Source organism: Bombina bombina, chromosome 1, assembly GCF_027579735.1.
Source record: "Bombina bombina isolate aBomBom1 chromosome 1, aBomBom1.pri, whole genome shotgun sequence".
Lineage (NCBI taxonomy): Eukaryota > Metazoa > Chordata > Amphibia > Anura > Bombinatoridae > Bombina > Bombina bombina.
Window position 1 is genome coordinate 1575101795 of NC_069499.1, and position 218769 is coordinate 1575320563.

Below are 218769 nucleotides of genomic sequence, written 5' to 3' on the forward strand. Positions count from 1 at the left end.
AATCTGCCGACCGGACCTCACCGCTACTCTAATAAATGTATTAACCCCTAAAGCTAAGTCTAACCCTAACCCTAACAACCCCCCTTAATTAAATATAATTTAAATCTAAAGAAATAAAATAAATCTTATTAAATAAATTAATCCTATTTAAAGCTAAATACTTACCTGTAAAATAAACCCTAATATAGCTACAATATAACGAATAATTATATTGTAGCTATTTTAGGATTTATATTTATTTTACAGGCAACTTTGTATTTATTTTAACTAGGTACAATAGCTATTAAATAGTTAATAACTATTTAATAGCTACCTAGTTAAAATAATTACAAAATGACCTGTAAAATAAATCCTAACCTAAGTTACAATTAAACCTAACACTACACTATCAATAAATAATTAAATAAACTACCTACAATTATCTACAATTAAATCAACTAAACTAAAGTACAAAAACAAACAAACACTAAATTACAAAAAATAAAACAAGATTACAAGCATTTTAAACTAATTACACCTACTCTAAGCCCCCTAAAAAAATAACAAAGCCCCCCAAAATAAAAAAATGCCCTACCCTATTCTAAAATAAAAAGTAAACAGCTCTTTTGCCTTACCAGCCCTTAAAAGGGCCTTTTGCGGGGCATGCCCCAAAGTAAACAGCTCTTTTGCATTTAAAAAAAACATACAATACCCCCCAACATTACAACCCACCACCCACATACCCCTAATCTACCCAAACCCCCCTTAAATAAACTTAACACTAAGCCCCTGAAGATCTCCCTACCTTATCTTCACCACGCCGGGTATCACCGATCCGTCCAGAAGAGGATCCGAAGTCTTCCTCCTATCCGGCAAGAAGAGGGTCCAGAAGAGGCTCCGAAGTCTTCATCCTATCCGGCAAGAAGAGGACATCCGGACCTGCAGACATCTTCATCCAGGCGGCATCTTCTATCTTCATCCATCCGGCGGGGAGCGGGACCATCTTGAAGCAGCCGACGCGGATCCATCCTCTTCTTCTGGCGACTCCCGACGAATGAAGGTTCCTTTAAGGGATGTCATCCAAGATGGCGTCCCTCAAATTCTGATTGGCTGATAGGATTCTATCAGCCAATCGGAATTAAGGTAGGAAAAATCTGATTGGCTTGATTGAATCAGCCAATCAGATTCAAGTTCAATCTGATTGGCTGATCCAATCAGCCAATCAGATTGAGCAAGCATTCTATTGGCTGTTCCGATCGTTAGATTTAAATTATATTTAACTTAGGGGGGGTGTTAGGGTTAGGGTTAGACTTTAGGGGTTAATACATTTATTAGAGTAGCGGTGAGGTCCGGTCGGCAGATTAGGGGTTAATACTTGAAGTTAGGTGTCGGCGATGTTAGGGAGGGCAGATTAGGGGTTAATAATAGTTGTTATAGGGTTGTTGAGGCGGGAGTGAGGCGGTTTAGGGGTTAATACATTTATTAGAGTAGCGGCGAGGTCCGGTCTGCAGATTAGGGGTTAATAAGTGTAGGTAGGTCGCGGCGACATTGGGGGGGGGGGGGGCAGATTAGGGGTTAATAAATATAATATAGGGGTCGGCGGTGTTAGGGGCACATAGGTATAATGTAGGTTGGCGGCGGTGTACGAGCGGCAGATTAGGGGTTAATAATAATATTCAGGGGTCAGCGATAGCGGGGGGCGGCAAATTAGAGGGTTAATAAGTGTAAGGTTAGGGGTGTTTAGGACTCGGGGTACATGTTAGAGTGTTAGGTGCAGGACGTAGGAAGTGTTTCCCCATAGAAACAATGGGGCTGCGTTAGGAGCTGAACGCTGCTTTTTTGCAGGTGTTAGGTTTTTTTCAGCTCAAAACTGCCCCATTGTTCCTATGGGGGAATCGTGCACGAGCACGTTTTTGAAGGCTGGCCGCGTCCATAAGCACCGCTGGTATTGAGAGTTGAAGTGGCTGTAAATAGTGCCTCAACGCTCCCTTTTTGGAGCCTAACGCAGCCCTTCAGAGAACTCTAAATACCACGGTATTTAAAAGGTGCGGGGGGAAAAAAAACACGCGTAGCTAACGCACCCCTTTGGCTGCAAAACTCTAAATCTAGCCGTAAGTCATTACCAGATGTAAAAGCACTTTAGGCTCTCTGAGCAAGTGTTGTGTTTAAAATGCTGGTGCACGGTGCATACTTAAATACATTATTAGAAGGCATTTTTGCTAATGCATAAATATTGGAAAAATGCTTCTATTCAAAGCTTAAATTTATCTATATGGATTTTATTTTTGAATAATTAACTATACAATCCGAGAGCGCCAACTAGGGGGCAAAGGAAGATTCTAACAAAAAAAGTGAATAACAGTCAAAAACATTTATTTGAACATATATTAAAAACCATGATCCATGTAACATATACGAAAATGAGATGCAGTGAACATGTAGTTAAAAGGTACATAATCGGGTCAGTGGAAAATACAATAAAAATACAGTAAAAAATACAATAAAAATATAATAAAAATGCAATAAAAATACAATATTCCACAGATTAATATCACCACTTACGGGGATACACAAAATAAGGATCACATTAAATGATCTCTTAAGAAGAACAAAAAGAATTTTTTAGAAAATTGTCCAAAGGAATTGTGGTACAATTCTTAGTTGTAGCTAATGAGTCCAGAAATCCAGTGGAAAAAACAGTGATGAAAAATCAAGTGAAAAATAATATATATAAAATCCAATTGAAATAATCCAAGTGTATATATAAAAGTGTAATATGAACGGGGGATCCCCCTAACACTAGTGGGTGAAGTGCAATAAATGTGTAAAATTGTGTGAAAGTGTAAAAATAGTAAAAATATAAGTGATAAAAATGAGATTGAAATCCAAGTGGTATTTGGTAAGAAAAATATATTAGTGAATGATCCTCCTTATTGAATTTTCTCCATATGAGTGATGGTAATGGACTTTTGTGTGCTAGATGACTTTACTTGATCTTTGCAATGTAAACTTCAATTATCCCTGTAATTTAAAAAAACAACAACATAGAGCAATAACGTTTACACATATGAAAAGATATGAAATAATGCTCACCAAGTTTGTCAAACGCGTTTCGGCCTCTATAAAAGGCCTTTCTCAAGACTAACTCGATTTAATTTTGGCTGAATTCCCGTTAGATGTATTTATGATGTATTTTGTGTAATTTTTTATTTGAGAGTAAAGGTTACGAGAGCTCTGAAGTCACACTAACCCGGCGCGGGTTAAATTCAATTGCGTTGGAGCGAATACATTTACTGGTAACTTGCATACAACGATAAATGCCTTATCGCTTGTGCGCAACTGTTAGCGTAAATACTGTAATATAGCCCTATGTGTGTGATACAAAGACAGGAACACTGAACAGAGCAAAGGCGTTACTCACTTTGTAGACTAGGGGAGTATACAGGAGGGAAACCCAGCAGAAATAAACCGTGAAGGGGAGATTATACGATCTACACATATAGGCCCAGAGCTATATTGATAGAGCATGATGCATATTAATATCGCTGGACCGCGCTAAAATGAGCAAGCAAATGATATTACAAGTCCATGGTAAAGACAGAATAACCAGAGAAAGTTTAGCGCGGCAGACATCCTTTAGCGAGCCATATACTCTCAATGGAGTTCATGACCTTGCTAAATATTGCTCAGATTACAAGATTAAATTTGTAATAGCGCTAGAAGTAAAGTGTTAGGGGCTAGGATTAAAGTTTCACAAGACAAATGTTAAGACATATTAAAAAATGTTACACTCAGATATAGACATATTTAATGTAATATACAAGTTTAATATTGATGTATAAAAAGGGATTAAGGTAGATGTCAAGGTGTTTGACTGGGAAGTGCTCAAAAGTGTATATATATATATATATAAAAATTATGTATATGTATAAAACTTTGAACCGCCCAAATACTCATCTAACAATTAGAATATATAGTTCAGTTGTTCAGGAGAAATGTGAGAAAGCATAAAATCAAATTAGATCAATATGAATGGCGAATTGTAAAGTAAACTTTATAATTAATTGTACCTTTTAAACATATAATACTGTTTTATTTGTATTACTATTAATCATTATGCAATTAAATAAATAAAATATATTTTCTAAATAAATAAAATCCTTACTTTGAGATTCCTCTGCTGCTGATTTTTCTTGCGCCCCAGAACCGCCTATTAAAAAAGCAGGAGGAGGCTTGGATTGGAACTGTCTAATCCCTGGTTCTACCTAATGAGCCTTAGCATATTAATTAATATGTCAGCTCACTCAGTGATCATTAGGATTTGCTGAGCATGTCATGTGACTTGCAGGTCAAAAACAAGCCCATGTGACACAAAATAAGCTGAGTGTCAGGGCCGGGCTCAAGATATTGTGCTGCCTGGGTCTGAAAATACAATGATGCCTTCTCGATTAGCATATCAACCTATTAACCTGTCCTCTGACCTGACTAAGCCTGCCTACCTGCATACAACCAATGCTAATACACAATTGCACAATAAGTTGGAAGGAAGTTAGGGAAGAGAGGCAGTTGTCCCACCATGGAATGTCACCCCTAACCCGTTTTGTATCTTTGTATGATGAGTTCTGCTGCTGGGAGCCTGTGACTTTCCTCTGTGGATTTTTTTTTCTTCTTCTCAAAAGTGGAAAACAACATACCTGTATTATAGGGGTCACGGGAATCAGAGACTCTCTAGGCCTGCATCACAAATAATCAAACAGTAGATTCCAACCTCCAATTCTTTAAAAAAAAAAAAGACCTTTATTCTTTCATCACAGGGTCCAAGGAAAAATGTACTACGGTTTCAGGGCCTGCACTAGGCCCTTAGTCATGTATGTTTGATATACACAGGTGTGTGGCCTTATATACTGCTCACCTATTACAATAAATAGAAGCACGATCTGCATACTGATGACATCTTGTGGACAAAAGTGAATATTACATTTAAACATTTTTTGTCTATCTTAGTAAAGGCAGCGGGTGCTCCTGAAACATAATTTTATACCAACAAGCTTTGTAAAAACATAATATATACTATATATATATATATATATTATATATAGATATATAGATATATGATATATATATATATATATATATATATATATGTGTAGAGATAGAGATGCACTCGCAGGGACTTCCACAAAAACCTTTTATTTAGGGAACGTTTTCGGGGTTCACAACCCCTTCATCAGCATATACAAAAGACATAAATCACACCTTTTATAGTGAAAAAGCATCAAACACAAACCTATGCCCTCTCTGAAAGTGCGCCAAAAACTTCGAGTGTGGAACGCAGATTGCGTTCCACCGTGAAAGCCGCAACCGGAAGTTGTGATACATCACTTCCGGTTTTCGGCAGTAATACTGATTGAATCTGAAAGCCAAAATTCAATGCACACACTATTTAGTGAACAAAAATGAACTTAGTGTCAACATATAAAGACTTGTCATTTAGTGAATCCAACTGGCAGACCTGATGTGCAAGTGTATATAGATCGCCATGGAGGTTATGGAACACGCGGCCGATCTTGGTGTATGTGAGTATACAAGTCGCCATGGTAACCGTAGTCATGGTTTCTTTAAACAACACTCACTAGTACTAGAATGTAGGCACAGCTTAGGGGAAAATAATACATAATGATGATATGTGTAAAAACAGGTAATTAATTTGTTAAGTTTGTCATAAAAACAAAAAAATTTAAACAGTAAAAAAAACTAAAATAAATAGTGGGGAGTTGTTGCAGGACATTAATTGATAGCGCTATGTCACATTAGAAAGTAACGGCCTGTATATTAGAAAATGTAATAATAGAAGGTATCTGATCATAGGATCGCCCTTTATTAAAGGCTCAGTGCAGACAATATGTATTAATTAGGGATATCCATAAGAGAGCACACGTTTAAATATAGATAGAATATATGTTGAGCTCAAATCTGTGAAGTATCCAGTTATCTGAACATACGATCAGACAGTGTGAGTGAATGTATAAATGACCCAAATCTGGAAAGACACCAAAGTGATACATATAGTAGAGATCATAATAATATACATATAGTAAAGAACATTCAGCAACTGTACTCAAAATGATAGATATTTAGAAGGCCCAAAGGGATTAGATCAATCTATATGTGGTGCCACATAAGTTAAGTCTTACAAGGCTACTAGATTACAATAAATTGACTGTTCGTCCTTCTCTATAATAAATGAGGTGTATACAATAGAAATTATCTGTGATGCCCATGAATTGGGTAATTAGTGCAAGAACGGGTAACAAAACGTGTTAGGGGCCAGGCTTCCACAAAAAGGAGAAGTAAGCACATGCTACCACTCCTTTGTGCCGTAAGTTAAAACGGGCCTTCCTCCAGCACGAGAGAAAGAAGACATGAAACGACAACGTAGCCACACTACCTCTAAGTCATACCCCAAGTATGTAGCACTACCCTATGGGATCACACAAGGCTCTTGAAATCAGGCGTAGTATTCAACCCTCCAGTTGTATCGTGCCCAGGTCTAAACATCCACTGGGCGTACACACTTAGTGGAGTGCTTTTGTTTTGATCTCCTCCCCCGGTCCAATGGAGGTATATGGTCAATCAAGATATAGCGTATAGAAGAGAACAGGGTGGGCCTTTTGTAGCACAGTAGCGGAGGGCCCTACAGATACAGAGCTGTACTTTTGATGAGTCAATTTTCAAATGTTTAAGTGTTGAACTTCCTGGGTACCCTATAGACTATACCGTGCCAAAAATTCATGAAAAAAAAAAAAGGATCATAAAAAAACCAGTGCACCCTATAGTGTCTGCTATAGGTTTGCTGTATCAGCATATGGCTCAATATCCTATAATATAAAAGGGCCAAGTGTGGTTTGTCCGAAGCGTGTCATGCGCAGTAGAGACAGCACAAGGACAAAAACACCTGGCCTTTGAGTCCCTAGCTGATCTGCTGCAGAAGTGGGCGTGGTCGGGCGTAAGCGGAGGCCTGGCCAGCATGGGGGGGGGGGCGTGACCGGACGTGAATGGCCGTGAAGGGGGGCGTGGCATAGAGAGGGGAGAGAGATTAGAGGGGGGAGAGAGATAGGAGAGGGGAGAGAGATAGAGAGGGGGGGAGAGATAGAGAGTGGGGAGAGATAGAGAGGGGGGAGAGATAGAGAGGGTGGGGGAGAGATAGAGAGGGGAGAGAAAATAGAGAGGGGAGAGAGAGAGACGGGGGAGAGAGAGAGAGGGGGGAGAGGGGAGGGGGGGAGAGAGAGAGAGGGGGGGAGAGAGAGGGGGAGATATATAGAGGGGTAAGAGGAGGGTGGGGGAGAGAGGGGGGGGAGAGAGAGGGGGGGAGGGAGAGAGGGGGGAGAGGGAGAGAGAGAGGGGGGAGAGAGAGAGGGGGAGAGATAGAGAGGGGGAGAGAGATATGAGAGGGGAGAGAGATAAGAGAGGGAAGGGGGTGAGAGAGATAGAGAGGGGAGAGAGATAGAGAGGGGAGGGGGGAGAGAGAGCGCAAAAGAGAGGGGGGAGAGAGGAGCACAAAAGAGAGAGGGGGAGAGAGAGCGCAAAAGAGAGGGGAGAGAGAGAGCACTAAAGAGAGGGGGAGAGAGAGAGCGCAAAAGAGAGGGGAAGAGAGAGCGCAAAAGAGAGGGGAGAGAGGGGGGGAGAGCGCAAAAGAGATGGGGAGAGAGAGAGTGCAAAAGAGATGGGTGAGAGAGAGAGCGCAAAAGAGAGAGGAGAGAGAGAGAGCGCAAAAGAGGGGGGGAAAGCGAGAGCTCAAAAGAGATTGAGGAGAGAGAGAGTGCAAAAGAGAGAGGGAGAGAGAGAGCGCAAAAGAGAGGGGAGAGAGAGAGGGGGGAGAGAGCACAAAAGAGATGGGGGAGAGAGAGAGCGCAAAAGAGATGGGGGAGAGAGAGAGCGCAAAAGAGAGGGGGGAGAGAGAGAGTGCAAAAGAGAGGGGGGAGAGAGAGAGCGCAAAAGAGAGGGGGAGAGAGAGAGCGCAAAAGAGAGGGGGGAGAGAGAGAGCTCAAATGAGAGGGGGGAGAGAGAGCGCAAAAGAGAGGGGGGAGAGAGAGCTCAAAAGAGAGGGGGAGAGAGAGAGCTTAAAAGAGAGGGGGAGAGAGAGAGCCAAAAGAGAGGGGGGAGGAGAGAGAGCAAAAGAGAGGGGGAGGGAGAGAGCGCAAAGGGTGGGACCACTGTACTGCAAAAAATGGCCCGTGTGACGGGCTTTAGGACTAGTATATATATATATATTTTAAGATGTGGTCATTACAACAATGGGAGAGATGTCATTTCCTGAACATTGTCTATGGTAACCTTGGATGTGAACAGCCTCTATATCATCTTCCCTCATGATGCTAGCGTGGAGGCTGTTAGACACTTTTTGGTGGCTGATGAGAATTATTTCGGACCCCCTGTTGAATTTCTTATGGAGTTGTTACATAAACCTCTTACTCAGAATTATTTTCTTTTTGAGGACATCTATTATTTGGTTGGCACAGCCGTGGGACCAGTGTGGCACGATCCTATGCCAACCTATTCATGTCATGTTTATAGATCTTTTTGGTGGTTTGGTCTCACTGAGTTACAATAATAGGTTTCCATATTGTATCATAGGAAATCATATGTTACATTTTAAAAAGAGATGAGAAAATCTTGCTTTAATATTCTCTTGTTATCCTTGCGTGAAAGAAATAGCAGTACACTTCTGGGAGCTAGCTGAACACATCAGGTGAACAAATGACAAGAAGCATACATGTACAGTCACCAATCGTGCAGCTAGCTCCCAGTAGTGCATTGGTGCTCCTGAGCCTAGCCTAGCTATGCTTTTAAACCAAAGATACTAAAGAACAAAGCAGATTAGATAGATAATAGGAATTAAATTGTAAAGTTAAAAATGTTATGCTCTCTTCTGAATCATGAGAAGTTTATTTTTGACTTTGCTGTTTCTTAAAATTGGCAGGCAATTAATAGGGACATGAAATAAAAAATAATAATTTTACGATTCAGGAAGAACACACAATTTTAAAACAACTTTTCATTGTATTTCTATTATTTAATTTGTTTCATTCTCTTGGTATCCTTTGTTGAAAAGCATATCTCAGTAGGCTCAGGAGCTGAGAGTTAGCTGCTGATTGGTGGCTGCTTATATATGCCTCTTGTCATTGGCTCACCTGATGTGTTCAGTTAGCTCCCTGTAGTGCATTTGCTGGTCCTTTAACAATGGATACCAAGAGAATGAAGCTACATTTATAATTGAAGTAAAGTTGTTTAAAAATGCTGCTCCCTCGGAATTATACAAGAAATATTTTGGGTTTCCTGTCCCTTTAATGATGGCAAAATAAATTATGAAATTCAATTGCAAAAATTTTAACAGCTTCTCTAGGCCCACTTTTTTGAGCGAACAAGCCTTTTAACTTAAAAAGTTGTCCACTCGCCTTCGCGGCATACAGGCAGCGGATTGGGAGTGTGTAAAGGCCACCCCTTATATCGCGTGACCAATCGCGTGAGAGAAAGGCCTGTCACCCTGAGCGAGCGAGCTTGGGAGGATTTTCCTTTGCACTTCAGAGTATAGGAAGCTGTGGTCTAATGAAGAAGACTCACTGTGCAAACCTGGTCCTCAGGGGCCCTCTAGAGAAGCTTACTCTGCTTCATACATGGGGCCCTTAGTGTACAGTAAAATATTTGCTGGACACAGTTATTGCCAGTGTATATTTTACAGGATTCTGATAATGTTTGTATTGTAGTTCTCTGTACAAGTTACTTGTATCAGTTTAGTGTTGAGAAACAGTTTTTTGTTCCAGTTGAAAGGTTGTAATCAGAATACAGAGAGATTCTTCAGGCAATGGAAAGTTTTGTGGATATTGTTACCAAACATTGTCACAGTGAAATGTGACGCAAAGCCAAGAGGTTGTTTATTACAGCACTTGTAGGAGACACTTCTCTGTCATATCATTCAACAAATAATCCAATTAAAAATACATAAAATACATTACAATATACACTTTATTAGGTACACCTGTTCAATTGTTTGGTAATTGCTTGGTAACACACATTGCTAATCAGCCAATCACGCTCTCAGCAACTCAATGCATTTAGACATCTAGACGTGGTGAAGACGACTTGCTGAAGTTCAAACAGAGCATCAAAATGGGGAAGAAAGGGGATTTAAGCGACTTTGAACGTGGCATGGTTGTTGGTGCCAGACAGGTATTTCAAAAACTGCTGATCTACTGGGATTTTCACGCACAACCATCTCTAGGGTTTACAGAGAATGGTCTGAAAAAACAGAAAATATCCAGTTAGTGGCAGTTGTGTAGATGACAATGTCTTGTTGATGTCAGAGGTCAGAGGAGAATGGGCAGACTGGTTCAAGATAACAATGAAAGGCAACAGTAACTCAAATAACCACTTGTTACAAACCAAGGTATGGAGAATACCATCTCTGAATGCACAACACATCAAACCTTGATGCAGATGGGCTACAGCAGCAGAAGGACCACACCGAGTACCACTCCTGTCAGCTAAGAACAGGAAACTTAGGCTACAATTCGCACATGCTCACCAAAATTGGACAATGGGAAGATTGGAAAACGTTGCCTGGTCTGATGAGTCCTCGATTTCAGCTGCGAAATTCAGATGGTAGGGTCAAAATTTGGGGCGTAAACAACATGTAAAGCAGTGGATCCCTCCTGCCTTGTATCAACGGTTTAAGCTGGTGGTGGTGGTGTAATGGTGTGGGGAATATTTCTTGGCACACTTTGGGCCCCTTAGTACCATGTTGAGGCATTGTTTAACATGCCACGGCCTACCTGAGTATGTGTTGCTCGACCATGTCCATCCCTTTCTATCTTCTGATGCTACTTCCAGCAGGTAATGCTGCATGTTACAAAGCTCAATCATCTCAAATTGGTTTCTTGAACATGACAATGAGATCACTGTACTCCAATGGCCTCCACAGTCATCAGATCTCAATCCAAGTAGGAGCACCTATTGGGATGTGGGTGGGAACGGGAGATTTGCATAATGATGTGCAGCCGACAAATCTGCAGCAACTGTGTAATGCTATCATGTGAAGTAGGGACCAAACTCTCGTCAGGAATGGTTTCCAACACCTTGTTGAATTTGATGCAATGAAGAATTAAGGCAGGTTCGTGAAGGCAAAATGGGTCCAGCCCAGGACTATCAAGGTGTGACTTATAGAGTGGTTGCTGAGTGTATATTATTGTTTACCTTAGATTTCTTTGAGATGAATTAATAAAGAAGTTGTTTTTTTTTTTTTTTTTTTTGTTTTTTTTTTTGGTAAGTGCCTTTTGCTTGGACTGTTTATATATATAATGCTTTAAGATGAAAAGGCAAAATACCACATTCTGAGATTGCTCATGGGTTCGTTCGTGAAAGGGAATTCGGGTCTTTAGCTGTGTGCATAAGCAAGGAATGCACGTCACAGTATCTATCACCTTCTGCTTGGAAGGTATATTCCCATGTTCAATTCACCAGTTCTGTAAAGAATGTGTTTCGGACCCTACTACCCTTCAATTTTGAGATTTACATACAACCGTGTTGTTCTGGGTGTTTTATTAAAGGGCACGTTGTACACAAGCAAGCAACAGATATGTATTTATTGTCTTTAAAGCTGATTATAAAAACTGATCTGTCATTAAAAAAAAACACTATTATCGGGGTATCGTTGATCTTTAAGGGATTAAAATAGGGCTGATCTCTCTCCATCACCTACTGTTTTTCCCCCTTGGCCTCTTGTTTGCGTAGCTTTTTTAGCAAGGTACTGGCAGTATTAACATTTTCAGTATAGGTGGAAGTTGCAGCAGGAAACACAGCTATTATCATATGACAAAAGTAGAAGGTAAAGGGAGTTAATTGTAAAACTAATAAATACACTTCAGGCATGTAAAATGAATCATTGGAACATATTATAGCGATAGCATTTGCATTATACGTTCTAGTTTAAATCCATTGTACTTGTAGGTTTCTATCATAGTACCTTCTTATTTGTACCCTAGAACAGCAAGTCTATAAAAGAATACAAGAATTAGAGAACATTAAAAGGACAGATCTTAACACTATCTTACTTTTGTGTAAGAATTGTCATCCTCCTAGAGAGGGGCATAAAGCTAATTCTGTAACCTGCAATTGCTGTAAATGAAATAGCTGGTTTATGCAATTTCAGCAGTTTGAACACCTAGGTTACGGAATTTTGCTGTTTGGCTTCTCTAGGGAGCGTGGGGAAAATGCACAATAGATGGTTAATGTCCCTTTAAACAAAACTGCATGTAACATAGGGCTGAGAGATATTGCTATACATTAGGTAAATCCTGGGTACATTTTACATTTGTTTAGATTTTTTTACCTGGATGTCATTTTTCTTGCCCTGTTTTACATAAAAACATAAAGGTATATTTCTTGTGTGCTGCAGTTTGTATACAAATCTCTAGCAGAACAAGAATGGGCATAGTATGTGGTTACTGTTGACATCTCTATGCGCAGGTAGCCAATGTATTATAGTATTTACAACACCCTGATTAGTGAGGGGGCAGGCTTTAGGGTAATTACAGTAATCCCTGGGTCTCCTTGGTTGCCAGAACAATAGACTGAGGAGTTCTGCAAACAGAGAACTTGCCAGGAATCTGTGACACTGACTGAGCTGTGGACCACTGATTCACCTAAACCAAAGCCTCACACTCAGCTTGGGAACAAAATAGTAGAAACCAATGTGTTGAATTAAGAAGATTAAGTGTTGGCCATGGCAGTGTCTGTATTTCATCTCCAGCACACCCCTGATCTCCGGTGTGAGAGCCCAGTGCCAATGGTGACCCTTTGCCAGACCTGTGAAACTTGTACTTTGGCTGCCAAAGTTGCTCTCACAAAAGAATGGTTTTTACGCGCTGGGGAATCATCACAGAGGAAGTTCTTATTTGGAATTATCAGAAGATTAGTTACTATCGACTTGTTGGTCTACACCGAGGACCTCCTGCAGCCCACCCTAGGCAAGGACTTCATCTACAGTAGGTCTCAGGATAAACCCCAGCCTGGCACAGGACCATGGCATTGCCAGCTCGGACAGGGCGCTCAGCAGACACCTGTTGCTGAAGTTTATGAGCGACACTTGGGAATGGTTTAAAAAGGGCTCATACTGGACCAAGGCTAATTACACCCCTGCTGCTGCTAAACATGTGCAGCCAACATCTTCTACACAACGTCGCCAATCTGATTCGTGTTCTGATTATTCAAGGGATGCGATTGAGTTCCAGCAAAGGACGAGGTATTATTATTACTATCATATATCTATAGAGTACCATCATATTCTGTGCGCTGTGACATTAGGTGTGGGTGATATTTACTAATAAAGGGACAGTAGGCGCTGCCATGATTGGTGCACAGGACAGGGCTTGTGAGATTTATGTGCTAAAAATAATAAACCTAAAAGCAATTGTGATTAAAACTTAGATTTGCAGTTAGTAAAAGATAATATGCCAACCCTCCATTTCACATGATAAACGCAATAAAGCAAAACCGATACATACAGAATACAAAAAACACACACAGATGCCAAAGATGCCATCTTCCTTAAAGTGGTGGCCTGCTTCTGGTAGCGCCACCAGGACCCATTAATACCTTTAACTCATCGACCCTGAAGGCAGCTGCAGCCAGGAGTTAATTTATTTACCATTTACAAACTAAATTGCCAAGCAAAGATTTCAGTGATTTTTCTATATTTCATTGTTTCTGTGAAGATACCTTGTTAATAAAACATCAATAATGAAATACACTACAACATTTGTATGATTTCTAGATCAGTGAGAAAACATCTTGTGCTTACAAATAGTTGAGCTGTTTTGGTATTAAAGGGACATTTAAAGGGACAGTACACTGTAAAATTGTTTTCCATTAATGTATTTTAAATGACTTGTTATACCAACTGCAGAGTATAACATATTTGAGAAATTGCATTTTCATGCTTATTTGTGTATATGAAGTAGCTGATTTTGTGCTTTGAAACCACAGCCTATTACAATGGGTTGAACTTAAAGGTGATATCAAATCTCATTATGTTCTAAGTTTGTGTAAATAGACTTACTTCCTTATCTTTTAATTGTCTGGAACACCAAAGCTAAATACATAGAGAGAACAATGGAAAATGATCATTTTATACTTAACTATCCTGCAGCTCACTGAGAGTGTAATCTCTTCTACTGACTGTGTTTACTTAGGCTATTCAATAGAATATACTCCAGTATCAAAACATTCAGTATAGGTTGGGAAACCACAAGCTAAATCAGCTATTTCAAATGCTGAAATAGGAGTAAAGGAGCTACCTGCAACCAATTTAATACACTCTAGCAGGTAAAAAGGATCATTGGCAATAATTAAAGGGGAGAAAGTTTTTGGGTGAACTGTCCCTTTAAAACACTAAATGAATGCTAGATAGAATGATGCATTCAGAGAAAAGAGTAGTCTGGGAATAACATAGATTTTTTTTAAAAGTTTCATTAGTTGTTTAGATATTGACAAAATATGTGTAAAGTTTTAGTGTCTATAAAACAATTGGAGCTGCCATGTTGTAACTTAGGTTACTTTCTTCCTGCTTTAGCCAATTAGGGACAGTTATAAAGAGGTCAGTAGAGTGTGCAGCCAATGGCTGTGTGGAAAATAACAGTGTTCTGCACTTCCATTTCTAACAGGAGCTGAAAAGCTCACAATTTCAGAAAAGAATTACATGAAAAGTGGACAAAATAAATAATGAAAGTATATTGCAGATTTTTTTTATATATATTCCGATTTATCATTTTAATATTATATTTTATAGTTACCATCTCAAAGTGTTTAATGTTCCTTTAAGCAAAGGTATTTATTAGTGCACTTGTTGCTCCTTTAATGAGTCTGATTGAACAAGCTGCTATATGCCATTGGCAGTAGTTTATCAGATAATTAAAAGGACAGTAAAATTAAACATTTGTGGTTTAGTTAGATCATGTAATTTTATGAGACTTCTCACTTTACTTTTGTTGTTAACTTTACTTTATTCTCTTGGTATCCTTTGATATAAATCCTACCTAGGAGGGCTCAGTAGCAACAATGCTCTACTGGGAGCTGGCTGCTGACTGGTGGCCCTGGCTACACACATTTGTCTCTTGTCATTGGCTCTCCAGATGTGTTGAGCTAGCTCCCAGTCAGAGTGCATTGCATTCTCTATAGTTCATTTTAAGTATGTCCTAAACCTCTTTGCAGGGGTTAAACTTGTGATAATAAAGGATCTGACATATTATAGTATTTCCTTTTTACCACTTTTATATTATTTTATGTGGTTTCTTTTTAAAGGGACAGTTAAGTTCCCAAAAACTTTCATGATATAAATAGGGCATGTAATTTTAAACAACTTCCCAATGTACTTGTATCACCAATTTTGCTTTTGTTCTCTTGGTATCTTAGTTAAAGACTAAACCTAGGAGGTTCATATGCTAATTTCTTAGACTTTGAAGACCGCCTGTAATCTGAATGCATTTTGACCATATGAACCTCCTAGGTTTAGCCTTTAACTAAGAATACCAAGAGAAAAAGCTAAATTGTGGGTAAAAGTAAATTGGAAAGTTGTTTAAAAAATTACTGCCCTATCTGAATCATGAAAGTTTAATTTTAACTAAACTGTTTCTTTAATTCTGATTTTCTCAGGGGCGTATAATTTAAGGCTGTATATTCAGCGGAAAATATACAATTACCTTTCTTTACAAAAAAACACTTTTACGTTTTTGTCTGAGTAATTTTAATATTATATTTTTCTGAATAATTTGATTAATCATCCCCTTTACGAAATTCTGTGATACTAGGCTACTTTAGAGCTTCCCATTTTAATAGTATCAACTCTACACCCCTGTACGATCACTGCATATATAAGGTCAGAGTTTCTCTACAAAGAAAGAAAACATGATTTCAATTGATTTTATAATTATAACTAAGTATCTTTACCAACCCAATGATTGATTTTTTCCAGAACTGCATAATTGTAGGACTGGACCAGAGCAATGAACAATGGGGCCAATTTATGAAAGTGCAAAGCGGACATGATAAAACGTAGCCTGTCATGTCTGCGCACATCAATAAATGCCGACAGCATATGATGTTGGCATTTATCATTGCACAAGCAGTTCTTGTGAACTGCTTGTGCAATGCCCGCCCCCCAGTGGCGTAGCGTGGCCTTCTCAGCGCCCAGGGCACGGCCAAGAGAATTGCGCCCCCCTAATCCATTAGCACTGACTGAGTCTCTTCTGGGTGGAAGTAGCCGGATTGGCAAATTTGCTTTGAATATAGGAGACAGCTCAACAACTTAGGAGACAGGTTTTGTTTTAAAACAAACAAAGCTTTATTTTAACAACAAAAATATATACTAATATATATATATATATAATATATATATCATATATAGTATAATATATATATATATATATATATATATATATATATATATATAATATATATTAATTCTAAACTCTACATTCATCCTTAAAATTAGGATTCAATATGGTTGCAGGCAGGCAGCCATTACTTTATTATATACATTAAAGTAAGTACATTATATAACCTAATTACATTTTTTATGGTTTAATATTTAAACATTTATTTTTAAATACATCTGAGCCGCATGCCAGAGTGTGAGAGTGATCTATGCTGCTTTAAAGTGAAAGCCCAGTTATTTTTTTTAAATTCATTTTTAACCTGGGTAAAAACATACAAGATGTAGATCATTTACATCTTGTATGTTTTATTTTACCCAGGTTAAAAAATGAATTTGAAATAAAATAACCAGCTTTCACTTTAAAGCAGCATAGATCACTCTCACACTCTGGCATGCTGGCTGGCTCAGACTCTGGGTCCTTTGGAATTTTGGCTGGCTGGCTCAGAGTGACTCTGGGTCCTTTGGAACTTGGCTGGGCTGGCCCTGCGACGACACTGGGTAACGGTAGAGGCTAAGCTGCATTTTGCGTGCGTTGCCATTTCCAATCCCTATTCCCCAGGGCCCCAGGCAAAAACAGGGGCTATAATAATTTAATTATAATTCTGGCTGGCAGTAGCACTGGTGGTCTGATCTGATACGGACCCGGTGATGAGTTTGGTAATTTCTGTGACACTACATACCTTATCATTGCGGGCGCGGCGTACTAGTCTGACTCCACTCTGGCTCTGCTGCTCTGACTTTTTCCTCCCTCCTGACATGTGCGCTGGGAGTGGGAGTGGACCGTGCTAACTAGTGGGCATAAACACTAGTCTAGCAGCAGGTAACGGGTCGGCTAGGATTACACTCATAAAATTATGATAATTAAATCATTACACAGCACGTCTTGACTTCAGAGTAGTAGACAGTTCACTTGAGAGACAGAATGGCTGGGCGCAGACGCCTGTCAGATTTTTTAGCCTCCCTGTAGCGCCGCTGGGAGTGGGACTGTGACTGTCTACTGTCTTGAGATGGTGGGGACTGGGGAGGCTGGGAGCCAAGCATTTTGCGCCCCCCCAGAATTTTTGCGCCCGGGGCAACCGCCCCCTGTGGCCCCCCCCCCCACGCTACGCCACTGCCGCCCCCTGCAGATTCGTGGCCAATGTGCCAAATCAGCCCGATCGTATAGGATCGGACGGAATAATGTCCACAGCCTCAGGGCAGGCGGACAAGTTATGGAGTAGCGGGTCTTTAGACAACTGCTGCTTCCGGGAGCCTGAAGTCTCGCCGCGGGAACAGAGGCATCAAGCTCCATCCAGTTCTGCTTTTACACTACTACATATAGAACATTTTATATTGTCATTCCTATACTATTTAGAGAGTTTCAAAGGGGTTATATAAATGTAATTGTCTAATTTAAATTGAGATTTCCTCTACGTTATCATATGGCTTGCTTTGTTTAAAGAGTTGAAGCTAGATGTTATCTATTCTATTGAATAGATTGGAAAAAGAATCTTTACCTTGCTGATAGAGCTTAAAGGGACATGAAAACCATATTTTTTCTGTCACGATTTAAAAAGAGCATTCCATTTTAAACAACTATCCAATTTACTTTTATTTATCTAATTTGCTTCATTCTCTTTATATCCTTTGTTGAAAAGCATATATAAATAGGCTCAGAAATGCCTGATTGGTGGCCACACAATAAATGCCTTGTGTGATTGCTTACTCATGTGCACTGCTATTTCTTTAACAAAGAATATCAAAAGAATGAAGCAAATTAGTTAATAGAAGTAAAGTGGAATGTTGTTTGAAATTGCATTCTCTATCTGAATCATGAAAGAAATAATTTGGGTTTTTTATGTCCCTTTAATAGCATCCTCTGTATCACCTAACTGCCAGGTTACACCATACTTAGCTTTCAAATCCTCAAAAAATGTCTAGCTTAAAGATATTATTTTTTTTTTTTCAAAAATAGATTTTTATTGATAAATATATTGCAGAAACCACATAACAACACAATTATCTTTTGACATAGGTAGAAGCGGAAAATACACACGATTAGGCATATGGGGGATGACATTCAAGGGAAATCAATGAACCTAGCATAGAGGTCATAAAGAATATTTAATCATTCTCTGGTGCGTACTTGCACGTCTCAGTTGTTATGTACTGGTTATTCTAAGGAAACATTTAAGTTTTATATTTTAAGCAACGTACAGCAATAAATGCCATACCTAGTAGGCCTGACAGTTATGAGGGAAAAAATAATAAGTATACCGTAGTATGGCCTAGATTTGGAGTTCGGCGGTAAAAGGGCTGTTAACGCTCCGCGGGTTTTTTTTTCTGCCGCACCATAAATTTAACTCTGGTATCGAGAGTTCAAAGAAAATGCTGCGTTTAGGCTCCAAAAAAGGAGCGTAGAGCATTTTTACCGCAATGCAACTCTCGATACCAGAGTTGCTTACGGACGCGGCCGGCATCAAAAACGTGCTCGTGCACGATTTCCCATAGGAAACAATGGGGCAGTTGAGCTGAAAAAAAACCTAACACCTGCAAAAAAGCAGCGTTCAGCTCTTAACGCAGCCCCATTGTTTCCTATGGGGAAACACTTCCTACGTCTGCACCTAACACTCTAACATGTACCCCGAGTCTAAACACCCCTAACCTTACACTTATTAACCCCTAATCTGCCGCCCCCGCTATCGCTGACCCTGCATTACACTTTTAACCCCTAATCTGCCGCTCGTAAACCGCCGCCCACCTACGTTATCCCTATGTACCCCCTAATCTGCTGCCCTAACATCGCCGACCCCTATGTTATATTTATTAACCCCTAATCTGCCCCCCACAACGTCGCGACACCCTACCTACACTTATTAACCCCCTAATCTGCCGACCGGACCTGAGCGCTACTATAATAAAGCATTAACCCCTAATCCGCCTCACTAACCCTATCATAAATAGTATTAACCCCTAATCTGCCCTCACCTAACATCGCCGACACCTACCTTCAATTATTAACCCCTAATCTGCCGACCGGAGCTCACCGCTATTCTAATAAATGTATTAACCACTAAAGCTAAGTCTAACCCTAACACTAACACCCCCCTAAGTTAAATATAATTTTTATCTAACGAAATAAAATTAACTCTTATTAAATAAATGATTCCTATTTAAAGCTAAATACTTACCTGTAAAATAAATCCTAATATAGCTACAATATAATTATAATTATATTATAAGCCTATTTTAGGATTAATATTTATTTTACAGGCAACTTTGTAATTATTTTAACCAGGTACAATAGCTATTAAATAGTTAAGAACTATTTAATAAGTTACCTAGTTAAAATAATAACAAATTTACCTTTAAAATAAATCCTAACCTAAGATATAATTAAACCTAACACTAACCCTATCAATAAAATAATTAAATAAACTACCTACAATTACCTACAATTAACCTAACACTACACTATCAATAAATTAATAAACACAATTGCTACAAATAAATACAATTAAATAAACTATCTAAAGTACAAAAATAAAAAAGAACTAAGTTACAGAAAATAATAAAATATTTACAAACATAAGAAAAATATTACAACAATTTTAAACTAATTACACCTACTCTAAGCCCCCTAATAAAATAACAAAGCCCCCCAAAATAAAAAATTCCCTACCCTATTCTAAAATACAAATATTACAAGCTCTTTTACCTTACCAGCCCTGAACAGGGCCCTTTGCGGGGCATGCCCCAAGAATTTCAGCTCTTTTGCCTGTAAAAAAAAAACATACAATACCCCCCCCCAACCATAAAACCCACCACCCACATACCCCAAATCTAACCCAAACCCCCCTTAAATAAACCTAACACTAATCCCCTGAAGATCTTCCTACCTTGTCTTCACCATACCAGGTTCACCGATCCGTCCTGGCTCCAAGATCTTCATCCAACCCAAGCTGGGGGTTGGCGATCCATAATCCGGTGCTCCAAAGTCTTCCTCCTATCCGGCAAGAAGAGGACATCCGGACGGCAAACATCTTCTCCAAGCGGCATCTTCTATCTTCTTCCATCCGATGACGACCGGCTCCATCTTGAAGACCTCCAGCGCGGATCCATCCTCTTCTTCCGACGACTAGACGACGAATGACGGTTCCTTTAAGGGACGTCATCCAAGATGGCGTCCCTCGAATTCCGATTGGCTGATAGGATTCTATCAGCCAATCGGAATTAAGGTAGGAATTTTCTGATTGGCTGATGGAATCAGCCAATCAGAATATAGTTCAATCCGATTGGCTGATCCAATCAGCCAATCAGATTGAGCTCGCATTCTATTGGCTGATCGGAACAGCCAATAGAATGCGGAGCTCAATCTGATTGGCTGATTGGATCAGCCAATCGGATTGAACTATATTCTGATTGGCTGATTCCATCAGCCAATCAGAAAATTCCTACCTTAATTCCGATTGGCTGATAGAATCCTATCAGCCAATCGGAATTCGAGGGACGCCATCTTGGATGACGTCCCTTAAAGGAACCGTCATACCGTCGTCTAGTCGTCGGAAGAAGAGGATGGATCCGCGCTGGAGGTCTTCAAGATGGAGCCGGTCGTCATCGGATGGAAGAAGATAGAAGATGCCGCTTGGAGAAGATGTTTGCCGGTCCGGATGTCCCTCTTCTTGCCGGATAGGAGGAAGGACTTTGGAGCACACGGATTATGGGATCGCCAACCCCCGCTTGGGTTGGATGAAGATCTCGGAGCCAGGACGGATCGGTGAACCTGGTAAGGTGAAGACAAGGTAGGAAGATCTTCAGGGGATTAGTGTTAGGTTTATTTAAGGGGGGTTTGGGTTAGATTAGGGGTATGTGGGTGGTGGTTGTAATGTTGGGGGGGGGGTATTGTATGTTTTTTTTTACAGGCAAAAGAGCTGAAATTCTTGGGGCATGCCCCGCAAAGGGCCCTGTTCAGGGCTGGTAAGGTAAAGAGCTTGTAATATTTGTATTTAGAATAGGGTAGGGAATTTTTTATTTTGGGGGGCTTTGTTATTTTATTAGGGGGCTTAGAGTAGGTGTAATTAGTTTAAATTGTTTTAATATTTTTTCTTATGTTTGTAAATATTTTATTATTTTCTGTAACTTAGTTCTTTTTTATTTTTTGTACTTTAGATAGTTTATTTAATTGTATTTATTTGTAGCAATTGTGTTTAATTAATTTATTGATAGTGTAGTGTTAGGTTAATTGTAGGTAATTGTAGGTAGTTTATTTAAGTTATTTTATTGATAGGGTAGTGTTAGGTTTAATTATATCTTAGGTTAGGATTTATTTTACAGGTAAATTTGTTATTATTTTAACTAGGTAACTATTAAATAGTTCTTAACTATTTAATAGCTATTGTACCTGGTTAAAATAATTACAAAGTTGCCTGTAAAATAAATATTAATCCTAAAATAGCTATAATATAATTATAATTTATATTGTAGCTATATTAGGATTTATTTTACAGGTAAGTATTTAGCTTTAAATAGGAAATCATTTATTTAATAAGAGTTAATTTATTTCGTTAGATAAAAATTATATTTAACTTAGGGGGGTGTTAAGTGTTAGGGTTAGACTTAGCTTTAGGGGTTAATACATTTATTAGATAGCGGTGAGCTCCGGTCGGCAGATTAGGGTGTTAATAATTGAAGGTAGGTGTCGGCGATGTTAGGGAGGGCAGATTAGGGGTTAATACTATTTATGATAGGGTTAGTGAGGCGGATTAGGGGTTAATAACTTTATTATAGTAGCGCTCAGGTCCCGCTCGGCAGATTAGGGGTTAATAATTGAAGGTAGGTGTCGGCGATGTTAGGGAGGGCAGATTAGGGGTTAATACTATTTATGATAGGGTTCGGCGATGTTAGGGGTAGCAGATTAGGGGTACATAGGGATAACGTAGGTGGCGGCGATTTGCGGTCGGAAGATTAGGGGTTAATTATTTTAAGTAGCTTGCGGCGACGTTGGGGGGGCAAGTTAGGGGTTAATAGATATAATACAGGGGTCGGCGGGTGGTGTTAGGGGCAGCAGATTAGGGGTACATAAGTATAACGTAGGTGGCGGGTCGGCAGATTAGGGGTTAAAAATTTTAATCGAGTGGCGCGGATGTGGGGGGACCTCGGTTTAGGGGTACAATAGGTAGTTTATGGGGTGTTAGTGTACTTTAGGGTACAGTAGTTAGAGCTTTATATAAACGGCGGTTAGCCAGAAAGCTCCTTAAACTCCTGATATTTTCAGGCGGCTGGAAATTTGTCGTTAGAGCTCTAACGTCACTGCAGAAACGACTCTACAATACCGGCGTTAGGAAGATCCATTGACAAGATAGGCTACGCAAATGGCGTTCGGGGGATCCTGCGGTATGGAAAAGTCGCGGCCTGAAAATGTGAGCGTTAGACCCTTTAATCACTGACTCCAAATACCAGCGGGCGGCCCAAAACCAGCGTTAGGAGCCTCTAACGCTTGGTTTTGACGGCTACCGCCCCGAACTCTAAATCTAGGCCTCTGTATGTATATAAATTAGGATGATAGAATTCGTTCACACATACCCCCATGAGGAGGGGGGGATGTAGGGGAAGGGAGGGAAGCATCTGAGTGGGGGGGGGGAGGGGATATCTATATGGGCGGGCACCCTCATTCTCAGACACAGCGAGGTGCTTCCTCTAGGCCGCGTTGGGTCATAGTCAAAGGCAGGTCATCTCAGTGTTCAGGAGGAGGAGCAAGTTATGGAGTCGGTCGTAAGGTGAGCCCTCCCAGGGCTCCCAGATTTGGCTGATGATATCTGATTGGCTTTTCATCCGAAAGACATAGTCTTCCATAGATTTAATGTAGTGTAGGTAGTCAACCACAGCCTGCCATCTTGGAGGCTGCTGCTTTCTTCCAGTTCCTGGCTATTAACATTTTAGACCAATGTCAAACAGGTAGACTAATAAGTATCATTATGTCTTCGGTATCTTTTTTACCCCAACTATGCAGAAGGGCTAGGCCCGGGGTATCTGGCGTTGGGAAGTTCTAGGGCCGCAAAAGGTCGCAGAAGTTTTAGAGCAAAGTGGTCGGAGTCTGTCACACTGACCCACCACACATGGAGCGGAGTGTCAACATCGCCACACTCTCTCCAACATAGAGGTGCGTGTCCAGGGATACAGAGTCCGAAGCTTGGTCGGCACTAAGTGCCATCTGGTAATGATCCTAAAGTAGAGTTCGTACATTGTGACACAATGGAGTGCAGATTTAGTCAACTGTATCGCCTGGACCAGTCTAGGGACGTGTAGGTCCAGTCTCATCTCAGTTTCCCAGGACGGTCATATGTCCTTGTTTTTTTAAGGGTGGGAGGTCCCAAAAGCGGATTTGTAGTGAGCAGTAAGGGAACCTTGTATAGTTGCAGGCTGCTTTCCATCTGACCTTCCAGATGGTGGGGGCCCAGATCTTATCGGCACAGGAATCTCCCAGGCTTCTCATAAGGGATCTAAGTCTCATAAAGTCAAAACTCCCATAGTGACGAGGGATGCCAAAACCTGGCTATCATATCTTGGCCCGGGAGAAGATTTCATTTAAGTAGAAGTCACTTAAAGACGTGATCTCAAGGGTCTTCCAGGGGGTAAGCCCGGACGTTAGGTAGCTCCCCTGTAAGAGTGACGTAACAGGTGTGAATGGGGGATGGGTGTGCGGGGCTATCAACAGGTATTCGCGTAGCTAAGTGCGGGGGAACCCCATAGGAGGTCCGAGAGATCAGTTGTATGCTGGCTGGGATGCATGTTCAAGACTCCTGCCATCTTGTGGGGGGTTAGGGCTGGTCCCCACGCTGAAAGGTGTGAAATCATAGCCGCTGGTGGTATAGCTAGACGCTGGGTAGACCCAATCACCCCGGGCAACCGGAGCCTGACGTGATGGCCGCCCGCCACTCTCGCCACACTTATTATCCAAAAACAATAGGAATTGAATGTTGTTTGGAAGCGCGTAGGATCCTCTCGGCACTGGGATGGGGAATACACTGCTTGATGTAGGTTAACTTAGGGAGGATCATCATTTTTAGAGCAGCAATTCCTGCCCATCCACGATATTTCCTCGTATTTCTTAGATTTCAACTGGCTCTCAACCTCCTTTAGTAGAACAGCATAATTTTCCTGTATCACTATGTCCTTTTACATGGGACAGCGAAGACCCCAAGTGGCGGGATCCGACTATTGACCACCTTAAACGAATAAAATCGTTTAAGACACCTCTGTTCTGTCTGCCCGAACGTGGATCATGTAGGCCTCTGTTTTAGAGACGTTAATCTTATAATTAGATATTCTGCTGAAGGTATCAATAGTCTCCAAGATGGGAGGGAGCGACTCTAATGGGTTTGTTAGGAAGAGAGTGAGGTCGTCAGCGAAGAGCGCTAACTTCTGGAGGGTATCATGAATCTGCAGACCCTGAACCCTGGGGTTTTCTCTGATTGCCTCCGCTAGCGGTTCCATCACCAACGCGAAGAGGAGTGGGGACAGGGGACACCCCTGTCTGGTCCCGTTACTGATGGTAATTTTAGGGGAGCAAAAGCCTAGACCTTTGACCACAGCCGTCGGAGAGGTGTAAAGGGCCGCGACAGCTGTACGGAACATCCGAGGGATCCCAAAACGCTCCAGGGTGCAGAACATATATTCCCACCCCACCCTGTTTTTCCGTGTCCATAGACAAGGTGAGGAGGGGTAGCCCCATATCCGCCGCTTCCATAAATATATTTAGAAGCCTGCGGGTGTTGTCTGTACCTTGCTACCTTGGATAAAACCCCACTTGGTCCAAATGGACCAGTGAGGGCAAGTGTTTCCCGAGTCTGGTTGCCAGGACTTAGCATAGACTTTCACGTCCTTAAAGATATTATTTTATGTTTACTTATAAAGATCACAAAACGATTGGGCAAGCCTGTAAACCTCATCAGTGAGATTTAGTGCTTCTCACTAGCAATACTTTCCCATATGCAAAAATTCGTAGTTAGTCTTGTTCAGTAGCTTCCAAAATATTCAGCTTTCTAATAAAGAAAATCCATGCAGACATGCGCACACATTTGTCCTTCAGAAGCAAATAGGTCTAACTAATAAAATATGAGGGGCACATTAATAAAAAAGATATCTATTAGAGAACTTCTTTCTCAGAGGACCTTGTGGATGGGACTTAGACTGGTTGTAAACTTAAAAAAAAAAACATTTAAAGGAACAAAAAACCCCAAATTTAAACTTTTATGATTAGAGAGCTGAGAATGTAATATTTTACTTAAATGTACTTCTTTTGGTATTTTTGGTTGAAGAACATATCTAGGTTCTGAAGTGACACATATCTTGAGCACTATATGGTAGTAGATTTGCAATGTGTGCATCAATGCCAAATACGATTGTATAAAAAAGATTAAGTATTTTGCAAATTTAGGTTTCTCACTGAAATTATTTACATACACCTATTGCAGTCATAAGAAAATGGTTGTAAAAGCTTCTCTGGGATCCCCTTTGTTCAGAAATAGAAGACATTCTTGGCTTTGCCATTGGTTTCCGTAAATTAGAAGCCAGATAATTGCAGCTGCACAGCACACTTCTTAAATTCCAGGCAGTGAAGGGGTTAACCAGTTTGCTTATAAGGTTAATATTTTCTCCCACCCTCTGATCCCTACCTGTTCTGTCCCAAACAGCTCTTTCCCTCTCCCCCCCCCGCTACACACATACTTCACCACCATCTTAGGTCCTGGCAGACAGTCCATCAGTATGCAGTTTACTGCTTTATTTTTTTAATATATTTATTTATTAATTTCTGTAGTGTAGGAAACCCCTCCCCACTGTTACTAGCCTAGTTTGTTACTGGCAGCTAGTCTCCCGTAAACCCTTACTCTTTATTTTTCTATTTATCGTTTTTTATATATTTAAAAATAAAAATCTGTCAGTTGTGGGGCACCCCTCCCGCCATCCATTATCCCTTTTTTATCCATAGTGAGGGCACCATCGCTCCACTCCTTTCACAATGATGTTTCTATAGTGTAGGGAACCTGTTCCTCTCTCCCCCTCTTAGCGTGGGCCACCCACCTGCTTGCTCCTTTCCCTCCACCAGCTCCCACCTATTACCCAATGAAATGATCGTTATAGAGAGTGACCACAGACAGTGTCATTCACAGTAACAATCGGCAATGTGCCTCTTCAAATAGTAAGAGAATAACGATCAGTGCTCCCTCTTTCATGTAAAGGCAGATGCCTTCTACCCCCAGCTGCACTCTGTGACTGTCTTAATGACAGCTAGGGATCCCTGAGCATGCGCCTCTGTGTTAAACGTACAGTAGGTACAAAGTACTGATAGTGATGTAGTATCTACATCCTATTGGCCCAATGGGTAAAGGATTTGAAGCCAACAAAATGTTCTTTTGTGAGTCAGACAGAACATACAATTTTAAAAAAAAGTTCTAATTTGCTTCTATTATCAAATTTACTTTTGTTCCCATGGTATTCTGTGTTGAAGTAAAGAAATGTTTTAAAATAGATCTATTAGAAAGTGTTTAAAATTGCATGCACTATCTGAATCATTAAATATTTTACAATCTGGCAACAGCTTTTGTAAAAATAAATAAAAAGCAGGTTTCTTACAAATCATGAAAGTTCGCTCGCCACTATAATAAATCAGCCCCATTAATCTCTTTTAGCTAAATTTGCTCCATTCTGCTAGTGAGATAGTGAGAGGGATATGAAACCCAAAATATTTCTTTTGTGATTCAGATCAGAGCAAAACTATTTTATAAATTAAAGGTAGTATCACAAAGAACAAATCCAGCTCTGTATAGAGTTGAATGCTGCGAAGCAACCATTTTCCTTCTGAATGATCAGAATTCACCATGCCTCGTTTGAGGGATAAAGGACAGTATTGAGTAACATTGTCCCCAAATATTCTATATTTACCTGCTGGAGTGTATTAAATTGTTTACTCATTGCTCCTTTAATTTTATTTTTTTATTAGAAATAGCTGCTTTTGTATTTTTAAACTGAGAACTTTACTGATTAGTTTAATACTGAAGCATTAGGTATAGAAAAGCTCAGACCCATTTGAAATGCTGCTCCTGCAGCTGCATTGAATACAAGATTTTTATCACGTGTTTGCCTGAGTGCATTGTCCTTTTATACATTACAGGGGGAGGGTTCCTGTGTGCTGTCAGGGTTCTAGGCTTTGTGCATGATTATGACTTTGTTAGTAATTATCTGATGACCCCTACAACAAATACTTGTGTACTTGCAGGGTCCCAGAAGGAAAAACTCAGACTCAGGGAAGTAGACAACCCACGTGACGCGCAGACGATCCGGCCCTCATGGTGGTTCCTACATCGTTTAAGGTCAACATCAGGTGTGAGCCAGGTACAAAGACTTCATCCGCTGCCTGCCGGTCCATCTGTCCAAAAGGTCTGGGTACGATGAGATAATAAACTGCATCTGTTTTCATTAATGAATGTATTTGGTAAAAATAGTCACAGGACTTACAGCTAAGTAAGAAACATAAGTGATCCCATCAAGATATCAGTGGGTAAACAGGGAGGAGAAAAGGCAGAAGAAAACTGAGAATAAAGGCAAGAGTGATTATGTGATAGAGAGATGGGGTCGGGGGGCAGGTAGCCTACTATGGTAGAGAGAGAATGGGGAGCCCAGGTACTATTATGAGATAGAGGTTTTTTTATTTTGATTTTTAAGTGGGGCTTTAGTTTTAGAATAGCCAACTGCAGCAGTTATTTTATGTTTAGGAAATTTGTTTTTTTTTATTTTCTGTAAAGTTTGGTTTTGATTTTTTGTCAATGTTAGGTTTTATTTAATGTAATGTTAGTTTTTTAAGTAATGTTAGTTTTTGTAATTGTATGCAATGTTAGGTTTTTAATGTTATGTAATTTTATTTTTTTTATTTTATGTAATGTTACGGCTAGATTACGAGTTTTTGCGGTAAGGTGAAAAGCAGCGTTATCGGTCCTATAACGCCTGCTTTATCCCTACCGCTCGGTATTCGAGGTCTCTGCAGATTTAGGGGCATCCACACACTTCTCTTTGGCCTTACCGCAATCAACTTACTACAAACTTGCGTACAGTCCTTTTTCTATGGGACTTCCATAGCGCCGGAAATACAAGCTTGTCCTGGGAGGTCTATCCCGTCAAGATTCATAACGCATTCTAAAGTCAGTAGTTATGAGTTTTACACTACAAAGACGTAACTAAAAACTCATACATAAAGTGCTATAAAAAGTACACTACACCCCATTAAAATACTATTAACCCCTAAACCGAGGACCCCTCCGCATCGCAATACTAAAATAAAATTATTAACCCCTAATCTGCGCTCCCGACATAGCTGCCACTATAATAAACATATTAACCCCTAAACCGCCGTACTCCCGCCTCGCAAACATTAGTTAATTATTATTAACCCCTAATCTGCCGCCCCCCAACGTCGCCGCACTAGATACTATATTTTTTAACCCCTAAACCTAAGTCTAACCTTAACCCTAACACCCCCTAACTTAAATATAATAAAATAAAATGTAAATCAAACCTACTATTCATAACTAAATAATCTCTATTTAAAAATAATACCTATAAAATAAACTCTAAGCTAGCAACAATATAACTAATAGTTACATTGTAGCTAGCTTAGGGTTTATTTTTATTTTACAGGCAAGTTTGTATTTATTTTAACTAGGTTAGAATAGTTACTAAATAGTTATTAACTATTTAATAACTACCTAGCTAAAATAAATACAAAAGTACCTGTAAAATAAAACCTAACCTAAGTTACAATAACACCTAACACTACACTACAATTAAATAAATTACCAAAATTAAATACAATTAAATAAATTAAATACAATTACCTAAATTACAAAAAAAAACAAAACACTAAATTACACAAAATAAAAAAACAAATGACAAGATATTTAAAACTAATTACACCTAATCTAATAGCCCTATCAAAATAAAAAAGCCCCCCCCAAAATAAAAAAAAAACCCTAGCCTAAACTAAACTACCAATAGCCCTTAAAAGGGCCTTTTGCGGGGCATTGCCCCAAAGAAATCAGCTCTTTTACCTGGAAAAAAAAAATACAAACACCCCCCCCAAAAGTAAGACCCACCACCCACACAACCAAACCCCCAAATAAAACCCTAACTAAAAAAACCTAAGCTCCCCATTTCCCTTAAAAGGGCATTTGGATGGGCATTGCCCTTAAATGGGCATTTAGCTCTATTGCGGCCCAAAGCCCTAACCTAAAAATAAAACCCACCCAATAAACCCATAAAAAACCTAACACTAACCCCTGAAGATCCACTTACAGTTTTGAAGATCCGACATCCATCCTCAACGAAGCCGGTAGAAGGCCTCATCGAATCGGCAAGAAGTCCTCAACGAAGCCGGGAGAAGTCTTCATCCAAGCCGGGAGAAGTGGTCCTCCAGACGGCAGAAGTCTTCATCCAGACGGCATCTTCTATCTTCATCCATCCGGCGCGGAGCGGGTCCATCTTCAAGGCATCCGACGCAAAGCATCCTCTTCTTCCGACAACGAATGAAGGTTCCTTTAAATGACGTCATCCAAGATGCCGTCCCTTAGATTCCGATTGGCTGATAGAATTCTATCAGCCAATCAGAATTAAGGTTGAAAAAATCCAATTGGCTGATGCAATCAGCCAATAGGATTGAACTTCAACCCTTTTGGCTGATCGAATCAGCCAGTAGGATTAAGATCACATTCTATTGGCTGATTGGATCAGCCAATAGGATTGAAGTTCAATCCTATTGGCTGATTGCATCAGCCAATAGGATTTTTTCAACCTTTATTCCGATTGGCTGATAGAATTCTAACAGCCAATCGGAATCTTGCCGCTTCGATGAGGACTTTCTTCCGGCTTCGTTGAGGATGGATGTTGGATCTTCAAAACTGTAAGTGGATCTTCAGGGGTTAGTGTTAGGTTTTTTTAAGGGTATATTGTGGTGGGTTTTTAGTTTTAGGTTAGGGCTTTGGGCCGCAATAGAGCTAAATACCCTTTTAAGGGCAATGCCCATCCAAATGCCCTTTTCAGGGCAATGGGGAGCTTAGGTTTTTTTTCCCCCCGCAAGATAAATATAGACAACGGTGTATGTTTATTGTGAGCTACAACTCCCACCATACACTACTACTTGACTAAATGTCACTTCCATTTCCTAGTATACCAAGTTCCGGCCATTTATTCAGTTCATGTGGCCCCATGGGAGAAGAACACTTGGCTAGTGGCCCCCAGATACTTTGAGTTTGATACCACTGGGTTAGAGGGTTTAGAGGTTAGTGGGTACTTGGGGGTTGTGGCAGTTTAGGGGTTAAAAGTGTAGCAAGTGCTTTGCAAAGAACATATTCTGTCGATTCCTGTCTCCCTTATTTTTTTTCAAGAAATTAACATTATCTGCTATTTATAAAATGCTACTTGAACTATCCAAAGCACAACTTAACTGCACAATTTAACATAAATTGATTTAATGTGCATGCATCAGGTAGTGCTCATATTACAAGTTGAAAGTAAACAGTTTTCACTTGCACGTTAACCTGATGCACATAAAAAAATAATTTTGAATATCGCTGACGCTATAAACATATTTCCCCATAGAAGTCAATTGAGCAAAAAAAGTGGGAAAAAACCCTAACACGCTACTCGACCGGCGCAAAACCCTATCTCATATTCTCATGTCATGTGTGCTAACCTGAGATAAAAAATATATGAATATTCACATTTCACTGTTCTTCACATTGCAGATTATGTTGTATTTATTCATAAATACATATTTCTATATATGACTTTATGGTATTTTTATATATATAAATCTTCGGGTACAAAAGCACTCTCACCAAACTGGTTTAGGTAGGCACCAGGGTGCAAAATAGGAATATTAAATTAGCAAGAAAAAAGCACTCTCTGGTTTTGAAAGGTATTCACCCCTTCCTCAGATTTTTTTTATATATATATATATATATATATATATATATATATATATATATATATATATATATATATATATATATATATATATATATATATACATACACACATACAATGAGGGAGAAATGTATTTGATCCCCTGCTGATTTTGTTCCCCTTGCTGATCAGGTCTATAATTTTAATGATAGGTTTATTTGAACAGTGAGAGACAGAATAACAACAAAAAAAAACGCATTTCAAAAAAAGTTATAAATTGATTTGCATTTTAATGAGTTGAAATAAGTATTTGATCCCCTATCAATCTGCATGATTTCTGTCTCCCAGGTGTCTTTTATACAGGTAACGAGCTGAGATTAGGCAGCACTCTTTTAAAGGGAAGTGCTCCTAATCTCAGCTTGTTACCTGAATAAAAGACATCAGTCCACAGAAGCAATCAATCAATCAGATTCTAAACTTTCCACCATGACCCAAGACAAAAGAGCTGTCCAAGGATGTCAAGGACAAGATTGTAGACCCACATAAGGCTGGAATGTGCTACACGACCATCGCCAAGCAGCTTGGTGAGAAGGTGACAACAGTTGATGTGATTATTCGCAAAAGGAAGAAACACAAAATAACTGTCAATCTCCCTCGATCTGGGGCTCCATGCAAGATCTCACCTCGTGGAGTTGCAATGATCATGTGAACGGTGAGGAAGTAGCCCAGAACGGGAGGATCTTGTCAATAATCTCAAGGCAGCTGGGACTATAGTCACCAAGAAAACAATGGGTAACACACTATGCCTTGAAGGACTGAAATCCTGCAGCACCCGCAAGGTCCACATGCTAAAGAAAGCACATGTACAGGTCTGTCTGAAGTCTGCCAATAAACATCTGAATGATTCAGAGGAGAACTGGGTGAAAGTGTTGTGGTCAGATGAGACCAAAATTGAGCTCTTTGGCATCAACTCAACTTGCCGTGTTTGGAGGACGAGGAATGCTGCCTATGACCCCAAGAACACCATCCCCACCATCAAACACGGAGGTGGAAACATTATGCTTTGGGGGTTTTTTTTTTCTCCTAAGGGGGACAGGACTACTTAACCGCATCAAAGGGATGATGGACGGGGCCATGTACTGTCAAATCTTGGATGAGAACCTCCTTCCCTCAGTCAGGGCATTGAAAATGGGTTGTGGATGGTATTCCAGCATGACAATGACCCAAAACACACGGCCAAGGCAACAAAGGAGTGGCTCAAGAAGAAGCACATTAAGGTCCAGGAGTGGCCTAGCCTGTCTCCAGACCTTAATCCCATAGACAATCTGTGGCGGGAGCTGAAGGTTCAAGATGCTGAGTTGGATAGGATTGCAAGGAGGAGTGGGACAAAATCTTTCCTGCGATGTGTGCAAACCTGATGGCCAACTACAAGAAACGTTTCTGACCTCTCTGATTGCCAACAAGGGTTTTGCTATCAAGTACTAAGTCATGTTTTGCAAAGGGGTAAAATACTTATTTCACTCATTAAAATGCAAATCAATGTTACATTTTTAGTAATGCGTTTTTCTGGATTTTGTTGTTGTTTTTCAGTCTCTGTTCAAATAAATCTACCATTAAAAATTATAGACGAATAATTTCTTTTCTTCAGTGGGCAAATGTACATAATCAGCATGGGATCAAATCATTTTTGCCCTCACTGTGTGTATATATATATATATATATATATATATATAGATAGATATATATATACACACACATGATTGCATATAGGTATAGATATATACAGATATATATAGGAGTATATATTTATAAATACTTAGAAAATGTACTGCTATGCGAAGAACATTGGAATGTGAACTATTTACAATAAATAACACAGTATAACACTTTATTAAATATGAATATGGCATAAATAAGCTTTTTCATGATTTCAATGTACTTAAAGGGACAGTCTAGTCAAAATTAAACTTTCATGATCGGATAGAGCAGCAATTTTAAGGCAAACTTTCTAATTTACTCCTATTATCAATTTTACTTCGTTCCTCTTGGTATCTTTATTTCAAAAAGCAAGAATATAAGCTTAGAAGCCGGCCCATTTTTGGTTCAGCACCTGGGTAGCGCTTGCTGATTGGTGTCTAAATGTAGTCTCCAATTAAAACCGTTACCCAGGTGCTGAACCAAAAATGATAAATAGAAAAAAGAGGATATCCAAATATGCCAAAAAGTATTTAATGTAATGTATCAAAACATCATCAAGAAAAACCACGACGTTTCGGGGCTCATGCCCCTTAATCATGTGTTTTACTTTTAGCTGAACCAAAAATGAGCCAGCTCTTAAGCTTAAATTGCAGCTTTTTCAAATAAAGATTCCAAGAGAATGAAGAAAATTGATAATAGGAGTAATTAGAAAGTTTCTTAAAATTACCTGCTCTATCTGAATCAGGGCAGTTTAATTTGACTAGACTATCCCCTTTAACTGCAAGGGCTCCATGTATATGCTTTATGTGTGTACTTAAGTACTTATGTGTTTATAGATGTATATATATCTGTACAAACATCAAAGTAGAATATCTGTTTAGTATACCAAAAGCATAATGTTTAGTCCAAATGTCATAAACATAAAGGTTCTTTCCAAATGTGCTTAAAAGAGCGTCCTCCTTGAGGGTATAATGTTCAAAAATGTGGGATGAAAGGTGCCCTTTTCCCAAGGATCAGAGACAGGGTATGCGTGTCAGAAAATGGCTATACAACAATTTTCAATATATGTATAAGTGCTGAGGACCGTGCCCCATACAGCCTATGGCTGCCTGCAACTCACGATTTTAGCGTGGCCTTTCTGACTGGTAAACCCGATTCCTCCTGTCTCTGCGGGGATGAATGCCTCTCTCGATCCGTCTTGCAGCGTGTATCTCCGAACCCGTCTGTGACGTGGAGTAGTTCCTCTATACACGTGTTGGGCTGGCGTCCAATCCCTACGCCGGATTCCTGTGCTGAATCGTATGCCGCTCTGTGGGGTAAGCACTCCTACTACTTTACGAGTCTTATTGGAAAGTAGTGCCGAGCTCTGTGACCTGGGATCCTGGCTATAGTTACACAGCAAAAGCAAAGAAACTTGATCCTCTGGTCAGTTTGAAAGTTTAAAAAGTCACTTTATTAAACAAATGTTAAAAAGTCCCTGGAGGGGTCCATAACAGCAAAAGACATTGAGCACTGTGTACTCAAGCTGACATGTTTCGGCTGGATGTACAGACATATAAATATATACATATACATATTTAGACATGCATATGTAAGTAAAATATAGAACAACGGTGTATGTTTATTGTGAGCTACAACTTCCCACCATACACTACTACTTGACTAAATGTCACTTCCATTTCCTAGTATACCAAGTTCCGGCCATTTATTCAGTTCATGTGGCCCCATGGGAGAAGAACACATGGCTAGTGGCCCCCAGATACTTTGAGTTTGATACCACTGGGTTAGAGGGTTTAGAGGTTAGTGGGTACTTGGGGGGTTGTGGCAGTTTAGGGGTTAAAAGTGTAGCAAGTGCTTTGCAAAGAACATATTCTGTCGATTCCTGTCTCCCTTATTTTTTTTCAAGAAATTAACATTATCTGCTATTTATAAAATGCTACTTGAACCTATTCAAAGCACAAATTAACTGCACAATTTAACATAAATTGATTTAATGTGCATGCATCAGGTAGTGCTCATATTACAAGTTGAAAGTAAACAGTTTTTCACTTGCACGTTAACCTGATGCACATAAAAAAATAATTTTGAATATCGCTGCGCTATAACATATTTCCCCATAGAAGTCAATTGAGCAAAAAAAGTGGGAAAAACATCTAACACGCTACTCGACGCGCAAACCCTATCTCATATTCTCATGTCATGTGCGCTAACCTGAGATAAAAAAATATATGAATATTTCACATTTCACTGTTCTTCACATTGCAGATTATGTTGTATTTATTCATAAATACATATTTCTATATATGACTTATGGTATTTTATATATATAAATCTTCGGGTACAAAAGCACTCTCACCAAACTGGTTAGGTAGGGCACCAGGGTGCAAAATAGGAATATTAAATTAGCAAGAAAAAAGCACTCTCTGGTTTTGAAAGGTATTCACCCCTTCCTCAGATTTTTTTATATATATATATATATATATATATATATATATATATATATTATATATATATATATATATAAATATATATATATATATAATATACATACACACATACAATGAGGGGAAAATGTATTTGATCCCCCTGCTGAATTTGTTCCCCTGCTGATCAGTCTATAATTTTAATGATAGGTTATTTGAACAGTGAGAGACAGAATAACAACAAAAAAAAACGCATTTCAAAAAAGTTATAAATTGATTTGCATTTTAATGAGTGAAATAAGTATTTGATCCCCTATCAATCTGCATGATTTCTGTCTCCCAGGTGTCTTTTATACAGGTAACGAGCTGAGATTAGGAGCACTCTTTTAAAGGGAGTGCTCCTAATCTCCAGCTTGTTACCTGTATAAAAGACATCTGTCCACAGAAGCAATCAATCAATCAGATTCTAAACTTTCCACCATGACCAAGACAAAAGAGCTGTCCAAGGATGTCAAGGACAAGATTGTAGACCCACATAAGGCTGGAATGTGCTACACGACCATCGCCAAGCAGCTTGGTGAGAAGGTGACAACAGTTGATGTGATTATTCGCAAATGGAAGAAACACACAAATAACTGTCAATCTCCCTCGATCTGGGGGCTCCATGCAAGATCTCACCTCGTGGAGTTGCAATGATCATGTGAACGGTGAGGAAGTAGCCCAGAACGGGAGGATCTTGTCAATAATCTCAAGGCAGCTGGGACTATAGTCACCAAGAAAAACAATGGGTAACACACTATGCCTTGAAGGACTGAAATCCTGCAGCACCCGCAAGGTCCACATGCTAAAGAAAGCACATGTTACAGGTCTGTCTGAAGTCTGCAAATAAACATCTGAATGATTCAGAGGAGAACTGGGTGAAAGTGTTGTGGTCAGATGAGACAAAATTGAGCTCTTTGGCATCAACTCAACTTGCCGTGTTTGGAGGACGAGGAATGCTGCCTATGACCCCAAGAACACCATCCCCACCATCAAACACGGAGGTGGAAACATTATGCTTTGGGGGATTTTTTTCTCCTAAGGGGGACAGGACTACTTAACCGCATCAAAGGGATGATGGACGGGGGCCATGTACTGTCAAATCTTGGATGAGAACCTCCTTCCCTCAGTCAGGGCATTGAAAATGGGTTGTGGATGGGTATTCCAGCATGACAATGACCCAAAACACACGGCCAAGTGCAACAAAGGAGTGGCTCAAGAAGAAGCACATTAAGGTCCAGGAGTGGCCTAGCCTGTCCTCCAGACCTTAATCCCATAGACAATCTGTGGAGGGAGCTGGAAGGTTCAAGATGCTGAGTTGGAGAGGATTGCAAGGAGGAGTGGGGACAAAATCTTTCCTGCTGATGTGTGCAAACCTGATGGCCAACTACAAGAAACGTCTGACCTCTCTGATTGCCAACAAGGGGTTTTGCTATCAAGTACTAAGTCATGTTTTGCAAAGGGGTAAAATACTTATTTCACTCATTAAAATGCAAATCAATGTTTTACATTTTTAGTAATTGCGTTTTTCTGGATTTTGTTGTTGTTTTTCAGTCTCTGTTCAAATAATCTACCATTAAAATTATAGACGAATAATTTTATTTTCTTCAGTGGGCAAATGTACAAAATCAGCAGGGGATCAAATCATTTTTGCCCTCACTGTGTGTATAATAGTATATATATATATATATAGATATATATATATATATATACACACACATGATTGCATATAGGTATAGAATATATACAGATATATATAGGAGTATAAATTTATAAATACTTAGAAAATGTACTGCTATGCGAAGAACATTGGAATGTGAACTATTTACAATAAATACACAGTATAACACTTTATTAAATATGAATATGGCATAAATAAGCTTTTTCATGATTTCATGTAGCTTAAAGGGACAGTCTAGTGTCAAAATTAAACTTTCATGATTCGGATAGAGCAGCAATTTTAAGCAACTTTCTAATTTACTCCTTATTATCAATTTTACTTCGTTCTCTTTGGTATCTTTATTTCAAAAAGCAAGAATATAAGCTTAGAAGACGGCCCATTTTTGGTTCAGCACCTGGGTAGCGCTTGCTGATTGGTGTCTAAATGTAGTCTCCAATTAAAACGTTAGCCCAGGTGCTGAACCAAAAATGATAATAGAAAAAAGAGGATATCCAAATATGCAAAAAGTATTTAATGTAATGTATCAAAACATCATCAAGAAAACCACGACGTTACGGGGCTCATGCCCCTTAATCATGTGTTTTACTTTTTAGCTGAACAAAAATGAGCCAGCTCTTAAGCTTAAATTGCAGCTTTTTCAAATAAGATTCCAAGAGAATGAAGAAAAATTGATAATAGGAGTAATTAGAAAGGTTCTTAAAATTACCCTGCTCTATCTGAATCAGGGAAAGTTTAATTTTGACTAGACTATCCCTTTAACTGCAAAGGGCTCCATGTATATGTCTTTATGTGTGTACTTAAGTACTTATGTGTTATAGATGTATATATATCTGTACAAACATCAAAGGTAGAATATCTGTTAGTATACAAAAGCATAATGTTTAGTCCCAAATGTCATAAACATAAAGTTCTTCCAATGTGCTTAAAAGAGCGTTCCCTCCTTGAGGGTATATGTTCAAAAACTGTGGGGATGAAAGGTGCCCTTTTCCAAGGATCAGAGACAGGGTATGCGTGTCCAGAAAATGGCTATACAACAATTTTCAATAAATGTATAAGTGCTGAGGGACCGTGCCCATACAGCCTATGGCTGCCTGCAACTCACGATTTTAGCGTGGCCTTTCTGACTGGGTAACCCTATCCTCCTGTCTCTGCGGGGGATGAATGCCTCTCTCGATCCGTCTTGCAGCGTGTATCTCCGAACCCGTCTGTGACGTGGAGTAAGTTCCTCTATACACGTTGTTGGGCTGGCGTCCAATTCCCTACGCCGGATTCCTGTGCTGAATCGTATGCCGCTCTGTGGGGTAAAGCACTCCTACTAACTTTACGAGGTCCTTATTGGAAAGTAGTGCCGAGCTCATGTGACCTGGGATCCTGGCTATAGTTACACAAGCAAAGCAAAGAAACTTGATCTCTGGTCAGTTTTGAAAGTTTAAAAAGTCACTTTATTAAACAAATTGTTAAAAAGTCCCTGGAGGGGTCCATAACAGCAAAAGACATTGAGCACTGTGTACTCAAGCTGAATGTTTCGGCTGGATGTACAGACATATAAATATATACATATACATATTTAGACATGCAATGTAAGATCTCAATGTTAAAGCCCTTTGCTGCCTTTTTGTGCAATTTTTTTAATAATAATTTTTATTAGACAGTGTTATTATGATTCTAACTGTACTGTGTAATGTATATTCATTAGATAGTGTTATTATGAGTGTAACTGTACTGTGTAATGTATATTTATTAGATATTGTTATTATGTGTGTAACTGTACTGTGTAATGTATATTTATTAGACAGTGTTAATATGGGTGTAACTGTACTGTGTAATGTATATTTATTAGACGTGTTATTATGAGTGTAACTGTACTGTGTAATGTATATTTATTAGACAGTGTATATATCTGTGTAACTGTACTATGTAATGTATATTTATTAGACAGTGTTATTATGTGTGTAACTGTACTGTGTAATGTATATTTATTACATATGTTATTATGTGTGTAACTGTACTGTGTAATGTATATTTATTAGATAGTGTTATTATAAGTGTAACTGTACTATGTAATGTATATTTATTAGACGTGTTAATATGTGTGTAACTGTACTGTGTAATGTATATTTATTAGACAGTGTTATTATAAGTGTAACTGTACTGTGTAATGTATATTTATTAGACAGTGTTATTATGAGTGTAACTGTACTATGTAATGTATATTTATTAGACAGTGTTAATATGAGTGTAACTGTACTGTGTAATGTATATTTATTAGACAGTGTTATTATGAGTGTAACTGTACTGTGTAATGTATATTTATTAGACAGTGTTATTATGTGTGTAACTGTACTGTGTAATGTATATTTATTAGACAGTGTTATTATAAGTGTAACTGTACTATGTAATGTATATTTATTAGATAGTGTTATTATGTGTAACTGTACTGTGTAATGTATATTTATTAGACAGTGTTATTATAAGTGTAACTGTACTATGTAATGTATATTTATTAGACAGTGTTATTATGAGTGTAACTGTACTATGTAATGTATATTTATTAGACAGTGTTATTATAAGTGTAACTGTACTATGTAATGTATATTTATTAGACAGTGTTATTATGTGTGTAACTGTACTATGTAATGTATATTTATTAGACATTGTTATTTTGTGTGTAACTGTACTATGAAATGTATATTTATTAGACAGTGTTATTATGTGTGTAACTGTACTGTGTAATGTATATTTATTAGACAGTGTTACATATGATGTAAACTGTACTGTGTAATGTATATTTATTAGACAGTGTTATTATGAGTGTAACTGTACTATGTAATGTATATTTATTAGACAGTGTTTATTATGATTCTAACTGTACTGTGTAATGTATATTCATTAGATAGTGTTATTATGAGTGTAACTGTACTGTGTAATGTATATTTATTAGATATTTGTTATTATGTGTGTAACTGTACTGTGTAATGTATATTTATTAGACAGTGTTAATATGGGTGTAACTGTACTGTGTAATGTATATTTATAGACGTGTTATTATGAGTGTAACTGTACTGTGTAATGTATATTTATTAGACAGTGTTATTATGTGAGTAACTGTACTGTGTAATGTATATTTATTACATAGTGTTATTATGAGTGTAACTGTACTGTGTAATGTATATTTATTAGATAGTGTTATTATAAGTGTAACTGTACTATGTAATGTATATTTATTAGACAGTGTTAATATGTGTGTAACTGTACTGTGTAATGTATATTTATTAGACAGTGTTATTATAAGTGTAACTGTACTGTGTAATGTATATTTATTAGACAGTGTTATTATGAGTGTAACTGTACTATGTAATGTATATTTATTAGACAGTGTTAATATGAGTGTAACTGTACTGTGTAATGTATATTTATTAGACAGTGTTATTATGAGTGTAACTGTACTGTGTAATGTATATTTATTAGATAGTGTTATTATGTGTGTAACTGTACTGTGTAATGTATATTTATTAGACAGTGTTATTATAAGTGTAACTGTACTATGTAATGTATATTTATTAGATAGTGTTATTATGTGTGTAACTGTACTGTGTAATGTATATTTATTAGACAGTGTTATTATAAGTGTAACTGTACTATGTAATGTATATTTATTAGACAGTGTTATTATGAGTGTAACTGTACTATGTAATGTATATTTATTAGACAGTGTTATTATAAGTGTAACTGTACTATGTAATGTATATTTATTAGACAGTGTTATTATAGTGTAACTGTACTATGTAATGTATATTTATTAGACAGTGTTATTATGTGTGTAACTGTACTATGTAATGTATATTTATTAGACAGTGTTATTATGTGTGTAACTGTACTGTGTAATGTATATTTATTAGACAGTGTTAATATGAGTGTAACTGTACTGTGTAATGTATATTTATTAGACAGTGTTATTATGAGTGTAACTGTACTATGTAATGTATATTTATTAGACAGTGTTATTATAAGTGTAACTGTACTATGTAATGTATATTTATTAGACAGTGTTATTATGAGTGTAACTGTACTATGTAATGTATATTTATTAGACAGTGTTATTATAAGTGTAACTGTACTATGTAATGTATATTTATTAGACAGTGTTATTATAAGTGTAACTGTACTGTGTAATATATATTATTAGACAGTGTTATTATAAGTGTAACTGTACTGTGTAATATATTATTTATTAGACAGTGTTATTATAAGTGTAACTGTACTATGTAATGTATATTTATTAGACAGTGTTATTATGAGGTGTAACTGCACTGTGTAATGTATATTTATTAGACAGTGTTATTATGAGAGTAACTGTACTTGTGTAATGTACTGTTTATTAGACAGTGTTAATATGAGTGTAACTGCACTGTGGTAATGTATATTTATTAGACAGTGTTATTATGTGTGTAACTGTACTTGTGTAGTGTATATTTATTAGACAGTGTTATTATGAGAGTAACTGTACTGTGTAATGTATTTTTATTAGACAGTGTTAATATGTGTGTACACGTGTTACTGTGTAATGTATATTTATTGAGCAAGTGTTTACTATGAGTGTAACTGTACTGTGTAATGTATACTTTATTAGACAGTGTTAATATGAGTGTAACTGTACTGTGTAATGTATATTTATTAGACAGTGTTAATATGAGTTGTAACTGCACTGTGTAATGTATATTTATTAGACAGTGTTATTATGTGTGTAACTGTACTGTGTAGTGTATATTTATTAGACAGTGTTATTATGAGAGTAGCTGTACTGTGTAATGTATATTTATTAGACAGTGTTAATATGTGTTGTAACTGTACTGTGTAATGTATATTTATTAGACAGTGTTATTATGAGTGTAACTGTACTATGTAAATGTATAATTTAATAGACAGTGTTATTATAAGTGTTAACTGTACTATGTAATGTATATTTATTAGACAGTGTTATTATGTGTGTAACTGAACTGATGTAATGTATATTTATTAGACAGTGTTATATTGAGTGTAACTGTACTGTGTAATGTATATTATTAGACAGTGTTAATATGAGTGTAACTGTACTGTGTAATGTATAATTTATTAGACAGACTTATTATTGAGGTGTAACCTGTACTGTGTAATGTATATTTATTAGACAGACTTATTATGAGTGTAACTGTACTGTGTAATGTATATTTAATAGAAAGTGTTAGTATGAGTGTAACTGTACTATGTAATGTATATTTATTAGACAGTGTTATTATAAGTGTAACTGTACTGTGTAATGTATATTTATTAGACAGTGTTATTATAAGTGTAACTGTACTGTGTAATGTATATTTATTAGACAGTGTTATTATAAGTTTAACTGTACTGTGTAATATATATTTATTATTTATTTATTTATTTATTTATAAAATATTTTACCAGGAAGGATACATTGAGATTTCTCTCGTTTTCAAGTATGTCCTGGGATCACAAAACATTGCATTGATACAATAGGGTACAATAAAATACAAAAACAACAATAATACACAATATATGCAAACATTTAACATAGAGCAGGTACGAAATATTTAACCATGACAGGAGCATTCTGTTGTGAGATATGTATAGAGGGATCTCTTAAAGGTTTTTAGGCTTGTGGGAAGGTTTTAAACGTGTGAGGGAGGTCATTCCATAATTGTGGTGCTCTGTAGGAAAAGGAGGATCGAGGTGCTTTTCTTTTTGTATTGAGGCAAGCTAAATAAGTTGCTGGTACTGGATCGGAGGTTATAGGAGGTGGGAATAGCAGGGGAGAGCATTTCTGCTCAGGTAGGGTGGGAGCTTCCAGAAAGGCTCTTAAAGACAAGGCAGGAAATATGGAGGGGGGCATCTGGATTCCATGCGTCAGCCAGTTTAGTTCTTTTAGGCATGTCACAATGGTGGGTCCTGTAGTTCACATTGTATGCACAAAGCGGCAGAGCGAGGTTATACATCGTATTTAGTTTATTAAGGTGAGTTTGCGGAGCAGGTGCATATACTATGTCCCCATAATCCAAGATAGGCATCAGCATTTGCTGTACAATCTTTTCCTTTACTGTAGGGCTGAGGCAAGATTTGTTTCTGTACAGGGCACCTAGGTTTTGGATAAAGTTTAAAAGGCAATTTTTTCTATGTGGAGTCCAAAAGATAGATTGGGGTCTAACAACATACCTAAGTATTTAAAAGAGTGGGACTGCGGTCAGCGTTGCAATTCGATTTTGTTTTGATGCGAAGATGGGAAATTATGTAATTTATGTATTTTAGGTCCCGTTCCAAAGATCATTGTGACTGTTTTGTCAGTGTTTAAGGAAGAGTTTGTTTTTTGAGATCCACTTTTCTACCTCTGTGAACTGGTCTTGGAGCACTGTTTCAAGCTGCAGCAGATCAGATTTGTTTGCATAGATTACCGTGTCGTCTGCGTACATTGTGTACAGTTGAGGATTTGCAGACATTAGGCAAATCATTTATAAATAATGATGAATAGTAGGGGGCAGATGAAAGGATACCTTGGGAACAACCACACGTGATTGGGAGAGGGAGGGAGTCACTGTTAGAAGACAGAGACATATTGTGATCGATCGATACATATGATTTAAACCAGGTTAACGGGTGATCAGCAATAGCCAGAGTTTTTTTAGTTTGAGAAGTAGTAGGTCATGGTCCACTGTGTCAAAAGCCTTTGCAAAGGAAAATAGCTCCAGTTAGGTCTCCTTGTTCCATGGCAGTTTGGATGTCGTTGCAAACTTTTAGGAGGGCAGTTGAAGTGGAGTGATTTGGTCTGAAACCTGATTGATCAGGGGTCAGATAGTTAGAAAGTTGATAATACTCGCATAATTGCGTATGGACGCATTTTTCTAGGATTTTTGACAATACAGGGAGCAGTGATATAGGACGATAGTTAGAAACCAAGGTTAACTCCCCACTTTTATGAATAGGCACTACTCTTGCAGTTTTCCAGAGTTTGGGTATGTATCCAGACACCAAGGATTCGTTAATTAGGGTTGCAACAGGCTTAGCAATTGCCGGCGCACTGAGCTTCAACAGCATTGCTGGGATTTGATCAGGTCCTGACTGGTTTTTCATTTTTAGATTATCGAGGTGTTTCTTAATGACATTGAAGGGTACAGGTCTAAAATTGAACTTTTCTATATTGGGTCTTTGCTGTTTTAGTGGGGCCTGATCCACATTTGTAGCTTCAGGATGTGTGCCATTTATTAGTTTGTCAATCAGGGTGGTGGAGCATCCTACAAAATAATTGTTAAAGGCATTTGCTACTTCTAAGGGGAGTTGCAGGTTTTGGTTATCCACATTGACAGTGGAGGGTTGGGAGTGGATTGGTGGATTTTGTAAGTTATTTATGAGTTTCCAAAACTTTCTAGGGTTACATATATTATTGTTCAGATTTTCACAGAAATATTGCGCCTTAGCCAATTTTGTTTGTTTAGTACATATATTTCGCCAATTTCTATATACACAGTGATCATTCATAGAGCCAGTATGCTTGAACTTTGACCACAATGAATCCCGAAATTGGTACATTTGAATGAGGTCAGCTGTGATCCAATTCAAGTGTGCTCCTTTTACTCTCACCTTACGCAGCGGTGCATGTAAATTCCAAACTTGTAGGAGTTCAGACTGAAAGAATTCAACTGCAGAGTCTAGATCTGGGATTAGGTTTAATCTGTGCCAGGGGAGGTTCTTGATGTCATTTAGAAATGATTGAAGATTAAATTTTTTGAAGGACCTGGTGATTTTAACCTTGGGAGAGGATTTAGTTGCCTTTATTTTGCGCACGCAGTACACTAAGCAGTGGTCACTGAAATTGTTAGGGAGAACACCTGCCTCCTGGATTCGGTCGGGAGAAGTGGAGAGAATCCAGTCGAGCAGGGTATGATTATGGCTTTTGATGTTTATGCGAGTTGGGGAGGAGATTAATTGCGTTAGCTGCAAAGATTTAAACAGCGAGCGACAACTGTTATTTTTTGGATTCAGCCAATCGATGTTAAAATCTCCAAAAACCAAAATTTCACTTTTTGGGTTTTGAGTTATGGATTAACTAAGGAGCTGTGCTATGTCCGAAATGGAATGCACAGGGGAGCTTGGTGGGCGGTAGATTCCTGCAACAATGATTGATTTACTGCACGGGATCTCAATTTTGCCAGAAAGGAAATTCAAAGGTGGCAGGAGAGCTAGATTTTTGAATGGGGTGAACTTTGTGGAGTTGTCAACATAGATTACAATGCCCGCCTCCTCCGCTTTGCTCTGTCATTCTATGGCATGAATACCCAGGGTATTTGCAATGGCAGAGTCAGGTATTTTTGCAGTTAGCCATGATTCAGAGATAACAATGATTTTTGGCTTGTATGTAAAACACCAGCTTGCAGTGCATCGATTTTTGGAAATAAGCTGCGTATATTACACGTGCACAAAGAGAGGCCTTTTTTAGCTGGAAGGCTAGGAATGGAATTTGCTGGGGGACCAGGGTTAGACTCTTACATCATTTGCAAGGGCAAGTAGCATAAGGAATAGGAATTTGGACATAGTTTTTGTTTGGCTATATAGTGAATGGCATACTTTATAATTTTGTGTGGTGGGGGTAGGAGGGCTATTTATTTATAACTCTCCACCAGCAACTCAGCAGATAAGTTACAGCAACAGAGCAGGCCATGGTGTATGATAATTTGTTTTCCCAGTTTGAGGTGGGTGATTATTGGCGGTAATGAAGTGAACAAAATTTGAGTGAGAAAATAGTTGTCACGAATATCAGTATGGTCATATTTTTAACTATCTTTCCGTAAATACCTGATGCAGAGAGCAGTTTCAGCTGCAAAATGTAGGGTCTGTGAATGTTCCTTAGACTTGTTGTGAGTATACTTTAAGTCAGCTGATGCAGAGAGCAGTTTCAGCTGCAAATGTGGGTCCTGAGATGTTCCTTAGACTTGTTGTGAGTATACTTTAAGTCAGCTGATGCAGAGAGCAGTTTCAGCTGCAAATGTGGGTCTGTGAATGTTCCTTAGACCTTGTTGTGAGTATACTTTAAGTCCAGCTGATGCAAGAGAGCAGTTTCAGCTGCAAATGTGGGTCTGTGAATGTTCCTTAGACTTGTTGTGAGTATACTTTAAGTCAGCTGATGCAGAGAGCAGTTTCAGCTGCAAATGTGGGTCTGTGAATGTTCCTTAGACTTGTTGTGAGTATACTTTAAGTCAGCTGATGCAGAGAGCAGTTTCAGCTGCAAATGTGGGTCTGTGAATGTTCCTTAGACTTGTTGTGAGTATACTTTAAGTCAGCTGATGCAGAGAGCAGTTTCAGCTGCAAATGTGGGTCTGTGAATGTTCCTTAGACTTGTTGTGAGTATACTTTAAGTCAGCTGATGCAGAGAGCAGTTTCAGCTGCAAATGTGGGTCTGTGAATGTTCCTTAGACTTGTTGTGAGTATACTTTAAGTCAGCTGATGCAGAGAGCAGTTTCAGCTGCAAATGTGGGTCTGTGAATGTTCCTTAGACTTGTTGTGAGTATACTTTAAGTCAGCTGATGCAGAGAGCAGTTTCAGCTGCAAATGTGGGTCTGTGAATGTTCCTTAGACTTGTTGTGAGTATACTTTAAGTCAGCTGATGCAGAGAGCAGTTTCAGCTGCAAATGTGGGTCTGTGAATGTTCCTTAGACTTGTTGTGAGTATACTTTAAGTCAGCTGATGCAGAGAGCAGTTTCAGCTGCAAATGTGGGTCTGTGAATGTTTCTTAGACTTGTTGTGAGTATACTTTAAGTCAGCTGATGCAGAGAGCAGTTTCAGCTGCAAATGTGGGTCTGTGAATGTTCCTTAGACTTGTTGTGAGTATACTTTAAGTCAGCTGATGCAGAGAGCAGTTTCAGCTGCAAATGTGGGTCTGTGAATGTTCCTTAGACTTGTTGTGAGTATACTTTAAGTCAGCTGATGCAGAGAGCAGTTTCAGCTGCAAATGTGGGTCTGTGAATGTTCCTTAGACTTGTTGTGAGTATACTTTAAGTCAGCTGATGCAGAGAGCAGTTTCAGCTGCAAATGTGGGTCTGTGAATGTTCCTTAGACTTGTTGTGAGTATACTTTAAGTCAGCTGATGCAGAGAGCAGTTTCAGCTGCAAATGTGGGTCTGTGAATGTTCCTTAGACTTGTTGTGAGTATACTTTAAGTCAGCTGATGCAGAGAGCAGTTTCATTAGACAGTGTTACTATGAGTGTAACTGTACTGTGTAATTTATATTTATTAGATAGTGTTATTATGTGTGTAACTGTACTGTGTAATGTATATTTATTAGATAGTGTTATTATGTGTGTAACTGTACTGTGTAATGTATATTTATTAGACAGTGTTATTATGTGTGTAACTGTACTGTGTAATGTATATTTATTAGATAGTGTTATTATAAGTGTTACTGTACTGTGTAATTTATATTTATTAGATAGTGTTATTATGTGTGTAAATGTAGTCTGTAATGTATATTTATTAGATAGTGTTATTATAAGTGTAACTGTACTGTGTAAGGTATATTTATTATACAGTGTTATTATGATTCTAACTGTACTGTGTAATGTATATTTATTAGTTAGTGTTATTATGTGTGTAACTGTACTGTGTAATGTATATTTATTAGATAGTGTTATTATGAGTGTAACTGTACTGTGTAATGTATATTTATTAGATAGTGTTATTATGAGTGTAACTGTACTATGTAATGTATATTTATTAGACAGTGTTAATATGAGTGTAACTTTACTGTGTAATGTATATTTATTAGATAGTGTTATTATTATTCTAACTGTACTGTGTAATGTATATTTATTAGACAGTGTTATTATGAGTGTAACTGTACAGTGTAATGTATATTTATTAGACAGTGTTAATATGTGTGTAACTGTACTGTATAATGTATATTTATTAGACAGTGTTAATATGAGTGTAACTGTACTGTGTAATGTATATTTATTAGACAGTGTTAATATGAGTGTAACTGTACAGTGTAATGTATATTTATTAGACCGTGTTATTATGTGTGTAACTGTACTGTGTAATGTATATTTATTAGACAGTATTAATATGAGTGTAACTGTACAGTGTAATGTATATTTATTAGACAGTGTTATTATGAGAACTGTACTGTGTAATGTATATTTATTAGACAGTGTTATTATGAGTGTAACTGAACTTTGTAATGTATATTTATTAGACAGTGTTATTATGAGTGTAACTGAACTTTGTAATGTATATTTATTAGACAGTGTTATTATGTGTGTAACTGTACTGTGTAATGTATATTTATTAGATGGTGTTATTATTAGTGTAACTGTACTGTGTAATGTATATTTATTAGACAGTGTTATTATTAGTGTAACTGTACTGTGTAATGTATATTTATTAGACAGTGTTATTATTAGTGTAACTGTACTGTGTAATGTATATTTATTAGACAGTGTTATTATTAGTGTTACTGTACTGTGTAATGTATATTTATTAGACAGTGTTATTATGAGTGTAACTGTACTGTGTAATGTATTTTTATTAGACAGTGTTAATATTAGTGTAACTGTACTGTGTAATTATATTTATTAGACAGTGTTATTATGTGTGTAACTGTACTGTGTAATGTATATTTATTAGACAGTGTTATTATGTGTGTAACTGTACTGTGTAATGTATATTTATTAGACAGTGTTATTATGTGTGTAACAGTACTGTGTAATGTATTGCTATTAGACAGTGTTATTATGAGTGTAACTGAACTTTGTAATGTATATTTATTAGACAGTGTTATTATGAGTGTAACTGTACTGTGTAATGTATATTTATTAGACAGTGTTAATATGAGTGTAACTGAACTTTGTAATGTATATTTATTAGACAGTGTTATTATGAGTGTAACTGTACTGTAAAGAGAAAGGAAACAATGGCACTACTCAAATTTAATAATATGTAATGGACGTTCCCTTTTTAAATTCCAGAGTGGTGAGTATATTAAGTATCAGTATACTCAAATATTTCTAATCTGATAGGGGTTGGTGCTTGTACCTACTGGCAAACTTTACAAAGAATCAGTAAGAAACTGACAAAAGGGTACACATGTAGCACTCTTTGAACGTTCAAATGTAACAAAATAAAGAGAAAATATATATTAAAATATAACTTTTACTAGATCATGTTAAAAACAGGGGATTGACATACAATTAAAATCAGATTTGGGTCTACTACCATCAAGCCAGAAAATATCACTACTGGCTTTATAGAGACAAACACCCTTGTTGGGTTAATGTGAAGTCTCATGTAAAAATGACAAAAGTAATAACTGGCTTTTGTATCCAATGGGGAAGTTACTCAAATAGCAGTGATGATGGTACCTTGTCTGGGTTAACCTAAATCAGGGATATATATCAAATGGTGCTGGGTATGAAGTGTGTAGATTAGGTAAGTGAGTTTGTCAAAGATACATTACTCTAAAGAACATACTATTCTCAATAATGGTTTATTTGCATATTATCAAAACTCTTGCCTTGTAATACCTTTATAAGTAAGCTATGAGTCCTGCTGAAATGCCTTATTATACCATTAAGAGTGAGCTTGTATCTTTGAGTACCGTTATTGGTAGAGAGTGTATTACACTGTATTGCCTTTAATAACGTTGTGAATAAACTCTTGGTCTTGTGATACTGTAATGTCTTATAATACCACTTAGAGTGAGCTTATACCTTTAAGTGTCCTTATTAGTGTAACGGGTATTTCACTCTATTGCCTTTAACCCCTTAATGACCACAGCACTTTTCCATTTTCTGTCCGTTTGGGACCAAGGCTATTTTTACATTTTTGCGGTGTTTGTGTTTAGCTGTAATTTTCCTCTTACTCATTTACTGTACCCACACATATTATATACCGTTTTTCTCGCCATTAAATGGACTTTCAAAATATACCATTATTTTCATCATATCTTATAATTTACTATAAAAAATATTATAAAATATGAGGAAAAAATGGAAAAAAACACACTTTTTCTAACTTTGACCCCCAAAATCTGTTACACATCTACAACCACCAAAAAAACCATGCTAAATAGTTTCTAAATTTTGTCCTGAGTTTAGAAATACCCAATGTTTACATGTTCTTTGCTTTTTTTGCAAGTTATAGGGCCATAAATACAAGTAGCACTTTGCCATTTCCAAACCACTTTTTTTCAAAATTAGCGCTAGTTACATTGGGACACTAATATCTTTCAGGAATCCCTGAATATCCATTGACATGTATATATTTTTTTTTAGAAGACATCCCAAAGTATTGATCTAGGCCCATTTTGGTATATTTCATGCCACCATTTCACCGCCGAATGCGATCAAATAAAAAAAATGTTTTACTTTTTCACAAATTTTTTCACAAACTTTAGGTTTCTCACTGAAATTATTTACAAACAACTCATGAAATTATGGAATAAATGGTTGTAAATGCTTCTCTGGGATCCCCTTTGTTCATAAATAGCAGACATATATGGCTTTGGCTTTGCTTTTTGGTAATTAGAAGGCTGCTAAATGCCACTGCGCACCACACGTGTATTATGCCCAGCAGTGAATGGGTTAATTAGGGAGCATGTAGGGAGCTTCTAGGGTTAATTTTAGCTCTAGTGTAGTGTAGTAGACAACCCCAAGTATTGATCTAGGCCCATTTTGGTATATTTCATGCCACCATTTCACCGCCAAAAGCAATCAAATAAAAAAAAATTGTTCACTTTTTCAAACTTTAGGTTTCTCACTAAAATTATTTACAAACAGCTTGTGCAATTATGGCACAAATGGTTTTAAATGCTTCTCTGGGATCCCCTTTGTTCAGAAATAGCAGACATATGTGGCTTTGGCGTTGCTTTTTGGTAATTATAAGGCCGCTAAATGTTGCTGCGCATCACATGTGTATTATGGCCAGCAGTGAAGGGGTTAATTAGGTAGTTTGTAGGGAGCTTGCAGGGTTAATTTTAGCTTTAGTGTAGAGATCAGACTCCCACCTGACACATCCCACCCCCTGATCCCTCCCAAACAGCTCTCTTCCCTCCCCCACCCCACAATTGTCCCCGCCATCTTAAGTACTGGCAGAAAGTCTGCCAGTACTAAAATAAAAGGTATTAAAAAAAATATATATATTTTTTTTTATAGCATATTTACATATGCTGCTATGTAGGGTCCCCCCTTAGCCCCCAACCTCCCTGATCCCCCCAAAATAGCTCCCTAACCCCCCCTCTGCCTTATTGGGGCCATCTTGGGTACTGGCAGCTGTCTGCCAGTACCCAGTTTGCAAATAAAAATGTTTTTTTTTTTTTTTTTTTTTTATTTGTTTCTGTAGTGTAGCTTCCCCCCCACAGTCCAATATCCCCCCAGCCAAACCGATCAACAAATAAATACATAAACCCCTTTGATCCCCACTTATAAGAAAAAACTTTCTGTAGCGTAGTGGTTCCCACCCGCTCCCTCCCCCTGCACGCGCCCCCCCCGCCACCCCCTGCACGTGCGCGCGTCCGTGCGCGCCCCCCCGGTCGCCCCCGCCCCCGATCCCGCCCCCCTCCGCATCACAAAGGCCATCGATGGCCGCCACCCACCTCCCACACCGGCTCCCACCCACCAACGAACATAGCCGTTAATGTCCGGTGCAGAGAGGGCCACAGAGTGGCTCTCTCTGCACCGGATGGCTAAAAATGGTTATTGCAGGATGCCTCGATATCGAGGCATCACTGCAATAACCGGAAAGCAGCTGGAAGCGAGCAGGATCGCTTCCAGCTGCTTTCCACACCGAGGACGTGCAGGGTACGTCCTCAGGCGTTAACTGCCTTTTTTTTTCAGACGTACCCTGCACGTCCTCGGTCACTAAGGGGTTAATACCATTATGAATGAACTCTTGGCCTTATAACATCATTATGAGTGAAATATAAATCGCACTATCATGTTTCTAAAGCCATTGGGGTGGGCTTTTTACTTTGAATACCTCTCTAAGTGAACTTTAAATCTCGTGGCTGTACCTTTAGTATCGCAATAAATACACTCTGATACCTTGTAATACCGTGAGGAGTGAGAAAGTAAACTTCTCTCTTATATCTTATAGTACGGTTATTAATAGATATACTTTAATACCTTGTAATACCGTAAGGAGTAAAAAAGTAAGCTCCTCTCTTATACTTTTTTAATACCGTTGTAAATATACTTTGATACCTTGTAATACCATAAGGAGTGAGAAAGTAAACTCCTCTGTTATATCTTTTAATACCGTTATTAATACCTAGATTAGGAAAAGCCTAACCCATGTACCTTTAATTATCGTTATGAGTAATTTATAGCATAGTGATCTTGCTTTGCGTAACTAGATCAGTGTAAGATAGGGCAGCCTAGGCGGTAAATATATCTTGTTTGGATATTCAATCGTTGCTGTACCTTTAGTATCGTAATAAATACACTCTAATACCTTGTAAATACTGTAAGGTGTGAAAAGGTAAACTCCTCTCTTAGACCTTGTAGTACCGTTATTAATAAATATACTTTGATACCTTGTAATACCGTAAGGAGTGGAAAACGTAATAAACTCCTCTCTTATACCTTTTTAATACCGTTGTTAATAAATATACTTTGATACCATGTAATACCATAAGGAGTGAGAAAGTAAACTCCTCTGTTATACCTTTTAATATCGCTATTAATACCCAGATTAGGATAAGCCTAACCCATGTACCTTTTATTACCGTTATGAGTAATCTATAGCATAGTGATCTTGCTTTGCGTAGCTGGATCAGTGTAGGATAGAGCCGCCTAGGCGGTAAATGTATCTTGTTGGAATATTAAATTGTCATTCTATATTTAGGTAGTAGATCACAAAAAATTAATTAAAAGCAACAAATAGGGAAGAACGGGGGGACACCACTGACGCGTTTCGCCGTGGTGGCTGTATCAAAGGGCAGTCTCACTCTGTCTTCGTGAGATTTAAATACCCTTCAGTGTTGGCGGATTGGCTGCTGATAGAGGCCTTGGTTGTACCAGCTAAATTGATTGGTGGAGAGAGTGGTTGTGTGGCAAAGATGCATTCTGATTGGTCTATTTGCCGTAATCATTTGTTTGTATTCATATTATAAATATGATTGTTTTCTTATAATTAGCATTATTAATTTGTTTCCAGAATGGTCCTATTATGCCTTTTATAAAGTGATACATACTATGTCATCCAATTTTTTACATATTAATTTTTGAGGTTTCTATCGCTATCCGTTGGTTGTGATTGGCTAAGAATGCTGTCAATATTCCATTGTCCTTCAGTTTTCATTTGCTTAAGTTATCATTGGTTGTTAATTCTATCAGTCATGATGATTGGTTATCAGGTCTATCAATGTTCTAAGTCATTGAGTATGTGTTCGTTGTTCATTGGTTATCGGTTCAATCACTCATAGTCATAGCCTGTCGGATCTATCATTGGTTACTGGATCTGTCAATCATGACAATTCGGTTACAAGTGAGGAAGTGAGTTATAATTGGCCTAAAGGAACTGTCAATCTTATGCGTGTGTCAGATTTCCCAAGCATACGTCATCCTCACTGAGTTCCTCCGGTGTCTAATTTCCACACGCAGCTATTGGTTTTTGGACCTGTCCATCATTATGACATAATAGACCCACTGCATACTTATACTCTTACATCTTACTTGATAGTTATGATTGATAGAAAAACCGTAATTTATATGAATTTTATATAAATTTAAACAATCTACTAGAAACTAAATCACAATATAAGTTTATTCAAATATAAGTCATCTGATCCTGTTTTATCACTTGTTTAGATGATTTTGGTAATTTTGAAACTGTTCGTACAATGATATTTTATTTGCTATTGTATTCTGATGAATAAATTAAATTTGTCACTTGAAACTAAAAACGTGATTTTGTGTATTTTTGTTGTATTATTTTTTAGTATTAATATTTTATTATTGTGTGTGTATGATATATTAGATGATTTTAATGTGAAGTAGGGATAGTAAAAAGTTACTTAGGTGTTGTGATTGTTGTGAGGATTAAGTGCAAAAATGCTGAAATGTGTGAAAGGTGTTGGAATATATGATTGGGCAGGATGAAAATAAAGTGATGGGTGATTGGTATGTGTCCAGAGAGATTAACTAAAGGGGAGTGATGGCCCATTAGGATTTAATCTGTGGAATAGTGGGGAATATAATACTGGTTGGGTGATATGAGTGTGTGGGCTGGGAGTAAGTGAGTGAGTGATAGTCAGTGAATAAAAAATGTTAAAGGAAATTAAATAAGGTGCTGAATAATTTGATAGCAATCAATATTAATATATATTATTATAATGGTGTCCCAAAATAAGTTTGTGTTCAAAAAGGAAAAATAAGATGAACATTGTGATCATATCGATAAATGTTAATATATATGATATATATATATTATAAGAGTGTACATATAGTTCCCTAAAATATATGTCTGTGTTCACAGAAGAAAACATGAGATGAACACTAGACAATATCTGTAATGGCTGATACTAGAGTGATGTGGTGGATAGCTGTTTAATATATTGGATATGATATAAATGGATATATAGTTGTATAATTTAATCCAACAAGATGTTTACTAATGATGGCACCATATAGTTTATGTATCATCTATACATGTCAATTATTTAGGCAAGAATACATAATAATTATTGTTCTCATTTAGACCATTTAGTTTCGGCATGGATAATTGCCAGGATATGTAACTTTTGCCTTCTTTCTTACAAAATGACTAATCTGTCCTTTAAATTCCTGGACCTCCGGTAGCAGATGGATATTTTATCTCCAAGACTATCATTCAAATCTGGATCATTTTGGAGAATATACCAAGATTTTTGTATAATGTGTGTTACATCCTTGATTTGTGAGTTAAAGGTAGTTATTAGCCTTGTTTTGTTATCCATTCTCTTAGGTTTGGGAAATAGGAGATCTTGCCTAGGGGTATGTAGAGCTCTATATTTAGCTTTTTTCAGGCTTCTGTTACTATATCCTCTTGCTTTCAATCTGTTTTCCAGTTCTTTTGCTCTTATTTTGAATATTGATTCTGAGGAGCAATTTCTACGTGTTCTCAGAAATTCACCTATTGGTAGGGAGCTGAGAGTACTTTTGGTGTGAGCACTGCTGTGATGTAGAATAGAATTTGTGGCAGTTTGTTTGCGAAAGAGATCAGTTGTTAAGTTGCCAATTTTTTCTTTGGTTATTTTCAAATCCAGAAAGTTTACCTCCAATTGACTACATTCATATGTTAACTTGACATTGATATTATTATGCTTAAGTATGTTCAAGAACTCATCCAGATCTGGTTTGGATCCTTCCCAGATGAAAAGGATGTCGTCAATATAACGGATCCATAATGGTATTTGTTCCATGTAGATAGCATTAGAGTCTGAGAAAACGGTCTCCTTCTCCCACCATCCTAAAAATAAATTAGCATATGTAGGTGCACATGCTGTGCCCATGGCGGTTCCACGTGTTTGTAAGTAGTAACGGTCATTGAATACAAAGAAGTTATGGTTTAGTATGAATTTGACTAATTCCAGGATGAAGAGATTATGTTTGTGAGACTCAGAAGAGTCTAAATCAAGAAAACGCTTTACTGCCTTTATACCAAAGTCATGCTCAATGCTTGTGTATAGAGACTCAACATCTGCGGTGATTAACCATGTTTCTCTGGCTACTTGAATCCCTTCTAGTTGCTGAAGTACCTCTGTTGTGTCTCTAACATAGGAGGGTAATTCTTCTACAAAGCATCTCAATCTTTTGTCAACGTATACACTGGCTTTCTCAGTTAGACATCCATTTCCTGACACGATGGGTCGGCCCGGAGGATTTTTTATATTTTTGTGTATTTTAGAGATTAAATATAGTGTTGAGATTCTTGGGTTTTTGACTTGTAAAAATTTGAATTCTTTGTTATTTATAGTATGATTATCTTTGGCTATTTCAATCATGGTATCATACTGTCTTTTGTATGTTGCTGATGGATTAAATATTAGTTTTTTATAGCAGTTAACATCATCCAATTGTTTATTGGCCTCACATAGATATTGTTCAACCGGCCAAATAACAATATTTCCACCTTTGTCAGATCCTTTAATTAATACATCATCCCAATCTTCAATTTCTCTAAGTGCTTGATGTTCTTGTGATGAGATATTTGTACCTGTATTTTTAACAGTGAGTGAGTTGATCTCATTACACACTATTTGGTTAAAGGTTTGTATATTGTGGAATTGAGAGATGTTGGGTATGTATTGTGATTTATTCTTGATTAAAGGGACAATCAAGTCCAAAAAAACTTTCATGTTTCAAATAGGGCATGTAATTTTAAACAACTTTCCAATTTACTTTTATCACCAATTTTGCTTTGTTCTTTTGGTATTATTAGTTGAAGCTAGACCTAGGAAGGCTCATATGATAATTTCTAAGCCCTTGAAGGCCTCCTCTAATCACATGCTTTTGTATTTGCTTTTCACAGCAGGGGAGAGCTAGTTCAGGTAAACCCTATAGATAACATTGTGAGCACGCCCGTGGATTGTGGCAGACACTGCACTAATTGGCTAAAATGAAAGTCAATAGATAATAAATAAAATAAAATAAATAAAATGTCATGTGATCAGGGGGCTGTCAGAAGATGATTAGATACAAGTTAATCACAGAGGTAAAAAGTGTATTATTATAACTGTGTTGGTTATGCAAAACTGGGGAATGGGTAATAAAGGGATTATCAAGCTTTTAAAACAACAAGAATTCTGGTGTTGACTGTCCCTTTAAGTCACGCCACTTTTGATTAGTTTGTAAATCAGCACTTTCTTTTAAAAGTTCTTCCAAATCTTTTAGGTTTTGTAATTCATCTTTGGACCATTCTGTGTCAGGGTTATTTCTCATACAATGAATCTTTTTAAGCATTAATTTTCTGACGAATAAATGAATGACTTTTGTTAGTAAAAATGTATCTAGTTTGTTATTAGGACAGAAAGATAAGCCCTTGACTAATACGGATGAATGATGTTCATATAGAACATGATCAGAAAGATTGATTATATTTAGTTGCTCAGTCTGATATGGGAGAAAGGGCTCACTGTTCTTTTCCTCTGTTTGGCACAGTGTTAATATGTGTGTAACTGTACTGTGTAAGGTATATTAACTGTACTGTGCAATGTATATTTATTAGACAGTGTTATTATGTGTGTAACTGTACTGTGTAATGCATATTTATTAGACAGTGTTATTATGTGTGTAACTGTACTGTATAATGTATATTTATTAGATAGTGTTATTGTGAGTGTAACTGTACTGTGTAATGTATATTTATTAGACAGTGTTAATATGAGTGTAACTGTACTGTGTAATGTATATTTATTAGACAGTGTTAATATGAGTGTAACTGTACTGTGCAATGTATATTTATTAGACAGTGTTATTATGAGTGTAACTGTACTGTGCAATGTATATTTATTAGACAGTGTAACTGTACTGTGCAATGTATATTTATTAGACAGTGTTATTATGTGTGTAACTGTACTGTGTAATGTAATGCATATTTATTAGACAGTGTTAATATGAGTGTAACTGTACTCTGTAATGTATATTTATTAGACAGTGTTATTATGAGTGTAACTGTACTGTGTAATGTATATTTATTAGACAGTTATTATGAGTGTAACTGTACTGTGTAATGTATATTTATTAGACAGTGTTATTATGAGTGTAACTGTACTGTGTAATGTATATTTATTAGACAGTGTTAATATGAGTGTAACTGTACTATGTAATGTATATTTATTAGACAGTGTTATTATGAGTGTAACTGTACTGTTTAATGTATATTTATTAGACAGTGTTATGAGTGTAACTGTACTGTTTAATGTATATTTATTAGACAGTGTTATGAGTGTAACTGTACTGCAGTGACGTGCAGTCATAGGAGGCAGGGGAGGCAGCGCCTCCCCTGTCCTATGTGTGTAATTACACTTTATTAATAATTTAAAAACAAAATAATAATAATTTTTAAGTTATAATATTATATATATATTTTTTGTATCCTAATGTACCCCCACCCCAGCCCTCTGAGCCCTCTGCCGCCATGGAAAAAATATACTTAGCAATGCATATTATTAGCCATCCATCAAGATTCCTAGTCTATATTGTGCAATGGAGAGGCTGTGAGCCGTTCCGCTGTCCCTACTTTGCACAATATGGATGTGCTAGAGGAGCATTGCTAAGGACTTCCACCCAGTGGTGCTTAACGCACAGTCCATACAGCTCAATAGAGGCTATGTCTATTGGTAGCCTCCGCCAGAGCCCAGCCAATCAGCACCCGGCTCTCTCTTTCATCATGATCATAGTAGGCGGGGAAGAGAGAGCCGACAGAGAGGCGCGAAGTTCAATAGTGCTTAGGCTCTGAGCCCTAGGAGCAAGCTCTTCCATGATGCACAACATGACACTGAGTGAGTATAACATAAAATGGATTTACATTTTGCACTAGTGAGTCGTGACTAGTTTGGGTAATCTTAATTGTAGGCAGCGAGTGGGACATAATAGGGACTAAAAGCCCTTATCTAGGAAATTGTAGAACTCTCTAGAGACTCTTTTATGCTATTATACACAGACACTGCGGATCCAAGGAAATTCCAGATCTCTCTGCAGACTCTGGATCAGCACCTATCTCTCCCACCTTTACAGCTGCAGAAAACTGTCTGTGACACTAACAGAGCTGTTCTGTGTCAGTCAAGGCTGCTGCAGGAGCTGCTGTTGCGATATAACTCTAAAGCATTTCTATCTCAGTGCTTCTGATCACAGCCCTTTTCAGTGTGTTACAGAAGTGCTGGAAAAGCTGTGATCAGAAGCACTGAGATAAAAATGCTTTACAGTGATATCGCAGCAGCAGCTCCTGCAGCAGCCTTGACTGACACGGAACAGCTCTGTTAGTGTCACAGACAGTTTTGCTTAGGCAGCTGTGTAACCTCTGCATGCCCTGGGTTGGCCTCTGTGTATGCATATCCTATCCTAGCATGATTTCCTATATGAATGGTTGTCTCCTTTTCTTGCAATATGAGTGTTTATTGACTATAAGTGATCTTTCCCACCCTCTTGTATTGCTCAAGGCCTTGTGTTAGATTTCTCCACCCACCTTTAGCACTAAGCCCTGCCTGGCTGGGGGGATTGGCAACTGGGCTGATCGCATCAGTCTCCTGCACATAGACTTTGTATCATGTTCTAACAGCCTGAGGACACCCTGCCTGCCCAGGATATGTCAGCCTCCAGAGAGGGCTAACTGGCTGCTGCTCTGCTAGGGTGAGTTATATACAGGGCCAGTCACAGTAAGAAAGGGTCATAGAGGTTTAATCTGGTGGGTTGTCAACAAAATTGCTTATTTGGGGAGATTTTGTGATTTATTTTTTTTATTTGATTCATACAAATAATTAGGGTTTTAATATAATACTGAAAACATTTTTAAAAGTTTTTGTCTTTATGCTGTGCCAACATAGTAGTAATAAAAGGTGGGAGAGATAGTTCAGTCAGGGCTGGATTTATTACCCTACCTACCAGTAAGTGTGCACAAACAGACAGTACAGGTTCGGGTTGTCTTTAATTGTTTGACATTTTGCTGCTTTCTATGATTTAGTATGCTGCTGTAGCCTGTATGTTAGGAAAGTGTGAGAGAAAGAAAGAGAGAGAATGAGAGTGAGAGAAAGAGAATGAGAGTGAGAGAGAGAATAAGAGTGAGAGAAAGAATGAGAGAGAGAGAGAGAGAGAGAGAGAGAGAGAGAGAGAGAGAGAGAGAGAAAGAGAGAGAGAGTATGAGAGAGAGTGTGAGAGAGAGTGATAAAGAGTGAGAGAGAGTGAGAGAGTGAGAGAGAGAGTGAGAGAGAGAGTGAGAAAGAGTGAGAGAGAGTGAGAAAGAGAGAGAGTGATAAAGAGAGAGTGACAGTGAGAAAGAGTGATAAAAAGCGAGAGAGAGTGTGAGAGAGAGTGATAAAGAGAGAGTGATAAACAGAGAGTGATAAAGAGAGTGATAAAGAGAGAGAGTGATAGAGAGAAAGAGAGTGAGAGAGAAAGAGAGAGAAAGAGAGAGAGTGAGAGAGAGAGTGAGAGAGAGTGATAAAGAGAGAGAGTGAGTGAGAAAGAAGAGTGATAAAGAGAGAGTGAGAGTGAGAAAGAGAGTGATAAAGAGAGAGTGAGAGAGAGAGAGTGATAAAGAGAGAGTGATAAAGAGAGAGTGAGAGAGAGTGAGAGAGAAAGAGAGTGAGAGAGAGTGAGAGAGTGAGAGAGAGAGTGAGAGAGAGAAAGAGAGTGAGAGAGAGAAAAAGAGTGAGAGAGAGAAAGAGAGTGAGAGAGAGAAAGAGAGTGAGAGAGAAAGAGAGAGAGTGAGAGAAAGTGAGAGAGAGAGAGAGAGAGAGAGAGTGAGAGTGAGTGAGAGTGAGTGAGAGAGAGAAAGAGAGAGAGAGAGAGAGAGAAAGCGAGAGAGAGAGTGAGAGAGGAAGAGAGTGAGAGAAGAAGAGAGTGGGTGAGAAAGAGAGTGAGAGAGATATAAATATATATATATATTACTCTACAGTATGTGTGTTTCTCTGGAGACTGCCTCACCTGTCTTTCCTCTCACCGCACGTCACTGCTGTACTGTGTAATGTATATTTGTTAGATAGTGTTAATATGAGTATAACTGTACTGTGTAATATATATTTATTAGACAGTGTTAATATGAGTGTAACTGTACTGTGTAATTTATTGTTATTAGATAGTGTTATTATGAGTGTAACTGTACTTTGTAATGTATATTTATTAGACAGTGTTATTATGAGTGTAACTGTACTGTGTAAGCTATATTTATTAGACAGTGTTATTATGAGTGTAACTGTACTGTGTAATGTATTGTTATTAGACAGTGTTATTATGAGTGTAACTGTACTTTGTAATGTATTTTTATTAGACAGTGTTGTTATGAGTGTAACTGTACTGTGTAGTGTAAATTTATTAGACAGTGTTAATATGAGTGTAACTGTACTGTGTAATGTATATTTATTAGACAGTGTTATTATGAGTGTAACTGTACTATGTAATGTATATTTATTAGACAGTGTTATTATTAGTGTAACTGTACTGTTTAATGTATATTTATTAGACGGTGTTATGAGTGTAACTGTACTGTGTAATGTATATTTATTAGACAGTGTTAATATGAGTTTAACTGTACTGTGTAATGTATTGTTATTAGATAATGTTATTATGAGTGTAACTGTACTTTGTAATGTATATTTATTAGACAGTGTTAATATGAGTGTAACTGTACTATGTAATGTATATTTATTAGACAGTGTTAATATGAGTGTAACTGTACTATGAAATGTATATTTATTAGATAGTGTTATTATGAGTGTAACTGTACTGTGTAATGTATATTTATTAGACAGTGTTAATATGAGTGCAACTGTACCGTGTAATGTATATTTATTAGACGGTGTTAACATGAGTGTTACTGTACTGTGTAATGTATATTTATTAGACGGTGTTAATATGAGTGTAACTGTACAGTGTAATGTATATTTATTAGACAGTTATTATCAGTGTAACTGTACTGTGTAATGTATATTTATTAGACAGTGTTATTATTTGTGAACTGTACTGTGTAGTGTAAATTTATTAGACAGTGTTAATATGAGTGTAACTGTACAGTGTGAGGAGAAAGAGAAGAAATCACTTAGCGCCTACTACTAAATGGACCCTTAGCCTTGATATGTGACCCCTAGTAGTCAGATAAGTTATAAGAAAAATCAGAAAATATCAAAGCGCCAGCGAACCGGCAGGGTTCAGAATGTGAAACCAATTCCTTCACAATATGGGTTAAAACAAATGATTTATTCCAAATCTAAAAACATAAATTCTTGACAATACTTTGAAGATTTAAAACATTCGTATCCAAACTTGATGCATATAATTATATTTATATAAAGAGTGGATTGATTATGAATCCACACAATACTTTATGAAGATAAAAATGCCTTTACAATAATACAACAATAACTGAAACAATCAGTCCTACAGCTTTGTTAAAATTATGGATTCCTTAAGTGTGATAACTTGGAAGCTTCCAAAGGCTGAGTATAAAAAAAATAAAAATAAAATAAAAATAAAAATAACTTGTAAACTATCCTATAGTGGTGTTACCAGCTATATCAATTCGACCGGAAGGATAAGGTATATATCACAAAAAATGTTGGAGTAGAGACCGATCCTCTAGCAGTGCTACCCACTATAGTTATCAGATCAATTCACAGATTGTGCAGAAAAGTGTATGATTCTATAACACTGTTAACTTACATATATGGTTGTGTATTATAGTATTTATTAAACACTTGAACAAGGACCCTTAGGTCATATGTGACAAGAGTGGAACCGATCAACTGTTCCTTTGAAGGATCAGTGACCGTTCTCCGCTAGCGAAGAAGAAAGAGGATGCGTGTTCTATTTTAGCTGATTGTGTGACAGGTCAAATGTGAAAAAACAAATTCAACAAAAGAAAATATATATCGCAGTACAAATTCCAAAATATAAAATTTCGATAGGTGTCAAACGTGTTGTCATAAAGGTCTCAGGTGCAGAAATTGTAATACAAACTAAAAATATATAAAAACTTGTAATACAAAAAAAATATAAAGTGTATCGATAGGTCTCGATATTTAGAAACAAATTACAAATATAATACAAATTATGTGTGTCTTTAAAAGGGTGCTTGAAATCAAAGCTTAATCCAAAAAATGTTCTCCGATTTAAACCTCATATGTCACTAGTGACCAGCATGATTGCAACCGCCATAATGTTTTTTTAAAAATGAAAAAGTAAAAAAGTGTAACCAAAAATCTTTGTTAAAAGTCAGAGTTTAAGTGTTTCCAAGTGTAGGTGATTCCTTTTTTCTGTATTTTATCAGTCTATGTGGGGTATAATTGCCTGCAGTGGGGTTTGGGCTTCAGCGTCAATAGACAATTTGCAGCTCCAGCGTCACCCAGGTTATTAATTCCTTCTGCCAAAAGAAATAATAATAGTGCAGATCGTTTTTCAAATGGATATATAAATTGGAATGCTACTCACCAGTCGACGCGTTTCGGTCCAACATAGACCTTTTTCAAGACTGGTTTAGTGTTAGTCTAAGGGTCTTTAAATACCCCTTCCCAATAATGCCCGTATATTGATCCCGGAATTAGTTTCTTAGTACTTCCGGTTCATATGGCTTATAATGTTAATTGTTTTTATGATCTTATCTACTTGTATTGTGTTTGATCTTACCATAGTTTATAGTGCTGTTTGACACTTTATAAACTTCAATTGTTCATATCGCTTTCAATGTGCTAATCCGATATTTCCCTGATCCTATTGGTTAGCGCTTAGGTCCTTTCTAATTGGCTCAAACTTTGGAGGTGTGTAAGGTGTGTTGAACCTTATTGGTTCATGATTCTGTGTGAGGAGGTATGTACGTTGTGTTAAGCCTTATTGGCTCATGATTCTGTGTATCTGAGGAAAAATAGTTATTTGGAGTTACGGCCCATATCTTTGAAATATGTGTACTAAAATACTATATATTTGTATTCCCAATTTGATTAATATTATAGAGGAAAGATTAGTAACTCTCGAATTGGCTTAATCATGTGTTGCTTTGATTACGCACACTTTGGATGTTATTCTGATGCAGTCGTATGCTATTCGTGGCGTTATATTAATTTCCACCATTCTACTTGGTACTTTAAATGGATCGCTTATGTGTCTTAATTTTTCGATCAGCTTGATGGACTGTGATATTAATGGCTTCTTTGATCTGGTGTTTCGTATTTTCTCTTCCTACGTGTCTATTGCTGTATATTTCTCCTTCTTTGCGTTTTGTAAGTGTTAGGATTGTTAATACCTTCCTACCAAATATGTACAATGTTATTTGGGGACGGGGGGGGGGCATAGATTTACAGCTTTTTGGTTTGTTTATACACGATCATAATTTTTGATTTGTATTGCACTTTGTGATTATTTCTATCAATAATCTTAACCTTTATTAATTCGATTACATTCACTACTATTGAAGAAATTTGATTTCCATTAAGAACCCATTGCCAAAATGAGTATTTTGATAACCAAAATGATGGTTATTTTAACCATTAGATAAAAATTTTTGGAAAATAAAATATGGTTTAGTTGAAGACAATTGAATTCAGGGTTAAAGATTCAATATTTATAGATAAGTTGTCTTAATTTATTTTCCGATTTTTCTAGTTTTTATTCAGGGGATCCGTTTTTCCTCTATTTCTAAAGTAAATGAGGGGATATTTGAATATACATATATATCAGTCTGGGTGTCGTTTTTACCTCTTCTTATATGGACTAGTAGTTATTATTTTCTTATGGACCCTAGGTGTACTGGTCGCAGCCTTGAGTCTAGCTTTCGTTCTCTTTGATATCTATTAGACAGTAGTGGTTTGTAAGGCTCATATTAAGCCCTAAGTCTTTTGTAATTTGTCAGCCTCTTATATGAGCCCTAGCTTTGGTTTCACATTTATGTCATAAAAATTTTTATGTCAAAAAAAATTTTTCTTGGTATTTACGTTCCTATTTATTCCCTTGAATCCCTATTATAGGGATATATTTCATATACTAGATCTATTCTTCTCGCTCTTCATTCCTTCATAAATTGCCTATTTTATCACACCAGGGCCGTAATGTGAGTATTTTCTAATTCCTTTGGGAGGACAGGGTAGTTTTATTAGATTTGCTTGATGAAGATATTCCCAAGTAGTCTTCTATTTTTATGAGGAGATTTTATTAATATGAACTTAGGTTTAGTTCCATACATGATATAGATTAATATGAACTTAGGTTTAGTTCCATACATGATATAGATTATAAGTTTTTTAAACTTCTTAATTGTAGTCTTTGATATTTCTGTGGTAAGAGATACTTTATAATTGTGCTCTCAGATGTAGAGACATTTGTATAGAGTGAGATAAGGATTTCTGTGGTGGGAGATTCTTTATAGTTGTGCTCTCAGAAGTAAAGACATTTACAAAGGATGAGTTAGGAATGCAATCTTCTTATTTTTTGGTTCGGAATAGAGTTGTAATTTTGTCCTTTGTGAGAGATTTTCATAGTTAAAAGGGGAGAATACTGTTGTTCCAGTCAGGTCACCACCAATGATTATATAGAGATCGTTGGGCTTTATTGGGGTATATCCTTAATATATCTTGCCTAGACTTCTTATATGTTAGGATGTTTCGTCTTGTTAGAAAAACAGGATTACCTTTATTTTTCTAATCATGGAATATGGCTAATTTGCCATTTTCATAGCTTGGAAAGGGCTATTCTTCTTTTTCAAATTGTTCCATATTTTTAGTCATGAAGGGGTTGCCATCAAGTTCTTCTCTTTTTACTGGGTGTATAGGTATCTTTGGGGAGGGAGGTGACGTTCAACTATTGTTCTTTCAAGAGATGTATGTCTTTTCTTATTTCGCTGAGTAAATACGTGTGTTTAGAGAGGGGGTGGTATTCATTTTCAGTTCTCTCAAGAGATATATGTCTTCTGTCTTCAGTTGTTATTCAGGAGATGAGACAAGTCTTCCTTATTATTCAACCCCCTTGGATGTAGACAGTCGAGGGAGAATATCCATTTAGATTCTTCAATCAGTAATTGCTTTTCATGGTTGCCACCTCTCCAATTTTTTGGCACCTTCTTTATCCCTATATATTTTAATGCCTTAATATCCCCACAGTGTTTCTCGGAGAAATGTCTATATAGGGCCGTCTCTTTATTCATCTTCTCGATGCATAGAAGGTGTTCCCTTATTCTTTCCCTTAAAGGCCTAGACGTCTGTCCCACGTACTGTAAGGCCACATGGGCATTGTAGTATGTACACAACATTCTGTCCTGACACGAATGAGGTCTTTTATCTTAAAGTTTTCAGAGCTATTGTTGGATTGGAATTCGGCGGTTTTTATACCATTTTTGCATGCCTTGCATGTATGGCAGGGGAAAAAACCCTTACTGTTTTTCCAAATGTATCTTTCACTTCAGATGGTTTTTTCTTTTGTATACTTGGAGCGAGTTTACTTTTTAAGTTTTAGTTCTTCTATATACGAATTTTGGTTTTCGTGGTAGTTTTTCTCCAAGGATCTCGTCGTCCATAAGTATGTTCCAATGTCTGCGAAAGATGTCTTCAATAATTTTACTGTTTTCGCTATATTCAGTAATTAGCGGCACATTTATAGCTTGGTTGTCGCCTATTCTGTCGACCTTGTTTTTATATTAGTCAATTCCTTCCTCTCAATATCTCTGATTTCTTCTATCTTTTGATCTAGAAGTTCCTCCTTATACCCTCTCTCCAGGAATTTGGTTTTTATAGTTTGTGCTTGCTCCTCCCATTTTTGGGGGTCCGAGCAATTCTTCTTCATCCTCAGGAATTGTCCTTTCGGAATATTGTTTTCCAATTCTTGTGGTGACAACTAGTCTGGTGGACGTAGTTGTTACTGTCCACCTTTTTGAAGTATGTTGATGTTTCAATGGCACCTTCCTTCACCTCTATGTTCAGATCTAGGTATGTCAGTGATGTTCGGCTCCACTCGTATGTAAAGTGGAGGTTCGCTTCATTTTGGTTCATAACATTGATGGTGTATTCCAAGGTCTTCTTGAGATCCTTTCCAGATCAGTATGATGTCATCTATGTAACGGCGATAGAGGACCAGGTCCGCGCTCGCTGGGCATGATTCCCAGAAGATTTCCTCCCACTTCGCCATATATAAATTGGCGTAGCTGGGCGCGAACCTGGTCCCCATCGCCGTCCCACATATCTGTCGGTAGAATTGCCATCATTGCAAAAAAGTTATGGTGTAATGTAATAGATGCTGTCCAATATGAAATCACATTGTCTTGATGGTATTTCCTCATCTCTCTCTAGATAGAATTTCACTGCTTTCAGCCCTTCTTCATGGGGTATACTCGTGTATAGAGCCGTCACATCGCATGTGGCCAGAATGAAGTCCTCTTCCCATTCGATGTCTTCAAGAAGATTTATTATTTCTGTAGAATCCCTCAAGTAGGATGGACGTTCTTTCACATATTTTTGTAAGTGGTTGTCCACATACTCAGACAAATTGCTGCTTAATGACCCTATCCCCGATATGATAGGTCTCCCGGGGGGTTTTCAAGATCTTTATGTATTTTCGGAAGATGATATATTATTGGAGTCCTTGGGAATTGTACATTGAATATATTGTACTCTCTGTCATTCAGAATGTTGTCTTCTCTTGCTTCTTTAAGGAGATCCGTCAGTTTCTTTTTGTATATCCGTGGGATTCTCTTTTAGTTTCTGATATGTGTTCTCATCTCCCAGGATTCTCTCCGTCTCATTATTATACTTTGTTCTGTCCATGACCACAATTCCACCGCCCTTATCCGCGGCTTGATGGTGAGATTTTGGTTCTGTTCCAGTTGTTTTATTATTTTGAATTGCTTCCCAGATAGATTTTTCTTTCTCAAATTTAGCTTTTTTGGATCAAGATCCCGTATTTCTCGGCAGACCACTGTCTCAAATGTTTCTAGTGTTGTCCCCTTATGGCTTATGGGGTAGAAAGTCGATTTCGGCTTTAAATTGGTGTGTTTATAACCGTCATCTTGCGACATCGAGTTGTATTCCTTATAACCAGTACTGTCCTCTCAAGAGAAGATTTCAGAAAGAATCTTTTCAGAGTCAGCTTTCTGATGAACTCTTTAGTGTTCACAAAAGTAGTGAACTTATCCAGACTTCTAGAGGGTGCAATGACAACCCTAGTTTCAGAATGGATTTCTCCTCCTTATTTAATTGATAAGAACTTAGATTGAATATCCCCTCATTGTTCGTTTTTCTTCTGCTTCATCATGTTTTCATTTTTGTTTGTTCTTTTTTATTTTGATGCCTCCCCTTTTTCCTCTGTGGGTTTTGTTTTTGCCCTGGATATGGGTTGGTGCCCTTTCCCTTCTTTGTGATTTAGATGATTCACCTCTAAAAAAGATGAAGAAGTGAGGTATTTTAGATTTGGCAATGCTAGATTTCCAGTTCCAATCTCCATCCTAGTTTGTCCTTCAGGCCTTTCATCCCTCTTTGTTTCATTTTGTCTCATATTCTCAGGTTCTTCCCTTGATCTCTTTTGTTCCTTTTTATGTCCTGGTGTACCATACACGTCTCTTTTTTCATAGTTGTAATTTCGGTCAGAGACTCCTCTCTTTCCTCATTCCGTCTTTGTTGAAAATGTCCCTTTCTTGGTACTTCTGTCTATCTTGGATTTTTCGATTCGTCCAGTCTCTCTCGGAGTTATTCCAATTGTTCCAATTGCTATGATATTCCTCCTTGTATGTTCGAAATTCGTTCTCTTTCTCTTCTATGTTCATAATTCCGTTCTCTTTCTTTCTATCTCCATATGGGTTCATTGATATCCCCTTCTTTCTCTCCTTTCCTCAAATGGTAATTGTTCCTTCTTGAGTGGATATGGCTCTTCATAATAGTAATCTCTCCTCCTTGGGCTATTGTACGGTCCTTCATACATCCTTCTATTATATCTATTATCAGTATGGTAACCTCCAAAGTTTCTATGTCCATGATCATACTGTCGGCTCCTTATTCACGTCTTTGGTCACTGTGACTAAATCTTCGTTCTTTATTTGTTTTCTTTATAGTTGTCTATCATATAGGGGGGTATGTTGTTGTATCTCAGAGTATTTCAAATTGGATTTCTCTTTGGGCGTTCTTTTATGTGTAACAGCTGTCCATACCTTAGATTCGTTATCGTCATCACCATTAGGTGCATTTTCCTCATTCTCTTTAGTTTGCAAATTTTCCTCATCCTTTTCTTTTCTATTTCCCTAATCAGTTTTTTAGTTTTCTTTTTAATAATATCCTCCTTTATTTTACTCACTTTCTTAACTAGAGACTCTTTCTTTTCTGTTATCTCCTCGCCTTCTGGCCCCGATTTTCCAATTTAAATGATTAATTCATTATCTTTTATTTCTGAGTCTATCTCATGACTTGTGTTTCCCTATATTCTATAATCAGTTGTATTAGTTTTTTTGAAGTCTCTATCAATACTTCCTTCCACTTTTCTGTTATAGTGTCTGAAAGTGGGAATGCGCAATCTTTGTATATTAACAGACCCTTTGGGACAATCCCCAATTCCAAACATTTTTTGAGGAATGATATTTCCCCTTTGTATTTTACTTCAGAATAAGTAGTTTTTCTAGTTCCCTGAAGATTAACTGTATATCTAAAGTTTCTTCCTCTTCCTCAATTTGTTGATTCTCCCTTTCTATATTGTCAATAGTGATATTAATAGGTTGTCTCAAACTTTGAAAAGACTCCATATTTATCTTATATTCAATTCTCAGTAGTGGCTGCTCAGTGGCCTAGGATACAATTGTACAAAGAGAAGAAATCACTTAGCGCCTACTACTAATGGACCCTTAGCTTGATATGACCCCTAGTGGTCAGATAAGTTATAAAAAAATCAGAAAATATCAAAGCGCCAGCGAACCGGCAGGGTTCAGAATGTGAAACCAATTCCTTCACAATTGGGTTAAAACAAATGATTTATTCCAAATCTAAAAACATAAATTCTTGACAATACTTTGAAGATTTAAAACATTCGTATCCAAACTTGATGCATATAATTATATTTATATAAAGAGTGGATTGATTATGAATCCACACAATACTTTATGAAGATAAAAATGCCTTTACAATAATACAACAATAACTGAAACAATCAGTCCTACAGCTTTGTTAAAATTATGGATTCCTTAAGTGTGATAACTTGGAAGCTTCCAAAGGCTGAGTATAAAAAATATAAATAAAATAAAAATAAAAATAACTTGTAAACTATCCTATAGTGGTGTTACCAGCTATATCAATTCGACCGGAAGGATAAGGTATATATCACAAAAAATGTTGGAGTAGAGACCGATCCTCTAGCAGTGCTACCCACTATAGTTATCAGATCAATTCACAGATTATGCAGAAAAGTGTATGATTCTATAACACTGTTAACTTTCATATATGAGCCTTACAAACCACTACTGTCTAATAGATATCAAAGAGAACGAAAGCTAGACTCAAGGCTGCGACCAGTACACCTAGGGTCCATAAGAAAATAATAACTACTAGTCCATATAAGAAGAGGTAAAAACGACACCCAGACTGATATATATGTATATTCAAATATCCCCTCATTTACTTTAGAAATAGAGGAAAAACGGATCCCCTGAATAAAAACTAGAAAAATCGGAAAATAAATTAAGACAACTTATCTATAAATATTGAATCTTTAACCCTGAATTCAATTGTCTTCAACTAAACCATATTTTACTTTTCCAAAAAATTTTATCTAATGGTTAAAATAACCATCATTTTGGTTATCAAAATACTCATTTTGGCAATGGGTTCTTAATAGAAATCAAATTTCTTCAATAGTAGTGAATGTAATCGAATTAATAAAGGTTAAGATTATTGATAGAAATAATCACAAAGTGCAATACAAATCAAAAATTATGATCGTGTATAAACAAACCAAAAAGCTGTAAATCTATGCCCCCCCCCCCCCTCCCCAAATAACATTGTACATATTTGGTAGGAAGGTATTAACAATCCTAACACTTACAAAACGCAAAGAAGGAGAAATATACAGCAATAGACACGTAGGAAGAGAAAATACGAAACACCAGATCAAAGAAGCCATTAATATCACAGTCCATCAAGCTGATCGAAAAATTAGGACACATAAGCGATCCATTTAAAGTACCAAGTAGAATGGTGGAAATTAATATAACACCACGAATAGCATACGACTGCATCAGAATAACATCCAAAGTGTGCGTAATCAAAGCAACACATGACTAAGCCAATTCGAGAGTTACTAATCTTTCCTCTATAATATTAATCAAATTGGGAATACAAATATATAGTATTTTAATACACATATTTCAAAGATATGGGCCGTAACTCCAAATAACTATTTTTCCTCAGATACACAGAATCATGAGCCAATAAGGCTTAACACAACGTACATACCTCCTCACACAGAATCATGAACCAATAAGGTTCAACACACCTTACACACCTCCAAAGTTTGAGCCAATTAGAAAGGACCTAAGCGCTAACCAATAGGATCAGGGAAATATCGGATTAGCACATTGAAAGCGATATGAACAATTGAAGTTTATAAAGTGTCAAACAGCACTATAAACTATGGTAAGATCAAACACAATACAAGTAGATAAGATCGTAAAAACAATTAACATTATAAGCCATATGAACCGGAAGTACTAAGAAACTAATTCCGGGATCAATATACGGGCATTATTGGGAAGGGGTATTTAAAGACCCTTAGACTAACACTAAACCAGTCTTGAAAAAGGTCTATGTTGGACCGAAACGCGTCGACTGGTGAGTAGCATTCCAATTTATATATCCATTTGAAAAACGATCTGCACTATTATTATTTCTTTTGGCAGAAGGAATTAATAACCTGGGTGACGCTGGAGCTGCAAATTGTCTATTGACGCTGAAGCCCAAACCCCACTGCAGGCAATTATACCCCACATAGACTGATAAAATACAGAAAAAAGGAATCACCTACACTTGGAAACACTTAAACTCTGACTTTTAACGAAGATTTTTGGTTACACTTTTTTACTTTTTCATTTTTAAAAAAACATTATGGCGGTTGCAATCATGCTGGTCACTAGTGACATATGAGGTTTAAATCGGAGAACATTTTTTGGATTAAGCTTTGATTTCAAGCACCCTTTTAAAGACACACATAATTTGTATTATATTTGTAATTTGTTTCTAAATATCGAGACCTATCGATACACTTTATATTTTTTTTGTATTACAAGTTTTTATATATTTTTAGTTTGTATTACAATTTCTGCACCTGAGACCTTTATGACAACACGTTTGACACCTATTGAAATTTATATTTTGGAATTTGTACTGCGATATATATTTTCTTTTGTTGAATTTGTTTTTTCACATTTGACCTGTCACACAATCAGCTAAAATAGAACACGCATCCTCTTTCTTCTTCGCTAGCGGAGAACGGTCACTGATCCTTCAAAGGAACAGTTGATCGGTTCCACTCTTGTCACATATGACCTAAGGGTCCTTGTTCAAGTGTTTAATAAATACTGTAATACACAACCATATATGTAAGTTAACAGTGTTATAGAATCATACACTTTTCTGCACAATCTGTGAATTGATCTGATAACTATAGTGGGTAGCACTGCTAGAGGATCGGTCTCTACTCCAACATTTTTTGTGATATATACCTTATCCTTCCGGTCGAATTGATATAGCTGGTAACACCACTATAGGATAGTTTACAAGTTATTTTTATTTTTATTTTATTTTATTATTTTTTATACTCAGCCTTTGGAAGCTTCCAAGTTATCACACTTAAGGAATCCATAATTTTAACAAAGCTGTAGGACTGATTGTTTCAGTTATTGTTGTATTATTGTAAAGGCATTTTTATCTTCATAAAGTATTGTGTGGATTCATAATCAATCCACTCTTTATATAAATATAATTATATGCATCAAGTTTGGATACGAATGTTTTAAATCTTCAAAGTATTGTCAAGAATTTATGTTTTTAGATTTGGAATAAATCATTTGTTTTAACCCACATTGTGAAGGAATTGGTTTCACATTCTGAACCCTGCCGGTTCGCTGGCGCTTTGATATTTTCTGATTTTTCTTGTAACTGTACAGTGTAATGTATATTTATTAGACAGTTATTATCAGTGTAACTGTACTGTGTAGTGTAAATTTATTAGACAGTGTTAATATGAGTGTAACTGTACTGTGTAATGCATTTTTTATGTGTTTTGGGCAACATTTTTGTTTTGCAAAACAGTTAACCAGAGCTCTTCAGACTTTAAATTTGTAATATGAGCGGCAAACCCGATGCCCGCAGACAGCCACAATAAACCCCTTTTCACTTTTGCGTAACTGTTAACTTGCACCTGTAGGGACTTTTCCTTCAAAATCACGTGACCAGATTCATGGAGAAACCCTGCCATTAGTGGCTACTTTAAGCAATGTCAAAATGCTAATTTTTAGTGGGAATTAGTTTTACCCCCCCCAATTAGGCTACTTAATTTTATGCTTACTTTGCATATTTTTTTATTCAAGCACTGCACTGTTTTAATGTCCCTTTAAATAAGGTATAGGGTAGTGAGAGACAGAACTCCCACACCATATCAGTCCCACAAAATGTGGTATAGTTAGAAGCTCTGCAAGGTTTTATTCATGGATATGCAAATTCCCAAATCTATGTACTCCTACTTGTATTTCAAATACCCTTCACATATCCCTGCTATGTCCCTTTAAAAAAAGACAGACTGTTCTGGCAACTAAAGGGTTAAACTACTTTTTTTCCCCTTTTTTTTCTACTTTTGCCCTCGGCAGGATTTCTAGATAAGAAATCTCTCGTTGGTTGCTCTTTTGTGTCACAACACTGGCGCTATCTGGTGAACGATCTCCAGCAGGACTTAGACGCAGAACGGCTAGTCCAGAACGAAGCCATGATTCTTCAGGTAGGTACCTTGGTGAACATAGGCCCAGTCACAGTCTATAGGATTTTGTCACTAGAGAATGTTGTATGTGACATGGGTGATTTGTTTTTGTTTGTTTGCTTCTCTTTTTTCTGAGCCATTCCAATCCATCTCAAAAGCCACTACCGCAATCAATTAAACATGTTGTATAACATGTTCGACGCAACAAGAAAATCTTATTTGAAATTATTTATAAATAGAGTATTGGGTTTTCAATAAATTATCTCAATGGGAAATGAAAACATGACAGCTAATTACCGAGCAACAAAATGATACCACTGGGCACTTACAGTTGAAAATTAATCATTGTTAAGGAGCGGTCACATTGTTTCTATTTTTCATAGCATCCCTTAATATAGACATTCTGGGGCCTAGTAATCAAGCCGTCAACCTCAAATACGCTGGAATTCCGCAGCTTATTTGTGGCGAGGCTGATTCGCCTTAGTTATCAAAGGCTAGAGACCGGCAAAAGTAGAATTTTGTGACGTAAGCCTCGATCCGCCGGACTCAGTCCGACACAGATCGATTCTTACGTCACTCCAGATGTTCCGCACACAAGTGTGGCACAATCTGACTACTTTTGCTAGTTATCAAAAAACTAGCAGGTACGCTCGGCACCAGCGTACCTGGTTTTCAATCCGCCGCCCTGGAGGCGGCGGATCCCATAGGAATCAATGGGAGTCTGACCATAGCGAAAGTACAAGTTTGCTGCTGCCAGACATCCCATTGATTTCTATGGGAGCTGTCTACACCTAACACCCTAACATGTACCCCGAGTCTAAACACCCCTAAGCTGTCCCCCCCTACACCGCCGCAACTAAATAAAGTTATTACCCCCTAAACCGACGCTCCCGGAGCCCACCGCAAGCTACTCTATACATATTAACCCCTAAACCGCCGCTCCCTGACCCCGCCGCAACTATAATAAATGTATTAACCCCTAAACCGCTGCTCCCGGACACCGCCGCAACCTACATTATACCTAGTAACCCCTATCCTGCCTCCCCTATACCGCCGCCCTCTATAATAAAGTTATTAACCCCTATCCTGCTGATCCCGCACCTCGCCGCAACTAAATAAATAGTTTAACCCCTAAACCGCCGCTCCCGGACCCTGCCACAACCTATATTAAATTTATTAACCCCTATCCTGCCCCCCACTACACCGCCGCCACTGTAATAAATTTATTAACCTCTAAACCTAAGTCTAACACTAACCCTAACACCCCCCTAACTTAAATATTAATTAAATAAATCTAAATAATATTTCTATTATTAACTAAATTAATCCTATTTAAAACTAAATAGGATCAGCCAATAGAATGCGAGCTCAATCTGATTGGCTGATTTTTCCTACCTTAATTCCGATTGGCTGGTAGAATCCTATCAGCCAATCGGAATTGAAGGGACGCCTTGGATGACGTCCCTTAAAGGAGCCTTCATTCGTCGGTAGTCCGTCGGGAAAGAAGGATGTTCCGCGTCGGCGGGATAAAGATAGAAGATTGAAGACCCCGCTTGGAAGATGACATCGCCCGGATAGAAGACTTCTTCAGCGCCGCTTGGAAGATGACATCGCCCGGATGGAAGACTTCTTCAGCGCCGACTGGAGGATCACTTCATCGGATGGAAGATTTCTTCAGCGCCCCTTGGAGGATAACTTTTGCCGCTCCGGATCTCCTCTTCGGTTCCATCGCTGCTCGGCTGAGTGAAGACGACTCAAGGTAGGATGATCTTCAGGGGATTAGTGTAAGGTTATTTTAAGGGGGGTTTGGGTTAGATTAGGGGTATGTGGGTGGTGGGTTTTAATGTTGGGGGGGTTGTATTTTTCTTTTACAGGCAAAAGAGCTGAATTATTTGGGGCATGCCCCACGAAAGGCCCTTTTAAGGGCTGGTAAGGTAAAAGAGCTTTGAACTTTTTTCATTTAGAATAGAGTAGGGCATTTTTTTATTTTGGGGGGCTTTGTTATTTTATTAGGGGGCTTAGATTAGGTGTAAGTAGCTTAAAATTGTTGTAATATTTTAAAAATGTTTGTAACTTATTTTTTTTATTATTTGTAACTTAGCTTTTTTTATTTTTTGTACTTTAGTTAGTTTATGTAATTGTATTTAATTGTAGTTATTTGTAGTTAATTTATTTAATTAATTTAATGATAGTGTAGTGTTAGGTTTAATTGTAACTTAAATAAAAAGAGAGAAGCGCTCAACCTGGAAACGAACAATAGCATAATAGCTTGTTCTATGGCTAGTTACCACCCAAGAAGCAGCCTCTTTTTGCTCAACATGTGCCTTTCACAGAGAAAAACTTTCCTGAAGCATATCAGTCTGATCCTGACTTCACAGTACAGTCCAGCCCCGAAATACCAGGCAATCCCTCTCTGAACGAGAGAAACAGCAAAACCCCAGACGTACGTTTCAGCCTATTGTGGGCCTCGTCAGTGAGGTGCAGCCATATCCCTCTAGGCACACTGAGCAACGGGTCCACGTCTGGATTCCCGCATCACACTTAGGGAGACTTCCCAAAATGTCATAATTTGCATAAATAAAAAGAGAGAAGCGCTCAACCTGGAAACGAACAATAGCATAATAGCTTGTTCTATGGCTAGTTACCACCCAAGAAGCAGCCTCTTTTTGCTCAACATGTGCCTTTCACAGAGAAAAACTTTCCTGAAGCATATCAGTCTGATCCTGACTTCACAGTACAGTCCAGCCCCGAAATACCAGGCAATCCCTCTCTGAACGAGAGAAACAGCAAAACCCCAGACGTACGTTTCAGCCTATTGTGGGCCTCGTCAGTGAGGTGCAGCCATATCCCTCTAGGCACACTGAGCAACGGGTCCACGTCTGGATTCCCGCATCACACTTAGGGAGACTTCCCAAAATGTCATAATTTGCATAAATAAAAAGAGAGAAGCGCTCAACCTGGAAACGAACAATAGCATAATAGCTTGTTCTATGGCTAGTTACCACCCAAGAAGCAGCCTCTTTTTGCTCAACATGTGCCTTTCACAGAGAAAAACTTTCCTGAAGCATATCAGTCTGATCCTGACTTCACAGTACAGTCCAGCCCCGAAATACCAGGCAATCCCTCTCTGAACGAGAGAAACAGCAAAACCCCAGACGTACGTTTCAGCCTATTGTGGGCCTCGTCAGTGAGGTGCAGCCATATCCCTCTAGGCACACTGAGCAACGGGTCCACGTCTGGATTCCCGCATCACACTTAGGGAGACTTCCCAAAATGTCATAATTTGCATAAATAAAAAGAGAGAAGCGCTCAACCTGGAAACGAACAATAGCATAATAGCTTGTTCTATGGCTAGTTACCACCCAAGAAGCAGCCTCTTTTTGCTCAACATGTGCCTTTCACAGAGAAAAACTTTCCTGAAGCATATCAGTCTGATCCTGACTTCACAGTACAGTCCAGCCCCGAAATACCAGGCAATCCCTCTCTGAACGAGAGAAACAGCAAAACCCCAGACGTACGTTTCAGCCTATTGTGGGCCTCGTCAGTGAGACGAAACGATCGTCTGGGGTTGTCATGTTCCTTGTTCAGAGGAGAATTGCCTGGTATTTCGGGGCTGGACTGACCTTACTTGGCGGGATCAGACTGATATACTTCAGGAAAGTTTTCTTCTGTGAAAAGCACACTGGTCTAAAAGAGGCTGCTTCCGGGTGGTAAATCGCCATAGAACAAGCCACTGAGCTGTTGTTCGTTCCTGGTAGAGCGCTTCTCTCTTTGTATGCAAATTATTATGACCCTGGGGAAGTCTCCCTATGGGTGATGGGGGAAACCAGACGTGGACTCCTTGCCCAGTGTGCTTAGAGGAATGTGGCTGCACCTCACTGACGAGGCCCATAGAAGGCCGAAACGATCGTCTGGGGTTGTCATGTTCCTTGTTCAGAGGAGAATTGCCTGGTATTTCGGGGCTGGACTGACCTTACTTGGCGGGATCAGACTGATATACTTCAGGAAAGTTTTCTTCTGTGAAAAGCACACTGGTCTAAAAGAGGCTGCTTCCGGGTGGTAAATCGCCATAGAACAAGCCACTGAGCTGTTGTTCGTTCCTGGTAGAGCGCTTCTCTCTTTGTATGCAAATTATTATGACCCTGGGGAAGTCTCCCTATGGGTGATGGGGGAAACCAGACGAGGACTCCTTGCCCAGTGTGCTTAGAGGAATGTGGCTGCACCTCACTGACGAGGCCCATAGAAGGCCGAAACGATCGTCTGGGGTTGTCATGTTCCTTGTTCAGAGGAGAATTGCCTGGTATTTCGGGGCTGGACTGACCTTACTTGGCGGGATCAGACTGATATACTTCAGGAAAGTTTTCTTCTGTGAAAAGCACACTGGTCTAAAAGAGGCTGCTTCCGGGTTGTAAATCGCCATAGAACAAGCCACTGAGCTGTTGTTCGTTCCTGGTAGAGCGCTTCTCTCTTTGTATGCAAATTATTATGACCCTGGGGAAGTCTCCCTATGGGTGATGGGGGAAACCAGACGTGGACTCCTTGCCCAGTGTGCTTAGAGGAATGTGGCTGCACCTCACTGACGAGGCCCATAGAAGGCCGAAACGATCGTCTGGGGTTGTCATGTTCCTTGTTCAGAGGAGAATTGCCTGGTATTTCGGGGCTGGACTGACCTTACTTGGCGGGATCAGACTGATATACTTCAGGAAAGTTTTCTTCTGTGAAAAGCACACTGGTCTAAAAGAGGCTGCTTCCGGGTGGTAAATCGCCATAGAACAAGCCACTGAGCTGTTGTTCGTTCCTGGTAGAGCGCTTCTCTCTTTGTATGCAAATTATTATGACCCTGGGGAAGTCTCCCTATGGGTGATGGGGGAAACCAGACGTGGACTCCTTGCCCAGTGTGCTTAGAGGAATGTGGCTGCACCTCACTGACGAGGCCCATAGAAGGCCGAAACGATCGTCTGGGGTTGTCATGTTCCTTGTTCAGAGGAGAATTGCCTGGTATTTCGGGGCTGGACTGACCTTACTTGGCGGGATCAGACTGATATACTTCAGGAAAGTTTTCTTCTGTGAAAAGCACACTGGTCTAAAAGAGGCTGCTTCCGGGTGGTAAATCGCCATAGAACAAGCCACTGAGCTGTTGTTCGTTCCTGGTAGAGCGCTTCTCTCTTTGTATGTTAATTGTAACTTAGGTTAGGATTTATTTTACAGGTAATTTTGTATTTCATTTAGCTAGGTAGTTATTAAATAGTTAATAACTATTTAATAACTATTCTAACTAGCTAAAATAAATACAAAGTTACCTGTAAAATAAATATAAATCCTAAGATAGCTACAATGTAATTATTAATTATATTGTAGCTATCTTAGGGTTTATTTTACAGGTAAGTATTTAGTTTTAAATAGGAATCATTTATTTAATGATAGTGTAGTGTTAGGTGTAATTGTAACTTAGGTTAGTTTTTATTTTACAGGTAAATTTCTCTTTATTTTAGCTAGGTAAGCTATTAAATAGTTAATAACTATTTAATAGCTATTGTACCTAGTTAAAATAAATTGAAAGTTACCTGTAAAATAAAAATAAATCCTAAGATAGCTACAATATAATTATTATTTATATTGTAGCTATATTAGGGTTTATTTTAAAGGTAAGTATTTAGTTTTAAATAGGAGTTATTTAGTTCATAATAGAAATATTATTTAGATTTATTTAATTAATATTTAAGTTAGGGGGTGTTAGGGTTAGTGTTAGACTTAGGTTTAGGGGTTAATAATTTCATTACAGTGGCGGCGGTGTAGTGGGGGGCAGGATAGGGGTTAATAAATGTATTATAGATGGCGACGGTGTAGGGGGGGCAGGATAGGGGTTAATAAATTTAATATAGGTTACGGCGGGGTCCGGGAGCAGCGGTTTAGGGGTTAATACATATATTATAGTTGCGGCGGGGTCAGGGAGCGGCGGTTTAGGGGTTAATACATATATTATAGTTGCGGCGGGGTCAGGGAGCGGCGGTTTAGGGGTTAAACTATTTAATTAGTTGCGGCGAGGTGCGGGATCAGCAGGATAGGGGTTAATAACTTTATTATAGAGGGCGACGGTATGGGGGGCAGGATAGGGGTTACTAGGTATAATGTAGGTTGCGGCGGTGTCCGGGAACGGCGGTTTAGGGGTTAATACATTTATTATAGTTGCGGCGGGGTCTAGGAGCGGCGGTTTAGGGGTTAATACATTTATAAGAGTTGCGGCGGGGTCTAGGAGCGGCGGTTTAGGGGTTAGTAACTTTATTGAGTTGCGGGGGGCTCCGGGGGCGCCGGTATAGGGGGTAGAACAGTGTAGTTAGTGTGGGTGCTTAGTGACAGACTAGCAAGAAAGCTGTAAAAAAGCCGAAGAGCAGCGAGATCGGATGAGTGATAACTCTCACAGTCCGCTGCTCATCACCCCGTACTTGGTGCGTGGCTTTTTGACAGCTTTTTTGATAACCTAGGCAAATTTTTGCAGGTCCGCGGTGGCGATGTGAGGCGAGCTTAGGCGGCCGTATTGGGCCGACGAAGGCAGGTAAAGTAGACGCGTTGATAACTAGGCCCCTCTATCTTCACAATCTTTTGTGAAAACAGAACAGAAGTAATTATTGAGACAGTCTGCAATTTGCTTATCTCCTTCTATTATTCTACCATCAACTGATTTAAATTTTACTATTCCTACCTTATGTTTTCTTCTTTCACTGATATATCTAAAGAATGTTTTGTCCCCATGTTTTACTGACTGTGCTATCTTCTCTTCTGCATGAGCTTTAACCTGCCTAATTAACTGCTTAGTCTTTTTTTGTTGGAGTCTCCATATTTTAATATCATCATCTGCTTGTGTGTCTCTGTTATTTTTATAAGCTATCTTTTTTGTTTTTTACAGCATGTGCTACTTCTTTGGAAAACCAAATTGGTTTCCGCTTTCTTTTTTTTTTTTTATATTTTTATTGAGGACAAACATTACACTTGGTACATGAAAAGAAGGAAAAAGAAAAACAGGATATCAAATATTCTCAGCATATTTGTTCTTAAAAGTTCTTAAGCATATATAGTCCTCTTTTTCTTACCCCTTGTCGATATAGGTCACTATTGGACCTCTTTAAGCTGTTCTTTAATTTGCTTTCAGGGGTTAAATAATATAGTGATAATGAAAAAAAAGTAAAGAAAACATACAAAGAAAAACAGCATCTGTTTACCAAGTAATATTAAAACAAAAGTTTCACATGAATTATTAAGATGCTGGTGCCAAATCCGGATACCCTAACGACACATTACTCCTTGGGAAATTTATTTAACATGAATAAAGATATAAATCAACTGGTATATTTAAACATGTAATTTAGTCGCTCCCAATCCGACCCTGTAGCTCAGAATTACAGATCATTTTTGTGGCCTTGCTGCCAACAAGGGTACACATATTATATAGGGGAACTAATATAAATTAGACATTGACGCATAGTAAAATCAAGAGAATATCTGGGAATGTTTGCCTAAACAATGCGCATATCTGTGTCTGTGTATGTCATAAATAGTTCTATATTACAATTAACTTCGCCATGCCCCCATTTCAAGCAGTGTACTACAGTTACATCAAAACATAATTATTCTTGCGGTGAGCATAACTGTGCCTGATTTATCTCCTCTCATAGCCCCAGCCGCTAGCCACGAGGGAGACATTAATATAATCCCTCTCAAGGAATGGGGTAATGGCTTTCAATATTTAGCTGGCCCTATTCTATCTTTAGTATTATAAGTGTCCTCGCTAGGGTCCCCCACCAACCCCTGCTAGACACTAAAAAACATTTAAGGGCTTAGAAAAATTGTAATTACTCCCTACGATCACTTTATAAATAAGGCTTTTATAGTTCTGATTGCTATTTGTAGATAAACCCTGAAGATTTGCAAAGCCCAGTGCTACTTTTAGAGTCGGCTATAATTATAATACACTATTTAAAAATGAAGGGACAACCAAGTCCGAACCCCAAAGAGTGAACTTATTGAACTGTAAAAGATAATAAACCTTTACATAACATAGCTTGTCAGCGACTTTACTGAGTTCTCTCATCATAGAAGTGGCGCTTCAACCCCATGCTTTAGGCTGTGATGGCAGGAGGGTTTGCGAAAAAACATTAGAGGCCAGCTGCAAATGTTTTTCTCTACATGTTAGGTTCCATGTTGCTGCTCTCAATGTCTCCTTACTAGTATTCTCCTGCTGCGCTTTGCTATGCTTGGTAGAAGAAGCTTCTGTAAAGCGACCCTCAACATGTTTTGTGGCTCTCAGAGTCAAGGTTGCAAGTGAAGAGGGTACCTTAGTTTTGATTATATTGATCCGAGGGTCCCCCTCTAACCCCCTTATGCAGGTGGTGTTTGTCAGGAATCCTCTGTTCTCTGAATATCTTTTCTGTGTTGAGCCGTGAGTGCTGGCCTCTCTTATGTCAGCTATCTGCGGGCTACTAGGTGATGCTTTAATATATCGCGGTTCCTGTACCGCTCCAGGCACTGTCCTGGCACTCCTTTTAACCGGCAGATTAACAGAGTATCAGCCGGAGCCCTAGAAATTGCGACCGATTCAGATCGCTGTCCAGACACGCCCCCGGTTTCTGCTTTCTTTTACTTTTACAGACATGTCTAATACAGTGTGCGGTTGCATCTAAAATGTCACCTTTCACAAATTCCCACTGTTCTTGAACCCCTGTAATAAGAGTTTTCCCTTTTAAATAGTTTTTTAGGTATTCTCCCATTAATGAAAAATCTGCCTTCCTAAACTCTAATGGCTAGATTTAGAGTTTGGCGTTAGCCGTCAAAACCAGCGTTAGAGGCTCCTAACGCTGGTTTTAGGCTACCGCCGGTATTTAGAGTCAGTCAGGAAAGGGTCTAACGCTCACTTTCCAGCCGCGACTTTTCCATACCGCAGATCCCCTTACGTCATTTGCGTATCCTATCTTTTCAATGGGATCTTTCTAACGCTGGTATTTAGAGTCGTGGCTGAAGTGAGCGTTAGAAATCTAACGACAAAACTCCAGCCGCAGAAAAAAGTCAGGAGTTAAGAGCTTTCTGGGCTAACGCCGGTTTATAAAGCTCTTAACTACTGTGCTCTAAAGTACTCTAACACCCATATACTACCTATGTACCCCTAAACCGAGGCCCCCCCCACATCGCCGCCATTCTATTAAAATTTTTTAACCCCTAATCTGCCGACCGCACACCACCGCCACTTACATTATCCCTATGTACCCCTAATCTGCTGCCCCTAACACTGCCGACCCCTATATTATATTTATTAACCCCTAATCTGCCGCCCCCAACGTCGCCTCCACCTACCTACAATTATTAACCCCTAATCTGCCGACCGGACCTCACCGCCACAATAATAAATGTATTAACCCCTAATCCGCCTCACTCCCACCTCAATAACCCTATAATAAATAGTATTAACCCCTAATCTGCCCTCCCTAACATCGCCGACACCTAACTAAAAGTATTAATCCCTAATCTGCCGACCGGACCTCACCGCTACTATAATAAATGTATTAACCGCTAAAGCTAAGTCTAACCCTAACCCTAACACCCCCCTAACTTAAATATAATTTAAATCTAACGAAATAAATTAACTCTTATTAAATAAATTATTCCTATTTAAAGCTAAATACTTACCTGTAAAATAAACCCTAATATAGCTACAATATAAATTATAATTATATTGTAGCTATTTTAGGGTTTATATTTATTTTACAGGCAACTTTGTATTTATTTTAACCAGGTACAATAACTATTAAATAGTTAAGAACTGGGTCTGTTCTCTTTAGAAAAAAGGCGCTTGAGAGGTGACATGATTACTTTATATAAATATATTCAAGGCCCATATACAGAGATGGCAGAAGCTCTTTTTATTCCAAGAAAATTGGTTCTGACAAGAGGTCATAATTTAAGGTTGGAGGAAAGGAGATTTAATCTCCTGCAACGGAAACGTTTTTTCACTGTAAGAGCAATAAAATTGTGGAACTCATTACCAAAGGAGGTAGTGAATGCCAATACCATAGATACATTTAAAAATAGTCTGGATAAATTTCTGTATATAAACAAAATTCATGGATATGATTGCTAGTATTAAATGGGTCACATTTTAATGGGGTTATTTAAGCTTAACTGGAGCTTTTTGTAAGTATTTTAGATTTGTATAGGTTGAACTCGATGGACTTCAGTCTTTTTTCAACCTTATCTACTATGTTACTATGTTACTATGTTACCTAGTTAAAATAATTACAAAATTACCTGTAAAATAAATCCTAACCTAAGTTACAATTAAACCTAACACTACACTATCAATAAATTAATTAAATAAAATACCTACAATTATCTACAATTAAACCTAACACTACACTATCAATAAATAAATTAAATAAAATACCTATAAATAAATACAATTAAATAAACTAACTAAAGTACAAAAAATAAAAAAGCTAAGTTACAACAAATAAAAAAATTAATTACAAACATAATAAAAATATTACAACAATTTTAAGCTAATTACACCTACTCTAAGCCCCCTAATAAAATAACAAAGCCCCCCAAAATAAAAAAATGCCCTACCCTATTCTAAAATTAAAATAGAAAAGCTCTTTTACCTTACCAGCCCTTAAAAGGGCCTTTTGCGGGGCATACCCCAAAGAATTCAGCTCTTTTGCCTGTAAAAAAAAAACATACAATACCCCCCCCCAACATTACAACCCACCACCCACATACCCCTAATCTAACCCAAACCCCCCTTAAATAAACCTAACACTAAGCCCCTGAAGATCTTCCTACCTTGTCTTCACCATGACAGGTATCACCGATCGCTCCAGGCTCCGAAGTCTTCATCCAAGCCCAAGCGGGGGCTGGAGATCCATCATCCGGCTGAAGTCTTCTATCAAGCGGCGGCTGAAGAGGTCCAGAAGAGGCTCCAAAGTGTTCATCCTATCCGGGCAGAAGAGTAGATCCGGACCGGCAACCATCTTCTTCCAAGCGGTGACAAGCGGCTCCATCTTGAAGACCTCCGGCGCGGATCCATCCTCTTCTTCCGATGTCCTAAGTCCGAATGAAGGTTCCTTTAAATGACGTCATCCAAGATGGCGTCCCTCGAATTCCGGTTGGCTGGATTCTATCAGCCAATCGGAATTAAGGTAGGGAAAATCTGATTGGCTGATTGAATCAGTCAATCAGATTGAGCTCGCATTCTATTGGCTGTTCCGATCAGCCAATAGAATGCAAGCTCAATCTGATTGGCTGATTGGATCAGCCAGTTGGATTGAACTTGAATCTGATTGGCTGATTCCATTAGCCAATCAGATTTTTCCTATCTTAATTCCGATTGGCTGATAGAATCCTATCAGCCAATCGGAATTCGAGGGACGCCATCTTGGATGACGTCATTTAAAGGAACCTTCATTTGGACTTAGGATGTCGCAAGAAGAGGATGGATCCGCGCCGGAGGTCTTCAAGATGGAGTCGCTTGTCACCGCTTGGAAGAAGATGGTTGCCGGTCCGGATCTACTCTTCTGCCCGCATAGGATGAAAACTTTGGAGCCTCTTCTGGACCTCTTCAGCCGCCGCTTGATAGAAGACTTCAGCCGGATGATGGATCTCCAGCCCCCGCTTGGGCTTGGATGAAGACTTCGGAGCCTGGAGCGATCGGTGATACCTGGCATGGTGAAGACAAGGTAGGAAGATTTTCAGGGGCTTAGTGTTAGGCTTATTTAAGGGGGGTTTGGGTTAGATTAGGGGTATGTGGGTGGTGGGTTGTAATGTTGGGGGGGTATTGTATGTTTTTTTTTACAGGCAAAAGAGCTGAATTCTTTGGGGTATGCCCCGCAAAAGGCCCTTTTAAGGGCTGGTAAGGTAAAAGAGCTTTTCTATTTTAATTTTAGAATAGGGTAGGGCATTTTTTTATTTTGGGGGGCTTTGTTATTTTATTAGGGGGCTTAGAGTTTTGTTGTAATATTTTTTTATGTTTGTAATTAATTTTTTTATTTTTTGTAACTTAGCTTTTTTTTATTTTTTGTACTTTAGTTAGTTTATTTAATTGTATTTATTTGTAGGTATTTTATTTAATTTATTTATTGATAGTGTAGTGTTAGGTGTAATTGTAACTTAGGTTAGGATTTATTTTACAGGTAATTTTGTAATTATTTTAACTAGGTAGCTATTAAATAGTTATTAACTATTTAATAGCTATTGTACCTAGTTAAAATAAATACAAAGTTGCCTGTAAAATAAATATAAATCCTAAAATAGCTACAATATAATTATAATTTATATTGTAGCTATATTAGGGTTTATTTTACAGGTAAGTATTTAGCTTTAAATAGGAATAATTTATTTAATAAGAGTTAATTTATTTTGTTACATTTAAATTATATTTAACTTAGGGGGGTGTTAGTGTTAGGGTTAGACTTAGCTTTAGGGGTTAATAAATTTATTAGAGTAGCGGCGAGGTCCGGTCAGCAGATTAGGGGTTAATACTTGAAGTTAGGTGTCCGCGATGTTAGGGAGGGCAGATTAGGGGTTCATACTATTTATTATAGGGTTAGTGAGGCAGATTAGGGGTTAATACATTTATTATAGTAGCGGTGAGGTCCGGTCGGCAGATTAGGGGTTAATAATTGTAGGTAGGTGGAGGAAACATTGGGGGCGGCAGATTAGGGGTTAATAAATATAATATAGGGGTCGGCGGTGTTATGGGCAGCAGATTAGGGGTACATAGGTATAATATAGGTTGCGGCGGTGTACGGAGCGGCAGATTAGGGGTTAATAATAATATGCAGGGGTCAGCGATAGCGGGGGCAGCAGATTAGGGGTTAATAAGTGTAAGGTTAGGGGTGTTTAGACTCAGGGTACATGTTAGGGTGTTAGGTGCAGACGTAGGAAGTGTTTCCCCATAGGAAACAATGGGGCTGCGTTAGGAGCTTAACGCTGCTTTTTTGCAGGTGTTAGGTTTTTTTTCAGCTCAAACTGCCCCATTGTTTCCTATGGGGGAATCGTGCACGAGCACGTTTTTGAAGCTGGCCGCGTCCGTAAGCACCGCTGGTATTGAGAGTTGCAGTGGCGGTAAATTATGCTCTACGCTCCCTTTTTGGAGCCTAACGCAGCCATTCTGTGAACTCTAAATACCAGCGGTATTTAAAAGGTGCGGGGAAAAAAAAGCATGCGTTAGCTACGCGGGTCGTTACCGACAAAACTCTAAATCTAGGCGTAAAACTTTTGTTTTAGTCTGGGTGGACAGTTCCTGCACATGAATACTAAACCAAACAGATTGATGATCACTGGATCCTAAATTCTCACCTACAGACACATCTGAAACTGTATCACTGTTTGTAAGTATTAGATATAATTAATATAGCTTCCTTACAAGTTGGTTCCTTAACTAATTGCTCAAGTGATTCCCGTAGCAGAGATTCAAGAATATACCTGCTTCTAGCTGATCTACTAGAAGGAATCTTCCAGTCTATATCTGGTAAATTAAAGTCCCCCAGTACTATAACCTTACCCTTCATGGTCATTTTGGTTATTTCTTCTAATAACAGATTGTCTAGTTTTTCATCCTGCAATGGAGGCCTATATACAACCTCTATTCTAAACACATTTTTATCTCCAATTTCCAAAGTCACCCAAATACTTTCCACCTTATCATTTGTTCCTACAATTTCAGTAACCTTTATATTTTCATTTACATACAGAGCAACACCTCCACCTTTCTTTCCTACTCCGTTGTTTTTAAATAACCTGTATCCAGGTATGACTACTATGTCCCAGTCATGCAAATCATTGTACCATGTTTCTGTTATAGCTACTAAATCCAAGTTGTCCCTAGTCATTATTGAAATGAGTTCAGGTAATTTATTTCCTAAGCTGCGAGCATTTGTGCTCATTGCACAAATAATTTTTCTACTAGAATTTCTAGAATTGTTACTTGGACTAACAGTTTTGGCATGCTGTGGGGGGCAGGTGGATATATTAAGGCTACCCCCCTTTATTAGTTTAAATGATTTCTAATAAAGCATTTGAACTCCTCTCCCAGATACTCTGTTCCTTTAACATCCAAATGCAAGCCATCTCTCCTAAATAACCTACGGCTAGATTACGAGTCTTGTGTTAGGCTTAAAAAGCAGCGTTGGCCGGTCCCAACGCTGCTTTTTAATGCCCGCTGGTATTAGGAGTCTTGAAGGTACAGGTGTACCGCTCACTTTTTTGGCCAGACTTGGAAATACCGCAAATCCACTTACGTAAATTGCGTATCCTCTTTTTTCAATGGGATTTGCATAGCGCTGGTATTACGAGTCTGCCAAAAAGTGAGCGGTAGACCCTCTCCTGTCAAGACTGGTACCGCATTTTAAAGTCAGTAGTTAAGAGTTTTACACTACAACGTCGTAGCATAAAACTCTTAACTAAAGTGCTAAAAAGTACACTAACACCCATAAACCACCTATTAACCCCTAAACCGAGGCCCCCCATATCGCAAACACTAAAATAAAATGTTTAACCCCTAATCTGCCGAACCAGACATCGCCGCCACTATAATAAATATATTAACCCCTAAACCGCCGCACTCCCGCATCGCAAACATTAGTTAAATATTTTTAACCCCTAATCTGCCATCCCTAACATCGACGCCACTATATTAAAGTTATTAACCCCTAAACCTAAGTCTAACCCTAACCCTAACACCCCCTAACTTTAATATAATTAAAATAAATATAAATAAAATTACTATAATTAACTAAATTATTCCTATTTATAACTAAATACTTACCTATAAAATAAACCCTAAGCTAGCTACAATATAACTAATAGTTATATTGTATCTAGCTTAGGGTTTATTTTTATTTTACAGGCAAGTTTGTATTTATTTTAACTAGGTACAATACTATTTAATAACTACCTAGTTAAAATAAACACAAAAGTACCTGTAAAATAAAACATAACCAAAGTTACAATTACACCTAACACTACACTACAATTAAATTATTTCCCTAAATTAAATACAATTAAATTATCTAAAGTACAAAAAAACCAAAACACTAAATTACAGAAAATAATAAACAAATTACAAGATTTTTAAACTAATTACACCTAATCTAATCCCCCTAACAAAATAAAAAAGCCCCCCCAAAATAAAAAAAAGCCCTACCCTACACTAAATTACAAGTAGCCCGTAAAAGGGCCTTTTGCGGGGCATTGCCCCAAAGAAATCAGCTCTTTTACCTGTAAAAAAAAGTACAAATCCCCCCCAACATTAAAACCCACCATTCACACAACCAACCCTACTCTAAAACCCACCAATACCCCCTTAAAAAAACCTAACACTAACCCCTTGAAAATCACCTTACCGGGAAAAGTCTTCATCCAACCGGGCCGAAGTCCTCAATGAAGCCGGGAGAAGTCTTCATCCAAGCCGGGCGAAGTGGTCCTCCAGACGGCATCTTCTATCTTCATCCATCCGGCGCGGAGCGGGTCCATCTTCAAGACATCCGACGCAGATAATCCTCTTCTGACGACGGCTAACACAGAATGAATGTACCTTTAAGTGACGTCATCCAAGATGGCGTCCCTTCAATTCCGATTGGCTGATAGAATTCTATCAGCCAATCGGAATTAAGGTAGAAAAAATCCTATTGGCTGATGCAATCAGCCAATAGGATTGAGCTCGCATTCTATTGGCTACAGAGCTATAATGGCCAATAAAACCAAATCCTCGTTCCCTGCACCACTTATCTAAGCAAGAATTAAATGTTGTTATCCGCTCCATCTTTCCTGCTTCCTGGCCATACACAGGTAAAATAGCAGAAAATGATAGAGTTGATGCCACATTCTCTAAATGATTACCTAGGTCACAAAACTCTTTCTGAACAGCAGCAACATGATTACTAGCCAGATTATTTGTTCCTAAATGTACAATCACATCTAACTCACTTCCCTTTCCTGCTGCCTTAACAATGCTCAAAATACGATTTTTATCCCTGTGAGCAGTAGCTCCTGGAAGACATCTAACCTCCCTTGCTTCTCCTTTACTTTCACCTAAATACACATTCCTCAAAATAGAGTCACCCACTAACAGTCTTTTCCTCAAAAACACATCTGCAGGTCTTTCCTGTGTTATGTGACCTGGAGAATCAGGTACCAATAGATTTAAATTACCTGTTACAGCTTCAGAGGGCTCAGAAACAGCAATCTCCTCATCACAAGTGTGTTCGGCAAGAGCAGCATAGGAGTTTTGCTATGGCAGAGGTTGTGGGCAATGCTTCTGGTCTACTGTTCTAATTCTTCCAGAGCCTACAGTGATCCATCTGCCTCTCCTTGCTGATCTCTGGGGTAGAGGGGCTTCTTTCTGAGGCAGCTTTGTAGAGGTAACAGGTATGTTACTTACCTTAGCTTGAAGTTTAGCTATTTCCTCCCTTAACAGGGAAAACTGCTTACAAACAGGACAGCCCCTAAATCTCCAAAAAGTAGCACGATTAAAAAGTGCAAAACACCCATTGCACTGTATCTGAGACATTTTAAACTATGCAACACTTTAACAATAAGTAAAATATAAGTATTTTTTACTACTGAATAACTCCTGAAATAACTCAAATATCCTTATTTATTTGATCCTTTTTTAGCTTGATCCCTTGGCTAAGAAACAGAGCTAAACAGATCTCTTTAAATACCCTCAGAAAGATAGGGTGGGGTCCCTCCTAATTGCTCACCTATGCAAACAATCTAATTGTTATCTAATTGCAATACTAAAAAAACAGAAAAAGTATGTAAATTAACTCAAACCTTTAACTATTCAATTTCTGTAGTGAAACTAATTCACAGTTCAGGTCTACCACCTCCTGAAATAACTCAAATATCCTTTTTTATTTGATGCTTTTAAAGCTTGATCCCTTTGCTAAGAAACAGAGCTATTATGTTGTTTAATCAAAATAAAATAGTTCAATTGTTCAAACCAGTCCATAAACACTCACTGGCCTTGATCAATACATTTCGCTCTTGAAAGATTATCTTGCTGAAAAAAATAAACATCCCCACTGAAAAACATAAAAAAATTCAAGGATATTTATACCCATCCCTCATCAGAGCAGAGAGTGGCGAGATACACTCAATTCCGCTGTCATGATTACCAGCATCACAAAAACAGTGAGCACAATCTAAACTAACTGTCAGGGTGCCAGGAATCAGACTGAGACGAGAAGTGCAAAAATAATCACACCTTTATTAATAGCAAGAAATAATAAAAAAATCCACAAGTCAAATAACAAGCTAGGAGTCAAAACCAGAGCTGATAGTCAGACGAGCCAAGTCAGGAACCAAAGCGAAAAGGCAGACGAGCCGGAATCAGGAACAAGGAAAACAGCAGAGTCAGGAACAAACCAGGGTTCAGGAACCAGGAAGGACGTCAGGCAGCCAGGTAATACACAGGAACTCTCACAAACAGATCTGAGACGACGCAAAGGCAAAGCATACTGATCAGAGGCCCTTTAAATAATAAGTGATGACATCACAATTCTGAGACTGCATCCTACTCACATGGATGATGCACACCAGTCTGACCATAAAAGGACGTGCAGGAAATGAGCAGCATCCCCCACAATGCACCATAGTCAGGAAGAGAGGTGAGTAAAATAGACCAAAGACCAACTGGGTGAGGCCACTGCAGAACTGCAGATAACTTGTCAGGATCCATGGAGAACCCTGCAACGGAGATAACATAACCTAAGAAGGTTACTTTAGTCTGATGGAACTCACGTAGTCTCTGAAGAACCCGTGTAACATCAGAATGATGAGCCTCAAGTGTGGTTGAGTGTATGAGGATGTCGTCTAAGTACACCACAACGCACTGTTGCAACATATCTCGTAGGACATCATTAATAAATTCCTGAAAAACAGCAGGAGCATTACATAGGCCAAAGGGCATTACAAGATACTCATAATGCCCGCTCCTGGTGTTAAATGCTGTTTTCCATTTGTGGCCCTCCTTAATCCTAAGGAGATTGTACGCTCCTCTCAAATCAAGTTTAGTAAAGACCGTAGCTCCCTTGAGGCGGTCAAAGAGTTCCGTAATGAGCGGAATAGGGTAAGCATTCTTAATGGTAAGATGATTAAGACCCCTATAATCGATACATGGTCTTAACTCGCCACCCTTTTTCTTCACAAAGAAGAAGCCAGCCCCTGCAGGAGAGCAGGATTTGCGGATGATTCCCCGCGACAGAGCATCGGCAACATACTCCTCCATAGCACAATTCTCTGCAACAGACAGAGGGTACACCCGGCCCCGAGGAGGAATTGCTCCGAGTTGCAGGTCTATGGCACAATCGTAAGACCAGTGAGGAGGCAACGTACCAGCACACACCTTGTCAAACACGTCTAGAAACTCTCGGTACTCCTCTGGCAATTGAGATACCGAAGAAGTGCACAAGACTTTAACTGGTTTCCGAAGACAAGTGGAAATACATTGCGGGGACCACGACAAAATTTCGGACCTGCGCCAGTCGAGACTGGGATTGTGCTTTTGGAGCCAGGGATAACCCAGAACAACCGGAAAATGCGGAGAGTTCATCACGTGGAACTGGAGGGTTTCAAAATGGAGAGCCCCAACAGCCATGGACAACGGGGCAGTTTCGTGAGTAACGAGTGCGGGCTGAAGGGGCCTGCCATTAATGGCCTCAATAGCAAGCGGAACGGACCGAGGCAAAACAGGAGCCGCAGCACCGTCAACAAGAGCCTGAGTGAAATTAGAAATGTAAGCTCAAGAGTGTGCACGTGTCTGCAGCACAATATAGCAGCAGTTTTGCAACAATGTTATACATTAGCAGGAGCAGTAGATGGCAGTACTATTTCCTGTCATGTAGTGCTTCAGGTATGTGCACGCTACCTACCTAGGTATCTCTTCAACAAAGAATAACATGAGAATGAAATAAATTTTATAATAGAAGTAAATTGGTAAGTTTTTAAAAATGGTATTCTCTATCTGAATCATGAAAGAAATTTTTTGGGTTTAATGTCCCTTTAAGAATAAAAAGGACATTATCCTGTAAATAAACATTGGAATGTACAGGAATATGCACAGTAAATATTCAGTAAAACATATAAATACATAGATGCATATGTACACACACAGACATATATATATATATATATATATATGTATGTATGTATGTGTGTGTGTGTGTGCGTGTGCGTGCGCGTGTGCGCACGCATTGGAGCCCTTTGCAGTCAAATACATGAAAAGAATATTATTTTTTCAATATTATAGGGATAGAAAGATCAAAATTGAAATGTGCATGGGTGCATTTCACTTTGAAATAGAAATATTTTTGCAATATACTATTTTTTTTAATGGTATACGCACAAATGCTCTGCGGTCCTGTGCCCAAGTATTCAAAAACTATTCCTGCTCAGAGAGCTGGCGGTGGTGTGTATTGCTTCTATAAAGACGTCATTTGTGTCATACAATCACTGCTGACTCGCTGAGAAGGTGTGGTGTTTGAATACCGGTGCTCAGGAATGTAAAATATGTATAACGCACTTCGGGTTGCGCACTTTAGGTCTAACTCAGTGTTGGGTTAGCACACATGACAAACTATTTATCTTAAGGCACATTATTTGAATATTAAACATAAAATACTGTAAAAAAATATTAATAATTATTAATAATTATAATAGATACTATAATATAAATATATGTGTGTTTGTGTATATATAGTTAGGTACGTAAATAATTAGGCACTGACACAAGTTTTGTTATTTCGGCTGTTTACCAAAATATATTTAAGTTACCGTTAAATAATATGGGCTTAAAGTGCAGTCTCTCAGCTTTAATTTGAGGGTATTCACGTCCAATTTGGAGGAAGGGTTTAGGCATTACAGCTCTTTAATATGTAGCCCCCTCTTTTTCAAGGGACCAAACGTAATTGGACAATTGACTCAAAAGCTATTTCATGGACAGGTGTGGGCTAGTCCTTCCTTATTTCATCATCAACTAAGCAGGTAAAAGGTCTGGAGTTGATTCCAGGTGTGGCATTCACATTTGGAAGCTGTTGTTGTGAACCCACAACATGCGTTCAAATGAGCTCTCAATGCAAATGAAAGGAAATCCATCAGAGAGATAGCAGGAACATTAGCAGTGACCAAAAGTTTTTTGGTACATTCTGAGAAAAAAAAGAACGTACTGGTGAGCTCTGCAACACTGAAAGACCTGGATGTTCACGGAAGACAACAGTGGTGGATGATCGTAGGATCCTTTCCATGGTAAAGAAAAACCCCTTGACAACATCCAGCCAATGAAGAAGACTCTCCAGGAGGTAGGCATCATTATATAAGTCTACCATAAAGAGAAGACTTCACAAGAGCAAATACAGAGGGTTCAAGTTCTTTGGTCAGAGGAAACTAAGATCAACCTGTACTAGAATGGTAGGAAGAAAAAAGTATGGAAACGGCTTGGAACGGCTCATGATCCGAAGCATACTACATCATCTGTAAAGAATGGTGGAGGCAGTGTGATGGCATGAGTATACATGGCGTCCAATGGCACTGGGTCACTAGTGTTTATTGATGATGTGACAGAAGCAGCCGGATAAATTCTGAAGTGTATAGGGATATATTATCTGTTATTTTTACAATATTTTTTCTATCTACATAACGCAGCTTAAGATAGCTAAATCTTCATGTGCGCTAACCCGACACTGCGTAAGACCTAAAGCGTGCAATTGAGGAGCGCTACACATATTTTACATTCCAAAGTTCTTCACATAGAATTTTTTGTAATTATTTTTAAATATAAATTTCTATATATATCTGATAATGTTCATGTAAAATATATACTGTATCTATACTTATATATCTTGAGAAGTAGATATACAGATAGAGGTATCGATATATATAGAAATATTTATTTAAAATAAAAATAACATTTTCCTGTATGTGAAGAACATTGGAATGTGAAATATTAACTCCTGTTGGGTTAGCGTGCGAGCAATAAGTGTTCGTTTTTTTTACTTCTGCTCTCTCCATTGAAGTCTATAGGGAGAATAAGTTAGCGTGGTCGTAATATCTGAAGTCCTGACGTTAGCGTGCATCGGGATTTCACTCTCACACAAAAGTTTTACTTTCAATACATGCGCTAACCCATACTCGCAAAAAGAATACTTCTAGCAATATTTACGTGCCACTTGTAATCTTGCCCATAATGTATACAATAACAATAAAATACAGAGACGCCACTGATAGATAAATATTTAATATTAAGAAATACAAAGAAAAAATAGCAATAAAATGAAAGGCTTTCAAGAATACAAAAAATAATAATCTAATGAGATGCTATCCTCGTATAGAGGGATTGCACGCAGACAATAATGATATAACATATAGAGGCCTATTTATCAAAGGTCTGTCGGACCTGATCCTGGTCCGACAGATCACGCTGAATGTGGAGAGCAATACGCTCTCCGTATTAAGCATTGCACCAGCAGCTCTTGGGAGCTGCTGGTGCAACACCGCCCCCCTGCAGATTCGCGGCCAATCAGCCGCCAGCAGGGAGGTGTCAATCAACCCGATAGTGCTCAATCAGGTTGAATTGTGGCAATCTCTGTCCGCCTCATCAGAGCAGGCGGACAGGGTTATGGAGTGGCTGTCTTTAGACCGCTGCTCCATAACTTGCGTTTCTGGCGAATCTAAAGACTCACCAGAAACACGGGCCCTCAAGCTCCATTCAGAGCTTGATAAATGGGCCTCATGGTGATACTGTAACAATATATATGGAATATAATAAAATTAAGAAGCCTTTACATATATTAAAGGGTTTAATTAATGCAGGGAAAAATAATATAATAAATATCTTTCTGGTGGCAACGCTGAAGAAGAAAAGTAATTCAGCTGAGACAGACAAAATCAGAAAAACAACACATTATTTTGCAGCCACATAAACTTATGAGGTTAGTGCCAATTCAATAAAACTCAAAAAATACAGAATCGAGAGTGTTACGGTACCAACAGGATACCAAGGGTTAATACCAGGGAACAACGTCCTGCATAGGGAATCAGCAATTCACAACCCAGCCAATTTTCAGGTTTAAAACAGAATGACATTTATTAAAGGCTATGCCTAGTATTTATGCAGGTCTGACCCCCCCCCCCCCAGATGGGGGTTGAAAGACTGTTGTACATTACATGGAGGGAACAAGCCCTTTGACATGATACAATAGAATTATATTACTTAAACACTTCAACCACAAGACACTCTTGGCTCTTCTTATCACTTAGGCGTTTTCTCTCTGAGGGTGATCAAACAATGGAATTCTTATCACTAACTAAATTATGGTTGGAGCCAGCAACTTGTGTTTAGAAAATAGTTTCTTAAAGCTAAACACAGTTAACTCCTTCAGTCCTGACAGAAGGGTCTGTCACAGAGAGTTAGTACTTTTTTTTTTTTTAAAGCATCTTGTAATGATTGTTTTTGTGGAGAATACAGTGAAATTGTGCTACGATGAATTTCCAAAATGATATTACTGTTACAATAAGGCTTCTTGGTAGCCTAATGAACGTCTATAAAACAAGCTTTAATGACATTTGTCACAATATCTATTGTTTCATATTTTTAGGGGACATCATACAAAGGAGTCAGCATTTCATATGCTAAAATTCAACAAGTTCCAGTCCCCAAAATTGGAGAAGAAGGAACTGCATTACCTTCCCGCGAGAAAAAGTTCTACCAAGATTCAAAGGTAGTGCGTACTTTTCACACCAATATTCTATGTGTGACTATAGAAATAACATTTCTAACACTAAGGGCCAGATTACGAATGGAGGGCAAATGTTTGCGCATGAGCGATAAGGGGTTTATCGCAAAAGTTTGCCCTCGTTGGGCTTACCGCTTGTATTATGAGTTGAAAGTAAATTTGATCGCTTGAGAGCAATCACAATATACGCTAGAATGTTTACCACAACTTCAGAGCTCTGGTTAACTGTTTTGCGAAAACTAAAAAGTTGCACAAAATACATAAAAAATGCATTACAAAGTATAGTTACACTAATATTATCACTGTCTAATAAATATACATTACACAGTACAGTTACACTAATATTAACACTGTCTAATAAATATACATTACACAGTACAGTTACACTAATATTAACACTGTCTAATAAATATACATTACACAGTACAGTTACACTAATATTAACACTGTCTAATAAATATACATTACACAGTACAGTTACACTAATATTAACACTGTCTAATAAATATACATTACACAGTACAGTTACACTAATATTAACACTGTCTAATAAATATACATTACACAGTACAGTTACACTAATATTAACGCTGTCTAATAAATATACATTTCAAAGTATAGTTACACTCATATTAACACTGGCTAATAAATATACGGCTAATAAATATACATTACACAGTACAGTTACACTCATATTAACACTGGCTAATAAATATACATTATACAGTACAGTTACACATAATAACACTATCTGATAAACATACATTACACAGTACAGTTACACTCATAATAACACTGTATAATAAATATACATTACACAGTACAGTTACACTCATAATAACACTGTATAATAAATATACATTACACAGTACAGTTACACTCACAGTAACACCATCTAATAAATATACATTACACAGTACAGTTACACTCGTAATAACATTGTCTAATAAATATACATTACACAGTACAGTTACACTCACAGTAACACCATCTAATAAATATACTTTACACAGTGCAGTTACACTCATATTAACACTGTCTAATAAATATACATTACACGGTACAGTTACACTCATATTAACACTTTCTAATAAATAAACATTACACAGCACAGTTACACTCATAATAACACTATCTAATAAATATACATTACATAGTACAGTTACACTCATATTAACACTGTCTAATAAATATACGTTACACAGTACAGTTACACTCACAATAACACCATCTGATAAATATACATTACATAGTACAGTTACACTCATATTAACACTGTCTAATAAATATACATTACACAGTACAGTTACACTCATAGTAACACTGTCTTATAAATATAAATTACACAGTACAGTTACACTCATAATAACACTATCTAATAAATATACATTAGATAGTACAGTTACACTAATATTAACACTGTCTAATAAATATACATTACACAGTACAGTTACACTAATATTAAGACTGTCTAATAAATATACATTGCAAAGTACAGTTACACTCATATTAACACTGGCTAATAATTATACATTACACAGTACAGTTACACTCATATTAACACTGTCTAATAAATATACATTACACAGTACAGTTACACACATAATAACATTATCTGAAAAACATACATTACACAGTACAGTTACACTCATAATAACACTGTCTAATAAATATACATTACACAGTACAGTTACACTCACAATAACACCATCTAATAAATATACTTTACACAGTACAGTTACACTCATATTAACACTGTCTAATAAAAATACATTACACGGTACAGTTACACTCATATTAACACTGTCTAATAAATATACATTACACGGTACAGTTACACTCATATTAACACTGCCTAATAAATATACATTACACAGTACAGTTACACTCATAATAACACTGTCTAATAAATATACATTACACAGTACAGTTACACACATAATAACACTGTCTAATAAATATACGTTACACAGTACAGTTACACTCATATTAACATTGTCTAATAAATATATGTTACACAGTACAGTTACACTCATAATAACACTGCCTAATAAATATACATTACACAGTACAGTTGCACTCATATTAACACAGTCTAATAAATATACGTTACACAGTACAGTTACACTCATAATAACACTGTCTAATAAATATACATTACACAGTACAGTTACACTCATATTAACACTGTCTAATAAATATACGTTACACAGTACAGTTACACTCATAATAACACTGCCTAATAAATATACATTACACAGTACAGTTACACTCATATTAACACAGTCTAATAAATATACGTTACACAGTACAGTTACACTCATAATAACACTGCCTAATAAATATACATTACACAGTACAGTTACACTCATAATAACACTGTCTAATAAATATACATTACACAGTACAGTTACACTAATAATAACACTGTCTAATAAATATACATTACACAGTACAGTTACTCATATTAACACTGTCTAATACATATACAGTACAGTTACACTCATATTAACACAGTCTAATAAATATATGCTACACAGTACATTTACACTCATATTAACACTGTCTAATAAATATACATTACACTGTACAGTTACACTCATATTAACACTGTCTAATAAATATACATTACACAGTACAGTTACACTCATATTAATACTGTCTAATAAATATACATTACACAGTACAGTTACACTCATATTAACACTGTCTAATAAATATACATTACACTGTACAGTTACCCTCATAATAACACTGTCTAATGAATATACATTACACTGTACAGTTACACTCATAATAACACTGTCTAATAAATATACATTATATAGTACAGTTACACTAATAATAACACTATCTAATAATAAATATACATTACACAGTACAGTTACACACATAATAACACTGTCTAATAAATATACATTACACAGTACAGTTACACTCATATTAAAACTGTCTAATAAATATACATTACACAGTACAGTTACTCATTAACATTGTCTAATAAATATACATTACACAATACAGTTACTCATAATAACACTATCTAATAAATATACATTACACAGTACAGTTACAGACATAATAACACTGTCTAATAAATATACATGACATAGTACAGTTACACTAATAATAACACTATCTAATAAATATACATTACACAGTACAGTTATACACATAATAACACTATCTGATAAACATACATTACACAGTACAGTTACACTCATAATAACACTGTCTAATAAATATACATTACACAGTACAGTTACACTCGTAATAATACTGTCTAATAAATATACATTACACAGTACAGTTACACTCACAATAACATCATCTAATAAATATACTTTACACAGTGCAGTTACACTCATATTAACACTGTCTAATAAATATACATTACACGGTACAGTTACACTCATATTAACACTTTCTAATAAATAAACATTACACAGCTCAGTTACACTCATAATAACACTATCTAATAAATATACATTACATAGTACAGTTACACTCATATTAACACTGTCTAATAAATATGCGTTACACAGTACAGTTACACTCATAGTAACACTGTCTAATAAATATACATTACACAGTACAGTTACACTCATAATAACACTATCTAATAAATATACATTAGATAGTACAGTTACACTAATATTAACACTGTCTAATAAATATACATTACACAGTACAGTTACACTAATAATAACACTGTCTAATAAATATACATGGCATAGTACAGTTACACTAATAATAACACTATCAAATAAATATACATTACACAGTACAGTTACACACATAATAACACTATCTGATAAACATACATTACACAGTACAGTTACACTCATAATAACACTGTCTAATAAATATACATTACACAGTACAGTTACACTCGTAATAATACTGTCTAATAAATATACATTACACAGTACAGTTACACTCACAATAACACCATCTAATAAATATACTTTACACAGTGCAGTTACACTCATATTAACACTGTCTAATAAATATACATTACACGGTACAGTTACACTCATATTAACACTTTCTAATAAATAAACATTACACAGCACAGTTACACTCATAATAACACTATCTAATAAATATACATTACATAGTACAGTTACACTCATATTAACACTGTCTAATAAATATACGTTACACAGTACAGTTACACTCACAATAACACCATCTAATAAATATACATTACATAGTACAGTTACACTCATATTAACACTGTCTAATAAATATACATTACACAGTACAGTTACACTCATAGTAACACTGTCTAATAAATATACATTACAAAGTACAGTTACACTCATATTAACACTGGCTAATAAATATACATTACACAGTACAGTTACACTCATATTAACACTGTCTAATAAATATACATTACACAGTACAGTTACACTCACAATAACACCATCTAATAAATATACTTTACACAGTACAGTTACACTCATATTAACACTGTCTAATAAATATACATTACACGGTACAGTTACACTCATATTAACACTGTCTAATAAATATACATTACACGGTACAGTTACACTCATATTAACACTGTCTAATAAATATACATTACACAGTACAGTTACACTCATAATAACACTGTCTAATAAATATACATTACACAGTACAGTTACACACATAATAACACTGTCTAATAAATATACATTACACAGTACAGTTACACTCATATTAACACTGCCTAATAAACATATGTTACACAGTACAGTTACACTCATAATAACACTGCCTAATAAATATACATTACACAGTACAGTTACACTCATATTAACACAGTCTACTAAAAATACGTTACACAGTACAGTTACACTCATAATAACACTGTCTAATAAATATACATTACACAGTACAGTTACACTCATATTAACACTGTCTAATAAATATACGTTACACAGTACAGTTACACTCATAATAACACTGCCTAATAAATATACATTACACAGTACAGTTACACTCATATTAACACAGTCTAATAAATATACGTTAAACAGTACAGTTACACTCATAATAACACTGCCTAATAAATATACATTACACAGTACAGTTGCACTCATAATAACACTGTCTAATAAATATACATTACACAGTACAGTTACACTAATAATAACACTGTCTAATAAATATAAATTACACAGTACAGTTACTCATATTAACACTGTCTAATACATATACAGTACACAGTACAGTTACACTCATATTAACACAGTCTAATAAATATACGTTACACAGTACATTTACACTCATATTAACACTGTCTAATAAATATACATTACACTGTACAGTTACACTCATATTAACACTGTCTAATAAATATACATTACACAGTACAGTTACACTCATATTAATACTGTCTAATAAATATACATTACAGAGTACAGTTACACTCATATTAACACTGTCTAATAAATATACATTACACTGTACAGTTACACTCATAATAACACTGTCTAATAAATATACATTACATTGTACAGTTACACTCATAATAACACTGTCTAATAAATATACATTATATAGTACAGTTACACTAATAATAACACTATCTAATAATAAATATACATTACACAGTACAGTTACACACATAATAACACTGTCTAATAAATATACATTACACAGTACAGTACACTCATATTAACACTGTCTAATAAATATACATTACACAGTACAGTTACTCATATTAACATTGTCTAATAAATATACATTACACAGTACGGTTACTCATAATAACACTACCTAATAAATATACATTACACAGTACAGTTACAGACATAATAACACTGTCTAATAAATATACATGACATAGTACAGTTACACTAATAATAACACTATCTAATAATAAATATACATTACACAGTACAGTTACACACATAATAACACTGTCTAATAAATATACTTTACACAGTACAGTTACACTTATAATAACACTATCTAATAAATATACATTACATAGTACAGTTACACTTATATTAACACTGTCTAATAAATATACATTACACAGTACAGTTACTCTCATAATAACACTGTCTAATAAATATACCTTACATAGTACAGTTACACACATAATAACACTATCTAATAATAAATATACATTACACAGTACAGTTACACACATAATAACACTGTCTAATAAATATACTTTACACAGTACAGTTACACTCATATTAACACTGTCTAATAAATATACATTACACAGTACAGTTACACTCATATTAACACTGTCTAATAAATAAACATTACACAGTACAGTTACACACATAATAACCCTGTCTAATTAATATATATTACACAGTACAGTTACACACATAATAACACTGTCTAATAAATATACATTACACTGTACAGTTACACTCATAATAACACTGTCTAATAAATATACATTACACAGTACAGTTACACACATAATAACCCTGTCTAATTAATATACATTACACAGTACAGTTACACACATAATAACACTATCTAATAAATATACATTACACTGTACAGTTACACTCATAATAACACTGTCTAATAAATATACATTACACAGTACAGTTACACTCATATTAACACTGTCTAATAAATATACATTACACAGTACAGTTACACTCATATTAACACTGTCTAATAAATATACATTACACAGTACAGTTACACTTATAATAACACTATCTAATAAATATACATTACACAGTACAGTTACACTCATATTAACACTGTCTAATAAATATACATTACACAGTACAGTTACACACATAATAACACTGTCTAATAAATATACATTACACAGTACAGTTACACTCATATTAACACTGTCTAATAAATATACATTACACAGTACAGTTACACTCATATTAACACTGTCTAATAAATATACATTACACAGTACAGTTACACTCATATTAACACTGTCTAATAAAAATTATTTTAAAAAAAATATTGCGCACAAAAGTTATAAGGGCTCAAAGATTTGAGATCTCAGGTGTTAGAACAAAAAAAGGCAGCCAAAGAGCTGCACACTTGAAAATATGCGATTGTGTTTGCGTGCGAGTGGGTTGTTTCCCACTTTTTTTCTCCATTGATTCCTAAGGGGAATACATTAATGCGCAGACAATATTCTAAGTTTGGCTTTTTCCGTTCGCCAGGTTAGCGCGCAAGTGAAAACAGTTTACTTTCAACTCGTAATACAAGCACAACCCGATGAGCGCAAAAAGCTTACTTCTAGAGCAAATAACGCTCGAGCGGGAGAGTTAAATAGCGCTTCACTTGTAATCTGGCCCTTCGTTTTTTAAAAACTTTTCAGAAAACGAGATTGTTATTTTGTGTGATTTGTTTTCTAGCCGGGGGAGAACATAGAAGCAGCGTATGTTGATATTGAAACAGACAGTCTGTACTTAGAAGAAAGAAATCTCTTTTGTGGATCGTACAATGTTCTCATCCTTACAGGATTGTAAGTAGAATTTTCTATAATGTACTTCATAAGGCGGTGCTATAATTTAATACAGGACTCATAAAGGGGCGTGTAGAATGTGTTCTCATGCAATTAAAGGGACAAATTCAACTTCAGATTATTTGCACGCGATAACCTATTTCCCCCATAGAAGTCAATTGAGCAAAAAAAGTGGGTAAAAAAAACCCTCTACTCGTGCACAAACCCGATCGCATATTCTCAAGTGGGCTAACCCGACATGGAAATATGAATGTTTTACCATTCCAATGTTCTTCACATACAAGAATATGTTGTTTTTATTCATAAATACATATATATATATATATATATATATATATATATATATACATAAGATGTTTTTTTTGCACAAATATATATTTATAAATTATATATATGTTAGGAACTGTATTAAGGTGTGTCTGTCAGACAGTAAGCGCTAATACACTTGTATGTGGTGTGCCTGTTAGCCAGCGAGCACTAATACAGCTGTATGTGGTGTGCCTGTCAGCCAGTGAGCACTAATACAGCTGTATGAGATGTGTCTGTCTGTCAGTGAGCACTAATACAGCTGTATGTGGTGTGCCTGTCAGCCAGTGAGCACTAATACAGCTGTATATGGTGTGCCTGTCAGCCAGTGAACACTAATACAGCTGTATGAGATGTGATTGTCAGACAGTGAGCACTAATACAGCTGTATGAGATGTGATTGTCAGACAGTAAGCACTAATACACTTGTATGCGGTGTGCCTGTCGGCCAGTGAGCACTAATACAGCTGTATGAGGTGTGCCTGTCAGCCAGTGAGCACTAATACAGCTGTATGAGATGTGTCTGTAAGCCAGTGAGCACTAATACAGCTGTATGAGGTGTGTCTGTCAGCCAGTGAGCACTAATACAGCTGTATGAGGTGTGTCTGTCAGCCAGTGAGCACTAATACAGCTGTATGCGATGTGTCTGTCAGCCAGTGAGCACTAATACAGCTGTATGAGGTGTGTCCGTCAGTCAGTGAGCACTAATACAGCTGTATGAGATGTGCCTGTCAGTCAGTGAGCATTAATACAGCTGTATGAGATGTGCCTGTCAGCCAGTGAGCACTAATACAGCTGTATGAGGTGTGCCTGTCAGCCAGTGAGCACTAATACAGCTGTATGAGATGTGCCTGTCAGCCAGTGAGCACTAATACAGCTGTATGAGATGTGACTGTCAGCCAGTGAGCACTAATACAGCTGTATAAGATGTGCCTGTCAGCCAGTGAGCACTAATACAGCTGTATGAGATGTGACTGTCAGCCAGTGAGCACTAATACAGCTGTATGAGATGTGTCTGTCAGTCAGTGAGCACTAATACCGCTGTATGAGATGTGTCTGTCAGTCAGTGAGCACTAATACAGCTGTATGAGATGTGCCTGTCAGCCAGTGAGCACTAATACAGCTGTATGAGATGTGCCTGTCAGCCAGTGAGCACTAATACAGCTGTATGAGATGTGTCTGTCAGCCAGTGAGCACTAATACATCTGTATGAGATGTACCTGTCAGCCAGTGAGCACTAATACATCTGTATGAGATGTACCTGTCAGCCAGTGAGCACTAATACAGCTGTATGAGATCTGCCTGTCAGTCAGTGAGCACTAATACAGCTGTATGAAATGTGACTGTCAGACAGTGAGCACTAATACAGCTGTATGAGATGTGTCTGTCAGCCAGTGAGCACTAATACAGCTGTATGAGATGTGACTGTCAGCCAGTGAGCACTAATACAGCTGTATGAGATGTGTCAGTCAGTCAGTGAGCACTAATACAGCTGTATGAGATGTGTCTGTCAGCCAGTGAGCACTAATACAGCTGTATGAGATGTGTCTGTCAGTCAGTGAGCACTAATACAGCTGTATGAGATGTGCCTGTCAGCCAGTGAGCACTAATACAGCTGTATGCGTTGTGCCTGTCAGCCAGTGAGCACTAATACAGCTGTATGAGATGTGCCTGTCAGCCAGTGAGCACTAATACAGCTTATGAGATGTGCCTCTCAGCCAGTGAGCACTAATACAGCTGTATGAGATGTGTCTGTCAGCCAGTGAGCACTAATACAGCTGTATGAGATGTGACTGTTAGCCAGTGAGCACTAATACAGCTGTATGAGATGTGCCTGTCAGCCAGTGAGCACTAATACAGCTGTATGAGATGTGTCTGTCAGTCAGTGAGCACTAATACAGCTGTATGAGATGTGTCTGTCAGTCAGTGAGCACTAATACAGCTGTATGAGATGTGTCTGTCAGCCAGTGAGCACTAATACAGCTGTATGAGATGTGTCTGTCAGCCGGTGAGCACTAATACAGCTGTATGAGATGTGTCTGTCAGACAGTGAGCACTAATACAGCTGTATGAGATGTGACTGTCAGACAGTGAGCACTAATACAGCTGTATGAGATGTGACTGTCAGTCAGTGAGCACTAATACAGCTGTATGAGATGTGCCTGTCAGTCAGTGAGCACTAATACAGCTGTATGAAATGTGCCTGTCAGCCAGTGAGCACTAATACAGCTGTATGAGATGTGTCTGTCAGTCAGTGAGTACTAATACAGCTGTATGAGATGTGTCTGTCAGCCAGTGAGCACTAATACAGCTGTATGAGATGTGTCTGTCAGTCAGTGAGTACTAATACAGCTGTATGAGATGTGTCTGTCAGCCAGTGAGCACTAATACAGCTGTATGAGATGTGCCTGTCAGTCAGTGAGCACTAATACAGCTGTATGAAATGTGCCTGTCAGCCAGTGAGCACTAATACAGCTGTATGAGATGTGTCTGTCTGTCAGTGAGCACTAATACAGCTGTATGAGATGTGCCTGTCAGCCAGTGAGTACTAATACAGCTGTATGAGATGTGTCTGTCAGCCAGTGAGCACTAATACAGCTGTATGAGGTGTGTCTGTCAGCCAGTGAGCACTAAAACAGCTGTATGAGATGTGCCTGTCAGCCAGTGAGTACTAATACAGCTGTATGAGATGTGCCTGTCAGCCAGTGAGCACTAAAACAGCTGTATGAGATGTGCCTGTCAGACAGTGAGCACTAATACAGCTGTATGAGATGTGTCTGTCAGTCAGTGAGCACTAATACAGCTGTATGAAATGTGCCTGTCAGCCAGTGAGCACTAATACAGCTGTATGAGATGTGTCTGTCAGTCAGTGAGTACTAATACAGCTGTATGAGATGTGTCTGTCAGCCAGTGAGCACTAATACAGCTGTATGAGATGTGTCTGTCAGTCAGTGAGTACTAATACAGCTGTATGAGATGTGTCTGTCAGCCAGTGAGCACTAATACAGCTGTATGAGATGTGCCTGTCAGTCAGTGAGCACTAATACAGCTGTATGAAATGTGCCTGTCAGCCAGTGAGCACTAATACAGCTGTATGAGATGTGTCTGTCTGTCAGTGAGCACTAATACAGCTGTATGAGATGTGTCTCTCAGCCAGTGAGTACTAATACAGCTGTATGAGGTGTGTCTGTCAGCCAGTGAGCACTAAAACAGCTGTATGAGATGTGTCTGTCAGCCAGTGAGTACTAATACAGCTGTATGAGATGTGCCTGTCAGCCAGTGAGTACTAATACAGCTGTATGAGATGTGTCTGTCAGCCAGTGAGCACTAATACAGCTGTATGAGGTGTGTCTGTCAGCCAGTGAGCACTAAAACAGCTGTATGAGATGTGTCTGTCAGCCAGTGAGTACTAATACAGCTGTATGAGATGTGCCTGTCAGCCAGTGAGCACTAAAACAGCTGTATGAGATGTGTCTGTCAGCCAGTGAGCACTATTACAGCTGTATGAGATGTGCCTGTCAGCCAGTGAGCACTAATACAGCTGTATGAGATGTGTCTGTCAGCCAGTGAGCACTAATACAGCTATATGAGATGTGCCTGTCAGCCAGTGAGCACTAATACAGCTGTATGAGATGTGTCTGTCAGCCAGTGAGCACTAATACAGCTGTATGAGGTGTGTCTGTCAGCCAGTGAGCACTAATACAGCTGTATGAGATGTGTCTGTCAGTCAGTGAGTACTAATACAGCTGTATGAGATGTGCCTGTCAGTCAGTGAGCACTAATAGAGCTGTATGAGATGTGCCTGTCAGCCAGTGAGCACTAAAACAGCTGTATGAGATGTGTCTGTCAGCCAGTGAGCACTATTACAGCTGTATGAGATGTGTCTGTCAGACAGTGAGCGCTACTACAGCTGTATGAGATGTGTCTGTCAGACAGTGAGCACTAATACAGCTGTATGAGATGTGCCTGTCAGCCAGTGAGCACTAATACAGCTGTATGAGATGTGCCTGTCAGCCAGTGAGCACTAAAACAGCTGTATGAGATGTGTCTGTCAGCCAGTGAGCACTATTACAGCTGTATGAGATGTGTCTGTCAGCCAGTGAGCACTAATACAGCTGTATGAGATGTGTCTGTCAGCCAGTGAGCACTAATACAGCTGTATGAGATGTGTTTGTCAGCCAGTGAGCACTAATACAGCTGTATGAGATGTGACTGTCAGTCAGTGAGCACTAATACAGCTGTATGAGATGTGCCTGTCAGCCAGTGAGCACTAGTACAGCTGTATGAGATGTGACTGTCAGACAGTGAGCACTAATACAGCTGTATGAGATGTGTCTGTCAGCCAGTGAGCACTTATACAGCTGTATGAGATGTGTCTGTCAGCCAGTGAGCACTAATACAGCTGTATGAGGTGTGCCTGTCAGCCAGTGAGCACTAATACAGCTGTATGAGATGTGTCTGTCAGCCAGTGAGCACTAATACAGCTGTATGAGATGTGCCTGTCAGTCAGTGAGCACTAATACAGCTGTATGAGATGTGTCTGTCAGTCAGTGAGAACTAATACAGCTGTATGAGATGTGACTGTCAGACAGTGAGCACTAATACAGCTGTATGAGATGTGCCTGTCAGCCAGTGAGCACTAGTACAGCTGTATGAGATGTGACTGTCAGACAGTGAGCACTAATACAGCTGTATGAGATGTGTCTGTCAGCCAGTGAGCACTAATACAACTGTATGAGATGTGTCTGTCAGTCAGTGAGCACTAATACAGCTGTATGAGGTGTGCCTGTCAGTCAGTGAGCACTAATACAGCTGTATGAGTTGTGCCTGTCAGTCAGTGAGCACTAATACAGCTGTATGAGGTGTGCCTGTCAGTCAGTGAGTACTAATACAGCTGTATGAGGTGTGTCTGTCAGTCAGTGAGTACTAATACAGCTGTATGAGATGTGTCTGTCAGCCAGTGAGCACTAATACAGCTGTATGAGATGTACCTGTCAGTCAGTGAGCACTAATACAGCTGTATGAGATGTGTCTGTCAGTCAGTGAGCGCTAATACAGCTGTATGAGGTGTGCCTGTCAGCCAGTGAGCACTAATACAGCTGTATGAGGTGTGTCTGTCAGTCAGTGAGCACTAATACAGCTGTATGAGATGTGTCTGTCAGCCAGTGAGCACTAATACAGCTGTATGAGATGTGCCTGTCAGCCAGTGAGCACAAGTACAGCTGTATGAGATGTGTCTGTCAGCCAGTGAGCACTAATACAGCTGTATGAGATGTGTCTGTCAGCCAGTGAGCACTAATACAGCTGTATGAGATGTGCCTGTCAGTCAGTGAGCACTAATACAGCTGTATGAGATGTCTGTCAGCCAGTGAGCACTAATACAGCTGTATGAGATGTGTCTGTCAGCCAGTGAGCACTAATACAGCTGTATGAGATGTCTGTCAGCCAGTGAGCACTAATACAGCTGTATGAGATGTCTGTCAGCCAGTGAGCACTAATACAGCTGTATGAGATGTGTCTGTCAGCCAGTGAGCACTAATACAGCTGTATGAGATGTGTCTGTCAGACAGTGAGCACTAATACAGCTGTATGAGATGTGTCTGTCAGTCAGTGAGCACTAGTACAGATGTATGTGATGTGTCTGTCAGTCAGTGAGCACTAGTACAGCTGTATGAGATGTGCCTGTCAGCCAGTGAGCACTAATACAGCTGTATGAGATCTGCCTGTCAGCCAGTGAGCACTAATACAGCTGTATGAGATCTGCCTGTCAGTCAGTGAGCACTAATACAGCTGTATGAGATGTGACTGTCAGCCAGTGAGCACTAATACAGCTGTATGAGATGTGACTGTCAGACAGTGAGCGCTAATACAGCTGTATGAGATGTGTCTGTCAGCCAGTGAGCACTAATACAGCTGTATGAGATGTGCCTGTCAGCCAGTGAGCACAAGTACAGCTGTATGAGATGTGTCTGTCAGCCAGTGAGCACTAATACAGCTGTATGAGATGTGTCTGTCAGCCAGTGAGCACTAATACAGCTGTATGAGATGTGCCTGTCAGTCAGTGAGCACTAATACAGCTGTATGTGATGTGTCTGTCAGTCAGTGAGCACTAATACAGCTGTATGAGATGTCTGTCAGCCAGTGAGCACTAATACATCTGTATGAGATGTGTCTGTCAGCCAGTGAGCACTAATACAGCTGTATGAGATGTGTCTGTCAGACAGTGAGCACTAATACAGCTGTATGAGATGTGTCTGTCAGTCAGTGAGCACTAGTACAGATGTATGTGATGTGTCTGTCAGTCAGTGAGCACTAGTACAGCTGTATGAGATGTGCCTGTCAGCCAGTGAGCACTAATACAGCTGTATGAGATCTGCCTGTCAGCCAGTGAGCACTAATACAGCTGTATGAGATCTGCCTGTCAGTCAGTGAGCACTAATACAGCTGTATGAGATGTGACTGTCAGCCAGTGAGCACTAATACAGCTGTATGAGATGTGACTGTCAGACAGTGAGCGCTAATACAGCTGTATGAGATGTGTCTGTCAGCCAGTGAGCACTAATGCAACTGTATGAGATGTGCCTGTCAGCCAGTGAGCACTAATACAGCTGTATAAGGTGTGTCTGTCTGTCAGTGAGCACTAGTACAGCTGTATGAGGTGTGTCTGTCAGCCAGTGAGCACTAATACAGCTGTATGGGATGTGTCTGTCAGTCAGTGAGCACTAATACAGCTGTATGAGATGTGACTGTCAGACAGTGAGCACTAATACAGCTGTATGAGATGTGTCTGTCAGTCAGTGAGCACTAATACAGCTGTATGTGATGTGTCTGTCAGCCAGTGAGCACTAATACAGCTGTATGAGATGTGCCTGTCAGCCAGTGAGCACTAATACAGCTTATGAGATGAGCCTCTCAGCCAGTGAGCACTAATACAGCTGTATGAGATGTGACTGTTAGCCAATGAGCACTAATACATTTGTATGAGATGTGCCTGTCAGTCAGTGAGCACGAATACAGCTGTATGAGATGTGCCTGTCAGCCAGTGAGCACTAATACAGCTGTATGAGATGTGTCTGTCAGCCAGTTAGCATTAATACAGCTGTATGAGATGTGTCTGTCAGTCAGTGAGTACTAATACAGCTGTATGAGATGTGTCTGTCAGCCAGTGAGCACTAATACAGCTGTATGAGATGTGTCTGTCAGTCAGTGAGTACTAATACAGCTGTATGAGATGTGTCTGTCAGCCAGTGAGCACTAATACAGCTGTATGAGATGTGTCTGTCAGCCAGTGAGCACTAATACAGCTGTATGAGATGTGCCTGTCAGTCAGTGAGCACTAATACAGCTGTATGTGATGTGTCTGTCAGTCAGTGAGCACTAATACAGCTGTATGAAATGTGCCTGTCAGCCAGTGAGCACTAATACAGCTGTATGAGATGTGTCTGTCTGTCAGTGAGCACTAATACAGCTGTATGAGATGTGCCTGTCAGCCAGTGAGCACTAATACAGCTGTATGAGATGTGCCTGTCAGCCAGTGAGCACTAATACAGCTGTATGAGATGTGCCTGTCAGCCAGTGAGCACTAATACAGCTATATGAGATGTGTCTGTCAGCCAGTGAGCACTAATACAGATGTATGAGATGTACCTGTCAGCCAGTGAGCACTAATACAGCTGTATGTGATGTGTCTGTCAGTCAGTGAGCACTAATACAGCTGTATGAGGTGTGCCTGTCAGTCAGTGAGCACTAATACAGCTGTATGAAATGTGCCTGTCAGCCAGTGAGCACTAATACAGCTGTATGAGATGTGTCTGTCAGCCAGTGAGCACTAATACAGCTGTATGTGATGTGTCTGTCAGTCAGTGAGCACTAATACAGCTGTATGAGGTGTGCCTGTCAGTCAGTGAGCACTAATACAGCTGTATGAAATGTGCCTGTCAGCCAGTGAGCACTAATACAGCTGTATGAGATGTGTCTGTCTGTCAGTGAGCACTAATACAGCTGTATGAGATGTGTCTGTCAGCCAGTGAGCACTAATACAGCTGTATGAGATGTGTCTGTCAGTGAGCGCTAATACAGCTGTATGAGATGTGTCTGTCAGCCAGTGAGCACTAATACAGCTGTATGAGATGTGCCTGTCAGACAGTGAGCACTAATACAGCTGTATGTGATGTGTCTGTCAGTCAGTGAGCACTAATACAGCTGTATGAGGTGTGCCTGTCAGTCAGTGAGCACTAATACAGCTGTATGAAAAGTGCCTGTCAGCCAGTGAGCACTAATACAGCTGTATGAGATGTGTCTGTCTGTCAGTGAGCACTAATACAGCTGTATGAGATGTGTCTGTCAGCCAGTGAGCACTAATACAGCTGTATGAGATGTGTCTGTCTGTCAGTGAGCACTAATACAGCTGTATGAGGCGTGCCTGTCAGCCAGTGAGTGCTAATACAGCTGTATGAGATGTGTCTGTCAGCCAGTGAGCACTAATACAGCTGTATGAGATGTGCCTGTCAGTCAGTGAGCACTAATACAGCTGTATGAGATGTGTCTGTCAGCCAGTGAGCACTAATACAGCTGTATGAGGTGTGCCTGTCAGTCAGTGAGTACTAATACAGCTGTATGAGGTGTGTCTGTCAGTCAGTGAGTACTAATACAGCTGTATGAGGTGTGTCTGTCAGTCAGTGAGTACTAATACAGCTGTATGAGGTGTGTCTGTCAGACAGTGAGCACTAATACAGCTGTATGAGATGTGTCTGTCAGCCAGTGAGCACTATTACAGCTGTATGAGATGTGTCTGTCAGCCAGTGAGCACTAATACAGCTGTATGAGATATGTCTGTCAGCCAGTGAGCACTAATACAGCTGTATGAGATATGCCTGTCAGTCAGTGAGCACTAATACAGCTGTATGAGATATGCCTGTCAGTCAGTGAGCACTAATACAGCTGTATGAGATGTGTCTGTCAGTCAGTGAGAACTAATACAGCTGTATGAGATGTGACTGTCACACAGTGAGCACTAATACAGCTGTATGAGATGTGCCTGTCAGCCAGTGAGCACTAGTACAGCTGTATGAGATGTGTCTGTCAGACAGTGAGCACTAATACAGCTGTATGAGGTGTGCCTTTCAGTCAGTGAGTACTAATACAGCTGTATGAGGTGTGTCTGTCAGTCAGTGAGTACTAATACAGCTGTATGAGATGTGTCTGTCAGCCAGTGAGCACTAATACAGCTGTATGAGATGTACCTGTCAGTCAGTGAGCACTAATACAGCTGTATGAGATGTGTCTGTCAGTCAGTGAGCACTAATACAGCTGTATGAGATGTGTCTGTCAGCCAGTGAGCACTAATACAGCTGTATGAGATGTGTCTGTCAGTCAGTGAGCACTAATACAGCTGTATGAGATGTGTCTGTCAGCCAGTGAGCACTAATACAGCTGTATGAGATGTGCCTGTCAGCCAGTGAGCACTAATACAGCTGTATGAGATGTGTCTGTCAGCCAGTGAGCACTAATACAGCTGTATGAGGTGTGCCTGTCAGCCAGTGAGCACTAATACAGCTGTATGAGATGTGTCTGTCAGCCAGTGAGCACTAATACAGCTGTATGAGATGTGTCTGTCAGCCAGTGAGCACTAATACAGCTGTATGAGATGTGCCTGTCAGTCAGTGAGCACTAATACAGCTGTATGAGATGTGTCTGTCAGCCAGTGAGCACTAATACAGCTGTATGAGATGTGCCTGTCAGCCAATGAGCACTGATACAGCTGTATGAGATGTGTCTGTCAGTCAGTGAGCACTAATACAGCTGTATGAGGTGTGTCTGTCAGCCAGTGAGTACTAATACAGCTGTATGAGATGTGCCTGTCAGTCAGTGAGCACTAATACCGCTGTATGTGATGTGTCTGTCAGTCAGTGAGCACTAATACAGCTGTATGAGATGTGCCTGTCAGTCAGTGAGCACTAATACCGCTGTATGTGATGTGTCTGTCAGTCAGTGAGCACTAATACAGCTGTATGAGATGTCTGTCAGCCAGTGAGCACTAATACAGCTGTATGAGATGTGTCTGTCAGCCAGTGAGCACTAATACAGCTGTATGAGATGTGCCTGTCAGCCAGTGAGCACTAATACAGCTGTAAGAGATGTGCCTGTCAGCCAGTGAGCACTAATACAGCTGTATGAGATGTGCCTGTCAGCCAGTGAGCACTAATACAGCTGTATGAGATGTGTCTGTCAGCCAGTGAGCACTAATACAGCTGTATGTGATGTGTCTGTCAGTCAGTGAGCACTAATACAGCTGTATGTGATGTGTCTGTCAGTCAGTGAGCACTAATACAGCTGTATGAGATGTGTCTGTCAGTCAGTGAGCACTAATACAGCTGTATGAGATGTGTCTGTCAGCCAGTGAGCACTAATACAGCTGTATGAGATGTGTCTGTCAGCCAGTGAGCACTAATACAGCAGTATGAGATGTGCTTGTCAGCCAGTGAGCACTATTACAGCTGTATGAGATGTGTCTGTCAGTCAGTGAGCACTAATACAGCTGTATGTGATGTGTCTGTCAGTCAGTGAGCACTAATACAGCTGTATGTGATGTGTCTGTCAGTCAGTGAACACTAATACAGCTGCATGAGATGTGTCTGTCAGTCAGTGAGCACTAATACAGCTGTATGTGATGTGTCTGTCAGCCAGTGAGCACTAATACAGCTGTATGAGATGTGACTGTCAGACAGTGAGCACTAATACAGCTGTATGAGATGTGTCTGTCAGCCAGTGAGCACTAATACAGCTGTATGTGATGTGTCTGTCAGTCAGTGAGCACTAATACAGCTGTATGTGATGTGTCTGTCAGTCAGTGAACACTAATACAGCTGCATGAGATGTGTCTGTCAGTCAGTGAGCACTAATACAGCTGTATGTAATGTGTCTGTCAGCCAGTGAGCACTAATAAAGCTGTATGAGATGTGCCTGTCAGCCAGTGAGCACCAATACAGCTGTATGAGATGTGTCTGTCAGTCAGTGAGCACTAATACAGCTGTATGAGATGTGTCTGTCAGCCAGTGAGCACTAATACAGCTGTATGAGGTGTGCCTGTCAGCCAGTGAGCACTAATACAGCTGTATGAGATGTGTCTGTCAGCCAGTGAGCACTAATACAGCTGTATGAGATGTGTCTGTCAGCCAGTGAGCACTAATACAGCTGTATGAGATGTGCCTGTCAGTCAGTGAGCACTAATACAGCTGTATGTGATGTGTCTGTCAGTCAGTGAGCACTAATACAGCTGTATGAGATGTCTGTCAGCCAGTGAGCACTAATACAGCTGTATGAGATGTGTCTGTCAGCCAGTGAGCACTAATACAGCTGTATGAGATGTGTCAGTCAGTGAGCACTAATACAGCTGTATGAGATGTGTCTGTCTGTCAGTGAGCACTAATAAAGCTGTGTGAGATGTGTCTGTCAGCCAGTGAGCGCTAATACAGCTGTATGAGATGTGCCTGTCAGTCAGTGAACACTAATTCAGCTGTATGAGATGTGTCTGTCAGTCAGTGAGCACTAATACAGCTGTATGAGGTGTGTCTGTCAGCCAGTGAGCACTAATACAGCTGTATGAGATGTGTCTGTCAGTCAGTGAGCACTAATACAGCTGTATGAGATGTGCCTGTCAGCCAGTGAGCACAAGTACAGCTGTATGAGGTGTGTCTGTCAGCCAGTGAGCACTAATACAGCTGTATGAGATGTGCCTGTCAGTCAGTGAGCACTAATACAGCTGTATGTGATGTGTCTGTCAGTCAGTGAGCACTAATACAGCTGTATGAGATGTCTGTCAGCCAGTGAGCACTAATACAGCTGTATGAGATGTGTCTGTCAGCCAGTGAGCACTAATACAGCTGTATGAGATGTGTCAGTCAGTGAGCACTAATACAGCTGTATGAGATGTGTCTGTCTGTCAGTGAGCACTAATAAAGCTGTGTGAGATGTGTCTGTCAGCCAGTGAGCGCTAATACAGCTGTATGAGATGTGCCTGTCAGCCAGTGAGCACTAATACAGCTGTATGAGATGTGCCTGTCAGCGAGTGAGCACTAATACAGCTGTATGAGATGTGTCTGTCAGCCAGTGAGCACTAATACAGCTGTATGAGATGTGCCTGTCAGCCAGTGAGCACTAATACAGCTGTATGAGATGTGTCTGTCAGCCAGTGAGCACTAATACAGCTGTATGAGATGTACCTGTCAGCCAGTGAGCACTAATACAGCTGTATGAGATGTACCTGTCAGCCAGTGAGCACTAATATAGCTGTATGAGATGTGTCTGTCAGTCAGTGAGCACTAATACAGCTGTATGAGATGTCTGTCAGCCAGTGAGTACTAATACAGCTGTATGAGGTGTGCCTGTCAGCCAGTGAGCACTAACACAGCTGTATGAGATGTGCCTGTCAGCCAGTGAGCACTAATACAGTTGTATGAGATGCGTCTGTCAGCCAGTGAGCACTAATACAGGGGTATGAGATGTGTCTGTCAGCCAGTGAGCACTAATACAGGGGTATGAGATGTGTCTGTCAGTCAGTGAGCACTAATACAGCTGTATGAGATGTATCTGTCAGTCAGTGAGCACTAATACAGCTGTATGAGATTTGCCTGTCAGCCAGTGAGCACTAATACAGCTGTATGAGATGTGTCTGTCAGTCAGTGATCACTAATACAGCTGTATGAGATGTGACTGTCAGACAGTGAGCACTAATACAGCTGTATGAGATGTGCCTGTCAGTCAGTGAGCACTAATACAGCTGTATGAGATGTGCCTGTCAGTCAGTGAGCACTAATACAGCTGTATGAGATGTGCCTGTCGGTCAGTGAGCACTAATACAGCTGTATGAGATGTGTCTGTCAGTCAGTGAACACTAATTCAGCTGTATGAGATGTGTCTGTCAGTCAGTGAACACTAATTCAGCTGTATGAGATGTGCCTGTCAGTCAGTGAACACTAATTCAGCTGTATGAGATGTGTCTGTCAGTCAGTGAGCACTAATACAGCTGTATGAGGTGTGTCTGTCAGCCAGTGAGCACTAATACAGCTGTATGAGATGTGTCTGTCAGTCAGTGAGAACTAATACAGCTGTATGAGATGTGCCTGTCAGCCAGTGAGCACAAGTACAGCTGTATGAGGTGTGTCTGTCAGCCAGTGAGCACTAATACAGCTGTATGAGGTGTGTCTGTCAGTCAGTGAGCACTAATACAGTTGTATGAGATGTGCCTGTCAGCCAGTGAGCACTAATACAGCTGTATGAGATGTGTCTGTCAGCCAGTAAGTACTAATACAGCTGTATGAGATGTGTCTGTCAGTCAGTGAGCACTAATACAGCTGTATGAGAGGTGACTGTCAGACAGTGAGCACTAATACAGCTGTATGAGATGTGCCAGTCAGTCAGTGAGCACTAATACAGCTGTATGAGATGTGTCTGTCAGCCAGTGAGCACTAATACAGCTGTATGAGATGTGTCTGTCAGTCAGTGAGCACTAATACAGCTGTATGATGTGTGTCTGTCAGCCAGTGAGCACTAATACAGCTGTATGAGATGTGTCTGTCAGCCATTGAGCACTAATACAGCTGTATGAGATGTGTCTGTCAGCCAGTGAGCACTAATACAGCTGTATGAGATGTGTCTGTCAGTCAGTGAGCACTAATACAGCTGTATGAGATGTGTCTGTCAGTCAGTGAGCACTAATACAGCTGTATGAGATGTGCCTGTCAGCCAGTGAGCACTAATATAGCTGTATGAGATGTGCCTGTCAGCCAGTGAGCACTAGTACAGCTGTATGAGGTGTGCCTGTCAGCCAGTGAGCACTAATACATCTGTATGAGATGTGTCTGTCAGCCAGTGAGCACTAATACAGCTGTATGAGGTGTGTCTGTCAGCCAGTGAGCACTAATACAGCTGTATGAGGTGTGTCTGTCAGACAGTGAGCACTAATACAGCTGTATGAGATGTGCTTGTCAGCCAGTGAGCACTAATACAGCTGTATGAGATGTGTCTGTCAGCCAGTGAGCACTGATACAGCTGTATGAGATGTGTCTGTCAGTCAGTGAGCACTAATACAGGGGTATGAGATGTGCCTGTCAGCCAGTGAGCACTAATACAGCTGTATGGGGTGTGTCTGTCAGTCAGTGAGCACTAATACAGCTGTATGAGATGTGCCTGTCAGTCAGTGAGCACTAATACAGCTGTATGAGATGTGTCTGTCAGTCAGTGAGCACTAATACAGCTGTATGAGATGTGTCTGTCAGCCAGTGAGTGCTAATACAGCTGTATGAGATGTGTCTGTCAGTCAGTGAGCACTATTACAGCTGTATGAGATGTGTCTGTCAGCCAGTGAGTGCTAATACAGCTGTATGAGATGTGCCTGTCAGCCAGTGAGCACTAATACAGCTGTATGAGATGTACCTGTCAGCCAGTGAGCACTAATACAGCTGTATGAGATGTACCTGTCAGCCAGTGAGCACTAATATAGCTGTATGAGATGTGTCTGTCAGTCAGTGAGCACTAATACAGCTGTATGAGATGTCTGTCAGCCAGTGAGTACTAATACAGCTGTATGAGGTGTGCCTGTCAGCCAGTGAGCACTAACACAGCTGTATGAGATGTGCCTGTCAGCCAGTGAGCACTAATACAGTTGTATGAGATGCGTCTGTCAGCCAGTGAGCACTAATACAGGGGTATGAGATGTGTCTGTCAGCCAGTGAGCACTAATACAGGGGTATGAGATGTGTCTGTCAGTCAGTGAGCACTAATACAGCTGTATGAGATGTATCTGTCAGTCAGTGAGCACTAATACAGCTGTATGAGATTTGCCTGTCAGCCAGTGAGCACTAATACAGCTGTATGAGATGTGTCTGTCAGTCAGTGATCACTAATACAGCTGTATGAGATGTGACTGTCAGACAGTGAGCACTAATACAGCTGTATGAGATGTGCCTGTCAGTCAGTGAGCACTAATACAGCTGTATGAGATGTGCCTGTCAGTCAGTGAGCACTAATACAGCTGTATGAGATGTGCCTGTCGGTCAGTGAGCACTAATACAGCTGTATGAGATGTGTCTGTCAGTCAGTGAACACTAATTCAGCTGTATGAGATGTGTCTGTCAGTCAGTGAACACTAATTCAGCTGTATGAGATGTGCCTGTCAGTCAGTGAACACTAATTCAGCTGTATGAGATGTGTCTGTCAGTCAGTGAGCACTAATACAGCTGTATGAGGTGTGTCTGTCAGCCAGTGAGCACTAATACAGCTGTATGAGATGTGTCTGTCAGCCAGTGAGCACTAATACAGCTGTATGAGATGTGTCTGTCAGCCAGTGAGCACTAATACAGCTGTATGAGATGTGCCTGTCAGTCAGTGAGCACTAATACAGCTGTATGTGATGTGTCTGTCAGTCAGTGAGCACTAATACAGCTGTATGAGATGTCTGTCAGCCAGTGAGCACTAATACAGCTGTATGAGATGTGTCTGTCAGCCAGTGAGCACTAATACAGCTGTATGAGATGTGTCAGTCAGTGAGCACTAATACAGCTGTATGAGATGTGTCTGTCTGTCAGTGAGCACTAATAAAGCTGTGTGAGATGTGTCTGTCAGCCAGTGAGCGCTAATACAGCTGTATGAGATGTGCCTGTCAGTCAGTGAACACTAATTCAGCTGTATGAGATGTGTCTGTCAGTCAGTGAGCACTAATACAGCTGTATGAGGTGTGTCTGTCAGCCAGTGAGCACTAATACAGCTGTATGAGATGTGTCTGTCAGTCAGTGAGCACTAATACAGCTGTATGAGATGTGCCTGTCAGCCAGTGAGCACAAGTACAGCTGTATGAGGTGTGTCTGTCAGCCAGTGAGCACTAATACAGCTGTATGAGATGTGCCTGTCAGTCAGTGAGCACTAATACAGCTGTATGTGATGTGTCTGTCAGTCAGTGAGCACTAATACAGCTGTATGAGATGTCTGTCAGCCAGTGAGCACTAATACAGCTGTATGAGATGTGTCTGTCAGCCAGTGAGCACTAATACAGCTGTATGAGATGTGTCAGTCAGTGAGCACTAATACAGCTGTATGAGATGTGTCTGTCTGTCAGTGAGCACTAATAAAGCTGTGTGAGATGTGTCTGTCAGCCAGTGAGCGCTAATACAGCTGTATGAGATGTGCCTGTCAGCCAGTGAGCACTAATACAGCTGTATGAGATGTGCCTGTCAGCCAGTGAGCACTAATACAGCTGTATGAGATGTGTCTGTCAGCCAGTGAGCACTAATACAGATGTATGAGATGTGCCTGTCAGCCAGTGAGCACTAATACAGCTGTATGAGATGTGTCTGTCAGCCAGTGAGCACTAATACAGCTGTATGAGATGTACCTGTCAGCCAGTGAGCACTAATACAGCTGTATGAGATGTACCTGTCAGCCAGTGAGCACTAATATAGCTGTATGAGATGTGTCTGTCAGTCAGTGAGCACTAATACAGCTGTATGAGATGTCTGTCAGCCAGTGAGTACTAATACAGCTGTATGAGGTGTGCCTGTCAGCCAGTGAGCACTAACACAGCTGTATGAGATGTGCCTGTCAGCCAGTGAGCACTAATACAGTTGTATGAGATGCGTCTGTCAGCCAGTGAGCACTAATACAGGGGTATGAGATGTGTCTGTCAGCCAGTGAGCACTAATACAGGGGTATGAGATGTGTCTGTCAGTCAGTGAGCACTAATACAGCTGTATGAGATGTATCTGTCAGTCAGTGAGCACTAATACAGCTGTATGAGATTTGCCTGTCAGCCAGTGAGCACTAATACAGCTGTATGAGATGTGTCTGTCAGTCAGTGATCACTAATACAGCTGTATGAGATGTGACTGTCAGACAGTGAGCACTAATACAGCTGTATGAGATGTGCCTGTCAGTCAGTGAGCACTAATACAGCTGTATGAGATGTGCCTGTCAGTCAGTGAGCACTAATACAGCTGTATGAGATGTGCCTGTCGGTCAGTGAGCACTAATACAGCTGTATGAGATGTGTCTGTCAGTCAGTGAACACTAATTCAGCTGTATGAGATGTGCCTGTCAGTCAGTGAACACCAATTCAGCTGTATGAGATGTGTCTGTCAGTCAGTGAGCACTAATACAGCTGTATGAGGTGTGTCTGTCAGCCAGTGAGCACTAATACAGCTGTATGAGATGTGTCTGTCAGTCAGTGAGAACTAATACAGCTGTATGAGATGTGCCTGTCAGCCAGTGAGCACAAGTACAGCTGTATGAGGTGTGTCTGTCAGCCAGTGAGCACTAATACAGCTGTATGAGGTGTGTCTGTCAGTCAGTGAGCAATAATACAGTTGTATGAGATGTGCCTGTCAGCCAGTGAGCACTAATACAGCTGTATGAGATGTGTCTGTCAGCCAGTAAGTACTAATACAGCTGTATGAGATGTGTCTGTCAGTCAGTGAGCACTAATACAGCTGTATGAGAGGTGACTGTCAGACAGTGAGCACTAATACAGCTGTATGAGATGTGCCAGTCAGTCAGTGAGCACTAATACAGCTGTATGAGATGTGTCTGTCAGCCAGTGAGCACTAATACAGCTGTATGAGATGTGTCTGTCAGTCAGTGAGCACTAATACAGCTGTATGATGTGTGTCTGTCAGCCAGTGAGCACTAATACAGCTGTATGAGATGTGTCTGTCAGCCATTGAGCACTAATACAGCTGTATGAGATGTGTCTGTCAGCCAGTGAGCACTAATACAGCTGTATGAGATGTGTCTGTCAGTCAGTGAGCACTAATACAGCTGTATGAGATGTGTCTGTCAGTCAGTGAGCACTAATACAGCTGTATGAGATGTGCCTGTCAGCCAGTGAGCACTAATACAGCTGTATGAGATGTGCCTGTCAGCCAGTGAGCACTAGTACAGCTGTATGAGGTGTGCCTGTCAGCCAGTGAGCACTAATACATCTGTATGAGATGTGTCTGTCAGCCAGTGAGCACTAATACAGTTGTATGAGGTGTGTTTGTCAGCCAGTGAGCACTAATACAGCTGTATGAGGTGTGTCTGTCAGCCAGTGAGCACTAATACAGCTGTATGAGGTGTGTCTGTCAGACAGTGAGCACTAATACAGCTGTATGAGATGTGCTTGTCAGCCAGTGAGCACTAATACAGCTGTATGAGATGTGTCTGTCAGCCAGTGAGCACTGATACAGCTGTATGAGATGTGTCTGTCAGTCAGTGAGCACTAATACAGGGGTATGAGATGTGCCTGTCAGCCAGTGAGCACTAATACAGCTGTATGGGGTGTGTCTGTCAGTCAGTGAGCACTAATACAGCTGTATGAGATGTGCCTGTCAGTCAGTGAGCACTAATACAGCTGTATGAGATGTGTCTGTCAGTCAGTGAGCACTAATACAGCTGTATGAGATGTGTCTGTCAGCCAGTGAGTGCTAATACAGCTGTATGAGATGTGTCTGTCAGTCAGTGAGCACTAATACAGCTGTATGAGATGTGTCTGTCAGCCAGTGAGTGCTAATACAGCTGTATGAGATGTGCCTGTCAGCCAGTGAGCACTAATACAGCTGTATGAGATGTACCTGTCAGCCAGTGAGCACTAATACAGCTGTATGAGATGTACCTGTCAGCCAGTGAGCACTAATATAGCTGTATGAGATGTGTCTGTCAGTCAGTGAGCACTAATACAGCTGTATGAGATGTCTGTCAGCCAGTGAGTACTAATACAGCTGTATGAGGTGTGCCTGTCAGCCAGTGAGCACTAACACAGCTGTATGAGATGTGCCTGTCAGCCAGTGAGCACTAATACAGTTGTATGAGATGCGTCTGTCAGCCAGTGAGCACTAATACAGGGGTATGAGATGTGTCTGTCAGCCAGTGAGCACTAATACAGGGGTATGAGATGTGTCTGTCAGTCAGTGAGCACTAATACAGCTGTATGAGATGTATCTGTCAGTCAGTGAGCACTAATACAGCTGTATGAGATGTGCCTGTCAGCCAGTGAGCACTAATACAGCTGTATGAGATGTGTCTGTCAGTCAGTGATCACTAATACAGCTGTATGAGATGTGACTGTCAGACAGTGAGCACTAATACAGCTGTATGAGATGTGCCTGTCAGTCAGTGAGCACTAATACAGCTGTATGAGATGTGCCTGTCAGTCAGTGAGCACTAATACAGCTGTATGAGATGTGCCTGTCGGTCAGTGAGCACTAATACAGCTGTATGAGATGTGTCTGTCAGTCAGTGAACACTAATTCAGCTGTATGAGATGTGTCTGTCAGTCAGTGAACACTAATTCAGCTGTATGAGATGTGCCTGTCAGTCAGTGAACACTAATTCAGCTGTATGAGATGTGTCTGTCAGTCAGTGAGCACTAATACAGCTGTATGAGGTGTGTCTGTCAGCCAGTGAGCACTAATACAGCTGTATGAGATGTGTCTGTCAGTCAGTGAGAACTAATACAGCTGTATGAGATGTGCCTGTCAGCCAGTGAGCACAAGTACAGCTGTATGAGGTGTGTCTGTCAGCCAGTGAGCACTAATACAGCTGTATGAGGTGTGTCTGTCAGTCAGTGAGCACTAATACAGCTGTATGAGATGTGCCTGTCAGCCAGTGAGCACTAATACAGCTGTATGAGATGTGTCTGTCAGCCAGTAAGTACTAATACAGCTGTATGAGATGTGTCTGTCAGTCAGTGAGCACTAATACAGCTGTATGAGAGGTGACTGTCAGACAGTGAGCACTAATACAGCTGTATGAGATGTGCCAGTCAGTCAGTGAGCACTAATACAGCTGTATGAGATGTGTCTGTCAGCCAGTGAGCACTAATACAGCTGTATGAGATGTGTCTGTCAGTCAGTGAGCACTAATACAGCTGTATGAGGTGTGTCTGTCAGCCAGTGAGCACTAATACAGCTGTATGAGATGTGTCTGTCAGCCATTGAGCACTAATACAGCTGTATGAGATGTGTCTGTCAGCCAGTGAGCACTAATACAGCTGTATGAGATGTGTCTGTCAGTCAGTGAGCACTAATACAGCTGTATGAGATGTGTCTGTCAGTCAGTGAGCACTAATACAGCTGTATGAGATGTGTCTGTCAGTCAGTGAGCACTAATACAGCTGTATGAGATGTGCCTGTCAGCCAGTGAGCACTAATACAGCTGTATGAGATGTGCCTGTCAGCCAGTGAGCACTAGTACAGCTGTATGAGGTGTGCCTGTCAGCCAGTGAGCACTAATACATCTGTATGAGATGTGTCTGTCAGCCAGTGAGCACTAATACAGTTGTATGAGGTGTGTTTGTCAGCCAGTGAGCACTAATACAGCTGTATGAGGTGTGTCTGTCAGCCAGTGAGCACTAATACAGCTGTATGAGGTGTGTCTGTCAGACAGTGAGCACTAATACAGCTGTATGAGATGTGCTTGTCAGCCAGTGAGCACTAATACAGCTGTATGAGATGTGTCTGTCAGCCAGTGAGCACTGATACAGCTGTATGAGATGTGTCTGTCAGTCAGTGAGCACTAATACAGGGGTATGAGATGTGCCTGTCAGCCAGTGAGCACTAATACAGCTGTATGGGGTGTGTCTGTCAGTCAGTGAGCACTAATACAGCTGTATGAGATGTACCTGTCAGCCAGTGAGCACTAATACAGCTGTATGAGATGTGTCTGTCAGTCAGTGATCACTAATACAGCTGTATGAGATGTGACTGTCAGACAGTGAGCACTAATACAGCTGTATGAGATGTGCCTGTCAGTCAGTGAGCACTAATACAGCTGTATGAGATGTGCCTGTCAGTCAGTGAGCACTAATACAGCTGTATGAGATGTGCCTGTCGGTCAGTGAGCACTAATACAGCTGTATGAGATGTGTCTGTCAGTCAGTGAACACTAATTCAGCTGTATGAGATGTGTCTGTCAGTCAGTGAACACTAATTCAGCTGTATGAGATGTGCCTGTCAGTCAGTGAACACTAATTCAGCTGTATGAGATGTGTCTGTCAGTCAGTGAGCACTAATACAGCTGTATGAGGTGTGTCTGTCAGCCAGTGAGCACTAATACAGCTGTATGAGATGTGTCTGTCAGTCAGTGAGAACTAATACAGCTGTATGAGATGTGCCTGTCAGCCAGTGAGCACAAGTACAGCTGTATGAGGTGTGTCTGTCAGCCAGTGAGCACTAATACAGCTGTATGAGGTGTGTCTGTCAGTCAGTGAGCACTAATACAGCTGTATGAGATGTGCCTGTCAGCCAGTGAGCACTAATACAGCTGTATGAGATGTGTCTGTCAGCCAGTAAGTACTAATACAGCTGTATGAGATGTGTCTGTCAGTCAGTGAGCACTAATACAGCTGTATGAGAGGTGACTGTCAGACAGTGAGCACTAATACAGCTGTATGAGATGTGCCAGTCAGTCAGTGAGCACTAATACAGCTGTATGAGATGTGTCTGTCAGCCAGTGAGCACTAATACAGCTGTATGAGATGTGTCTGTCAGTCAGTGAGCACTAATACAGCTGTATGAGGTGTGTCTGTCAGCCAGTGAGCACTAATACAGCTGTATGAGATGTGTCTGTCAGCCATTGAGCACTAATACAGCTGTATGAGATGTGTCTGTCAGCCAGTGAGCACTAATACAGCGGTATGAGATGTGTCTGTCAGTCAGTGAGCACTAATACAGCTGTATGAGATGTGTCTGTCAGTCAGTGAGCACTAATACAGCTGTATGAGATGTGCCTGTCAGCCAGTGAGCACTAAATACAGCTGTATGAGATGTGCCTGTCAGCCAGTGAGCACTAGTACAGCTGTATGAGGTGTGCCTGTCAGCCAGTGAGCACTAATACATCTGTATGAGATGTGTCTGTCAGCCAGTGAGCACTAATACAGTTGTATGAGGTGTGTTTGTCAGCCAGTGAGCACTAATACAGCTGTATGAGGTGTGTCTGTCAGCCAGTGAGCACTAATACAGCTGTATGAGGTGTGTCTGTCAGACAGTGAGCACTAATACAGCTGTATGAGATGTGCTTGTCAGCCAGTGAGCACTAATACAGCTGTATGAGATGTGTCTGTCAGCCAGTGAGCACTGATACAGCTGTATGAGATGTGTCTGTCAGTCAGTGAGCACTAATACAGGGGTATGAGATGTGCCTGTCAGCCAGTGAGCACTAATACAGCTGTATGGGGTGTGTCTGTCAGTCAGTGAGCACTAATACAGCTGTATGAGATGTGCCTGTCAGTCAGTGAGCACTAATACAGCTGTATGAGATGTGTCTGTCAGTCAGTGAGCACTAATACAGCTGTATGAGATGTGTCTGTCAGCCAGTGAGTGCTAATACAGCTGTATGAGATGTGTCTGTCAGTCAGTGAGCACTAATACAGCTGTATGAGATGTGTCTGTCAGCCAGTGAGTGCTAATACAGCTGTATGAGATGTGTCTGTCAGCCAGTGAGTGCTAATACAGCTGTATGAGATGTGTCTGTCAGCCAGTGAGTACTAATACAGCTGTATGAGATGCGTCTGTCAGCCAGTGAGTACTAATACAGCTGTATGAGATGTGCCTGTCAGCCAGTGAGTACTAATACAGCTGTATGAGATGTGTCTGTCAGCCAGTGAGCACTAATACAGCTGTATGAGATCTTCCTGTCAGTCAGTGAGCACTAATACAGCTGTATGAGGTGTGTCTGTCAGCCAGTGAGCACTAATACAGCTGTATGAGGTGTGTCTGTCAGCCAGTGAGTACTAATACAGCTGTATGAGGTGTGTCTGTCAGCCAGTGAGCACTAATACAGCTGTATGAGGTGTGTCTGTCAGTCAGTGAGCACTAATACAGCTGTATGAGATGTGCCTGTCTGTCAGTGAGCACTAATACAGCTGTATGAACAGCTGTATGAGATGTGCCTGTCAGTCAGTGAGCACTAATACAGCTGTATGAGATGTGTCTGTCAGCCAGTGAGTGCTAATACAGCTGTATGAGATGTGCCTGTCAGACAGTGAGCACTAATACAGCTGTATGAGATGTGCCTGTCAGTCAGTGAGCACTAATACAGCTGTATGAGATGTGTCTGTCAGCCAGTGAGCACTAATACAGCTGTATGAGGTGTGTCTGTCAGCCAGTGAGTGCTAATACAGCTGTATGAGATGTGTCTGTCATCCAGTGAGAACTAATACAGCTGTATGAGATGTGTCTGTCAGTCAGTGAGCACTAATACAGCTGTATGTGATGTGTCTGTCAGTCAGTGAGCACTAATACAGCTGTATGAGGTGTGCCTGTCAGCCAGTGAGCACTAATACAGCTGTATGAGGTGTGCCTGTCAGCCAGTGAGAACTAATACAGCTGTATGAGATGTGTCTGTCAGCCAGTGAGCACTTATACAGCTGTATGAGGTGTGCCTGTCAGCCAGTGAGAACTAATACAGCTGTATGAGATGTGTCTGTCAGCCAGTGAGAACTAATACAGCTGTATGAGATGTGTCTGTCAGCCAGTGAGCACTAATACAGCTGTATGAGGTGTGCCTGTCAGCCAGTGAGCACTAATACAGCTGTATGAGATGTGTCTGTCAGCCAGTGAGCACTGATACAGCTGTATGAGATGTGTCTGTCAGACAGTGAGCACTAATCCAGCTGTATGAGATGTGCCTGTCAGTCAGTGAGCACTAATCCAGCTGTATGAGGTGTGCCTGTCAGTCAGTGAGCGCTAATACAGCTGTATGAGATGTGTCTGTCAGCCAGTGAGCACTAATACAGCTGTATGAGATGTGTCTGTCAGACAGTGAGCACTAATACTGCTGTATGTGATGTGTCTGTCAGTCAGTGAGCACTAATACAACTGTATGAGATGTGCCTGTCAGCCAGTGAGCACTAATACAGCTGTATGAGATGTGCCTGTCAGCCAGTGAGCACTAATACAGCTGTATGAGGTGTGTCTGTCAGTCAGTGAGCACTAATACAGCTGTATGAGATGTGTCTGTCAGCCAGTGAGAACTAATACAGCTGTATGAGATGTGCCTGTCAGCCAGTGAGCACTAATACAGCTGTATGAGGTGTGTCTGTCAGTCAGTGAGCACTAATACAGCTGTATGAGATGTGCCTGTCAGCCAGTGAGCACCAATACAGCTGTATGAGGTGTATCTGTCAGCCAGTGAGCACTAATACAGCTGTATGAGATGTGTCTGTCAGCCAGTGAGCACTAATACAGCTGTATGAGATGTGTCTGTCAGTCAGTGAGCACTAATACAGCTGTATGAGGTGTGCCTGTCAGCCAGTGAGCACTAATACAGCTGTATGAGATGTGTCTGTCAGCCAGTGAGCACTAATACAGCTGTATGAGATGTGTCTGTCAGCTAGTGAGCACTAATACAGCTGTATGAGATATGCCTGTCAGCCAGTGAGCACTAATACAGCTGTATGAGATGTGCCTGTCAGCCAGTGAGCACTAATACAGCTGTATGAGATGTGCCTGTGTCAGCCAGTGAGCACTAATACAGCTGTCTGAGATGCGTCTGTCAGTCAGTGAGCACTAATACAGCTGTATGAGATGTGTCTGTCAGACAGTGAGCACTAATACAGATGTATGAGATGTGTCTGTCAGCCAATTAGCACTAATACAGCTGTATGAGATGTGTCTGTCAGCCAGTGAGAACTAATACAGCTGTATGAGATGTGTCTGTCAGTCAGTGAGCACTAATACAGCTGTATGAGATGTGTCTGTCAGTCAGTGAGCACTAATACAGCTTTATGAGATGTGTCTGTCAGTCAGTGAGCACTAATACAGCTGTATGAGATGTCTGTCAGCCAGTGAGCACTAATACAGCTGTATGAGATGTCTGTCAGCCAGTGAGAACTAATACAGCTGTATGAGTTGTGTCTGTCAGTCAGTGAACATTAGTACAGCTGTATGAGATGTGCCTGTCAGACAGTGAGCACTAATACAGCTGTATGAGATGTGTCTGTCAGCCAGTGAGCACTAATACAGCTGTATGTGATGTGTCTGTCAGTCAGTGAGCACTAATACAGCTGTATGAGATGTGCCTGTCAGTCAGTGAGCACTAATACAGCTGTATGAGATGTGCCTGTTAGTCAGTGAGCACTAATACAGCTGTATGAGTTGTGCCTGTCAGCCAGTGAGCACTAATACAGCTGTATGAGATGTGCCTGTTAGTCAGTGAGCACTAATACAGCTCTATGAGATGTGCCTGTTAGTCAGTGAGCACTAATACAGCTGTATGAGATGTCTGTCAGCCAGTGAGCACTAATACAGCTGTATGAGATGTGCCTGTCAGCCAGTGAGCACTAATACAGCTGTATGAGATGTGTCTGTCAGTCAGTGAGCACTAATACAGCTGTATGAGATGTGCCTGTCAGCCAGTGAGCACTAATACAGCTGTATGAGATGTGTCTGTCTGTCAGTGAGCACTAATACTGCTGTATGAGGTGTGTCTGTCAGCCAGTGAGCACTAATACAGCTGTATGAGGTGTGTCTGTCAGCCAGGGAGCACTAATACAGCTGTATGAGATGTGCCTGTCAGTCAGTGAGCACTAATACAGCTGTATGAGGTGTGTCTGTCAGCCAGTGAGCACTTATACAGCTGTATGAGATGTGCCAGTCAGTCAGTGAGCACTAATACAGCTGTATGATATGTGCCTGTCAGTCAGTGAGCACTAATACAGCTGTATGAGGTGTGCCTGTCAGCCAGTGAGCACTAATACAGCTGTATGAGGTGTGTCTGTCAGCCAGTGAGCACTAAAACTGCTGTATGAGGTGTGCCTGTCAGCCAGTGAGCATTAGTACAGCTGTATGAGGTGTGCCTGTCAGCCAGTGAGCACTAAAACAGCTGTATGAGGTGTGTCTGTCAGCCTGTGAGCACTAATACAGCTGTATGAGGTGTGTCTGTCAGCCTGTGAGCACTAATACAGCTATATGGGATGCGACTGTCAGACAGTGAGTATTAGTACAGCTGTATTATATGTGCAGGTCAGCCAGTGAGCACTAAAACAGCTGTATGAGGTGTGTCTGTCAGCCAGTGAGCACTAATACAGCTGTGTGAGATGTGTCTGTCAGCCAGTGAGCACTAAAACAGCTGTATGAGATGTGTCTGTCAGCCAGTGAGCACTATTACAGCTGTATGAGATGTGTCTGTCAGCCAGTGAGCACTAATACAGCTGTATGAGATGTGTCTGTCAGCCAGTGAGCACTAAAACAGCTGTATGAGGTGTGCCTGTCAGCCAGTGAGCACAAAAACAGCTGTATAAGGTGTGCCTGTCAGACAGTGAGCATTAGTACAGCTGTATGAGATGTGTCTGTCAGCCAGTGAGCACTAATAATGCTGTACGAGGTGTGTCTGTCAGTCAGTGAGCACTAATACAGCTGTATGAGATGTGACTGTCAGACAGTGAGCACTAATATAGCTGTATGAGATGTGTCTGTCAACCTGTGAGCATTAGTAAAGCTGTATGGGATGTGACTGTCAGACAGTGAGTATTAGTACAGCTGTATGAGGTGTGCCTGTCAGCCAGTGAGCACTAAAACAGCTGTATAAGGTGTGTCTGTCAGCCTGTGAGCACTAATACAGCTGTATGAAATGTGACTGTCAGACAGTGAGCACTAATACAGCTGTATGATATGTGCCTGTCAGTCAGTGAGCACTAATACAGCTGTATGAGATGTGTCTGTCAGCCAGTGAGCACTAATACAGCTGTATGAGATGTGCCTGTCAGCCAGTGAGCACTAATACAGCTGTATGAGATGTGTCTGTCAGTCAGTGAGCACTAATACAGCTGTATGAGATGTGCCTGTCAGCCAGTGAGCACTAATACAGCTGTATGAGGTGTGCCTGTCAGCCAATGAGCACTGATACAGCTGTATGAGATGTGTCTGTCAGTCAGTGAGCACTAATACAGCTGTATGAGGTGTGTCTGTCAGCCAGTGAGTACTAATACAGCTGTATGAGGTGTGTCTGTCAGCCAGTGAGCACTAATACAGCTGTATGAGGTGTGTCTGTCAGTCAGTGAGCACTAATACAGCTGTATGAGATGTGTCTGTCAGCCAGTGAGCACTAATACAGCTGTATGAGATGTGTCTGTCAGCCAGTGAGCACTAATACAGCTGTATGAGATGTGTCTGTCAGCCAGTGAGCACTAATACAGCTGTATGAGGTGTGTCTGTCAGTCAGTGAGCACTAATACAGCTGTATGAGATGTGACTGTCAGACAGTGAGCACTAATACAGCTGTATGAGATGTGACTGTCAGACAGTGAGCACTAATACAGCTGTATGAGATGTGACTGTCAGACAGTGAGCACTAATACAGCTGTATGAGATGTGACTGTCAGACAGTGAGCACTAATACAGCTGTATGAGATGTGACTGTCAGACAGTGGGGCCTAGTTATCAAGACGTCAACCTCAAATACGCTGCGTATTCCGCAGCGTATTTGTGGCGAGGCTGATTCGCCTTAGTTATCAAAGGCTCGAGACCGGCAAAAGTAGAATTTTGTGACGTAAACTTCAATCCGCCGGACTCAGTCCGACACAGATCGATTCTTACGTCACTCCAGATGTTCCGCACACAAGTGCGGCACAATCTCACTACTTTTGCTAGTTATCAAAAAACTAGCAGGTACGCTCGGCACTTTTACGGCCCAGCGTACCTGGTTTTCAAAGCGCCAGCCTGGAGGCGGCGGATCCCATAGGAATCAATGGGAGTCTGACCATAGCGAAAGTACAAGTTCGCTGCTGCCAGACATCCCATTCATTCCTATGGGAGCTGTCTACACCTAACACCCTAACATGTACCCCGAGTCTAAACACCGCTAATCTGACCCCCCCTACACCGCCGCAACTACATAAAGTTATTACCCCCTAAACCGCCGCTCCCGGAGCCCACCACAACTATAATAAATGTATTAACCCCTAAACCGCCGCTCCCTGAACCCGCCGCAACCTATATTAAATGTATTAACCCCTATCCTGCCCCCCTACACCGTCGCCACCTATAATAAATTTATTAACCCCTATCCTGCCCCCCACTACGCCGCCGCCACTGTAATAAAATGATTAACCCCTAAACCTAAGTCTAACACTAACCCTAACGCCCCCCTAACTTAAATATTAATTAAATAAATCTAAATAAATTAACTCTTATTAACTAAATGAATCCTATTTAAAACTAAATACTTACCTTTAAAATAAACCCTAATATAGCTACAATATAAATAATAATTATATTGTAGCTATCTTAGGATTTATTTTTATTTTACAGGTAACTTTGTATTTATTTTAGCTAGTTAGAATAGTTATTAAATAGTTATTAACTATTTAATAACTACCTAGCTAAAATAATTACAAAATTACCTGTAAAATAAATCCTAACCTAAGTTACAATTAAACCTAATACTACACTATCATTAAATTAACTAAATAAACTACCTACAAATAACTACAATTAAATACAATTACATAAACTAACTAAAGTACAAAAAATAAAAAAAGCTAAGTTACAAAAAATAAAAAATTAAGTTACAAACATGTTAAAAATATTACAACAATTTTAAGCTACTTACACCTAATCTAAGCCCCCTAATAAAATAACAAACCCCCCCAAAATAAAAAAAATCCCTACCCTATTCTAAATTAAATAAATTTCAAAGCTCTTTTACCTTACCAGCCCTTAAAAGGGCCATTTGTGGGGGCATGACCCAAAAAGTTCAGCTCTGACGAATGACGGCTTCTTTAAGGGACGTCATCCAAGATGGCGTCCCCTCAATTCCGATTGGCTGATAGGATTCTATCAGCCAATCGGAATTAAGGTAGGAAAAATCTGATTGGCTGATGGAATCAGCCAATCAGATTGAGCTCGCATTCTATTGGCTGTTCCGATCAGCCAATAGAATGCGAGCTCAATCTGATTGGCTGATTGGATCAGCCAATCGGATTGAACTTGAATCTGATTGGCTGATTCCATCAGCCAATCAGATTTTCCTACCTTAATTCCGATTGGCTGATAGAATCCTATCAGCCAATCGGAATTGAGGGGACGCCATCTTGGATGACGTCCCTTAAAGGAGCCGTCATTCGTCGTAGTCCGTCGGTGAAGAAGGTGGTTCCGCGTCGGCGGAAGGAAGATTCAAGACCCGGCTTGGAAGATGACTTCGCCCGGATAGAAGACCTCTTCAGCGCCTCTTTGAAGATGACATCGGCCGGATCGAAGACTTCTTCAGCGCCGCATGGATGATGACTTCATCGGATGGAAGATTTCTTCAGCGCCGCTTGGAGGATTAACTTCTTCCGCTCCGGATGTCCTCTTCAGTTCCATCGGTGGCTCGGCTGAGTGAAGACGACTCAAGGTAGGATGATCTTCAGGGGATTAGTGTTAGGTTTTTGTAAGGGGGGTTTGGGTTAGATTAGGGGTATGTGGGTGGTGGGTTTTAATGTTGGGGGGGGTTGTATTTTTCTTTTACAGGCAAAAGAGCTGAACTTTTTGGGGCATGCCCCCACAAATGGCCCTTTTAAGGGCTGGTAAGGTAAAAGAGCTTTGAAATTTATTTAATTTAGAATAGGGTAGGGATTTTTTTTATTTTGGGGGGGTTTGTTATTTTATTAGGGGGCTTAGATTAGGTGTAAGTAGCTTAAAATTGTTGTAATATTTTTAACATGTTTGTAACTTAATTTTTTATTTTTTGTAACTTAGCTTTTTTTATTTTTTGTACTTTAGTTAGTTTATGTAATTGTATTTAATTGTAGTTATTTGTAGGTAGTTTATTTAATTAATTTAATGATAGTGTAGTATTAGGTTTAATTGTAACTTAGGTTAGGATTTATTTTACAGGTAATTTTGTATTTCTTTTAGCTAGGTAGTTATTAAATAGTTAATAACTATTTAATAACTATTCTAACTAGCTAAAAGAAATACAAAGATACCTGTAAAATAAATATAAATCCTAAGATAGCTATAATATAATTATTAATTACATTGTAGCTATCTTAGGGTTTATTTTACAGGTAAGTATTTATTTTTAAATAGGAATAATTTATTAAAGTATAGTGTAGTGTTAGGTGTAATTGTAACTTAGGTTAGGATTTATTTCACAGGTACATTTCTCTTTATTTTAGCTAGGTAAGCTATTAAATAGTTAATAACTATTTAATAGCTATTGTACCTGGTTAAAATAAATTGAAAGTTACCTGTAAAATAAATATAATTCCTAAGATAGCTACAATATAATTATTATTTATATTGTAGCTATATTAGGGTTTATTTTAAAGGTAAGTATTTAGTTTTAAATAGGATTCATTTAGTTAATAAGAGTTAATTTATTTAGATTTATTTAATTAATATTTAAGTTAGGGGGGCCTTAGGGTTAGGGTTAGACTTAGGTTTAGGGGTTAATCATTTTATTACAGTGGTGGCGGCGTAGTGGGGGGCAGGATAGGGGTTAATAAATTTATTATAGGTGGCGACGGTGTAGGGGGGGCAGATTAGGGGTTACTAGGTATAATGTAGGTGGCAGCGGTGTCCGGGAGCGGCGGTTTAGGGGTTAATACATTTATAAGAGTTGCGGCAGGGTCTAGAAGCGGCGGTTTAGGGGTTAATACATTTATAAGAGTTGCGGCAGGGTCTAGGAGCGGCGGTTTAGGGGTTAATACATTTATAAGAGTTGCGGCGGGGTCTAGGAGCGGCGGTTTAGGGGTTAATACATTTATAAGACTTGCGGCAGGGTCTAGGAGCGGCGGTTTAGGGATTAATACATTTATAAGAGTTGCGGCAGGGTCTAGGAGCGGCGGTTTAGGGGTTAGTAACTTTATTTAGTTGCGGGGGGCTCCGGGGGCGCCGGTATAGGGGGTAGAGCAGTGTAGTTAGTGTGAGTGCTTAGTGACAGGCTAGCAATAAAGCTGGGAAAAAGCCGAAGGGCAGCGAGATCGGATGAGTGATAACTGTCACAGTCCGCTGCTCATCGCCCCGCGGCTTTTTGACAGCTTTATTTGATAACTTAGGCGTATTTTTTTCAGGTCCGCGGCGGCGAAGGTAGGCGAGCTTAGGCGGACGTATTGGGCCGGCGAAGCCAGAAAAGTAGACGGCTTGATAACTAGCCCCCTGCGAGCACTAATACAGCTGTATGAGATGTGCCTGTCAACCTTTGAGCATTAGTACAGCTGTATAAGATGTGCCTGTCAGCTAGTGAGCACTAATACAGTTGTATGAGATATGTCAGACAGTGAGCACTAATACAGCTGTATGAGATATGTCAGACAGTGAGCACTAATACAGCTGTATGAGTTATGCCTGTCAGCCTGTGAGCACTAATACAGCTGTATGAGATATGTCAGACAGTGAGCACTAATACAGCTGTATGAGATGTGTCTGTCAGCCTGTGAGCACTAATACAGTTGTATGAGGTGTGTCTGTCAGCCTGTGAGCACTAAAACAGCTGTATGAGGTGTGTCTGTCAGTCAGTGAGCACTAATACAGCTGTATGAGGTGTGTCTGTCAGCCTGTGAGCACTAAAACAGCTGTATGAGGTGTGTCTGTCAGTCAGTGAGCACTAATACAGATGTATGAGATGTGTCTGTCAGCCAGTGGGCACTAAAACAGCTGTATGAGGTGTGTCTGTCAGCCAGTGAGCACTAATACAGCTGTATGAGGTGTGTCTGTCAGCCAGTGAGCACTAAAACAGCTGAATGAGGTGTGTCTGTCAGCCAGTGTGCATTAGTACAGCTGTATGAAGTGTGTGTGTCCGCCAATAAGCGCTATTACAGCTGTATGAGATGTGACTGTCAGACAATGAGCATTAGTATAGCTGTATGAGGTGTGCCTGTCAGCCAGTGAGCACTAATACAGATGTATGATGTATGCCTGTCAGTCAGTGAGCATTAGACAAAAACAGGTATTGGCACATCTCCAAACACATAAGACCACACATTTTCACATATTTTTAACATATTTCTTAATGCTGCAAAAATTGCCTTCTTCATATTTCTCAATTTTTTAAAATAAAGATGGGATCTTAGTCAAACAATATGGCCATATTTTGTTCAGCCAGTCATCACTTACAAGGTGTCCCAAAATAGACTGGTCCTAACACTATCAAATTAGCCTTACTGGGCTGAATAATACAATTCTAATATGCCAAAGTAGGATTCAAACATTGCAATACTATACCTCAAATCAAGACTGCATAGAATGAGGCTCCTTGGCTTTATATACACACAGTAAAATAGCACTGTCTGGAACACACCTGAAGAGGGAGGAGTGCTTTAAACCAAGGGGACTATGACAGTCTCCCTTAAAGGGACAGTTTACTCAAAAAAATTCTCCCCTTTAATTTGTTCCCAATGATCCACTTTACCTGCTGGAGTGTATTAAATTGTTTACAAGTAGCTCCTTTACCCTTATATTGGCATTTGAAATTGTTAATTTAGCATGTGGTATCCCCACCTATTCTGAAAGTTTGTGGCCGCGCGTACCAGCTATAGATAAGCTTTGTAAACACAGCCAGCAGAAGAAATTACACTCCCAGTGTGATAAAGCAGAGATAAGGTAATAAAATGTTGATTTTCCATTGTTCTCTCAAAGTATTGGTGATTGTTTTAAGGACAGATATAAGATAAAGAAGCAGGTATATGTGCACAATGTGATACAGTAATGAGATCTGATTATACCTACAAGCTCAACCTATTTTATTAGGCTGTGGCTTCAAAACACAAAATCAGAGCTTTAATATACAGAAATAAACCTTAAAAAGCTAATTTTCATACATTTTTACTCTGCAGTTGGTAAAAAAAGCAATTGTAAACACATTAAGGGAAAAACTATTTTACAGTATACTGTCCCTTTAAAGTAAATAACAGGGGGGTTTTGGTTAAGCACATCTAACAAAAACATATTATATTTTAATGCTCATATTGGGGGAGTGCTGCCAAAATTACCTAAATAAATATAAGACAAAAACAGGTATTGGTGCACCTCCAAACACATAATACCACATATTTTCACATATTTTTAACATATTTCTTAATGCTGCAAAAATTGTCTTCTTCATATTTCTTATTTTTTTTAAATAAAGATGGGATTTTAGTCACACAATATGGCCATATTCTGCTCAGCCAGTCACCACTTACAAGGTGTCCCAAAATAGACTGGTCCTAACACTATAAAATTAGCCTTACTGGGCTGAATCATACAATTCTAATATGCCAAAGTAGGATTCCAACATTGCAATACTATACCTCAAATCAAGACTGCATAGAATGAGGCTCCCTGGCTTTATATACACACAGTAAAATAGCATTGTCTGGAACATGCCTGAACATATTAGTACAGCTGTATTAGATGTGCCTGTGTGTACCAGTATACGTTATGCACAAGCTTTTTTGACAGTTTACGTGTACTCTGCTGTTACTTTTTCTTTATGTTCTATTTAACTCTGGTTATTTGCGTTTTTTCCATAACCACAAACATGGGTATTACTTACCGGTCCCTGATTTTTTTATATCTTTTGCAGGGGGGACCCACATCGTGTGATACATTTTGATGGAGGGCGTTTAGTCGCCGTTGGTTCCATTGATCGCAAAGTGAAGTTACTTGACATGGTTGAGATGAAGCAAGTGCCGCCTCTTATCCACGGTCATGCGGGGAGCATCCGAGCGGTACATTTGTGCGAGGACAAAGGCATTGTGTTCAGTGGGAGCTTTGACCTCAGTGTCAGGTGAATAAAGTATAAGATTGTAAAGAAATCTTTTTTTTATTTTTTTAATTAATAAACAATATTCCATTTCACAATGGTGAGGCATGACATTGTTTGACATAACACAGTATAGCTGACACATTTATTTTGACAGTGTCCTCTTGGAGTTTCCAGGGGTAGAACATAATACGTAGGGTGTCAGTTAAAGGGACACGAAACCCAAATTTATTTGTTTCATGATTCAGATAGAGCAGAAATTTTAAGCAACTTTTTAATTTACTCCTATTATCATTTTTTCTTCGTTCTCTTGCTATCTTTTTTTTTTTTTTTTTTTTTTTTTTTTTAATTTTTTATTTTTTATTGAGGTTTTATAATACATGCATAAGAAAAGAAAACAAACATAGCCTCATATTGCCAATAGTAAACATGTCAACATATATAGAACGAAAACAATTGCAAAACAGTGTACAAATATAGGAGAGCGATGCTAATCAAACCTCTATTTTATAAATTTTCGATCTTAATTTGACAGACTAATTAGCAGGCCACTCATGGACCCTTTTAGGTATACTAAATTAATCGGTATATTAGTCTGGAGAGTAGCCACTTTTGGGCTTTATGATAGTTGGGGGGAAGTAGGGAACAAGTCAGCGGGTAAGCACCGCTCGGAGCATGGAAGAAAGGGGGAAAAGTTCTCTTGCTATCTTTATTTGAAAAAGCAGGAATGTAAGCTTTGAAGGTGACCCATTTATGGTTCAGAACCTGGGTAGCACTTGCTGATTGGTGGCTAATGTAGCCACCAATCAGCAAGCACTACTTAGGTTGCTAAATCATAAAAGAAAAAAAAATGGGTTTTATATCCTTTTAAGCTTATGCACAATGTTTATGCACACACTGATTATGCTTACGGCTTGCAAGAGATAGCAAATAAACAAAAATGAATGTCTAATTCACTACTCTAGAATGTCCCTTTAAATGTCTTGTTTGCTAATAACATGTATAAAGCAGAGCTTTCACCCTCTGATCTGCAGTAATATATATAGAGCATTCAGTTTACCCCTGGGCTAGCAGTAATACAGATCAGTTAACCATTTTATCTACTAATAATACATATTACATTTAGAGGATTGATTTAATCCCTCGGGTTGCTATTAACACTCATAGAGCAGTGATTTAACTTCTTATCTTTAGTAACAGATATAGAGGACTGATTTAACCCCTGGGCTTCCAGTAACCCACACAGACTGGTGGTTTTATTCCACTTGTTCCAGTAATTTAACTACTTGTATGCCGTAACACGCAGAGCTCATAGTAATACATGGCAGTGGAGTGAAACTTGAACTTACACATTCTCTCTGCTAGTGTGCACTACCCTGCACCCATACTCATTTCTCTACAAAAAAATGCATTTGAACAGATACCTGCTTCTATAGAATTCAATAAGAAAGTTACATCAATGTGACAATGTAATACATTGTTGCTGCAGCCCTGATAGTGCTGTGCATTTGTTGTTTCAGACAGTGGGACCTGCAGACAGGAACTTGTTTAAGAATATTTCACGGACACATGAAGACAATTACCAGTCTGGATGTGCATGAAAACGTGTTGCTTTCAGGATCCAGAGATGCTCTTGTAAAAGGTCTGTGAAGAAGAGGGACTGTCTAATGATGATACCAGAGAGCTGCAGTGCAATACTGCACAATGTTATATAGCCCTCTGGGGGGGGGCTAACAAGTGGTTAATAGCAGCAGGTGGTGACAAAATATTGCCTTCCTGAAAGCGATATTTGCGCTCCACACTGAGTAATACTAACGCACGATAATGTGAGCTGGTATTACAAGTTGAGCGCAGTGTGAATGTGAGCTCGCGTTCGCATTGCTGGGAAGCATTGCGCTCATAAAAACGCACTTCCATAGGCTCCAATGGGAGCTTCATTCTCATGTGGTGAGAATTGGTTCTCTTGGTATCTTTTATTGAAGAGTAAAACTAGATAGGCTCATAAGAGCTCAGGAGTGTGCACGTGTCTAGTACTCTATGGCAGCAGTGTTTTTTTAACATTGTATAACAAAGCTACAAATAATGTTGCAAAACACTGCTGCTATAGAGTACTAAAGACACGTGCACACTCCTGAGCTCTTATGAGGCTATCTAGTTTTACTCTTCAATAAAAGATACCAAGAGAAAGAAACAAATTTGATAATAGAAGTAAATTGGAAAGTTGTTTAAAATTGCATGCTCTATCCAAATCATGAAAGTTTAATTTTGACTGTACTGTCCCTTTACTTTAACGAAAACGAATGTAAATGTTCCACAAATGATCAGTATTCATTTAAAAGGAGATTACCCTATTTATTATGGTGCGAGCGGACATGATCCATCCGATATAGCGTATCATGTCCACCTCACATCGATAAATGCCGACAGCAGATTTGCGGCCAATCGGCGCTAGCAGGGGGTGTCAATCAACCCGATCGTATTCGATCGGGTTGATTTCTGTCCGCCGCCTCAGAGCAAGCGGACAGGTTATAGAGCAGCGGTCTTTAGACCGCCGCTTCATAACTTCTGTTTCCGGTGAGCCTTCAGGCTTGCCGGAAACACGGGGCATCAAGCTCCATACGGAGCTTTATAAATATTCCCCCCGAATACTGAACAGCAGGGGCGCCGAATATACATAATACAAAATATTTTGAATATTCTGAATGAAAGATTCGGCGAAACCGTTAATTTTTCCTGTGTATATGTCTAATAATTGTGATGCATAGAAAAAGTGTGTACAATATCAATTCATACATAAGTGAATTTCAGTACCTTACTAAAGGAAGCAAATCTTTTTCACAAAATGTAACAATTTATTGCTTGGTAAGACAAATATAATATTGGATTCGGGGTATATTTTGGGGGATAAACCATGTTGATATATTGATGTATTTTTGGAATTGATGTAAAAAAAAATGACGAACATAATATGGATTTTTTTCCTTTATAGTGTGGAATATAAATACTGGAAGATGCTTTAGAACATTTAAACATAAAAATGCTGTTCTTTCTGTTAAATTAAAGAACGGATACGCTGTCAGCGGCTGTGAAAAGGGGTTGGTTAAAGTATGGCATGTGGATTCTGCAACATTAATCAAGGTAATTAAAGCTTTTCTATAGCAGACCTACCAACATTTTCATTTGGAGTTCTGATTAATCAATGACTTTGTAGCATGTTGCAGGGTTTTGTGTCTTGCTGTAGGCGTTGTAGAGGCGTATTCCGGATTTTTTTACCTACACTTATGCTCAGCAAACATAATTCATAAAGACTCCATTGCACTTGAGGTTGCACTGCTATAGCAAAGCTTGTCTTGTTTTTAGTTTTAGTCATGTTTTTGAATTATGCAATTTTTTTTTTAATTGCGATGTTGCAGCAAGTTTTATCCAGAAGACATTAATTTTCGGAACAAGTTTTATTTAATCTAAGCTGTTGTCTCTAAAAGAAAATAACAAATCTATGAATTGTTCTAAAAACATTGTGCGCAGAAACTTTCTGACATTACCACTCACATACTATTAATACATTTTTGTTTTTCTTGGCAAGACATTAACAGGTCACAGCGGCCCCATAAAATGTCTTTCTTTTGACCAATGGCACTTGTTGTCAGGAAGCGCTGATGGGTACGCCATGGCCTGGAGCATGATGGGAACATTTCAGAAGCACCTAATGACTTTCAGGCATCCAAAGTAGGTCCCTTTAAAAATGCTGGTAAAATTCTCATAATTATTTCCACCACATGAATTACTTGACCCAGAGCGGGGTCTAAAATAATGCGTGTAACAAAATTATAATAAAAAAAACAAAACTAGAACATTAAAGTGATGGTAAAGTCTCCCCTTTTTAAAAACAGATCCGCAATGTCACTGATATTTTTGGAGTTTAATTCATCAGTTGTAATGCGCTATAACTTACATTTTAATGTAGATATGAAATTCAAATACCCAGGCTTCACCGCCCACTTCAAAAGTCCATTTTTCTGTTTTTATAAAGGGTAGAGTTTACTATAATTTTAAGGGCCAGATTATTAGTGGCGCGTTAACTGTTACTCACAAGGGTGTTTGCGCACTTAGGGGCCGATTTACCATTGTGTGGACGGACATTATCCGCTGTAGCGGATCATGTCCGGTGCACATCGATAAATGCCGACAGCATACGCAAGCCGATGATCATTGCGCAAGCATTCCTTGTGAAATGCTTGTGTAATGCCGCCCCCTGCAGATTCGCGGCCAATCAGCTGCTAGCAGGGGGTGTCAATCAACCTAATCGTAACTGATCGGGCTGATTGCTGTCCGCCACCTCAGAGGTGGCAGACGAGTTTCCGGCGAACCTGAGTGCAATTGCTATTTACACTAGAATGATAACCACGTCCTCAAAGCTCTGGTTAACTGTTTTGCAAAACAAAAAAAGTGTCACTAAACACATCAAAAATAAATTACAAAGTATAGTTAAACTCATAATAACACTATTTAATAAAAATAATTAAAAAATATATTGCACACAAAAGTTATAAGGGCTCAAAGACAGGCAAAGGGCTTTAACACTGAAATACATACATGTACATGTCTAAATATGCATATGTATGTATCTATATACAGTATGTCTATATATGTGTACATATGCATTTATATGTGTATATATGTATTTATATGTGTATATATGTATTTATATGTGTACATATGTATTTATATGTGTATATGTATTTATATGTGTATATATGTAATATGTATTTATATGTGTATATATGTATTTATATGTGTACATATGTATTTATATGTGTATATGTATTTATATGTGTATATGTATTTATATGTGTATATATGTATTTATATGTGTACATATGTATTTATATGTGTATATGTATTTATATGTGTATATATGTAATATGTATTTATATGTGTATATATGTATTTATATGTGTACATATCAAAATAACAAGAGTATTGCATTGAGCAATGATACTTTTTTTATTGGACTAACTATACATTTATAAGTTGACAAGCTTTCGGAAGAGTTCCTACTGGTCAGTATTGCTTCAGACTTGATAAAGGAAGGAACTCTTCCGAAAGCTTGTCAACTTATAAATGTATAGTTAGTCCAATAAAAAAAGTATCATTGCTCAATGCAATACTCTTGTTATTTTGATATGTACACATATAAATACATATATACACATATAAATACATATACACATATAAATACATATATACACATATAAATACATATATACACATATAAATACATATATACACATATAAATACATATTACATATATACACATATAAATACATATACACATATAAATACATATATACACATATAAATACATATATACACATATAAATACATATTACATATATACACATATAAATACATATACACATATAAATACATATGTACACATATAAATACATATATACACATATAAATACATATTACATATATACACATATAAATACATATACACATATAAATACATATGTACACATATAAATACATATTACATATATGCAATATATATGCAATTTTAAACATATTTCTAATTTACTTCTATTATCAAATTTTCTTTGTTCTCTTGGTATCATTTATGGAAAAGCAAGTAGGTAAGCTCATGAGCTTGAACTTGCCTGGAACATTATATGGCAGCAGTTTTGCAAGAATGTTGTACATTTGCAGTACTATATCCTGCCAAATAGTGCTCCACACAATTACCTAGGTATCTTTTCAACAAAGAATAACATAGGAACAAGGCATATGGGGTATTTTTCACTTAACACATAAAGGTTATATTGCCCTTGTCTTACGGTCTCACGTTAAACGCGTTGGAGTGGCCTGTTTTATGGAGGGAGTTTTTTGCTTTACTATGCGCATTCGGTACGGTTTGTGTGTTTATGAAACTGTTATCTTTACTGTGGGCTGAGAAGTGATTGGTTATTAGATACTCGCTGCTCTGCTGATTACTATGGATCTGTGACAAGGGCGGCTACAAATCGTTATGAATGCTGAATTTTAGAAGTTGTGATGTTGAGGGGAGATTTTTCCCGTAAGACAAAAGTTTTATGAATGGAATTTGTTGAAGCTACACCAATAAGCAAGCGGTATTTTACTGTCAATCAATGTTGCTGCTTCTGTGCACGAGGAGCTGGCCCATTTTTGATTTGGGAACTGGGTTACGCTTGTTTATTGGTTGGCTGAATGTAATCACCAATGAGCAAGCTCTCTCCAGGGTGCGGAACCAAAGTTGGGCTGGCTCTTAAGGTTCACATTCCTGCTTTTTAAATAAAGATAGCAAGACAACAAATAAAATTGATAATAGGAGGAAATTAGAAAATTGCTTAAAATTGCTGCTCTATTTGAATCATGAAAGAACATTTTCGGGTTTAGTATCCCTTTAAGACAGAGGATACAATTAAAAAAAAACAACGTTCCAATTGATTTCTATTATCATGTATAAAACTGCTGTCATATAGTGCCCCAGGCTCTTGCCCACCCCTGAGCTTACCTAGGTATGCTTATCAACAAAGAATTTTGATAATAAATGATAGAAGAAGAAATTATTTAATTTAAGTGAATTGTTGTTTTTTTTTCAAAATTATATTTAAAATTTTGAATCCTGAAAGAAACATTTTGGGTTTTATCTCTCTTTAAATACTCAGCATTTTATCATCAACCATGTGATACTTAAAGGGTCATGTAACCCACTTAAAGGGTCATGTTACCCACATAACGGTATAGATTACTATTAATATTGTCTTTATTTGTACTGTACAGGGAAGGAAGACTGGGGAGGAAGGATTACAGGGCAATGATTCCTGCAGAATTATTTATTATTTATTTATTTTACAGGGGCACACATTTTTTTATGATTTTCCAGCTACTAAGAAATTACCAAGTGCACATCACTCATGTAATATCTTGAATATTGTATGATCTATCATTTAAAAGAGGAGATTGTTCTTTTGTGAGTAGTTTAATGGGAGCAGGAATTTGTGATGAGTCCCAGTTTCAGGTCCTCCTATATTTATTACAGTAAAGTTAATATCTATGTTATATCCAGAAGGTTGTATGCAAGGGACGCATTAAACTTAAATTATTCTAAAACATCCATATGAGACAAAATAGTTTAAAGTACATAAAAGACAAAATGTTCTTTATCAAACTGTGCAATGTCTTTTTATGAGCACATGTTCTGAGGAAGCAGCTCCTAAAGAGCATATATATGAGTCTGTGAATGGCTAATGGCTGTCACATGATACAGTGGACAGGGAAATTAACTTCACTTTTGTCATAAAAAAATCTGCTGCATTGTCTTTTTATTATGTATTTGCTAAATATAGAATTCTGCTGTATTTAATGATCCTTTAAGCAGGTTAATTTTATCAATTCTAATAATGCAGTATCAATTAGATACTTCCTCCTAATGTTCATTATACTCACTGATCACTAAGTACTTCCTGCTAATGCTCACTGATCACTAAGTACATCCTGCTAATGCTCACTGATCACTAAGTACTTCCTCATAATGCTCACTGATCATTAAGTACTTCCTGCTAATTCTCACTGATCACTAAGTACTTCCTGCTAATGCTCACTGATCACTAAGTACTTCCTGCTAATGCTCACTGATCACTAAGTACTTCCTGCTAATGCTCACTGATCACTAAGTACTTCATGCTAATGCTCACTTATCACTAAGTACTTCCTGCTAATGCTCACTGATCACTAAGTACTTCATGCTAATGCTCACTTATCACTAAGTACTTCCTGCTAATGCTCACTGATCACTAAGTACTTCCTGCTAATGCTCACTGATCACTAAGTACTTCATGCTAATGCTCACTTATCACTAAATACTTCCTGCTAATGCTCACTGATCACTAAGTACTTCATGCTAATGCTCACTTATCACTAAGTACTTCCTGCTAATGCTCACTGATCATTAAGTACTTCCTGCTAATGCTCACTGATCACTAAGTACTTCCTGCTAATGCTCACTGATCACTAAGTACTTCCTGCTAATGCTCACTGATCACTAAGTACTTCCTGCTAATGCTCACTGATCACTAAGTACTTCCTCATAATGCTCACTGATCATTAAGTACTTCCTGCTAATGCTCACTGATCACTAAGTACTTCCTGCTAATGCTCACTGATCACTAAGTACTTCCTGCTAATGCTCACTGATCACTAAGTACTTCCTGCTAATGCTCACTGATCACTAAGTACTTCCTGCTAATGCTCACTGATCACTAAGTACTTCCTGCTAATACTCACTGATCACTAAGTACTTCCTGCTAATGCCCACTGATCATTAAGTACTTCCTGCTAATGCTCACTGATCACTAAGTACTTCCTGCTAATGCTCACTGATCACTAAGTACTTCCTGCTAATGCTCACTGATCATTAAGTACTTCCTGCTAATGCTCACTGATTACTAAGTACTTCCTGCTAATGCTCACTGATCACTAAGTACTTCCTGCTAATGCTCACTGATCACTAAGTACTTCATGCTAATGCTCACTTATCACTAAGTACTTCATGCTAATGCTCACTTATCACTAAGTACTTCCTGCTAATGCTCACTGATCACTAAGTACTTCCTGCTAATGCTCACTGATCACTAAGTACTTCCTGCTAATGCTCACTGATCATTAAGTACTTCCTGCTAATGCTCACTGATCACTAAGTACTTCCTGCTAATGCTCACATGCTCACTGATCACTAAGTACTTCCTGCTAATGCTCACTGATCACTAAGTACTTCATGCTAATGCTCACTTATCACTAAGTACTTCTTGCTAATGCTCACTGATCACTAAGTACTTCATGCTAATGCTCACTTATCACTAAGTACTTCCTGCTAATGCTTACTGATCACTAAGTACTTCCTCATAATGCTCACTGATCATTAAGTACTTCCTGCTAATGCTCACTGATCACTAAGTACTTCCTGCTAATGCTCACTGATCACTAAGTACTTCCTGCTAATGCTCACTGATCACTAAGTACTTCCTGCTAAAGCTCATTGATAATTAAGTACTTCCTGCTAATGCTCACTGATCACTAAGTACTTCCTGCTAATGCTCACTGATCACTAAGTACTTCCTGCTAATGCTCACTGATCACTAATTACTTCCTGCTAATGCTCACTGATCACTAAGTACTTCCTGCTAATGCTCACTTATCACTAAGTACTTCCAGCTAATGCTCACTAATCCCTAAGTACTTCCTCCTAATGCTCACTGATCCCTACGTACTTCTTCCTAATGCTCACTGATCACTAAGTACTTCCTGCTAATGCTCACTGATCACTAAGTACTTCCTGCTAATGCTCACTGATCACTAAGTACTTCCTGCTAATGCTCACTTATCACTAAGTACTTCCTGCTAATGCTCACTGATCACTAAGTACTTCATGCTAATGCTCACTGATCATTAAGTACTTCCTGCTAATGCTCACTGATCACTAAGCACTTCCTGCTAATGTTCACTGATCACTAAGTACTTCCTGCTAATGCTCACTGATCACTAAGTACTTCATGCTAATGCTCACTTATCACTAAGTACTTCCTGCTAATGCTCACTGATCACTAAGTACTTCATGCTAATGCTCACTGATCACTAAGTACTTCCTGCTAATGCTCACTAATCACTAAGTACTTCCTGCTAATGCTCATCTTCCCTAAGTACTTCCTGCTAATACTCACTGATCACTAAGCACTTCCTGCTAATGTTCACTGATCACTAAGTACTTCATGCTAATGCTCACTTATCACTAAGTACTTCCTGCTAATGCTCACTGATCACTAAGTACTTCATGCTAATGCTCACTGATCACTAAGTACTTCCTGCTAATGCTCACTAATCACTAAGTACTTCCTGCTAATGCTCATCTTCCCTAAGTACTTCCTGCTAATACTCACTGATCACTAAGCACTTCCTGCTAATGTTCACTGATCACTAAGTACTTCCTGCTAATGCTCACTGATCACTAAGTACTTCATGCTAATGCTCACTTATCACTAAGTACTTCCTGCTAATGCTCACTGATCACTAAGTACTTCATGCTAATGCTCACTGATCACTAAGTACTTCCTGCTAATGTTCACTGATCCCTAAGTACTTCCTGCTAATGCTCACTGATCCCTAAGTACTTCCTGCTAATGCTCATCTTCCCTAAGTACTTCCTGCTAATACTCACTGATCACTAAGTACTTCCTGCTAATGCTCACTGATCCCTAAGTACTTCCTGCTAATGCTCATTGATTACTAAGTACTTCCTGCTAATGCTCACTGATCACTAAGGACTTCCTGTTAATGCTCACTGATCACTAAGTACTTCCTCCTAATGCTCACTGATCACTAAGTACTTCCTGCTAATGTTCACTGATCACTAAGTACTTCCTGCTATTGCTCACTGATCCCTAAGTACTTCCTTCTAATGCTTACTGATCACTAAGTACTTCCTGCTAATACTTCCTGCTAATGCTCACTGATCACTAAGTACTTCCTGCTAATGTTCACTGATCACTAAGTACTTCCTGCTAATGCTCACTGATCCCTACGTACTTCCGTCTAATGCTTACTGATCACTAATTACTTCCTGCTAATACTTCCTGCTAATGCTCACTGATCACTAAGTGCTTCCTGCTATTGCTCACTGAACCCTACGTACTTCTTCCTAATGCTCACTGATCCCTACGTACTTCCTGCTAATGCTCACTGATCACTAAATACTTCTTCCTAATGCTCACTGATCCCTACATACTTTTTCCTAATGCTCACTGATCACTAAGTACTTCCTCCTAATGCTCACTGATCCCTACGTACTTCCTGCTAATGCTCACTAATCCCTAAGTATTTCCTCCTAATGCTCACTGATCCCTACGTACTTCCTGCTAATGCTCACTGATTCTTAAGTACTTCCTGCTAATGCTCACTGATACCTAAGTACTTCCTGCTAATGCTCACTGATCACTAAGTACTTCCTCCTAATGCTCACTGATCCCTAAGTACTTATTCCTAATGCTCACTGATCACTAAGTACTTCCTGCTAATGCTCACTGATAACTAAGTACTTCCTGCTAATGCTCACTGATCCCTAAGTATTTCCTCCTAATGCTCACTGATCCCTACGTACTTCCTGCTAATGCTCACTGATCCCTAAGTACTTCCTGCTAATGTTCACTGATTCCTAAGTACTTCCTGCTAATGCTCACTGATCCCTAAGTACTTCCTGCTAATGCTCACTGATCACTAAGTACTTCCTCCTAATGCTCACTGATCCCTAAGTACTTATTCCTAATGCTCACTGATCACTAAGTACTTCCTGCTAATGCTCACTGATCCCTAAGTACTTCCTGCTAATGCTCACTGATCACTAAGTACTTCCTGCTAATGCTCACTGATCACTAAGTATTTCCTCCTAATGCTCACTGATCCCTACGTACTTCCTGCTAATGCTCACTGATCACTAAGTACTTCCTGCTAATGCTCACTGATCCCTAAGTATTTCCTCCTAATGCTCACTGATCCCTACGTACTTCCTGCTAATGCTCACTGATCCCTAAGTACTTCCTGCTAATGTTCACTGATTCCTAAGTACTTCCTGCTAATGCTCACTGATCCCTAAGTACTTCCTGCTAATGCTCACTGATCACTAAGTACTTCCTCCTAATGCTCACTGATCCCTAAGTACTTATTCCTAATGCTCACTGATCACTAAGTACTTCCTGCTAATGCTCACTGATCCCTAAGTACTTCCTGCTAATGCTCACTGATCACTAAGTACTTCCTGCTAATGCTCACTGATCACTAAGTACTTCATGCTAATGCTCACTGATCACTAAGTACTTCCTGCTAATGCTCACTGATCACTAAGTACTTCCTCATAATGCTCACTGATCACTAAGTTTTTCCTGCTAATGCTCACTGTTTCATAAGTACTTCCGTTTAATGCTCACTGATCACTAAGTACTTCCTCGTCATGCTCACTGATCACTAACGGCTAGATTTAGAGTTTTGTCGGTAACGACCCGCGTAGCTAACGCTGGCTTTTTTCTGGCCGCACCTTTAAAATAACTCTGGTATTGAGAGTCCACAGAATGGCTGCGTTAGGCTCCAAAAAAGGAGCGTATAGCATATTTAACGCAACTTCAACTCTCGATACCAGAGTTGCTTACGGACGCGGCCAGCCTCAAAAACGTGCTCGTGCACGATCCCCCCATAGGAAACAATGGGGCTGTTTGAGCTGAAAAAAACCTAACACCTGCAGAAAAGCCGCGTTGAGCTCCTAACGCAGCCCCATTGTTTGCTATGGGGAAACACTTCCTACGTCTGCACCTAACACTCTAACATGTACCCCGAGTCTAAACACCCCTAACTTTACACTTAGTAACCCTTATTCTGCCGCCCCCGCTATCGCTGACCCCTGTATATTATTTTTAACCCCTAATCTGCCGCTCCGTAAACTGCCGCTACTTACATTATCCCTATGTACCCCTAATCTGCTGCCCCTAACACCGCCGACCCCTATATTATATTTATTAACCCCTAATCTGCCCCCCACAACGTCGCCTCCACCTGCCTCCACTTATTAACCCCTAATCTGCCGAGCGGACCGCACAGCTATTATTATAAAGTTATTAACCCCTAATCCGCCTCACTAACCCTATAATAAATAGTATTAACCCCTAATCTGCCCTCCCTAACATCGCCGACACCTAACTTCAATTATTAACCCCTAATCTGCCGACTGGAGCTCACCGCTATTCTAATAAATGTATTAACCCCTAAAGCTAAGTCTAACCCTAACACTAACACCCCGCTAAATTAAATATAATTTTAATCTAACAAAATTAATTAACTCTTATTAAATAAATTATTCCTATTAAAAGCTAAATACTTACCTGTAAAATAAATCCTAATATAGCTACAATATAAATTATAATTATATTATAGCTATTTTAGGATTAATATTTATTTTACAGGCAACTTTGTAATTATTTTAACCAGGTACAATAGCTATTAAATAGTTAAGAACTATTTAATAGCTAAAATAGTTAAAATAATTACAAATTTACCTGTAAAATAAATCCTAACCTAAGTTACAATTAAACCTAACACTACACTATCAATAAATTAATTAAATAAAATACCTATAATTATCTACAATTAAACCTAACACTACACTATCAATAAATAAATTAAATACAATTCCTACAAATAAATACAATGAAATAAACTAACTAAAGTACAAAAAATAAAAAAGAACTAAGTTACAAAAAATAAAAAAATATTTACAAACATTAGAAATATAATACAACAATTTTAAACTAATTACACCTACTCTAAGCCCCCTAATAAAATAACAAAGCCCCCCAAAATAAAAAAATGCCCTACCCTATTCTAAATTACTAAAGTTCAAAGCTCTTTTACCTTACCAGCCCTGAACAGGGCCCTTTGCGGGGCATGCCCCAAGAAGTTCAGCTCTTTTGCCTGTAAAAAAAAACATACAATACCCCCCCCCAACATTACAACCCACCACCCACATACCCCTAATCTAACCCAAACCCCCCTTAAATAAACCTAACACTAAGCCCCTGAAGATCTCCCTACCTTGAGTCGTCTTCACCCAGCCGAGCCAAATTCTTCATCCAAGCGGAGCAAGAAGAGGTCCTCCATCCGGTAGAAGTCTTCATCCAATTGTATGTTTTTTTTTACAGGCCAAAGAGCTGAACTTCTTGGGGCATGCCCCGCAAAGGGCCCTGTTCAGGGCTGGTAAGGTAAAAGAGCTTTGAACTTTAGTAATTTAGAATAGGGTAGGGCATTTTTTTATTTTGGGGGGCTTTGTTATTTTATTAGGGGGCTTAGAGTAGGTGTAATTAGTTTAAAATTGTTGTAATATATTTCTAATGTTTGTAAATATTTTTTTATTTTTTGTAACTTAGTTCTTTTTTATTTTTTGTACTTTAGTTAGTTTATTTCATTGTATTTATTTGTAGGAATTGTATTTAATTTATTTATTGATAGTGTAGTGTTAGGTTTAATTGTAACTTAGGTTTATTTTACAGGTAAATTTGTAATTATTTTAACTATTTTAGCTATTAAATAGTTCTTAACTATGTAATAGCTATTGTACCTGGTTAAAATAAATACAAAGTTACCTGTAAAATAAATATTAATCCTAAAATAGCTATAATATCATTATAATTTATATTGTAGCTATATTAGGATTTATTTTACAGGTAAGTATTTAGCTTTAAATAGGAATAATTTATTTAATAAAAGTTAATTAATTTCGTTAGATTAAAATTATATTTAATTTAGGGGGGTGTTAGTGTTAGGGTTAGACTTAGCTTTAGGGGTTAATACATTTATTAGAATAGCGGTGAGCTCCAGTCGGCAGATTAGGGGTTAATAATTGAAGTTAGGTGTCGGCGATGTTAGGGAGGGCAGATTAGGGGTTAATACTATTTATTATAGGGTTAGTGAGGCGGATTAGGGGTTAATAACTTTATAATAATAGCGGTGCGGTCCGCTCGGCAGATTAGGGGTTAATAAGTGTAGGCAGGTGGAGGCGACGTTGTGGGGGGCAGATTAGGGGTTAATAAATATAATATAGGGGTCGGCGGTGTTAGGGGCATCAGATTAGGGGTACATAGCTATAATGTAGGTGACGGCTCTTTGCGGTCGGCAGATTAGGGGTTAATTATTGTAGGTAGCTGGCTGCGACGTTGTGGGGGGCAGGTTAGGGGTTAATAAATATAATATAGGGGTCGATGGTGTTAGGGGCAGCAGATTAGGGGTACATAAGTATAACGTAGGTGGCGGTCGGCAGATTAGGGGTTAAAAAAATTTAATCGAGTGTCGGTGATGTGGGGGGACCTCGGTTTAGGGGTACATAGGTAGTTTATGGGTGTTAGTGTACTTTAGAGCACAGTAGTTAAGAGCTTTATAAACCGGCGTTAGCCCAGAAAGCTCTTAACTACTGACTTTTTTCTGCGGCTGGAGTTTTGTCGTTAGATTTCTAACGCTCACTTCAGCCACGACTCTAAATACCGGAGTTAGAAAGATCCCATTGAAAAGATAGGATACGCAATTGACGTAAGGGGATCTGCGGTATGGAAAAGTCGCGGCTGAAAAGTGAGCGTTAGACCATTTTTTTAATGACTCCAAATACCGGCGGTAGCCTAAAACCAGCGTTAGGAGCCTCTAACGCTGGTTTTCACGGCTACCGCCAAACTCCAAATCTAGGCCTAAGTACTTCCTGCTAATGCTCACTGATCACTTCCTCCTAATGCTCACTGATCACTAAGTACTTCTTCCTAATGCTCACTGATCCCTAAGTACTTCCTCATAATGCTCACTGATCCCTAAGTACTTCCTCATAATGCTCACTGATCCCTAAGTACTTCCTCATAATGCTCACTGATCCCTAAATACTTCTTCCTAATGCTCACGTACTTCTTACTAATGCTTATTGGCTAATAGGTACTTCCTACTAATGCTTATTGGCTGATAGGTATTTCCTTCTAATGCTTATTGGTTTATAGGTACTTCTTACTAATGCTTATTGGCTAATAGGTACTTCCTACTGATGCTTATTGGCTGATAGGTACTTCCTACTCATGCTTATTGGCAGATAGGTACTTCCTACTAATGCTTATTGGCTGATAGGTACTTCCTACTGATGCTTATTGGCTGATAGGTACTTCCTACTGATGCTTATTGGCTGATAGGTACTTCCTACTATTGCTTATTGGCTGATAGGTACTTCCTACTGATGCTTATTGGCTAGACCACACAGAGAAGATAATGATACAATATGACAATCACGTTACATTATAAAAAAGATCTGTTTTTTCACTACAGGGAAGTGACGTGTCTGGAGTTCCTTTATCTCAGAGTCATCACAGGTTGTGCAGATGGCAAAATCCGCGTTTTTAACTTTCTAAACGGTGACTGCCTCCGAGTGATGCGGGCGAATAGTAAGGCAGACCCTGTGCTGTCACTGTGTATTCGAGGAAACAGGTAAACAGAGAATCATATGGTTATAGAATGTATGCCAGTAACCCACCCTAGCCACACAGTAAGTAAACATACATATACCTTACACACTGCACGCACACAGTACACACATACATATACCCTACACACTGCATGCACACAGTACACACACATACATATACCTTACACACTGCAAGCACACAGTACACACACATACATATACCTTACACACTGCATGCACACAGTACACACACATACATATACCTTACACACTGCAAGCACACAGTACACCCACATACATCTACCTTACACACTGCAAGCACACAGTACACACATATACATCTACCTTACACACTGCAAGCACACAGTACACACACATACATATACCTTACACACTGCATGCACACAGTACACACATACATATACCTTACACACTGCAAGCACACAGTACACACACATACATATACCTTACACACTGCAAGCACACAGTACACACACATACATATACCTTACACACTGCAGGCACACAGTATACACGCATACATATACCTTACACACTGCATGTACACAGTACACAAATACATATACCCAACACACTGCAAGCACATAGTACACACATACATATACCCTACACACTGCAAGCACATAGTACACACATACATATACCCTACACACTGCAAGCACACAGTACATACACATACATATACCTTACATACTGCATGCACACAGTACACAAATACATATACCCAACACACTGCAAGCACACAGTACACACACATACATATACCTTACACACTGCCAGCACACAGTACACACATACATATACCCTACACACTGCAAGCACACAGTACATACACATACATAACATATACCTTACACACTGCATGCACACAGTACACAAATACATATACCCAACACACTGCAAGCACACAGTACACACACATACATATACCTTACACACTGCCAGCACACAGTACTCACATACATATACCCTACACACTGCAAGCACACAGTACACATATATACATATACCCTACACACTGCATGCACACAGTACACACACATACATATACCTTACACACTGCAAGCACACAGTACACACACATACATATACCTTACACACTGCATGCACACAGTACACACACATACATATACCTTACACACTGCAAGCACACAGACAGTACACACACATACATATACCTTACACACTGCATGCACACAGTACACACATATACATATACCTTACACACTGCATGCACACAGTACACACATATACCTTACACACTGCAAGCATACAGTACACACACATACATATACCTTACACACTGCAAGCACACAGTACACACACATACATATACCTTACACACTGCATGCACACAGTACACACACATACATATACCTTACACACTGCAAGCACACAGTACACCCACATACATATACCTTACACACTGAAAGCACACAGTACACACACATACATATACCTTAAACACTGCAGGCACACAGTATACACACATACATATACCCAACACACTGCAAGCACACAGTACACACACATACATATACCTTACACACTGCCAGCACACAGAACACACATACATATACCCTACACACTGCAAGCACACAGTACATACACATACATATACCTTACACACTGCATGCACACAGTACACAAATACATATACCCAACACACTGCAAGCACACAGTACACACACATACATATACCTTACACACTGCCAGCACATAGTACACACATACATATACCCTACACACTGCAAGCACACAGTACATACACATACATATACCCTACTCACTGCAAGCACACAGTACACACACATACATATACCCTACACACTGCAAGCAAACAGTACACATATATACATATACCCTACACACTGCAAGCACACAGTACACACACATAAATATACCCTACACACTGCAAGCAAACAGTACACATATATACATATACCCTACACACTGCATGCACACAGTACACACACATACATATACCGTACACACTGCATGCACACAGTACACGCACATACATATACCGTACACACTGCATGCACACAGTACACGCACATACATATACCCTACACACTGCATACACACAGTACACACACATACATATACCCTACACACTGAAAGCACACAGTACACACACATACATATACCCTACACACTGCATGCATACAGTACACACACATACATATACCTTACACACTGCATGCACACAGTACACACACATACATATACCCTACACACTGCATGCACACAGTACACACACATACATATACCTTACACACTGCACGCACACAGTACACACATACATATACCATATACCGTACACACTGCATGCACACAGTACACACACATACATATACCCTACACACTGCAAGCACACAGTACACACACATACATATACCCTACACACTGCATGCACACAGTACACACACATACATATACCCTACACACTGCAAGCACACAGTACTCACACATACCGTACACACTGCAAGCACACAGTACACACACATACATATACCCTACACACTGCAAGCACACAGTACACACACATACATATACCTTACACACTTCAAGCACACAGTACACACACATACATATACCTTACACACTGCACGCACACAGTACACACACATACATATACCTTACACACTGCAGGCACACAGTACACACACATACATATACCCTACACACTGCATGCACACAGTACACACACATACATATACCCTACACACTGCAAGCACACAGTACTCACACATACCGTACACACTGCAAGCACACAGTACACACACATACATATACCCTACACACTGCAAGCACACAGTAAACACACATACATATACCTTACACACTTCAAGCACACAGTACACACACATACATATACCTTACACACTGCACGCACACAGTACACACACATACATATACCTTACACACTGCCAGCACACAGTACACACATACATATACCCTACACACTGCAAGCACACAGTACACACACATATATATACCTTACACACTTCAAGCACACAGTACACACACATACATATACCTTACACCCTGCAAGCACACAGTACACACACATACATATACCTTACACACTGCATTCACACAGTACACACACATACATATACCTTACACACTGCAAGCACACAGTACACACACATACATATACCCTACACACTGCATGCATACAGTACACACACATACATATACCTTACACACTGCAAGCACACAGTATACACACATACATATACCTTACACATACAGTATCTTACACACATACAGTATCACAGTACACACATACAGTATCTCACAAAAGTGAGTACACCCCTCACATTTTTGAAAATATTTTATTATATCTTTTCATGTGACAACACTGAAGAAATTACACTTTGCTACAATGGAAAGTAGTGAGTGTACAGCCTGTATAACAGTGTAAATTTGCTGTCCCCTCAAAATAACTCAACACACAGCCATTAATGTCTAAACCGTTGGCAACAAAAGTGAGTACACCCCTAAGTGGAAATGTCCAAATTGGGCCCAATTAGCCATTTTCCCTCCCCGGTGTCATGTGACTCATTAGTGTTACAAGGTCTCAGGTGTGAACGCGGAGCAGGTGTGTTAAATTTGGTGTTATCGCTTTCACACTCTCTCATACTGGTCATTGAAAGTTCAACATGGCACCTCATGGCAAAGAACTCTCTGAGTATCTGAAAAAAAAGAATTGTTGCTCTACATAAAGATGGCCTAGACTATAAGAAGATTGTCAAGACCCTGAAACTGAGCTGCAGCATGGTGGGCAAGACCATACAGCGGTTTCACAGGACAGGTTCCACTCAGAACAGGCCTTGCCATAGTCGACCAAAAAAGTTAAGTGCACGTGCTCAGCGTCATATCCAGAGGTTGTCTTTGAGAAATGAGTGCTGCCAGCATTGCTGCAGAGGTTGAAGGGGTGAGGGGGTCAGCCTGTCAGTGCTCAGACCATACGCCGCACACTGCATCACATTGGTCTGCATGGCTGTCGTCCCAGAAGGACCTGCTTCTAAAGATGATGCCCAAGAAAGCCCGCAAACAGTTTGCTGAAGACAAGCAGACTAAGGACATGGATTACTGGAACCAGGTCCTGTGGTCCGATGAGACCAAGATAAACTTATCTGGTTCAGATGGTGTCAAGCGTGTGTGGCGGCAACCAGGTGAGTAGTACAAAGACAAGTAGGTCTTGCCTACAGTCAAGCATGGTGGTGGGAGTGTCATGGTCTGGGCCTGCATGAGTGCTGCGGGCACTGGGGAGCTACAGTTCATTGAGGGAACCATGAATGCCATCATGTACTGCGACATACTGAAGCAGTGCATGATCCCCTCCCTTCGGAGATTGGGCCACAGGGCAGTATTCCAACATGATAACGACCCCAAATACACCTCCAAGAGGATCACTGCCTTGCTAAAGAAGCTGAGGGTAAAGGTGATGGACTGGCCAAGCATGTCTCCAGACCTAAACCCTATTGAGCATCTGTGGGGCATCCTCAAACGGAAGGTGGGGGAGCGCAAGGTCTCTAACATCCACCAGCTCCGTGATGTTGTCATGGAGGAGTGGAAGAGGACTCCAGTGGCAACCTGTGAAGCTCTGGTGCTGGAAAATAATGGTGGTCAAACAAAATATTGACACTTTGGGCCCAATTTGAACATTTCCACTTAGGGGTGTACTCACTTTTGTTGCCAACGGTTTAGACATTAATGGCTGTGTGTTGTTATTTTGAGGGGACAGCAAATTTACACTGTTATACAGGCTGAACACTTACTACTTTACACTGTAGCAAAGTGTCATTTCTTCAGTGTTGTCACATGAAAAGATATAATAAAATATTTAAAAAAAATGTGAGTGGTGTACTCACTTTTGTGAGATACTGTACATATACCCTACACACTACAAACACACACAGTACAAACACATACATATACCCTAAACACCAATTACAGCACACACACACACACACATATATATATATATATATATATATATATACCCTAAACATTACAAACACACAGTACACACACACTTACTTGCACCCTAAACACTGCAAACACACAGTACACACACATACATATACCCTACACACTGCAAGCACACAGTACACACATGCACCCTAAACACTGCAAACACAGAGTTGTCTTTGTTTATTGTGTTATTTTTTTCTTCTAGAATGGTGATTAATATCCCAACAAGTGTAATGATTTTCCAGTTTGAGGACATTTCATGGGATTATTCTCAGGAATCTGAGCGTGTTGAAGTTCTGAAAGAGAGAGACAAGTATAAGTCTGCACCTATCAGGGCTCAGCCCTACACATATGTGCGAGCGCAGAGGATGAAACGCGTGGGGTCCAGCAACAGAAAGATATACCAGCAGGAAGAGGAAGACTATGGCCAGAGCCAGCTATCCCATCATGCTCGGAGTCTGTCCGCCAGGAGTATGAAGGCAGCTCAAGGTATTTATTTCATCATTTATAATGTGCTGCTCATGTATATTCATAGAAAAAGATTAAATAGATATGGACATGAGTATAACATTGTATTTATTAGGCTTAAACTACATGGTAATTCATGCATTTTTAGGTAGAAAGAAACCCTTTAAATATGGAAATCAGCGGCTAGATTACGAGTTGTGCGTTAAGGTAAAAAAGCAGCGTTAACAGGTCTTAACGCTGCTTTTTTACGCCCGCTGGTATTACGAGTCTTGCAGGTATAGGTGTACTGCACACTTTGTTGGCCTTACCGCAAACCGACTTATGTAAACTTCGTAAACCCTTTTTTCTATGGGACTTCCATAGCGCCGGTATTACGAGTCTGTCCTGGAAGGCCAAAAAGTGAGCGGTACACCCTATACCGACAAGCTCCATAACGCATTCTAAAGTCAGTAGTTATGAGTTTTACACTACAACTCTGTAACATAAAACTCATAACTAAAGTGCTAAAAAGTACACTAACACCCATAAACTACCTATTAACCCCTAAACCAAGGCCCTCCCGCATCGCAAACACTAAAATAAAATTATTAACCCCTAATCTGCCGCTTCCGACATCGCCGCCACTATAATAAACATATTAACTCCTAAACCGCCGCACTCCCGCCTCGCAAACACTAGTTAAATACTATTAACCCCTAATCTGCCGCCTCAACATCGCTGCCACCTACATTATACTTATTAACCCCTAATCTTCCGCTCCATACATTGCCGCAACCTACATTATATTTATTAACCCCTAATCTGCTGCCCCCAACATCGCCGCCACCTACCTAAATTAACCCCTAAATCTGCTGTCCCCAACGTCGCCACCACTATTCTAAATGTATTAACCATTTAAACTTAAGTCTAACCCTAACCCTAACACCCCCTAACTTAAATATAATTGAAATAAATCTAAATAAAATTCCTATAATTAACTAAATTATTCCTATTTAAAACTAGATACTTACCTATAAAATAAACCCCAAGCTAGCTACTGTATAACTAATAGTTACATTGTAGCTAGCTTAGGGTTTATTTTTATTTTACAGGCAAGTTTGTATTTATTTTAACTAGGTAGAATAGTTACTAAATAGTTATTAACTATTTAATAACTACCTAGCTAAAATAAATACAAATTGACCTGTAAAATAAAACCTAACCTAAGTTACACTAACACCTAACACTACATTACAATTAAATAAATTACCTACATTAAATACAATTAAATAAATTAAATTAGCTAAATCAAAAAAACAAACAAACACTAAATTACAGAAAATAAAAAATAAATTGCAGATCTTTAAACTAATTACACCTAATCTAAGAGCCCTATCAAAATAAAAAAAAGCCCCCCCAAAATAAAAAAAAAACCCTAGCCTAAACTAAACTACCAATAGCCCTTTTAAAAGGGCCTTTTGCAGGGCATTGCCCCAAAGAAATCAGCTCTTTTACCTGTAAAAAAAATACAAACAACCCCCCAACAGTAAAAACCCCCACCCACACAACCAACCCCCCAAATAAAAGCCTAACTAATAAAACCTAAGCTCCCCATTGCCCTGAAAAGGGCATTTGGATGGGCATTACCCTTAAAAGGGGATTTAGCTCTGTTCCTGCCCAAAGCCCTAACCTAAAAAATAAACCCACCCAATACACCCTTAAAAAATCCTAACACTAACCCCCGAAGATTCACTTACCGGGAGAAGTATTCATCCAAGCGGCAAGATGTCCTCAACGAAGCCGGCAGAAGTGGTCCTCCAGAAGAGCACGTACGACCAGCTCACCGCTGACTTAAGCAGCGCTGGTATTGGAGTGCGGTATGAAGCTCAATTTTGCTCTACGCTCACTTCTTGCCTTTTAACGCTGGATTTATAATAACCTGTAATACCAGCGCTGCAGGTAAGTGAGCGGTGAGAAAAACTGCTCGTTAGCACCGCACAGCTCATAACGGAAAACTCGTAATCTGGCCGCAGGACTCTTAAGTCATAAGGCTTATTAAGTTAAGTAGCTTAGAAGGATAGTCTAGACCCAATTCTTTATTACTTATTGTTACATACCAGAGACATCTATAAGCTTGTAAGAAGTAAATGAAACTTTTAAATAATCATCGTTTGTTAGCATCTGAAAATGGCCATCAAGCTCCGCCCACAGCTTCATTCTTGTGCAGTTAGCTGTTTTCTTGTATAACAGTTTAGCAGTGCACGTTTAATATTTTTCAGCGTGTGAACAAATCAGCGTGTGTGAGTAGGAAAACGTATTCAAGAGTCGATCGTGATTGGAGAAACTTAACATAACAACATATACACTTAATAGTTGGGCGGAGCTTGGCAGAATTTTCGGCTGCTAACAAACAATGATAATTTAAAAGGTTCATGTACTTCTTACAAGATTATAGATGTGGGACCAGTTGTTGGATGCTATTCTGGTATGTAACAATAAGTAACAAGTATTGGGTCTAGACCAGTGATTCCCATGGCCACCGCCCCCTTGGTTCCATAAACTCATTATCAGCTCACACACACAAATATTAAAAATCTATTCAAAATTTAAATGAAATTTGTTAGTTTTATTATTGTAAATTGTATTATCTTGATATAGTAATACAAGCTTTTTAAAGTTGTTTGTCACTGTACAGGAGTCTTATATACCAGATGTAGTAATTACTTCACTATTCAAAGTGTGTTAATGTGATGTATGGGCTTGTTAAAGTGATGAATTCAAAAGAGTCAAATGGGGATATACAAATTTCCAAAGTATGCAAAGAAGCAATAGTGCAAGCATGCACTCGGCTGACCTGTGTGGAAACTAGCGGTGAAGCCTAATCATTATAGCTATACTGACAAACAAGCCAGCGATATACCAACACTTGGTCACATCAAACATGAAACTCTCATCATTACAAACATATCATCACATCACAAACACATCATCTGGCGTATCCTGTGATCATTCAGCGGTGGAGCCTTACCAGCTTATTCGCTCACTCCCGGATTGTTCCTCAGCCGCTCCACAGTCGACCGCCACAGCCTACGTTAAACTGATCCTCCCAGAATGATGATGTCGGATCACATGGCAGAGGGGAACCAACCACAGGTCAGAGTAAGGATGGACACTGGCAGTTTGTAATAGAAATAAGAAGAAGTTGAAGTTCCGTCCTTAAAAAGTAGCTTTTATTTTGTATCCATTAAAAGAGAGTATACATCCAAATAGAGGACAATTCAATAGAAGGTTCTGTGCATCAGGATGGCTTACGCATTTCGACCGTAGCCGTAGCCATAGCCTAACACACCTGATGTACAGATACAATTTATGCACACAATTGTTTTCTCATTGGCTAAAAACAATTAAGAAAATACACACTTCCTTCACTCACCTAAAGGGCTATACAACCTACAGGTGGTTGGAAATCTTAAAGACATATTCCTGTCATAATGAAGTACAATATTAGTGAACCATAAACCTTAAAATTAAACACCATTATATAACATTATACATATGGGTACTATTAAACTTACAATTAGGGATGTGCGTTTCGTTCCGAATAAAAATTCATACAAATTTGTCAAATTCGGAGCTTCAGATCGATTCGAATTTCCGAATTACCGTAGCACCGAAACTAACGAATAAATCTAAATTAGTTTGGATTTATTCGTTACATTTGGATGGCCATGGACTAATCACAATTACACTAGTATTGTACAGTATATTAGGTTATATCGCTCTGCTATGGGTTACACCTAATATTACAGTACATAATACTAGTCTAATACACAGCACATCCCACCTAACACATACCGAACTTCCGAATTTACGAATCGAATCCGAATACATCCGAATTTATTCGAATCCGAATGAATCCGAAACGAATACATTCAAATGTATCCGAATTCGAATCGATCCAAAAACTAAATTCGAAAACATCCGAATCGATCCGAAACAAATTTTTCCGCCGCACACAAGTCTACTTATAATAGATAAGCACCATAAAATGCATTGGCTAGGGTAATGCATAGAATATCCAATTTTTTTTGGTATCCTCCACTATATGCAAACGTATGTTACTAAAAAGTAAAATTACATACTGATGGTATACATGTTATACATTTATATGAGTATCTTGGTTTACTTACATGATTATTTGCATATTCCAGTAAATTGTTTCAACAACAAAAATATATGCATAGAGAATAATTTGAGACCGAATATGACCAATCAACTATTGAGAATTATCTGTCTCTCAAATAAATCTATTGCACCTTATAGTGGGCATAAACTAACGCCAATAGTTGATGAGGTCATATTCGGAATTCAGATCATGAGGAGCATGGGTTCGCAGTCTAAAAATCCAGTACATCTCCTGCCTTCCTAGTATTTTGACTCTATCACCTCTCTGTTTAGGAGTGCTTATTCTTTCAATCGCACACCAACTCAGAGTGTCAACCTTTTTGTTATGTAGGTTTGAAAAGTGTTGCACAAGTGGAGTCTTGGCCTTTCCTAGGGTTATAGTGGATAAGTGTTCACGTATCCGCGTATTCACATCCCTGGTGGTAAGACCTACGTACTGCAGGGAAAAAGAATGACAAGTAATTCGATAAATTACATAGTCAGACTTGCAATTTAGGCAGCTCTTAATGGGCAATGATTATTGGGTAACAGTAAATATAAAGGTGTCCGTAATGAATACAAACTCACAAGGTCTGCAGAGCGAATGGCCACACTTAAACATGCCTTTGTGAGATAACCATGAAGAATTTCTCTCTGTTAAATTAGGTAGTTGGGAGGGAGCAACATAGTTAGCAATAGTCTTTGCTCTACGATAGGAGCATCTAATACCCCTATCCACAGTAGTTATCAAGTGGTCATCTGCGGCCAAAAGGGCAAAGTGTTTCCTAACTATGGCGCATACTTGATCATACTGGGCGCTAAAGTCAGTTACAAAAGTTAGCCCCTTAAAATTCCCTCTATCTTTGGGTATATTATCCTTCAAAAGGATAGATCTATCCATTTTCTGGTTAAAGTGATACCAATTCCTCAGTGTCTGGTTTTATGTCACTTAGAAGGGGCCTTAAGTTAGTAACCATGGTTACTGATCAGCTGATTATTTCACCTGTGTTCTAGTACAGATATCATGAAAATCTGGTCTGTTAGGGGGACTTGAGTATTGGAGTTGAGAAACACTGATCTAGCCTAAAGTGCAACTAATTATGATTATTGTGCTTGAGGGAACCCCCAGCATCCTCTTTCTCTCCTTTCCTACTCGTGCCCCATATGATAATCCCCCCCCCCACTGGTCTAGACTGTCCCTTTAAATGCTCTTTGCTAGAGTGCCAGTGTGTCTGTTCAGTTCAGTATTGTAACTGTGCGCTGCTTTATTCTTTATTTACTATCATCAAGATTACAAGTTGTGCGCTAAACCCGGTGCGTAAATAACGCAAAAAAAAATGAGCGGTATCGCACTCTCCATAGCGCTGTCATTACAAGTTACTGAACAACATTCTTTTGTTGTGCGATATGATAAGCTTCATACCACAGAAAAGCCAAGGCCTGACTTGACGTGCTTGTGCACATTTCCCCCATAGACATCAATAGAGAGAAAGTGTTAGAAAAAAACTAACACCTGCAATCGCGGAATGGCGATCACTGTAACGCAACCCCATTGATGTCTATGGGGAAAATAAAGTTATATATAAATCTAACAACCTAACATAAACCCCTAGTCTAAACACCCCTAATCCGCCACCCCCCGACATCGCCGACACTAATTAAAGTTATTAACCCCTAAACTGCCGGCCCCTTCACATCGCTACTAATAAAATAAAGTTATTAACCGATATACCACCAACTCCCCATATCGCCAACACTAAATAAACTTATTAACCCCTAAACTGCCACCCCCCCCACATCGCCAACACTAAACTAAATCTATTAACCCCTAAACCTAACACCCCCTAACTTTAAAGGGACACTGAACCCATTTTTTTTTTCTTTTATGATTCAGAGAGAGCAGCAATTTTAAGCAACTTTCTAATTTACTCCTATTATCAATTGTTCTTCGTTCACTTGCTATCTTTATTTGAAAAAGAAGGCATCTAAGTTTCTTTTTTGGTTTAGACCTCTGGACAGCACTTTTTTATTGGTGGATGAATTTATCCACCAATCAGCAAGAACAACCCAGGTTGTTCACCAAAAAAGGGCCGGCATCTAAACTTACAATCTTGCATTTAAAATAAAGATACCAAGAGAATGAAGAAAAATTGATAATAGGAGTAAATTAGAAAGTTTGGGTTGTGTCCCTTTAAATTAAACTTACAATAAAACTATTTTAAAATAAATAAAAACTTACCTGTGAACAAAATAATAATCAGCCAATAGGATGAGAGCTGCTTAAATATTATTGATAGATTAGGGGGTGTTTTTATTTTGGGGGGGCTTTTTTGTTTTTATAGGGCTATTAGATTAGGTTTAATTTTTATTATTTTGGATAATTTTATTATTTTTTGTAATCTTAGATTTTTTTTATTTTTTTTATTTTTCGTAATGTTAGTGTTTTTTTTGTAATTTTTTTTTTTTTTTATTTTTTCATTTTTTTTATTTTTATTTTTTTAAAATAGCAATGTTAGGTTAATTTATAGTTTAATCTTTGTGTTTTTTTCACAGGTAAGTTTTTATTTATTTTAAGATAGTTATATTGTAAGTTTAATTTAAAGCTAGGGGGTGTTAGGTTTAGGGATTAATAGTTGAATTTAGTGTTTTGCGATGTGGGAGGGCAGCGGTTTAGGGGTTAATAGGTTTAGTGTTGGCGAAGTGTGGGGCGGCGGTTTAGGGGTTAATAGGTTTTTAGAGTAGTAGCGATGTGGGGGGCCAGCGGTTTAGGGGTTAATAGGTTTATTTAGTGTTGGTGATGTGGGGGGGTCAGCCATTTAGGGGTTAATAGTTTTTTTTATAGTAGTAGCGATGTGGGGGGCCGGCGGTTTAGGGGTTAATAGGTTTATTTAGTGTTGACTATGTGGGTGGGCGGCGGATTAGGGGTTAATAAGTTTAATATAGTATTTGTAATGCGGGTGTGTGTGTGTGTGTGTGGCTGTTTAGGGGTTAATATGTAGTTTATGGGTGTTAGCGTACTTTGTAACATTTTTGTTATGACTTTTGTGAAACATTTTTGTTCCGAAAAATCCATAACTACTGGTCTCAGATCGCGGAATGGATCACAACGGTATAAGCTGTAACGCTAGTGTTATAACCGCACCACACAACCTGTAATACGGGCGCAATGAAAATTCCACAGTCAAAACTCATTTTTTGAGTGTGGAAGGGAGAGTTGCATAAAGGCTAAAATGCTAGTGGTATAGCTGTACCGCTGCGACTTGTAATACGGGAGACATGCATATTCCGTGCGCAATGGCCAATTTTTCAGCGGTGTAGCCATACCGCACAACTTGTAATCTTGCTGTATATTTTTTGTCGATAGTACTTATTTATCTGGATACAGTAAGAGTGAAATGTAAATTTGAAACTGTTTTTTTTTGTACAATATTATTTCCAATACACTACCAAGTGCTGTAAAAAATTCCTGCATGGTGGCAGTTGGAATCAATGGTCGTGTTTTACACCAAATTAAATCATGTACATCTCAAAGAGACAGATCATAATCAGTATGAGCTGAGAACAGATGCATGGTGAATTGGGTTGGTTGGTACATGGGTGGAGCTTGGTAGGGAGTGAGCAGATAGGGACATGACCATGTGGTCCTTGGCAAACTGTGACGTCTGCAAGGTTCTGGGAAGCTGCAGTAGGGATAGTGTGGAGGGCTCTTAAACCATGTAAAAAACCTGACAGTCTTGTAAAATGTGGGACAGTCAGGAACTAATGTAGGAGACCAATGGTTTTGTATTTTTACTTTATTTGTCAAGGATAAGAGCTCCGGGTCAGACTCAATAGCTAGATATTCTATGTACCAGTAGCCACCCAAGGATGATCACAATATATATTTATATAGTCACCTTTCTTTGTCAAGTCCATGATGTAACATAAATACCATATAATAGCCCCATTTTTATTATAATTGTTTAGGCAAAACTAACATCTGTCAAATAAAAAGCAGCAAAGAGGACAATTGAATCCAAAAAGTTAAATCCAAAATCTTTATTTGCAAACATGATAAAATCCATAAACACCAACACAGGACAGAGAATGCAGGCTGGTCTAGTTTCGGCAATCGCCGTAATCATAGACCTGCTTACTACTGGTGGGTAAACAGTTTAAAAAGATATCTCTGCACAGTTACTGGTTTATTAGGTGGGTGGAAAATACACTCCCAGTTAACCCCTACCTGGATACATCAATAATATCGAATGGAGGTCATTTAACAATGTGAGACTTTTATATACAAAAAATACAAAGATATAAATATAAAAATACAAAACTTTAACATCAATCTAAATCAGAGTTTTTAGAAGGCATAAGGCTGCTAGTGGCTAGTTGGAAATATACTGAACATGGTATTTGTTTCACTGTTACATATAATATATAGTGTATAATAATATTTGTATAATACAGACAAAGGCTTCACGGAGCTAGGGCAACTAAACAGTATTCATTTATACCACATATGCTTGATGCGGTTGTCAAAATGTATACACACTTTTCTTATTCTTTTACATAGGTAAGTTTTATATATTCCCATTTACCTCTAACTTAACGTTATCTGTATGGGTATGATCCAACATGACAGAATAATAACCTAGCCTGAAAAATGTGTAAAGGGTACAAGTGACCACAATATGAACAGGGTAGATGGCAAGTATACAGAGAGCATACATAAATATTAATAATGACTGTACCAATTATCTTCTAAAACATTACCAAAAAGCACACATACATATAAGACTCACAACAGTGAATCAATGATAGTGGTAGAGATGATAATAAAGTACGTTGTTCCAAACACAAGTACACATGTAATACACACAAAATTTAAATGTTAAATTCAGTACCAATTATTTATTATATCATACTCTGAATTGAAGCCATCAGGGACCTGAGTTCGCAATTTGAAAATCCAAAATGCTTCTTGTCTTGCCTAGAGAGCATCTTTATTTCCCCCCCTTGGTGGTCGCCTAATGGCCTCAATTACATGCTATATAAAGCCTCTAACATCCCCGCCGTGTACCTCAAGAAAATGACGTGATAGTGCAGAGCAAGACTTATCATTTTTTATATAGCCAAGATGCTCTTGAATGCGAGTACGTATGTCTGTTGTGGTCATACCTACATATTGACAATGATGGTATGTACATTCTATGAAGTACACAACATATGATGTAGAGCACTTTACACATCCTTTGGTTTCAAAAGTCTTAATAGTGACACATGAATAAAACTCTTTGCCTTCCGTAAGGTATTCACAAGCCTTACATCTGGTTCCCCCACACCGGTATGTACCGTTCACACTAAGCCAAGTGGTAACCTGCTGGTTCTGTGGAAGCTGACTATGGTCCAAGATATTACCTATGGTTAAATTTATTGAGTATACACGTTTGAACCCTTGTTCAACAGTAGTCTTTAGATCCGTATCCCCATAAAGTATTGGGAGGTATTTTTTCAGAATGTCACAGATTTCATAGAATTCTGAAGAATACTGTGTAATAAATAAGGTACGTTCATCTTTGGTGTTATGCGATCTGTGCTTAAATGTATTTTTCCTATCCATTTTAGCCACTTCCTTAGCCACATTTTTGACAATTCTTGGTTGGTATCTCCTCTCAATCAATCTGCTTTCGAAGTTGGAGCTTTCCTCTACAAAATCCGACTCAGTGTTACATATTCTTCTGGCTCGCAACAGTTGTCCTTTTGCAATACCCTTAAAAACGTGTTTGAAGTGTGCACTTTTGTTATGGAGTATGGTATTTCCTGAAATCGGCTTTTGATATAATTTAATTATAATTTTACCAGATGAGTTGTCACCTGCGAGCGTAATATCTAAAAAATGAATTTTAGACTCATGCCATTCATAGGTAAAACCTACCCCATTGTCACTATTGTTCAAGAATTGGACAAACTATTTAGCATTGGTTTCATTTGATGACCAGATAATAAGCAAGTCATCAATGAAACGTTTGTAGAAGTGAATGTATTGTGAGAAGGGGTTACTATCAGTATAGACAAAGCAGCCTCATGTTTTGTGGCACCAAGTTTAATATTATCGTGCTGAGTATATGAGACTTTTGCTAGGGGAATTCCTCTTTACTATCTGTCAAATAAAGTCTGAACTGCAAACTTGGATAAGTTTAGGGTCTGAAAACTTACACAGATTTAATTTCGTTAGAGGTACTAGTAAATGCCAGTTATCTACCTGGCACCAAAGATAATATAGTGATTAGTGTTTGAATAAAAAAGGGTTTAGTTAAAACCTATTTTGAGTCTGTCCCTTTAAGCTGCTACCAGAAAGAGGGTATGAAAGCAATACAATTGCCCTATATATAGACAACGCACCCTGCTGTGGCACAAAACGCGTCAGATTCAGTCACCTCCTTGGGCTTGTTTTAACCCCTTAATGACAACTGACGTACCAGGTACGTCATGCATTAACAAGCAGTTAATGACAATAGACGTACCTGGATCGTCAGTTGTCTAACAGAGTGCTGGAAGTGATCACAAATGCTTCCAGCAGCTCTGAGGGTATTGCAGTGATGCCTCGATATGGAGGCATCCTGCAATACCACTTTACAAGCCTCCGATGCAGAGAGAGCCACTCTGTGGCCCTCTCTGCACCGGTAGCGATAGTGCCGGGTGTGGTAGCGATAGTGCCGGGTGTGAGGGTGCGCGTGCACGATGCGCGTGCATGATGCGCGGGTGTGCACGTGCACGTGAGTGTGCGCGCGCGCGCGCGCGTGCACCCATTAGCCACACTGACACCAATGAATGAGGTCAGAGAGGGGGAAAAAAAAAGGGAATTTTTAAAAAAAAAATATAAAAGGATCTGGGAGGGGGTGGGGGTATTGTGGGGGGCTGCTACACTACAGAAATAGTTTTTTAAGTAAAAAATAAAATAAAAATACTTTTTGGGGGGTTTTTGGGGCCAAACTGGGTACTGGCAGACAGCTGCCAGTACCCAAGATGGCGGTAATTAGGTAGGGGAGAGGGTTAGAGAGCTGGAGGGGGGATCAGGGAGGTTGGGGCTAAGGCAGGGGTCCATCACAGCTAAAATACTTTATTATTTTTATTAAAAAAAAAAAAAAAAAACTCTTTTATTTAGTACTGGCAGACTTTCTGCCAGTACTTAAGATGGCGGGAACAATTGTGGGGTGGGGGAGGGAAGAGAGCTGTTTGGGAGGGATCAGGGGGTGGGATGTGTCAGGTGGGAGGCTGATCTCTAAAATTAACCCTGCAAGCTCCCTACAAGCTACCTAATTTAACCCCTTCACTGCTAGGCATAATTAACGTGTGGTGCGCAGCAGCATTTAGTGGCCTTCTAATTATTAAAAAGCAACGCCAAAGCCATATAAGTCTGCTATTTCTGAACAAAGGGGATCCCAGAGAAGCTTTTACAACAATTTCTGTCATAATTGCACAAGCTGTTTGTAAATAATTTCAGTGAGAAACCTAAAATTGTGAAAAATGTAAAGTTTTTTTTTATTTGCTCGCATTTGGCGGTGAAATGGTGGCATAAAATATAGCAAAATGGGCCTAGATCAATACTTGGGGTTGTCTACTACACTACACTAAAGCTAAAATTAACCCTACAAGCTCCCTAATTAACCCCTTCACTCCTGGGCATAAAACACGTGTGGTGCGCAGCGGCATTTAGCGACCTTCTAATTACCAAAAAGCAATGCCAAAGCCATATAAGTCTGCTATTTCTGAAAAAAGGGGATCCCAGAGAAGCATTTACAACCATTTGTGCCATAATTGCAGAAGCTGTTTGTAAATAATTTCAGTGGGAAACCTAAAGTTTGTGACAAATTTTGTGAAAAAGTGAACTTTTTTTTTTTTGATCACATTTGGCAGTGAAATGGTGGCATGAAATATACCAAAATGGGCCTAGATCAATACTTTGGGTTGTCTTCTAAAAAAAAATATATACATGTCAAGGGATATTCAGGAATTCCTGACAGATATCAGGGTTCCAATGTAACTAGCGAAAATTTAAAAAAAAAATTGGTTTGGAAATAGCGAAGTGCTACTTGTATTTATTGCCCCATAAATTGCAAAAAAAGCAGAGAACATGTAAACATTGGGTATTTCTAAACTCAGGACAAAATTTAGAAACTATTTAGCATGGGTGTTTTTTGGTGGTTGTAGATGTGTAACATATTTTGGGGGTCAAAGTTAGAAAAAGTGTGTTTTTTTCCATTTTTTCCTCATATTTTATTATTATTTTTTTTAGTAAATTATAAGACATGATGAAAATAATGGTATCTTTAGAAAGTCCATTTAATGGCGAGAAAAACGGTATATAATATGTGTGGGTACAGTAAATGAGTAAGAGGAAAATTACAGCTAAACACAAACACTGCAGAAATGTAAAAATAGCCATTGTCATTAAGGGTAAGACAATTGAAAAATGGTCCGGTCATTAAGGGGTTAAAGCTTCCAATAAAGTATTTTGGTTTTACTTTTGCACGTAGCTTTGTGGCAGCCTTTTTTGTGTTTTGTTGCTATATATATATATATATATATATATATATATATGTGTATATCTATCTATCAAAGCTGCTGGTATCAATGTTCATTAATAATATAAATAGCTTACCATGTTTAATTAATATTATGGATTTATTTTATATATCTGCAAGTATCATTTATAGTCCTTAAATCTTGGTATTTTCTCTCGACAGATCAGTATCTGGAATCCTTAAAGCCAGCAGCTTGGCCTGATTTAAGGAATTTCCGCAGAAGCTTTGCATACATTGATCTGCAACCTGAGTTCTTCAAGAAGCCGCCATCAGCCAGTAGACCTCGATCAGCATTAAAAAGCTCTCGGGCACAGAGCAGGGCAAGCTCAGCGCCAGAGCTAAAGACCAAAGATGATTCTGGTAACTTTGCGTCATGTTTCATATTTATAGTCACCTTTTTCGCTTATTTATAGTCTAGAATAATACGTTATAATGGAGAACGTACTTTTTTTTTGCATCACCTGATTTGAAATTAGTTGCTCCAATCAGTTTTAGATGAGCCAATCATACTAGGCGTTGGCATAAGTACACAAATAATATGAGCAGCCTCTATGACAACTAGGATAGTTCTTAATATTAGCAGTTCTTAAAATCCATTAAAGAAGGTGTCGACAGATTGTTCAAAAATATAGAACCCACCCAGAATATTGAGGAGCCAAGTACAAAATTCTTCATGAGACAGAGGACTATTTATTAAATGTGTGTCGGACCTGATCCGACAGTGCGGATCAGGTCTGACAGACCTCGCTGAATGCAGAGAGCAATACGCTCTCCGTATTCAGCATTGCATCAGCAGCTCTTGTGAGCTGCTGGTGCAACGCTGCCCCCTGCAGATTCGCGGCCAATCGGGCACCAGCAGGGAGGTGTCAATCAATCCGATCGTACTCGATCGGGTTGAATTGTGGCGATCTCTGTCCGCCTGCTCAGAGCAGGCGAACAGGTTATGGAGCAGCGGTCTTTAGGCTCGCCAGAATCACGGGCCCTCAAGCTCTATCCGGAGCTTGATAAATGGGCCCTAGAGAATGATTTTTATATAAAGACATATTTTGAAAAGTCAAAAAAGTTTAGGAGCCAAATTTAGAGATGTGACTCTGGCTCCAAAGATTAGTCAAGCACTGATTAGTCTTGGTGCACTTTTATCCTTCATTCTGCAGAGTAATAAATAGCATATTCTGGGAGCGCTAAGCTAAGGCACTAATTACCCTGAGAGGTGACGGTCCCCCTGTGTTTTATGCAGTTTGGATTTGATTATGAACTTTGTATCATTATTGGTTTTACTACAAATCTATTAATCATGTTCTGATTGCAGATGCCGAATCAGGATATTCCTCTCCAGGCCCAAAATCTTCTGTATTCAGAAGTGAGAAAGCAACCCTGAATCGCATTCGAAAACGTGGACCTCATTCTTCAATGAGCCAAGATCAAATGCTTCTCAAAGTCAGCACCATACAGAATTCCCAAAAATCAGATGCTCTGAGCTCAAATCTTGAGAATAATGCAAAGGTCCGGGACACCTGGGGACCTCCACTGTCACATCAAAAACATAAGAGGAAGGTTATAAGTTCCGACTCAAAGGAAGATCCAGAGTGTCTAAAGCTTCTAGAAAAGTTAAGATCTTTTGATAGTCCTTCAGAGATGAGGATCCTTACAACGCCATTTGAAATTAGGACACTGGGCCTGAAGCAGAAAGAATCACTACACAGACCCGATATTCAGTCTTCTATACCTTCTCCAACCATTATACGTCCTCAAACCAGCTGGACTTATGGACAACCGAAAATAAGTGATGTGCCCAGGAGGACTACATCAGCTCCTTCTCTAGAAGGAAATGTTAAGAGAATAGGGAAATTCACAACTAGTGAGGAGTTGAAACCTTTTCGGATGGTAATAGGACAAAGGAATAATCTGCCTTGTCAAAAAAGAAGACACTCTAATGAAGCTGTAGCTACAAACCCTTACAGAGAGGGGTGTGGCTTCCAGCTTCTTACCGTCAAGCAGTTGAAAGAGTTTGAAGCTGATAAGATGGCAGAATATACGAGCGCACAGGAACACGATCAGATCAGCAAGAACAGACTGAGCAAGAAAGCTTGGCTAATGAAAATAAAAGGGGAAAATATTGCCAATTTCATGAAGGAAGGAAAAATAGCTGCACCTGAGCTTGGAACAGATGTGTTTATATGAACGCATCTTTGAGTTTGCACATGGTTGTAACATTATAAACAGTGGTAAATTTTAGATCGTACTTTGGCAAAATAAATAAAAATAAAGAACACAAAGTTATTTTGAAATCTTAAAATTATTATATAGAGGGAAACTTATTCAAGGAAGACCGTTCAGTTATCCAGTGAAAGAAATGCAAATAAGAGGTATTCTTGGGGGGGAGATGCAACAAAGTATGCCATATATTTTAAAGAATTATTTTTAGTTCCTGAATTTGGTAAACGTCAGACCAAATAATTATCTGAGTAACGGTTAACCCACAAACAAAAGATAATATCCCTGGTACGTGGGTTACTACTAAGCTCTAGGAACTGCACAGTGTCTCAGCATTTGTATGCACTATGGGTACAAATATTCCAGACCTTGTTTTTAGTTCTCAAAGTGTGAGTGTTAGAGGAAGCCAGAAATACAAATGTCAGGTGAAATTTACAGGCCTAGATTCACTTAGACCAATTCAATGAGATGAAGCTTTCTAATGTCTATATTATCTAATGGAACTGGCTCTCTAAGTCAAGGCCAAGAAAGCTTTCTGCTAGTTCCCAAGCTGGCCGTAATCTTTCCCCATGACCCCATGGCACCTTTGAATAGCTATATATTAATTATTCCGCTGCTAATCTAGAACTCAAGGCTCATCTGCTGTAGGAGATGTAGACATTGGTGACAATGCGTGCACTTAACATTGAAATACAGTACATGTCTGCTCCACAACTGCTGCTGCTCTTCTGCTGCACACTTAAAAACTGCTGATGCAAATGACAGTGATCTACTTTGTAGGCTGCGGCATGCTGGGAGTTGTAGTTTACCAGGTGTAGCCAGAGAAGTTTCAAAAGGTCGCCCATCATCGTTGCATTTAAATAAAACTAAAGCAGTTTGGTGGTAAGCGAAAAAAGGTAGATAGGTGCGCTGGGCCAAACTGATAACCATACACCCCCTTAAAAGACAAAAATCCCTGCAATTGTCTAAAATAAAGTGAAAAGATAAAATGGAAATAAGGGAGGCGCTCAAAGCTAAAGGTATCAACACTAAAACAAATTTAATAAAAACATATATATGATCACAGGTACAAATATAAAGGGACGTCTCCCCAAACTGAATTAAGCTAATATCCTAAAAAGTCTAAATGACTGCTAAAACTTACTCAGGTTTAAAAAACAAACAATGATAATCAGCAGTTCCTATGTAGTTTTTGTGATTCAGGCAAAAATAAATGTTTTTTTCATATAAAACCAAAATAGTCAGTGTTCCGTTATTGAAATACCACCAAGCTGCCTTATAGAGCAAAGCCGTAGCTGCCAAATATAGTGTATAGAGAAATGATTTCGATGTCCAAAGTTCTCTTACTTTGTAAGATATTGTGTGTCAACACCAAAAAGCTGTGTACTTTCCAGGTTGTAGACTCGTCAGTTGCAGGTCTTACTCCCTCGCCCGGTCCTCACCTCGAGCGGGGCTGACTGCAGCTTTGGCGTCTGACGTCACAGAAAGGAGTTCCGGCTGAAGGTAGAGGCCGATTCTTGCGCTCCCCTCTATGCGCTGTAATCCCGGTCCTCTTTGGTAAGCCCTGCACTTAGTGCTAGTAGCACGCAGGGGGCTGTAAAACAGAATGGTATAATGGATATCCAAAACAGTGTTCCCCAACACAGAGGCTCTGCTCCTTATGAGAAAATGTCCCAATAATGTAACCCGGGTTATTAAGTGAGACTCCAAATGAGATTCCAAAGATATGGTTAGTTGTTATAATGGTAATAACAACAACACTGCCAACACATACGACGCGTTTCGCCCTCCTATGGGCTTTATCAAGATAGTGGTGGCTAGTGTGAGTGACCTTATTTAAAGGGATAGCTTCCAGTCTAATTGGTGCTGGTTTTAATTGGTAGATCGGCTTAAGGTGGTATTTGGCTTTAATGACAGTTTCTTTTTTAAGGTGGTATTTCTCTTCTCTTGGCTTTAAATGAAATTGAACATTCCTACTTATAAAACGGCATTCTCGGTTGTAGACTTTAATCGTGTTAAATTAATATATATATAAAATAAATCTCTAGAGCAAGTAATCAAATATGTAATCAAATATGTATAGTCAAAATATGAGTCATTAAACGTGATATGTGAATTACAGATTAAGTCACAAAACTAATAATTATCTAGGTGCAAACCTCGTACTCTATAAGCGCTACATAGATGACCTTTTTATTATTTGGAAGGGACCTGAGCAAGAATTGTTAAAACTTTTTGAAGAGATGAATAACAATACTAATGGTCTCAAGTTTGTGAGTAATTATAGTAGGGAAAGAGTGGTGTTTTTAGACCTAGAAATTATGGCAGTAAATCAAAAATTGGAAACACAAACTCATTTTAAAGAGGTGGAATGTAATAGTCTGCTACATGCTGACAGTTGCCACCTGAAGCTATGGAAGGACAATATTCCTTTCGGCCAAAGTTTACGTATAAGGAAAAACTGCTCACGTATTGAGGACTTTGAAAGACAGGTAGTGGTCCTAGCAGACAAATTTACTGTAAAAGGTTATAAGGAGGATAATATTACAGGGGCAATAAAAAAAGCACAAGCAATAAATAGGGATGACCTTTTAAGTTATAAAACAAAGGAAAACATCATGGAAGATAAAATTAACGTTCCCTTTATAACAGACTACAACGCAGACCACTTTTTGATTAAAAAAATCATTAAAAGGAATTGGCACTTATTAAAAGAGGATAACATCATAGGGAGTCAGTTGGCGGATAATCCGACTTTTATTTTTAAGAGAGCAAAAAATTTTAAAACAATTTTGGCCCCTAGCGAAATACGAAAGAAGATAAGAGTTAATAAACAATTAGATTTGGAGGGTAGAAGTGTAGCAGGTTTCTTTCCCTGCTACACATGTAAAGCATGTACACATAGTTCGAAATTGAAGAGTTTAAAACTTGATGGTTTGGGAGATGATATAATTATAAGGGGAATTATTAGATGCACCCAGAAGAATGTTATATATGCACTGAAATGTACGTGTAACTTATTCTATTTCGGAGAAACCAAAAGGAGTCTCCGGGATAGAATAAGGGAACACCTTCTCTGTATAGAAAATGAGAGAGTAGATACACACTTGTATAAGCACTTTAAGGAAGTTCACCAGAGTAACACTAGGGATTTAAAGTATTGGGGTATTCTGAAAGTTAATAATCAATGGAGGGGTGGTAATATTGAAAAAACCCTACTTATAAGGGAAGCAGAATATATTTACAAATACGACACCCTATACCCAAAGGGATTCAATTCCGAATTAGACCTTTCCCCCTTTTTATTTGAAGGATAAAAGAATCTTTTTGGGACACTTTTAAGATTAGGCACCACTATGCACTTTACTATAGGATTGAGGTTATTTATCTGTTAGAACACTGTATGGTATACAGACTCTGTGAAGTCTATTAGATAATTATTAGTTTTGTGACTTAATCTGTAATTCACATATCACGTTTAATGACTCATATTTTGACTATACATATTTGATTACTTGCTCTAGAGATTTATTTTATATATATATTTAACACGATTAAAGTCTACAACCGAGAATGCCGTTTTATAAGTAGGAATGTTCAATTTCATTTAAAGCCAAGAGAAGAGTAATACCACCTTAAAAAAGAAACTGTCATTAAAGCCAAATACCACCTTAAGCCGATCTGCCAATTAAAACCAGCACCAATTAGACTGGAAGCTATCCCTTTAAATAAGGTCACTCACACTAGCCACCACTATCTTGATAAAGCCCATAGGAGGGTGAAACGCGTCGTATGTGTTGGCAGTGTTGTTGTTATTACCATTATAACAACTAACCATATCTTTGGAATCTCATTTGGAGTCTCACTTAATAACCCGGGTTACATTATTGGGACATTTTCTCATAAGGAGCAGAGCCTCTGTGTTGGGGAACACTGTTTTGGATATCCATTATACCATTCTGTTTTACAGCCCCCTGCATGCTACTAGCACTAAGTGCAGGGCTTACCAAAGAGGACCGGGATTACAGCGCATAGAGGGGAGCGCAAGAATCGGCCTCTACCTTCAGCCGGAACTCCTTTCTGTGACGTCAGACGCCAAAGCTGCAGTCAGCCCCGCTCGAGGTGAGGACCGGGCGAGGGAGTAAGACCTGCAACTGACGAGTCTACAACCTGGTAAAGTACACGGCTTTTTGGTGTTGACACACAATATCTTACAAAGTAAGAGAACTTTGGACATCGAAATCATTTCTCTATACACTATATTTGGCAGCTACGGCTTTGCTCTATAAGGCAGCTTGGTGGTATTTCAATAACGGAACACTGACTATTGTTTTGGTTTTATATGAAAAAAACATTTATTTTTGCCTGAATCACAAAAACTACATAGGAACTGCTGATTATCATTGTTTGTTTTTTAAACCTGAGTAAGTTTTAGCAGTCATTTAGACTTTTTAGGATATTAGCTTAATTCAGTTTGGGGAGACGTCCCTTTATATTTGTACCTGTGATCATATATATGTTTTTATTAAATTTGTTTTAGTGTTGATACCTTTAGCTTTGAGCGCCTCCCTTATTTCCATTTTATCTTTTCAGTTTGGTGGTAGCAAAACTGAGTGCCACTGTTGGTACACATGACTAGAATATTCACTCCTGCTCCAGGCTGTAGCGATTACTTGCGCATTAACGTCCTGGCTACACACTGCACTGTAGCTAGGGTTGCCACCTCGGACATGTTTATAAGTTACAGGTGCTGTAGGGTGTGCAGGGAGGAACATATATTGTGCTGTTCATGTGATATCCACCCTGCAGCATGTGTAACTCATAAGTGTCCAGAAAAAAACGAGGTGGAGATTGTCTTGTATTACGTAAGACCCGGCACATTCAAACTATACCGTTATTTTATGTATATATCATGACGTGAGAAATCTGCAACAAAAAGTGAATTAATTAAACATTGACTAAACAAGATCATAAAGAATAGTATGTTTTTTTTTTAAACTTTATAGTTCCAGGACGAAGGAGATATCCTCATATAAATAAGGGCCCTTCGGTCACTTTGATCTGCACATAGGGGCTCCCATGAGTCTGTTATAAGCTAAATGCATATTTATTAACACCAGGTGAACACTATAACCACAGACATCAACTGGCCATAAAACTTACAGGCGTCGCTAGGGATTTTTCTTGTCTGTTACAAGAGTATTTTATTTTAAAGGACCAGTAATATAGTACAATTTCATAATCAGCAAATACACAATAAAAAGACAGTCATTAGTCAATGACAAAGTGCATATACTAATACACTGTGCACGTCTGCACATACTCAGTAGGAGCGGCTGCCTAAGAAAGTGTGCATATACTAATACACTGTGCACGTCTGCACATGCTCAGTAGGAGCGGCTGCCTAAGAAAGTGTGCATATACTAATACACTGTGCACGTCTGCACATGCTCAGTAGGAGCGGCTGCCTAAGAAAGTGTGCATATACTAATACACTGTGCACGTCTGCACATGCTCAGTAGGAGCGGCTGCCTAAGAAAGTGTGCATATACTAATACACTGTGCACGTCTGCACATGCTCAGTAGGAGCGGCTGCCTCAGAAAGTGTGCATATACTAATACACTGTGCACGTCTGCACATGCTCAGTAGGAGCGGCTGCCTAAGAAAGTGTGCATATACTAATACACTGTGCACGTCTGCACATGCTCAGTAGGAGCGGCTGCCTAAGAAAGTGTGCATATACTAATACACTGTGCACGCCTGCACATGCTCAGTAGGAGCGGCTGCCTCAGAAAGTGTGCATATACTAACACACTGTGCACGCCTGCACATGCTCAGTAGGAGCGGCTGCCTCAGAAAGTGTGCATATACTAACACACTGTGCACGCCTGCACATGCTCAGTAGGAGCGGCTGCCTCAGAAAGTGTGCATATACTAACACACTGTGCACGCCTGCACATGCTCAGTAGGAGCGGCTGCCTCAGAAAGTGTGCATATACTAACACACTGTGCACGCCTGCACATGTTCAGTAGGAGCGGCTGCCTCAGAAAGTGTGCATATACTAACACACTGTGCACGCCTGCACATGTTCAGTAGGAGCGGCTGCCTCAGAAAGTGTGCATATACTAACACACTGTGCACGCCTGCACATGCTCAGTAGGAGCGGCTGCCTCAGAAAGTGTGCATATACTAACACACTGTGCACGCCTGCACATGCTCAGTAGGAGCGGCTGCCTCAGAAAGTGTGCATATACTAATACACTGTGCACGTCTGCACATGCTCAGTAGGAGCGGCTGCCTCAGAAAGTGTGCATATACTAATACACTGTGCACGTCTGCACATGCTCAGTAGGAGCGGCTGCCTCAGAAAGTGTGCATATACTAATACACTGTGCACGTCTGCACATGCTCAGTAGGAGCGGCTGCCTCAGAAAGTGTGCATATACTAATACACTGTGCACGTCTGCACATGCTCAGTAGGAGCGGCTGCCTCAGAAAGTGTGCATATACTAATACACTGTGCACGTCTGCACATGCTCAGTAGGAGCGGCTGCCTCAGAAAGTGTGCATATACCAATACACTGTGCACGTCTGCACATGCTCAGTAGGAGCGGCTGCCTCAGAAAGTGTGCATATACCAATACACTGTGCACGTCTGCACATGCTCAGTAGGAGCGGCTGCCTCAGAAAGTGTGCATATACTAATACACTGTGCACGTCTGCACATGCTCAGTAGGAGCGGCTGCCTCAGAAAGTGTGCATATACCAATACACTGTGCACGTCTGCACATGCTCAGTAGGAGCGGCTGCCTCAGAAAGTGTGCATATACCAATACACTGTGCACGTCTGCACATGCTCAGTAGGAGCGGCTGCCTCAGAAAGTGTGCATATACCAATACACTGTGCACGTCTGCACATGCTCAGTAGGAGTGGCTGCCTCAGAAAGTGTGCATATACCAATACACTGTGCACGTCTGCACATGCTCAGTAGGAGCGACTGCCTCAGAAAGTGTGCATATACCAATACACTGTGCACGTCTGCACATGCTCAGTAGGAGCGGCTGCCTCAGAAAGTGTGCATATACCAATACACTGTGCACGTCTGCACATGCTCAGTAGGAGCGACTGCCTCAGAAAGTGTGCATATACTAATACACTGTGCACGTCTGCACATGCTCAGTAGGAGCGGCTGCCTCAGAAAGTGTGCATATACTAATACACTGTGCACGTCTGCACATGCTCAGTATGAGCGGCTGCCTCAGAAAGTGTGCATATACTAATACACTGTGCACGTCTGCACATGCTCAGTAGGAGCGGCTGTCTCAGAAAGTGTGCATATACTAATACACTGTGCACGTCTGCACATGCTCAGTAGGAGCGGCTGCCTCAGAAAGTGTGCATATACTAATACACTGTGCACGTCTGCACATGCTCAGTAGGAGCGACTGCCTCAGAAAGTGTGCATATACCAATACACTGTGCACTTCTGCACATGCTCAGTAGGAGCTGCTGCCTCAGAAAGTGTGCATATACTAATACACTGTGCACTTCTGCACATGCTCAGTAGGAGCTGGTGCCTCAGAAAATGTGCATATACTAATACACTGTGCACTTCTGCACATGCTCAGTAGGAGCGGGTGCCTCAGAAAGTGTGCATATACTAATATACTGTGCACTTCTGCATATGGTCAGTAGGAGCTGGTGCCTCAGAAAGTGTGCATATACTAATATACTGTGCACTTCTGCATATGCTCAGTAGGAGCTGCTGCCTCAGAAAGTGTGCATATACTAATACACTGTGCACGTCTGCACATGCTCAGTAGAAGCTGCTGCCTCAGAAAGTGTGCATATACTAATATACTGTGCACTTCTGCATATGCTCAGTAGGAGCTGCTGCCTCAGAAAGTGTGCATATACTAATACACTGTGCACGTCTGCACATGCTCAGTAGAAGCTGCTGCCTCAGAAAGTGTGCATATACTAATATACTGTGCACTTCTGCACATGCTCAGTAGAAGCTGCTGCCTCAGAAAGTGTGCATATACTAATATACTGTGCACTTCTGCATATGCTCAGTAGGAGCTGCTGCCTCAGAAAGTGTGCATATACTAATATACTGTGCACTTCTGCACATGCTCAGTAGGAGCTGCTGCCTCAGAAAGTGTGCATATACTAATATACTGTGCACTTCTGCACATGCTCAGTAGGAGCTGCTGCCTCAGAAAGTGTGCATATACTAATATACTGTGCACTTCTGCATATGCTCAGTAGGAGCTGCTGCCTCAGAAAGTGTGCATATCATTTTATTTGCACATTTTGGTAATGGAAGTAAATTGTTAAGTTTTTAAAAATGCAACGCTATCTGAGGATGAAGCAGCTTTCCAATTTACTTCCATTATGAATGTTGCTTAGTTCTCTTGGTATGCTTGTAGGTGAGCACAGGAGCATGCACGTGTCTTTAGCCGTCTGGCAGCAGCGTTTGCAACAATATTTATAGCAAAGGTAAACAAGGTTGCAAGAACTGCTGCCATAGGCTTTAACAGACACATGCACACTCCTAAATTCCTATCAGCCTACCTAAGCTTACTCTTCAACAAAGGAAACTAAAGAACAAACACAATTTAATAATAGATGTAAACTGTGAAGTTGTTTACATTTTCTCTCTGAATCACAGATATTTAGTATTTACTAGGGATGTGCATTGGGATCCTTCCGAATGCGGAAAAAGGTGACCGCTCATGGCATTCTTGTGAAAGTGCAAACCACTTAGATCTGTGCAAATCCATATCTTAGTGTGTTGCACTTTCACAAGAAGAGTCAAATGCCACGAGCGGTCGCCTTATACCGCATTCTAATGCACATACTGTCCCTTTAAGAGTAAGGAGCGTCAGACAGTGCTAATTTACGTTAAGTCATAGAATTGAGAAATGTGTAGCTAAATAAGCAGTGCTGGGAATACAGAGGAAAAGATGAGAGAGACTGTAGGACTGTTGACCTTTTCTTGCAGTCCGATGAATTGAGATGGCTGTGCCTGAAAGTTATTAAAGGGGTTGTTATAGAATAGAGAAAACATTAGGCTGGGTGGGAAATGCACGTGCATTCAGATACAAGGATGTGATAATAGGCAGTCAGGGAAGAGACAAGGACACTAAATACTTTTTATAAGCATAGTATTGAAATTATTCCCCACCTCACCCAAGTCATGGGAGCTGCCATATTGAAATCTAGTTTTCACTACATTCTAGTGCTGATGTGTTTGCACATGTGTAGTAACTCTCCTTCACATACCTGCAGTCTAACCTCACTTCCAAAATGACAGCACCCATGATTAGAGGGGGGTGCATAAAGTGTTTAGGGTCCCTTTCAGGTGACGAGTATGCTGATAAAATTTACATTGCTCAAATGGATTGGAATGACTTAGAAAATGAAGCCAGAAATGATTTGCAACATCCAATGGATTGGAACTAGGAAACAAAAAAAAGAACCAACATTTGTTTACAAATGAAAATCTACCAAAACAAAGCACTATTTCTTGGTACAAAAATATTATTCTAACCCAAAGTGACATAATACAAATGTACAATGCAGATGTTAGACTGCACTTTATAACACACACTAGACCATTGCACAGTACACTTGCACATCCCTTTAAAGAAAACCTCCGCAAATAATGTTGTAACTGGCACATGGAATTCTAGGAAAGCATATGCAAATTAGCTTCACAACGCACCATCCTGTTGCTTCCTGTAGCCTCATTCCCTTATGTCAGCGCTGCGCTACTATAGGCAACTTTACTGTATAGTAGGGATAATCACAGCAAAACTAAATCACACATGGACTTCTCTTTCAGTCTCATTAGAACTCTCCTACTTGCTGCTGTGAAACTGGCATAGGGTATTCAAAGCAGTCTCAAATAGCCCCAACTAATCACTGACCCTCACTAAGCCAATCAGTAGCCCAGACTAATTACTGACCCTCACTTAAGCAATCAGTAGCCCTGATTAATCACTGACCCTCACTGAGGCCATTAGTAGCCCTGACTAATCACTGACCCTCACTGAGGCCATCAGTAGCCCTGATTAATCACTGACCCTCATTGAGGCAATCAGTAGCCCTGACTATTTACTGAACATCACTGAGGCATTCAGCAGCCCTGACTCATCACTAACCCTCACTGAGGCAATCAGCAGCCCAGACGAATCACTGACCCTCACTGAGGCAATCAGCAGCCCAGACGAATCACTGACCCTCACTGAGGCAATCAGCAGCCCTGACTAATCACTGACCCTCACTGAGGCAATCAGTAGCCCTGACTAAGGCAATCAGTAGCCTTGACTAATCACTGACCCTCACTGAGGCAATCAGTAGCCCTGACTAATCACTGACCTTCACTGAGGTCATCAGTAGCCCTGACTAATCACTGACCCTCACTGAGGCAATCAGTAGCCCTGACTATTTACTGATCACTGAGGCAATCAGTAGCCCTGACTAATCACTGCCCCTCACTGAGGCAATCAGTAGCCCTGACTAATCACTGACTCTCACTGAGGCAATCAGTAGCCCTGACTAATCACCGACTCTCACTGAGGCAATCAGTAGCCCTGACTAATCACTAACCCTCACTGAGGCAATCAGTAGCCCTGACTAATCACTGAACACCACTGAGGCAATCAGTAGCCCTGACCCTCACGGAGACAACCAGTAGCCCTGACTAATCACTGACTCTCACTGAGGCAATCAGTAGCCCTGACTAATCACTGACCCTCACTGAGGCCATCAGTAGCCCTGACTAATCACTGACCCTCACTGAGGCAATCAGTAGCCCTGACTAATCACTAACCCTCACTGAGGCAATCAGTAGCCCTGACTAATCACTGAACACCACTGAGGCAATCAGTAGCCCTGACCCTCACAGAGACAACCAGTAGCCCTGACTAATCATTGACACTCACTAAGCCAATCATTACCCCTGACTAATCACTGACCCTCACTGAGGCAATCAGTAGCCCTGACTAATCACTGACCCTCACTGAGGCAATCAGTAGCCCTGACTAATCACTGACCCTCACTGAGGCAATCAGTAGCCCTGACTAATCACTGACCCTCACTGAGGCAATCAGTAGCCCTGACTAATCACTGACCCTCACTGAGGCAATCAGTAGCCCTGACTAATCACTGACCCTCACTGAGGCAATCAGTAGCCCTGACTAATCACTGACCCTCACTGAGGCAATCAGTAGCCCTGACTAATCACTGACCCTCACTGAGGCAATCAGTAGCCCTGACTAATCACTGAGGCAATCAGTAGCCCTGACTAATCACTGACCCTCACTGAGGCAATCAGTAGCCCTGACTAATCACTGAGGCCATCAGTAGCCCTGACTAATCACTGACCCTCACTGAGGCAATTAGTAGCCCTGACTAATCACTGAGACAACCAGTAGCCCTGACTAATCATTGACCCTCACTAAGCCAATCATTACCCCTGACTAATCACTGACCCTCACTGAGGCAATCAGTAGCCCTGACTAATCACTGACCCTCACTGAGGTCATCAGTAGCCCTGACTAATCACTGACCCTCACTGAGGTCATCAGTAGCCCTGACTAATCACTGACCCTCACTGAGGTCATCAGTAGCCCTGACTAATCACTGACCCTCACTGAGGTCATCAGTAGCCCTGACTAATCACTGACCCTCACTGAGGTCATCAGTAGCCCTGACTAATCACTGACCCTCACTGAGGCAATCAGCAGCCCTGACTAATCACTGACCCTCATTGAGGCAATCAGTAGGCTTAACTAATCACTGACCCTCACTAAGGCCATCAGTAGCCCTGACTAATCAGTAACCCTCACTGATGCAATCAGTAGCCCTGGCTAATCACTGAACATCACTGAAGCAATCAGTAGCCCTGGCTAATCACTGCCCTTCACTGAGGCAATCAGTAGCCCTGACTAATCACTGCCCCTCACTGAGGCAATCAGTAGCCCTAATCACTGAGGCCATCAGTAGCCCTGACTAATCACTGACCCTCACTAAGCCAATCATTAGCCCTGACTAATCACTGACCCCCACTAAGCCAATCATTAGCCCTGATTATTCACTGACCCTCACTGAGGCCATCAGAAGCCCTAACTACTCACTGACCTTCACTAAAGCAATGAGTAGCCCTGACTAATCACTGATCCTCGCTGAGGCAATCAATAGTCCTGACTAATCACTGACCCTCACTGAGGCAATCAGTAGCCCTGACTAATCACTGACCCTCACTGAGGCAATCAGTAGCCCTGACTAATCACTGACCCTAACTGAGGCAATCAGTAGCCCTGACTAATCACTGACCCTCACTAAGGCAATCAGTACCCCTGATTAATCACTGACCCTCACTGAGGCAATCAGTAGCCCTGACTAATAACTGACCCTCACTGAGGCAATCAGTAGCCCTGACTAATCACTAACCCTCACTGAGGCAATCAGTAGCCCTGACCCTCAATGGGGCAATCAGTAGCCCTGACTATTTACTGAACATCACTGAGGCAATCAGTAGCGCTGACTAATAACTGACCCTCACTGAGGCAATTAGTAGCCCTGACTATTTACTGACCCTCACTGAGGCAATCAGTAGCCCTGACTAATCACTAACCCTCACTGAGGCAATCAGTAGCCTTGACCCTCAGTGAGGCAATCAGTAGCCCTGATTAATCACTGACCCTCACTGAGGCAATCATTAGCCCTGACTAATCACTGACCCTCACTAAGTCCATCAGTATCCCTGAATATTCACTGACTCTTAGAGGCAATCAGTAGCCCTGACTAATCACTGACCCTCACTGAGGCAATCAGTAGTCCTAAATAATCACTGACCCTCCCTGAGGCAATCAGTAGCCCTGACTAATCACTAACCCTCACTGAGGCAATCAGTAGCCCTGACCCTCAGTGAGGCAATCAGTAGCCCTGATTAATCACTGACCCTCACTAAGTCCATCAGTAGCCCTGAATATTCACTGACCCTCACTGAAGCAATCAGTAGCGCTGACTCATCACTGACCCTCACTGAGGCAATCATTAGCCCTGACTAATCACTGACCCTCACTGAGGCAATCAGTAGCCCTGTCTAATCCCTAACCCTCACTGAGGCAATCATTAGCCCTGACTAATCACTGAACACCATTGAGGCAATAATTAGCCCTAACTAATCACTGACCCTCCCTGAGGCAATCAGTAGCCCTGACTAATCACTAACCCTCACTGAGGCAACCAGTAGCCCTGACCCTCAGTGAGGCAATCAGTAGCCCTGATTAATCACTGACCCTCACTAAGTCCATCAGTAGCCCTGAATATTCACTGATCCTCACAGAGGCAATCAGTAGCCCTGACTAATCACTGACCCTCACTGAAGCAATCAATAGCCCTGACCCTAACTGAGACAACCAGTAGCCTTGACTAATCACTGACCCTCACTGAAGCAATCAGTAGCGCTGACTCATCACTGACCCTCACTGAGGTAATCATTAGCCCTGACTAATCACTGACCCTCACTGAGGCAATCAGTAGCCCTGTCTAATCCCTAACCGTCACTGAGGCAATCATTAGCCCTGACTAATCACTGAACACCATTGAGGCAATCATTAGCCCTAACTAATCACTGACCCTCCCTGAGGCAATCAGTAGCCCTGACTAATCACTAACCCTCACTGAGGCAACCAGTAGCCCTGACCCTCAGTGAGGCAATCAGTAGCCCTGATTAATCACTGACCCTCACTAAGTCCATCAGTAGCCCTGAATATTCACTGATCCTCACAGAGGCAATCAGTAGCCCTGACTAATCACTGACCCTCACTGAAGCAATCAATAGCCCTGACCCTAACTGAGACAACCAGTAGCCTTGACTAATCACTGCCCCTCACTGAAGCAATCAGTAGCCTTAACTAATCACAGACCCTCACTAAGGCCATCAGTAGCCCTGACTAATCACTGACCCTCACTGATGCAATCAAAATCCCTGACTAATCACTGACCCTCACTGAGGCAATCATTAGCCCTGACTAATCACTGACCCTCACTAAGTCCATCAGTATCCCTGAATATTCACTGACTCTTAGAGGCAATCAGTAGCCCTGACTAATCACTGACCCTCACTGAGGCAATCAGTAGTCCTAACTAATCACTGACCCTCCCTGAGGCAATCAGTAGCCCTGACTAATCACTAACCCTCACTGAGGCAATCAGTAGCCCTGACCCTCAGTGAGGCAATCAGTAGCCCTGATTAATCACTGACCCTCACTAAGTCCATCAGTAGCCCTGAATATTCACTGACCCTCACTGAAGCAATCAGTAGCGCTGACTCATCACTGACCCTCACTGAGGCAATCATTAGCCCTGACTAATCACTGACCCTCACTGAGGCAATCAGTAGCCCTGTCTAATCCCTAACCCTCACTGAGGCAATCATTAGCCCTGACTAATCACTGAACACCATTGAGGCAATCATTAGCCCTAACTAATCACTGACCCTCCCTGAGGCAATCAGTAGCCCTGACTAATCACTAACCCTCACTGAGGCAACCAGTAGCCCTGACCTTCAGTGAGGCAATCAGTAGCCCTGATTAATCACTGACCCTCACTAAGTCCATCAGTAGCCCTGAATATTCACTGATCCTCACAGAGGCAATCAGTAGCCCTGACTAATCACTGACCCTCACTGAAGCAATCAATAGCCCTGACCCTAACTGAGACAACCAGTAGCCTTGACTAATCACTGACCCTCACTGAAGCAATCAGTAGCCCTGACTAATCACTGACCCTCACTGAGGCAATCAGTAGCCCTGTCTAATCCCTAACCGTCACTGAGGCAATCATTAGCCCTGACTAATCACTGAACACCATTGAGGCAATCATTAGCCCTAACTAATCACTGACCCTCCTGAGGCAATCAGTAGCCCTGACTAATCACTGAACACCACTGAGGCAATCAGTAGCCCTGACCCTCACAGAGACAACCAGTAGCCCTGACTAATCATTGACACTCACTAAGCCAATCATTACCCCTGACTAATCACTGACCCTCACTGAGGCAATCAGTAGCCCTGACTAATCACTGACCCTCACTGAGGCAATCAGTAGCCCTGACTAATCACTGACCCTCACTGAGGCAATCAGTAGCCCTGACTAATCACTGACCCTCACTGAGGCAATCATTAGCCCTGACTAATCACTGACCCTCACTGAGGCAATCAGTAGCCCTGAATAATCACTGACCCTCACTGAGGCAATCAGTAGCCCTGACTAATCACTGACCCTCACTGAGGCAATCAGTAGCCCTGACTAATCACTGACCCTCACTGAGGCAATCAGTAGCCCTGACTAATCACTGAGGCAATCAGTAGCCCTGACTAATCACTGACCCTCACTGAGGCAATCAGTAGCCCTGACTAATCACTGAGGCCATCAGTAGCCCTGACTAATCACTGACCCTCACTGAGGCAATTAGTAGCCCTGACTAATCACTGAGACAACCAGTAGCCCTGACTAATCATTGACCCTCACTAAGCCAATCATTACCCCTGACTAATCACTGACCCTCACTGAGGCAATCAGTAGCCCTGACTAATCACTGACCCTCACTGAGGTCATCAGTAGCCCTGACTAATCACTGACCCTCACTGAGGTCATCAGTAGCCCTGACTAATCACTGACCCTCACTGAGGTCATCAGTAGCCCTGACTAATCACTGACCCTCACTGAGGTCATCAGTAGCCCTGACTAATCACTGACCCTCACTGAGGTCATCAGTAGCCCTGACTAATCACTGACCCTCACTGAGGCAATCAGCAGCCCTGACTAATCACTGACCCTCATTGAGGCAATCAGTAGGCTTAACTAATCACTGACCCTCACTAAGGCCATCAGTAGCCCTGACTAATCAGTAACCCTCACTGATGCAATCAGTAGCCCTGGCTAATCACTGAACATCACTGAAGCAATCAGTAGCCCTGGCTAATCACTGCCCTTCACTGAGGCAATCAGTAGCCCTGACTAATCACTGCCCCTCACTGAGGCAATCAGTAGCCCTAATCACTGAGGCCATCAGTAGCCCTGACTAATCACTGACCCTCACTAAGCCAATCATTAGCCCTGACTAATCACTGACCCCCACTAAGCCAATCATTAGCCCTGATTATTCACTGACCCTCACTGAGGCCATCAGAAGCCCTAACTACTCACTGACCTTCACTAAAGCAATGAGTAGCCCTGACTAATCACTGATCCTCGCTGAGGCAATCAATAGTCCTGACTAATCACTGACCCTCACTGAGGCAATCAGTAGCCCTGACTAATCACTGACCCTCACTGAGGCAATCAGTAGCCCTGACTAATCACTGACCCTAACTGAGGCAATCAGTAGCCCTGACTAATCACTGACCCTCACTAAGGCAATCAGTACCCCTGATTAATCACTGACCCTCACTGAGGCAATCAGTAGCCCTGACTAATAACTGACCCTCACTGAGGCAATCAGTAGCCCTGACTAATCACTAACCCTCACTGAGGCAATCAGTAGCCCTGACCCTCAATGGGGCAATCAGTAGCCCTGACTATTTACTGAACATCACTGAGGCAATCAGTAGCGCTGACTAATAACTGACCCTCACTGAGGCAATTAGTAGCCCTGACTATTTACTGACCCTCACTGAGGCAATCAGTAGCCCTGACTAATCACTAACCCTCACTGAGGCAATCAGTAGCCTTGACCCTCAGTGAGGCAATCAGTAGCCCTGATTAATCACTGACCCTCACTGAGGCAATCATTAGCCCTGACTAATCACTGACCCTCACTAAGTCCATCAGTATCCCTGAATATTCACTGACTCTTAGAGGCAATCAGTAGCCCTGACTAATCACTGACCCTCACTGAGGCAATCAGTAGTCCTAACTAATCACTGACCCTCCCTGAGGCAATCAGTAGCCCTGACTAATCACTAACCCTCACTGAGGCAATCAGTAGCCCTGACCCTCAGTGAGGCAATCAGTAGCCCTGATTAATCACTGACCCTCACTAAGTCCATCAGTAGCCCTGAATATTCACTGACCCTCACTGAAGCAATCAGTAGCGCTGACTCATCACTGACCCTCACTGAGGCAATCATTAGCCCTGACTAATCACTGACCCTCACTGAGGCAATCAGTAGCCCTGTCTAATCCCTAACCCTCACTGAGGCAATCATTAGCCCTGACTAATCACTGAACACCATTGAGGCAATAATTAGCCCTAACTAATCACTGACCCTCCCTGAGGCAATCAGTAGCCCTGACTAATCACTAACCCTCACTGAGGCAACCAGTAGCCCTGACCCTCAGTGAGGCAATCAGTAGCCCTGATTAATCACTGACCCTCACTAAGTCCATCAGTAGCCCTGAATATTCACTGATCCTCACAGAGGCAATCAGTAGCCCTGACTAATCACTGACCCTCACTGAAGCAATCAATAGCCCTGACCCTAACTGAGACAACCAGTAGCCTTGACTAATCACTGACCCTCACTGAAGCAATCAGTAGCGCTGACTCATCACTGACCCTCACTGAGGTAATCATTAGCCCTGACTAATCACTGACCCTCACTGAGGCAATCAGTAGCCCTGTCTAATCCCTAACCGTCACTGAGGCAATCATTAGCCCTGACTAATCACTGAACACCATTGAGGCAATCATTAGCCCCAACTAATCACTGACCCTCCCTGAGGCAATCAGTAGCCCTGACTAATCACTAACCCTCACTGAGGCAACCAGTAGCCCTGACCCTCAGTGAGGCAATCAGTAGCCCTGATTAATCACTGACCCTCACTAAGTCCATCAGTAGCCCTGAATATTCACTGATCCTCACAGAGGCAATCAGTAGCCCTGACTAATCACTGACCCTCACTGAAGCAATCAATAGCCCTGACCCTAACTGAGACAACCAGTAGCCTTGACTAATCACTGCCCCTCACTGAAGCAATCAGTAGCCTTAACTAATCACAGACCCTCACTAAGGCCATCAGTAGCCCTGACTAATCACTGACCCTCACTGATGCAATCAAAATCCCTGACTAATCACTGACCCTCACTGAGGCAATCATTAGCCCTGACTAATCACTGACCCTCACTAAGTCCATCAGTATCCCTGAATATTCACTGACTCTTAGAGGCAATCAGTAGCCCTGACTAATCACTGACCCTCACTGAGGCAATCAGTAGTCCTAACTAATCACTGACCCTCCCTGAGGCAATCAGTAGCCCTGACTAATCACTAACCCTCACTGAGGCAATCAGTAGCCCTGACCCTCAGTGAGGCAATCAGTAGCCCTGATTAATCACTGACCCTCACTAAGTCCATCAGTAGCCCTGAATATTCACTGACCCTCACTGAAGCAATCAGTAGCGCTGACTCATCACTGACCCTCACTGAGGCAATCATTAGCCCTGACTAATCACTGACCCTCACTGAGGCAATCAGTAGCCCTGTCTAATCCCTAACCCTCACTGAGGCAATCATTAGCCCTGACTAATCACTGAACACCATTGAGGCAATCATTAGCCCTAACTAATCACTGACCCTCCCTGAGGCAATCAGTAGCCCTGACTAATCACTAACCCTCACTGAGGCAACCAGTAGCCCTGACCTTCAGTGAGGCAATCAGTAGCCCTGATTAATCACTGACCCTCACTAAGTCCATCAGTAGCCCTGAATATTCACTGATCCTCACAGAGGCAATCAGTAGCCCTGACTAATCACTGACCCTCACTGAAGCAATCAATAGCCCTGACCCTAACTGAGACAACCAGTAGCCTTGACTAATCACTGACCCTCACTGAAGCAATCAGTAGCCCTGACTAATCACTGACCCTCACTGAGGCAATCAGTAGCCCTGTCTAATCCCTAACCGTCACTGAGGCAATCATTAGCCCTGACTAATCACTGAACACCATTGAGGCAATCATTAGCCCTAACTAATCACTGACCCTCCCTGAGGCAATCAGTAGCCCTGACTAATCACTAACCCTCACTGAGGCAACCAGTAGCCCTGACCCTCAGTGAGGCAATCAGTAGCCCTGATTAATCACTGAGCCTCACTAAGTCCATCAGTAGCCCTGAATATTCACTGATCCTCACAGAGGCAATCAGTAGCCCTGACTAATCACTGACCCTCACTGAAGCAATCAATAGCCCTGACCCTAACTGAGACAACCAGTAGCCTTGACTAATCACTGACCCTCACTGAAGCAATCAGTAGCGCTGACTCATCACTGACCCTCACTGAGGTAATCATTAGCCCTGACTAATCACTGACCCTCACTGAGGCAATCAGTAGCCCTGTCTAATCCCTAACCGTCACTGAGGCAATCATTAGCCCTGACTAATCACTGAACACCATTGAGGCAATCATTAGCCCTAACTAATCACTGACCCTCCCTGAGGCAATCAGTAGCCCTGACTAATCACTAACCCTCACTGAGGCAACCAGTAGCCCTGACCCTCAGTGAGGCAATCAGTAGCCCTGATTAATCACTGACCCTCACTAAGTCCATCAGTAGCCCTGAATATTCACTGATCCTCACAGAGGCAATCAGTAGCCCTGACTAATCACTGACCCTCACTGAAGCAATCAATAGCCCTGACCCTAACTGAGACAACCAGTAGCCTTGACTAATCACTGCCCCTCACTGAAGCAATCAGTAGCCTTAACTAATCACAGACCCTCACTAAGGCCATCAGTAGCCCTGACTAATCACTGACCCTCACTGATGCAATCAAAATCCCTGACTAATCACTGACCCTCACTGAGGCAATCATTAGCCCTGACTAATCACTGACCCTCACTAAGTCCATCAGTATCCCTGAATATTCACTGACTCTTAGAGGCAATCAGTAGCCCTGACTAATCACTGACCCTCACTGAGGCAATCAGTAGTCCTAACTAATCACTGACCCTCCCTGAGGCAATCAGTAGCCCTGACTAATCACTAACCCTCACTGAGGCAATCAGTAGCCCTGACCCTCAGTGAGGCAATCAGTAGCCCTGATTAATCACTGACCCTCACTAAGTCCATCAGTAGCCCTGAATATTCACTGACCCTCACTGAAGCAATCAGTAGCGCTGACTCATCACTGACCCTCACTGAGGCAATCATTAGCCCTGACTAATCACTGACCCTCCCTGAGGCAATCAGTAGCCCTGTCTAATCCCTAACCCTCACTGAGGCAATCATTAGCCCTGACTAATCACTGAACACCATTGAGGCAATCATTAGCCCTAACTAATCACTGACCCTCCCTGAGGCAATCAGTAGCCCTGACTAATCACTAACCCTCACTGAGGCAACCAGTAGCCCTGACCCTCAGTGAGGCAATCAGTAGCCCTGATTAATCACTGACCCTCACTAAGTCCATCAGTAGCCCTGAATATTCACTGATCCTCACAGAGGCAATCAGTAGCCCTGACTAATCACTGACCCTCACTGAAGCAATCAATAGCCCTGACCCTAACTGAGACAACCAGTAGCCTTGACTAATCACTGCCCCTCACTGAAGCAATCAGTAGCCTTAACTAATCACAGACCCTCACTAAGGCCATCAGTAGCCCTGACTAATCACTGACCCTCACTGAGGCAATCAGTAGCCCTGTCTAATCCCTAACCGTCACTGAGGCAATCATTAGCCCTGACTAATCACTGAACACCATTGAGGCAATCATTAGCCCTAACTAATCACTGACCCTCCCTGAGGCAATCAGTAGCCCTGACTAATCACTAACCCTCACTGAGGCAACCAGTAGCCCTGACCCTCAGTGAGGCAATCAGTAGCCCTGATTAATCACTGACCCTCACTAAGTCCATCAGTAGCCCTGAATATTCACTGATCCTCACAGAGGCAATCAGTAGCCCTGACTAATCACTGACCCTCACTGAAGCAATCAATAGCCCTGACCCTAACTGAGACAACCAGTAGCCTTGACTAATCACTGCCCCTCACTGAAGCAATCAGTAGCCTTAACTAATCACAGACCCTCACTAAGGCCATCAGTAGCCCTGACTAATCACTGACCCTCACTGATGCAATCAAAATCCCTGACTAATCACTGACCCTCACTGAGGCAATCATTAGCCCTGACTAATCACTGACCCTCACTAAGTCCATCAGTATCCCTGAATATTCACTGACTCTTAGAGGCAATCAGTAGCCCTGACTAATCACTGACCCTCACTGAGGCAATCAGTAGTCCTAACTAATCACTGACCCTCCCTGAGGCAATCAGTAGCCCTGACTAATCACTAACCCTCACTGAGGCAATCAGTAGCCCTGATTAATCACTGACCCTCACTAAGTCCATCAGTAGCCCTGAATATTCACTGACCCTCACTGAAGCAATCAGTAGCGCTGACTCATCACTGACCCTCACTGAGGCAATCATTAGCCCTGACTAATCACTGACCCTCACTGAGGCAATCAGTAGCCCTGTCTAATCCCTAACCCTCACTGAGGCAATCATTAGCCCTGACTAATCACTGAACACCATTGAGGCAATCATTAGCCCTAACTAATCACTGACCCTCCCTGAGGCAATCAGTAGCCCTGACTAATCACTAACCCTCACTGAGGCAACCAGTAGCCCTGACCTTCAGTGAGGCAATCAGTAGCCCTGATTAATCACTGACCCTCACTAAGTCCATCAGTAGCCCTGAATATTCACTGATCCTCACAGAGGCAATCAGTAGCCCTGACTAATCACTGACCCTCACTGAAGCAATCAATAGCCCTGACCCTAACTGAGACAACCAGTAGCCTTGACTAATCACTGACCCTCACTGAAGCAATCAGTAGCGCTGACTCATCACTGACCCTCACTGAGGTAATCATTAGCCCTGACTAATCACTGACCCTCACTGAGGCAATCAGTAGCCCTGTCTAATCCCTAACCGTCACTGAGGCAATCATTAGCCCTGACTAATCACTGAACACCATTGAGGCAATCATTAGCCCTAACTAATCACTGACCCTCCTGAGGCAATCAGTAGCCCTGACTAATCACTAACCCTCACTGAGGCAACCAGTAGCCCTGACCCTCAGTGAGGCAATCAGTAGCCCTGATTAATCACTGACCCTCACTAAGTCCATCAGTAGCCCTGAATATTCACTGATCCTCACAGAGGCAATCAGTAGACCTGACTAATCACTGACCCTCACTGAAGCAATCAATAGCCCTGACCCTAACTGAGACAACCAGTAGCCTTGACTAATCACTGACCCTCACTGAAGCAATCAGTAGCGCTGACTCATCACTGACCCTCACTGAGGTAATCATTAGCCCTGACTAATCACTGACCCTCACTGAGGCAATCAGTAGCCCTGTCTAATCCCTAACCGTCACTGAGGCAATCATTAGCCCTGACTAATCACTGAACACCATTGAGGCAATCATTAGCCCTAACTAATCACTGACCCTCCCTGAGGCAATCAGTAGCCCTGACTAATCACTAACCCTCACTGAGGCAACCAGTAGCCCTGACCCTCAGTGAGGCAATCAGTAGCCCTGATTAATCACTGACCCTCACTAAGTCCATCAGTAGCCCTGAATATTCACTGATCCTCACAGAGGCAATCAGTAGCCCTGACTAATCACTGACCCTCACTGAAGCAATCAATAGCCCTGACCCTAACTGAGACAACCAGTAGCCTTGACTAATCACTGCCCCTCACTGAAGCAATCAGTAGCCTTAACTAATCACAGACCCTCACTAAGGCCATCAGTAGCCCTGACTAATCACTGACCCTCACTGATGCAATCAAAATCCCTGACTAATCACTGACCCTCACTGAGGCAATCATTAGCCCTGACTAATCACTGACCCTCACTAAGTCCATCAGTATCCCTGAATATTCACTGACTCTTAGAGGCAATCAGTAGCCCTGACTAATCACTGACCCTCACTGAGGCAATCAGTAGTCCTAACTAATCACTGACCCTCCCTGAGGCAATCAGTAGCCCTGACTAATCACTAACCCTCACTGAGGCAATCAGTAGCCCTGATTAATCACTGACCCTCACTAAGTCCATCAGTAGCCCTGAATATTCACTGACCCTCACTGAAGCAATCAGTAGCGCTGACTCATCACTGACCCTCACTGAGGCAATCATTAGCCCTGACTAATCACTAACCCTCACTGAGGCAATCAGTAGCCCTGTCTAATCCCTAACCCTCACTGAGGCAATCATTAGCCCTGACTAATCACTGAACACCATTGAGGCAATCATTAGCCCTAACTAATCACTGACCCTCCCTGAGGCAATCAGTAGCCCTGACTAATCACTAACCCTCACTGAGGCAACCAGTAGCCCTGACCTTCAGTGAGGCAATCAGTAGCCCTGATTAATCACTGACCCTCACTAAGTCCATCAGTAGCCCTGAATATTCACTGATCCTCACAGAGGCAATCAGTAGCCCTGACTAATCACTGACCCTCACTGAAGCAATCAATAGCCCTGACCCTAACTGAGACAACCAGTAGCCTTGACTAATCACTGACCCTCACTGAAGCAATCAGTAGCGCTGACTCATCACTGACCCTCACTGAGGTAATCATTAGCCCTGACTAATCACTGACCCTCACTGAGGCAATCAGTAGCCCTGTCTAATCCCTAACCGTCACTGAGGCAATCATTAGCCCTGACTAATCACTGAACACCATTGAGGCAATCATTAGCCCTAACTAATCACTGACCCTCCTGAGGCAATCAGTAGCCCTGACTATTCACTAACCCTCACTGAGGCAACCAGTAGCCCTGACCCTCAGTGAGGCAATCAGTAGCCCTGATTAATCACTGACCCTCACTAAGTCCATCAGTAGCCCTGAATATTCACTGATCCTCACAGAGGCAATCAGTAGCCCTGACTAATCACTGACCCTCACTGAAGCAATCAATAGCCCTGACCCTAACTGAGACAACCAGTAGCCTTGACTAATCACTGACCCTCACTGAAGCAATCAGTAGCGCTGACTCATCACTGACCCTCACTGAGGTAATCATTAGCCCTGACTAATCACTGACCCTCACTGAGGCAATCAGTAGCCCTGTCTAATCCCTAACCGTCACTGAGGCAATCATTAGCCCTGACTAATCACTGAACACCATTGAGGCAATCATTAGCCCTAACTAATCACTGACCCTCCCTGAGGCAATCAGTAGCCCTGACTAATCACTAACCCTCACTGAGGCAACCAGTAGCCCTGACCCTCAGTGAGGCAATCAGTAGCCCTGATTAATCACTGACCCTCACTAAGTCCATCAGTAGCCCTGAATATTCACTGATCCTCACAGAGGCAATCAGTAGCCCTGACTAATCACTGACCCTCACTGAAGCAATCAATAGCCCTGACCCTAACTGAGACAACCAGTAGCCTTGACTAATCACTGCCCCTCACTGAAGCAATCAGTAGCCTTAACTAATCACAGACCCTCACTAAGGCCATCAGTAGCCCTGACTAATCACTGACCCTCACTGAGGCAATCATTAGCCCTGACTAATCACTGACCCTCACTAAGTCCATCAGTATCCCTGAATATTCACTGACTTAGAGGCAATCAGTAGCCCTGACTAATCACTGACCCTCACTGAGGCAATCAGTAGTCCTAACTAATCACTGACCCTCCCTGAGGCAATCAGTAGCCCTGACTAATCACTAACCCTCACTGAGGCAATCAGTAGCCCTGACCCTCAGTGAGGCAATCAGTAGCCCTGATTAATCACTGACCCTCACTAAGTCCATCAGTAGCCCTGAATATTCACTGACCCTCACTGAAGCAATCAGTAGCGCTGACTCATCACTGACCCTCACTGAGGCAATCATTAGCCCTGACTAATCACTGACCCTCACTGAGGCAATCAGTAGCCCTGTCTAATCCCTAACCCTCACTGAGGCAATCATTAGCCCTGACTAATCACTGAACACCATTGAGGCAATCATTAGCCCTAACTAATCACTGACCCTCCCTGAGGCAATCAGTAGCCCTGACTAATCACTAACCCTCACTGAGGCAACCAGTAGCCCTGACCCTCAGTGAGGCAATCAGTAGCCCTGATTAATCACTGACCCTCACTAAGTCCATCAGTAGCCCTGAATATTCACTGATCCTCACAGAGGCAATCAGTAGCCCTGACTAATCACTGACCCTCACTGAAGCAATCAATAGCCCTGACCCTAACTGAGACAACCAGTAGCCTTGACTAATCACTGCCCCTCACTGAAGCAATCAGTAGCCTTAACTAATCACAGACCCTCACTAAGGCCATCAGTAGCCCTGACTAATCACTGACCCTCACTGATGCAATCAAAATCCCTGACTAATCACTGACCCTCACTGAGGCCATCAGTAGCCCTAACTAATCACTGACCCAATCAGTAGCCCTGAATATTCACTGACCCTCACTGAGGCAATCAGTAGCCCTGACTAATCATAAGCCCCATCAGCACCCCCTGTAATTCCTATAAGCACCCCCTCTATAACCTACATAAGCCCCATCAGCATCCCCTGTAACCCCCCAATAAGAACCCCCTGTACCCCCCAAATAAGCCCCATTAGCTCCCCCTGTAACCTACATAAGCACCCCCTGTAACCTGCATAAGCCCCATCAGCACCCCCTGTAACCTACATAAGCACCCTCATTAGCTCCCCTGTAACCGGCATAAGCCCCATGAGCTCCCACTGTAACCCCACCAATAAGAAGCCTCTTTAACCCCATAAGCACCCCCTGTAACCTGCATAAGCCCCATCAGCACCCCCTGCAACCCCCCCCAATAAGCACCCCGTGTAACCTACATAAGCCCCATTATGTAACCACATAAGCACCCCCATTAGCTCCCCCGTAATCTGCATAAGCCCCATCAGCACCCCTGTAACCTACATAAGCACCCCATTAGCTCCCCCTGTAACCTGCATAAGCCAAACAGCTCTAACTGTAACCCGCATAAGCCCCATCAGCTCCCACTGTAACCCCCAATAAGAAGCCCCTTTAACCTACATAAGTCTCATTAGTTCTCCCCGTAACCCCCATTAGCTCCCCTGTAACCTGCATAAGCCCCATCAGCTCCCACTGTAACCCCCAATAAGAAGCCCCTTTAACCTACATAAGTCTCATTAGTTCTCCCCGTAACCCCCATTAGCTCCCCTGTAACCTGCATAAGCCCCATCAGCTCCCACTGTAACCCCCAATAAGAAGCCCCTTTAACCTACATAAGTCTCATTAGTTCTCCCCGTAACCCCCATTAGCTCCCCTGTAACCTGCATAAGCCCCATCAGCTCCCACTGTAACCCCCCAATAAGAAGCCCCTTTAACCCCATAAGCACCGCCTGTAAAAACCATCAGAAACCCGGTAACCCACATAAGTCCCAGAGTCCCGGTAACTCGGCTCAATGTCGTGAAGGAGCAACTTGGAAATTGAATAGATCAATGTAGGTGTAGGCGGGCAAACCAAACGGACCAATCAGATAATACATAGGAATTAGAAATAGGCGTTACGGCATTATCTGATTGGTCCGTGAAGTCACTGGCTGGACAACCAATAGGGTTGTGTTGCCAGCGTGCCCCTAGCGCCTTGTCGGAAATGTCTGCGTGTCCCGGAAGTGAGTTGATTCAGTATTTCCGGATTGTGTGAGAGATGATGAGACAGGTGAGGGGATAATCTGCTGGTACCGGGTGTTTCTGTCACCCTGATCATGTTTACATATGTATGTGCGTGACACCGTTTGTTTATATGTGTCACTATATGTGTATGTGATACTGTGTATATATGTGTCACTGTGTGTGTATATATGTGTCACTGTATGTGTATGTGATACTGTGTATATATGTGTCACTGTATGTGTATGTGATACTGTGTATAGATGTGTCACTGTATGTGTATGTGATACTGTGTATATATGTGTCACTGTATGTGTATGTGATACTGTGTATAGATGTGTCACTGTATGTGTATGTGATACTGTGTATAGATGTGTCACTGTATGTGTATGTGATACTGTGTATAGATGTGTCACTGTATGTGATACTGTGTATATATGTGTCACTGTATGTGTATGTGATACTGTGTATATATGTGTCACTGTATGTGTATGTGATACTGTGTATATATGTGTCACTGTATGTGTATGTGATACTGTGTATATATGTGTCACTGTATGTGTATGTGATACTGTGTATATATGTGTCACTGTATGTGTATGTGATACTGTGTATATATGTGTCACTGTATGTGTATGTGATACTGTGTATTTATGTGTCACTGTATGTGTATAGATGTGTCACTGTGTGTGTATGTGATACTGTGTATATATGTGTCACTGTATGTGTATAGATGTGTCACTGTGTGTGTATGTGATACTGTGTATATATGTGTCACTGTATGTGTATAGATGTGTCACTGTGTGTGTATGTGATACTGTGTATATATGTGTCACTGTATGTGTATAGATGTGTCACTGTGTGTGTATGTGATACTGTGTATATATGTGTCACTGTATGTGTATAGATGTGTCACTGTGTGTGTATGTGATACTGTGTATATATGTGTCACTGTATGTGTATAGATGTGTCACTGTGTGTGTATGTGATACTGTGTATATATGTGTCACTGTATGTGATACGGTGTATATATGTGTCACTGTATGTGTATGTGATACTGTGTATAGATGTGTCACTGTGTGTGTATGTGATACTGTGTATAGATGTGTCACTGTATGTGTATGTGATACTGTGTATAGATGTGTCACTGTATGTGTATGTGATACTGTGTATAGATGTGTCACTGTGTGTGTATGTGATACTGTGTATAGATGTGTCACTGTGTGTGTATGTGATACTGTGTATAGATGTGTCACTGTATGTGTATGTGATACTGTGTATAGATGTGTCACTGTATGTGTATGTGATACTGTGTATAGATGTGTCACTGTATGTGTATGTGATACTGTGTATATATGTGTCACTGTATGTGTATGTGATACTGTGTATATATGTGTCACTGTATGTGTATGTGATACTGTGTATATATGTGTCACTGTGTGTATATATATGTGTCACTGTATGTGTATGTGATACTGTGTATAGATGTGTCACTGTATGTGTATATATGTGTCACTGTGTGTGTATGTGATGCTGTGTATATATGTGTCACTGTATGTGTATAGATGTGTCACTGTGTGTGTATGTGATACTGTGTATTTATGTGTCACTGTATGTGTATAGATGTGTCACTGTGTGTGTATGTGATACTGTGTATATATGTGTCACTGTATGTGTATAGATGTGTCACTGTGTGTGTATGTGATACTGTGTATATATGTGTCACTGTATGTGTATAGATGTGTCACTGTGTGTGTATGTGATACTGTGTATATATGTGTCACTGTATGTGTATAGATGTGTCACTGTGTGTGTATGTGATACTGTGTATATATGTGTCACTGTATGTGATACGGTGTATATATGTGTCACTGTATGTGTATGTGATACTGTGTATAGATGTGTCACTGTGTGTGTATGTGATACTGTGTATAGATGTGTCACTGTATGTGTATGTGATACTGTGTATAGATGTGTCACTGTATGTGTATGTGATACTGTGTATAGATGTGTCACTGTGTGTGTATGTGATACTGTGTATAGATGTGTCACTGTATGTGTATGTGATACTGTGTATAGATGTGTCACTGTATGTGTATGTGATACTGTGTATATATGTGTCACTGTGTGTGTATGTGATACTGTGTATATATGTGTCACTGTATGTGTATATATGTGTCACTGTGTGTGTATATATGTGTCACTGTATGTGTATGTGATACTGTGTATAGATGTGTCACTGTGTGTGTATGTGATACTGTGTATATATGTGTCACTGTATGTGTATGTGATACTGTGTATATATGTGTCACTGTGTGTGTATGTGATACTGTGTATATATGTGTCACTGTGTGTGTATGTGATACTGTGTATATATGTGTCACTGTATGTGTATGTGATACTGTGTATATATGTGTCACTGTGTATATATGTGTCACTGTGTGTGTATGTGATACTGTGTATATATGTGTCACTGTATGTGTATGTGATACTGTGTATATATGTGTCACTGTATGTGTATGTGATACTGTGTATATATGTGTCACTGTATGTGTATGTGATACTGTGTATATATGTGTCACTGTGTGTGTATGTGATACTGTGTATATATGTGTCACTGTGTGTGTATGTGATACTGTGTATATATGTGTCACTGTATGTGTATGTGATACTGTGTATATATGTGTCACTGTATGTGATACTGTGTATATATGTGTCACTGTATGTGTATGTGATACTGTGTATAGATGTGTCACTGTATGTGTATGTGATACTGTGTATAGATGTGTCACTGTATGTGTATGTGATACTGTGTATAGATGTGTCACTGTATGTGTATGTGATACTGTGTATATATGTGTCACTGTATGTGTATGTGATACTGTGTATATATGTGTCACTGTGTGTGTATGTGATACTGTGTATATATGTGTCACTGTGTGTGTATAGATGTGTCACTGTGTGTGTATGTGATACTGTGTATATATGTGTCACTGTATGTGTATGTGATACTGTGTATAGATGTGTCACTGTATGTGTATGTGATACTGTGTATATATGTGTCACTGTATGTGTATGTGATACTGTGTATATATGTGTCACTGTATGTGTATGTGATACTGTGTATATATGTGTCACTGTGTGTGTATGTGATACTGTGTATATATGTGTCACTGTGTGTGTATAGATGTGTCACTGTGTGTGTATGTGATACTGTGTATATATGTGTCACTGTATGTGTATGTGATACTGTGTATATATGTGTCACTGTATGTGTATGTGATACTGTGTATATATGTGTCACTGTGTGTGTATGTGATACTGTGTATATATGTGTCACTGTATGTGTATATATGTGTCACTGTGTGTGTATGTGATACTGTGTATATATGTGTCACTGTATGTGTATATATGTGTCACTGTATGTGTATGTGATACTGTGTATATATGTGTCACTGTGTGTGTATGTGATACTGTGTATATATGTGTCACTGTATGTGTATGTGATACTGTGTATATATGTGTCACTGTATGTGTATGTGATACTGTGTATATATGTGTCACTGTATGTGTATGTGATACTGTGTATATATGTGTCACTGTGTGTGTATAGATGTGTATGTGATACTGTGTATATATGTGTCACTGTATGTGTATGTGATACTGTGTATATATGTGTCACTGTATGTGTATGTGATACTGTGTATATATGTGTCACTGTGTGTGTATGTGATACTGTGTATATATGTGTCACTGTATGTGTATGTGATACTGTGTATATATGTGTCACTGTATGTGTATGTGATACTGTGTATATATGTGTCACTGTGTGTGTATAGATGTGTATGTGATACTGTGTATATATGTGTCACTGTGTGTGTATAGATGTGTATGTGATACTGTGTATAAATGTGTCACTGTGTGTGTATAGATGTGTATGTGATACTGTGTATATATGTGTCACTGTGTGTGTATGTGATACTGTGTATATATGTGTCACTGTATGTGTATGTGATACTGTGTATATATGTGTCACTGTATGTGTATATATGTGTCACTGTATGTGTATATATGTGTCACTGTGTGTGTATGTGATACTGTGTATATATGTGTCACTGTATGTGTATGTGATACTGTGTATATATGTGTCACTGTATGTGTATATATGTGTCACTGTGTGTGTATGTGATACTGTGTATATATGTGTCACTGTGTGTGTATGTGATACTGTGTATATATGTGTCACTGTGTGTGTATAGATGTGTATGTGATACTGTGTATATATCTGTCACTGTGTGTGTATGTGATACTGTGTATATATGTGTCACTGTGTGTGTATATATGTCACTGTATGTGTATGTGATACTGTGTATATATTTGTCACTGTATGTGTATATATGTGTCACTGTATGTGTATATATGTGTCACTGTGTGTGTATATATGTGTCACTGTTTATATGTGTCACTGTGTGTGTATGTGATACTGTGTATATATGTGTCACTGTGTGTGTATGTGATACTGTGTATATATGTGTCACTGTATGTGTATGTGATACTGTGTATATATGTGTCACTGTATGTGTATATATGTGTCACTGTATGTGTATATATGTGTCACTGTGTGTGTATGTGATACTGTGTATATATGTAAAAGGTCAGAAGGTAGTTAAGCGCTAAGAGCAAGGTATGTGGGAGGATGTTATATATCTATAGATAAAACTATATATCGGTGTATATAGTGGATATAAAATCTAATACTGGATAGGTGATAAGTGCTGTGTACGTATCAGTATTTGGAAATAAATATATAAAGTGAATAAAAGATAAAGGAAGCAAGGAAAGTACAATTGGGGATACAATTTATTTAAAATAGGTTTAAAACAATATATCAAATATGTGACAGTTAAAACATTTGTATCTAAAAGTATAGGGACGTCTCCCTTATTCGTTACTGTTTAGTAACACTTGGTAAAAGAGATCAAATGGCAGTGTAAAGTACTTGCGTTTTAAATTGCTGTTAGCAACTGTGAGATGAAAATGTATCTCCTTAGATGTTCAGTAGAGATTTGAAGTAGCAGTCGGGTAGCGGCCGCGTTGTATGCGGTTTGGCGTGGCGTTACCAGATGGTATTGATTTGCGCCTTTTTTGTAGCCGGTGTGACGTCACTAAAGCCGGTTGTGTGCGGCGTTTCTGTGGTAGCCCCTATTCCGCAAAAAAATTGTCTTGATAAAGCCCACGGGCGAAACGCGTTGAAAAGATGTCTTGATAAAGCCCACGGGCGAAACGCGTTGACTGAGACACTGTGCTATTTGTTTTTTAGCCTTTGTTTATTTCACTATACTACACATTTGGAGGACGTTTACCCTATGTTCTTGTGCCTGGTCACATTTATATAGGAACATCAGAGTCGTTACTAACGACCGCAAAGATCTCCCAGTCACTATAAAGTGACCGCAAAGCCATTCTAAGACTTTCTAGACGCTTAGTCATTTTTTAATGACCGCAAAGACACACCTGCCTCAATAGTCGTTTTCAACGACCGCCAAGTTTTCGACATTAAAGGATCCACCAGTTGCTACTAGCAACCAAAGGGAACAAACTGCTCTTTTAGTCGCTACATCGCGACCGCACAGTCAGCACAATTTGAGGATCATTTCATCCCTAAACTGCTTTTAACCATCAAGTCATTTATTTTGACCGCCAAGTTCCACAGTTTACTCCCCCAAGACTTCCACAATTTTTTTGCGGAATAGGGGCTACCACAGAAACGCCGCACACAACCGGCTTTAGTGACGTCACACCGGCTACAAAAAAGGCGCAAATCAATACCATCTGGTAACGCCACGCCAAACCGCATACAACGCGGCCGCTACCCGACTGCTACTTCAAATCTCTACTGAACATCTAAGGAGATACATTTTCATCTCACAGTTGCTAACAGCAATTTAAAACGCAAGTACTTTACACTGCCATTTGATCTCTTTTACCAAGTGTTACTAAACAGTAACGAATAAGGGAGACGTCCCTATACTTTTAGATACAAATGTTTTAACTGTCACATATTTGATATATTGTTTTAAACCTATTTTAAATAAATTGTATCCCCAATTGTACTTTCCTTGCTTCCTTTATCTTTTATTCACTTTATATATTTATTTCCAAATACTGATACGTACACAGCACTTATCACCTATCCAGTATTAGATTTTATATCCACTATATACACCGATATATAGTTTTATCTATAGATATATAACATCCTCCCACATACCTTGCTCTTAGCGCTTAACTACCTTCTGACCTTTTGCTCTCGATTTCTTGCTTTCCTGGAGGGGAATTCAGTAGTTAAGCCGGTCTGTTCTTCTCTAGCGCTTAAAATCTAATTGTCAACTGCACTGTGTATATATGTGTCACTGTGTGTGTATGTGATACTGTGTATAGATGTGTCACTGTGTGTGTATAGATGTGTATGTGATACTGTGTATATATCTGTCACTGTGTGTGTATGTGATACTGTGTATATATGTGTCACTGTGTGTGTATGTGATACTGTGTATATATGTGATACTGTGTATATATGTGTCACTGTATGTGTATGTGATACTGTGTATATATGTGTCACTGTGTGTGTATGTGATACTGTGTATAGATGTGTCACTGTGTGTGTATGTGATACTGTGTATAGATGTGTCACTGTATGTGTATGTGATACTGTGTATAGATGTGTCACTGTGTGTGTATAGATGTGTATGTGATACTGTGTGTGTATGTGATACTGTGTATATATGTGTCACTGTATGTGTATATATGTGTATGTGATACTGTGTATAGATGTGTCACTGTATGTGTATATATGTGTATGTGATACTGTGTATAGATGTGTATGTGATACTGTGTATATATGTGTCACTGTGTGTGTATGTGATACTGTGTATATATGTGTCACTGTGTGTGTATGTGATACTGTGTATATATGTGTCACTGTATGTGTATGTGATACTGTGTATATATGTGTCACTGTGTGTGTATGTGATACTGTGTATATATGTGTCACTGTGTGTGTATGTGATACTGTGTATATATGTGTCACTGTGTGTGTATGTGATACTGTGTATATATCTGTCACTGTATGTGTATGTGATACTGTGTATATATGTGTCACTGTATGTGTATGTGATACTGTGTATATATGTGTCACTGTATGTGTATGTGATACTGTGTATATATGTGTCACTGTATGTGTATGTGATACTGTGTATATATGTGTCACTGTATGTGTATGTGATACTGTGTATATATGTGTCACTGTATGTGTATGTGATACTGTGTATATATGTGTCACTGTATGTGTATGTGATACTGTGTATATATGTGTCACTGTGTGTGTATGTGATACTGTGTATATATGTGTCACTGTATGTGTATGTGATACTGTGTATAGATGTGTCACTGTATGTGTATGTGATACTGTGTATATATGTGTCACTGTATGTGTATGTGATACTGTGTATATATGTGTCACTGTATGTGTATGTGATACTGTGTATATATGTGTCACTGTATGTGTATATATGTGTCACTGTATGTGTATGTGATACTGTGTATATATGTGTCACTGTGTGTGTATGTGATACTGTGTATATATGTGTCACTGTATGTGTATGTTATACTGTGTATATATGTGTCACTGTGTGTGTATATATGTGTCACTGTGTGTGTATGTGATGCTGTGTATATATGTGTCACTGTATGTGTATGTGATACTGTGTATATATGTGTCACTGTATGTGTATGTGATACTGTGTATATATGTGTCACTGTATGTGTATGTGATACTGTGTATATATGTGTCACTGTATGTGTATATATGTGTCACTGTGTGTGTATGTGATACTGTGTATATATGTGTCACTGTGCGTGTATGTGATACTGTGTATATATGTGTCACTGTATGTGTATGTGATACTGTGTATATATGTGTCACTGTATGTGTATATATGTGTCACTGTGTGTGTATGTGATACTGTGTGTGTATGTGATACTGTGTATAGATGTGTCACTGTGTGTGTATGTGATACTGTGTATAGATGTGTCACTGTATGTGTATGTGATACTGTGTATAGATGTGTCACTGTGTGTGTATAGATGTGTATGTGATACTGTGTATATATCTGTCACTGTGTGTGTATATATGTGTCACTGTATGTGTATGTGATACTGTGTATATATCTGTCACTGTATGTGTATGTGATACGGTGTATATATGTGTCACTGTATGTGTATGTGATACTGTGTATATATGTGTCACTGTATGTGTATGTGATACTGTGTATATATGTGTCACTGTATGTGTATGTGATACTGTGTATATATGTGTCACTGTATGTGATACTGTGTATATATGTGTCACTGTATGTATATATATGTGTCACTGTATGTGTATATATGTGTCACTGTGTGTGTATGTGATACTGTGTATATATGTGTCACTGTGTGTGTATGTGATACTGTGTATAGATGTGTCACTGTGTGTGTATGTGATACTGTGTATAGATGTGTCACTGTGTGTGTATAGATGTGTATGTGATACTGTGTATATATGTGTCACTGTGTGTGTATAGATGTGTATGTGATACTGTGTATATATCTGTCACTGTGTGTGTATATATGTGTCACTGTATGTGTATGTGATACTGTGTATATATGTGTCACTGTATGTGTATGTGATACTGTGTATATATGTGTCACTGTATGTGTATGTGATACTGTGTATATATGTGTCACTGTATGTGATACTGTGTATAGATGTGTCACTGTATGTGATACTGTGTATATATGTGTCACTGTATGTGATACTGTGTATATATGTGTCACTATATGTGTATGTGATACTGTGTATATATGTGTCACTGTATGTGTATGTGATACTGTGTATAGATGTGTCACTGTATGTGATACTGTGTATATATGTGTCACTGTATGTGATACTGTGTATATATGTGTCACTGTATGTGATACTGTGTATATATGTGTCACTATATGTGTATGTGATACTGTGTATATATGTGTCACTGTATGTGTATATATGTGTCACTGTGTGTGTATGTGATACTGTGTATATATGTGTCACTGTATGTGATACTGTGTATATATGTGTCACTATATGTGTATGTGATACTGTGTATATATGTGTATGTGATACTGTGTATAGATGTGTCACTGTATGTGTATGTGATACTGTGTATAGATGTGTCACTGTATGTGTATGTGATACTGTGTATAGATGTGTCACTGTATGTGTATGTGATACTGTGTATAGATGTGTCACTGTATGTGTATGTGATACTGTGTATAGATGTGTCACTGTATGTGTATGTGATACTGTGTATATATGTGTCACTGTGTGTGTATGTGATACTGTGTATATATGTGTCACTGTATGTGTATATATGTGTCACTGTGTGTGTATGTGATACTGTGTATATATGTGTCACTGTGTGTGTATGTGATACTGTGTATATATGTGTCACTGTATGTGTATGTTATACTGTGTATATATGTGTCACTGTATGTGATACTGTGTATATATGTGTCACTGTGTGTGTATGTGATACTGTGTATATATGTGTCACTGTATGTGTATGTGATACTGTGTATATATGTGTCACTGTATGTGTATATATGTGTCACTGTGTGTGTATGTGATACTGTGTATATATGTGTCACTGTATGTGTATGTGATACTGTGTATATATGTGTCACTGTGTGTATGTGATACTGTGTATATATGTGTCACTGTGTGTGTATGTGATACTGTGTATATATGTGTCACTGTGTGTGTATATATGTCACTGTATGTGTATGTGATACTGTGTATATATGTGTCACTGTATGTGTATATATGTGTCACTGTATGTGTATGTGATACTGTGTATATATGTGTCACTGTGTGTGTATGTGATACTGTGTATATATGTGTCACTATATGTGTATGTGATACTGTGTATATATGTGTATGTGATACTGTGTATAGATGTGTCACTGTATGTGTATGTGATACTGTGTATAGATGTGTCACTGTATGTGTATGTGATACTGTGTATATATGTGTCACTGTATGTGTATGTGATACTGTGTATATATGTGTCACTGTATGTGTATGTGATACTGTGTATATATGTGTCACTGTATGTGTATGTGATACTGTGTATATATGTGTCACTGTATGTGATACTGTGTATATATGTGTCACTGTATGTGTATATATGTGTCACTGTATGTGTATGTGATACTGTGTATATATGTGTCACTGTGTGTGTATGTGATACTGTGTATATATGTGTCACTGTGTGTGTATGTGATACTGTGTATAGATGTGTCACTGTGTGTGTATGTGATACTGTGTATAGATGTGTCACTGTGTGTGTATAGATGTGTATGTGATACTGTGTATATATGTGTCACTGTGTGTGTATAGATGTGTATGTGATACTGTGTATATATCTGTCACTGTGTGTGTATATATGTGTCACTGTATGTGTATGTGATACTGTGTATATATGTGTCACTGTATGTGTATGTGATACTGTGTATATATGTGTCACTGTATGTGTATGTGATACTGTGTATATATGTGTCACTGTATGTGATACTGTGTATAGATGTGTCACTGTATGTGATACTGTGTATATATGTGTCACTGTATGTGATACTGTGTATATATGTGTCACTATATGTGTATGTGATACTGTGTATATATGTGTATGTGATACTGTGTATATATGTGTCACTGTATGTGTATGTGATACTGTGTATAGATGTGTCACTGTATGTGATACTGTGTATATATGTGTCACTGTATGTGATACTGTGTATATATGTGTCACTGTATGTGATACTGTGTATATATGTGTCACTATATGTGTATGTGATACTGTGTATATATGTGTCACTGTATGTGTATATATGTGTCACTGTGTGTGTATGTGATACTGTGTATATATGTGTCACTGTATGTGATACTGTGTATATATGTGTCACTATATGTGTATGTGATACTGTGTATATATGTGTATGTGATACTGTGTATAGATGTGTCACTGTATGTGTATGTGATACTGTGTATAGATGTGTCACTGTATGTGTATGTGATACTGTGTATAGATGTGTCACTGTATGTGTATGTGATACTGTGTATAGATGTGTCACTGTATGTGTATGTGATACTGTGTATAGATGTGTCACTGTATGTGTATGTGATACTGTGTATATATGTGTCACTGTGTGTGTATGTGATACTGTGTATATATGTGTCACTGTATGTGTATATATGTGTCACTGTGTGTGTATGTGATACTGTGTATATATGTGTCACTGTGTGTGTATGTGATACTGTGTATATATGTGTCACTGTATGTGTATGTTATACTGTGTATATATGTGTCACTGTATGTGATACTGTGTATATATGTGTCACTGTGTGTGTATGTGATACTGTGTATATATGTGTCACTGTATGTGTATGTGATACTGTGTATATATGTGTCACTGTATGTGTATATATGTGTCACTGTGTATATATGTGTCACTGTGTGTGTATGTGATACTGTGTATATATGTGTCACTGTATGTGTATGTGATACTGTGTATATATGTGTCACTGTGTGTATGTGATACTGTGTATATATGTGTCACTGTGTGTGTATGTGATACTGTGTATATATGTGTCACTGTGTGTGTATATATGTCACTGTATGTGTATGTGATACTGTGTATATATGTGTCACTGTATGTGTATATATGTGTCACTGTATGTGTATGTGATACTGTGTATATATGTGTCACTGTGTGTGTATGTGATACTGTGTATATATGTGTCACTATATGTGTATGTGATACTGTGTATATATGTGTATGTGATACTGGTGTATAGATGTGTCACTGTATGTGTATGTGATACTGTGTATAGATGTGTCACTGTATGTGTATGTGATACTGTGTATAGATGTGTCACTGTATGTGTATGTGATACTGTGTATAGATGTGTCACTGTATGTGTATATATGTGTCACTGTGTGTGTATGTGATACTGTGTATATATGTGTCACTGTGTGTGTATGTGATACTGTGTATATATGTGTCACTGTATGTGTAGGTGATACTGTGTATAGATGTGTCACTGTATGTGTATGTGATACTGTGTATAGATGTGTCACTGTATGTGTATGTGATACTGTGTATATATGTGTCACTGTGTGTGTATGTGATACTGTGTATAGATGTGTCACTGTATGTGATACTGTGTATATATGTGTCACTGTATGTGTATGTGATACTGTGTATAGATGTGTCACTGTATGTGTATGTGATACTGTGTATATATGTGTCACTGTGTGTGTATGTGATACTGTGTATAGATGTGTCACTGTATGTGATACTGTGTATATATGTGTCACTGTATGTGATACTGTGTATATATGTGTCACTGTATGTGATACTGTGTATATATGTGTCACTGTATGTGATACTGTGTATATATGTGTCACTGTATGTGATACTGTGTATATATGTGTCACTGTATGTGATACTGTGTATATATGTGTCACTGTATGTGTATGTGATACTGTGTATATATGTTCACTGTATGTGTATGTGATACTGTGTATATATGTGTCACTGTGTGTGTATATATGTGTCACTGTGTGTGTAGTGATACTGTGTATATATGTGTCACCTGTATTTGATCTGTGTATTATGTGTCACTGTATGTGTATGTGATACTGTGTATATATGTGTCACTGTGTGTGTATGTGATACTGTGTTATATGTGTCACTGTGTGTGTATAGATGTGTATGTGATACTGTGTATATATGTGTCACTGTTGGTGTATGTGTACTGTGTAAATATGTGTCACTGTTATGTGTATGTGATACTGTGTATAGATGTGTCACTGTGTGTGTATGTGATACTGTGTATATATGTGTCACTGTATGTGTATTGATACTGTGTATATATGTGTCACTGTAATGTGTATGTGATACTGGTGTAATAGATGTGTCACTGTATGTGTATGTATACTGTTATAGATGTGTCACTGTATGTGTATGTGATACTGTGTTTAGATGAGTCACTGTATGTGTAATGTGATACTGTGTATATATGTGTCACTGTGTGTGTATATATGTGTCACTGTGTGTGTATGTGATACTGTGTATATATGTGTCACTGTGTATTATGTTGTCACTGTGTGTGTATATATGTGTCACTGTGTGTGTATGTGATACTGTGTATATATGTGTCACTGTGTGTGTATAGATGTGTCACTGTATGTGTATGTGATACTGTGTATATAGTGTCACTGTGTGTGTATGTGATACTGTGTATATATGTGTCACTGTAATGTGTATGTGATACTGTGTATAGATGTGTCACTGTGTGTGTATGTGATACTGTGTATATATGTGTCACTGTATGTGTAGTGATACTGTGTATAGATGTGTCACTGTGTGTGTATATATGTGTCACTGTATGTGTATGTGATACTGTGGTATAAATGTGTCACTGTATGTGTATGTGATACTGTGTATATATGTGTCACTATATGTGTATGTGATACTGGTGTATATATGTGTCACTGTATGTGTATAGATGTGTCACTGTATGTGTATGTGATACTGTGTTATATGTGTCACTGTAGTGTAGTGTGATACTTGTGTAAATATTTGTCACTGTATGTGATACTGTGTAAATATGTGTCACTATAGTGTATGTGATACTGTGTATATATGTGTCACTGTATGTGATACTGTGTATATATTGTCACTGTATGTGTTATGTGATACTGTGTATATATTCTGTCACTGTATGTGATACTGAGTAATATATGGTCACTGTATGTGTATATATGTGTCACTGTAATGTGTATGTGATACTGTGTATATATGTGGTCACTGTAAGTGTATGTGATACAGTGTTATATATGGTGTCACTGTATGTGTATGTGATACTGTGTATAAATCTGTCACTTGTGTGTGTATATATGGTGTCACTGTATGTGTAATGTGATACGGTGTATATATGTGTCACTGTATGGTGTAATTGATACTGTGTGTATATGTGTCACTATATGTGTATGTGATACTGTGTATATAGTGTCACTGTATGTGTATGTGATACTGTGTATATATGTGTCACTGTATGTGATACTGTGTATATATGTGTCACTATATGTGTATGTGATACTGTGGTATATATGTGTCACTGTATGTGTATGTGATACTGTGTATATATGTGTCACTGTATGTGTATAGATGTGTCACTGTATGTGTATGTGATACTGTGTATATATGTGTCACTGTATGTGTATGTGATACTGTGTATATATGTGTCACTGTATGGTGTATGTGATACTGTGTATATATGTGTCACTGTATGTGATACTGTGTATATATGTGTCACTGTATGTGATACTGTGTATATATGTGTCACTGTATGTGATACTGTGTATATATGTGTCACTGTATGTGATACTGTGTATATATGTGTCACTGTATGTGATACTGTGTATATATGTGTCACTGTATGTGTATGTGATACTGTGTATATATGTGTCACTGTATGTGTATGTGATACTGTGTATATATGTGTCACTGTATGTGTATATATGTGTCACTGTGTATGTGTATATATGTGTATGTTGATACTGTGTATATATGTCACTGTATGTGATACTGTGTATATATGTGTCACTGTATGTGTATGTGATACTGTGTATATATGTGTCACTGTATGTTGTATATATGTGATACTGTGTGTATAGTTGTCACTGTGTGTGTATGTGATACTGTGTATATATGTGTCACTGTATGTGTATGGGATACTGTGTATATATGTGTCACTGTATGTGTATGTGATACTGTGTATTATGTGTCACTGTATGTGTATGTGGATACTGTGTATATATGTGTCACTATATTGTGATGTGCTACTGTGTAGTATATGTGTCACTGTATGTGATACTGTGTGTATATCTGTCACTGGTGTGTGTATATATGTTCACTGTATGTGTATGTGATCCTGTGTATAGATGTGTCACTGTGTGTGTATGTGATACTGTGTTATATATGTGTCACTGTAATGTGTATGTGATACTGTGTATATATGGGTCACTGTATTGTTATGTGATACTGGTGTATATATGTGTCACTGTAGTGTATAGATGTGTCACTGTATGTGTATGTGATACTGTGTATATATGTGTCACTGTATGTGTATGTGATACTGTGTATATATGTGTCACTGTTGTGTGTATGTGATACTGTGTATATATGTGATACTGTGTATATAGTGATACTGATGTAAATATGTGTCCCTGTATGTGTATGTGATACTGTGTATAGATGTGTCACTGTATGTGTATGTGATACTGTTGTATATATGTGTCACTGTATGTGTATGTGATACTGTGTATATACTGTGTCACTGTATGTGTATGTGATACTGTGTATATATGTGTCACTGTGTGAATATATATGTGTCACTGTTATGTGTATGGTGATACTGTGTATAGATGTGTCACTGTATGTGTATATATGTGTCACTGTGTGTGTGTATGTGATGCTGTGTATATATGTGTCACTGTATGTGTATAGATGTGTCACTGTGTGTGTATGTGATACTGTGTATTTATGTGTCACTGTATGTGTATAGATGTGTCACTGTGTGTGTATGGTGATTGCTGTGTATATATGTGTCACTGTATGTGTATAGATGTGTCACTGTGTGTGTATGTGATACTGTGTATATATGTGTCACTGTATGTGTATAGATGTGTCACTGTGTGTGTATGTGATACTGTGTATATATGTGTCACTGTATGTGATACTGTGTATAATGTGTCACTGTAATGTGTATGTGATACTGTGTATATATGTGTCACTGTATGTGATACTGTATGTGTATGTGATACTGTGTATATATGTGTCACTGTGTGTGTTATGTGATACTGTATGTGTATGTGATACTGTGTATATATGTGTCACTGTATGTGTATAGATGTGTCACTGTATGTGATACTGTATGTGTATGTGATACTGTGTATTATGTGTCACTGTATGTGTATAGATGTGTCACTGTATGTGTATGTGATACTGTGTATATATGTGTCACTGTATGTGTATGTGATACTGTGTATATATGTGTCACTGTGTGTGTATGTGATACTGTGTATATATGTGTCACTGTGTGTGTATGTGGATACTGTGTATATATGTGTCACTGTATGTTATGTGATACTGTGTATATATGTGTCACTGTGTGTGTATATATGTGTCACTGTGTGTGTATGTGGATGCTGTGTATATATGTGTCACTGTATGTGTATAGATGTTCACTGTATGTGTATGTGATACTGTGTATATATGTGTCACTGTATGTGTATGTGATACTGTGTATATATGTGTCACTGTGTGTGTATGGTGATACTGTGTATATATGTGTCACTGGGTGTGTAATGTGATACTGTGTAAGAATATGTGTCATCTGTATGTGTATGTGATACTGTGTATATATGTGTCACTGTATGTTATAGATGTGTCACTGTATGTGTATGTGATACGTGTGTATATATGTGTCACTGTATGTGTATGTGATACTGTGTATAGATGTGTCACTGTATGTGTATATATGTGTCACTGTGTGTGTATGTGATGCTGTGTATATATGTGTCACTGTATGTGTATAGATGTGTCACTGTGTGTGTATGTGATACTGTGTATTTATGTGTCACTGTATGTGTATAGAGTGTCTCTGTATGTGTATGTGATACTGTGTTTATATGTGTCACTGTATGTGATACTGTATGTGGTATGTGATACTGTGTATATATGTGTCACTGTGTGTGTATGTGATACTGTGTATATATGTGTCACTGTATGTGTATAGATGTGTCACTGTATGTGTATGGTTACTGTGTATATATGTGTCACTGTATGTAGTTATATGTGTCACTGATGTGTATATATGTGTCACTGTATGTGTATGTGATACGTGTTATATGTGTCACTGTATGTGTATATATGTGTCACTGTGTGTGTAATTGATACTGTGTATATATGTTCACTGTATGTGTATATATGTGTCACTGTGTGTGTATGTGATACTGTGTAATATGTGATACTGTGTATATTATGTGTCACTGTATGTGTATGTGATACTGTGTATATATGTGTCACTGTATGTATGTGATACTGTGTATATGTGTCACTGTATGTGTATGATATAATGTGTATTATGTGCACTGTATGTGATACTGTGTATATATGTGTCACTGTATGTGTATGTGATACTGTGTATATATGTGTCACTGTATGTGTTACTGTGTATATATGTGTCACTGTATGTGTATGTGATACTGTGTATATATGTGTCACTGTGTGTGTATGTGTGATTACTGTGTGTATATGTGTCACTGTGTGTGTATGTGATGCTGTGTTATATGTGTCACGTGTGTGTATGTGATACTGT

The 218769-nt window shown here is 39.6% G+C and overlaps 2 protein-coding genes across 3 annotated transcripts in view; both read left to right on the forward strand.

Moving 5' to 3' along the window:
* The first annotated feature begins 12683 nt into the window (after positions 1-12683).
* On the forward strand, positions 12684-174646 carry FBXW10B (F-box and WD repeat domain containing 10B). Its single transcript, XM_053696877.1, is given in 20 exon segments — positions 12684-13027; positions 13029-13169; positions 13171-13276; positions 19028-19034; positions 21017-21050; positions 27742-27813; positions 27815-27832; positions 27834-27880; positions 56179-56186; positions 73778-73905; positions 96522-96644; positions 104021-104130; positions 137950-138153; positions 139650-139771; positions 141119-141267; positions 141713-141855; positions 154040-154198; positions 159391-159674; positions 172529-172726; positions 173676-174646. Coding segments are annotated over 20 exon segments (3195 nt in total). The 5' UTR covers positions 12684-12757; the 3' UTR covers positions 174548-174646.
* Positions 174647-201230: 26584 nt separating this feature from the next.
* The window catches only part of TVP23C (trans-golgi network vesicle protein 23 homolog C), a 55009-nt gene continuing 37470 nt past the window's right edge, over positions 201231-218769 (forward strand). Inside the window, exon 1 of one of the 2 annotated variants that reach the window (XM_053710149.1) lies at positions 201231-201294. In XM_053710149.1, the coding sequence (XP_053566124.1) occupies positions 201283-201294 (12 nt within the window). In that variant the 5' untranslated portion in view covers positions 201231-201282. The other variant, XM_053710157.1, reaches the window with a different exon arrangement.